This window comes from Danio rerio, chromosome 16 (assembly GCF_049306965.1).
Source record: "Danio rerio strain Tuebingen ecotype United States chromosome 16, GRCz12tu, whole genome shotgun sequence".
NCBI classification, from domain to species: Eukaryota; Metazoa; Chordata; class Actinopteri; order Cypriniformes; family Danionidae; genus Danio; species Danio rerio.
This window is the reverse complement of record NC_133191.1, coordinates 17,949,351-18,206,986: the sequence shown is the minus strand read 5'-3', so window position 1 is coordinate 18,206,986 and position 257,636 is coordinate 17,949,351. Positions and strand designations below refer to the sequence as shown.

At 40.9% G+C, this 257,636-nt stretch overlaps 1 protein-coding gene and 1 long non-coding RNA gene across 3 annotated transcripts; both read right to left on the bottom strand.

The window, feature by feature from the left end:
• Positions 1 to 40,123: 40,123 nt before the first annotated feature.
• On the bottom strand, positions 40,124 to 228,073 carry rorc (RAR-related orphan receptor C). Of its 2 annotated transcripts, XM_001344013.8 has the most exons (13): positions 227,501 to 228,073; positions 227,344 to 227,407; positions 218,705 to 218,879; positions 148,356 to 148,441; positions 147,938 to 148,079; positions 147,513 to 147,848; positions 147,307 to 147,426; positions 75,541 to 75,662; positions 74,882 to 75,014; positions 74,561 to 74,668; positions 45,560 to 45,670; positions 45,360 to 45,469; positions 40,124 to 45,253 (listed from the first exon to the last, which is right to left on the bottom strand). In XM_001344013.8, exons 3-13 carry the CDS (start codon positions 218,712 to 218,714, stop codon positions 45,089 to 45,091), a joined length of 1,443 nt encoding a protein of 480 aa, XP_001344049.3. In that variant the 5' UTR covers positions 218,715 to 218,879; positions 227,344 to 227,407; positions 227,501 to 228,073; the 3' UTR covers positions 40,124 to 45,088. The 2 variants fall into 2 exon arrangements, with proteins under 2 accessions (XP_001344049.3, XP_073782127.1); XM_073926026.1 differs by lacking the exon at positions 218,705 to 218,879.
• On the bottom strand, positions 79,630 to 81,448 carry LOC141378198 (uncharacterized). The gene is made up of 2 exons (XR_012392071.1): positions 81,398 to 81,448; positions 79,630 to 80,465 (listed from the first exon to the last, which is right to left on the bottom strand). It is a non-coding gene; the product is annotated as an uncharacterized lncRNA (long non-coding RNA).
• Positions 228,074 to 257,636: the final 29,563 nt, after the last annotated feature.

Genomic DNA, 257,636 nt, shown 5'->3' with positions numbered 1-257,636 from the left:
CTTCACTTACTTCCCGGAGCACTAGAGCACCTCACCTTGAAGAAGAGCACCGTTTACACACCATTCACTTTGTATATAAAGCACCCTCCGGGGACTTGTCTGTAAACTTATCCAACTGTGTCGCTGTTTTCCCTCTGCCTCGCTACAAATATATATATATATATATATATATATATATATATATATATATATATATATATATATATATATATATATATATATAATGTATATATGTATTTTTTTTCTTTTTTTTTATCCATATCTTATTCAGAAAGTAACATCAATATAAGTCAGTTATTGTTTGCATATTTGCTTGAAGGTGCAATAGGTGATTGTCTTCAGAAACATTTTTTTGTTGTGCTGGTTGAAAGTCTCTTCACAGTCTAAAAGTAATGATTAAAGTAAATGATCTAAATGTGTTTATATGTATTTTTTACAGAAGCGTAGAGCTGCCACCCAGGTAAAAAAAAATCGGAGCTTTATCACGTTTGTACAATATATACTTTTCACGTTCTTACAATATAATATCACATTTGTACAATATAATTATCACGTTTGTACAATATAATATCACGTTTGTACAATATACTTTTCACGTTCTTACAATATATCACGTTTGTACAATATAATTATCACGTTTGTACAATATAATATCACGTTTGTACAATATACTTTTCACGTTCTTACAATATAATATCACGTTTGTACAATATAATTATCACGTTTGTACAATATAGTTTCACGTTCTTACAATATAATATCACGTTTGTACAATATAATTATCACGTTTGTACAATATAATATCACGTTTGTACAATATACTTTTCACGTTTGTACAATATAATATCACGTTTGTACAATATAATTATCACGTTTGTACAATATAGTTTCACGTTCTTACAATATAATATCACGTTTGTACAATATACTTTTCACGTTCTTACAATATAATATCACGTTTGTACAATATAATTATCACGTTTGTACAATATAATATCACCTTTGTACAATATACTTTTCACGTTCTTACAATATAATATCACGTTTGTACAATATAATTATCACGTTTGTACAATATAATATCACGTTTGTACAATATAATATTACGTTTGTACAATATACTTTTCACGTTCGTACAATATAATTATTACGTTATTACGTGAAAACTTTATTGTCAGATGCGAAGACGAAGAGCCCGCCTAACGTTACCTGAAAACTGGCAGTTTAAGCTATGAGCTGCTTGCAACATGGCCACAATAAACATGGATAGCCCACTACTGAGATTTCTACGGAATCGTGGTGTACCCGAAGAATGTCTCCAACGGATGCAACAAGAAAACGTAAGTGCTGTCGTTACTGGAAAATGAGTCAAATCGCACGGTGAAAGTACGAGGGCCCGGGCGAGTTTGAACCCACTACCTCCCGGGCAGTGATGCCTGTTACGCGTTACTTAATAATGATAAAAGTTCTTTATCCAAGTCAATGTGCGTTACTATTTTTGTAATTTTCCTTAAAAAATGTTTGATTTCTTCTTGCGTCTCCTATACGTCAAGTCACGTTTTCAGCATGAGGGCAAATCACGTGTAATAGCCCTGCTTTCTTTTACGGTGCAACCCCATATACCCACTCCTCCGCAGGGCATGATCCGACTGTTTCAAGTTAACAGTAAGAAAAGTGAACTCTCTTAACATAATAGAGAAATGTTACATTTGTTATTTATTATGTGTTTATGCACGTGTCAGCATATGCCAATGATATCAAAGTAACATAAGAACAGTTACCAAAAGACACTTTCAAACCACTCCCGCGGACTCATGTGCCAATTGCTCTGCACATCACTGATGTCCCACAAACCTAGCCTAATATTTGAGGCAGTTTGGATGTGGTGACGCAGGGCTACGTGTAATCGGGATGTACGTATCATTTATTTTTTTCTTATGGTGACAGCTGAAGCTAAAAGAGGAATTTAAACACACCCGGCATGTATTCAGATGCGCATTATTTAGGCGCGTTGGACAATGAAGCTGCGTTCTGTACCTGAGCAACAAACAAAAAAATACTCAATACATTTTTCTAAATTAATGTAATAAAGAATCGAAACGAAATACATAATATACCTATTTAAAGACTGTGACAGTTAGCAGTCTCATTCACAATATGCTTTAAATCCGCCTTTAAGCGCAGTTGGTAACCACACCCTGTGCCTTAACCACATACAGAAAAATTACTTTAAACAATGTTTTTTTTCTAAATTAAAATAATGAAGAAACGAAAAACGAAAATTACAACACATACTAAACTTAGAAAAAATGCCATTGAGCAGAGTCTGCAATCAAACTGCATATTAAAGAAAATACTACAAGCATTTTGCTAAATTTACTTAATAATGAAACTATAAAAATATTACTAATTTGCCATTTAAAACAAAACTGAATGATTATAATGTCTGCAAAAGTAGAAAAAAGCTGTGTGAATGACAGGTAAAAACACATTGTCAAATAAAAACAGGCTTCAGTAAGGCTCGGGCTGAGAATTCTGATAGGCTGTTGGACAAGAGCTAGGCTAGGGCCTGAGTGTCTCGGGCCAGGGCAGGGCTAGGGCTAAAATTCTTAGTTCTATTCTTTTTAACTCAAATTTTATTTTGTATGCATAATGATGCATAAGACATGGTTCCACAATTTACAATACATTTTATTTTAGAAAAATAGGTTTTAAAATACAAGTTTAACATTTTTCTCTTTAAAAAAAAGGGCAACATGACAAACAGGGAATAAAACTTGCAGGGCTGAGACTAACTGGAGGAGGAAATAGACACACGGGGGGTTAAATCCCAAAAAGAAACAAGTACGAATAATATAATAAAGTCACCCCAGGCAATAGTGAGCATTCACGCCAACGTGAGGGAACCCACCACACGCACAAAAATGGACCGCCACCATCGAGGCCACCTTCAACACCTCCTGTCCCAGACTGCCCAAAAGAAAAGGGGAGCTACAAAAGGGGTGTTCCCCTTCGGTTGGGGAACTTCAGTGCCATAGAGTGGATTGATTGAAATCCACGAATGGGAGGATTCGGTTCAGAAGCCGCTTGTCTGAAAGAGTATTGAACGGGCCAATGAATGCAATGAATTGGCAGCGTAAGCTTGCACAGGTGTACTTCATTGCCAATTATCCCAACATATAAGCACACCTGAAGCGAGCAGACGCCATCCTTTTCGCTTCAGAGACTTTCTGATCGAGTTGATGAGGGTTCCTTCTGCTGTGACCAGCGATTCTGAGCGAACGAGAGCATCCTCCCGGTCCAGAGTGTGTACACGCAGCGGCAGACGGTCGAGCTGGGTTTCTCCCTTGCCTGGCGTTCTTTGGGTCCGGTCCTCCAGAGCGGTGCGTATAAAGTTGCAAACTTCACAGAAAGAGCAACACAGTCGTGCAGCACGTCCTTTTCAGGACGGCGCTCCGACTGTGCGTTTCTGGATGCGGTGGTTTCCTGTCCTCGGATGATGGGCACGAGCACTGCGTTGCATGTCTGGGGGGTCCAGCATGTTAATGCGCTGCTCGTGGGCAGTTCATGTCGTCATTGCGATGCCATGACTGTTGCGCAGTAAAGATCGCGGCTAGCCTTTGCAAAAGGGCCAACCACCCCAGTTGTCCCCTGCTCTGCAGCGGGCACTCGGGCAGATCTAAGGGTTTCAGCGAGAGATAATCCGTCGCCCACGGGCCCGCGGACCTCCCGCTCCTCTAAGCGCTCCATCCAAGCTTCGGGCGAGGGAAGCGATCCGTCTAACAGATGGTAGCCCTTACGCCCGATGACACCGGAGACCAGACGTCCACCGCTGCATCGGAGGGTGGGCTTTCATTGTCCGATGATGATCCAGACCCGCTCGCCCCCTTCGGGCTGGTGAGCGCTGTCACTACAGATCCTGAAACGGACATGTTAGCTGTGCTTTCCCGGGCTGCTTCGGCCGTGGGTTGGAGATGGTTTATCCCCCTGCTCCGCGGCCGGACCGACTAGAGGGGTGTTCCCTTCTTCCCGGAGGTGCACAGTAGGCTCACGCGTTCTTGAAAAGCACTTTTTTTCTGCTCGTGCTGCGTGTCCTTCCACCCTAACCACTCTTGACGGTGGAACAGCCAGGAGGTATGTGGCGATTCCTCAGGTTGAGTGCGCGATGGCGGTAAATCCGCGCGGCACCTCTTCTTGGCGGGGTCCACCTCGTCTCCCATCCAAAGCCTGTAAGTTATCTACCTCCCTCGGAGCTAGAGCTTACATAGCTGCAGGCCAGGCTGCGTGTGCGCTGCGTGTGCGTTGGGGAGGACGATGTCCACATTAGTGATCCAGGAGCGCCACCCCTGGCTGATATGCGCGAAGTCGACAAAGTCCGCTTTCTTGACTTTCCCCATATCCCAAGCCATGTTCGGCGACACCGTCTGTGAATTCACCCAGGAATTCAAGGCGGTGAGAGAGCAGTTGGTGGGTGATGTCTTATCGGCGGTCCGTAGCCCGCTCTGCCCGCCGTGCCATTCATACCTGCTCCTTGCCGAAGGCGCCCGCCTACGAGAGCTGCTCCGCCCCCGCACACGCCTCTGGCGAAGCGAGCGCGTCGGGCACCTCGGAAGCAGGCAGCCCCCCTGCCCAGAACGCCGCTAAGTCTGGCAACGGACCGCGAAGCGTCCCTGGGACAGGCCATCTGGAGAAGAGGGAACTTGCTCTTTCCCCGCTGGAGGGCGGGGCCCCATTTCCAACGGCACTTTTTACTGCCATGAAAACATTATGAAAGGGCACTTTTCACTTCCCCAGATGTGACAGCCTGAAATCTGCCAGTTTGGGACGCTATGCTTTCTAGCTTGCAGATTCGGTGCGTTTCGCCAGTGGCTCACGAGTGCTGGGAGGACGGTCTCCTTTCTCCCACCCCTCGAGCCTCCCCTCCGGAGCTCGGGTTCGGAGTGAGAGCAAATATCTCACCTCCAGCTTTTCCGTGGGACCCGCGAGCTTCCCGGATCAGCACACCCACTCCGCGCTGCCCCACTGCTGGTACGTCAGCGATTGTAGCGATGAGTCCATTAGCGGGAGCTCTGCCTGCCTGGTCAGCGCGGGCCAGCTCTTCGCGGTGGCTCATACGCACAATCAGACTCGGCTATGCGATTCAGTTCGCGAAACGGCCCCCCAAGTCGCGGGTGTGTATTCACCAGGGTCAGCCCCCTGTCCGCCCCTGTCTTGCGAAAGGAGATTGCTGTCCTCCTGGCGAAGGATGCAATCGAGCTGCTTCCTCCAGCCGAGATGGAGAGCGGGTTTTACAGCCCACACTTCATCGTGCCCAAAAAGAGCGGTGATCTTGACTTTCACTTTGATTATGCACAGAGACAAAGTGCTCTGGCACTTCCACCTGTGGGGGTTTCAGGTCAACCGAGAAAAGAGCAAACTCGCCCTTGTGCAGAGGATCTCTTCTCTCGGGCTGGAGCTGGACTCGGTCACCATGGCAGCGCCTCTCCGGAGAGCGCGCTCAGCTGATGCTGTACTGTCTGAGAGAGCTCGACAGTAAAATAGTGGTCCCACTGAAACTATTTCAGAGGCTCCTGGGGCATATGGCATCCGCAGCCGCTTCATGCCGCTCGGATTATTCTATATGAGACCACTTCAGCACTGGCTTCATGATCGAGTCCCCAGACGCGCATGGCACGCGCGCGCACACCGAGTCTCTGTTACTGCGCTGTGTCGCCGCGCCCTCAGCCCTTGGAGCGACCCCTCGTTCCTACAGGCCTGGGTGTCTCTAGAACAGGCGTCCAGTCTTGTTGTCGTTTCAGCAGACGCTTCCAACACGGGCTGGGGGACTGTGCGTTGCGGGCATGCGGCTGCGGACCTGTGGAAAGGTACCCAGTTGCATTGGCATATCGCCTGGAGCTGTTGGCAGTGTTCCTCGCTCTCCACCGTTTTTTTCCGATGCTGGAGCGGCAACACGTGCTGGTCAGGACGGACAGTACGGCGGCGGTGGCGTATATCAGCCGTATGGGGGGTATGCGCTCTCGCCGCATGTCTCAGCTCGCCCGCCGTCTGCTCCTCTGGAGTCATCCGCGGCTGAAATCGCTGCACGCCATTCATATTCAGGCAAGCTCAACCGTGCAGCCGATGCGCTCTCACGGCAGCCTTGCGTCCTGGAGAATGGAGACTCCACCCCGAGTCTGTTCAGCTGATATGGGCGCGATTCGGGGAAGCCCAGATCGATCTGTTGCTTTCCCCGAGATTGCTCATTGCCAGTTGTTCTTTCCCTGACCGAGTGCTCTCGGCACGGATGCACTGGCTTACAGCTGGCCTCGGGGCATGCGCAAATACGCGTTTCCCCCAGTGAGCCTGCTCGCGCAGTTACTGTGCAAGGTCAGGGAGGATGAGGAACAGGTTGCTGGTTGCGCCCCTCTGGCTCAACCGGACCTGGATGTCAGAGCTCTCCCTCGCGATAGCCCTCCCCTGGCAGTCCCTTCGAGAGAGCACCTACTCTCTCAAGGACAGGGCACCACCTGGCACCCTCGCCGATCTTTGGAGATTTTTAGACGCGAGGAAGACTTAGGTAACCTCCGATTGCGGTGGCTAATACCATCACTCGGGCTAGAGCCCCCTCCCCGAGCGCGCCTATGCCCTGACGTGGAGTCTATTCACTGAATGGTGTGTCTCTCGCTGAGAAGACCCCCGTAATTTGCCAGATCAGCGTTGTGCTTTCTTTACGCCGAGAGAAGTTGGAGAGCAGGCTGTCGCCCTCCACACTCAAGGTTACGTGGCTGCCATCTCCGCTCTCATAACGCGGTGGCTGGCAGCACCGTGGGAACGCATAACCTCATCATCCGGTTCCTCAGGGGCGCTAAGCGAATTAATCCACCCCGCCCCCTCTCATGCCCCCTTAGGATCTCGCCCTCGCTACACAAGCCGCGTCAGATCCCTTCGATCCTCGACTCAGTATCTTTCTGTCCCTGAAGACAGCTCTGCTAGTCGCGTTGATATCGATTAGAGGGTCGGGGACCCGGAGGCATTTTTCGGTCAGTGACTCGTGCCTGTAATTGGGCTGGCTTTCTCTCACGTCCTGAGACCCCGCCCGCGATATGTGCCCAAGGTTCCTACCACTCCGTTTTAATACGAGGTAGTGAGCCTGCAAGCGCTGCCCTCGGAGGAGGCAGACCCAGCCCTTCTTTATTGTCCAGTTCGCGTTTTGCGTATTATCCGGACCGCACTCAGAGTTTAGATCATCTGAGCAGCTCTTCGTCTGTTATAGCGGTCGGCAGCAGGGAAGTGCCGTACCGAAATAAGTTCCCACTAGATTGTAGATGCCTTTCTTTCACTATCAGAGCCGAGATGAGCCGCGTCCCCCGAGAGCGCATGCGCACTCCACTCGAAGCTTCACATCCTCTCGAGCGCGCGCACGCGGCGCCCCTCTAACAGACATCTGTAGAGCTGCGGGCTGGGTGACACCCAACACATTTGCAAGGTTTTACAATCTGCGAGTGGAGCCGGTTTCCTCAAGGGTATTAGGTAACCCTTGGTGATTGAGGAAACAATTCGGTAGGGTGTTGAAACACGCTTGCTGCGCCATTTTCCCTAACACGGAGATACGTGCGCCTTTTTATCTGTCAGTAAAGTTCCCCATCAGGTGAGCCCTGCAGATTCCTCCGTGGCCCCCAGCACTGACTCAGCTGAGGAGTCACTTGCTGGCCCACTACGTTGTAGGTCTGCCCGCTGGTCAGCCCGCGTTTTGGGTAAAGGTGCCTGCTATGCGTGATCCCCACTAGGCGATCCCATATGCTTATTCCGCCACGGTTAAGTTCCCCCCCCCCGGGCGGACCCGTGTCTTCCCTCCCCGCTAACCACTCTTTTGCTATGCGTACTCCCCCTTTTTAGGGCTAGTCCATATGTAAATTCTGCCATCTATCCCCCCTTGGGTAACGGATGAACTCCGCAGCGTCCTCCCTATCGGGATTGCACGCTTCCCAACGTACTGTCGTATTTTCCTAGAATTATCTAGATGCTCACTACTTCCCAAAAATATATCTAAATCCGTAAAACTTCTGTTGAAGTAGGATAAATTAGGGCCAGGGACACGTTGGAGGACCGAGCCTCCCATGAAGTGGGTGCGTCACGCTTGCTTGACAATCCCCTCATCGGGGGCGTTGGTAAGGTGCAGTCATTATGGCGCTTTCCATACTTCTCCCATTTCGTGGATTCAATCAATCCACTCTATGGCACTGAAGTTCCCCAACCGAAGAGGAACGTTTGAGGTTACAGAAGTAACCCTTCGTTCCCCGAGGAGGGGAACGGAAGTGCCATACTCCGTCGCCATAATGACTGTCCCTTAGCTGTTTGAAAGTCTCTTCAGCTTAAAAGGATGGCGTCTGCTCGCTCCAGGTGTGCTTATATGCTGGGATAATTGGCAATGAAGTACACCTGTGCAAGCTTACGCTGCCAATTCATTGCATTCATTGGCCCGTTCAATACTCTTTCAGACAAGCGGCTTCTGAACCGAATCCTCCCATTTCGTGGATTCAATCAATCCACTCTATGGCACTTCCGTTCCCCTCCTCGGGGAACGAAGGGTTACTTCTGTAACCTCGAACGTTCTTTTAATGTCATTATTTCACATTTATTTATATTTAAGTATAATCCAGAGGCCTTAGAATTCTTTAAAAATAAAGCTGTATCATCAGCCAATTGACTGATTATTATGGATTCATCGTCAATTTTAAGTTGTTTAACATCAGAATTTATTATTGCAAAAGCAAGCATTTCAGCAGCTAAAATAAAAAGTAAAGGCGAAATTGGACAGCCTTGTTTAATACCTCGGCTTATATTAAATCGTGGGGTGGTCCCTTCAGGTAAGGATACAGAACAATTTGTATCCTGATTTAAGCTACTTATTATTTTTTTTAACTTTTCCCCAAAACCATAAAATTCTAAAGCCATAAATATAAATGGGTGCTCGAGCGTATCGAACACCTTATAAAAATCTAGGAAAAGCATAATTCCAGGATCATTAATTTTATAGCTATAATCAATCAGATCCTGAATTAAACGCAAGTTATTATGAATCGATCGACCCCTTATAAAGCCCGACTGTGTACTGCTAATAATCTGTGATAAGCCATCCTTCAAACGATTAGAAAAAACATGTGCTAACAATTTATAATTGTTATTTAAAAGTGTAATGGGTCGCAGATTATCTAAATTTTTAGGATCTGTCCCAGGTTTTGGAATGAGGATTATAACTCCTTGCTTCATGGTATTGGTGAGTATAAATCCTTCTGTAATTTCAGTTAAGGCCTTAAATAACAGAGTCTTTATTGATTCCCAAAAGAATTTGTAAAAGTTTGCCGTTAAACCGTCGGAGCCGGGAGATTTGTCAGAAGATAAAGATCGCAAAGCATTCTCTAATTCTTTTAACGAAATCTTCGCATCACAGCTTTCTTTAAACTCCGAACTAATTTGTGGAATATATGCCTTAATACTATCATAGAAATCAGTAGTGTTAATTTTCGAAAACAATGAATTGTATAAATTTCTGTAAAAGTTAAAAATATGTTGTGCAATGTCATTAGCATTGGAAGATTCGATATCATTAATAATTAGAGTTCGTATATAATTTTTTTCTTGTCTGCTTTTTTCCAATCTATAAAAATAAGCAGAGTTTCTCTCCCCTTCTTCTAACCATTTTGCCTTTGAACGAATATAAGCCCCTTTCGCTTTATTGACATAAATATGATCTAGTTTGGATTGTAAGATTAATAACCTTGTACTCTTTTCTTCATCCGAGCTACAATTATTACAACATTCACTTATTTCTTTGATAAGATTAACTTCTTCTAAATGTGACGATTTTTTTAACCAAATACTTGGTTATTTTGGCTATTTTTTTGTTTTCCAAAATTAATAGAATAATTACAAACTTTAAATTTCAAGTACTCCCATTTACATACGTTTGAGGAAAAAGAACAATCTTCAATAATTTCTTCAATAATAGTTTGAATACCTTGACAAAATACCTCCGAATTAAGTAGGTTGGCATTAAATTTCCAATAACCCTTGTTACATCGTCGTGTTGTTAAAGATTTCAAACTTAAACCGATAATACAGTGATCGGATATTGGTGCAGGAGATATAAAGCAATCAGAAATATTATCTTTTATGTGTAAAGAAATTAGCCAAAAATCCAATCTTGATTTACTTGTTCCATCTGGTTTTAACCAAGAATACTGGCAAATATTAGGATATAAATCTCTCCAGGGGTCATACAGGCCAAAAGAACTACAAAAATTACCTACCATAGGATTGTAATGATGATTTTTAAATTTTGAGGGAAAACGATCCAACCAGTCATCTTGAACCATATTAAAGTCACCCCCTAATATAATATTATCTGTAGAAAATGTAAATTTTAGATCCATAATAACTTGCGATACTTCCATTAACAATTCCTTGTTTTGATTAATATGATTGTAACCATATATATTACCTACTACTATAAACATGTCATCAAGGTTGAGCACACATACAATCCAGTGCCCATTTTCGCTACATTTCTGTAGAACTATTTTTGCAGGGCAATTAAATAATAAAATGGCAACTCCCGCCGAGCGATTTGTTCCATGGCTAAAGATGATTTTATCCCCCCATTGATTAGACCAGAATTTCTCATCTTCACAACTTGAGTGCGTTCCTTGTAACATAAAGTGCCATAGAGTGGATTGATTGAATCGAGGAAATGGGAGAAGTATGGAAAGCACCATAATGACTGCACCTTACCAACACCCCCGATGAGGAGATAGTCAAGCAAGCGTGACTCACCCACATCATGGGGGGCGCGGTCCTCCAACGTGTCCCTGGCCCTAATTTATCCTACTTCAACAGAAGTTTTACGGATTTAGATATATTTTTTGGGAAGTCGTGAGCATCTAGATAATTCTAGGAAATACGACAGTACGTTGGGAAGCGTGCAATCCCGATAGGGAGGACGCTGCGGAGGCCATCCATTACCCAAGGGGGGATAGATGGCAGAATTTACATATGGACTAGCCCTAAAAAGGGGGAGTACTCATAGCAAAAGCGTGGTTAGCGGAGAGGGAAGACACGGGTCCGCCCAGGGGGGGGGACTTAACCGTGGCGGAATGAGCATATGGGATCGCCTGGTGGGGATCACGCATAGCTGGCACCTATACCCAAAACGCGGGCTGACCAGCGGGCAGACCTACAACGTAGTGGGCCAGCAAGTGACTCCTCCGCTGAGTCAGTGCTGGGGGCCACGGAGGAATCTGCAGGGCTCACCTGACGGGGAACTTTACTGACGGATAAAAAGGCGCACGTACCTCCGTGTTAGGGAGAATGGCGCAGCAAGCGTGTTTCAACACCCTACCGAGTTGTCTCCTCAATCACCAAAGGGTTACCTAATACCCTTGAGGAAACCGGCTCCACTCGCAGATTGTAAAACCTTGCAAATGTGTTGGGTGTCGCCCAGCCCGCAGCTCTACAGATGTCTGTTAGAGAGGCGCCGCGTGCACGCGCCCAAGAGGATGCAACGCTCCGAGTGGAGTGTGCACGTACTCCCGGGGGACACGGCTGACCTCGACTTGAATAAGCGAGTGAAATGGCATCCACAATCCAGTGGGATAATCTTTGTTTCGATACGGCACTTCCCTGCTGCCGGCCGCCATAACAGACAAAGAGCTGCTCAGATGATCTAAAATTCTGAGTACGGTCCACATAAATGCGCAGAGCGCGAACTGGACAAAGTAAAGAAAGGGCTGGGTCTGCCTCCTCCGGGGGCAGCGCTTGCAGGTTCACTACCTGATCTCTAAAGGGGGTCGTAGAAACCTTGGGCACATAACCGGGGCGGGGTCTCAGGATGACGTGAGAGTAATCCGGCCCGAATTCCAGGCACGAGTCACTGACCGAAAATGCCTCCAGGTCCCCGACCCTCTTGATGGAGGCCAACGCAACCAGCAGAGCTGTCTTCAGGGACAGAAATCTTAGAGATACTGATTCGAGTGGCTCAAAGGGATCGGATTGCAGACTCGTGAGAACGAGGACGAGATCCCAAGAGGGCATGAGAGGGGGGCGAGATGGATTAATTCGCCTAGCACCCCTAAGGAACTGGATGACCAGGTTATGCTTTCCCACAGTGCCGCCAGCTACCGCGCTATGATAAGCGGAGATGGCGGCCACGTAAACCTTGAAAGTGGAGGGCGACAGCCTGCTGTCCAACTTCTCTTGAAGGAAAGAGAGCACAACACTAATCTGGCAATTTCAGGGGTCTTCTCTGCGAGAGACGCACCATTCAGTGAATAGACTCCACTTCAGGGCGTAGGCGCGCCTCGTGGAGGGGGCTCTAGCCTGAGTGATGGTATTAACCACCGCAGTCGGTAGGTTACCTAAGTCTTCCTCGCGTCTAGGGACCACACGTGGAGGTTCCAAAGATCGGGGCGAGGGTGCCAGATGGTGCCCTGTCCCTGAGAGAGTAGGTCCTCTCTCAAAGGGATCCGCCAGGGGAGGGCCGTCGCGAGGAGTGAGAGCTCTGATATCCAGGTCCGGTTGGGCCAAAGGGGCGCAACTAGCAGAACCTGTTCCTCGTCCTCCCTGACCTTGCACAGAAACTGCGCGAGCAGGCTCACTAGGGGAAACGCATACTTGCGCATGCCCCGAGGCCAGCTGTGGGCCAGTGCATCCTTGCCGAGAGAGCCCTCGGTCAGGGAAAAAAACAACTGGCAGTGAGCGTTCTCGGGGGAAGCAAACAGATCGATCTGGGCCTCCCCGAATCGCGCCCATATCAGCTGAACAGACTCGGGGTGGAGTCTCCATTCTCCAGGGCGTAACAGCTGTCGTGAGAGCGCATCGGCTGCACGATTGAGCGTGCCTGGAACGTGAATGGCGCACAGCGATTTCAGCCGCGGGTGACTCCAGAGGAGCAGACGGCGGGCGAGCTGAGACATGCGGCGAGAGCGCATACCCCCCATGCGGTTAATATACGCCGCCGCCGCCATACTGTCCGTCCTGACCAGCACGTGTTGCCGCTCCAGCACCGGTAAAAAGCGGTGGAGAGCGAGGAACACTGCCAACAGCTCTAGGCGATTGATATGCCAATGCAGCTGGGCACCCTTCTACAGGCCCGCAGCCGCATGCCAGCGACACACGGCCCCCCAACCCGTGTTGGAAGCGTCTGTTGAAACAACAACATGGCTGGACGCCTGTCCTAGAGGCACAGCGGCCAGCTCCATCCCGAGAAAAGAAATCCTCTGCACGGGGGCGAGTTTGCTCTTTTCTCGGTTGACCTGAAGCCCCAGTAGGCGGAGATGCCGAAGCACCTTGTCCCTGTGCATAATCAATTGCTCCCGCGAGTGGGCTAAAATCAGCCAGTCGTCGAGATAATTGAGTATGCGAATGCCCGCGAGCCGAAGGGGCGCTAGGGCACCCTCCGCGAGTTTGGTGAAGACCCGCGGAGACAGAGAGAGCCTGAAGGGGAGGACCTTGTACTGCCACGCTCGACCCTCGAACGCAAACCGCAGAAATTGGCGGTGGCGTGGAAGAATGGAGACATGGAAATACGCGTCCTTCAGGTCTATGGCTGCAAACCAATCCTGAGGACGAACGCATTGGAGAATGCGCCTCTGCGTGAGCATTCTGAACGGCAGCCTGTGCAGACAGCGGTTCAAAACGCGCAGATCTAGGATTGGCCGTGACCCACCGCTCTTTTTGAGTACGATGAAGTATGGGCTGTAAAACCCACTCTCCATCTCGGCTGGAGGAACCGGCTCGATTGCACCCTTCGCCAGGAGGGCAGCAATCTCCTCTCGCAAGACAGGGGCGGACAGGGGGTTGACCCTGGAGAAATACACGCCCGTAAACTTGGGGGGCCGTTTCGCGAACTGAATCGCGTAACCGAGTCTGATTGTGCGTATGAGCCACCGCGAGGGGCTGGCCCGCGCTAACCAGGCAGGCAGAGCCCTCGCTAATGGAGTCATCGCTACAATCGCTGACGTACCAGCGGTGGGGCAGCGCGGAGTGGGTGTGCTGATCCGGGAAGCACGAGGGTCCCACGGCAGAGCTGGAGGAGAGCGATTCGCTCTGGCTCCGCACCCTGACTCCGGAGAGGGGGCTGGAGGGCTGAGGGAAGGGAGACCGTCCCCCCAGCGCTCGTGAGCCACTGGCGAAGCACGTAGAGTCTGCGAGCCGGAAGGCAGCGCGTCCTGGACTGGCAGAACTCGTGCAGTCACATCCGGGGAAGGGAAAAAGTGCTCTTTTACTGATGTTTTGGTGGCACTGAAAAGTACCGTTGTTATCGGGGCCCCGCCCTCCAGCGGGGAAAGAGCAAGTTTCCTCTTCTCCGGATGGCCTGTCTCAGGGACGCTTCGCGGTCCGTTTACCGGACTTAACGGCGCCCTGGGCAGGAGGGGCTGCCTGCTTTCGAGGTGTACACCGCACCCGCTTGGCCGGAGGCGCAGGCGGGGGCGGGGCAGCACTCGTTGGTGGGCGCCCTCGGCGAGGAACAGTGGAGGTGGATGGCTCGGCGGGCGGAGCGGGCTTACGGCCACGCCGATAGATGACATTGCCCATCGCATCCGACTGCTCTTTCACCGCCTTGAATTCCTGGGTGAATTCACCGACGATGTCGCCGAACAGGCCAGCCTGGGATATGGGCGAGTCAAGAAAGCGAACTTTGTCAACATCGCGCATACCGGCCAGGTTTAGCCAGAGGTGGCGTTCCTGAACCACAAGTGTGGACATCGTCCTCCCCAGCGCACACGCGGCGGACTTAGTAGTCGGAAGAGCATAGTCGGTCGCGGTGCGCAGCTCATGTAATAAGCTTGGGTTGGACCCGCCCTCGTGCAGCTCGGCCAGCGCCTGCGCTTGGTAGCGCTAGTAGGTGGCCATCGCGTGCAAAGCAGAAGCAGCCTGGCCCGCAGCCTTATAAGCTCTGGCTCCAAGGGAGGCAGACAACCTACAGGCTTTGGACGGGAGGCGGGGCAAACCCCGCCACGTAGAGGCGCCGCGCGGACAAAGATTGACCGCGATAGCGCGCTCCACTGACGGGATCGCCTCATACCCCCTGGCAGCTCCGCCGTCAAGGGCGGTGAGGGCGGAGGCACACGCAGCACGGGCAGAGAAAGGTGCCCTCCAAGACTGCGTGAGCCTACTGTGCACTTCCGGGAAGAAGGGGACGAGAGGCTTCGAAGGCTTCGCCTTCTGGTCCTCTACGTAGCACCCATCTAGTCGGTCCGGCCGCGGAGCTGGGGGATAAACCATCTCCAACCCCACGGCCGAAGCAGCCCGGGAAAGCACGGCTAACATGTCCGCTTCAGGATCCGATTTGACAGCGCTCACCTGCCCGGAGGGGGCGAGCGGGTCCGGATCTTTGTCGGACAGTGAAAGCCCACCCTCCGATGCCGCGGAGGACATCTGATCTCCGGTGTCAGCGAGTGTGAGAGCTACCATCTGGTTAGACGGATCACTCCCACTACCCGAAGCTTGGATGGAGCGCCGTGAGGAGCGAGAGGTCCGTGGGCGGCGGATTATCTCCCGCTGAAACCCTCAGATCTGCCCGAGCGCCCGCTGCTTTTTTTAGAACAGGAGGCAACTGGGGTGGCTCGCTCTCTTGCGAAAGTTAGCCGCGATCTTAGCTGTGCAACGGTCATGGCATCGCAATGACGGCATGAACCGCCCGCGAGCACCGCATTAACATGCTGGACCCCCAAACATGCAATGCAGTGATCGTGTCCATCATCCGGAGCCAGGAAACCCTCGCATCCAGAAACCCACAGTCGGAGCGCCATCCTGAAAAGGACGTGCTGCACGACTGTGTTGCTCTTTTAGGAAAGTTTGCAACAATACGCACCGCTCTGGAGGACCGGACCCAAAGAACCGCAGGCAAGGGAGAAACCCAGCTCGACCGTCTGCCACCGCGAAGACCCACTCTGGACCGGGAGACACACTCGTTCGCTCTGAAGTGCTGATCAGCAAAAGGAACCCTCATCGACTCAGAAAGGATCTGAAGCGAAAAGGATGGCGTCTGCTGGCTTCAGGTGTGCTTATATGCTGAGATAATTGCAGATGCCGCACACCTGCGCAAGCTTACGCTGCCAATTAAATTCATTCATTGGCCCGTTCAATACTCTCCAGACAAGCGGCTTCTGATCCGAATCCTCCCATTTCGTGGATTCAATCAATCCACTCTATGGCACTGAAGTTCCCCAACCGAAGGGGAACAATATGGTAAATGAAATCAGTAACCTTGCTGATACGAAGTAACCTACTTTGATGTCCCTTATTCAGTCATTAATAGCCTTCTTGTCGGAGAAAAAAAAGTCCATAATACAGTCATGACGCAGAGATTCTTTTTCCATTGATGTAGCCAAACGGACCTCTGAAATAGGCTCGGTGACCCGCATCTCTCGCCTGCTTAATCTGGGGCCAAAGTAATGCTCTTGCATCCCTGTCTGCTGCCAAAATGTGCTCGGCAAAAGAAATATTCGAATCCTTGCACATTGTAGAATTCTTGGTAAGACGCCAGAATTCATCCCTGTAATGCCTCATTACAACCACCTGTCAGTTTCGCCCCATCTCCTTCTTTCCTAAACGATGTACCGAGTCCACTATATTCTCCAATTTTGTGGACCATTGTGGAATGATCTTTGTCATGATCTCAAGCACAACATCCCGTGTTTTTTCTTCCGTTTCCTCCTTTAGGCCACGAAGTTTGAGATTCCAACGCCGTTTATAACGTTCCAGCTCCTGTACACGCTCCTTTATCTCTGCGTTTTCTCTCGTCATTTTGGATACCTCTTTTGCAAGTGCACTGGACTTAGCTTTCCCGTCTTTGATCTCATTTGCGTTAAACTCAATCCCTTTGGACAGTTCGGCGATCATGATCGAGTTCTGTTTTATCTGAGTCCCAAAACACTCCATCATCTCTCTTAGATTATTAACTGCATCGAGAATGGCGGCGTTGGAGACCTCAGACTGAGTATCCCCTTTTATTTTTTTTTTGTGGCACCGGAATTTTGGTTGGTGTAGATTCTAATGGTCTTCTTACACTCACCGACATAGTTTCCATTTCTTCACTTGCAGGGGTTGCGTAGTCGTGAGATGTTAATGGGTGTACCCCAAGACCAGCGTCATTTGCTACACACATTTTCGACTTTGACATCATAAACAGAAAATCTCTTCAATTTTAGACTACTATGTAGCTGTGCACCTTTCGTATTAAAAAAATATCAAGAAGGACAAGCCATACAAAGATATGGGACTAACGATGAGTAGAGTCACGATAAGAACATGTGCTCAGTTCGCCATCTTGCCGGAACTCCCCAGTAGAATGTAGCTATACAATATGCTAGATGCATGAGCTCAATGTGATTTAACTATTACAGAAACAGATGTGACTGGCTATATCATATCTAGATAAATATGCCTAGATATTTATATCATATCTGGAAAGGTAGTACAATTTAAATTTTTCTGACTAATTTGCATGTATTGATATGATGCACATTTTATCGATTACAGTTATTTTATTTCACCAAAACTACACACATTTTATACTGTGGAAACAAATCTTAAGCTTCATTAGTAGTTAGAACTGTTCAGTTTCGCGAAAGAGTTGTATTATTACCTCATCAGCTTCAGCTCCTCAAAATAATGAATAAATGAAGTGCAGTGGCGGATTTTTTTTAAACATCATGTGACAACAGTGCCACTCCCACCTGCCGGTAGATACAGGTACTGCTGAACAGCTGATCCGACACAAACACTGCGTGAGGTGGAATGTGTGTGATGTACGCTGTAATTTTCAGTACTTAAATAACAAATTAAATGTTACACACCATTATATATACTTATATATTATATATACTTATATTTTTATTTAAGTGCAACATATTGCAAAAGATCAGGGGCTTTTGACACTACATCAGGGGCTTAAGCCCCCAAAGCCCCCCCTCGCAACGCCACTGAACTGAATATATATACAGTTGAAGTCAGAATTATTACCTCCCTTTAATTTTATTAATTTATTTTTTTAATATTTCCCAAATGATGTTTAACAGAGTAAGGTAGGGATGTAACGGTATCAGAATTTCACGGTACGGTAATACCTCGGTATTAATGTCACGGTACGGTATTTATTAAATCATTTACAGCAAAAAACAAAACTTATGAAAATACTCCAAAAAAGTGCCAAAAGTGTCAATGACATATAAATTAGCCATCTATCTGTAAGCTTTGAAACAGGAACTTCAATTTTAATAACAAAAAAATATTAAACCATGTAAAAAAATAAAGTTTCAATTTAGTATTGTTGAAAACTCATCACATTCAACATTTAATCACTCACTCACTTAGATAGAGATGGGTTTAAAGGAAAATTATCATATAAATATAATCTGGTAAAAGCTGGTATCTCTGGGCATTTACAATGTCCCCTGCAACAGAAAAAAAACCCTCTCATTTGGGACTGAGGTTTCTGGGACAAGAGAGATATGACTTGGCCCAGGTTGACAGCAGTGGGTAACGTGCATTGTCTTTCCCCTACTTGAGAGGACAAACCATGAGTAAGATAGAGGTCTCATGTCTGCATCAATCTGAACAGTGTGCTGACAACACCGCTATTCAGTACGCGCGCGACAACACAGCTGATAAGAACTCGCGCGACAACACCGCTATTCAGTACGCGCGTGACAACACCGCTATTCAGAGCGCGCGTGGCGACAACACCCGCTTTAGAGTTTTCCAGCTCTTTTTCATCCCCGCTTCTAGCAGCACACTCCATTTCCACATTACTGGATCTGTAGCGACAACAGACCGCAAGGGATGATGGTCAAGCATGGGCTGATGGGAATTGTAGTTTTCGCTACCTCCCGTTCGCTTCATTCGCCTGAGCAAATTTTCTCAGAAGACCTATAGTTTTACCGAGTCATGCGACTACGGTAATATCGAAAAAAATTTATATTGCGGTATGACGGTATTTACAATACCGTTACATCCCTAGAGTAAGGACATTTTCACAGTATGAAAATGATAATATTTTAATATTATCACAGTATGATAATATTTTTTCTTCTAAAGAGAAAGTCTTATTTGTTTTATTTCAGGTAGAATAAAAGCAGTTTTTCATTTTTGAAACACCATTTTAAGGTTAAAATTATTAGCCCCTTTTAGCTATATATTTTTTATAGTATACAGATGTAAGGTCCACCCAGTTGGCCCAATGCCGGTGTCCACTGGTGGATGAAGGTTCACTGCATGTTCGGTCTTTCCAGTACACAATGTTGATTTATATTAACTTAACTCATATCTGACTCCAATTTTAGTATGAGGTGGTTTAGAATATTAATATATTTATCCTCGTTTTATCTGACTCCAATTATAAAACATTAAGAAGATTATATCAATATGTAATTTAGATAAATGTTTGAACCGTTTGTCTTCACTAGTAACTATTACATCCGTTCATTCGGGTGCTCATGTCGCTCAGAGAAATCGCCTCGGCTGAAGGCGTCCCTCACGGTCACACTCCGGTCAGTCTTGAATATTAAACAGAGGTAAATTGACTAATACTTTAGATGGCCGCTACCAGCGCGCTCGTTCTAAAATACTTTAGTTAGTCCCGCTTAGATGTACACCTTTGAGTTAAGACAATCATCATTTCTAATTAGAGGTTAGGGCATTAATATAAATGTACCCGACTACTGGACTCTATAGTAACTTTGGTTTTCACCAAGCCCATGGTTTCCCATATGAACTTAATTTAGAATAATATTACCTTCAAACAATATTACCTACCCAATCTAGGTTAGTCGTGCAACACCTTGTTGACCTAGACGGAAGTTATCGCCCTTTCCACCAAAGTACACATGAATCAATATCAAGAGTCAGCCGGATCGCTAAAACACAATTAGTGTGCCAATGCTCCATCTCAATTGGATTTTAGTCCGTCTACTGACCTGACGCAAGACATGCGGAAACAAGGATACAGCGTAATCTATTTGAATTAATAATTACAGAGTGAGCAAAATATGGTCAAACATTACAATTTATTAGTCAGGTAAATGTATTACGCCAATTCAATCAGTCAATTCATAAATGATCAATACAAAACATCAAATTATCAAAGATAAATCCAAGATGAAAAAGATGCATTCCTGACTTTGTAATATACATAACATGGCGCAAGCCATGTTATGGGCTGATCTGGTTAGGCAGAATCGCCCTGAGTTTTTCTTAGACCTTACCTTAAATAATCCAAGAATTCCCTCAAGGAAGGGGGTGTGAATGTATAACAAAAGGAAAAAGTCACACCTTTCACAGTGGTTCAAAAGATGCCTGAAGTTATATATTTATTGTTCTGATTATGTCTATTTCTGAGAGAATGAGACCATTGTACCAATCGCACTGAGACATTTCAAATGATATCAAACATGATAGTTAAAGTCAGTTTGGTTAATCTAAAACATTCAAACATTAAAATGACCATATGTGTGAGTTGGGGGGATGAAGCTGAGCTTCAGCATAGTCAGATGCAAATGCAGCAGGAACTGGTTTTTCACGCATTCCCCCCTGGTGGGTTGTGGAGTCCATTGGCCCTGTCTTCAGCTCATGTTTTGAATTGTCAAAGACATCAAAAATATTTGTAATATTTCAATTCTTACAGATAACCCCCATTTGATCCCGTGGGTCAGATATAAATGTGTCCATGGGGTCACTATGTATCCTTGTTGAGGTCGTTCAGGGGCAATACAAGACAGTCTCTGCAGCATTTTCAGTTGTAAGTCGTGTTCAGCAGGTAGCTAAACAGGTCCAGGCTTGTTTTCACCTCTTTTGATGAGCCTGATTCGAATGCACAGTTCATTCAGTCCATACAGGCCTTCATAGCTTCCACTGTGTCCTTCCCCTGGCAAAAGTGTCCACGTCGTGTGGGCTTCTCATAGTCTGCTTCTTCTGATGAATCTGGTCACCTCCAGACATGCAGACATCGGCATGTGGGGGCCTACAGTGTGTATACACTGCCTTCTCCCGGACACCTAAACAGCATCTTGATGGCTCAGCGATTGAACAGTTATGAACTTGTGTCATTCTGCATTGGAGAAAGTCATGAGGTTAAGCATAAAATATATGATCAAAATATAAAAGTCAGCAAGTGCGAGTTGTACAACTGGTCTCAGGTCTCTTTCAATCTGTTTAAAAGGTCCAATCAAAAACAGATAATTCTTTGTCACCACTGAGATGGGGTATAATGATAGGGAGAATATTAAATATTCTTGGTTTGAATTACTCAAAGTAAAGCTATCAAAAGGTCAGTGCAACTTATTAAAACAGTATAACAGGCAGTATGCATCATAAAACATATCATCATGACAATACATTCAAATAAATGACATTCATTTTCAAAATGAAAAAACGTGAAGATATTTGTCATAGATGATAGTAATCACATTATTTAACCATAATTATGAAGGTATATCTATAATAATGTGTGTGTTTGTGTGTGTATGTTGTGTGGTGTGTGTGTGTGTGTGTGTGTGTGTTTATGTGTGTGTGGGGGGGCTTGAACACAATTGATGGTATTTGTCAAATTTAAAATGTCCTAGTGATTATAAGAAGTGTCCTCACTTCGGTTTAATTTTAATCACTTTAGCACTTATACCTGTTATTGGTGATAGATTGGAAAACCAGGGGCCCTCTGGTTTGTCAACCATCCTCATAACAGTCAGTGTATCTATCTTTAAATTTATTGGCAAGTTCGCCTCTATTGAAGTTTTATACCATCAATTTGTTGTCAAAGCCATGCAAATGTGTAATTTCTTTTCAGCTGACAGAGGGTGTCAGAGGGTGTTTGTTGTCTCGTCTGTCATCAGATTAATTATTCTGTTCTATGTGTGTGAGGCTAATGTGTTTTGTTTGTATAAACATGGACAAACAATCTTAATTAAGGAGATTTGACTCCTGGGTCTTTGAAGACTAAGGTGTTATCTATGTGCCTGGGTTTACCTGTGGCTATGTGTCCGTGTAATGCTCCGAATAATGGTAATCAACTTTTATAATTGTGTTGCAAAATTTTAATCCTGTTATAACAGGGAGCCAGCATAAGAATGTGAACATGAGGTGTGTTCTGGCTCAAATTGATTCCATATAATATCTTTTACGGAGTATGTTAAGGTGCAATGTTCAAAGCTGGATCCTGTAAAAAATGCATTTTCATGGTTAATTTAATTATCACACTCTATACTCCTGTTTGTAGTTCAAACTGCAGCTATACAGGGGATAGCAGAGTTTTCTACTTTTGGAGATCAAAGAAACAAATATCATGAATTTCAACATAGTTAATTCCATTTTCATACAGGACATGTGGTTTAACATGTGTATAGTATAAAAACAAATTTAAAAATGCCACCAGGATTCGTGACAATAGAGTCTGTTGCTATTGGTCTTTGCAGGAACAATGCAGTAAAGTTCATTATCGCCTCTAGGTAACCAGGGTTTTAGTCCCATTGCTATTAAGCAATTTGGGAAGATTTTAACTATGAGATCTTTCATGTCTCTGTTTAATTTAACATATAATAATTTACATCTTAGTTGAAGTAAGATGTTTTGTGAAATCACAAAGCCTCCTACAATGCTGAATCCATTGATAAGATCAGCTGTGGATAATTGTTATTCTGATGACTGATCAAAGACTTTTTTCAGAGGACTCACTGCAGGTGAGGTGTTAGCACCACAGGGGTTCTTGCTTTGAGATGCAAGATGGAAGACTTTTGGCCTCAGGTTATGGCCTAACCTTTTGTTGCCCTCATTTGTATTTGTTTGATGTGGACCGGATCTGGAGTGTTCTTTGTTATTGGTCCGCCTAAGATGAGAACAAAAGCAGAGAGAACCATTTTTAGAATTTTCATCAGTTTCAAATTCAATCATGTGGAATTAATGTTAATGCATCATCTTGCAATATTAATTCTGGAAGCCACATGATGTTGCTGGTCAGATCTGAATTGCTGTTGTTGATTTCAGCATATTGTGAGTGTGTAACACCTGTTTACACAGTCTGCTGTATTCTGAGCATTATCTCCCAGTTCCACTGGGGACATTTTTCTGAATCAATCAATGATTTTTCATTAATTTCAGTTCACAATCTAATGGGCCGATACCCATAGTTCATTTTTTGCTCTCATTAACAGTCAGATCTGTTGGCAGAAATCATTTCACCCTTTTGGTGTTCTCTGCTTAACGGTTGTCATTTTATGGTGTGACTCACAGATTCTTAGATCTTTTGACCCATAAAAACTTTGGTAACTCTGAATGTTATCATATCCATCCCCCTTTCATTATGTTTTTTCTGGTGAGCTTAACTCTCTGATCAAATTTTAATTGTAGGTGGTGTTTTTCAGCGAGGATTTTATTGGTTTACAATCAGTTATGCTATAGTAATTCTGTCAGTGTTTTCATTAAGCATAAAGAAAGCAAACCTCCTCAAGGTGAATGTTTCATCTCTAGTCTTTAGTGCCATGAATTGGCGATTATAATATAATGTACATTATTGTTTATTCCTAATGTAATTATATTATATTAAAATAGTAAGTATTAAAATTTAATTATATCTGGTCTCTGGAGAGTGTTTTTAGAACGGCGGTGCATTTTAGCTTAATGCTTTTATCTTGTGATCAGGGCTGTGTTTGCTTCTAGGTTGCATGGAGAACAAAGGGTCAGCAAAGGCTTGTGGCCAAATGGAAGAGTGTAATTGTTTTATGCAAATACAGCAAACACATTCTGAGCATCTTATTATCACTGAGGTGAGATTTCTCTGCTCTCTGTCAGGACATTTGAATATGAAAAGGTTTGAGTAATCAGGAGGTCTAAGGGCTGATTTAAAGTTAAAATCTTAGAATTTCTTTTATATTTAGTCTGTTTTGAGATTAAATTAAAGTATAGTGGATATTTTACACTGTAAACCCTAATGCTGTAACTAATTAATTGAATTGAGCTCTATTAACTTAAATCCTTAAAATTTGTTTATCTTAATTAACCTTAATGAGTATTCAGAACTTTTTCTTATTTTTGAGTTTGAAAAAATGTAATCTTTAAAAAAATGCTATCAAAATGTATGAGCTGGGTGATTTAAGTATTTAAAGTTGAAAGAAATTAAAGCAATTAAGTTAATTGGTATTAAAATGTATGAGCTGGGCGACTAAGTATTTTAAGTTAGTTGAAGTGTCTTGCATGAGTATAACAAACTCAAAACTTAATGTTTCTGTTCACTTAAAATAGATAATTTTATAACTTAAAAAATTTGACATAACTGATTGCCTCAAAATTTTTTGAGTTTTGTCAACTTATTCGGGATTACAGTGTAGTTGATCAGCATCATATTTGAATTTATCACCATTAAATTTAAATGGCAAATTTCTGATTTGTAAAGGCAGAGTTTTCATTAGAGCCCTTTGTCTTTTTTTGCAATCAAATCATTCTGTTCTGCTCACCTTTATTTTTCACCTGCAAATGCCTTAAAACAGACTGTTGTAATTAATCCAATATAAAAGTTTACAAATGTTTTTAAATCTTTAACCATTTTTTTTCCCTTTTTTCTCTTTTTTATAAAACAGTAGATTAAAACAATGGATAGCTTTTGATTTAAACTTTTAGGATCTAATTTGTGACTCTCCACTGAGTCCCAGAATATAATTTGGATGATGTTATTCCAATTTTAAGCTTTAACTCTTGCTGCCTAGCAGACAAAGAGATTTTTCAGAGCAAGAGATGGCGTTTATCTATACTGCTGCTATCATGTCCCTGATAATCAAAGTGGTTTTGTCTAATTCTCAACCCCACCGGATAACGCATTCCGGTCTAACATTTTTGAGCATTTCCGACTCATTCTATCAATGTGTTTATATAGGGTGCGTCCAGCTTTCCCTCAACATTTGTAATAGGCAAAGAAGAATTGACTTAACACAGCAGCTGAAGATAGAGTAGAAGATCCAAACCTCTTGGTTGATATAAATCCATTTTGTGCTGGAAAGACGTAACTCGCCTGAGTTGGGAGATCACGGAGATGGGTCACCATTTTGTAAGGTCCACCCAGTTGGCCCAATGCCGGTGTCCACTGGTGGATGAAGGTTCACTGCATGTTCGGTCTTTCCAGTCTTTTCATCCCCGCTTCTAGCAGCACACTCCATTTCCACATTACTGGATCTGTAGCGACAACAGACCGCAAGGGATGATGGTCAAGCATGGGCTGATGGGAATTGTAGTTTTCGCTACCTCCCGTTCGCTTCATTCGCCTGAGCAAATTTTCTCAGAAGACCTATAGTTTTACAGAGTCATGCGACTACGGTAATATCGAAAAAAATTTATATTGCGGTATGATGGTATTTACAATACCGTTACATCCCTAGAGTAAGGACATTTTCACAGTATGAAAATGATAATATTTTAATATTATCACAGTATGATAATATTTTTTCTTCTAAAGAGAAAGTCTTATTTGTTTTATTTCAGGTAGAATAAAAGTAGTTTTTCATTTTTGAAACACCATTTTAAGGTTAAAATTATTAGCCCCTTTTAGCTATATATTTTTTATAGTATACAGATGTAAGGTCCACCCAGTTGGCCCAATGCCGGTGTCCACTGGTGGATGAAGGTTCACTGCATGTTCGGTCTTTCCAGTACACAATGTTGATTTATATTAACTTAACTCATATCTGACTCCAATTTTAGTATGAGGTGGTTTAGAATATTAATATATTTATCCTCGTTTTATCTGACTCCAATTATAAAACATTAAGAAGATTATATCAATATGTAATTTAGATAAATGTTTGAACCGTTTGTCTTCACTAGTAACTATTACATCCGTTCATTCGGGTGCTCATGTCGCTCAGAGAAATCGCCTCGGCTGAAGGCGTCCCTCACGGTCACACTCCGGTCAGTCTTGAATATTAAACAGAGGTAAATTGACTAATACTTTAGATGGCCGCTACCAGCGCGCTCGTTCTAAAATACTTTAGTTAGTCCCGCTTAGATGTACACCTTTGAGTTAAGACAATCATCATTTCTAATTAGAGGTTAGGGCATTAATATAAATGTACCCGACTACTGGACTCTATAGTAACTTTGGTTTTCACCAAGCCCATGGTTTCCCATATGAACTTAATTTAGAATAATATTACCTTCAAACAAAGGTCGGGTACCCAATCTAGGTTAGTCGTGCAACACCTTGTTGACCTAGACGGAAGTTATCGCCCTTTCCACCTAAGTACACATGAATCAATATCAAGAGTCAGCCGGATCGCTAAAACACAATTAGTGTGCCAATGCTCCATCTCAATTGGATTTTAGTCCGTCTACTGACCTGACGCAAGACGTGCGGAAACAAGGATACAGCGTAATCTACTTGAATTAATAATTACAGAGTGAGCAAAATATGGTCAAACATTACAATTTATTAGTCAGGTAAATGTATTATGCCAATTCAATCAGTCAATTCATAAATGATCAATACAAAACATCAAATTATCAAAGATAAATCCAAGATGAAAAAGATGCATTCCTGACTTTGTAATATACATAACATGGCGCAAGAATCGCCCTGAGTTTTTCTTAGACCTTACCTTAAATAATCCAAGAATTCCCTCAAGGAAGGGGGTGTGAATGTATAACAAAAGGAAAAAGTCACACCTTTCACAGTGGTTCAAAAGATGCCTGAAGTTATATATTTATTGTTCTGATTATGTCTATTTCTGAGAGAATGAGACCATTGTACCAATCGCACTGAGACATTTCAAATGATATCAAACATGATAGTTAAAGTCAGTTTGGTTAATCTAAAACATTCAAACATTGAAATGACCATATGTGTGAGTTGGGGGGATGAAGCTGAGCTTCAGCATAGTCAGATGCAAATGCAGCAGGAACTGGTTTTTCACGCATTCCCCCCTGGTGGGTTGTGGAGTCCATTGGCCCTGTCTTCAGCTCATGTTTTGAATTGTCAAAGACATCAAAAATATTTGTAATATTTCAATTCTTACACAGAACGCTCAGGTTACGGAAGTAACCCTCATTCCCAGAGGAGGGGAACGGAAATGCTATTAGTGGATTTGATTTTAGGAAAATCCACGAATTGGGAGGATTCGGTTCAGAAGCAACTTGTCTGAAAGAGTATTGAACGGGCCAATGAATGCCAATGAATTGGCAGCGCAAGCTTTCGCAGGTGTGCTTCATTGTCAATTAACCCAGCATATAAGCACACGTGGAGCAAGCAGACGCCATCCTTTTTAAGCTGAAGAGACTTTGCTAACAGCTAAGGGGCAGTCATTATGGCGATGGTAAATAACATTTCCGTTCAACTTCCGTAACCTGAGCGTTCCCCTTCGGGTGGGGAACTCCAATGCTATTAGTGAATTTGATTTTAGGAAAATCCATGAATTGGGAGAACTATGGAAAATGCCATAATGACTGCACCTTACCAACACCTCCGATGAGAGGATAGTCAAGCAAGCGTGACATACCCACATCATGGGAGGCGCGGTCCTTCAACGTTTCCCTGGCCCTAACTTATCCCAGGAAGTTTTACGGATTTAGGTATATTTTTTGGGATTCGCGAGCGTCTAGATAATTCTAGGAGATACGACAGTACGTTGGGAAGCGTGCAATTCCGAAAGGGAGGACGCTGTGGAGACCATACGCACCAAATGGAGGAGAAGATGGCAAATTACATATGGACTAGCCCTAAGAAGGGGGACTGCGCATAAGGAGGTGGTTAGCGGAGAGAGAAGACACGGGTCTACCCGAGAGGGGGGACTAAACCGTGGCGGAATAGGTATATGGGATCACCTAGTGGGGATCACGCATAGCAGACACCTATACCCAAAACGCGGGCTGACCAGCGGGCAGACCTACAACGTAGTGGGCCAGCAAGTGACTCCTCCACTGAGTCAGTGCTGGGGGCCATGGAGGAATGAATCTACAGGGCTCACCTGACGGGGAACTTTACTGACAGATAAAAAGGCGCACGTATCTCCGTGTTAGGGAGAATGGTGCAGCAAGTGTGTTTCTTTTTTTTCTTTTTTTTTTTCTTTTTTTATTTTGAGTTTTTAGAAGAAAATACATATATATCTTACATATTCTCTCATACAGAAAGAGACTTACAGATCTTGTATATGCTTTGTATTTTCTTCTCTTTAACAACAAGAATAACTATGAACAGTAAAACATGGGGAGCTACAAGTCCTTTAAAAGTTTTCCTTTAAAGAAGAAAAGATACTTATTTATACAATGTTACATTTAGGTTACAATTCAAGAAAAATTCGGCATATTGGTGAAATATACTCAGTCCATTTACTACAAATTAGAAAAAAGTATTCTGTTTGTGTTCTTAATGAAAACGATAGTTTTTCCATGACATATATAGTGTGCACTGTATCAATCCATTCTTCAACTGTAGGTGACTCTAATTTTAACCATTTTTTGTGATTACTTTTTTACTAGCTGCCAAAAGAATAAATAGCAGTTTCTTGTCTTTATTAATCCATCCATCCAAATTTATATTACCTAAATATAAAGATTCACAGGTAAAGGCAATCTCTACTTCAAAAATGGCATCCAGATGTATTTTAATCTCTTTCCAATATGGGGTTAATTTCTGACAATTCCAACAAACATGATAACGATTAGCTATTTTTTCCCCACACATTCTCCAGCAGCTAGTACCCTTTCCTCTATGTATTTTCTGTGATGGTGTGATAAAAAACCTTAAGACATTCTTCCAACAGAATTCTCTCCACATGGCAGAGCTGGTACATGTCCATTGGGTTGAACAAATATTCCCCCAATCTTCATCTGAGATATTCAGATTTCCCTCCATTTTCCATTTATCTCTGACATATAATGTATTTTCCGATACTGATTTGCGAAATCCTTTATATAATTTCAAAATGATCTTAGTACATGATTGGGCCTTGCTCACTGATAAAAACACTTTTATTATTCCTGTCTCTGCAGCTTTTAATGTTTCTGGTTTAATATTACATTTAATATAATGTCTTATTTGAAGGTATCTATAAAAGTCACTTTGGTTAAACCCGTATTTTTCCTTTAAAGATTCAAAGGTTTGAAATGTACCCTTGTCAAAAAAGGTGTAGTAGTTAGAAATTCCTAACTTGGTCCATATTCGAAATCTGTCATCTATTTGGTTGGGGATGAAGTCAGTATCGTAGGCACACCATCTTAATATTCTTGATGCATCTTGCAAACCACATATTTTTTTTGTTTGCTGCCAGATTTTAAATAGTAGATTAATCCATGGGTTTGCTTCTTTATTGATTTTAATTCTTAGTTTACTATCTGCAATTAGGGCCGATAGTGGGGATTCTTCCATTATCCCTTTTTCTATTTCAATCCATTTTGCTGAATAGGTGGGACTACTCCAGCAAACTAGAGGCCTCAATTGAGCCGCATAATAATATTGTTGCAAGCATGGGAGACCTAATCCACCTTTTTCTTTGCTTAATTGCAGTGTTTTAAATCTTACTCTGGGTTTTTTCCCCTGCCATAAAAATCTAGATATTAATTTTATTCCATTCACTAAATTGTTGATTTGCTATTTCTACTGGAAGAGTTTGAAATAGATACAATAATTTTGGTAAAATGATCATTCGCACTGAATCTACTTTTGAGCTTAGACTGTAGAGGGGAATAAGACTCCAGCATAATAAATCGGATTTTAATTTTTTGTTCAGGGGACCATAATTTAATGTCTTTGATTGATCTGCAGGTAAATTCACTCCCAGATATTGAATTGATTCAGTATCCCATTTTAAGTTATATTTCTCTTTAAGTTGTCTTGGTGGTTTATAGTTAAATGTTATTACTTGAGTTTTTGTGACATTAAGTTTGTAACCAGATATGGCCTCATATCTTTCAAGAAAGTTAAATAATACTGGGAGTGACTTAGAGGGTTCACACATATATATCAATATATCATCAGCAAAGAGGGCTAGTTTATGCTCCCCAGATCCCATATCTATACCTTTAATTGCCCGATTTTGCCTAATCCATTGGCTTAAAGGTTCAATAAATAAGGCAAAGAGAAGGGGTGAAATGGGGCACCCCTGTCTCGTACCCCGTTCTAAATTAAAAGAACCAGATAAGTCCCCGTTAATTTTAATCCTTGCCTGAGGCCTATCATATAATGTTTTAATTATTTCAATAAAGTTATTGTGAAATCCAAATTTTGCTAGTACCTTATATAGAAAACTCCATCTCACTGAGTCAAAGGCTTTCTCAGCATCTAAACCTAACATGGCAGCCTCTGCTTTGTTGTTTGAAATGAAGTTAAGAATGTGTAGAGTTCTTCTGATGTTATCTGTTGCTTGCCTTTGACAAATAAACCCTGTCTGATCCAAATTAATAATTTCTGGAAGAACTTTTTCTAGTCTTCGTGCTAAAATAGAAGTGAAAAGTTTATAGTCAACATTTAACACACTAATTGGCCGATAATTACCACAGTCCATTCTATCTTTACCCTCCTTCGGGATAACTGATATAATGGCTTCTCGCCATGAGGGTAAGATTTAATTTTTTTGTATTACCCAGTTAAAAGCCTTAAATAAAGTTGGAGCCAGGTGTTCAAACATGGATTTGTACCATTCTGCGGGATAACCATCTGCTCCTTGCGATTTACTTGCCTTTAGCCTTGTTATGGCTGCTTTTAACTCCTCCATGGTAATTTCTGCTAATAGAGATTTATTTTGTTGCTCTGACACTGAAGATAGGTCCAATGTGGTTAGAAAAGAATCTACCTGCACATCATTATTATTTTTAGGTTGTGAATATAAAGCTTTATAAAATTTTTGCAAAACTCTGCTGTATTTGCTCTAATTTACAATGCATTTCCCCCGTTTGAGGGTTTCTAATTCTATGGATGGCTCTATCAGCTTGTTGTTTTCTTAGTCTGTATGCTAGTAGTTTTAATGATTTACCCCCTGCTTCATAATGTCTCTGTTTTAAGAATAAAAGTTTATTTTGTAGTTCTTTAGAATATATTTCATCAATGTCCTTAGTTTTTTTTTTTTAAGATCTTGTTTAACCTTTTGGTTCTTTGTAGTCCTGTGTTCATTTTGTAGTTTTTTTTATTTAATTTCAAGGTCCTGTAGTTTTTGCTTTCTAAGTTTTTTCAAGTTAGATGTTATGGCTATAATTTTCCCTCTTACCACTACCTTTAATGCATCCCAGAGTATTGATGGTGTCACCTCCTCATTATCATTTATCTCCAAGTATGATTTAATCATGTTTTCTAAATTTTGCTTAATTTGCGAATTATTCAATATATCTGTATTCATTCTCCAAATTGTTGACCTTTTTTTCTTACTCAAACCCACTGATAAATAAACAGGACTGTGATCAGAGATATCTATTGTGCCCAAATCACATTTTTCAATTAAATGCAGATCTTTTTTGAGAGTAAAAAAGTAATCTATTCTAGAGTATGTTGTGTGGGGATGAGAATAATGTGTATAATCTCGAACCCTAGGATTTAATTCTCTCCATACATCTATGAGTCCCATCTCTTTTAACAAGCAGTTCACCTTTTTGGTTAGTGGCTTTAAGTTTTCAGTGTTTCTAGAGCAATCCAATTTTGGGTTTAAATGTATGTTAAAGTCACCTCCGCATATTAGAATTCCTTGGACTTTAGTAACAACTAAGTTGAATATTTCACGATAAAAAATCCACTCCGAACCAGGGGGAGCATAGACATTCAAAAAACTTATCAAATTTCCCTCTATTTTTCCTATTATCAATACAAATCTTCCTTCCTTATCTTTTATGTCTGATATATGTTCATAATTCAACAATTTAGATATAACTATGGCTACACCTCTTTTACGTACAGATTTGTAAGATGCAAAGTATACTTCTTTATAACCCATTTTGTTTAGTTTGGAGTGTTCTGTATCATTTAAATGCATTTCCTGTAGAAACACAACTTCTGCTCTAGCCTTTTTGAGTTTTGACAAAATTTCCCCTCTTTTAACTGGACACACCATTTTAACTGGAGTACACCATTAACGTTAAATGAAGCAATCTTCATATTTTACAGTAAACTTGAAAAATAATATTAAAAGTATCTTAATACAAAGCTTCCCCTTGAACAAAATAAACCGAAACAAAACGGACAATATTAACCTTAAGAACTCTATTAAGTGTACTTCCATAACTGACGTCATTACTATGACTACACTCGAGCCATCACTTGAAGGCTCCAAGGGAAAACCCCCCTTTATAAGTCTATAGAAGGGGCCCTTGTGGATGGCAAAAAAACGAGTAAACATTAAAGCTACCCATAGAACATGTCCCGACAGCTTAAAATTGGACTCTTATAGACTAGGTTTTTTAAACGTGATGTAGACGTTGCGCCTCCTGTTCTCACAGTCTGGTGAGTGGGTGATTCCTCTCTGCAATATTTTCACATCCTGACCATTAATTACAGTCCAGCTTTAATATTACGATCTCGCGTGGATTACAATGGCTGGGCGCTCACATTTCTTCGGAAAGGCTGTAGTTTTTCCTTGATTGATGGTCCTCTTCTCTGCTGAGTGTCACGTTTGCCTGCGCCCGAGTATTTCTCTGCCATGACATGCGTCGAATCTGTTCCGTGAGGGTGTTCGGTTGGCTAATAGGCTGCACCGGGAACCCTCTTTTGGACATGTCGTGCGTTGCCTCCTCGACCGTATTGTATATCTTCACTCCTTCCTCATATAACACTTTCAGACGGGCGGGATATAGTGTTTTAAATTTCACTTCTTTGTCCTTCAAAGCCTTACGTACCTCTCTGTATTCCCTTCTCATCTGCAGTACTTCTGGGGCGTAATCGTTGTCAAAGCTGATCTGTTTCCCTTGCCAAAAGAACCCTCTTTTTTGCCAAGCTTGCTGAAGAATTCGTTCTTTGGTGGAGAAACTTAGAAAATTAACCACAATTGACCGTGGTTGTGTGTCGGCCGGTGGTTGTTTCCCGAGCGCTCTATGAGCGCGTTCAATTTGAAGTGGCATGTCTGGTAGATTTAAATTTTCTCTCAGAAAAAGTTCAAGAAATTCAGCCGTCGTCGTGAAATCGTTTTCCGCCCCTTCGGGTATTCCATATATTCTAAGGTTGTTGCGTCTGGAACGACCCTCTGCATCCATAAGTTTCTCCTCCATTCTGGTGTGTAACTTCAATAGGCCTGTAAGTACCTCTTCTGCGTTTTGAATTCTCTCTTCTGCCGTCACAATTCGGCCCTCTACCTCTTCAAGTCTAGCGTTGGTGTTCAAAATTTCCGTTTTAATTTCTTCAAGCTGAGTTTTGTTGTCATGAAGAAAGTCCCTTACCTCCTTTAAAATGAGGCTTAAATCAACCCTTTCTTTAGTGTGATCTGCTGGATCTCCCTCATGGCCACCTGATTGCACTTCCTGAGGAGAGCGCGCTGAGTCATCATCGTGTATTTCAGTAGATTGTGTACCCTTTTTTGTTTGACACCTAGTTCCCATCTTCCTCCCCTCTTATTTTAATGTATCAGTTATTTAAATCGTTAATTTTATGATTTTAGAGGGTTTTAATTGTTTCTGTGTCGGGAGCACTGATTCTATGCTGCCATCTTGTCGATCTCCAACCGGAAGTCGCAGCAAGCGTGTTTCAACACCTTCACCGAGTTGTTTCCTCAATCACCAAGGGTTACCTAATACCCTTGAGGAAACCGGCTCCACTCGCAGATTGTAAAACCTTGCAAATGTGTTAGGTGTTGCCCAGCCCGCAGCTCTACAGATGTCTGTTAGAGTGGTGCTGCGTGTGCGCGCCCAAGAGGATGCGATGAAATGCGCACGCACTCTCGGGGGACACGGCTCACCTCGGCTCTGAAGCAAGAGAATGGCATCCACAAACCAGTGGGAAATCTTAGTTTCGATACGCCACTTCACTGCTGCCGACCGCCATAACAGACGAAGAGCTGCTAAGATGATCTAAACTTAGAGAGCGGTCCAGATAAATACGCAAGGCGCGAACTGGACAAATAAAGAAAGGGCTGGGTCTGCCTCCTATGGGGGCAGCGCTTGCAGGCTCACTACCTGGTATTAAACGGTGTGGTAGGAACCCTGGCCACATATCGTGGGCGGGGTCTCAGGACGTGAGAGAAGCCAGCCTAATTACAGGCACGAGTCACTGACTGAAAATTGACTCCGGGTCCCCGACCCTCTAATTGGTATCAACGCAACCAGTAGAGTTGTCTTCAGGGACAGAAGATACTGAGTCGAGGATCGAAGGGATCAGACGCGACTCATGTAACGAGGGCGAGATCCTAAGAGGGCATGATAAGGGGGCGGGGGAAAAATTCGCTAGCGCCCCTGAGGAACCGGATGATGAGGTTATGCATTCCCACGGTGCTGCCAGCAACTGCATCATGAGAGCGGAGATGGCAGCCACGTAACCTTGAGTGTGGAGGGTGACAGCCTGCTCTCCAGCTTCTCTTGGCGTAAAGAAAGCACAACGCTGATCTGGCAAATTACGGGGGTCTTCTCTGCGAGAGACGCACCATTCAGTGAATAGACTCCACTTCAGGGCATAGATGCGCTCGGGGAGGGGGCTCTAGCCCGAGTGGCGGTATTAGCCACAGCAATCGGTAGGTTACCTAAGTCTTCCTTGCGTCTAAGGACCACCCGGAGGTTTCAAAGATCGGCGAGGGTGCCAGATGGGCCCTGTCCCTGACAGAGTAGGTGCTCTCTCAAGGGGAACTGCCAGGGGAGGGTCATCACGAGGAGGGAGAGCTCTGACATCCAGGTCCGGTTGAGCCAGAGGCGTGCAAACAGCAACCTGTTCCTCGTCCTCCCTGACCTTTCACAGTAACCCCGAGGCCAGCTGTGAGCCAGTGCATCCGTGCCGAGAGCCCTCGGTCAGGCAAAAAAAACAACTGGCAATGAGAGATCTCGAGGGAAGCAACAGATCGAGCTGGGCTACCCGGAATCGCGCCCATATCAGCTGAACAGACTCGGGGTGGAGTCTCCATTCACCAGGACGTAAAGGCTGCCGTGAGAGCGCATCGACTGCACTGTTGAGCTTGCCTGAATGTGAATGGCGTGCAGCGATTTCAGCCACGGATGACTCCAGAGGAGCAGACGGCGGGCAAGCTGAGACATGCGGCTAGAACAAATACCCCCCAAGCGGTTGATATACACCACCGCCGCTGTGCTGTCCGTCCTGACCAGCACGTGTTGCTGCTCCAGCACTGGAAAAAAATGGTGGAGAGCGAGGAACACTGCCAACAGCTCCAGGCGATATGCTAATGCAACTGGGTTCCTTTCTACAGGTCCGCAGCTGCATGCCCGCAACGCACAGCCCCCCAGCCCGTGTTAGAAGCATCTGTTGAAATGACAACAAGACTGGACACCTGTCCTAGAGGCACTCAGGCCTGTAGGAAAGAGGAGTCGCTGCCAGGGCTGAGGGCACGGTGACACAGCGCAGTAACAGAGCCTAGGTGTGCGCGCGCATGCCATGCGCGTCTGGGGACTCGATTGTGAAGCCAGTGCTGGAGTGGTCTCACCCTCCGCGGGCTTGGTGAGGACCCGCGGAGACAGAGGAAATGCGTCCATCAGGTCTAATTCTGCAGACCAACCCAGAGGACGAACGCACCGGAGGATGCGCTTCTGCTTAAGCATTCTGAATGGCAGCTTGTGCAGACAGCGGTTCAAAACGCACAGATCTGGGATTGGCTGTGACCCACCGCTCTTTTGGGCACGATGAAGTGCGGGCTTTGAATCCCACTCTCCATCTCGGCTGGAGGGAGCGGCTCAATTGCATCCTTTGCCAGGAGGACAGCAATCTCCTCTCGCAAGATAGGGGCGGACAAGGGGCTGACCCTGGTGAATACACACCCATGAACTTGGGAGGTCGTTTCGCGAACTAAATTGCATAGCCGAGTCTGATTGTGCGTATGAGCCACCGCGAAGGGCTGGCCCGTTGCCGGACTTAGCGGCGTTCTGGGCAGGGGTGGGCTGCCTGCTTCCGAGGTGCTTGACGCGCTCGCTTCACCAGAGGCGTGTGCGGGGTCAGTGCAGCTCTCGTAGTCGGGCACCTTCGGCAAAGAGCAGATATGGATGGTACGGCGGGCAGAGCGGGATTACGGCCCCGCCGAAGGTGACATCACCCATCAGACTGCTCTCTCACCGCCTTGAATTCCTGGGTGAATTCACAGACGGTGTCGCTGAACAGGTCAGCTTGGGATATGGGGGAGTCAAGAAAGCAGATTTGTCGACTTCGCGCATATCAGCGAAGTTTTAGCCAGGGGTGGTGCTCCTGGACCACTAGTGTGGACATCGTCCTCCCCAATGCACACGCAGCGGACTTAGTAGTCCGAAGAGCTTAGTCGGCTGCGGTGCGAAGCTCATAAGCCTGGGTTGGACCCACCCTTGTGCAGCTTGGCCAGTGCCTCCGCTTGGTAGCGTTGGCAGGTGGCTATCGCATGCAAGGCAGAAGCAGCCTGGCCCGCAGCCTTGTAAGCTCTAGCTCCGAGGGAGGCAGATAACTTACAGGCTTTGGATGGGAGACGAGGCAGATCCCACCAAGAAGAGGCGCCGCACGGACAAAGATTGACCGCAATCGCGTGCTCAACCTGAGGAATCGCCACATACCCCCTGGCCGCTCCACCATCACGAGTGGTAAAGGTTGAAGAAACACGCAGCACGAGCAGAAAAAAGTGCCCTTCAAGACCGCGTGAGCCTACTGTGCACCTCCGGGAAGAAGGGGACGAGAGGCTTTGAAGGCTTTGCCCACTGGTCCTCTACCTAGCACCCATCTAGTCGGTCCGAAGCAGCCCGGGAAAGCACGGCTAACATGTCCGTTTCAGGATCGTTTTGACAGCACTCACCTGCCCGGAGGGGGAGAGCGGGTCTGGATAATCATCGGACCATTAAAGCCCACCCTCCGATGCCGCGGTGGATGTCTGGTCTCCGGTGTCATCGAGCGTAAGGGCTACCATCTGTTAGACAGATAGCTTCTTACGGCCGAAGCTTGGATGGAGTGCTTGGAGGAGCGGGAGGTCCGCGGGTGGTGGATTATCTCTCGCTGAAACCCTCAGATCTGCCTGAGTGCCCGCTGCAGAGCAGGGGACAACTGGAGTGGTTTGCCCTTTTGCAAAGGCTAGCCACGATCTTTACTGCGCAACAGTCATGGCATCGCAATGATGACATGAACTGCCCGCGAGCAGCGCATTAACATGCTGGACCCCCCAGGCATGCAACGCAGTGCCCGTGCCCATCATCCGAGGACAGAAAACCACCGCATCCAGAAAAGCATCTTGAAAAGGACGTGCTGCATGACTGTGTTGCTCTCTTTGTGAAGTTGCAACTTTATACGCACCGCTCTGGAGGACCGGACCCAAAGAACGCAAGGCAAGGGAGAAACCCAGCTCGACCGTCTGCCGCTGCGTGTACACACTCTGGACCGGGAGAATGCTCTTGTTCGCTCGGAATCGCTGGATCACAGCAGGAGGAACCCTCATCGGCTCGATCAGAAAGTCTCTGAAGCGAAAAGGATGGCGTCTGCTTGCTCCACTTGTGCTTATATGCTGGGTTAATTGGCAATGAAGCACACCTGCGCAAGCTTGCGCTGCCAATTCATTGGCATTCATTGGCCCGTTCAATACTCTTTCAGACAAGCGGCTTCTGAACCGAATCCTCCCAATTCGTGGATTTCCCTAAAATCAAATCCACTAATAGCATTGGAGTTCACCTCCCGAAGGGGAACAAACAATCATTATACAATAACTTGCCTAATTACCCTAACATGCCTGGTTAACCTAATTAACCCAGTTAATGTCAATTAAGCTTTATAGAAGTGTCTTGAAGAATATCTAGTCTAATATTATTTACTGTCATCATGGCAAAGATAAAATATATAAGTTATTAGAAATGAGTTTATAACTATTATGATTAGGAATGTGTTGAAATTTTTTTCTCTCTGTCAAACAGAAATTGGTGAAAAAAATAAACAAGGGGGCTAATAATTCAGGGAGCTAATAATTCCTTCAACCATGTATACAGATGTAACAGAAATATAACAAAATTTGTAAAAATCTAAAAAAAAAATTGTATGGATAACAATGAAATGACACAAGGAGAAAGAACTGTATTTTATAGTTATGGCAGCTTAAAAACGCCTCCCATATGGAGAATGAAGTCACATACATTACTCAGGTGTGAGTTTCTCACAGACTTCAACAGACTGTAAAAGTCTTGATGCTTCTGTGGGTCTCGTCTATCAAATGTAAGCTTTATTTTATATTGGATTTAAGTGGCTGGGCCATTCTACAGTTTGATTTTCTTTCTCTGAAATCATTTAAGAGTTTCCTTGGCTGTGTTCTGGATGATTGTCTTGCTGAAATCTCCACCCTGGTTTCATCTTTTCATCCTGCTAATGTATATGTTGAAATAAAGCGGCTACTATTCATTTTTAGTGAGGAAGGACAGATGGCTGCTGAAGAACTACTGAGAGATTTCAGCTGCTGTTTTTCTACACATCCCTTTTCTCGTGTGTTCAATTCTTTTTATCTGTGTCATTTCATTTTATTACACAGAACTTTATGTGTAGATAGATTTTTTTCTTTGCAGAGTCAGTTAACAATACATTTACATTTTTGATGTAACTGTTACTCACCCCCTAATTTCACTCCAAAGATAAAAATATTAATTATTCTTAGAAAAAAAAAAAAAAAAAAATATATATATATATATATATATATATATATATATATATATATATATATATATATATATAAATTAATAAATATTTGTTAAACAGTTTGTGAGTGCTAACAGCCAGTAAAGAAAGGTCAGAGGAATTTAACTCTGTTGCCTGGTAATTTGTACATGAACATCCCTTCTATTTTTGTAGGGTTTAAAGTTTCACAATTAAAATTCTCATGACAAGAATGAATGACATTGCACCATTTTAGCATTGCAGTTTAACAAAATGCAGTGCTTTAAACTTGAACTTGGTGGTAACTGACTTAAATGAGCCACAGTTTAACTGCAAGAATTTAGCAAAGAGATTCTGACTCATAATGCAGCATTTTTATTTATTTTTTTATTCTAAGTTAATTATGGACAGAAAAATCTCTATAGAAATCTGAAAAATTGATTCAGGAAAAGTATGCAATTCTTTAAAGGGATTTTGTGTAGTCTTCATATATGTAGACAAAAAATCATTATTGTTACATTGTTCTAATCTAAAAAATTAAATTGCCACGTTGTAAAAAGTAATTTTTATATAGACTCACAATGTTTAACTTTATTTTAAAGATGCATGGCTTCTGACCATTCAAAGTTTTTGAAAAGGTTTAACCCAATTTATTTTTACTTTTTTCAGTATGCCAGAGGGCGTTTTGATGTTCCGTGAAAAAGGAAAAGCTAGGTATTGGGAATGGTTGAAATTTTGCCATCACAAAAAAACAGTTTTACGGCTGGTGGACAAACAGGACAAGAAGACGCTTATACCAATCATAGCGAAACATGTAAAGAAAGGCAGCATCATTCATAGTGATGAGTGGCGTGCATATTCAAGTCTGTCAGAGAGAGGATACCAACATCACACAGTGAACCACAGCATTAGTTTTGTTAATCCATCATCAGGAGTACATACACAAAACACTGAAAGGGCATGGGCAAACTACAAAAGGTATGGAGATGGAGATGGTATGGAAACCGGACAGAAAAGTCTCTCAAAAACCATCTAATTTATATAGAATAGACTTATTGGTTGGGCAGGAAACACAAACAAGAGATTATTGGAAGGCTTACACATGACATCAGTCAGTTCTACCACTGACGTGTGTGTGTATAGTATATGCTTTTATATATATATATATATATATATATATATATATATATATATATATATATATATATATATATATATATATATATAATTAATATTAATATTTATTGTCTAATGTTTATGTACAAGTTTTTTTTTTAACTTGTGCCTCTCTACAACTTTATCCTAAAGGTCTTTTGAAAGCAGGGTGCAATGTGAGTATGTATGATTTTATATAGGCACTTTGAATATATAAACAGGGATTTATGACAGTTTCTTTTATTTTTTTTCTCTATCATGTCAGTTGAAATATCAATTTACATTTCCAAAAATTATTTTTGTCATTAATTGTAATTCTACAGTGAAATTATTGTCTGCACAAGAAGTCTGACAAAAGGCGGTGCAAACTGAACAGAACAAACTGAGACATACAACTGTACATTCAGAAGAACTTTGGCAACATCTCCAAGATGCTTCAAATACCTACCTGCAAAGCTACAGTACTGTTCAGTTTTAGGCACTTGTGCAAGCTAGCTGTAAAATGAGGATGCGATCAAAAATAATGCATACACGCTTTTTATTTATCAATTAACTTATATTAACTAAATCAAATGAATTATTGGTATGACCACACTTTGCATTTAAAACATTTGGTCCATTTGCAAACTAATGACTCTGGTATTTATTTTTATGTTCTTGTATATGTGGTGCTGTTGTGTCTTTGTCTTCAAATACTTGCATCAGTGTTGCTACTACCAGTCTGTTGACTATCTGCTGAACGTTTACTTGCTAGTAGCCATGCTGTCTGATGTTGGCGTCTTCAACAGCATTTCTGAAGCATCACTTAATTTTGATGGGCCTAGTGTGACAACAGATGAGCAGATAACTGTACTTTCAAGTAAAATAACTATCTACTGAAAGTTAAGTTAAATGCAACAAATAGTTAATTGAACACTCTTGCAAATACTTGTATGAAGATTGTACCAAACCCTATTTTATATTTGATTAAAGTTCATTTTAAATTATGTTGTGTTGCTACTTATAGGCATGTGAATGTCTACTGAAAGCCTATTGATAAACTGGTTAACAACTACACGCAGACAATTACAACCAAAACAATCTTGGTGCTAAATGTATTGAAAACTTGTTGAAGATTTGTAGCATATCTACTAATACATTGTTAAACATATACAACCTAATTTGGGAACACAACTTACCAAAGTTTTAATAAATAATTAGGATTTGTTGCAAATCTACTAATACACTGTTGAACATATACAACCTAATTTGGTAACGTAACTTACCAAAGGTTTAATAAATGTTGAGGATTTGTTGCATATTTACTAATACACTGTTGAACATATACAACCTAATTTGGTAACATGTAACTTACCAAAGGTTTAATAAATGTTGAGGATTTGTTGCATATCTACTCATACTTTGATGAACATTTGTTGAAGATTTGTTGCATGTATACTGTAACATTGTTGAATATCTACAACCTAAATGTTGATAGTTTGTTGCATGTCTACTAAAACATTGCTGACCATCTAGAACCTATGTTGGTAACACTTAACTTACCAAAACTTTATTAAATGTTTACATGTTGTAGACATTGTAATGATTGACAGAAAATTTAAAAGACAATCTACAGATACTACCCAGATGAGAGTAAAGAAATAAGAACTTGAAAAGTAACATATGGTCAACAGACTATCTAAAGGGGGACCATCAAAATAAAGTGTTACCCAATCATAAGCCAATTTTTCATTTACAGTAAGTCTTTTCATCTGTTTACCTGGACTGACAACCAGGTAAGACATTGACAACCTTGTTTCTGAGGGTAAGCTGCTTTCCTATTCCCCAGTTCTGTTTTAACCTCTTTGAAACATGAACCATTTATATATGGTCAAATAAATACAGATTAAATGGGAAAATGATTCACATCACCTGACAAAAGCAAATAGAAGTTTGAGAGGAGAGAATCAAAAGCCAAAATCAAATTCAAATACTAAATATAAGTGCATGTGAGCCATCATTTGAACTGTCCAGATGGTTATTATCTGGTTTGTTTTCCAAGGTTGCTGATTCTCCAGTATTCCTGTAAGTAACTCATCAAACACATCACAGTCTTTATTTACAGGTCCTCGCTGCCAGTCTTAAAGGGGTGGTCCAGAATGTAATTTTAAGGCTTGGTTGTGTTAATAAGATGCAAAGCAATGTGTGCTAATGTTTCACTTGAAGGTAATCATATATTTTTTCATAAATTTCACTTTGATTATTTACAGCTACTCAGCTAAAATGAAACAACTGATATATTTCCTAGTTACTCTAAAAGGCCCGCCCTTGAGTGATTCTGATTGGTCATGTGTCAATGTGCTGTGATTCGCAGATTGGCTCCACGTCCTGCCCGTACAAGCACTCGCATTTTGTGAAAACAGTCAGTTAACCTCATGCCCACTCTCTAAAATAACATCTGACAAGTGTCTGTAACGAGTGAAAATGGGGTACTGCTCCTTTAAGAGAGTGTGTGTTTATGCATGTGCATGTGTAACCCCACCGCTCCTACACCACCCAACCCACTCCGAGCTGGGATCGTACTGGTGACCTTCCGCATGGGAGTCAGTTGCTCTACCAAGGAGGCTTAAGACCATGGCCTCTAGCATCTGTCGCTAGAGCACCTTTAGAGGTCAGAGGAGTGAGGTTTACCTGCACAGCACATACTAGCTGGCCTCCGTTACACTCAGCCTCCTAAACCTCATTCCCATCCGGGACACCGCACCAATGTAACCCCACCAGTCCTACACTACCCAACCCGCTCCGAGATGGGATCAAATCAGCGACCTTCTGCATTGGAGTTGGTTGCTCTACCAAGGAGGCTAAAGACCATGGCCTCTAGCATCAGTCACTAGAGCACCTTTAGAGGTCAGAGGAGTGAGGTTTACCTGCACAGCACACACTAGCTGGCCTCCGTTTCACGTGTATACTATGAACTGTAACACAAGAAGCGCATGTGTGCGCGACCGATCTTTATTTTCTTTTTCTCTGATGCTCAGATTATTTTATTTTCTGTAATTTTCAGTGACACTGACAGGAGAATAAAGCACAAGGTGTGGGATGCGACCTGTGTGTGCCTTGATTTATTTTTCTGCTGCTTGATTTATTTTACAGCACTGCTGTATTTTTTTTTTAACATGTGTAAGTAACATGAATCGTTCACATATATTTTGCGAGTTCAGTATCTTAGATGTAAAACACATGGAAAAGCTGCCTATAGACACTGCAGTCGCATACACATAGAGAGACACCCACGCGCTGTTAAAGTTTGTGTGTGTGTGTTTACAGCAGTTTGACTAATAAATTTGAATTTGCTGCTAAATGGTTAGCGGTGGCGAACAGCATTTCCCGTTGTTTACATCTTTGCTACAGCATACCATTAAGGCTAGACACTGTCCATGTCATAATCAATTTTAACAAATAAAAACACTTACAGCTTGTGGCTCAGAATTCATACCATCAGCTTGTTGTAGCTGGTCCATCTTTGAGGAGATTTTAACTGAATCCAGCACTGAACTAGGAGAGATTCTGGAAGCTGTGTTTTTTCAAATCATGCTTGCTATGTATTTTATAATTCTCTGGAACATAATTAATATTGAACTGTAAGCACTTCTGTCTCTGTGTCGTGTCCTTTTGAAGCCCAAATACAGAAACAGAGAAGCTCTGTGGAAATAGCAGGAGGGCATTTCTCCTTTTGCTGTAACATTACAGCGCCTCTGGCCACGGCCCTTAGCTTGGCAGTGTGTGTGCACGGTAAACGTATGTTTGTGATCTCACAAGGCCCGGAAGTATTTTTTTGTAGTTTCCAAAATTTGTTCATTTTAGGCTTTGCCAAGCCTCTGTAAAAACCAAGGTCTCCCTTTGCATTGAACTTTGAGCATTTTAAATGTAGAGATGCCGTTTATGTTAACACAGCTACATTACACATCAACTAAAGTTTAAAATATGATATCATAGTGGACCACCCCTTTAAACCCTTCACTTCGAGCGTCAGCAAGTTTTTTTTTTTTTGAGGTTCAATTAGATTTTTTTTTTCCACAACACCTGCATTAAATACCACAGTGATTTTAAAAGGCCATAATAAACCTAATGACTCTTACCTAAAGTTGTTGAATTGTTCTTGTAGATGTGTGTTCATTTGCATTAAATTCATTACAAATAGATGTCCAGGCATTCCTTATCTTTGATTCAACAGTTAATGTGTGCAGTTTATCTTCAAATACAGGATGTGTCGAAATTATTTGCTATAAAGGACTTTTCTCATGTTCAGTAAAGTTCTTTGATCGTACTCTCTATTCAACATCCATTGCCATTTGCCTCTCAGTTGCATACAATTTTAACCTTTTCTTGGTTCATTCCATGTTTTATAGGCAACCTCAATCCAGCTAATCCTGATTTGCACAGGTGGTATTAAATTATTGAGTGTATTTTAGTTGAGGACTCTATTATCCAGGTTATAGTAATTTGTACTTAATCTGTGTTTCAGAAAGCCATATTTTAAAACATGATTAACTATTCTAGATTAAAATCACTCCTGTCCTAATTTAATCTTGGTCTGTGAAACCACCCCTACATGACCTAAGACTGATTAAAACATTTGTTTAAAGCATACGGTGAACTAAAAAACAACCCATAGCCAAAAAACAACAGGTTCTTCAATGTGACATTAATGAAAAGTCAGTATTACAATTACCAAGACAAGCTTTAATGTGAAAGAAGTATAGAAAAGTGACATATCAGGTGTCAGAACAGATGACCATAGTTAAATTAATGCAGTAATGTAGTAGGCTATAGGTAACAAATCACTAAGCATACATGTATCTGAGAAAAAATAATTCACAATTGCTAAATAACTTCAGTTCAAAGATGCCAGTTCCTGAACTCACTATATTTGACAGAGATTTGAAATCTTTAATTGTGTATTTGGTCATATCAATATCTTTATAAGCAGTAAAGTTTTATTGTAAGGATTAAAGGTCTTTCAAAAAACATTCAAATATATAATGTTTTAGAATAATCAAAGTGAGATATTTTGATTAGAAATTACACTAAACGGTAGACAATAGACATTATGTTTTTTTAGGAGTTGCAAGAATGTTTATTTTATCAGGTTAATAATATATTTAAACCTTTAATGCATACACTACTGTATGTGATATGATATCATTTCTATATCTGAAACTGAAATGTGTCAGTGTTTGTTTAGTGTGTGGTCAGTGAATGTATATCTGCGTCAGAGCCAAAAAGCTCTTTGTATAGTGGAGGGAAAAGGGAATGAACAGTGAGAGGGTAAAGCTGCCGGAACCATTGCAGTTTCTCAATATGCAGTGCACACATAGACCTCAACACCGGCACTCTCTGATACAGCTGCAATCACACAAAAACAAAATTACCAGTTAAAAGCCATTCCAGCTGATTTAAGTTTTCACTTTATGCATATCTTTGTCTCAGTTCCATCTACATCCTCTTTTACCTTCTGCAGTAGACTCTCTTGATTATCTCTGTGCAGTATGTGTCTAAGGGCAAGCTCAACTTCTGTCCTTACTCTCTGAACTCTTTCCCTGTCCTCCAGACATGGTCGATCTATTGAAAAATGCAGAGAATAAAAAGAGAGTTAGTCTATCCTAATTTAAAATAAAACAATTATGTAGTAATGTGGCTTATTTTACTTACCTGGATTGATTAGGATCATTGCTGTAAACACCGCCATCTGCTGTTCATTCAGTCTCAGTGCACACAGATTGTTAGCGAATTCAAAAACTGCAGCTATTAGATCGCTACATGCTGCAGAAAAAAATAATAAAACCAATTAGAAACACAATGAGTTGAACCATGCTGATTTTATTTTGGGTAGATTGCAAAAAATTGTGCTTAATTGTACTGAAAGTGCACTTTAAATCCTAAAAGTATAATTTAAAAAATGTACTAGAAATTTCTTAAAATAAAAAAAAATACACTCATGTACTAAATACACTTATGTACACTTTTAAAAGGACAGTTTATAAGAATGTCAATTCATTCATTTTCTTTTTGGCTTAGTCCCTTTATAAATCCGAGGTCGCCACAGCAGAATGAACCGCCAACTTATCCAGCACATTTTTACACAGCAGATGCCCTTCCAGCCCCAACCCATCTCCAGGAAACATCTACACACACTCATTCACACTCATGCACTACGGACAATTTAGCCTACCAAATTCAACTGTACCGCAGGTCTTTGGACTGTGGGGGAAACTGGAGCACCCGGAGGAAACCCACCCGAACATAGGGAGAACAAGCAAACTCCCCATAGAATTACCACCTGACCCAGCCAAGGCTCAAACCAGCAACCTTTTTGCTGTGAAGCGACAGCACTACCTACTGTGCCACTGTGTCACCCTTTTTGTGGATATATATGATGCAAAACAATGTTTCTCAGAGCTTTAAAGGGTTAGTTAATTCAAAATAAAATTTTGTTATTAATTACTCACCTTCATGTCATTCCAATCCCCCATGATCTTTGTTAATTTTAGAAATACAAATTCCTTATTCTCCATAGACAGCAATGATCCAGGGAGGTTTAAAGTCCAGAAAATGAAACAAAAAATGTAGTCAAAAAATTCCATGTGACTTCAGTGATTCAACTGTAATCATATGCCGCTCAAAGAATAAGTTTGTGTGCTTAAAAAATGTAAAAATGACTTTGTTCACTTACGTCTTCTGTGTCAGATAAAGTGCAAGTTTACTATGGGCAATGGGACACTGTTGCCCATAGTGTGTTGCCCATAGTAAACCGGCACCCTGACTTGATGCTGGAGAGAAGACAATTACAAACAATGTGGTTTTTACAGTTTTTTGGTACAAAACAGAAACTGATAAACAAAGTTTTTTTTTTTTTTTTTTATTCTGCACAAACACTTATTCTTGGAACCTCTTATGATAACAATTACAACAAGCTAGTTGCATGGAATTTTTTGGCAATGTTTTTGGTTCCTTTTCTGCACTTTGAATGCTGTGACTATTGCTGTCTATGGAGAGATAGTTCTTAGATTTCATCCAAATATCTTAATTTGTGCTGTGAAGTTGTGAATAAACACAGGTGTCAGGGGATTGGATTTACATGAGTGTGAGTAATTTATTCTAGTGTAGAGAATCAACGGATCCTTCCAGAACTGATCTAGTGACAAACCATATTTTCCTTATTGGTGCCTACATGTCTAAGCTTTGATTTCATTTTTAAAGCAATCCACAAAGCACCCAGCAAAAGGTAATCCACAGGATGACTTGCTAGTTGATCACAAATGCTCGCTAATTAACTTAACCTTCAAACAATAAAAGAGGCTCTAAACTCAACGACCTCTCAAACAGGGATCGCTCAACAAGCCTTTTCGGTTCGCGCCTGCAAACCGCATCTGTGAGAAGAATACACATTTCTCAGGCAGACAAAGAAGCGATAAAAAAAAAAAACATCAAAAGTTAAATGGACATTCAGTAAAACTGTGTTTATTTGAGTAATATATGCTTGTTTTAAAGAGCCTTATTTATGGGTTTTTGAAAATGACCTTCCGTGTAGTGTGTAACAGCTCTGAGTGAAGTGAAATATCCAGCTAAGGCTTAAACCTGTAAGTGTAGTGTTTAAAACTGTTGATTTATCTATAAAAGAGTCGACTCATAGTGCTTCAAATGAGTCGTCTTGATAACGACTCATTAGGTGTTTCGCGGTGACGCAGCTACGAAACACAAGCCCCACCCAGTAGTTGTGTGAGCAAACTCTGGAGATTTGAAACTTGCGGCCCCACCCACTAACACTGAAAAAAAGGCTAGACACACAGACGCCGGTTGAATGAAGTCACGCTGTGCTCAGCTGGATATTATTGAAAGTCTCTACACAAAGATGAAACTATAAAGAGTCAGTGGTTGTGGCTTATTTTTGCAAAAATACCTCAGCATTATAGCCTAGCCTTGTGCAGTTTGAGTGCTCCTTGAAACTACATGCTTACAAAGAAGAATTCATCTGCCATTTGTTAAAGGAAGGATCAGAAAAGACTACTGATGGACGATGTCAGAACATAGATCAGTGCATCATGGATCATGGTTTCTTCCTCCATTTCACAAGTGTAAGTATATGAGATTAAAATTGTTGCTTCGTTTACTCTAGCTTGCAAATTATGTATTAAGTTATGTTTTGTTACTTATAACCATGTGTGTGAAAAAAAAGCAGGAACAGTGTGACGGGCTAGGAGACTCTTGTTGATATCCTCCCCAGTTCTTGGAGTTTTTGCTCAATAAAATAGTTAGTCGTCTGTAATCTCAAGTCTATCGTCTGTATTTACATTCACCCACTGGCAGCCAAAATCCTCGCCTTACACTATGAAGCGTGTATGCACCGTGACTCCTTTTATATTGTTGATTAGCTGCTGGGTATTTTATGTCTTGCGCTGAAGGTTGTCAATGTCGACCAGTCGCAGCAGGCTGTGATCGGTCCAATCAGCGCAGATTAGCTTCTCGCTAAGGAGGGGTTTGGGACTAAATGAATCGCTGGACGATTCATATGGGAGTCGCTGGTATAATTAGGTAAAAAATAAATGCATATTATAAGACCATGTAAGTGTTTTTGACCTTGCATGCATTTTAGACTGTTGTTGGAGACCCTTACAACCAAAATATGACCCTATTTCAAATATGACCCTATAATAGGGGCTCTTTAAGTTTCTGTAGGTTTTAATGTGTACATGTTCCAGGTATTTAACATAACTGTCATGGATCGTTAATGAGTTATAGCCATTAGCGGTGGATGAAATCTACAGAATGTTTGTGAAATATTTTTTATGTTTGGTAATGATTGGAAGCTAGGAAAGATTTAAAAGGCATCTATGATGAAAATCCTCTTTTGTAAGCTGTTTGTGCTGAACTGTGTGTAGGTATATTGTGTAAACTGTCATTTTGGAGAAATAGAAATATAAGTCTCTTTTTTATTTCCTGATGCTAAAATAGGATCCAAATTCTCCCATTTTAAGGCAAACTACAACTTGACATAGGATTGCGGTTTCCCCACCCACCAAATTGATTGACATGTATTAACATGTCTCCGTAGTAACGTGCATAATCATATCAACAAGACAGGTTGTGCTTAACCCTCTGGGGTCGAAGACCGATTATACGCGTTTTGACCTGTTGTGTCGTCAAATTGCTAAAATAAACTTAAATTACACTTTCAGTTTTGATCGTACAGATAAGATCAATACATCAATCGAATCTGTTATGTGTCTACTTCTTGTTGTGTACACTCACAACAACAACAAACGTGTGTGCTTTTGCAAAATAAGGAAAACAAACAGTGTAGGCATTCTGTCTTTTCTCTCTCCGTGAACTGCTTATAGAAACGCGTCAGTAAAATGCGCTGAAACTCCGCGAATACAAAACGCACACAAATGAGACATGTATTTCTAGAAAGCTTAAAGTGTCTACTTTTAAACGCAGCTATGCATGTTGAAAACAAACATTGCTTGATAAATAATCAGTATGAAATCAACGCTATGTCTAGTTTCTCAGTCTGATCTCATTAGTTTTAATGCGACCACGCCCACGAGGCATTGTTATTACAAGCATCTGAAGACGCGAGCAGACGGTGGTCAGAAAAACACATCACTAAAATGAAAGGAAACTCAGCAAATAGTCAACAAAGATTATGATTTCTGATATCTATATAAAGCTTGATATGTCTACTTTTGCATTAACCAATTCAAGTCGAAAACAAATTATCTCTTTTTATGTAATCCGTATAAAAGTAAGGACTGTACGGATTCTCCTATATCGCCTCATTACAGCAGCGTGGTCCCGCCTCTCAGTAAGCGCGCTTCATATGTAAATCCAGATGTGAAACAACAGAGGTAAAGGACCAGTGGCAAAGAGAGCTAAAGTAGACAAGAATTGCTCTGAGTTTGGTCAGTATAATGCGAGTAATGATGGTCTTTGTAACTGATTAGTAAAGTGCCATTTAGGCTATTTGTTAAGTAAAATGTAACATTTAATTGTTATTATTATACGGTTTCAAGCAGTTAAAGTCAAAGTTATTTAATATTTAACTATAATATTTATAAACAGTTATGTGTTGTTTTATTAATGAAAGTTCAAAAATAAACACGTACGTTTATATGGATGTTTTATTTATTATTATTTAATTAAGTTAAGTTATTCCTTAATTTTTACATAAAAGGTCAATTAACTTAGGTAGGCTACTTTATTTGTTAATGTACGAGATCGAGGAACATGTTTGCCAGTAAATAATGTTCTCACCACTTTAAAAAACTAAATAGATAACTTGCGAAAAGGATGCAATAAAAAAATGCAAGCGCTTAATCATTCTTCACAATCGGATTTGTACGTGCAATAAGCCGAGGCTATATTGAGCTGACAAGAACAAGCCCTAAAAAAAAGTCTGGAGAGAGAATTAATATTAGCTAATATTAATGATTATGAACACGAACTGCGTTGTATGATAAACGCCTCACAATGTTGTGATCTTTTCTGAAGAACAGATAATCCATGTTATTGCTGTCTCCCCAGCCAGGTTTTCATCTGCTTTTTTTTCTTCTTCTCGCTATAAACAATAAAGTATCAGCGCCAGACCAGTGGTTTAAATTACATTTTACTCTCCTGATTTCTTTTCTTTTTATTTTAAAAACATAAATGTTTAAAGTTTTGTATTGCATATATAGTTTTTAAAATTATCATTCAGCCTACCTGCAGCGCATATGAGAGGTTGTGTGCTGGGCAAATCCCCTTTACTCATGCTACCTATTTCATTTATGACACTGTAAACTTGACTTGGCAGACTGATCATCTTTAAACTCAAAAGGTATTTTTAACTTGAGACTGCTTCTGCATAATGTGATGTTTCTTATTACAACTGTTAGCGGTGTCAAATTGAAAGCAAACATTAAAAAGGGTTTCGTTTTATCAATTGTATAGTTTATTTTCAATAATAATGTATTTAATAAATTATAATATTGATTATTGTGTAGACTACAGTGTCCAACAAAACATTTTTATTAGGTTACTCTAATAGACCTAATCCCTAACTGAAAAGCGAATGTGAATTTTTTTTTTTTTTTTTTTGCGTTTAAAAGACAGGAGTTGATTGAAGCATACATGGCTTTTTTTTCCCTCGTCGTCAATCGCCACTAGCTTGCATGGTTCGGGACCCATGGATCTGCGTATTGATGGATTTGCTCTTCTCAGTTTTTGGACTCTCAGCAGTAAATATTAAAACACACTTTAACACTTAAAAACCCCTACAAAAAGCGTAATCCAAATTAATTCGTTCACCTTTCTCGTGCGGCACGAATCCAAACCTGAACTTGCTGAATCTCGCCTAATGTTATATTCTAACAGATATGTAATACTTGGCAACATAACAGTAATCTGTGTTTCAAAGTGTGTGACGTCCTGTACTACCACCGGTGGCAACTGACAGTCACAGCCCTAGTCTTAAGTATATATATAAAAAATATCGCAATATATATCGCACAGAAAAAAATATCGAAATGTCAATTTTTTCCAATATCTAGCAGCCCTACTGCCTACACTATATTTATAATAGCATAAAATAACAAATGCTTACTGGTTCCAGTGTCTGTTACTTCCACAACTTCCTAACAAGGAAAAGTTTCAGATACGCTAACCCGAAAAGGTCCAATGACTAGCCAGATTTTTTCCCAATTTGATGACCCTGCTGTGAATATGAATGGAGAAACTATGGATCATGTCTGGAGGTAACAACCACCTGAAAATTGATTCTAATTTCAGAACTAGTAACTAGTGGCAACCTGGTTTTCAAAATCTTTACTTTTACTGTTTTTTGGTGCATTCAATTTTGTTGATAAACAAAAGGGCTCTTTTCAGTCTAAGTTAGCCTCACACAGGGCCCCAATACTGTACTGATAATGGCTTTGGTCTGTCTTAAATATTAAATATCAATATTAGTATTGAAATTAATATTGTGTTTTAGTCACTTACTTAAGGTAAGTGCAAATATCAACTTATTTAAAACCGGGTACCAGACAGCTTTGCCTGTCAAAATAATTAACAATCAAATTTAAATTATACAAATTATAAAGGTGTTTATTATCTGACCAAATTTGAAGCATTAGTGTGATTTTACCAACTTGTAGAGCCTCGTATTATCAAAACAAAACATCTTCAATAAAACAAAAAGGAATTTATTAACCAAAAGATGAGTGACACAGTGGCGCAATGGGTAGCACAATCATCTCAGAGCAAGAAGGTTGCTGGTTCGAGCCTTGGCTGGGTCAGTTGGCATTTCTGTGTGGAGTTTGCATGTTCTCCCTGTGATCGCATGGGTTACCTCCGGGTGCTCCGGTTACCCTCACTGTCCAAAGACATGCTGCAGGTGAATTGGGTAGGCTAAATTGCCGTAAATTATGAGTGTATGAGGGTGACAGGCCGGCCGGAATGTGTAAAAAAGTCGTTATCATATGGACAAGTCTAAATGGAGGACTTGTTCCAATAGAGCCGACCCCGCAACAATACAGGACTAAGGGCAAAGAAAAAAAAAGAAGAAAAAAAGAAGAAATCATTTGTTTCCTGGCATAGTAAAGGTGTTAAGAAAATAAATGACTTATACCAGGAGGGAGTTTTCTCTTCATTTCAGCAGCTATTTGAAAAGTTTATTATTTCAAATAACAGCTTTTTTCCATTATCTACAAATTCAAAATTTGGGTGTAAAATGTTCCTTGAGTTTCAGGATTTACTAGAGAAGCCCACAGTTTGGAAAGGGATTTTATCATTACTCTATTGTAAAATTAGGGCACTAATTGATAAATCCTTGATAAAATCTGTGTGGGAAGACGATCTGGGAAGTACAATGTCAGATGCGGATTGGGAATCAGTCTTATGCCGAATTCGCAAGTCCTCTGTTTGTGCAAGACATGGATTTTCAGAGGACAAACCTAAAGCTCTCAAAGCACTTTCAGAATATAGATCCTGCATGTAATCGCTGTAATTCCACCCCAGCCACTCACACACATATGTTTTGGTCTTGTATAAAGCTTAACTGCTTTTGGGACAACTGATTGCCATTTTTGGGATTTTTTCCATGTCATAAAATCTTACAAAGATAAAACTGTTTGCATAGCATTTTTGTGCTCCTGGCCAAACGACACCTAATATTGCTTAGGTGGAAGGATCAGAAACCTCCAACCCCATCACAGTGGATTCGTAGAGTTCAAGTTCAAAGTAGAGTGCATTGTTTGATACAAATTGTACGTTATTTGTTAAACCACATTATTATTTACCCTTTTATTTTTCAGCATTATTTTTATTAATTAATTTATTATTATTATTATTCATTGTATGTGCTGTTGAGCGATTCGGTGGCGCAGTAGGTAGTGCGGTTCCCTCACAGCAAGAAGGTCGCTGGTTCAAGCTTCGCCTGGGTCAGTTGGCATTTCTGTGTGAAGTTTGCATGTTTTCTTTGCATTCCCATACGTTTACTCTGGGTGCTCCGGTTTAGGTGAATCGGGTAGGCAAAATTGTCTGTAGTGTATGTGTGTGAATGAGTGTGTATGGATGTTTCCCAGAGATGGGTTGCAGCTGAAAGGGCATCTGCTGCGTAAAAAACATATGGTGGATAAGTTGGCAGTTCATTCCACAGGGGTGAGCCCTAATTAATAAAGGGACTAGGCCAAAAAGAAAATGAATAAAATAATGTATGTGCTGTTGAAACTATCTATACTTTTTAAAAAATATTATTGTTTTTTTTTCTTTTTTACTGTAATTTGTCATAAAAATTATTATTAAAAAAAAAAAAAAAAGAAATGTAGCTTGGAGGCTACTCTGTCAAAAAGTGCATAGGTGGCTCTGTCGAGCTATTTTGCCACTCTCATTTCTGAAACCTAAAACCAAAGTTGGAAAGAGTAATAAAATCTTCTACTCAAGTTAAAGTATTGTTTCTTTCAAAAATTTCTACTTAAGTAAAAGTAAAGTTACATGTCTATAAATCTACTCAAGTAAAAGTAAAAATTATCTCATTAAAAACTTATGAGTAAAGAGTGACTATTTCACAAAAGGGACGAGATGATATAAATCTCCAATTAGATGTTTATGCAGCTTTAAAAAAATAAAGACCAATAACAAAAAATAAATAATTATTTAAAATATTTTACAGATTATCCTATTTAACAATTTAAACATGTTAGGTAAATTATGCATACATTTTAACATCTAATCCTGGTGCTAATGAACATTAGCAATGTCACTAACGCAGTGGGGCAAGTTACTTCCATAATGTAATATATGATAGTGCTTTTATAGTTACCATTGCTTTTTTGTTTGTTTGTTTTTTGGTAATTAGTTACAATATTAATGTCTCTGAATACTTCTGTGGTTATTTTGGTTGAAGTAACCTAAAAGTTATACAAAAGTAGTGTAACACATTTGGGGTGACCAAAACGAGAGATGGGTCTGAAATACAGGAGACTCCTGGGAAAAACGGGAGTGTTAGCAGGTATGGTGAAATGGTTTCTGGGCCCGATTTTTTTTTCTTTTTCCATTGCATTATTTTATATTTTTATGTTTTACTCAGTAACGGATATGATTTAAATGTAGTGAAGTACACTACTTTAGGCAGATCATACTTTTTTAAACACTACTCTTAAAAGTACAAATTCACCAAAAACTATTTAACGGTGCAGTATGTGATCTGCCAAAATGCTAACCGCTTAGCATATTATCTTTGGACGGCGGGGAGGGACTGTGATTCGAAGCCACGCCTCCTGAAATTGCGAACGTGTGCACCGAGTCGCAACAGGAGACAACCCACTAGTTCATGTAATTTGCCAGTTAATTAGTGTTTGACCAGCAACATGCAGGAATTACATTCATTACTAAGCTATACTTGCATGCTATTTCACAGCGAATATTCAGAGTAGCATGGTAATATTCACCAGTGTGGGGGCTCTGTGTCTCCCGGGGTGGGCGTTCCTCAGTGTCTGAGGGCATTGGGGGCCCCACCCCCTCTGCGGGGTGGTCAAAGAACAACCAGAGGCCAGTCTCGAGAGGCTGGTACCCCTAGCACATTTTTTGGCAGCGTGGAAACACCTGCCGATGGTGTCCCAGTGGGTCCTGTTCACAGTGGAACATGGCTACAAAATACAGTTTTGTGCACGCCCACCTTGCTTTAACGGTATTGCACCCACCATAGTGAAGCCAGAACAGGCTCTGGTTATGGAACAGGAAGTACTGGCCTTATTAAAAAAAGGCGCAATAGAGCGTGTTCTCCCACTCGACAGAGAGTCAGGGTTTTACAGCCTGTATTTTATAGTTCCCAAAAAGGATGGGGGATTGCGTCCCATATTAGATCTGAGAAATCTAAATCGGTCCGTCGGGGCCCTCAGGTTCAGGATGTTAACCATCAAAAACGTGGTGTCACAAATTCAGTCCAAGGACTGGTTCGTGACGGTAGACCTGAAAGACGCATACTTCCATATTTCCATCCTTCCCCAACACAGGAAATACCTGAGGTTCGCTTTCGGGGGCGAAGCGTTCCAGTATCGGGTTCTTCCATTCGGCCTAGCTCTGTCACCTCGAACCTTCACCAAAATAGTCGAAGCGGCACTAGCTCCACTTCGTATGCAGGGTATACGTATCCTAAACTACATAGACGATTGGCTAATTCTAGCTCAGACACACGATATGGCAGTTCGGCATCGAGATGTCGTTTTCACCCATATCAGAAGGTTGGGGTTTCGGTTGAACACCGCAAAAAGTGTGCTTGTTCCAGCCAGGACGACCATTTTTTTAGGTGTGCTATGGGACTCCATGACTATGCGAGCACGTCTGTCCCCGCCATGAATCGCTTCAATTCAGTCAGCCGTACACATAGTCAAACTAGGCCAGTTCATCACTGTGAAACACTTTTCAGAGGTTGTTGGGTCTCATGGCAGCAGCAGCCAGCGTGATTCCGTTCGGTCTGCTGTACATGAGACCCCTGCAGTGGTGGCTCAAATCCAGGGGGTTTTGCCTCAAGGGGAATCCTTTCCGCATGATCAAGGTCTCGCGGCGCTGCCTTCGAGCCTTAAGTATGTGGAAAATGCCCTGGTTCCTGTCCCAGGGCCCAGTGTTGGGGGCTGTCTGTCATCGCGTCATGCTTATGACAGATGCTTCTCTAACAGGCTGGGGAGCAACGGGCTTAATCCGCATGAACAAGATCTCGCGGCGCTGCCTTCGAGCCTTAAGTATGTGGAAAATGCCCTGGTTCCTGTCCCAGGGCCCAGTGTTGGGGGCTGTCTGTCATCGCGTCATGCTTATGACAGATGCTTCTCTAACGGGCTGGGGAGCAACCCTGAGGGGGCTCTCTTTTCAGCTTCGTGCAGAGAACACCAGCTGAACCCAGTCAGCTGTCAGGTAGCCCCAGTGCTAGAATTTCTCCAAGATCGCCTGTCTGCTGGGTTAGCTGCATCCACTCTGAGAGTGTACGTGTCAGCTATAGCGGCCTACCGTTCTCCCCTAGATGACGAGTCACTAGGACAGGATCCGCTAATTCGTCGCTTCCTTCGTGGAGCCATAAGGCTAAGGCCTGTCAGCACACACAGGGTACCGACATGGGATTTAACATTGGTGCTCGAGGGGATCTCTGTTCCCCCATTTGAGCCACTGCAGGAGGCGTCAGATAAGTTTCTGACACTAAAAACAGCTTTCTTATTAGCTATGTCTTCCTTAAAAAGGGTTGGTGACCTCCAGGCTTTGTCGGTTGCACCTTCATTTCTGGAGTTTGCTCCAGGCATGTCCAAAGCCTTTCTTTATCCCAGACCGGGGTACGTGCCTAAGGTGCCCACTCATGTGGCGAGACCTGCTACAGGCCTTTCACCTGCCCCCATTTCAGTCGTCGGACCAAGAGAAGTTAAACTTACTCTGCCCAGTTAGAGCTCTGAATACATATGTTAACCAGGTTATCAACTGGAGAAAGAGTGAACAGTTACTGGTCTGCTTCGGACCCTCAAAAAGGGGCAGTCCGGTGAATAAGCAGACAATAAGTAATTGGATAGTTGAGACTATCTCAATTACCTATCAGGCTGCTGGACGCCCTGCACCTAAATTTGTTAAGGCCCACTCCACAAGGGCTGTAGGGGCCTCCAAAGCTTCTATTTCGGGCTCAGCCCTTTCTGACATTTGTTTGGCGGCAGGATGGTCGACTCCACATACATTTGTGCATCACTATCAACTCGATGTAGACCCCTCACCAGGGTCCTCTATTCTCACTGCGTAGTTTGCGTTCACAGTCAGCAGTGAGTCTGGCCTAGTGGGTATTGCGTTCCCCTAGCGTTCTGGTTAGACGCAGTGTTGAACTTCCCTAGATGGGGAACGTCTCGGGTTACGTATGTAACCATAGTTCCCCGAGAATGAACGAAACACTGCGTATTCCGCCATACTCTCTTCTGCCTGTTACTTCTTTCAAGCAAATTCAAAGTTGATACTGAATGCTCAGTACAGGCTTTTATACTCTCTGGTCTGACGACACCTGCTTAATTACATTAGATTGATTTCACATGTGCTTCAAGACACGTATAAAAGAGGTGTTCCCCTAGCGTTATGGTTAGACGCAGTGTCTCGTTCCCTCTAGGGGAACTATGGTTACATACGTAACCCGAGACGTTTTTGTACCTTCAGTGTCTACAATTTTGTTCCTTGGGGGTACAAAATTGTCCCTTAAAGGGTACAAATGTAGAAGGTACAATTTTGAACCTTTAAATAGAGGTACAAATTTGTACCCTTAAGGGTACCACCCCAGTAACGGGCCATTTGTACCCTAAAAGGTACAATTTTGTACCTTTTTTTCTGAGAGTGTAGGATAGCTGGATCCGACACGGACTCCATATGGCTGGAATATCCATAACGTCGATCCATGCCGGCAGTGCCCAGCTGCCGGGCCTCCACCACCTCCACACCAATCTCTAGATTACACATGGGCAAAACACCGTCACCAAACCCCGGCACGTAACCAAACTGCTGCGCTCTTGGACCCTCAGCATGCCATTGGGAGGAAATGGGATTTGATATAAAATCCGAAAAATTCTCTGGTTTTGCGTAGTGAGGACCAGGGCAGGGATGAATGTCTCCCGATAACAACAGACATATCATGATAATTAACCCTAAAGCTTCATTTTGATAAAGTTGAGTTGATGACTTTGTTTGGGACTTTACTCGATTGTGCAAAGATGGAAAAATAGCGCTGTTAACTGATGTTTTGTTGTTTAACTAAATAAAAATCTACATTATCGATGCTGTCAAAGGTGCCTTATAAAACTGAAAATAGTCACATCAATCTTTCGCCAGGAGATGGTGGCTGAACTACACATCTGTGCATATAACCCATTCATAACACAACACAATAAGTGTTGTAAGCTTAGCCTGACTTAAAAAGTTTTAAAACAGAACATAATCTGTCTAACAGTAATACTTCAGCTATGGTGTCGTCCTTCCTCCATCGTGCAAAAGTAACTCCAATATTGATGCAGGATAAATATTAAAAGTTTTAAAGAGCCCATATAACTGGTTTTTGAAAATGCCCTTCCATGTAGTGTGTAACACAGCTCTAAGTGAAGTGAAATGAAGTATCTAGCTAAGGCTTAAATCTGTAAGTGTACAGTGTTTAAAACTGTTGATTAATCTCTAAAAGAGTCAACTCATAATGCTTCGAACGAGTCTTCTTGATAACGAATCATTAGGTCGCCATGATGTGACAACGAAACCAAGTAGTTGCGTGCGCAAACCCTGGAGATTTGAAACCTGCGGCCCCACCCTCTAACACAGAAAAAGCCACACACACAAACACGCCGGTCAAATGAAGGCGCAATGTGCAGATGGATATTATTGAGTCTCTACCCAAAGATGAAACCTCAGCATTAGAGCTCTGCCTTGAGCAGTTTGAGTGCTTCTGGAAACTACATGCTACAAAGAAGACTTCATCGGCCGTTTGTTAAAGGAAGGATCAGTAAAGACTACTGGATGGACTATGTCAGAACCTGGATCGGTTTCTTCCTCCATTTCTCAAGTGTAAGTACGTGCGATTAAAGCTGTTGCCTCGTTTATTCTAGCTTGCAAATGTATTTAGTTGTGATTTGTTACTTATAACCACGTGTACTGTATTAACTTAACTCGCTATATTCTCATATTGCGTGTAAAGACACATCAAAAACGCGACGCGTGGCGCTTTATTTACGGACCTCCGTGGAGGAGGGTAATGTGTGTGTGTGTGTGAGCGTGCGTGCGGTGTCATACGAGGAGGAGGGTAATGTGTGTGTGCGCGCTGTGTCCTCCTTGCAGTGTGTGTGTGTGTGTGTGAAAAGAGCAGAGTGTGACAAGCTAGGAGATCTCCTCGCCAGTTCTTGGAGTTTTTGCTCAATAAAATAGTTAGTCGTCTGTATTTTCAAGTCCATCGTCTGTATTTACATTCATCCACTGGCAGCCAAAATCCACACCTTACACTATGAAGCTGTAAGAATTGAAATATTGCAAATATTCTGATATCTTTGACAATTCAAAACATGAGCTGAAGACAGGGCCAATGGACTCCACAACCCACCAGGGGGGAATGCGTGAAAAACCAGTTCCTGCTGCATTTGCATCTGACTATGCTGAGACTCAGCTTCATCCCCCCAAGTCACACATATGGTCATTTCAATGTTTCAATGTTTTAGACTAACCAAACTGACTTTAACTATCATGTTTGATATCATTTGAAATGTCTCAGTGCGATTGGTACAATGGTCTCATTCTCTCAGAAATAGACATAATCAGAACAATAAATATATAACTTCAGGCATCTTTTGAACCACTTAGAGGGGTGTGCCACTAAGTGTGAATGCCTTTTGTTCACACCCCCTTCCTTGAGGGAATTCTTGGATTATTTAAGGTAAGGTCTAAGAAAAACTCAGCGCGATTCTGCCTAACCAGATCAGCCCATAACATGGCTTGTTCCATGTTATGTATATTTCAAAGTCAGGAATGTATCTTTTTCATCTTGGATTTATCTTTGATAATTTGATGTTTTGTATTGATCATTTATGAATTGACTGATTGAATTGGCATAATACATTTACCTGACTAATAAATTATAATGTTTGACCATATTTTGCTCACTCTGTAATTATTAATTCAAGTAGATTACGCTGTATCCTTGTTTCCGCACGTCTTGCGTCAGGTCAGTAGACGGACTAAAATCCAATTGAGATGGAGCATTGGCACACTAATTGTGTTTTAGCGATCCGGCTGACTCTTGATATTGATTCATGTGTACTTAGGTGGAAAGGGCGATAACTTCCGTCTAGGTCAACAAGGTGTTGCACGACTAACCTAGATTGGGTACCCAACCTTTGTTTGAAGGTAATATTATTCTAAATTAAGTTCATATGGGAAACCATGGGCTTGGTGAAAACCAAAGTTACTATAGAGTCCAGTAGTCGGGTACATTTATATTAATGCCCTAACCTCTAATTAGAAATGATGATTGTCTTAACTCAAAGGTGTACATCTAAGCTGGACTAACTAAAGTATTTTAGAACGAGCGCGCTGGTAGCGGCCATCTAAAGTATTAGTCAATTTACCTCTGTTTAATATTCAAGACTGACCGGAGTGTGACCGTGAGGGACGCCTTCGGCCGAGGCGATTTCTCTGAGCGACATGAGCACCCGAATGAACGGATGTAATAGTTACTAGTGAAGACAAACGGTTCAAACATTTATCTAAATTACATATTGATATAATCTTCTTAATGTTTTATAATTGGAGTCAGATAAAACGAGGATAAATATATTAATATTCTAAACCACCTCATATTAAAATTGGAGTCAGATATGAGTTAAGTTTAATATAAATCAACATTGTGCACTGGAAAGACCGAACATGCAGTGAACCTTCATCCACCAGTGGACACCGGCATTGGGCCAACTGGGTGGACCTTACAAAGCGTGTATCCACTGTGACTATTATATTGTTGATTAGGCACTGAAGGCAGTCAGTGTCGACCAATCGCAACAGACTGTCATCGGTCCAATCAGCGCAGATTAGCTTCACACTAAGGAGGGGTTTGGGAACAAATGAATCACTGAACGATTCATATGGGATTCGCTGGGATAATTAGGTAAAAATAAATGCAGATTACAAGATAATAAAAATGTTTTTTGACCTTACATGCATATTAGACTGTTATTGGAGACCCTTACAACCAAAATATGACCCTATTTCATGTATAATATGGACTCTTTAATTCAACATTTTATTTCACCATGTCTGTGATTGTCTCACAAACGCGCGGTGCTCATGCAGGCGGGCATGCACGAATGGCAGATATGAGTGAACAAATGCGCAGAAGTCCGAATCTACATTTGCTGACAGACAGTTTGAGCTACTTATAAGAATTTTGGGAGATGTCGGCCTGACAATATTTAATTGGATGAACATTTTTTAGTTTTGTGCCTTACCCTGAATATAAAATTACATATAAATACATTTAGATCATTTACTTTAATCATTACTATTAGACTGGGAAGAGACTTTGAACCAGCACAACAAAAATTGTTTCTGAAGACAATCACGTACTGCTCCTTTAAGTACAGTAACGTGAATAAATTTAATTTGTTACTTTCCACCCTTGCCTAAAACAAACACAAATTTTAACTACTTCTGGTGTGTGCACAACATTTTGTGAGTTTTTGAGCATGTTTAGCCCCTTAAAATTATGATTCTTTCTAGAGAAGATGATTTAAAGCTGCAAGCAGCAATGAAAAGCACATCGCACCCAGGCTCACCACCCCCCTGTGGCCTTAGGATGACAGAAGATAGGACAATAATAATTTGATAAATGTTGAAAAATCCTGAGAAAATCACTGATTTGTGCCAAACTTCCTTTGTCAGTAGGTGGTTTTAAGACTGTAACTGTGTATTGGCATGCAGATGACTTTAAAAAAAAGAATCTTATCTAACATGTAAATTTTCAGGCAGATAAGACATTGTGTGGTTATTGCAGAGTTCAGACTGCATGATTTTAGGCCCGATTTTGCCTCGCTCACAGGTTTTGAGTAAATCGCAGACAAATGCCTGAAATCACAGGCAAATCGGTGTTCGTTCACTCGAGTAGCAATCACACAATGTGAACTATCAAAGACGCAATCTGGTAGAATTGCCCCTGAGTCACAGATGCCTGTGAGATATTTGACATGCTAAATATCTGGAACTGTCGGCGATTCAAATCATGCTGTGTGAAATGAGGTTTGACTAAAAATAACTTTGATCGCCAACAGCTGAGAGAGCAGGATTCACTTGTGTGTGTACGTCAAGCGGCAACCTCCCGCTCTCCCTCAGGAAGCTAATACGGAAGTAACTGAAACTGCAATTCATCGACTCACCTTTGGCACTGACTCTAGGAAATCCAGATTTCTGACTGCCTTGGTAAACTTTACAGCTATTAAAAACAAGTTTACAGCCTGGTATAAAAAGATGGTTTTGGTGCATATAGCTATGATTACCTTTCATGACAACTGTGAGGGAGTGAATTTTTTATAAAACTCATCTGTTTAGATTTTATTAAGTTTGCATAATTAAGAGCATGGCAGATTGAGTGACAGCTAGGTCTCGCTGCTCGCTGTCTCATCACCTCAGATGATTCTGGCTGATTAGCTGCTGAGCTTGGCATATACATCGTATTTTTTGTTTTGGTTATTGTTTCTTTACACAGTAAATTGCCTTTTGGGATTATTTTCTAAAATTATCAGATAATATGGCATGCTGTGTGCATTTAATTGTGCTCAAAAACCGTTCAAGTTGCCTCCATTTCTGAGATGAGTAGAGTTACATTCTTATCCCATCTCTATAAATGTATTTGTTTTATTTTAGATTATTTATAATTTTCTTTAGACTTGTAATGCAATCCAAAATCTAACAGATTGATTAACTGTAGGCTATAAAACATCTGAAACGTTTTCATACAGTTTTATGCCTGGGTTTCATCAATAGCCATGCATTTACTAACACAGACTATAAAAAAGTCTGTTTAAAAGTCTAAACATTTTAGTAGCCTCATTTCTATTGTCAGCTCAGTAAGAGCCAGGGCTTTTATTGGGCCAGGCCAATTGCCTGGGAGGTTGAGTAGTGAGGCCGAAATCATGTCGTGTTTCCACTGTCAGGCTAGTAGCTCGCAGCGCATCACGCAAACCCTGCCCCAGAACGTCCCCCGAATCAAACGTCACACAACCAATCAGGCAAATTAAGCACACCATTGCATCATCACGAAACAAGTAAAATTAGGACAACCGAAATAAAGAAATGACATGTCTATACACACATGCCTACATATTTCCATTCATTATTTTTATACACACACCAACCAACTGTCGGCATTGTGCATCGCGTGGTCTCGTGACGGAGGGACCCAGCACAGTGAGCGCACCATCCATAATATAAAACCACAGAAATTCTCCGGTATATTTTATAACATTTTCGTTTTGATTGACGTCGTCAAATATTCAGCCCAAATGCTCCAGAGAGACCTAAAACATATTAATATTTCCCTAGGCTTTATGACACTTCATAGGTAATTCCCCTTTATTTAAGGATGTTGCATATTATTCAGTAATCTTAAATAAAGGAAAGTGTTACGGGTAGTAAAATTTAGCCTATTCCTCTCAGCAGCTATTCACTAATAAAGCTCTATATGTATTTTACATTTTACCACATCATATAAAACATAAACACTTCAGGACACAGAACACATTTTGTATTTGCAGTTTTCCCTGATGCGTTGTCAGGGTATTGCCCTTTGTTACTTTAGCTTTTCTTGTAATTCCCTTTTATGTCCACTAGATGTCATTTCATTCTTTTCCTTTTGGTATCCTTAATAATTGTCATCGATTTCACATGTGCCTTGTTTAGTTTCTTATATTTAAGTAGTCTCAGTTTCATCTGTGCTTTGCTCAGTTATTGTGGCTTCAGGCCTGTCAACCACTGTGCGTTATTCCTTTGTAAAGCCTCTTAGTTATTATGCTAAGCTCTTCAATGATTTGTATGTTTGGAGCTTTTTTTTTTTTTTTTTAAGTTAAACTGTTCTGGAGTTTTTTTGCATTATTTGAGTTTTGTATTTTTGGATTTTGGAACACTCTATTTTTGCCTTAATTTACTTTTATCTCATATTGAAGATTTCATGTTTATAATAAATTTCCACTAAGAAGCAAGTTGCCTTTTGTTGTTTGGGTTCATCATCTCCCAATAGCTCAGTAGAAATGTGGCTCACCTCCCATGCCAGAGACCTGGGGGTTGTTCCATTAACCAAGCTTGCAGAAAAAGCCAGGCATATTTTGGTAAGTCAGGTTTATTAATGGCGGATTCGGTTTCATAAATCAAATTTACGATAGTTCAAACTTAGGCCCTGTTTACACTAATGTGTTTTAGTTTGAAAACGCATAAGTTTTGCTATGGTTACGCCAACCGTCCACACTATATCGGAGTATTTGAGCGCCGAAAACAGATCGTTTCGAAAACGCTAGAGAGGCCGTTTTCATTCTGAAACGCTGCTGCTCCGTCTCAGTGTAGATGAGCAAAAACGGAGACATCTGAAAACGGAGGCGGGGCTGTAGACATTCGCCTCTCTGATTGGGGCTTTTCCTCAATATTAAGTAGCCTAACACACACAGGTCAGTTCTGCATTCTCTCTTTGTAAGTTCAGACTTCTCAAGTTTGATCAAGGCTGCAGTCTCTTCTTCTCAGTTTGAAATGGAAAACAGACTATACCGAGGACACGGGTAAATCTTTAAAGGGAACAGTGTACTTTATAACTTCATTCACATCACCCTGGCTATGTTGTTTCACTTTCTCAACAATAAAATGTAAACATGATTTAAGCAACTGCCTATTTTCATTTTAATATTAGCAACTTAGACAGCAGAAATGTTTAGGCGTCGTGCTGCATATATGAGCGTCATCTTCACTGTGTGGATATTTATAACAAAACGGAGCCTATAACAACTGCCTCCTTTCAATTTCAGTGAAAATACGAAACATACCCTCTCTTTTGCTGAATATCAGTTTTAATAATCAATAATGGCCATTATAAAAGTATAACATACAATAAGTTCATACATTATAGGAAATAAAGGCAAGCGATCAGTCAATATACAGAATGTAGGCAACGTGGTTACATTAATCATTAACTTATCTTTGCGCTTAGCCAAAACACGTTACTTGAGAACAAGTAATAGATTCCAATGACCAAAGTCAGGGAATATGTCGTTAGATAAAGACAACAAGATGAATGAAATATCCCGTTAAATAAATATAGTGAGATTAGATCTAGTGGGAGATGCTTGATGAGAAGTCCAACTAGCACAGCTCTCATCTGGGTAGATGGGCTGCAGCGCTTGCCCGAGAGTGTCTGTGTGGTCACGTGATGTGCGTTTTCAGCATTTTGGTGTGGACGGAGAGCTGTTCAGAAACGCTGGGTAAAACGCGAGTGTGGAAGCGGATCGTTTTAATTCTAAAACGCCGTTTTAAAAATAAAACACACTAGTGTAAACGGGGCCTTAGTTACCCTGGCAACTTATGCTGGGAAACTAGCCTGGTCTGGGGTAGGCTAACTCTCAGGCTAAGTCTTAAGTTCAAGCCTAATCAAAGTAATGTTAACATTCACCTGCCATAATCTGATGCCTTTTTTAATTCACTTAACCTCGTAATAATTATTAAAACTTTACAGTCACTTAATAGCAAATATTATATAATAGTATATATATATATACTTTGCATTGGTACTAAATTATCTAATGTATATGCACAAATATATTATTGTAAAGCATCCTGTAGAAAATATTAATTTAAAAGAGAGATCTGTGAGGGGTGTACTTAGCTCTCTCTCTCTCATTTATATATATATATATATATATATATATATATATATATGTGTGTGTGTGTGTGTGTGTGTGTGTGTATATATATATATATATATATATATATATATATATATATATATATATATATATATATACACGCCTTTCCAGCTGCATCCTATCACTGGGAAACATCTATACACACTCATTTACATTCCTACACTATGGCCAATTTAGCATATTCATTTCACCTAAAGCACATGCAGCATGTCTTTGGATTTGGGGTAAAACGGAGCACCTGGAGAAAACCCACGCAAGCACAAGGGTAAGAAAGACACTGACTATTGTAAAGAAGAAGACTACATTTCTTAAATAATGACTTTAAAGCTATAAAATGAGTGGAATAATCAGGAGATGATCCGTGCTGAGCAGCAGCCTCACTTTAATGTAAAGATATTTTCCCACAGGCCACGGAAAACAAGTGGCAAAGGGAAAGCAATGATTTGCTGCAGATTCAGGAGCAAATTAAAATCCCACTGCTTGTGCTACCACAGCTCTTTGTTTATTTTAAACCTATGTGCATACATTTAGAACATTTTGTATGTTACAGTGAGCCTGCAATGCATTAAAACTTTTTCCTTGCAAGCAACAATTGGAAGTGCAAATTATCTCTCTCTCTCTTACGCACATGCGCCAGTCAAACCCAATTGCTATGTATTATAACAAACGTTCGAGGTTACTAAAGTAACCCTTCGTTCCCCGAGGAGGGGAACGGAAGCACTATAAGTGGATTTGATTGTAAAATCCACGCATTGGGAGGTTCGGTTCAGAAGCTACTCGTCTGAAAGAGTATTGAACGGGCCAATTAAGAATGAATTGGCAGCGCAAGCCTGCGCAGGTGAGCGGCATAAGCAATCAACTGAGTATATAAGCTCACCTGGCGCAGCAGACGCTATCCTTTTTAAGCTGAAGAGACTTTCAACAGCTAAGGGACAGTCATTATGGCGACGGAGTATAGTGCTTCCGTTCCCCTCCTCGGGGAACGAAGGGTTACTTTAGTAACCTCGAACGTTCCCCTTCGGGGGGAACTTCAGCACTATAAGTGGATTTGATTGTAAAATCCACGCATTGGGAGCCCATTGAAAGCGCCACAATGACTGCACCTTACCAACACCCCCGATGAGGAGATAGTCAAGCAAGCGTGACGCACCCACATCATGGGGGGCGCGGTCCTCCAACGTGTCCCTGGCCCTAATTTATCCTACTTCAACAGAAGTTTTACGGATTTATATATATTTTTTGGGAAGTCGTGAGCATCTAGATAATTCTAGGAAAATACGACAGTACGTTGGGAAGCGTGCAATCCCGATAGGGAGGACGCTGCGGAGGCCATCCGTTACCCAAGGGGGGATAGATGGCAGAATTTACATATGGACTAGCCCTAAAAGGGGGAGTACGCATAGCAAAAGAGTGGTTAGCGGGGAGGGAAGACACGGGTCCGCCCGGGGGGGGGACTTAACCGTGGCTGAATAAGCATATGGGATCGCCTAGTGGGGACCACGCATAGCAGGCACCTTTACCCAAAACGCGGGCTGACCAGCGGGCAGACCTACAACGTAGTGGGCCAGCAAGTGACTCCTCCGCTGAGTCAGTGCTGGGGGCCACGGAGGAATCTGCAGGGCTCACCTGACGGGGAACTTTACTGACAGATAAAAAGGCGCACGTATCTCCGTGTTAGGGAAAATGGCGCAGCAAGCGTGTTTCAACACCCTACCGAATTGTTTCCTCAATCACCAAGGGTTACCTAATACCCTTGAGGAAACCGGCTCCACTCGCAGATTGTAAAACCTTGCAAATGTGTTGGGTGTCACCCAGCCCGCAGCTCTACAGATGTCTGTTAGAGGGGCGCCGCGTGCGCGCGCTCGAGAGGATGCGAAGCTCCGAGTGGAGTGCGCACGCGCTCTCGGGGGACGCGGCTCATCTCGGCTCTGATAATGAAAGAAAGGCATCCACAATCTAGTGGGAACTTATTTCGGTACGGCACTTCCCTGCTGCCGACCGCTATAACAGACGAAGAGCTGCTCAGATTATCTAAACTCTGAGTGCGGTCCGGATAATACGCAAAACGCGAACTGGACAATAAGAAGGGCTGGGTCTGCCTCCTCCGAGGGCAGCGCTTGCAGGCTCACTACCTCGTATTAAAACGGAGTGGTAGGAACCTTGGGCACATATCGCGGGCGGGGTCTCATACGTGAGAGAAGCCAGCCCAATTACAGGCACGAGTCACTGACCGAAAAATGCCTCCGGGTCCCCGACCCTCTAATCGATATCAACGCGACCAGCAGAGCTGTCTTCAGGGACAGAAATATACTGAGTCGAGGATCGAAGGGATCTGACGCGGCTTGTGTAGCGAGGGCGAGATCCTAAGAGGGCATGAGAGGGGGCGGGGTGGATTAATTCGCTTAACGCCCCTGAGGAACCGGATGATGAGGTTATGCGTTCCCACGGTGCTGCCAGCCACCGCGTTATGAGAGCGGAGATGGCAGCCACGTAACCTTGAGTGTGGAGGGCGACAGCCTGCTCTCCAACTTCTCTCGGCATAAAGAAAGCACAACGCTGATCTGGCAAATTACGGGGGTCTTCTCAGCGAGAGACACACCATTCAGTGAATAGACTCCACGTCAGGGCATAGGCGCGCTCGGGGAGGGGGCTCTAGCCCGAGTGACGGTATTAGCCACCGCAATCGGAGGTTACCTAAGTCTTCCTCGCGTCTAAAAATCTCTTCAAAGATCGGCGAGGGTGCCAGGTGGTGCCCTGTCCCTGAGAGAGTAGGTGCTCTCTCGAAGGGACTGCCAGGGGAGGGCTATCGCGAGGGAGAGCTCTGACATCCAGGTCCGGTTGAGCCAGAGGGGCGCAACCAGCAACCTGTTTCTCGTCCTCCCTGACCTTGCACAGTAACTGCGCGAGCAGGCTCACTGGGAGAAACGCGTATTTGCGCGTGCCCCGAGGCCAGCTGTAAGCCAGTGCATCCGTGCCGAGAGCACTCGGTCAGGGAAAGAACAACTGGCAATGAGCGATCTCGGGGGAAGCAACAGATCGATCTGGGCTTCCCCGAATCGCGCCCATATCAGCTGAACAGACTCGGGGTGGAGTCTCCATTCTCCAGGACGCAAGGCTGCCGTGAGAGCGCATCGGCTGCACGGTTGAGCTTGCCTGAATATGAATGGCGTGCAGCGATTTCAGCCGCGGATGACTCCAGAGGAGCAGACGGCGGGCGAGCTGAGACATGCGGCGAGAGCGCATACCCCCTATACGGCTGATATACGCCACCGCCGCCGTACTGTCTGTCCTGACCAGCACGTGTTGCCGCTCCAGCACCGGAAAAAAACGGTGGAGAGCGAGGAACACTGCCAACAGCTCCAGGCGATATGCCAATGCAACTGGGTACCTTTCCACAGGTCCGCAGCCGCATGCCCGCAACGCACAGCCCCCCAGCCCGTGTTGGAAGTGTCTGCTGAAACGACAACAAGACTGGACGCCTGTTCTAGAGACACCCAGGCCTGTAGGAACGAGGGGTCGCTCCAAGGGCTGAGGGCGCGGCGACACAGCGCAGTAACAGAGACTCGGTGTGCGCGCGCGTGCCATGCGCGTCTGGGGACTCGATCGTGAAGCCAGTGCTGAAGTGGTCTCATATAGAATAATCCGAGCGGCATGAAGCGGCTGCGGATGCCATATGCCCCAGGAGCCTCTGAAATAGTTTCAGTGGGACCACTATTTTACTGTCGAGCTCTCTCAGACAGTACAGCATCAGCTGAGCGCGCTCTCCGGAGAGGCGCGCTGCCATGGTGACCGAGTCCAGCTCCAGCCTGAGAGAAGAGATCCTCTGCACGGGGGCGAGTTTGCTCTTTTCTCGGTTGACCTGAAACCCCCACAGGTGGAAGTGCCAGAGCACTTTGTCTCTGTGCATAATCAACTGCTCCGAGAGAGGGCAAAAATCAGCCAGTCGTAAAGAAATTGAGTATGCAGATGCCCGCGAGCCGAAGGGGCGCTGAGGCACCCTCCGCGGGCTTGGTGAGGACCCGCGGAGACAGAGAGAGCCCGAAGGGGAGGGCTTTGTATTGCCAAGCTCGACCTTCAAACGCAAACCGCAGAAACTGTCGGTGGCGAGGAAGAGTGGAGACATGGAAATACGCGTCCATCAGGTCTAATGCTGCAGACCAACCCAGAGGACGAACGCACCGGAGGATGCGCTTCTGCGTGAGCATTCTGAACGGCAGCTTGTGCAGGCAGCGGTTCAAAACGCGCAGATCTAGGATTGGCCGTGACCCACCGCTCTTTTTGGGCACGATGAAGCGTGGGCTGTAAAACCCGCTCTCCATCTCGGCTGGAGGGAGCGGCTCGATTGCATCCTTCGCCAGGAGGACAGCAATCTCCTCTCGCAAGACAGGGGCGGACAGGGGGCTGACCCTGGTGAATACACACCCGTGACTGGGGGGCCGTTTCGCGAACTGAATCGCATAGCCGAGTCTGATTGTGCGTATGAGCCACCGCGAAGAGCTGGCCCGCGCTAACCAGGCAGGCAGAGCTCTCGCTAATGGACTCATCGCTACAATCGCTGACGTACCAGCAGTGGGGCAGCGCGGAGTGGGTATGCTGATCCGGGAAGCTCGCGGGTCCCACGGAAAAGCTGGAGGTGAGATATTTGCTCTCACTCCAAACCCGAGCTCCGGAGGGGAGGCTCGAGGGGTGGGAGAAAGGAGACCGTCCTCCCAGCGCTCGTGAGCCACTGGCGAAACGCACCGAATCTGCAAGCTAGAAAGCATAGCGTCCCAGACTGGCAGATTTCGGGCTGTCACATCTGGGGAAGTGAAAAGTGCCCTTTCATAATGTTTTCATGGCAGTAAAAAGTGCCGTTGGAAATGGGGCCCCGCCCTCCAGCGGGGAAAGAGCAAGTTCCCTTTTCTCCAGATGGCCTGTCCCAGGGGCGCTTCGCGGTCCGTTGCCGGACTTAGCGGCGTTCTGGGCAGGGGGGCTGCCTGCTTCCGAGGTGCCCGACGCGCTCGCTTCGCCGGAGGCGTGTGCGGGGGCGGAGCAGCTCTCGTAGGCGGGCGCCTTCGGCGAGGAGCAGGTATGAATGGCACGGCGGGCGGAGCGGGCTACGGACCGCCGATAAGACATCACCCACCAACTGCTCTCTCACCGCCTTGAATTCCTGGGTGAATTCACAGACAGTGTCGCCGAACCTGGCTGGGGATATGGGGAAGTCAAGAAAGCGGACTTTGTCGACTTTGCGCATATCAGCCAGGGGTGGCGCTCCTGGACCACTAATGTGGACATCGTCCTCCCCAACGCACACGCAGCGGACTCAGTAGTCCGAAGAGCTAAGTCGGCGGCGGTGCGAAGCTCGTAAGCCTGGGTTGGACCCACCCTCGTGCTGCTCGGCCAGCGCCTGCGCTTGGTAGCGCTGGTAGGTGGCTATCGCATGCAAGGCGGAAGCAGCCTGGCCCGCAGCTATGTAAGCTCTAGCTCCGAGGGAGGTAGATAACTTACAGGCTTTGGATGGGAGACGAGGCGGACCCCGCCAAGAAGAGGCGCCGCGCGGATTTACCGCCATCGCGCACTCAACCTGAGGAATCGCCACATACCCCCTGGCTGTTTCACCGTCAAGAGTGGTTAGGGTGGAGGAACACGCAGCACGAGCAGAAAAAAGTGCTTTACAAGACCGCGTGAGCCTACTGTGCACCTCCGGGAAGAAGGGAACGCCCCTCTAGTCGGTCCGGCCGCGGAGCTGGGGGATAAACCATCTCCAACCCACGGCCGAAGCAGCCCGGGAAAGCACGGCTAACATGTCCGTTTCAGGATCCGTAATGACAGCGCTCACCAGCCCGAAGGGGGCGAGCGGGTCTGGATCATCATCGGACAATGAAAGCCCACCCTCCGATGCCGCGGTGGACATCTGGTCTCCGGTGTCATCGGGCGTAAGGGCTACCATCTGTTAGACGGATCGCTTCCCCCGCCCGAAGCTTGGATGGAGCGCTTAGAGGAGCGGGAGGTCCGCGGGCCCGTGGGCAACGGATTATCTCTCGCTGAAACCCTCAAATCTGCCCGAGTGCCCGCTGCAGAGCAGGGGACAACTGGGGTGGTTCGCCCTTTTGCAAAGGCTAACCGCGATCTTGCGCAACAGTCATGGCATCGCAATGACGACATGAACTGCCCGCGAGCAGCGCATTAACATGCTGGACCCCCAGACATGTAACACAGTGCCCGCGCCCATCATCCGAGGACAGGAAACCACCGCATCCAGAAACGCACAGTCGGAGCGCCGTCCTGATAAGGACGTGCTGCACGACTGTGTTGCTCTTTCTGTGAAGTTTGCAACTTTATACGCACCGCTCTGGAGGACCGGACCCAAAGAACGCCAGGCAAGGGAGAAACCCAGCTCGACCGTCTGCCACTGCGTGTACACACTCTGGACCGGGAGAATGCTCTCGTTCGCTCAGAATCGCTGGTCACAGCAGGAGGAACCCTCATCGACTCGATCAGAAAGTCTCTGAAGCGAAAAGGATAGCGTCTGCTGCGCCAGGTGAGCTTATATACTCAGTTGATTGCTTATGCCGCTCACCTGCGCAGGCTTGCGCTGCCAATTCATTCTTAATTGGCCCGTTCAATACTCTTTCAGACGAGTAGCTTCTGAACCGAACCTCCCAATGCGTGGATTTTACAATCAAATCCACTTATAGTGCTGAAGTTCCCCCCGAAGGGGAACATTCAATTTCATGTTAATAGCCCTAAATAATAGCTATATTTAAAAAGTATATTGCTAGAAATGTAGCCTATTGAACAATCTGCAGTTTCGCGGCTCACTCGCTGTGAACAGCTATGTCTAATTTTAGAGCTCTTTCAGTTCTTGAAGTTGCTATGGTAGCAAACAACATCATCAATGTATCTATGCTCGACTTTTCAGGTTTCACGACAGAAACGTGCACGAGCAGTTATCTAGATTATTTAAACTAAACTCAGACAAGTCAGATCAAATGACCTTCAACTTGCTGTTATGGAACCAATTTAAGCGTGGACGTTTAGTTCGGCTCATCGAAGTCAGGCTATTGACTTTAATCCCCGCTTTTCTTAACCACCTTTATGAAATAGCCCCCTGGATCCTCGTATGCATTTGTAAAGTGGTGCATGACAGAATAAAAGGTCGCCTAGATTTATGTATTGTACATCTAAATTGTTATAGCTAGCTTTTATTTGTTTTATACTGGTTTATTTATTTAATGTGATTTTCTTATATCTGATATTTGTGCTTCTTTAAATTATTTCAATATATTTTAGGCTATTTTATCACTTGTTTTGAGCTTTTAAAAGTGGACACATAATTTATAAAGTTTTATGTCTTTCTGTTGTATTTATATTTTGTATTATCTCTTAAATAAAGAAAAAAGCTGCTTGCGTGAAGCTGTGAAGGGAGTGCTCTTTTGCCCAGTCTCACATTCACATACAGGCATCTAAAAGCACGCACATATCATGCACAAACACATCTTTTAAACTTGACAAAAACTCTCAACAACCTTTCCTGGCTGCTGTGTCTTTTATATGGTATAAAGATTATTGTGCATTACAGAAACATTAAGGAGGAAGCAGCAAAGAAAAGCCACTTATAAATTTAAATTTTATTATTTTATGCAACACCCTTACATTTTAAAAGACCCGCAGCCTATGAGGCTATACATTTTCTTTTCCTTATTTATTTATTTTGAAGCATGCACTCATGTGCTATTGGGAAAACTAGTGTAATGACGGCATACCATCTTTACCAGACTCGGGGCAAAGCCCGCCTCTCCTTTCACTCTGCCTCAAAGCCCCAGCTGGCCCTCTTTGGCCCAAGGTATTCCGCAGGCCAAAAAAGGCCGGCCGCTGCCCCCAAGAAAGCCCCGCTTCAGCCCGATCAGGCCGCGAAAGTGGCAGTGGAAACGCGACTGGCCTTGGCTAGCTCGCTTTAGGCGCGATAGTTGAAACAACCAAGCACATGTGGTCAGAACACAAACAAGACAAACACAAATGAGTCACCGGTAATAAACTATTAAACGTTCTCCCAAAGTAAAGTCTGTCAGTGTTAAGAAACCTATGGGTGACGTCACTTGTACTACATCCATATGTTTTACAATCTTTGGTGTAAAAAAACAAACTAAGGTTTACAGTCTATGTTGTACCTGCAGGCCAGCGTTAGGGTAAAAGTTAAAAGCGCTGTTTATTTGGACCCAAGAAATGGGGAAAAAAATTGTGGAAATTTGACAGGAGCACCCATGTCTGTATGACGTGTCATACAGAAAGTCAAAAAAGGAAAGTTGAGAAGAAATTTCTAGTTTTCTTGCATGGCAATACACTGACCTTTGTCAGTTGACCAAGGACATGCTGTTCAACGAAAACTCTATATTTTTCAATTAAACTGATTATACTGATAAAACATTTTTTGAGCTGATAACATTTCTAAGAAGACTTTGTTGGTGTAAAAGGTGATTTCCTGTTTCCAGCTGGTGGCACAATCACTGTAACTGGGTATTGGCCTGCAAACCTGTTCAGGTAAGGACTTATCAAATGTGTGGATTTTGAGGCAGATCAGACAATGCATGCCTGAGTTATAACAACTTCTTGTTTTGTGGTGAAACATCAATGTTTTTGAGGCTGCCAATAGGGCCTACGCACTGCCCATGCTCGGTCCATAATAATGATAATAAATAGTAAATAAAGCAATTCCAATAGGGCCTACAATGACAACATAAACCAAAATATTCCTTTAGCTCACCAAGAGATTTGAAGAGTTCTGTCCCTGCATATTTGCCATCAAAGAATACTGTGTTGTTTGCTGTGTTAAACATCCGAGTCATCCGGACCAGAACCACTTCCATGGACCCTAATGACAACAACACAAAAGCACACAGAAAGAAAGGAGAGAATACAATAAAAATAATTATAGAAAGAAGGATTAGAATAAGGAGACATTCTCATAAGATTTAAAAGGAGACAAAGCCAGGAAAGTAACAAGATTTTAATTAAATATAGAAACAGGACAGTAGTAACAGAAGTAACATTATCAGTCTTTAATTTATTGACATATATGCCTCACCACTCTTGAGGAGAGCAATTTGATCATTCTGACAAAGCTGGCGGAACCCTGGGATACGTTTAGCAAATTCCACCACATACTGAACGGCATCTGACAAACGTACAGCACAGTACTGCCACATCTCATCCACTGGCTACAGAGAGAGGAGAGAAAAAAATTGAAAAGAGACCAAATCAAAACTTAGATTCAATTTTTTTTAAGTCATTACTTTATATGTAACATAATTGTCATTTAATTTCTTGTATTTGTGACTTCATGCCAGATAATTTAACAGTAAATTGTATGTCTAAGAAATGTATGTACCATACTTGAAACTTTTTTACAATTGATCTTCCTGCAGAAAAACAAATATGTGACTAATATTGCAGTTTTTCACATGGTTCTCACAGTTAAGAACAAAGTGTAATGTATACATGAAGTCTGACCTTTCTAACTGCACATAATGTATGAGCTTAAGTTGCTTATGTGCAATGAATGTTTTGTTTTGATAGTTTGTCCTCTAGGTGGCAACATTGTTTGAAGAAGAACAAATATTCCTCATTGGGCATAGCATCAATTATTTATTTCTCATTAGAAATTGAGCATAGCCCACTTGGAAAAACACACATATACATAGAATATAAAATTGGCGTAGTTCTAAAATAATAAACAACATGTACTTTGCTCTGGTATATGTGGACCTCCTCCCTGCTGAAAACCTTCCATCTGAGAGCCTGCAGTTCTTCCAGTCGATACTGAGTGGTCTCTTTATGTGAGCGTATAATACTTGCAGCAAGCTCCTCTATCAAAAACCACACAAAAACAAATATGTTATTTTGAATGCTTAACAGTCCAATCCTTCATTTAAGGGTGATGCATTTATTATGCATTAATTAAGCTTAGGTAAACTTGTAAATCATGATTAACTTGTTCACAATTATGCATCAGTTAAGCATGAGCAAACACATAATTTATGATTAACTGAACATAAAGTAAAGGCTTTTTTTCTCTTTTTGCAGACCAATTTCCATACAGGAGATTGAGAAGTTTGTTATCCAGACATGTTGTTCTTCAAACTATTTTGTCCTGTTGAAAAAAAATAATAACTTCCTATTATCTAGCGCACAATTTTTGATACATCCATTCATCCAACTGCAGAACGTCATCTACAGTCCTGGGGCCTCATGTATCAACGCTGCGTACACACAAAAACTTTGCGTACCCCAGGGGCCTGTTTCAGTAAAGAGGTTCAACCAACTTGAAGTTTAAACTTGAACTCTGAGTTGATTTACCGAGAGATTAAAAACTGAGTTTTCGGTTTCAGAACACCAGATCTGAGTTAGGTCAATCAAGTTAAGCGTGCGCATCGTGACTATAAATAGGCCTTATCAATGGAGCGTATATATTACAAGTGACTATGGCAACATCTTAAAAAAAAGATCACCATTTTTTTCTCCAGCTGAATTTGATCTGCTCATGCATAGTTATAGCAAATATGAAAATATATTTTAAAAAGCTACACCACTGCATCCGTGAAACAGAGACAGTTAGAATGGGAAAACATAGCTGCTTAAGTTAATGCATGATTTTACATTTAAAGTATTTAAATATTTAAGTTGAATAAAATAAGTAATGTCATGTGTGTCATTTATAAAATCTTTACACACGTTCCCACTTTTATACATATGGATCAGTTTTAATAGATTTAAAAGTACACTTGTGTGTCTGCCTTTTTTATTGATCAAGTGATAGAGGTTGATATGACATTTAGAATGTAAGCAGAACTAAAAATAGTTTTTAGAAAGAACAATAATTCTAATTAATTTAGGCTACTTGTCCCTGCTGAAGGTCAGTGAATTTAATCTTTATTTATTAAAAAGGACAAGCCATTCTCATTTGTTCTTTGTGTGACTGTAATGTAGGTAATAGCTATATTTCCATCCAATAATAATATTAAATTTATGTGCAAAACTGGAATATTGCAAAAAAAATATATATGTGGGAACAAAGCAAAGTTTCCATCCAACGATTGAAAGAGAACAAAATCTTCACTTCCTGATTAACTGGCACCAAATATCAACAGTAAAAGCAAAATTTACTGCGGTAGAAGAAGCTGCGGCACCGTCAATCTTTTCTATATTTAATAAATCTACTTGCTTCTCAGAAGACAATGCTGACACGTAATGAACACGTGGGGGCGTTTGAAGCCATGAGACACGGAGAACAGAAGCTCCTGACATGCTACAGACGCTCTGGAGGTCATTAACAATGTAATATCATTAATTCTGAAACGGTTAAGGATTTTTGCAAAAAAAAACAAACATTGTATGTGCAAAACAACATTTAAGATGTGTTATAGTGTGCTCAGCCTGCTAGTTTGTCTATTCACACACATTTTCATCATCAAAAAGAACCTTTTTTAATGCACATACTGTAATTTGTTCTTTGCTAATAAAAGTTTATCCCACTCAGTTATGCACGTTTTTTTATGTGTATTTTCCAAAGTTATTAACAACAGTCCCATGTTTCTTCACTCTACCTAGTAATCTAGTAATCACTCTACCTTTCATAGCCTCTTCTGATAAATTATGGGAACTATGAATTTTTACTAGCTCTTTTGCAATCATCTCTGCTTTTTCCTCTTCAGACACTGCTATTTCCTCATCTTTTTTCATGACTTTATACTGATATTCTTTTTTAATTCCTCTCATTCTTTTAATCATATACCCTTATTTCTCCTACTGGGGTTGTTTTTCCTGTTTTTATTACAGTAATTATTCCAACCTTGTTTCATGGCGTGATCTTCCTAACCTTTCCTTGAGCTTTTTTATATTCAATAAAATTTTTAAGTTATGTGTTCTTCTTAACATTCTCAATGCTTTATTCCTTTCTTTCACTGCTTTGGAACATTCTTCTGTCCACCAAGGAACAGCTTTCGGTAACGCTTTCTTTTACAACCCGCAAAGTACCGCGTAAGTACAGTGAAACTACATTGTACTTTTCTGTACGTACTGTGTAAGTATAATGAACGTATGTGTAGGTATAAGGGAACAAACCGTAATGCTTGGGTAATAAGGGGGTAACAACCAGATGTTCATCACGAAAATTACCGCGTAAGTATAGTGAAATAACGGTGTACTTTTCTGTACGTATAGTGTAAGTATAAATAACGCTTACTTAGGTATAAGGGAACAAACTGTAATGCTTGGGTAATAAGGGGGTAACAACCAGATATTCAGCATGAAAAGTACCGCGTAAGTACAGTGAAATAACAGTGTACTTTTCTTTAAATTGCAAAAGAACAAACCATAATGTATGCGTAATAGGGGAGTAACAATAACATATTCATCAAGCAAAGATCCGCGTAAGTATATTACGTTGACGATGTACTTTTCTTCAATTATTGTATACATATGAAGAATTATGCAAGGATGGTGACAACCTATTGCTATCTGCAAATGTACTGTACATGCACCTGCGTGAGTACATTAGTACTCTTATTCAGTGCTTGGGTTTTATACGGGGTGTTTAATGAATAAAAGGTTTACAACCTGTGAAATTATGAACCCTTATTGTATACTGTTTGCATTTTAAATCTGCAATTCAATATAAAATATATTTCCACACACTACTTACCTTATGTTTACTCGTCGATCTCACCAAAGCCATCAATGTCTCCATAACTCACTATCAACAAATAACTTTGCATGATATAGGCCTACCGTCAGGGTTCAATGTAGATTAAAACAGGATCGCATATTTATTGCTGTTTGCACAGGGGGGCTAACTGTTGCATTTCAGTAAATGTATAGCTGATGCTTTATAGAAAAATGTAGTAATTTGGTCTTCAATCAATAAAAACTGCTGCTGTAGTTTACTCTGTTCTTAGTGTTCACGTATACACTAGTGTGTTAAAGTTCAGCTTCTTTCTCTGTTCCCTGTAGTTAAAGGGTGAATACAGTATTTGTTCCCTCCTTGTTCCCTGTACTTACAGGGTAAATACCACATTTGAGGGTTGTAAATTAAAGTGAAGCACTGTTCCTCCCTTGTTACCTGTACTTACAGGGTAAATACCACATTTGAGGGTTGTAAATTAAAGTGAAGCACTGTTCCTCCCTTGTTACCTGTACTTACAGGGTTAATACCACATTTGAGGGTTGTAAATTAAAGTGAAGCATTGTTGCTCCCTTGTTCCCTGTACTTACAGGGTAAATACCACATTTGAGGGTTGTAAATTAAAGTGAAGCATTGTTCCTCCCTTGTTACCCCCTTGTTCCCTGTACTTACAGGGTAAATACCACATTTGAGGGTTGTAAATTAAAGTGAAGCATTGTTCCTCACTTGTTACCCCCTTGTTCCCTGTACTTACAGGGTAAATACCACATTTGAGGGTTGTAAATTAAAGTGAAGCATTGTTGCTCCCTTGTTCCCTGTACTTACAGGGTAAATACCACATTTGAGGGTTGTAAATTAAAGTGAAGCATTGTTCCTCCCTTGTTACCCCCTTGTTCCCTGTACTTAAAGGGTAAATACCACATTTGAGGGTTGTAAATTAAAGTGAAGCATTGTTCCTCCCTTGTTACCCCCTTGTTCCCTTTACTTACAGGGTAAATACCACATTTGAGGGTTGTAAATTAAAGTGAAGCACTGTTCCTCCCTTGTTACCTGTATTTAAAGGGTAAATACAACATTTGTTCCCCCCTTGTTCCCTTTAGTTTACAATGTAAAATCCTGAAGGCAGTAAAATAAATATACAAACACACAATATATTTCTTCTTTACTTTGTAACCTTTATTTTAATAAATAAGCATTTTAAAACACTTCATCTTAATCAAACATTGTCTTGTCTATCATTGCCTATACTCATTCATTTTCTCTTCGGCTTTGTCCTTTTGTTAATCTGGGGTTGCCACAGTGGAATGAACCACCAACTTATCCAGCATATGTTTTACGCAGTGGATGCCCTTCCAGCTGCAACCCATCTCTGGGAAACATCCATACACACCCATTCACATGCATACACTACAGACAATTTAGTCTACCCAATTCACCTGTACTGCATGTCTTTGGACTGTGAGGGAAACCGGAGCACCCCGAGGAAACCGACGCGAACGCAGGAAGAACTCCACGCAGAAACACCAACTGACCCAGCCGAGGCTCAAACCAACAACCTTCTTGCTGTGAGGAAACAGCACTACCTACTGTGCCACTGTGTTGCCACCCAGCTGCAACCCATCACTGGGAAACATCCATACACACTCATTTACACACATACACTACGGACAATTTTAGCTTACCCAATGTCACCACATATTTTTGGACTTGTGGGAGCACCCGGATGAAACCCACGCTAACATTGGGAGAACATGCAAACTCCACACAGAAATGCCAACTGACCCAGCCGAGGCTCGAACCAGCGACCTTCTTGCTGTGAGGCGATTGTGCTACCCACTGCACCTGCCTATACTCAGACAGCAAAATAACAAAATATTTCATTCCCCCTTTTTTCTGGCATCTCTTGCTTGGCTTCCTCTTCTGCTCTTCTCAGCTTCCACTGAGGACTCTGATGGTGAGTGGCTGATGAAATCCCATGGGTCTTGCTGCTCTGCATTTATATAAAATATATGCACAGACATAAAGGCTTTTAGTAAGCTGTAGACATGTTTATTTTGCTGTTTTATGTGTGTGTGGTGGTTGTCCAACAATTTCACATACTAAATATTTACAGATACCATACAGACACATTACTATATACTATATACATTACTATATATAATGTATATATACATTACTATCAAACAAAAGTACTATGATTAGATCATATGGGAGATTGTGATCATTTATAGTAATAATAATTAAAGCGCAGAGGGGAAAAGGCTTAAATATATGTGCAGGCATTACAGACTTTGAAGTACAGATTATTTGCAGTTCAGTGTACACATTTAAATTCTGTGTTACTCATTAAATGGTAAGTAAATGTAACGTTTGGGTGAACTACCCCTAAGGTTAGTTTTTGATTAAGTAAGTACATGTCTTAACCCATCATTAGTCCTAAATAAAGTGAAAGATATCATAATATGGTTGATGTACTGTTATGGACCCTTTTTACATTTCAGCGCAGTGAATGGGAAAGTACAACACATTTTTTTTTTACAATCTTCTTTGCTCAAATAAAATGAAAACTTTATGATGGTGTTGTGTCGACAATTAGAAAAAGAAAAAATTTGCGTGAAACTGATAACACCAGCAAGAAGAGAGAATAACATCTCATTTACTCATGTCCATAGACACTGTTTGAAACACCTCGCACGTGTAATCATATTATATAATACATATGTAAATACAAATAAATGTTATTTTATTAAAAATATCATACAAAAAACTCAAGGATTTTAGATGCTGATGATCGTAAAACGCGTCATAACAGTATTGTGGAAAGGGAATTGTTAAAAAATAGGTACAAACATCAGATAGAAACAAAAACCTAAACAAACACTTCTATGTACATAACATCATAAAAATACTTGTTTTATGTACCTCGCGCTGCCCTCCTTGTACTGCCGTGAACAGGAAATTCTGGGAATGGAGGACGGAGAGTTGAATCGATTCGTCTTCAACAAACCGATCAGTGTGACATCAAAACATCGCGAGAACAACAGACAGCTCTGTGTGCATTTGAATCCATCTCGCGATATTGTATCACTTCAGGTACGCGCCTACAGATTCGTTGATTCAAACGAGTTGTGAATCAAGAAGCCTCTAAAGAACCGAATCAAACTGCAGCAGCACGCCACGAGGTTTTTCTCAGACTTTTGGGACGTTTGGAATTGCTCCGTCTCGTCACTATGTAACACATGTGAGTAAATCGTTGTTAGTAAATAACGCTACTGTTACGATTAGAAATTGTGCATTAACCAGATTATATTTATTAGGTTTCATTTGTTTTAGCGTAAAATTAATGCTAGTTCATGGCCGAATCTAAACGGCCAGCAGCGAATATTTACCAATGTTTACTGTCGTTTACTTTGCACATCTTAGAGATGTTGCCAAAGTTCCTCTGAATTTAGTTTCTTCATGTCATTCCAGATAGACTGGATTATAATCAGTTCAGATCTCTGTGGCTGTTGTCATACTCAGACTATTTTCTCCCTGTATACGTTAATTACAGCTAATGAATTATTAAATAACTATTAAAGTTAATGACAAAAATAATGTTTGGAAATGTAAATTGATATATCAAACTGGCATGCTACAGAAAATATCAACACCCCCCACAATTACTAGTAACGTTAGCCTTGGACTTTAGCACAGTAGCCTACTATATAAGCCTTTTCCCCTCTGCACTTTAATTATTATCACTATAAATGATCACAATCTCCCATATGATCTAATCATAGTACTTTTGTTTGATAGTAATGTATAGTGTCTATATGGTATCTGTAAATATTTAGTATGTGAAATTGTTGGACAACCACCACACACACATAAAACAGCAAAATAAACATGTCTACAGCTTACTAAAAGCCTTTATGTCTGTGCATATATTTTATATAAATGCAGAGCAGCAAGACCCATGGGATTTCATCAGCCACTCACCATCAGAGTCCTCAGTGGAAGCTGAGAAGAGCAGAAGAGGAAGCCAAGCAAGAGATGCCAGAAAAAAGGGGGAATGAAATATTTTGTTATTTTGCTGTCTGAGTATAGGCAGGTGCAGTGGGTAGCACAATCGCCTCACAGCAAGAAGGTCGCTGGTTCGAGCCTCGGCTGGGTCAGTTGGCATTTCTGTGTGGAGTTTGCATGTTCTCCCAATGTTAGCGTGGGTTTCATCCGGGTGCTCCCACAAGTCCAAAATTATGTGGTGACATTGGGTAAGCTAAAATTGTCCGTAGTGTATGTGTGTAAATGAGTGTGTATGGATGTTTCCCAGTGATGGGTTGCAGCTGGGTGGCAACACAGTGGCACAGTAGGTAGTGCTGTTTCCTCACAGCAAGAAGGTTGTTGGTTCGAGCCTCGGCTGGGTCAGTTGGCGTTTCTGCGTGGAGTTCTTCCTGCGTTCGCGTCGGTTTCCTCCGGGTGCTCCGGTTTCCCTCACAGTCCAAAGACATGCGGTACAGGTGAATTGGGTAGACTAAATTGTCTGTAGTGTATGCATGTGAATGGGTGTGTATGGATGTTTCCCAGAGATGGGTTGCAGCTGGAAGGGCATCCACTGCGTAAAACATATGCTGGATAAGTTGGTGGTTCATTCCACTGTGGCAACCCCAGATTAACAAAAGGACAAAGCCGAAGAGAAAATGAATGAGTATAGGCAATGATAGACAAGACAATGTTTGATTAAGATGAAGTGTTTTAAAAAGCTTATTTATTAAAATAAAGGTTACAAAGTAAAGAAGAAATATATTGTGTGTTTGTATATTTATTTTACTGCCTTCAAGATTTTACATTGTAAACTAAAGGGAACAAGGGGGGAACAAATGTTGTATTTACCCTTTAACTACAGGTAACAAGGGAGGAACAGTGCTTCACTTTAATTTACAACCCTCAAATGTGGTATTTACCCTGTAAGTAAAGGGAACAAGGGGGTAACAAGGGAGGAACAATGCTTCACTTTAATTTACAACCCTCAAATGTGGTATTTACCCTGTAAGTACAGGGAACAAGGGGGTAACAAGGGAGGAACAATGCTGCACTTTAATTTACAACCCTCAAATGTGGTATTTACCCTGTAAGTACAGGGAACAAGGGAGCAACAATGCTTCACTTTAATTTACAACCCTCAAATGTGGTATTTACCCTGTAAGTACAGGTAACAAGGGAGGAACAGTGCTTCACTTTAATTTACAACCCTCAAATGTGGTATTTACCCTGTAAGTACAGGTAACAAGGGAGGAACAGTGCTTCACTTTAATTTACAACCCTCAAATGTGGTATTTACCCTGTAAGTACAGGGAACAAGGAGGGAACAAATACTGTATTCACCCTTTAACTACAGGGAACAGAGGGAAGAAGCTGAACTTTAACACACTAGTGTATACGTGAACACTAAGAACAGAGTAAACTACAGCAGCAGTTTTTATTGATTGAAGACCAAATTACTACATTTTTCTATAAAGCATCAGCTATACATTTACTGAAATGCAACAGTTAGCCCCCCTGTGCAAACAGCAATAAAGATGCGATCCTGTTTTAATCTACATTGAACCCTGACGGTAGGCCTATATCATGCAAAGTTATTTGTTGATAGTGAGTTATGGAGACATTGATGGCTTTGGTGAGATCGACGAGTAAACATAAGGTAAGTAGTGTATGGAAATATATTTTATATTGAATTGCAGATTTAAAATGCAAACAGTATACAATAAGGGTTCATAATTTCACAGGTTGTAAACCTTTTATTCATTAAACACCCCGTATAAAACCCAAGCACTGAATAAGAGTACTAATGTACTTACGCAGGTGCATGTACAGTACATTTGCAGATAGCAATAGGTTGTCACCATCCTTGCATAATTCTTCATATGTATACAATACTTGAAGAAAAGTACATCGTAAACGTAATATTGTCAGGGTTCTGCCACTCTGATCTTGTAAATTCTTGTTTTGGTGGCGGATCTCTGACACTACTCGTGTCTGGTCCTGTTTCTGTCTCTGTGTGCGCGCGCGCCGTCGTGGGTGTACGCAGAGTGTGCACGCTCCTGCTTGACGCGGCCGCGTGCGCTCTGCGTCCCTCAGACGCGTGCGCTCTTGTACTCGTGTTTGTGTTTTCGTCTGTCAGCAGCATGGTGTTTCATTCCCAGCGTCTCAGTCTTGTTGATTTCGGTTTCGGTTTTGGTCGGCGCTGGGATGAAGCATGCATGCTGCATATGTGAGCGCATGGTGAGTTTTCATTCATCGTGTGCTCGTGTCTTGCGTCTTTTGTCAAAGCACGTGGCTCGGTGTTTACATTGTGGTCACGTGCTTTTGTCGTGTGCTTCAGTGTTGTGTTATGTGAGCGCATGGCTTGTATTGTCTCTCTGTGTCATGCGCTCTCCCGTCTATTGTCTAGTCCCACCCTCCTTGTTAACCCATTATTAGTTTGTCATGTTCACCTGTGTGTCAATTTACTTTTTGCTTTATAATCCCCCTCATGTTTTCAGTCCTTTGCGAGTTCGTCATTATATGTAGTCGATGTTTACCTGTCTTGGTGTGTCCAGTCCTGCCTTGTTGTGCCTGCCCAGTCAAGTTTGTTTGTTTGATTTATTGTTTGTTGTAGTAGTGTTTTAGTAGTGTTTTCCCCCTCGGGGTTGTTTATTTTTGCCTTTTATTTTATTTTTTAATTAATAAATCCTACTTCACTCTGCGCTTGGGTCCTTGCTCCTTTTTCCCTTTACCGGAACGTGACAGTACGAACTCGCCAAAAATGAGGACCCAGCAGAGTGAAGACAGCCCCTTCTCCAGCCGCATACTGCAGCTCATCAGTCTGCAGTCGCTGCGGCAACGTGGCATGAAGGTGGAAAGTTTTGCGGCTAGATTTTGTGTGGCAGCAGAGGGGCTGGGGTTTAATGATCAAGCCCTGGTGAACCTCCTTAACTATGCCCTCGACAAGCCCCTCAATATCCAGCAGATGCTGAAATTGGGAGGGCTATCTTACCATCAGTTTGTGGAGCATTTGGTTCATCAGGCTGCTTATGGCGAACATCCCAATCCCAGCTCTCTGTTGCCCTCTGCTCTGCAGCTAAAGGAGAGAGTGATCCTTCAAGAGAAGAGGATCCCTTACACCAGCGCCACCTCCCAACACATGTCCAGCCCGCAAGGGCTGACCCGCACTCAAAAGCGGAGGTTAAAGAGGAAGACCTCTGCTGCAGTGTCGGCTCCAGCCCCAGAGCGCCCTCCAGTGTCGGCTCCAGCCCCAGAGCGCCCTCCAGTGTCGGCTCCAGCCCCAGAGCGCCCTCCAGTGTCGGCTCCAGCCCCAGAGCGCCCTCCAGTGTCGGCTCCAGCCCCAGAGCGCCCTCCAGTGTCGGCTCCAGCCCCAGAGCGCCCTCCAGTGTCGGCTCCAGCCCCAGAGCGCCCTCCAGTGTCGGCTCCAGCCCCAGAGCGCCCTCCAGTGTCGGCTTCAGCCCCAGAGCGCAGCTCAGTGCCGGTCCCAGTCCGGCTCCTTGCCCTGCCGGCACCACCCAGACGTCTTGCCCTGCCGCATCACCCAGACGTCTTGCCCTGCCGGCGTCAACCAGACGTCTAGCCCTGCCGGCACCAGCCCGGCTTCTTGCCCTGCCGGCATCAACCAGACGTCTTGCACAGCCGGCGCCTCCCAGACGTCTTGCCCTGCCGGCCCCAGCCCGGCTCCTTGCCCTGCCGGCACCACCCAGACGTCTTGCCCAGCCGGCCCCAGCCCGGCACCTTGCCCTGCCGGCACCTACCAGACGTCTTTCCCTGCCGGCACCTACCAGACGTCTTTCCCTGCCGGCACCTACCAGACGTCTTTCCCTGCCGGCACCTACCAGACGTCTTTCCCTGCCGGCACCTCCCAGACGTCAAGCCCTGCCGGCCCCAGCCCGGCTCCTTGCCCTGCCGGCACCACCCAGACGTCTTGCCCAGCCGGCTCCAGCCCGGCACCTTGCCCTGCCGGCACCTACCAGACGTCTTTCCCTGCCGGCACCTACCAGACGTCTAGCCCTGCCGGCCCCAGCCCGGCTCCTTGCCCTGCCGGTCCCAACCAGACGTCTTGCCCTGCCGGCCCCAACCAGACGTCTTGCCCTGCCGGCGCACCCCAGACGTCTTGCCCAGCCGGTCCCAGCCCGGCTCCTAGCCCCTCCGGCTCCCCTCTGGTCTTCAGCCCCTCCGGCTCCCCTCTGGTCTTCAGCCCCTCCGGCTCCCCTCTGGTCTTCAGCCCCTCCGGCTCTCCTCTGGTCTTCAGCCCCGCCGGCTCCCCTCTGGTCTTCAGCCCCGCCGGCTCCCCTCTGGTCTTCAGCCCCGCCGGCTCCCCTCTGGTCTTCAGCCCCGCCGGCTCCCCTCTGGTCTTCAGCCCCGCCGGCTCCCCTCTGGTCTTCAGCCCCGCCGGCTCCCCTCTGGTCTTCAGCCCCGCCGGCTCTAGTTAAGTCGCCTCTAGACCAGCCGGCTCCCCACAGGCCTTCATCCCAGCCAGCTCCCTACAGGCCTCCTGCCTTGCTATCCCAGGCCGATCCTCCTTGGGTTGTCCCTCCTGCTCCACCTTGGAGCATGCCTCTGCCACCCTGGACTGATCCTCCGGCTCCACCCTGGTTCCCTGCCGGGGTCCCTGACCCATTGCACCTGTCCTGGACTGTCCCTCCTGATTCTCCCTGGTTTTGCCCTCCCATCCCTCCCTTGTTTGTCTTGTTGGGTCTGACTTGGCTCCCCTCCCTCCCCCCCTTCATGTCTTGCCTGTTCACCTCCCTGTCTTGTGTTTGTTGATGTTGCCTGTTTTGCTGTCTTGTGGTGTTTCTTGTCTTTCTTGTACCTTGTTGGATGTTCCCTTTAGGGACGCCAGGTGGCGTCCCTTTTGGGGGGGGGTAGTGTCAGGGTTCTGCCACTCTGATCTTGTAAATTCTTGTTTTGGTGGCGGATCTCTGACACTACTCGTGTCTGGTCCTGTTTCTGTCTCTGTGTGCGCGCGCGCCGTCGTGGGTGTACGCAGAGTGTGCACGCTCCTGCTTGACGCGGCCGCGTGCGCTCTGCGTCCCTCAGACGCGTGCGCTCTTGTACTCGTGTTTGTGTTTTCGTCTGTCAGCAGCATGGTGTTTCATTCCCAGCGTCTCAGTCTTGTTGATTTCGGTTTCGGTTTTGGTCGGCGCTGGGATGAAGCATGCATGCTGCATATGTGAGCGCATGGTGAGTTTTCATTCATCGTGTGCTCGTGTCTTGCGTCTTTTGTCAAAGCACGTGGCTCGGTGTTTACATTGTGGTCACGTGCTTTTGTCGTGTGCTTCAGTGTTGTGTTATGTGAGCGCATGGCTTGTATTGTCTCTCTGTGTCATGCGCTCTCCCGTCTATTGTCTAGTCCCACCCTCCTTGTTAACCCATTATTAGTTTGTCATGTTCACCTGTGTGTCAATTTACTTTTTGCTTTATAATCCCCCTCATGTTTTCAGTCCTTTGCGAGTTCGTCATTATATGTAGTCGATGTTTACCTGTCTTGGTGTGTCCAGTCCTGCCTTGTTGTGCCTGCCCAGTCAAGTTTGTTTGTTTGATTTATTGTTTGTTGTAGTAGTGTTTTAGTAGTGTTTTCCCCCTCGGGGTTGTTTATTTTTGCCTTTTATTTTATTTTTTAATTAATAAATCCTACTTCACTCTGCGCTTGGGTCCTTGCTCCTTTTTCCCTTTACCGGAACGTGACAAATATACTTACGCGGATCTTTGCTTGATGAATATGTTATTGTTACTCCCCTATTACGCATACATTATGGTTTGTTCTTTTGCAATTTAAAGAAAAGTACAACGTTATTTCACTGTACTTACGCGGTACTTTTCATGCTGAATATCTGGTTGTTACCCCCTTATTACCCAAGCATTACAGTTTGTTCCCTTATACCTAAGTAAGCGTTATTTATACTTACACTATACGTACAGAAAAGTACACCGTTATTTCACTATACTTACGCGGTAATTTTCGTGATGAACATCTGGTTGTTACCCCCTTATTACCCAAGCATTACGGTTTGTTCCCTTATACCTACACATGTTCATTATACTTACACAGTATGTACAGAAAAGTACACAGTCATTTCACTGTACTTACGCGGTACTTTGCGGGTTGTAAAAGAAAGCGTTACCCAGCTTTCCTTTTCATCTTTGCTTTACTCTTAGAAATAGTCTGGTTTGCAACTTTTATAAGTATTGCTCTAATCTTTCCTTCAACCTCTATAATGTCTTTATTTAAATCTATTTTATCCATCTCTATTTCACACAGGTACATAAATAATTCCCATTTTGCACTTTTAAAAATCCACCTTCCTATTCTTTTCCCTGATTTTTTGTTATCTCTTGATGGTAAGTGACACAATACTGAAAAATGATGACTGCCTTTTAATGAGCATTCTAATACGTCCCATTCACACCTTCCACCTAAATTCCTAGATACTAATGTAAGGTCTAGTGCAGACATTTTCCCCGTGCGTACATCTATTCTGGTTCCTTTCCCATCATTTAAACACACCATTTGTTTATCATCTAATAATTCTTCTATGACTTGCCCATATGCATCTGTTATGTTTCCTCCCCATAAAGTGCTATGTGCATTAAAATCCCTACATAACAACACTCTTTCATTATTCAGCCCATCAATTTCCAATAAATTATCTAAAACTAGTCTCTCACAAGGATTATAAAAATTAATAATTACAAATTTTTCTCCATTCATCCATATTTCTACAACAATATATTCTTGCTCTTTCCCTTTACTCACCTCTCCGAATGCCATATCTTCCTGAATAAAAATAGCACATGCTCCTCCCATTCCTTCTCTGTCTCTTCTAAAAGAAAAATATCCAGCTATTTTTAAATCCAAATTAACCTTCGCCATGTTTCTTGAATACAAATGACATGAGGTTTAATGGACAATTCATCTAAAAACTGTTTAAATTCCTGACCATTTGTCAATAAACTCCTCGCATTCCAGTGTAAACAGTAAAACATTACACTCCTATCCGGTTCCTACCTGTTCTCTACTTGTTTGCACACTTAAGTCATTTCTAACTTCCTACCAGGTCAGTCCTCTGATTTCAAGGTGGTGGGCTGCTGCTTTTACAATGATTTGTATTCTCTCTGTTTTAGAACTAATTCCCATTGTAGCATTAAGGACTCCTGCTATAAACGTTACTAGTTTTTTCTTATCCATTTGCAATTTCTCTTCAATCATTTCCTCAGCATAGGAATTCTCCTGCCTTCCTACCTTCTTTTCCTCACAATTTCTTTTTTTCTGATTTACCATCCTTACGGCTTCTGCATACGACATTTTGCCCTGTACTCTCGTTTGTTGTATTTAAACAAAGTGCCTCAAAGCCAAACACCTCATTGGCTTGGGAACGTATTCTCTCACACTGTAGCTTATGTATCCTAATGTCACTTTTTTGGGAAGAATATAATTTTCAAATTCAATCCCTATGGATTCACTATCCATTTTTACTCCCTCACGGGTTATCTGCATCCTCAATACATTCTTCACATTTCCTCCTTTTAAATTAGCTTTAACATCGTCTATAGTGACACTGACTGGTACTCCCCAAATATCCCTTAAAGCCATTTCAATTCTTTCCCGATACAAGAACTACTCATAATTTTGTTCTTTCCTATCTCCTTCATCCTAGAAGCCCTTTGTCTCTGATCCTCACTTTTACAGATAACCAGCAAGTTACCATCTTTTAACACCTTTGCCATGTGAATTTCACCCACCCGATTTTTTAATTGTTCAGTTGTTAACTTTACCGGACTCATTGATGCTACATCTCTCTCCTCTGCTCTCTCCACCTGTTCTCTTTCCTCGTTTTCTTCTACATTACCTCTTATTTTCTTACATCTGCCTCCTGTGCATTGATCTGTTCTTTTTTCCTTGTGTCTTTTACTTCTTTGATTTACCTCCATATTGTCCTCACTGTACTTTAGATATGATTCTCCCCATTCCGGTTCATTCACAGCATAGTTGTGCCGACCCGCCACCACTTTCTTCCAGTCGCTTTTCCTCATATTTGTTGAGTTTCCGATTTGGTTGCCAGTTGGCAGCCTAATCATCACCACTGACTCATCCGAGGTTTCCCGTTGTTTGGGTTGTTTCCACAAAGTTTTAACCATATAAATATATTTTCTACTCGCGTCCTCGCTCACGCCAACTCCATCTCTAAACCAGGAAGTGCAACCAAGTACAGCACCTACCGCTCCTCCCGTTCTCCTTAAGAAGGGAATGTCTTCAGCCCAATCACTAGAAAGACAAGTGTTATTTATCATTTCTGATTGACCTGCTGATTATCCGCCGGGCTCAGAGCATGCTCTCCCCCCTTATTGGGTGTTCGATCATGCTTACCTCTCCACACCAGAGTTTTTCTCATTTCAGGGTTAAAATACTCTTTTACTTGTTTTCACTTAACCGTCTTTCTGAAACAGGCACCAGGTGTCACTCTCAGGTTTGGATTTACTAACAATGAACGTGGGAATGTGCGCTGGCCTACGCCAACTTCATGCCTGGCGTACGTGCATTTGTGTGTGTTTGTTTTATTTCAACTGGCAACTCCTAGAGGCAGTTGTGTTAAATTGCACAGTGTCTTTAAGCCGTGCAATGGCAGCTGTATGAGACGTGTTCATGTATAGCAGGTATATAAGGTTTCCATACCATGCAGTTGACCAGCCAAACAAAGCGCAACTTGCAGCGGTCGCCATTATTCCCAGTGTAATCGGAGCGATCTACTACACACTCATTGCTATAAAGGCGCCATCTGAAGATAAATTTGCAAAGTGAATCAGAAACATTTCCATTCAATAAATGTGCAAATAAAATATGATGCACAGCAATAATTCCTACTTGTCTTCCTTGTGAAGAGTAACTGGAAATGGAAATGGAAAATTTTGTTTTGTGTTTACCTCATAGTTAAAGTTGTGCACGTCCGCCGGTTCCTGCCTCAAAATGAGCGAGTTTGAGCTACTTGTACATTCAGGAAGTGTTCAGGAAAAGCAAAATATCAGCGAAGAAACTTAAATAAAGCATTAACACCTCACTGCCAACTAGTGTTTCCGAAGTGTTAATGCAGACCAACAGAGGCAGCGCGCAGAAGTATAAATGCACAGCTACGCGCGTTGCATGCGCCGTGGGTTACGCCGGTCACTTGACGCAGAAGTATAAACCAGGCTTTACTCTCTGAAGATAACCTGCTCCAGAGTTCGGCTGCGTCCGAAACCGTCTACTGTTCAGTAGGTACTGCATTTGAATTTCAACGTACTACTCGACCATTACAAAAGTACGTTCTATACAGTATGAATGTGAAAAGTATGAATGGAATTCAGACATACTACATCTGCCATTTTGACAGTCACGTGACATACCTGCGTAATTTGAGTCGCTTTACTCCCATTCATTAATTCACTTGCAGTGCATCATGGGATAGCGCAGCATTCATGCAAGCATTCGGACATACTACTGGTTTTAGCATACTATATCGTATGGAAGTATGCGGTTTCAGACGCAGCCTTTGTCTGTTTCAGAAACTGATCATTGCATGTTCTTTTGATGAGAATATTTATGGATGTAGAAACACAGACATACAAGTTTTTTTGTTGTGAGAGGGTTATAAGTGCATAGTTCTTTTCATAATCAAATGTATATTTGAATGAACGTTGTTGTTTTTTTTAAAATAATCGTTAATGTATTTAACAAACCTTTTGAAATCAAACGTGTCAAACCACGGGTCTGCGCTTACCATAGAAAACATTCAGTGCAGCTCTTTGTATTCGCGTCAGGGCATTTTAGGCAACTGTACAATGTGGCAATAGCGTGTAGGACCATCTGTACAGTATGCCTGGCACTGAACTCTTTTATACACTACTGTACAGTTGCTTGGTCGAAAACGACTGTGTATCATTACACAGCTGATTCAGAGTGAGGCAATAGCGTAGTGGACAGTGCGTCGTTAATGACCAAGGGATCACGGAATCTCTCATAGACATGTTGTGTTTTACTCTATTTCTCTTTCTGCACCCCTCACATTTTCTGTAGCTTATAAATATAATATTATATGAAGTGGCAGCTTTGTCTTTTGTAGAAAAATATATCCATATTTTAAGATGTAGGACGTCGTTCCTATGTATACATCTCTTCGCGCTCACACGCACTTTATAATTTTTTTATATAATTTTTTTCAGGGTTTCAAAATGTCATTGTGTGCATTAATTGCAGCCAGTTTTAAAGCTCCATCAGTCACTAAAGGACACGGATATATTATGAAATCTGTTCATAGGATAAATGTGCAGGTACAACTTAATTTTCTGTCCTTAATCCTTTGGTGTTTCAACTGTACAACTCATTACTGCTTCCACTTACCAGCTCATATGTGATGACCCCACCTCATCACTATGTTGAAGCTAAATGGCTGATTTTCAGGGGGTAATGATTCAAATGTATAATACAAATTTAGTAAAAAAAAAACTGTGTAAAGCAAATGTTTTTTTTTTTTTTTTTACTATATTTGTATTACAATTGAATCATTACTGGGCACTACATTGTTACTTGCATGGAGGACAAAGGTTTCCCTTTACTGCCTTATATAATGACACCCCATGCACCTGCCACCAGACCCAGAGGAAACCTCAGTGACCCAAGCAGACAAAAGAGATTGAAGAGTGCTAAGAAATATAATTTGTCAAAAAAAAATATGTTTAATCATATAGTTTGGTCTGAAGCACTGTTCATTTCTTTATTTCCTGAAATAAAGTGAATGATTTTTTACACTGCTTTATACACGGACCTTAATAAATAACATTTTTTATATGCATTTCTCAGCTTAAGATGATGCTCATGTGACTGTATTTCTTTGAAGATGGACCTTATACAGCTACTTTAGAATTTAAATATATTTATAAATAATTGTTTTGTGATCCAGTAGTAAAATTTAAATATGGAAAAGTGCTAACAAATTCACACACTGCTTGTTGGTTGAGACAAAAGGAACTTCGTGTGCATGCAAAATAAAAAGCATAAAAATAGATGGTGGTGGAAATGGAAGGTGGCATGTGTAATTTAATGAACTAACAAACTTTCTTAATATTTTTTTCTTTTCTTATCTATTTTTTATCCTATATTTCTTCCCTTCGTTGATGCAGATGTGTAATCTCTGTGATTAAAACCTCCAGCTTCGCCTCTGTAAAGTGCTTTGCCCTTTTTCCCACCGTGACTTTCTATGGTGACTCGTGAATTCGGCGATCTACTGAAAATGTCTTCAGGTATGTGCCGTGCACACGCATTAACCCGTGGTTATCTTTAGGAGGTTGATTTAACTAACTCTTACCAGCTGTTTTGGAACCAACATACTCGCGGTAAGCAGGTTTTGGGTAAATCAACCAAGAGTTCAAGGTTTAGCAGATGGTAAGTTAACCCAGCTTTCTGGAATACCCCCCTTTTTACTGCGTACGAACATTTACAGCTTTGTGCGTACGCAAAGTTTTAGAAGAATTTCTACGCAAGTCTTTGTACATGAGGCCCCAGAAGACTACTCAGACGTTTGCATTTCCACAATAGCATATACCACAAACGTGTTTTTCTTTGGAAATGCACTTTCGAAATAATATACCGACGAATATCTTTAGCTGGAACCATTGTCATTACTGCAATAGGTACAGGTTTACAAACGGATACTTCATAGGTCTAAACTTACAGTTAGATTGCATTACAGTGTAATGTTAACCATAAAGTTAACTTCTGGAAGTATGCTAGGGATTGGGTGCAATCAGGCCCAACTCCACAGGGGGGCCTGGGTGGGCCTGGCCCACCTAATCAGAAGCTTAGCCCACCCTGGCCCTACATCAGATAACAACTATTTTTTTTTGCTATGCGTTTCATAACTGAGAAAGCAGCATAAGATTTGACCATGAGCTTCAAAAAGCATGTTTTGGCTGATTTACAATCTTGATTAAAGTATTCTGTTTTAATAATTTGAAACTATTTAGGCTTCAAAAGATGAAAGAGAAACTAATTCAGCATAGGTTTCTGTGCGCATCAAGCGACTGAGCGCGCATTACCAAACCACATCCCTTTTATATCATTTTATGCAGTCATAGCCTAATTCATTCAATATAAAGTCTTAAAGAACACAGTTCCCCTTCGGGGGGAACTCCAGCACTATAAGTGGATTTGATTGTAAAATCCACGCATTGGGAGGTTCGGTTCAGAAGCTACTAACTGAAAGAGTATTGAACGGGCCAATTAAGAATGAATTGGCAGCGCAACCCTGCGCAGGTGAGCGGCATAAGCAATCAACTGAGTATATAAGCTCACCTGGCGCCAGCAGACGCTATCCTTTTCGCTTCAGAGACTTTCTGATCGAGTCGATGAGGGTTCCTCCTGCTGTGACCAGCGATTCTGAGCGAACGAGAGCATTCTCCCGGTCCAGAGTGTGTACACGCAGCGGCAGACGGTCGAGCTGGGTTTCTCCCTTGCCTGGCGTTCTTTGGGTCCGGTCCTCCAGAGCGGTGCGTATAAAGTTGCAAACTTCACAGAAAGAGCAACACAGTCGTGCAGCACGTCCTTTTCAGGACGGCGCTCCGACTGTGCGTTTCTGGATGCGGTGGTTTCCTGTCCTCGGATGATGGGCACGAGCACTGCGTTGCATGTCTGGGGGGTCCAGCATGTTAATGCGCTGCTCGCGGGCAGTTCATGTCGTCATTGCGATGCCATGACTGTTGCGCAGTAAAGATCGCGGCTAGCCTTTGCAAAAGGGCGAACCACCCCAGTTGTCCCCTGCTCTGCAGCGGGCACTCGGGCAGATCTGAGGGTTTCAGCGAGAGATAATCCGTCGCCCACGGGCCCGCGGACCTCCCGCTCCTCTAAGCGCTCCATCCAAGCTTCGGGCGGGGGAAGCGATCCGTCTAACAGATGGTAGCCCTTACGCCCGATGACACCGGAGACCAGACGTCCAACGCGGCGTCGGAGGGTGGGCTTTCATTGTCCGATGATATCCAGACTCGCTCGCCCCCTTCGGGCTGGTGAGCGCTGTCACTACGGATCCTGAAACGGACATGTTAGCCGTGCTTTCCCAGGCTGCTTCTGCGGAGCTGCGGGATAAGCCATCTCCAACCCACGGCCGGACCGACTAGAGGGGCATTCCCTTCTTCCCGGAGGTGCACAGTAGGCTCACGCGGTCTTGTAAAGCACTTTTTTCTGCTCGTGCTGCGTGTCCCTCCACCCTAACCACTCTTGACGGTGGAACAGCCAGGGGGTATGTGGCGATTCCTCAGGTTGAGTGCGCGATGGCGGTAAATCCGCGCGGCGCCTCTTCTTGGCGGGGTCCGCCTCGTCTCCCATCCAAAGCCTGTAAGTTATCTACCTCCCTCGGAGCTAGAGCTTACATAGCTGCGGGCCAGGCTGCTTCCGCCTTGCATGCGATAGCCACCTACCAGCGCTACCTAGCGCAGGCGCTGGCCGAGCTGCACGAGGGTGGGTCCAACCCAGGCTTACGAGCTTCGCACCGCCGCCGACTTAGCTCTTCGGACTACTGAGTCCGCTGCGTGTGCGTTGGGGAGGACGATGTCCACATTAGTGATCCAGGAGCGCCATCCCTGGCTGATATGCGCGAAGTCGACAAAGTCCGCTTTCTTGACTTTCCCATATCCCAAGCCATGTTCGGCGACACCGTCTGTGAATTCACCCAGGAATTCAAGGCGGTGAGAGAGCAGTTGGTGGGTGATGTCTTATCGGCGGTCCATAGCCCGCTCCGCCCGCCGTGCCATTCATACCTGCTCCTCGCCGAAGGCGCCCGCCTACGAGAGCTGCTCCGCCCCCGCACACGTCTCTGGCGAAGCGAGCGCGTCGGGCACCTCGGGAGCAGGCAGCCCCCCTGCCCAGAACGCCGCTAAGTCTGGCAACGGACCGCGAAGCGTCCCTGGGACAGGCCATCTGGAGAAGAGGGAACTTGCTCTTTCCCCGCTGGAGGGCGGGGCCCCATTTCCAACGGCACTTTTTACTGCCATGAAAACATTATGAAAGGGCACTTTTCACTTCCCCAGATGTGACAGCCCGAAATCTGCCAGTCTGGGACGCTATGCTTTCTAGCTTGCAGATTCGGTGCGTTTCGCCAGTGGCTCACGAGCGCTGGGAGGTCGGTCTCCTTTCTCCCACCCCTCGAGCCTCCCCTCCGGAGCTCGGGTTCGGAGTGAGAGCAAATATCTCACCTCCAGCTTTTCCGTGGGACCCGCGCGCTTCCCGGATCAGCACACCCACTCCGCGCTGCCCCACTGCTGGTACGTCAGCGATTGTAGCGATGAGTCCATTAGCGGGAGCTCTGCCTGCCTGGTTAGCGCGGGCCAGCTCTTCGCGGTGGCTCATACGCACAATCAGACTCGGCTATGCGATTCAGTTCGCGAAACGGCCCCCCAAGTCGCGGGTGTGTATTCACCAGGGTCAGCCCCCTGTCCGCCCCTGTCTTGCGAGAGGAGATTGCTGTCCTCCTGGCGAAGGATGCAATCGAGCCGCTCCCTCCAGCCGAGATGGAGAGCGGGTTTTACAGCCCACACTTCATCGTGCCCAAAAAGAGCGGTGGGTCACAGCCAATCCTAGATCTGCGAGTTTTGAACCGCTGCCTGCACAAGCTGCCGTTCAGAATGCTCACGCAGAAGCGCATCCTCCGGTGCGTTCGTCCTCTGGGTTGGTCTGCAGCATTAGACCTGATGGACGCGTATTTCCATGTCTCCACTCTTCCTCGCCACCGTCAGTTTCTGTGGTTTGCGTTTGAAGGTCGAGCTTGGCAATACAAAGCCCTCCCCTTCGGGCTCTCTCTGTCTCCGCGGGTCCTCACCAAGCCTGCGGAGGGTGCCTCAGCGCCCCTTCGGCTCGCGGGCATCTGCATACTCGATTTCTTTACGACTGGCTGATTTTTGCCCTCTCTCGGAGCAATTGATTATGCACAGAGACAAAGTGCTCTGGCACTTCCACCTGTGGGGGTTTCAGGTCAACCAGAAAAGAGCAAACTCGCCGCCGTGCAGAGGATCTCTTCTCTCGGGCTGGAGTTGGACTCGGTCACCATGGCAGCGCGCCTCTCCTGAGAGCGCGCTCAGCTGATGCTGTACTGTCTGAGAGAGCTTGACAGTAAAATAGTGGTCCCACTGAAACTATTTCAGAGGCTCCTGGGGCATATGGCATCCGCAGCCGCTTCATGCCGCTCGGATTATTCTATATGAGACCACTTCAGCACTGGCTGATCACGATCGAGTCTCCAGACGCGCATGGCACGCGCGCCCACACCGAGTTTCTGTTACTGCGCTGTGTCGCCGCGCCCTCAGCCCTTGGAGCGACCCCTCGTTCCTACAGGCCTGGGTGTCTCTAGAACAGGCGTCCAGTCTTGTTGTCGTTTCAGCAGACGCTTCCAACACGGGCTGGGGGGCTGTGCGTTGCGGGCATGCGGCTGCGGACCTGTGGAAAGGTACCCAGTTGCATTGGCATATCGCCTGGAGCTGTTGGCAGTGTTCCTCGCTCTCCACCGTTTTTTTCCGGTGCTGGAGCGGCAACACGTGCTGGTCAGGACGGACAGTACGGCGACGGTGGCGTATATCAGCCGTATAGGGGGTATGCGCTCTTGCCGCATGTCTCAGCTCGCCCGCCGTCTGCTCCTCTGGAGTCATCCGCGGCTGAAATCGCTGCACGCCATTCATATTCAGGCAAGCTCAACCGTGCAGCCGATGCGCTCTCACGGCAGCCTTGCGTCCTGGAGAATGGAGACCCCACCCAGAGTCTGTTCAGCTGATATGGGCGCGATTCGGGGAAGCCCAGATCGATCTGTTGCTTCCCCCGAGATCGCTCATTGCCAGTTGTTCTTTCCCTGACCGAGTGCTCTCGGCACGGATGCACTGGCTTACAGCTGGCCTCGGGGCATGCGCAAATACGCGTTTCCCCCAGTGAGCCTGCTCGCGCAGTTACTGTGCAAGGTCAGGGAGGACGAGGAACAGGTTGCTGGTTGCGCCCCTCTGGCTCAACCGGACCTGGATGTCAGAGCTCTCCCTCGCGATAGCCCTCCCCTGGCAGTCCCTTCGAGAGAGCACCTACTCTCTCAGAGACAGGGCACCACCTGGCACCCTCGCCGATCTTTGGAGATTTTTAGACGCGAGGAAGACTTAGGTAACCTCCGATTGCGGTGGCTAATACCGTCACTCGGGCTAGAGCCCCCTCCCCGAGCGCGCCTATGCCCTGACGTGGAGTCTATTCACTGAATGGTGTGTCTCTCGCTGAGAAGACCCCCGTAATTTGCCAGATCAGCGTTGTGCTTTCTTTACGCCGAGAGAAGTTGAAGAGCAGGCTGTCGCCCTCCACACTCAAGGTTACGTGGCTGCCATCTCCGCTCTCATAACGCGGTGGCTGGCAGCACCGTGGGAACGCATAACCTCATCATCCGGTTCCTCAGGGGCGTTAAGCGAATTAATCCACCCCGCCCCCTCTCATGCCATCTTAGGATCTTGCCCTCGCTACACAAGCCGCGTCAGATCCCTTCGATCCTCGACTCAGTATCTTTCTGTCCCTGAAGACAGCTCTGCTGGTCGCGTTGATATCGATTAGAGGGTCGGGGACCCGGAGGCATTTTTCGGTCAGTGACTCGTGCCTGTAATTGGGCTGGCTTCTCTCACGTCCTGAGACCCCGCCCGCGATATGTGCCCAAGGTTCCTACCACTCCGTTTTAATACGAGGTAGTGAGCTTGCAAGCGCTGCCCTCGGAGGAGGCAGACCCAGCCCTTCTTTATTGTCCAGTTCGCGTTTTGCGTATTATCCGGACCGCACTCAGAGTTTAGATCATCTGAGCAGCTCTTCGTCTGTTATAGCGGTCGGCAGCAGGGAGATGCCGTACCGAAATAAGTTCCCACTAGATTGTGGATGCCTTTCTTCACTATCAGAGCCGAGATGAGCCGCGTCCCCCGAGAGCGCGTGCGCACTCCACTCGGAGCTTCGCATCCTCTCGAGCGTGCGCACGCGGCGCCCCTCTAACAGACATCTGTAGAGCTGCGGGCTGGGTGACACCCAACACATTTGCAAGGTTTTACAATCTGCGAGTGGAGCCGGTTTCCTCAAGGGTATTAGGTAACCCTTGGTGATTGAGGAAACAAACGGAGATACGTGCGCCTTTTTATCTGTCAGTAAAGTTCCCCATCAGGTGAGCCCTGCAGATTCCTCCGTGGCCCCCAGCACTGACTCAGCGGAGGAGTCACTTGCTGGCCCACTACGTTGTAGGTCTGCCCGCTGGTCAGCCCGCGTTTTGGGTAAAGGTGCCTGCTATGCGTGATCCCAACTAGGCGATCCCATATGCTTATTCCGCCACGGTTAAGTCCCCCCCCCCCCGGGCGGACCCGTGTCTTCCCTGCCCGCTAACCACTTTTTTGCTATGCGTACTCCCCCTTTTTAGGGCTAGTCCATATGTAAATTCTGCCATCTATCCCCCCTTAGGTAACGGATGGCCTCCGCAGCGTCCTCCCTATCGGGATTGCACGCTTCCCAACGTACTGTCGTGTATTCCTAGAATTATCTAGACGCTAGCGACTCCCAAAAAAGATACCTATTCCGTAAAACTTCTTTTGAAGTAGGATAAGTTAGGGCCAAGGGCACGTTGGAGGACCATGCCTCTCGTGATCTGGGTGCGTCACGCTTGCCTGACCACTCTCTCATGGTGGGTGTTGGTAAGGTGCAGTCATTATGGCGCTTTCAATGGGCTCCCAATGCGTGGATTTTACAATTAAATCCACTTATAGTGCTGGAGTTCCCCCCGAAGGGGAACGTTCGAGGTTACTAAAGTAACCCTTTGTTCCCCGAGGAGGGGAACGGAAGCACTATACTCCGTCGCCATAATGACTGTCCCTTAGCTGTTAAAAGTCTCTTCAGCTTAAAAAGGATAGCGTCTGCTGGCGCCAGGTGAGCTTATATACTCAGTTGATTGCTTATGCCGCTCACCTGCGCAGGCTTGCGCTGCCAATTCATTCTTAATTGGCCCGTTCAATACTCTTTCAGACGAGTAGCTTCTGAACCGAACCTCCCAATGCGTGGATTTTACAATCAAATCCACTTATAGTGCTTCCGTTCCCCTCCTCGGGGAACGAAGGGTTACTTTAGTAACCTCGAACGTTCTTTAAGTCTTAAAGAAAACAGTTCAGCAGCACTGAGTAGGATAATCAGGAGATCTATTGGGCCCGCCTAAATTTATTAATTTATATTTTCTCACAGAAAAAGCAAATATTAAGTTTACTATCTGTTAATGACGCACATAAACGAACAAATCACAGGCAGTTTCAGTAGTATAAAGTTCGTGCAAAGTGCAACATACAAAATTGAAACACAAGTGCAAAGCACTTTGTTGCAGTTTGAGTAAAAAATATCTATATTTCGATACATATCCACACATAATCTTGCTTTCGCTTTGCTCTCTTTAAACGCGCACTCTTCTCATGACGTGTGCTGCTGCATGTCTGTCATCTGTATTAACAATATAGAGAAGTTAGTAACTGAACTCATTTCAATATCACTGACTCATTTAATTAAATAGGAAAGCCGTGTAACGTGCTGTCAATTGACCTGTTGTCTTTTTTTTCTTTAAATATCTCAAATTATCATATGTGATCTCCTCTGTTATTGGACTTTTTTACTGACAAGGGAAAAACGTCAAAAACACACACAAGGTCACTTAAACTTTCACTGTTCACTGTTGTACTTAGCAGCAGTGTACTGCAATATTGAAAATTCAGGATTCAATATTGAATAGAATAAATATTGATAGCGACACAGTGGCGCAGTGGGTAGCACGTTCGCCTCACAGTAAGAAGGTCGCAGGGTCGCTGGTTCAATCCTGCATGTTCTCCCTGCGTTCGCGTGGGTTTCCTCCGGGTACTCCGGTTTCCCCCACAGTTCAAAGACATGCGGTACAGGTGAATAATGTAGACTTAATTGTCCTTAGTGTATGAGTGTGTGTGTATGTGTGGATGTTTCCCAGAGATGGGTTGCGGCTGGAAGGGCATCCGCTGCATAAAAAACTTGCTGGATAAGTTGGCGGTTCATTCCGCCGTGACGTCCCCAGATTAATAAAGGGACTAAGCCGACAAGAAAATGAATAAATGAATAAATAAATATTGATAATTCGAGATGTTTCAGGGAGCATGTTGCACACACAAAGAGCCCTATGATAAAGCACACTAAACGCCAAACGACTAAACGACTAAAACATGTTATATGCGAAACAAACTCTGAAAAAAATGTTTTTGATATACTATTAATGATAATGTTTAGCTATTTACCTCTGACAAGTAGGCTAATATGCAAAGATGTGCCATTCAAAAATTTGTTTATGTAAGTTATAAAAACAGTAATGTCCATATTGGCTCGGGTGCATTAAATAGTAATTAATAATATTTTTAATATTCTTAATATTTTTTTATTTTTTTATATCACAAAATACAGAAAATAGTATCGAATGTTGATATTTTTTAAGGTATCAAATCAAAATTGGAAATTCCAGCATAGTGTCAACACTGCAGTTATTGTAAAGATTATTTTGTGCATTAAAACCAATAGTGATTATATTGCATGTATATTTTACATTTAAAAAGGTTAAGCAATAAATCTCTTTAAAACAGCAATTATTTCCAGTATCTTATAGAAAGTATTTAGTTTTTATAATTCAGCTTTTGCCAATCATAAATTATTAAATGTTTTAATTTGATGGAATAAATCGTTTTTTATTGTTTGTCAACTCTGTCATGGATGATCTTAGTAATGTGTAGAAATAACAATAAATCATAAGAAAAATCCTAATAGGTAGTTACCAAATTGAAACTGAATTGACAGTAACAATTTACAGTTTTACAACTTTTTAGCCAAATATTCTACTTGCTATAACTTGCAAAGATCACATGATACTCATGAAATCAGGATTAAAATATTTTTAAATTGTCCATTGTGATTTTTGAAATATTTAGTTTTCCTTTTGTAATTGTGGTAATAGTATTGATAGTTTACAGTTTAAAAATTTTTTATTAAAATATTGGTGAATTTTATTTTCATTTTTTTAAGAAAAGCAAAATAAAATATTTTTAATTGCACAGTGATACATGATGAGAAAATACACTGATTAATTCAGACATCAATAAATCATGATTTTTGGTAATATGATCTTTAAAAATGATTTTGAAAAATTCAACACATTTTATAAAAAATCAAAAATGTAACAATGTAACAATTTTTTAAAAGCTGAAAAAAGAATGGCTTTGGTCACTAAATGTAACTGCAGCTATAGAAGCGCCTCCAAGTGGTGTTTACTGTGACTCAGTCGGAGAAGTTTTTGATGCAGTCAATCACATTGGCAGCCTATGTTTAGTCATGAGGCGTTAAACATCGATAAGAAAAAAAAGCGTTGAGGTGAACGAGCCTTAAATGAGGAGTTTCATCCTCCTCAACCCCTGGGTCTGAATGCAGACATAGTGGATAACAGTGCAGCAGGTATCTTGCAGGCATTAAAAGCTCCAAATTATCCAGTTTTACCACAGTTAAAGCTGACAGGAGCTAAAGTTGTCCTCACTGATGCTCAAAAAAAAATAAAAAATTTAAATGTAAAAAAAAGTATTCTTGGGTGTCCTGAATCTTTAAGAGAATTATGAATCACGAGAGTCAAATAAACAAAATAACATTTTTTTTTTTTTTTTTGGTGATGCAATCCATGACGATTCAAATGACTGTGGGGAAATGTCAAAATGTTTTTTTTTTTTCTTCCTGGTTTTATTATTGAAACACACTGTGTGCAAAATTGCCGCTACAGATTGTTTACCTTTGCTGTGAGGAATCATTTCAGAACGCGGGATCGTGAAAGTGTTACGGGTGGATGACATCTAACTCCAGGGACGTTTTCTTTCATGTTTGGCATTATCATTCAGTTTGCCTTTATGACAGCTGAGATCTTACAGTTTTAAATGAGAGCCATGTTTGTGCAGTCTAACATGCTACAATCTTTCAGGGTTATAAAAAAAATCCATAGTGTGAGGCTTTTAGAGTGAAAGAACAGAAGCAGAACTTATAATAAAGTACTTATAGTAAAGTAAGTTTGTGACAGAACCAACTTAACAGCTGGTTGTGGTGTTAAGTTTACTTTTGCAGTACCTTAGCAGTACATCAGCTGTCATTTACATCAAACATTCACATCGAATGGGAATTGTGGTCCCCGCTTTTTTTTTTTTTTTTTTTGTACAGCTCATTTTGTTTCTCTTAATATGGCAATGTAAACATACCTAATTTAGCTCATTATTTGGCCTTATTTACCGTCTTGTTCTGTTTATTTAGAAGCATTTATTCTAAATCTATTGATAATCCAAAAAAAAATAAGTGGAGGATCCAGCGGAAAAGGCATCACTGGCAGTAGAAATGAGCACACCAACTGTAAAAGACGAGGAAGATGCTATAACTCATGGTAAGTTGAAAAATTCAAGGTTTTATTTATCATTAATTGTGTCTTTAGAGCTTTAGTAGATAATTTTTTAAATGCGAGGGCTTTTTATCTGTAATTCTCAAATTAGATAGGCATTTGAGAGTGTTGCTCACAATTTCATTCATTGGTACACAGTCAATTTGACAGCTGGTTTGGTGAATTCACTTAATGTTGCATACTTTTATACAGATGATCTTGCAAATTAATTTGCTTATATTGTGTTATATGTTTAACCAGTAAAAAATCTCATAAAAAACCTTTCTGAATTTATGTCCTTATTTTGTGACCTTCAAATGTGACCTCATTCAACTTGCATTTGTTATACAGTTAACTATATTCTATCTGTATCACACTGGTTTGATGGGTATTTTAGAATGGGATAAAAATATGATCACTTTATTTGTACCAGATTAGCAATAACTATTAGCTTAATATAGTCCATAGAATAGGCTGTCACCACATACTCACTCTCTGTTGAACAAGAAAATTAAATACTAAAAAGTATACTAAGAAGATAGACACTGATACTGATAGCCACTCACTTATGCCGAGTTCAGACTGCATGATTTTGGCCCTGATTTTGACTCGCTGACAGGTTTTGAGAAATCGCTGACAAATCGGTGCTCGTGCACATCACACAATGTGAACTATCAAAGACGCCATATGAGTGAATCGCCAATGAGTCTCAGATGCTTAGGCAGATTTATTTTATTTACTAAACCTATGTGAAGACACATTTAATTGGGTGAGTGATGGGCCCTATGAATCTGCCATTATATGTCCTTAAAATTATATGTCCTTAAAAACAGTTGACAGGTTAAGGCAAAGGGGTCATAAAAGAGCACGAGAGAGGACTTGGGGATACAATGATAACCAACTGTGTCAGAAAAGCATGAAATGTATACAACATATGTTGAAAATGTCATGAATATTTGAAAAGACACATACTGTGTGTGAGAGAAGAGTCCAGTTTAGATATTTGAAACAGATACTAGTCATGATTTCCAAATGTGAACTGTATGTGGAAAAACAGTGATGATTATATTCGATCTGTACATTATATGGGCCAACAAAAAGAGGAGTCTTTACATAGCTGTCGTAAAGGAGTAGGAGCTGGGATAGGCCTGTTGAACAAGTAAACAGCTGTGAAAACACAAGGTGGGAGGAAGCAAGGATAAAGGGGATAGCAAATTTGAGGGACATAGGATTTGTCCTGGGGAGAGACTGAGATGGTTCTGCTCCAGGTTGTCTATGCTTTTTTGGAAAAAATTCCAATGAAGTATATTCTTCTGATATTCATAACCCCCAGTGTGAGTTTAATTCATTAAGAGAAAAGCTAAAAACCACAACAATGCCTGTGAGATATTTGGCATGCTAAATATCTGAAGCTGTCAGGGTGTAACAACGGGGAGATGACACTCACAACAGAAGGTAGGATCCAAATGCAGGTTTAACCGTCGTCAGGCAAACAAAGGTCAACAGGTACAAACAGATATATGCAGGCAGTCCCGAATCATAATCAGTACACAAGCGAGAGGTCAAAAAGGCAGGCGGCAGGCAGGGAGTACAAGAATACAAAGCTAAGTCGAAAGCACAGGAAAACAAGGCAGGATTGTAGATGACAGTTGTAATGTCATCTAAACAGCTAATTAGACTCGGCAAACTGAAAGGGTGAATGAGTGGCTTATGTAGTGAATGCAATCAGTCTCTGATAGTCCACAGGTGTTGCGAGTGTAATCAATCTAGATGAGTGAGCGTGGGTGTAGGCGAAGTGCATGTCTGAATATGTAGTCCAGGAAAAGGCGGAAGTGTAGTCCATGGTTTGTTGTGAGTGAGAACCAGTGATCTAGTGGAATACGATCGCTGGTAATCGTGACACAGGGATTCAAATCATGCCATGTGAATGTGTTCTGATTGAAAATAGCATCCACGATTACCTACAGCCAATGACAGAGCAGCATTCACTAGTATGTGTACCTGCAGGCCAGTGGGAGGATGGGAGAGAAGTTAAAAGAGTTAGAAGTTAAATTTTCAGTTTATTTGGACCCAAGAAATGGAGCAAAACTAGTGAAAATTTGACAGCAGCACGCGTGTTTGATGCCTCATCTGTGCAGTATCACAAGAAATCAAGAAATTGATAATTCCTTCAAATGCAGATGAGCAAACATGTCATTTTTCTTCTCCACTAAAGGCTTCTTTTTCATTATGTAGTTTTTAACAAAATATATGCTATGTGACCTTGTGTTGTTTCCATGTCAGTTCTCATGTGTTTGGTTGTGAAACGTAGTTTGGACAAAGTTGTCACCGATTTTTCCTATTGTAAAGTCCTGCAGTGTGAAACCCCCTGTCGCCAATCCACTTTGTAGTGTAAACAAAACAGCGATGACACGCTAACCCAGATGGTCATACAGTGTGAAAGCTTACATAGCCAGTGAAGGCTGGATAACACTGGACATCCATCATGGAAAACTGCAGGTGTGAGTAGGTCACTGGCGGGTGTTCAGGCTGCCCTACAGGATCAAGCGGAGACTCATCTGTCACTGTGTTCTTTTAGGAATCAGTGTCATCCTCTCTGCTCCTTCATGACCACCAGAGCATCAGCTCAGGATACGGCCCAGTCCAGGATTATGGATACCTTGGTATAATTTTTTCACAGGTCTCGGGTTGAGTATCGGGTTGAGTATTGAGTATCCCCAGTTGGAAATAGCTGTTCATAGTGTATTTAAACAAAATAAAAAAACGAAGTGCTAAAATGAAAATAGTAGTAACATAAACAAACATACAAACAAATATGTAAAGCATATGAGTATTTCCAACAAAATATCTGGTATATTAAGACAGAAGGAGTGTATCTTACAGGTGGTTGTCTGTGTGGAGCACACTTATGCATCATACTGTTATGTGATGCATTGTGTGTATGCTTTACTAAAAAGATAGGTCTTTAATCTAGTTTTGAACTGAGAGAGTGTGACTGAGCCTCATTTTCATCTGGGAAGGCTGTTCCAGAGTTTAGGAGCCATGAATGAGAAGGCTCGACCTCCTTTATTCGACTTTGTTATTCTAGATACTACCTGAAGTCCTGAGTTTTGAGATCTTAAAGAGTAGGTTGGATTGTAGGGAGACAGAAGGTTGGTTAGATAAGCAGGAGCCAGATTATTCAAACCTTTATAGATAAGAATCAATATTTTATAATCAATATGGAACTTAACAGTGTATGGAGGATATACTTGCAATGATATGATCATATTTTCTAGACCTGGTGAGAACTCTGGCAGCTGCATATGACACTAAGTGTAGTTTTTAAACTATTTTCGAGAGGAGCATGTGATATAATTGACTGCAGCTGGCCACCTATCTACACTCATTAGTTAGCCAATCAGATCTATCCTAACTCACTATAAGTAGCCTAGCTAGATATTACTCCCTTATCTTCATTTTCCGAAAAAGCTAACGACAGGTCCGCTCCAGCTCCTCCGAAAGTTACTCACGGACAAACCAGATCCTCCACATCTCCTACTATTCTTCAACTTCAATACCACACCACCATTACTACCATTGTCAGCAACTACGAAAATGACAAAAAACAATAACAACAGCGATGGCGGCGAAGATCACAACAGCATCAGTGCAGCTACAGACAAGAAAGAATGCTTCGCGCTCCCTGAAACACCAGCCCCGTCTCCACAACACCCAGCCCAGCCTGAGAGTCAGCTCAAGACCGAGGCTCCAATAAGAAGCCGTAGGCCTATCCACTCAAGCAGACTACAATGTTATCCCCAGCTCCGCTACGTACCTTCTCCAGCATCATCATGTGTCCCTCAAATCCAACAACGACTATCACTGAACTTAAACCCAATTAAACTTAAACCTGCATTAAACCCAAAAGACTTACGAATCCACGTCTTCACCACCCCCACAACCCCCCCACCCCCCAGGACATAACACGCTCTTGCCACGCCCCCATCCCCAACAGTCTATATACTGAAATCACTCCGCCTCCCTGGGGCATCAAGGAAAGCATTTTAAAAACAATATGGATTTGGACATACTGCAGCAATCATTAATTCTAAACATGAATAAAACTAATCTCCCGGTGTCACGGCTTATTCTTTATTTAGCCTTCCTTTATTATTATTATTAGTATTACCATTATTATTCTCTTCGTGATTTTTGTGTTGTGGTGGAGATTGTTTTATTAGTTGCGATTTCTTTTCTTTGAGGCTGGCTCCGCCTTGCACCTGCCGCTAATTTAACTTGTCGCCTTTATAAGCGGAAGCTAAGCGTGTGTCGGGGTGGCTCTTGATTTCCAGCGCGTCTGACTGATCCTCGCGATCTTGTCTCTCTTTGGAGAGTCTGATGAAGGTCCGAACTTCTGTGCGCGTCTTGTGCAGCCGCTGCTGAGGAGCCATGCTGGTGTTGTGCCGTTTCTTTGATCTATGTTTTCTATCAATATTTTCTTTATAATATATGTTTTTGTTTGTTTGTTTGTTTGTTAAAGCAATTGCTTTGACTTGGTTATTGTTTAATTAATGATTTATATTTCTGTTGCCACCTTAATTAATTAGGACACCTATATTCTGGTCTCTAAATAAATAGAGAATTGTATTTCTGGTTTCTGTGTCCTTTTATGTTGCTAACCCCTTCCCTAGACGAGCCTTAAAAAAAACTGGGGTTCGTAACATAAATGGGAGCTCGTCCTGAATTAAGTAAAATTCATAAAATTAGTGTTTTTCAGTGACTAGCTTATGTGGTGAGTAAATCATTTACCGACTCCTGCCTGGGTGAGTTAGAGTAAGCCAACAGGCTGTGCTTTGCGCCAGTCTGGCAACGGCTGACTGTTTATTGTTTTGCTTTTTATATTTTAGTTTATCATTTTTGGAGGTATTCCGGGGGAGAGAACAAGCTCTTAATCGGTACCCTCTGAAGACTAGCTGAGTTTAGTTACTTTTCTGGTTAGGTAGGTGTTGGACTGGGCTGTGTGTTTGGTATTTTTTATTTTTTGCTCACAACATATGTTTTGAAGGATGGCAACTTTTGATTTAAATAATTTCATAGATCAACCTAGTGTTGAGGAATTGGAAGTGTGTCCTAAAACCGATTTATTTTTGATTTCTCAACATTTTGAAATTCCTGTTGTTAGAACACAGCGTAAAGCAGAGATAAAGGCGTGTATAAGTGATTTTCTGATTGACAAAGGTATCTTTCCTGTAACAGAGATAGTGGTTATCCAAGCTGCTGAATCATTAGTGGATGCAGAAGGTTCTTCACAAGTGCGAGTTGGTGATTTGACTACACCAGGGGATGTGGTTAATGAGGAGGTATGTCCACCTTTTTCCCTGCCTAAGTTTGAACCAGCTTCTCTTTCTGAGGCATCACCTGAATTTCGTTCAGATTGGCGTTTAAAACTTTGTTTAGCGCGATTACAACTTGAAACACAAGATCGAGCTCAAGCAAGACAAGATGATTCAAAATCAACTTGAAATGTATTGAATTGATGCGGATATGAAAGTGCGTAAGCGAGAGTTAGAATTGCAGGCTGCTCAGACTTTTATCTAAAACACCTGTGACATCTATTAATGTAAATGGTAGCGTAGACGTAGCTACTGCTCCAGCTGATGCCAGTATCGTTGCAAATTCTGTTCCATCTGATGCGAAACCCGATGCATTAGTTCCGTCAAGGTATTTTGATGTAGCAAAGAATATTGCACTAGTTCCATGTTTCCGTGAAAAAGAAGTTGAAGCATATTTTCAAGCTTTTAATTGAATTGCGGCTGCTTTGAAGTGGCCAAGCGAGGTATGGGCTTTGATGCTTCAATGCAAATTAACAGGTAAGGCGCAGGAGGTCTGTGCATCACTTTCTGTGGAGGATAGCATTCAGTATAAGGCTATGAAAGCTGCGATTTTGCGGGCATATGAGTTAGTTCCTGAGCATTATAGACAGCGTTTTCGCACTACGAAAAAATCTGCATCTCAAACTTATGTTGAGTTTTGGCGTGAGAAAGGAATACTGTTTGATCGCTGGGTAAAAGCATGTAAAGTTACATACTTAAACTCTTTGCGAGAGCTTATGTTAATAGAGGAGTTTAAAAATTGCGTTCCTGAACGTACTGCTTTATACTTAAATGAACAGAAGGTCAGCACTGTACAACAAGCAGCTGTATTAGCGGATGAATATGCGTTAATGCACAAAACTGTGTTTAAGCGTACAGGTGAGAATGTGTCATCCGGACACGAGAATGAGAAAATTCCTGAAAATAAAGTGTGGGCTTCTTCTAACTTAAAATCTTGAAAAGAATGCAGGTTTTGCCATAATTTGGTACACATAATGTCTGAATGCCGTACTTTACAACGAAAACAGGAGCGACAGGAATCAATGCAGCCTCGAGGTTCGGTTTTAGTCAAAACTCTGCCTTTTTCTTCCATTCCCGAACCAGATCCATGTTTCAAACCTTTTGTCTTCGACGGTTTTTTATCACTGAATGAGGGGGATGGTGGTAGGAAATCCGTACGAATTCTTCGTGATACTGGAGGATCTCAATCTTTCATTTTAGCAGACGCTTTAGATTTTTGCGACTCCACTGCATGTGAGACCAGCATGTAGGGAGTCAACGGATCGTTCCAGAACCGAACAAGCCACAGACCATGTTATCCTTAAAAGATTGGTTGGTGCCTACATGTCTGAGCTTTGATTTCATTTTCAAAGCAATCCACAGGCACCCAGCAAAAGGCAATCCACAGGATGACTAGCCAGTCAACATCACAGTTGTGTGTTAATTAACTTTACACCTTAAAACAATAAGAGGCTCTACAATCAAAAACCCACCAAACCGGTTTTTGAGAAGTACCTTTTGGTTCGCATGCCCTTTGGCGTCTGCAAGGAATACACATTCTCATGCAGACACAGAAGCGATCAGAAACGCTTCCAAAGTTTAATGGACATTTAAGTAAAACAGTTTATTTGAGTAATGTACGTTTGCTTTATGTTTCTGTAGGTTTTTGTGTGTACATGTTCCATGTGTTTAACAAAACTGTCATGGATAGTTATTGAGTAATAGCCCTCAGTGACAAATGAAATCTACAGAATGTTTGTGAAATACTTCATGTTTGGTATTGATTGAAAGCTAGGAATGTTTCAAATGCATTGGTTTATATGAAGAAACCATATTATGAAAGGTGTCCATGTTATGAGACTTTATTTTAACAACTATGCTATCAAAGCAGCACCGACACAATTTGCTAACCCGGCCTTCTAGAGGGCAGAATTGGGGTGTGACTCCACCCTGCACCTTCTCTGATTGGACAAGTATTGTGTAGACCCAGCCTCTACCAAAGCCTATAAAACTTTGAACAAAGGAATTTCATCGTCGTCTTTTGCCGGTCATCTTTGCCAGTCGTCACTGCCCGAACGTCGCTCTTCTCGTGCTGTGGCCGTTACATCGCCTCGCTGGAAGTCTCGTTACATCACGGAGCAGACCGCGACCTTCACTTGCTGCCGGCTCGACCCCCGATCTGCTTGTGCAACCACTTCAACAACAAGCCATCGGGTCAACACATCCAAACTCTGAAACTCATCATAACTACAGGAACCCAGGAAGGACTTCGAACGCCGCCTTGTCCAACATCCGTATCCCTAGCAACCGGCTAAGGAAACCCCTCTTCACCGACAAGGGAATTCCATCACGTCACTGAAGTTGCTACGCTGACCAATCAGCTTCGCCGGGATTTCCCTTTGGACCAGTCGAGGAAACCAAAATTACATCAGAACGCAAGTAGCACAAACAAGGTTTCTACCCATTGCTGAATCTGGTGTGAATTATGTTTAAGTAGTAAAGAATAGCAAAATTCTCTGCTTTTATGGTTTCTCTCAGGTTGCAATGCTAAGAACTTAGGAAAGGCTAGAAGTTAAATCCACTCAGCCAAAACTCTCCTCAAACTGCTTGTGCATGTGTGTATGTATATGCATTTGTTTGTTTTAGGTAGATTAGTACTTTGTGTTATAGAGTAGCAATAAACTTTTGTTTCGTTTTAAGATCCGTGTTGGTGTGTTGAGTGCTTTATGAGTTAATGCCTCAGCTTCAGATACTGCTACCTTGCTCATTATATAATTAGATACTGTTTTTTATATTGTTATTGTTGGCCACGTAATAATATAATACAGAATTGCTTTACACTAAACGTTCTATTTTGCTGGACAAATACTAAAGTTAAGTGTAAGCTTTCAATAATTCTATGTGAATCATGTTCGAATCTTTTTAAACATGATTTAACCCAAAGAGCTGATACTTACCAAGGCATTGAAATGGGGTATGTAACCGTTCCATTGCATCGTGTGTGGGTAACATCGGAGTTGGCGTCTGGATGTTTTGAAGTGGCAGTGCGTGCATTGTTAACAGTAAAGGGAATTGACTTTATTATGGGCAATGATATTGCTGGTGGTAAAGTTATGCCGATTGTGCAGGTGACTAATCTTCCTTCTTGTGAAAAGCAACTTGATTTATGCGCTGAAACTTTTCCCGATGTTTTTCCTAGTGTCGTTACTACTCTGGCACAATTAAAATGTGATCGTTTAGAAAATAATTGCCTTAACGACTCTATTTTTTCCCAGATTCTAGGAGATGATGTGCTTCCAGAATCTGTGGTTAAAGATCAAACGGCGACGTCGTCTGTTCGTTTTGATCTTGGTACGGATTTGCCTGTTTCCTGAGAAGCTTTGATTGATGCGCAGAAGGGTGATCCAACATTACAAAAATGTCGCACAAATGCTGAGGTTAGTTCGCCGTGCCGGCGAAACTGTCATTATGTTTGGAAAGACTCCGTGCTGATGCGAAAGTGGGTTAGTACTTTGAGTGAGCAAGAGAATGAGGATGATTGGGTATATCAAATTGTGGTTTTATCTAAATTTAGACAGTCTGTGTTGAGTTTGGCTCATGACCATCTTTGGTCCGGTCATCTCGGAATTAATAAGACCTACCATCGGGTGCTTAGGCATTTCTTTTGGCCGGGATGAAAATCGGACGTTGCCAAATACTGTAAGTCCTGTCACGTCTGTCAAGTGAGTGGAAAGCCGAATCAGTCTGTGCCACTTGCTCCTCTCTGTCCTATACCTGCTGTAGATGAGCCATTTGAACAAGTTTTGGTGGACTGTGTCGGTCCTCTTCCTCGTGCAAAATCTGGTTGCCAATATCTAGTAACCGTTATGTGCGCCGCTACTCGATTCCCAGAAGCAATTCCTTTAAGGAATATAACTGCTAAATCTGTCACAAAAGCGTTAACAAAATTCTTCACAACTTTTGGATTGCCAAAAATTGTTCAAACAGACCAGGGTTCAAACTTTCTTTCTCGCGTGTTTAAAAACTCACTAAAAGCATTAGGAGTTTCTCATGTTGTTTCAAGTGCGTATCACCCAGAGTCGCAAGGAGCTTTAGAGTGTTGGCATAAAACATTAAAATCTGCTCTCCGTATATTCTGCGTTGAAACTGGAAACGAATGGGACGAAGCCATTCCTTTTGTTTTATTTGCAATGCGTGAAGCACGACAAGATTCCCTAGGATTTAGCCCATCTGAGTTGGTGTTCGGTTTCGAAATTCGAGGGCCAATGAAGATGCTAAAGGAGGAATTCCTTGGTACCAGTCCTTGTAAGACTAACGTGATCGACTTTGTTTCTCGTATGCGGGAGCGCTTACGAAAAGCTTGTGATCTTGCTAGGGAAGCTCTTTCACTCTCTCAACAGAAAATGAAGCGTTTCTATGACCAAAAATAGTGTTGCATAATTTTTTGCCAGGTGAGAAAGTGTTGATTTTAATTCCTACCCCTGGGTCTGCTCTAACTGCGCGGTTTTCTGGTCCGTACCTTGTGAAAAGTAAGGTTGGCGAAATGGGCTATATAATCCATACTCCTGATCGGAGGAGAAAGACTCGTTTTTGCCATGTCAACTAGGGTTGTAACGGTATGAATTTTTCACGGTATGATAATCGTCTAAAACAATACCACGGTTTGACGGTTTCGCGGTATACGGTATGTTACAAATGTTACAAAATAATAGAACAGTGAAGCAAATTTGACTTTTTCCAAATAATATATTTTTAGTTACTATAAACAACACCACTTACAATGAACAAATAAAAATAAGAAAATAATAAACAATGTGTCAAAGTCCAAATAAAGTCCAAATAAACATGGTGCAAATCCTCAGTAAAAAATAGATATAAATATTTACTATACTATAAATAGTTACATAACGAAACTAGATTCAATATGGAACATCCTTAGGTTTTATGTGCCAGCATGGATATGGTTGTCTATCGATATGGATTTGGATGTGGTTGTCTGCAATGCAGACAAACAGCTGCATCTTCATTTGCGTCTTTTGAAAACAGCAAGAGCAGCAGTTCGTCTTTGCTGTGTCACTGTTTTGTCATGTTTCTGTGCTGCTGTGCATGCAAAAGTACTTAGTATGAGAATTATTTCATGCAAAACTTTTTTTTTGCAATTTATTTAGCCGCGCATAAATGTATGCCTATCTCTCATTCCGTGTTGTTCAAAAAGCTTGGTCCACAAACAAAAGCGAAACCTATGCTTATTGGTTGTGATATAGCGAGTTTGAACCAATCTGGGCATGGAGGAGGGACAATGCATCAATGTATCATGTCTGATTTGTCCGGAGACACAGTGACGAGCGTTTCTTTGTCAAATCAGCGTTGTCAAATGTTGATGACGTAACCGCACTGATTCCGGAGCCTCTGAAAGTCCGCGAATGTTATGTGATACAGCACATGGAAAGCTGAGATTCTCTTCTTTATGCCAATCTTTGAATTGTATGAATCGGATCAGCGGATCAAAAGTTATTAAACATTTAAGAGCAATACTTATTTTTAGCCGCGGGCGGCTGTCTCAGTCTTTATAGGTTAAAACCGTTGATATGCAATTGTTCATGGTATGATAATCGTGCACGTTCAAATCGTGGTAAACCGTCATACCGGTATATTGTTACAACCCTAATGTCAACATGATTAAGTCATATTTCGATCGTGCTGATACTGAGACTTAGTGTTTCTGCAGGTTAGTGTAAACCAGCGACTGACATAAAGGAGGGTGTGTCTTTGCTGACTCGCACGTTACCTGAGGATGTGGATGATGGCTTTAGTATGCCGATTGAAGTGTTAAACGGTGGATTAATGAAAAACTCAGAATTGTTACTAACTTTGCCTTCTCAGCTTACTTATCTGTCCCATGATCAGGTGCAGGATATACAAAAGCTTTTGCAGAGTTTTCCAGATTTGTTCAGTGATGTGCCCCGTGGTACCGCAGTCCTGACGCATGACATTGATGTCGGAGATGCATTACCGATTAAGCAACATGCTTATCGCTGTCCAATAAATAAGAGAGAGGTAATGAAAGCCGAAGTTGATTATCTTTTGCGAAATGGTTTTGCTGTTACAAGTAGTAGTTCGTGGAGCTCTCCATGCATATTAGTGTCGAAAGCTGATGGATCTTTCCGTTTTTGTACGGATTTTTGAAAAATTAATGCTGTTACTGTGCCTGATGCGTTCCCACTTCCCCGTAATGATGACTGCATCGAAAATCTTGGTGCTGCGAAATACATCACGAAATTAGATCTCTTAAAAGGTTATTGGCAGATATCACTATCGGAGCGCGCATCTAATATCTCTGCGTTTGTGACTCCGGACGCATTTCTACAGTATACGCGGATGGCATTCGGTTTGCGAAACGCACCGGCAACTTTTCAGCGTTTAATGTTGATCGTGTTGGGTGATGTTCCAAACTGTAACATCTACTTGGATGATGTAGTAATTCACTCTCTGACTTGGTCTGAAAATCTTTCATCTCTTTCTGACGTTTTTCACCGTTTATCTGCTGCCTCCCTCACCTTGAATCTCAAAAAGTGTGAAATAACTAAAGCTTCTGTTACCTATTTAGGTAAGCAAGTGGGAAATGGGTTTGTGAAGTCCGTAGATGTAAAAATCTCTGCGATCTTAAAGTATCCTGTACCTGCTACGAGACGAGAGTTGCATCGATTTCTGGGTATGGTGGGATTTTACCGCTGCTTTTGTAAAAACTTTTCAAGCGTGGTAGCTCCGTTAACACGATTGTGCAGTCTGAAAGTTGAGTTTTGTTGGACTGATGACTGCCAACAGGCATTTTTGTCTGCAAAATCCCTTCTTTGCAGTGCTCCTGTTCTCTCCGCTCCTGACGTGTCTCGTGCGTTCCAGCTGGAGGTGGATGCTAGTGCCGTGGGAGCAGGAGCTGTTCTTCCCCAGGAGGGTGCTGACGGATTGGTGCATCCTGTATCCTATTTTTCTGCTAAGTTTAATCAACACCAGTTAAACTGTTCCACCATAGAAAAAGAAACCCTGGCACTACTCTTAGCGTTGAGACATTTTGATGTCTATGTTTCAGGTAGTTTATATCCAGTTATTGTCCATACAGACCATAATCCTCTTGTTTTTCTGAGCAGAATGTATAACCATAATCAGCGCTTGATGCGTTGGGCATTTATGGTACAGCCATACAATCTTGAAATTCGTCATAAAAGAGGAACTGAAAATGTGGTGGCGGATTCACTGTCCCGATTGTATGCTTAATCACCTTGTTGAAACCTTGTTTATTTTTCCTTGTTTTTCCAATGGGAAAACAAGGATGGGAGAAGTAAAAACTGTTTCTTTCTTCAGGGGGGAGGTGTCACGGTTTATTCTTTATTTAGCCTTCCTTTATTATTATTAGTATTATCATTATTATTCTCTTCGTGATTTTTGTGTTGTGGTGGAGATTGTTTTATTAATTGCAATTTCTTTTCTTTGAGGCTGGCTCCGCCTTGCACCTGCCGCTAATTCAACCTGTCGCCTTTATAAGCGGAAGCTGAGCGTATGTCGGGGTGGCTTTTGATTTCCAGCGCGTCTGACTGATCCTCGCAATCTTGTCTCTCTTTGGAGAGTATGACCCGTACTTGCTGAGAATCTCTCCGTATCTTGCCCTGATGAAGGTCCGAACTTCTGTGCGCGTCTTGTGCAGCCGCTGCTGAGGAGCCATGCTGGTGTTGTGCCGTTTCCCCAATCCAGTGCAAACTCCAGTCCTCCTCTTCCAGCGATCCTTACCACCTACGGGCTACGTACACCGCCCCTCTACCTTGCGTATCCCTGCTTTTCCCCTCTCATTTTACACACTTGCAGCTACTGCGGCGACGCATACGCCGTCAGCCAAGTGCTAAGTCTAGTGAAAACAGTCAATACGGCAACTTTTGTCAATACGTTTAAGCTTTTACTGAATTAAAAAAGTTGCAAATCAAAATTACACCCGCCTTCCTATATACCCCAATTTCTGGCATTAATCGGAGGTCACAATTATATTTCGTAGTCCGTTTAACATTCGGATGCAGAAGTAGCACACGCATTTATGCCTTATAAAATGATCCGCTGGATTCTTGCCAATAACTATGGCATTTGCATTTAATTCATCTACTAGAAGTTTCCCGTTTCTCTCTCCCTAATATCCTCCAGCTAAATTTAGTGACCGGTTTTCTAATATTTGCATTCCCATCACGGAAGAACCTCTGACTTAAGCACTTCTATAGAATTCTTAAGCATCAATTTGGAGTGGCAGAATTCCAAGCATCCATAAGGCTACTTGAATAAATCGACAAATTAGTTCCCTTTTATATTCTGGAAGAAACAAGATCACGCTAAGCACAAACTGCTCTCCATCTCAGAACATCAAACATACATGTGCATTATCCCGCAGGGATGCCTTTTCATCACTCACCTCCATCTTACAGCATCAATCTCCGGAGTAGAGGAGAAATTATCTATATCCGATCTTGGCCGTAACAAACTAAGCATGAAGGTGCGCGACGGTGCGGTGACGCGGCGCGCACATGACAAGAGATTCACCAGACACACGCATTCATACGTTATCTAAAAATAAACTAATTAAATGTACAAATAGCGCTCCGCGGCGCTGCAGAATACGAAGTGTTCTGAATTGTGGCTGGGCACTGAGGACAGCCGCAATGACTTCCATAGTATATATTTTCCTTCCTATGGAAGTCAATGGTTACAAGTTTTCAGCTTTCTTCAAAAAATGTTGTTGGTTGTCACGGTTGCAGGTTTGTGCGCTCTCCCGGAATGTCTGTGTGATCATGTGGGTTTGTTTTGCTTTTGTGGCCCACGTGTATTGTTTTGGTCACGTGGCCTTACGTCACTCCGCTGGATTGATTTTTCGCCAGCTGATATACATCATCGTGACTATATAAGTGCTACGTGTTTAATGTTCATTGTCAGTTCGTTACGTGTACTCATGTGTGTCTCTCTGTCTGTGCTCAGGACCGTGAGGAGTATCTGCTAGAGCCTGATTTCCTGTTTTGATTCCTGTCCTGTTCCCATAGCCTTAGCACCGCACTCTTTTGTTGCACCTGTTTCTTGAGTTTGACTGTGTCTAATAAATTCCTTTGTTCACTCGCTATTGGATCCTACCGAACATTCATTTGAACGTGACAGTTGGTAATAATTAATAATATTCATCCATGTCAGAAACTGATCATGTTAATGATTCTCAGAAAGTTACCAACAATGATTTAACAGGGTAGGAAATACCCTGTATTTAATATATCAATGTGCAACACTTTATTTTTATATATCTATGCAAACATTTACATTTTTAAATGATTACTTCTATATTAGATAAAGCTTACTAGTAAGTGGCGCTATGGTGAGCCATGTTGGTGACCCCTGGTTTAACAGAAGAAAGAAATTCATAAAGGTTTGTAACCATCAGGCGGCGCTTAAAGCATGCGACCTGCTTTATGCTTTCCTTCCTTAAGCCCTGGAATAGAAGCCCATTCATTTATTAGCTATCCAATTTCATCCTCAGTATATCCTTTTTACACAGATGCCACCGCCTCCGTAGGGGATAACTGTTGTACATGTTCCTAGTTGCATAAGGAAATCGCTGACTCTCTTTTTGCTTTATTTCCAGAAACTGGTACCAGAAGCAGAGCCGCAGCTGACCCCATCACTCCTTTTAAGATGATAATCCCATAACCACAGCATACACAATTTGCATCAACATTCATATATACATTTTAAGTTACCACAGAACACCTCATCAGTTTCTCACTGCTCAACACATCCACACATTCCATTCCCCACACAACACTTCATTTCTGTTTTCCCTGCTTACAATCAGTCTATACGTCACATACTTGCATTCTTACAAACACATTCAAGACAACTCCAAGAGTTTTTTAAATGGAATTAAATTCTTCCACAAGCTCATGTACGACTCCATTTCTGATTCTATTGCTAATTCACAAACCAGCCTTATTAAGGGCATTCAGAATTACCACCCAAACAATTTCCTTCCTCATCAAGCAAAGTAAAAAGATCAATCCAGAAAAGACATTACATCTTCATATTCAATATTCCCTCCTCCACAAGCCCATTCCAAATACTCCTAGCTTCATACACTTTAGGAAAACACTAAGCACAAGTCCGCCAGCCCCCCTTTTCATAGACGACACACACCACCCAGTAACATGTTTTTGGTTCCAAAACACCTTAAAGTCATAAGACCATTGAGGCTTCCCACCAGATTCATACTCCAGTCACTCATTCAGAATTGGAGCTGCCACCACAGCAGCACACAAAGGGTTATCGCAACAACACATACAAACACTAGGAAGGTGGTCTTCCAACGCCTTCAAATCTTATATCCGACTCAGCCACAGCCATCTCAGTGAAGCTCAGAGGACCCTCACCAGCAGAAGCAGTAATCCCAGCGGCCAAGGGCACGGGCCTAGTCCAGGGAGAGAATACTACCCAACCATACCAGCTTCCCGAGGGCAGAGGAACTACCCAGTCTCTCAAGGGCGCGGGCACGAAAAAGCCATCTAACTTCCTTTCTTCCTTCAAGCTGATTTGCACTCAGCCTTCTCCCCCTTTTCACTCACCTAACTCCTAACTCCAGCAGGAGTTCTTTCCCTGCCCCACCCCCCCACCACCCCCGGCCGCTGCCACAGAAGTTTTCACTGCCCCCCAACTTTTCTAACTTCTGTAGGACCCCCCCCCCCACCCCCCCATGGCTCTCGCCCCCACAGGGGCGTTACCCCAAGCTTCGATTCCCACAGGAATCATCTCACTGCCCCGGCTTTAGCTTTATATATTATATGTCATTCCATGATGACATATAGTATAGCACTATTTGTTTATCTCTCTGTTTGATTTTATTTATATAAATTTATATCTATATGCACCCACGCATATAAATATTCATTTATATATAGTGCTGTCACCCTCACGCTCTGTTCCCGCAGAAACACACCCAGAGCACCTATGCCGCTCGTCACCCTCCAGTAGGAGTCTTAACCTCCCCCCCCCATCTCTCCCGACTCCTACTGGAGCCAGCTAAATAGCTCACCCAACCCCTAGCTGTGACACGAGTCACGTCACCGACCCTCCCCGGCCTTAGCTTATAATTATGTTAATTTTTGTTTAATTTCTCACACTTATCTTTTATTTTTCTAAATTTATATATATATATATATATATATATATATATATATATATATATATTGCTGTCACCCTCAAGCTCTAACTCCCGCGGAGTTGATCCCGAGCTACGGACCCCCTGCCATTCACCCTCCAGCTGGGGCTTTACCGACCCTTCCTTTTCCCGACTCCAGCAGGAGACGGCACATACAGCTCTCTCTCCTGCAGGAGTGCCAAGAGCTTCGACTCTCGCAAGAGTCAGTAAAAACGCTCCTCCAAGGCCCTAGATTACCCCATTATATATTTATAAATCTATATGTTTCATATAAATATATAATTATTTATAGTGCTGTCACCTCCCAGCTCTATCTCCTCAAGGAGTGTTCCTCGAGCAAATTACTCCTTTGGAGTAATTTCTCAACTATCTCCGAGCTCAGGGTTCTCTCCCGGGACAGCAAACCTGCTTACAGTTGTCAAGCAATATCTAAGTGTGAACTCTTGAAGTGAAGTTTTTAAACTAATTTTGAGAGGAGCACGTGATATAATTGACTGCAGCTGGCCACCTATCTACACTCATCACATCCTGACCTTCCTCCTGAGATGGCCAGCCGATGGAAAATTTGGCAGCAGCTCTCCTGCATATTTCAATCAGGTCCAACTCCCCTGGTGCTGGAGAGGGGGGCCAATCTATGGCGCTGCCCGGTCTAGAGTGGATTTTTAGGGAGAATAGCAAGCCCTTTATCGTTACCCAAGTCATCCTCCAAGAGGTGAGCAATTGCCTCGGCGTTCTCATCCTACTTGTCTTTGTCACCCGTCAAAGAGTTCATATTGTAAGGATGGCTAAGTCTCTCCATAATATCAGACCTTGAGAACTGTTATGAAATTCCACGAGGCAAGACCATGAGAATTGTGAGGCTCTAAAACAATAACTTTCTAATCTGAGAAGATCAGCTTGGAACCAGTTGTTCAACTGTCTTGATCATGCATCATGATCTGCTTTTGCCTTTGACTTTACCTTCTCCACCAGAGCAGATCACGCACATTCCACACAGAATGTCCAAGTTTTTAATTTTGTGTATCTTGTGGCTCTATATTCATGTTTTGTATCATTTTAATTGTCCCTGTGTGATTGGTAAATTGGTCTCAATTTCACTTTGATAAGTGATAAGCTTCGATAAGATCTTAGCCAAATGCTCCACTCCAAGGAAAATTGTCTTCATATCAACTTATGACAAAGGTCTTTGTGAAGCTTTTATTGTCTTGAATTTATGATGGCTTGTTGTGATTTGAGTATTTAAGGGAAATGTGAAAAAGTGTATGTGGGATCCTGTAACCAGGATACCTTGTTTCTGTGTCTGAGGCCCCGTTTACACTAGTGCTTTTTAGTTTTAAAACGGCGTTTTAGATCAAAAACGATCCGCGTCCACACAACCGTTTCACCATGCATTTCTGAACATATCTCAGTCCACACCAAGCCACCAAAAACGTATATCATGTGACCATTCACGCACTCTGGGCACGCACGTTCAAGTATAAACAAGAAGCATGTGTTTAGTAATAACTCAACCAGATGATGAGGTTGAGTTATTACTAAACGTAACAAATGAATAACTGCAAAATGGCACCTAAAACAGACAATAGTGCAAACAATGCTCCCATTTCAGTGTCCATGTAGTTGTTTACATTGAAAGGCTGGTCTGCTGTCTTCTTTGTGTTATAGTCATGTGAAAGGGGCTTGACGAAGAAGGGAAGGATACGCAATGACACAAAATCCCCTATCAGGTAGCGAATCTTAGCTTCTGTTTTCAGATGTCTCTACACTGAGACGGAGCAGCAGCATTTTAGAATGAAAACGGCTAATCCAGCGTTTCCAAAATGATCTGTTTTTGGCGCTCGATAACTCCGGCGTAGTGTAGACGGATGGCGTAACTGTAGCAAAGCTTATGCGTTTTCAAACTAAAACGCATTAGTGTAAAAGGGGCCTGAGTATCTGAGATCTGCACCAAGACTTATATGCTGCAATGTACTTCTACATGGTCAGGTATTAATCTCTAACTCTTACATATATCTTGGGTAATTGATATTGTACATTTCTGAATTGGCTTATATTTTTTAATTATGTGAATTGACATAGAAAATCTTTGCCCTCCAAATAAATGTAAAATTCCTGTTTAACCTTCCAAAAATCATTGTAACTAGTAAATTGTTTAGGCTGATGTTTCTGCAACCTATGACAGGGATTTGTTCATACTGTACATGCATTTAACCTTCAGCCATGGTGTTGGTTCCATTATTGGACTAATAGATGGCTCCTTACAATATCAAAGAGGGTAGAAAGCGTGGGAGAAAACTCATCCATTATCTCTTCAGCTGCACTGAGGCTGAGGATTGATCTCCTGTGTCTCCGCGGGAGCAAAGAGACTTATGCCTAGTTCAGACTGCGTGATTTTAGCCCCGATTTTGGCTCGCCGACAGGTTTTGAGAAATCGCGACAAATGCCTGAAATCACAGGCAAATCGCTGCTCGTGCACGTGAGTGACAATCACACAGTATGAGCTTTCAAAGACGCGATCTGAGAGAATCGCCGATGAGTTGCCGATGCCTGCGAGATATTTGGCGTGCTAAATATCTGGAGCTGTCGGCGATTCAAATCATGCCGTGTGAATTGAGTTTTGACTGAAAATAACATCAGCCATCGCCTACCGCCAATGAGAGAGCAGCTTTCACTTGTGTGTGCACGTGTGTATACCTGCTGCAGGCAGTTAAAAGTTAAAAGCGCTCATTTTCGGTTTATTTGGACCCACGACATGGAGGAAAAACTAGTGGAGGTTTGACAGGACTCAGGAGCAACTGTGTCTGTTTGACGTTTCATACAGAAAGAAATTAGTTTATTATCAACGTTGAGGAGAAATGGCTAATTCCCTTTAAACCCAGGTGAGCAAACATGTACATGTTCTACCCCATTAAAGGCTTCTTTCTCATTATGTGGTTAATAACAAAAGATATACTACGTGTTTTTGGCTGTGAGACGTAGTTTGGATGAAGTTGTCGGCGATTCTTCCTATAGTAAAGTCATACAATGTGAATGTCCCTGTCACCGATCCATCTTGCAGTGTAAACAAAGCAGCGATGAAACGCTAGCCCAGATAGTCATGCAGTGTGAAAACATCTGTGACATGACTACTTTGAAAATCATGCTGTCTGAACTCTGCATTAGATGCCCTTTGGGCGTGGCTGCAACCCGTACACTGCATTTTAAATCCTTTAATGGGAATAAAGAGCAATGTGGGCAGCACTCGGGGTTAGCAAGGACGTGTCTAACTCTTAAACTCGCTGTGCACAGATGTTGAGAATCCTTGTACAAGATCATAGACTGCACAGACATAGGCGAGAGGTCTCTTTTCCTTTCGCCAAGGTGCTGGAGGTGCTCTTGGTTGCCATGACAGAAAACGCAAACTCTCAAGGAAAAACGAGATCACTAGAATGTGCTTTTTGATACAAGCTGTAACCACTTGGGGAAAAAAAGGGGTGAATACCTGCCTTAATGCGCTGGTTCGCACTGCAGAAAATACAGCAGAAGACAAATACTCACTATGACTATGAAGAATACTTACTATGATCTCCCCAGTAGCCTCATTTGGAGATGTATCTGAAAAATGGCTTGTCTGTGTGAACAATTCTACTTCTGGGCCACTCTACTGCAATCTCATGAGGGAGGATAGCTTCCAAAATAGACTTTCATGGGGAAGAGATCGAGAATGAAGTATTGATCGCAGACTGTGTCTTATTATATGTCAGAGGCAGGTCCTCCATGTCACTGCTGTGATTGGTCTGTCAGCTGACAGACATGGTGTAATTGTTGCTTCAAGATTGTGGTTGTCACCTGTCACTTTTCACTTGACATTTGCATACAGTGGAGAATTGGCCAATCTTTCTGATACTCTTGGCTGCTCTCAATGTTTTTTAGTGCTGCTTTCAATCTGATTATGCAAGGCAAGATCATTTATGTTCAAACTCTATATAAATGAACTGAAACCCTTGTTACGCTGAACTTGCAATGTGCCAATGGAAATGCGCTATTAGGCTGGCTACTGCTACTGGCAACTGAAATTTAGGTTACTACTCTTGGGTCACCGTGTTGAGAAGGCCTGGGTTTTCTGATGAAAGTCTGCTTCAGGATGGAGTAACACGACACATATAATTTCTTATGTCTTTATGATTATTAGTAAAGTTTAATGTTTTAGATTCTAGATTATATGATGACATTAGTGTCACAGCTCTGTACAGTAAAACTGAAATAATTTGTGTGTTTATTGCTTTTTAGTATGCCAAATGATTTGTTTTCTCGAGATATACCAAGCCAGGTCAGAGGTCATGGACACCTGTTGAGTAGAACTGGACTCTTGAATGATTGCAAACAACTGTTTCCTGAGTTTAACTTATTTTATGTGTTAATTATTCTGAAGTAAATTATTTTTTGCAGGCTATACTTTCTTTGTCTTAGCAAGCTGTAAGTTTGGATGTTGACTGTAGTAATTTGGCTGGTTGGCTGCTTTAAAAGCACTGAATATGTAAGGCCTGGTTTTTAAGATGAATTTCTAAATGTAAGGCTGAGATGATTTTTAACTGATGTGTCTGATTTTTTAGAGTATTTTACTGATGCAGATTGGGTTAAAAACCCATGCCTAACTAAGGGTCGTAAAGTTAAGTACAGTTAACTTTTTTGTAGGCCTGATGACAGTCTGGTGAAAGAGGTGGTTCTTTTTTATCAAAATGCCTCAAAAAAGATGGTCATCATAACCAAACTTTCTAATGAACCAAAATATTTCCTAAAGGATTAGAATATAGAACTATAAACAAATACTTTTTAAATTACACATTTTTTACATCATTGAAAAAATAGGAATCTGTTTACGTTGTCAATATATTATAAACTCTAGCCTTTTGTAAGTTATTAGGCAAATAAAAAACTGGACAGCATATTCAACTTTCCTCAGCCAGAATTTGGCAATTTGAATAATAAAAAATTAATTAATTAATTAATTAATAATTCATTCATTCATTCATTCATTTTATTTGTCGGCTTAGTCCCTTTATTAATCCGGGGTTGCCACAGCGGAATGAACCGCTAACTTATCCAGCACGGTTTTACACAGCGGATGCCCTTCCAGCTCTGGGAAAATACTAAAAAATTAAAACATAATAATATTAGTAAAGAGCTTCATAATTTTTCTAGCCTCTCTTGTAAAAAGTACATTTGATTGAAAATTCATGGATAACAAAAACACCCAAATTAGTATTCAAATTAGGCCGTACTCACACTAGGTACAGTTGCCAAAAGCACGCTTGTCCCCCCTCCCGTCTCCCCCGACGGCCAGCACTCACACCACAATCAGGCCTGGGCACGCTTACGTCATCGATGCTGCGCTGTTCAGTGAGAAGCCCTGTCACTCAGCAGCACAATGGAGATTTCTCTAGTTATATCGTTTCAGTCGGTTTGATATGCAGTGACATGCAGTCAAATATTTCGCCAAACAGTCCTTAGGGATGCGGTGACATGCAGTCAGATATTTCGCCGAACAGATCCGCCACTTTTGGCGCTCATAAACAATCATAAAGCCCTCGTGCTGCAGGAATGAGGAGGTTTGCTGAAGGCGCGCAGCTGTCGTGCAGTGAGGGGTTTGCGTATTTAATAAACATAGTGTGAGTAGGCCCTTAATTTTAATATAAGCTGCTTTTGGTGCTTCACACCTTTTTATCTGTCATGTTTTTGTTTTAAGAAAAAGGTTCAAGATTTAGAATTACTTGTAAATGTTTTAAATCGTAAATGTTTTCTCTATTTAAAAACAATACAGTAGTAAAAATTGACTTCACTTACATCTAAATTTATGTTTTCTTGCACAGCTGGATGTTGGACAAATAATTGTTGGAAAAATAATTGTTTGCACTGGCCAAAACTGATTAACTAGTCACAATGATGTGATGGTTAAAAGAGAATTCAGCATGGTCTTAAAGCCTTTTTGATGGGTTATTTTCAAATTCTGGACCTTTGTTATTGAGGGATGGGTCTTTCAAATCACCCGCACCCCCAAGACTACAGGTCTGCTTTGCTATCTGAATGTTAAAGGTAAATATTATTTGACTTGATGGCATTAAAACAGTGACATTGACTAAGTCAATAACCACATTTTCCAGAGAGCACCCTCACCTCAGTACAGAGAAAATAAGTAGAGAATTGAGTTTAAGACTAAGTAATTTGCCATAAAGGCTAATGCAGCAGTGAGTCACTTTATGTATGTGAGGGTTGTCAAGGTCTGAGGAACATAATAGTTTAGATTTTGTGTAGAACAGAGAGATACAGTGCATCCAGAAAGTATTCATCGTGCTTTAGTTTTTTAAACATTTTTTATGTTACAGCCTTATTTCAAAATGAAATAAATGTATTTATTTCCTCAAAATTCCACACACAATACCCAATAATGACAATGTAAATAAAACTTTTTTTAATTGCTGCAAATTTATTACAAATAAAATAACCTGAAAAATCACATGTACATAAGTATTTACAGCCTTTGCTTAATACTATGTTTATGCACCTTTGGCAGCAATTACAGCCTCAAGTCATTTTGAATATGATGCCACAAGCTTGGCACACCTGTCTTTGCGAATTTTTGTCCATTCCTGTTTGCAGTAGATTTTAAGCTGCATCAGGTTGGATGGGAAACGATGGTGTACAGCAGATTTCACCTGTAAGATGGTTATATTTCTCCATAATATCAAATGCTGTAAACTGCAGTGAAATTCTCTAAGGTCAGACCATGAGAAATAACATGCTATAAAACTATAAACTTTTTAATCTTCGGAGAGGATCTCGAGAAAGCCATCTGGACAGTTGACCCATCAACTATCCTCAGACCCTCTTGCCCTCCCCAGTTATACGGCCTGGGTCATTGAAAAGTTACTCAGCAATGACCACATTTCAAGTTTCTATGGTGAAATGATGTCATTCCTTCATTAATTTTCTTGTCGGCTTAGTCCCTTTATTATTCTGGGGTTGCCACAGTGGAATGAACCGCCAACTTACCCAGCATGTTTTTATGCAGCGGATGCCCTTCCAGCCGCAACCCATCTCTAGGAAAAATTTACAAAAACTCATTCACACACTATGGACAATTTAGCCTACCCATTTCACCTGTACCACATGTCTTTGGACTGTGGGGGAAACCGGAGCAAACCCACACAAACGCAGGGAGAACATGCAAACTCCACACAGAAATGCCAACTTACCCGATGATCGAACCAGCGACCCAGTGACCTTCTTGCTGTGAGGCAACAGCACTACCTCCTGCACCACTGCTTCCCCGGTGAAATTATGTGATATGTATAATTGCAGTATTTGTAATTTTAAATTGTCATGCTTGGTATCATTTTAAAGATCTCAGTGCGAGTATAAATGTGATCTCAGTTTTATCTCAATATCATAGAACAAAATAGATGATCTCAGATTTGGGTAAATTTTGTCCTCTCTCATGGGAGAGGATGTCCTGTATAAGATCTTTTGTCAAGTCTTGTCTTCTTTCTCAGATGGTATTTGGCTTCAGGGTAAAACCCCTGGACAAGTCTTTGTGAAGTTTTAATCAATTTGAATTTATGACCTTTTGGGTATTAAAGGAAATTTGGCGAAACACTCAGGGAAGCATCTGTAATCATATGAAACTTCCCGCACAGTCTCTATGTGTCTACATTGCTAGGTATGATGACTCTTTGACAATTGTTTATTTTACAAATTGCCTTAGTGTTTTATGCTGATCATGTTGTGTAATCATTTTGTACTTCTTCTGCATGTTTTGATTGTGATATGTTAATCAATCACTGCCTGGTAAATAAATGTAAAATTATTATTGTTCAACTCTAATATCTCCTGAAATCATTTAAATCTAGTAGATTGTTTAGGCTGATGTTTCCTCAGCCTACGACCAGGATTAGTCATACATTCAGGCTCAATGGATGTAGCATGGGCACAGCATCAGAGACCTGATGATTTGTAACAATCACTGATATAATCTAGGGGCTAAATCAAGCATGGGGAGGCCTATTATTACCTCCCCTATAGCTGTGCCGGCAGCTAGCTCTCTGTAACTCTCACATGGTCGCCCACTGAAGCTAAGCAGGGCTGCGCCCGGTCAGTACCTGGATGGGAGACCACATGGGAAAGCTAGGTTGCTGCCGGAAGTGGTGTTAGTGAGGCCAGCAGGGGGCGCCCAACCTGCGGTCTGTGTGGGTCCTAATTGCCCCAGTATAGTGACGGGGACGCTATACTGCTCAGTGAGTGCCGTCTTTCGGATGAGACGTTAAACCGAGGTCCCGACTATCTGTGGTCGTTAAAAATCCCAGGATGTCCTTCAAAAAGAGTAGGGGTTTAACCCCGGCATCCAGGCCAAATCTGCCCACTGGCCTTTGTCCATCATGGCCTCCTAACCATCCCCATATTCCAATTGGCTTCATCGCTGTCTCCTCTCCACCAATCAGCTGGTGTGTGGTGTGCGGTCTGGTGCAAAATGGCTGCCGTTGTGTCATCCAGGTGGATGCTGCACACTGGTGGTGGATGAGGAGATTCCCCCCATTGTGTGTAAAGCGCTTTGAGTGCCCAGAAAAGTGCTATATAAATGTAAGGAATTATTATTATTATTATTAAAGGAAATTAGCTTATCTGCTAATAATCGGATCTGGCGAGGATGTGTCTGTGAGCAAATGTAATTGGCCAGCATACTGACTCCAAGCGACTTCGGGTAAACGATGAACCAATAATTGGGAATAAGGATTTATTAGGTTAATCAATCTAAATTAGACCTAATCAAAACATATAAGGTGATCAGCCAGAATTAGATGAATCTAAAATTAAATTATTATAAATTTGTAGTCAGATAAGTATAAGGGTCAAAATTGGATTTATAAAACAAAAGTTTAATAATTTTTTAATTATTTGTTTACAACTGCGCGAGAATAGACTGACACACAGAATTCTTCCCCCCACATCCATGGAAACCACCATTCAACATCCAAACCATTGAGTGGGGCTTACACACCAGAGATGTTCAATAGGATTTAGCTCTGGGCTCATTGGAACTTTCAGAGCAGCAGAAACTTTTTTTGCAACCTTCCCCAGCCTTGTGCCTCTAGAACACAGGTGTCAAAGCCAGTTCCTGGAGGGCCGGAGCTCTGCACAGTTTAGTTCCAACCCTAATTAGCACACCTGATCTAACTAATTGAGCCCTTCAGGCTTGTTTGAAACCTACAGGTAAGTGTGTTAAAGCAGGGTTGGAACTAAACTGTGCAGGGCTGCGGCCCTCCAGGAACTGGCTTTAACACCTGTGCTCTAGACAATCCTGTCTCGGAGGTTTACAGACAATTCCTTTGTCTACATGCTTGGTTTGTGCTTTGACATATACTGTCAACCCTGAGACCTTATATAGACAGATGTATGCCTTTTTAAATCATGTACAATTAACTAAATTTATGGCAGGTGAACTCCAATTAAGCTGCTGAAACATCTCAAGAATGATCAATGGAGACATAATGTACCTGACCTTAATTTAGAGCATCATGGCAAAGACTGTGAATACTTATGTACATGTGATTTTTCAGGTTTTTCATTGTCATTATGGGGAATTGGGTGTAGAATTTTGAGGAAATAAATTAATTTAATTAATTTTAGAATAATGCTGTAACATTAAAAAAAAAAGTGAAGCGCTATGAATACTTTCTGGACGCACTGTAAGCCTGATGGTTTAACAGTTGATGTAAGAATTCAGTAAGAAGTATTTGAAATTAGTTATACTGTAGCAGCAAAAAATTATGTTTTAAAAAACAAAAATCCAGTATGAGTTTTGGAATCATTTGGAACCAGTCAAGTCAACTCAAGTTAATATTATTGGGAATACTAATAATGTTTTTTGAAAATGTTACTCCCTTATGTTTTATATTATGTAGGCTGTCTTTTAATGAATATTTGGCAGAGGATATAACCACTTTCAATTTTCTGTAGTGTCTTCACTTTTCTTGACAGAAAGTGAAGTATTAGACTTGGCAAGTATTGGCAAGACAAGGCAAGAAATGTTGCAATGTTAATTTGACAGCTTACAAGACTCAGCACTGATGTGTTTGTGTGCGCGTGCTGTGTAAATAGCCTCGTCATCAGCCCTTGACAAACCCCCAGCTGTGTGTGTGTAATCACTGGCAATCTGGAACAGGTTGGTGTTACTAAATGATCTGACTCAATTATAATTCAATTGAAGTAATAGTTTTTTATTTTAGTATGCAATTTAAACAATAATTTCAATCTAAATTTATATTAGCAACTGTATATTAGCAATCAGCAAGAATTTGCTGATTTTATTATGTAAAATACTTCTGGCCAAAGATAAAATTTTAATTATTGGTGATTTTAATATTCCTTTAGATAATGAAAAATGCTTTACATCTGGCCTTTTTAGACTTACTAGCCTCTGTTGGAGTGAAACAGTATGTCTCAGGGCCTACAAAGCATGACACTGCAACAAAAACGTTCGAGGTTACAAAAGTAACCCTTCGTTCCACGAGGAGGGGAACGGAAGTGCTATTAAGTGGATTTGATCTTTGTGAAAATCCACGAAATGGGAGGATTAGGTTCAGAAGCCGCTTGTCTGAAAGAGTATTGAACGGGCCACTGAATGCAATGAATTGGCAGCGTAAGCTTGCACAGGTGTGCTTCATTGCCAATTATGCCAGCATATAAGCACATCTGGAGCGAGCAAACGCCATCTTTTTAAGCTGAAGAGACTTTCAAACAGCTAAGGGACAGTCATTATGGCGACGGAGTATAGCACTTCCGTTCCCCTCCTCAGGGAACGAAGGGTTACTTCTGTAACCTCGAACGGTTCCCTTCGGTTGGGGAACTTCAGCACTATTAAGTGGATTTGATCTTTGTGAAAATCCATGAAATGGGAGAACTATGGAAAGCGCCATAATGACTGCACCTTACCAACGCCCCCAATGAGGGGATAGTCAAGCAAGCGTGACGCACCCACATCATGGGAGGCGCGGTCCTCCAACGTGTCCCTGGCCCTAATTTATCCTACTTCAACAGAAGTCTTACGGATTGAGATATATTTTTTGGGAAGTCGTGAGCATCTAGATAATTCTAGGAAATACGACAGTATGTTGGGTAGCGTGCAATCCCGTTAGGGAGGACGCTGCGGAGGCCATCCGTTACCCAAGGGGGGATAGATGGCAGAATTGACATATGGACTTGCCCTAAAAAGGGGGAGTACGCATAGCAAAAGAGTGGTTAGCGGAGAGGGAAGACACGGGTCCACCCAGGGCGGAATAAGCATATGGGATCGCCTAGTGGGGATCACGCATAGCAGGCACCTATACCCAAAACGCGGGCTGACCAGCGGGCAGACCTATGACATAGTGGGCCAGCAAGTGACTCCTCCGCTGAGTCAGTGCTGGGGGCCACGGAGGAATCTGCAGGGCTCACCTGACGGGGAACTTTACTGACAGATAAAAAGGCGCACGTACCTCCGTGTTAGGGAGAATGGCGCAGCAAGCATGTTTCAACACCCTACCGAATTGTTTCCTCAATCACCAAGGGTTACCTAATATCCTTGAGAAAACCGGCTCCACTCGCAGATTGTAAAACCTTGCAAATGTGTTGGGTGTAGAGCAGCCCGCAGCTCTACAGATGTCTGTTAGAGAGGCGCCGCGTGCGCGCGCTCGAGAGGATGCGAAGCTCCGAGTGGAGTGCACACGCACTCTTGGGGGACGCGGCCCACCTCGGCTCTGATAAGCGAGAGAATGGCATCCACAATCCAGTGGGAAAACTTATTTCTGTACGGCACTTCCCTGCTGCCGACCGCCATAACAGACGAAGAGCTGCTCAGATGATCTAAACTCTGAGTACGGTCCGGATAATACGCAAAACGCGAACTGGACAATAAAGAAAGGGCTGGGTCTGCCTCCTCCGAGGGCAGCGCTTGCAGGCTCACTACCTAGTATTAAAACGGAATGGTAGAAACCTTGGGCACATATCGTGGACGGGGTCTCAGGACGTGAGAGAAAGCCAGCCCAATTACAGGCACGAGTCACTGACCGAAAAATGCCTCCGGGTCCCCGACCCTCTAATCGATATCAACGCGACCAGCAGAGCTGTCTTCAGGGACAGAAAGATACTGAGTCGTGGATCGAAGGGATCTGACATGGCTCGTGTAGCGAGGGCAAGATCCTAAAAGGGCATGAGAGGGGGCGGGGTGGCCCTTAGCGCCCCTAAGGAACAGAATGATGAGGTTATGCGTTCCCACGGTGCTGCCAGCCACCGCGTCATGAGAGCGAAGATGGCAGCCACGTAACCTTGAGTGTGGAGGGCGTCAGCCTGCTCTCCAGCTTCTCTCGGCGTAAAGAAAGCACAGCGCTGATATGGCAAATTACGGGGGTCTTCTCTGCGAGAGACGCACCATTCAGTGAATAGACTCCACTTCAGAGCATAGGCGCGCTCGGGGAGGGGGCTCTAGCCCGAGTGAAGTTAATAGCCACCGCAATCGGAGGTTACCCAAGTCTTCCTCGCGTCTAAGGACCTCCAAAGATCGGCGAGGGTGCCAGATGGTGCCCTGTCCCTGAGAGAGTAGGTGCTCTCTCGAAGGGAACTGCCAGGGGAGGGCTATCGCGAGGGAGAGCTCTGACATCCAGGTCCGGTTGAGCCAGAGGGGCGCAACCAGCAACCTGTTCCTCGTCCTCTCTGACCTTGCACAGTAACTGCGCGAGCAGGCTCATTGGGGGAAACGCCGCCGTACTGTCCGTCCTGATCAGCACGTGTTGCCGCTCCAGCAACGGAAAAAAACAGTGGAGAGAGAGGAACACTGCCAACAGCTCCAGGCGATATGCCAATGCAACTGGGTACCTTTCCACAGGTCCGCAGCCGCATGCCCGCAACGCACAGCCCCCCAGCCCGTGTTGGAAGCGTCAGACATCCAGGCCTGTAGGAACGAGGGGTCGCTCCAAGGGCTGAGGGTGCGGCGACACAGCGCAGTACCAGAGACTCTGTGTGCGCGCGCGTGCCATGCGCGTCTGGGGACTCGATCGTGAAGCCAGTGCTGAAGTGGTCTCATTTAGAGTAATCCGAGCGGCACGAAGCGGCTGCTGAAGCCATATGCCCCAGGAGCCTCTGAAATAGTTTCAGTGGGACCACTATTTTACTGTCGAGCTCTCTCAGACAGTACAGCATCAGCTGAGCGCGCTCCCTGGAGAGGCGCGCTGCCATGGTGACCGAGTCCAGCTCCAGCCCGAGAGAAGAGATCCTCTCCATGGGTGCGAGTTTGCTCTTTTCTCGGTTGACCTGAAACCCCAACAGGTGGAAGTGCCGGAGCACTTTGTCTCTGTGCATAATCAATTGCTCTGAGAGAGGGCAAAAATCAGCTAGTCAAGAAAATTGAGTATGCAGATGCCCACGAGCCGAAGGGGCGCTAAGGCACTCTCCGTGGGCTTGGTGAGGACCCGCGGAGACAGAGAGAGCCCGAAGGGGAGGGCTTTGTATTGCCAAGCTCGACCTTCAAACGCAAACCGCAGAAACTGACGGTGGCGAGGAAGAGTGGAGACATGGAAATACGCGTCCATCAGGTCTAATGCTGCTGACCAACCCAGAGGACGAACGCACCGGAGGATGGGCTGTAAAACCCGCTCTCCATCTCGGCAGGAGGGAGTGGCTCGATTGCATCCTTCGCCAAGAGGACAGCAATCTCCTCTCGCAAGACAGGGGCGGACAGGGGGCTGACCCTGGTGAATACACACCTGTGACTTGGGGGGCCGTTTCGCAAACTGAATCGCATAGCCGAGTCTGATTGTGCGTATGAGCCACCGCGAGGGGCTGGCCCGCGCTAACCAGGCAGGCAGAGCTCTCGCTAATGGACTCATCGCTACAATCGCTGACGTACCAGCAGTGGGGCAGCGCGGAGTGGGTGTGCTGATCCGGGAAGCGCGCGGGTCCCACGGAAAAGCTGGAGGTGAGATATTTGCTTTTACTCCGCACCCGAGCTCCGGAGGGCAGGCTCGAGGGGTGGTGAGAAAGGAGACCGTCCTCCCAGCGCTCGTGAGCCACTGACGAAACGCACCAAATCTGCAAGCTAAAAAGCATAGCGTCCCAGACTGGCAGATTTCGGGCTGTCACATCTGGGGAAGTGGAAAAGGGCTCTTTCATGATGTTTTCATGGCAGTAAAAAGTGCCGTTGGAAATGGGGCCCCGCCCTCCAGTGAGGAAAGAGCAAGTTCCCTCTTCTCCAGATGGCCTGTCCCAGGGACGCTTCGCGGTCCGTTGCCGGACTTAGCGGCGTTCTGGGCAGGGGGAGCCTGCTTCCGAGGTGCCCGACACGCTCGCTTCGCCAGAGGCGTGTACGGGGGCAGAGCAGCTCTCGTAGGCGGGCGCCTTCGGAGAGGAGCAGGTATGAATGGCACGGAGGGCGGAGCGGGCTACGGACCGCCGATAAGACATCACCCATCAACTGCTCTCTCACCACCTTGAATTCCTAGGTGAATTCACAGACGGTGTCGCCAAACATGGCTTGGGATATGGGGAAGTCAAGAAAGCCGACTTTGTCGACTTCGCGCATATCAGCCAGGGGTGGCGCTCCTGGATCACTAATGTGGACATCGTCCTCCCCAACGCACACGCAGCGGACTCAGTAGTCCGAAGAGCTAAGTTGGCGGCAGTGCGGAGCTCGTAAGCCTGGGTTGGACCCACCCTCGTGCAGCTCGGCCAGCGCCTGCGATTGGTAGCGCTGGTAGGTGGCTATCGCATGCAAGGCGGAAGCAGCCTGGCCCGCAGCTATGTAAGCTCTAGCTCCGAGGGAGGCAGATAACTTACAGGCTTTGGATGGGGGACGAGGCGGACTCCGCCACCCCTCTAGTCAGTCCGGCCGCGGAGCTGGGGGATAAACCATCTCCAACCCACGGCCGAAGCAGCTCGGGAAAGCACGGCTAACATGTCCGTTTCACGATCCGTAGTGACAGGGCTCACCTGCCTGGAGGGGGCGAGCGGGTCTGGATCATCATCGGACAATGAAAGCCCACCCTCCGATGCCGCGGTGGACGTCTCCGGTGTCATCGGGCGTAAGGGCTACCATCTGTTAGAAGGATCGCTTCCCCCGCCCGAAGCTTGGATGGAGTGCTTAGAGGACCGGGAGGTCTGCGGGCCCGTGGGCGACAGATTATCTCTCGCTGAAACCCTCAGATCTGCCCGAGTGCCTGCTGCAGAGCAGGGGACAACTGGGGTGGTTCGCCCTTTTGCAAAGGCTAGCCGCGATCTTTACTGCGCAACAGTCATGGCATCGCAATGACGACATGAACTGCCCGCGAGCAGTGCATTAACATGCTGGACCCCCCAGGCATGCAACGCAGTGAAAAGGACGTGCTGCACGACTGTGTTGCTCTTTCTGTGAAGTTTGCAACTTTATACATACTGCTCTGGAGGACCGGACCCAAAGAACGCCTGGCAAGGGAGAAACCCAGCCAATCTAACTAAACATGCATTTCTCAACAAAACAATAATGACAATATGATTTTTTTTCACATGCAAGATATCAGAGATAAAATAAGCATCATCAAGCTGCCTCCTACATCATTGTCCCAATAATAACACTACAGACCATTATGAAAAAAAAAAATTTAACTTTTTTAGCAGTAGGTGAGGAAGAACTGTCCAAACTGATACATTCGTCCAAATCAACAACATCTATGCTAGATCCTACACCCACCAAATTATTAAAACAATTGTTTTCAGAAGTTTCTGAACCTGTTCTAAACGCTTTGAATTCATCCTTACTCTTAGGATTTGTTCCAAAAACTTTTAAACTAACTGTCATTAATCCCAATTCTACCCCTTAGCTCTTCCTCTTACCCCTACCCCTCGTTTAGCGAGTGCACGCCAAGGGGTAGGGGTGTCCCAATTCTCTTTAGCTTGAAGGCGTAGGGCTAAGAGGAAGAGGTGAATTGCCCTTTGAACGAAGAATTTTCAGGACCACATTTGAAACCAAGGGGTAAGAAAATTTCCTAGAATGCACCTGTCACAAAGGGAGTATTGCTGAACCCGGAAGTAAAGAGATCCACAAATAAGTATTTTTTTTGTCATTATTACGAATTTTTAAGACAAACAAACATATTTTTTAACATATTCATAAATGCGTTTGTTTTACCGTCATGCTTTTTTTTAAAAACGGAAAAATACGCTAAATTTTGCAATCTATAATTCCTATTAATAACTCCTGTACAGCAGTCCCACAACATTCTGACACTCGAATACCCTGTCAATAATGTCTAGTGTCTGTCAATGGGCTTTTTTCAGTGTCTGCTGTAATGTTAATGTTTTTGGTGTTTACATTGATGAATATGGCCAATGTTTAAATACACAGTAAAGTTATGATCCTATTGCCACATTAGATCGTTATGAAGACATAATATATGCTTTCAGAGATTTCCCGAAGATAAAAACCAAAAAATAAAACATCTTGAGTAACTACAGCAGTTGTGATTGTCTGATCTCACATGTAGCAAGAGATCGCGAGGACATATGATGGCGTGTGCAGGTCGTGTAGTGCTGTCCCAATTCTTAGAGGTAAATTTTGAAGCTCTTCCCCTTCACCCCTGGTTGTTAGGGCTGGAAGGGGTAGGGGTAAAAAAATAAAATTTGGATTGGGCCTTAGTCTCAACCACAGCTTGATCCCAAAGAATTTGTAATTTATAGACCCATTTCAAACCAGCCTTTTCTATCAAAGATACTAGAAAAAGTTGTATGTGCTCAACCATGTTCCTTCCTACAGAGAAACAATATGTGGATAAAATATGTAATTAGAGCATTTCATAGCACAGAAACAGCACTCCTAAGATTTACAAATTACCTCCTTCTGTCATCCGATCATGGCACTTCAGTGTTGCAGCTGATACAATTGATCATAATATTTTCCTTGAGCGTCTCCATTAATTCTGGACAAGTGATTATTCCCATAATATCAAAATAAACTGTAGCCGGCAGATCTTTCTCATATCTAGCATCTAAACTCTGGAACAGCCTTTTTAGCACAGTTCGGGAAGCAGACACACTCTGTTAGTTTAAAGCTAGATTAAAGACACCTTTCTTTGGACTAACATACAGATAAAACACAAATGCTTTTAAAATCCAAATCTTCTAAAATATTGTTAGTCTGCATTATTTAGGGCAACCGGAGCCGGGAACACTTCCCAAAAAACATTATAATTTGAAATGGCATCTACGTTTATGTTAGTCTGTTTTTATTATTCCGAGATTTTCATAATCCTAGACCAGGCCGAGATGAGATGAGTTTTCACATTGATCCTGATGGGCCAGCCTGTACACCAGTCAGTGACCTCTCCCTCCTGCAGCTTCTCCAAGATGGATGTCCAGCGTTCCCCAGGCACCAGCGCCTAGACTGCAGCTCTGCACAAGAAGATTGACCAGCGCAGAAATGGTCGTGCCCAAGTGAGCCTGGTTTCACTCAAGTTTTTTTTCTTCACTTTTGTCAATTGGCGTAGTATGTTCCTTGTCACTGTCGCTACTGGCTTGCATAGTTTGGGACTTGTGGAGCTGTGCATCCATGGATATGGTCTTCAGTTTTTGGACTTTCAGCAGTGAAAATTAAAACACACTGAACGGACCCCAGCCCGGCTCCTTGCTCTGCCAACCCCAGCCCGGCTCCTTCCAGCCCCGCCGGCTCGAGTCCAGCTGCCTCCAGCTCCGCCGGCTCCAGTCCACTTGCCTCCAGCCCCGCCGGCTCTTGTCAAGCTGCCTCCAGCTCCAGTTGCCTCTCATCCAGCCAGCTCCCCATAGACCTCCTGCCTTGTCTTTTCTGCTGGATTGTCCCTGGGTCATCCCTCCCGCACCCTGGTTTCCTGCTGGGGCCCCTGACCTGCTGAACCCACCCTGGAGGTTCCCTCTCGATCCTCCCTGGTCTAAACCTCCCATCCCTCCCCTTGCTCCTCCTCTGCTCCAACCCCCCCAGCACCCCTCCACCCTCCCACCGGGACACATTTGGGAGCGTCTGGAATCCACTCCTTAAGAGGGGGGTAATGTCATGACTGTCTTGGACCACAAGATGGCACTGTAGTTCACCAGCGAACTTATGTGGTAAACTACAGTTGTTAAGAACTACACATCCATACATTCCCTCGTGCACACATGCCGCTTCCATTTATACTGATTGCAATAAACAACTGTCTCCATTTCTGTTTGATTTCCTGGACTATTTATACACCCTGCACCCGTTTGTTTGTTTGTTCGTTTGTCTATCTGGTCTAGTAAGTCTTGTAAATTCTGCTATAGTTCCTTGTTTTGTTTGTTTGTTGTTATTTTGTTACTTTGATTTTTGGATGTCTTGTTTTTTTGTTTACTGCACGATTTTATTTAAAACTGCACTTGGATCCAACACCCTTTTTGTCTCTGTCCCTTAACAAACCGTGACAGGACTGCTGATGCTTATGACTGCATTAACACTACATTAATAAATGTTTGTTAGCAGTTTATAAATACAACTAAAAATGTTGTGTTATTGACTTAAACGCACATGTATAATGTGCTTAATGATTGTGTTTTCATACTTTGTTAATGATTCATTTTTCGTTTCACATTCTAACTTCATTATATACAAACGTTGTGTATAATGAACAATATACAAATATTGTGTTTTTTTAAAGATCATTTGGACTGCATAAGTAAATGATTAATAAACTATTCAAATTAGCATTTATATATCTTATGTAGTGGTATTTGGATTTATCAAATATTACATTCAATATTTAGGTATTAATATTAATATTGATATTTAAGCCTCATGTGGGTGCACCAATTGATGTAGAAATAACAGATGAATAACTCCTTTTAAATGGGGCACCAGACAGCTTTCCACTGTCAAAATAATTAACAATGAAATATTGTTAATTAAAATATACAAATGAGGAGTTTATTATCTGGCCAAATTTAAAGTATAATGAGATTGTTTGACTTGTAGAGCCTTTTTTCTGTATTATCAACACAAGGAAGACACAACTGTAATGAATGTGTATGTATTAACAAAATAGTAATCAAGGGTAACTACAATTACTAAATGTAAAATAAATTAAGTGCATAGGCGAGTTATGAAGGTGATTGTCAAGGTAAGGTAAACCTTATTCTACAATAACAAAGAACTGAGGAAGTTTTTGTTATTAATGAATATCAGTTATAAACATCTAATTATTAGAATATTTTATACTGAAACACACTATGCCAAGGTCTAATTTAGAGGGTTGGAAAGTGTAATAAATACGTTTATGCCTTTGATGCAGTGGTTGGAAGAAGTTGGATCTTCTTGCAGATCTTGAAGCATGAAACGAGCAGACTTGGCTCTCTTGAGCTTTGAGAAGAAGAAATCTGTAGATTCTTTAATACGCAGAAATTTCTGGATGTGGTGGTTCGATGTCGGGGACACTCCGACGTCTTTATCCTTGAATGTAGAAATCTTTATATTCTGGAACATGCAGAAATTGGAGATTTCTGGAGGTGGTGGTTTGATGTCTGGGACACGCTGGCGTCTTTTTCCTTGAGTGTAGAAATCTGTATATATTCTGGAACACGCAGAAATTTGAGATTTCTGGAAGTGGTAGTTGATGTCAGGGACAAGCTGACGTCTTTATCCTTGAGCATAGAACTCTGTATATTCTGGAACACGCAGAAATTGAGATTTCTGGAGTTGGTGGTACGATGTCGGGTACACGCCGATGTCTTTTTTCTTGAGCGTAGAAATCTGTATATTCTGGAACATGCAGAAATTGAGATTTCTGGAGTTGGTGGTTCGATGTCGGGTACACGCCGATGTCTTTATTCTTGAGTATAGAAATCTGTATATTCTGGAACACGCAGAAATTGAGATTTCTGGAGGTGGTGGATCTAAGTCGGGGACACGTTGACGTCTTTTCCTTGAAGGTAGAGTTCCTGGAAATCTGGGACACGCAGATTTCTGGAGGTGGTGGTCTTGAAGCTATGGTTTCAGATGCCTTGGAAAAATCACTGTGAATCCAATAACCAAATCCTTGCTGAAACACACAGCAAAAGTTCCGATACCACCACTTGTTGTTACTACCACGCTTCTGCACCACTCTTGCTCTGAACTGAACCACCCTTCTGAACAGAACCCCCTTTAAAACAGAACCCCATTCTTTGTTTGAGAGAATGTCTTTAATACATTCTCTGAAAGGTTTGATTGAAAGGATGCCACCTTTCAAATCCAGCATTGTGATTGGATGATCCTGTGAGTTGGTCACTGGGAGGTGTCATCCATAATGTGGTCTGCATTTGCATAGTCATAGTCCACTGGTTAACTATTATAATATTTAAAAGTCTTAAATATTTTTCTATGCATAATTAAAACAAAAACCACATCTAATTTACCCAAGGCATTATTTGCAAGTCTAAACATCACTATGTAATGTTGATCTTTACCCAAGCATTCATATATAAACCTTAATAAGCAAAGTTTTATACAGTGAAGTATTTCAAGCAGTGCATGATCATTTGAATCTACAGGTATATGAAGTGAAATATTCCATTTGTGCCTCTTGTGTGAAATGTAAGTTTTCTGATCCATGTGTATATCTGTGTCGTGAGACAATGTCGAATGTTGATTGGATCAAGAAGCTGTTTTGCAAGTTCTGGGCTCTTAACACCTTTGTCTTTTAGGCCGTACTCACACTAGGTACAGTTGCCTCGAATCGGGCCAAAGCACGCTTGTCCCCCCTCCCGTCTCCCCCGACGGCCTGCGCTCACACCATATCGGGCCTCAGCATGCTTACGTCATCGCTGCTGCGCTGTTCAGAAGCGCTCTCTATGGCAAGCCTTTTTAGCATTTAAATCTTTGTTCTGACTCCATAAATATATTTAGAGATATCTCTTATTATATTTTGACTAGTCATAATTATAATTCGACTAGTCAGAATGACAATTAGAGATATCTGCAATTGCAATTGTACTAGTACGAAATCAGATTGGAGATATCTGATAATATATTATGACTAGTCATATTCCTCCATTGACTTCCATTGAAAAATATTTGCAGATATCTCTAACTGAGTTTTGACTAGTCACAATTGTAATTAGAGATATCTCTAACTGAGTTTTACTAGTCATACATTTGGAGATGTCTTTAATTCGTAATATTTAGAGATATTTACAAATATATTTGAAGATATCTCTAATTAATTTACTAATAGTCGAATTACAGTTGTAGATATCTTGAATTGGATTTTTGACGAGTCAAAACTCAGAGATATCTGCAAATATTTTTCAATGGAAGTCAATGGAGGAATATGACTAGTCATAATATATTTGCAGATATCTCCAATCTGATTTTGTACTAGTACAATTGTAATTGCAGATATCTCTAATTGTCATTCTGACAAGTCGAATTATAATAATGACTTGTCAAAATATATAATTATATCTCTAAATATATTTATGGATAGTCAGAACAAGGTTTAAATGTTAAAACGGCTTGCCATACGCTCTCTCACTCAGCAGCACAGTGGAGAGTTCTCTAGTTATATCGTTTCAGTCGTTTGTTATGCAGTGACATGCAGTCAAATATTTCGCCAAACAGTCCTTAGGGATGCAGGGACACGCAGTCAGATATTTTACCGAACAGATCCGCCACTTTTGGCGCTCATAAACAATCAAAGCTCTCGTGCTGCAGGAATGAGGAGATCTGCTGAAGGCGCGCAGCTGGCGTGCTGTGAGGAGTTTGCGTCTTTAATAAACTACGGCAGTTTGCGATCACTGAACAGTAAGAATGATTAATAAATCCATATCAAACAGTCCCTTAAAAGTCACGTCTCGCTTTCGGTTTCGGGCTTTGGCGCGTTTCGCGCTCACACACAAGCGTACCGTGCCAAAGCCCAAGTGTACCGCGCTCAGGCACACCTCTTCCAACCGGGCCAGGGCCGGCCAAGTGAACCGTGCTTGAGTCCGATTCAGCGCACTCACACTTCTCAAACGATCCGGGAAACGGGCCTGGGCACGGTACGGATGGCATAGTGTGAGTAGGCCCTTAGATAAACAAAAGACAGATAGTCACTATTTCAATTGCCACTTTCTGATGAGCTTTCTGATTATGTTGGAAATTAATTTCTACAAGTTAATTTCCACAACTTCCTGGCTTTACCACTGATCACTACACTTATTATATTCCCGCATAAAATAATATTTACCTTGTATGTTAATAAATGTTTTATTAAGTCAACTTCATTCAGTTTTATGATCTAATAATTTTTTTTTTAATTGCGTTTTCCATACGGTTCTAACTTAGGGTTTCTGATTTGGGGTTGTATTCAAAACCTAGAAAGGTACCAAGAACATTATCAAAACAGTCCATGGATCGTCATTTAGAATGCACATTCTTGAAAGCACTAAATGTGGTGGTATGCAGAAATACATTAAAATGTATTTTAAAATTCAAAATTAACTTTGACTTGTAGTTTATTATAGACAATACAACAGCACATTATTTAATGTGTTCCTCATGATTATAGTTTTTTTAAACAAACACGTATTCCAATTTTGGTTCTTGCAACAAATTAAAAAAAATAGTTGGAACAGTAAAGCATTTACAGTAGAGCATTTACTCTGTAATGTTGCCATTTCAACACTTAAAATATGTTTAGGAATGAAAACAGTACATAGTCTTTGTTGTTGCATTTTGCGCTTTAAAATGCACCACACTTTCTCTGTTGGAGACAGGTTGAGACTGCAAGCAGGCCAGTCAAGTACCTGTATCCTCTTCCTTCGCAGCTAGGATTTTGTATTGTGTGCAGAATATGGTTTTGTATTGTTTTATTGAAATATAAATAGGTGCTCCAAAATCTCTATGTATTTTTTTTCACATTTATGGTGCCATCAATAAGTGCAACTATGCCCTTCCAGCTGCAACCCACCTCCAGGAAACATCCATACACACTTATTCACACTCATACACTATGGACAAATTAGCTTACCCAACTCACTTGTACCGCATGTCTTTGGTGGGGGAAACCGGAGCACCCGGTGGAAACCCACGCAAACACAGGGAGAACATGCAAACTCCACACAGAAATGCCAACTGAAATGCCAATTGAGCCGAAGCTCGGACCAGTGACCTTCTTGCTGTGAGGCGACAGCACTACCTACTGCGCCACCTGCTGCTTTTGTACCAAATCATAATTACAATCACCCTTGTAGTGATCAGCGGTAAAGCCAGAAACTTGTGAAAATTAATTTCCAATATAAGCAAATGCTGCAGAGTTAACACTAAACCCTTTTCTTAAGCTCATCAGAAAGTGGCAATTGAGACAGTGACCATCTGTCTTTTGTTTATCTAAAAGACAAAGGTGTTAAGAGCCCAGAACTTGCTTCTTGATCCAATCAACTTTTGACATCGTCTCAAACTCAGAGATACACATGGATCAGTAAACTTGCATTTCACAAAAGAGACACAAATGGAAAATTTCACTTCATATACCTGTATATTCAAATGATCATGTATATATTTAATATGCACTGCTTGAAATACTTCACTGTATGAAACTTTGCTTATTAAGGTTTATATATGAATGCTTGGGTAAAGATCAACAATACATAGTGATGTTTAGACTCTATATATTGCAAATAATGCCTTGGGTTATTTAGATGTGGTTTGGAAAGTGAATTATGTATAGGAAAATATTCAAGACTCTTAAATATTATAGTAGTTAAGCGGTGGACTATGACTATGCAAATGCAGGCCACATTATGGATGACACCTCCCAGTGACCAACTCACAGGATCATCCAATTACAATGCTGGATTTGAAAGGTGACATCCTTCAATCACGCCTTCCAGAGAAAGTATTAAAGACATTCTCTAAAACAATGTGGGTCCTAAAGCGTCTGTTAAGGGTGGGTCCAAAAGAGTGTGTGCAGAAGAGTGTGCCTGTTAAGAAGTGTGGTAAAAAGTTTGTGTCCTAAAAGGTGGTCGAAGAGTGGTCAAAGTGCGGCTCATGGTGGTTTGCGGGGTTTTGTTCTAGACATCAGAACTTTTGCTGCGTGTTCCAGCAAGGATTTGGTAATTGGATTCACAGTGCTTTTTCCAAGGCGTCTGATACCATCGCATCAAGACCACCACCTCCAAAGATCTGCGTGTCCCAGATTTCCAGGAACTCTACCTTCAAAGAAAAGGCATCGGCGTGTTCCCGACATCGAACCACCACCTCCAGAAATCTCCAATTTCTGCATGTTCCAGAAGATACAGATTTCTACGGTCAAGGATAAAGACGTCAGCGTGTCCCCGACATCAGACCACCACCTCCAGAAATCTCCTATTTTTGCGTGTTCCAGAAGATACAGATTTCTTCCACTTAAAGCTCAAGAGAGCCAAGTCTGCTCGTTTCATGCTTCAAGATCTGCAGGAAGATCCAATTTCTTCCATCCACTGCATCAAAGGCAGAAACGTAAATATTCCACTTTCCAACCCTTTAAATTAGACCTTGGCATAGTGTGTTTCAGCATAAAATATTCTAATTAATTAGATGTTTATAACTGATATTCTTTAATAACAAAAACTTCCTCAGTTCTTTGTTATTGTAAAATAAGGTTTACCTTACATTACTTAATCACCTTCATCACTCGCCTATGCACTTCATTTATTGTACATTTAGTAATTGTAGTTACCCTTGATTACTATTTTGTTAATAAATACACCTTTATTACAATTGGGTCTTCCTTGTGTTGATAATACAGAAAAAGGCTCTACAAGTCAAACAATCTCATTATCCTTCAGATTTGGCCAGATAATAAACTCCTCATTTGTATAATTTAATTAACAATATTTGATTGTTATTTATTTTGACAGTATAAAGCTGTCTGGTGCCCTGTTTAAAATGAGTTATTTATCTGTTATTTCTACATTAATTGGTGCCCCCATGTGAGGATAAAATATCATTATTAATATCAATACCTAAATATTGATTTTAATATTTAATAAATCCAATTATCACTACACCCTGTTGACATCACCTGTTTCAAATCACATCATTATTTACCCATTGGAATTTGTTGCCGGTCTGAATGACAGGAAAAGATGTGTATTTAAAAATTAAATAAAGTTGATGAGACAAAACATGAAACATTTTGTATTCATATAGCCTGCAAAGTCAAAGTAAATTTGGAATCACTACTTTCTTTTTTTTTTTTTGCTTGCATTTTAAATACTGTCCAAACTTTTTTTGATTTCATGCCCCTTGCTGTCTAGAGGGACAGACAGCTCTTGGATTTTATCCAAAATATATTAATTTGTGTTCCACGGATACATTAATGAGTCCATATTATGGGTTTTTGAAAATGACCTTTCTTGTAGTGTGTAACACAGCTCTAATTGAAGTGAAATATCCAGCTAAGGCTTAAATCTGTAAGTGTACAGTGTTTAAAACTGGTGATTCATCTATAAAAGAGCCGACTCATAGTGCTTCAAACGAGTTGTGTTGATAACTAGTCATTAGGTGTTTTGCGATGACATGGCTACAAAACACAAGCCCCGCCCAGTAGTTGCATGCACAAAGCCGGGAGATTTAAAAATCTCTGGCCCTGCCCAGTAACACAGAAAAAAAAGGCTAGACACACACAGATGCCGGTTGAATAAAGTTACGCTGATGAAACTGTGAAGTGTCAGTGGTTGACATTTATTTTTGCTAAAATAATAAAATTGGTGCAGTTCAAATGCTTCTGGACACTACAAGATTACAAGGGAGAATTCATACAATACTAATGTAAGGGACTACATCAGAACCTGGTTCAGTGCATTATAGATTAGTTTCTTCAATTTCACAAGTGTAAGTAAGTGCTATTAAAATTGTTGCCTCATTTACTCTAGCTTGCAAATTATGTATCTAATTGTGTTTTGTTACTTGTAACTGTGTGTACTGTATTAGGTTAACGCTTTATATTCTAATATCACGTGTAAAGCCAGATTGAAAACGCGACGTGAGTCGCTTTGTTTACACATTTAATGTTAAATGCGCTTGTGAGCTTGCGTTCCACTGCTGTTTGTCGTGGCTATGGCCATCGTCAGCTAGGGGCTAGGAGATTCGTGTAGATCTCCCGAGTTCTTCTTTTAAGGAGGGTAGTGTAGTGTAGTGTGTGTGTGTGTGTGTGTGTGTGTGTGTGTGTGTGTTTGTGTGAAGAAATAGCAGGTAGAGTGTGAAGGCTGGAAGACTTGTGTTGATCTCCTCCCCAGTTATTGGAGTTTTCAATAAAATAGTTAGTCGTCTGTATTTTCAAGTCTATCGTCTGTATTTGCATTGACCCACTGGCAGCCAAAATCCATGCCTTACACTATGAAGCGTGTATGCACTGTGACTACTTTTATATTACTTTTTATATTGTTATATTGTAGCTGCTGGGCATTTTACTTTGTCTCGTGCTGAAGACTGTCAGTGTCAACCAATCGCAGCAGGCTGTCATTGGTCCAATCAGCACAGATTAGCTTCGCGCTAAGGAGGGGTTTAGGAACAAATGAATCGCTGAATGATTCATATGGGAGTCGCTGGGATAATTAGGTAAAAATGAATGCATACTATAAGACTCTGAAAGTGTTTTTTGACCTTGCATGCATATTAGACTGTTGCCTTACGACCAAAATATGACCCTATTTCATGTATAATAGGGGCTCTTTAAGATATGGGCTTCAAACAGCATGGGTAATTAAAGAAAAAAAAAAGTGTTTCGGGGTAAACTAACTTCTTCTCACCTGTTTGTAGAGAGGTTGGATAGGAAAAGAATGAGCTCTCAGGATCAAAAGGATGAAACCCCATTTCACTCCCAGTCATGTTCAGAATAGACTCAGGTGTAGATCTTGTGGACTCAAATCCTGAAAGAAAAAAATGTTTAAAAAATCTCAATAAATGTGTATATATTACTTTAGAGGGAAGTACAATCAATTAGACATATTCTCACCTCTCCCAGCTGACAAGCTGTTGTTCTCACCTCTCCTGAGGGGGACTCTATAGGCCAAACCCTGAGTCTGGGCCTCAACTATGTGACAGTCCAGGTATGGAATTACTTCTGCTGGGCAGCCTGCAAGTTCTGGCTCTACAGAAAAAGGGTAGGCTGCCGGTAGAGGTGGGATGAGATGTGATGGCTGTTCTCTGGTATCTTTGCTGGATCGGTAGGCTTGGAGAGGTTGGGGCTCCTGGACTGAGTTGGCTTGAAGACGCTGATGCTGGCGATGTCTCTCAACTTCTGCAAATAGTGAATCTCTCTGACGCTTGGACATTCGCCCAAACTTCACCGCTAATAGAGACAAGAAAACGAGTACAAAATGATTATCAAAATTTTGTTTCTGTGTCATTCAAGAATAGTATCCAATCATCCTTTCTAACCATCTCGGCTCATTCCTTGAGCGACACATTTTTTTAGACGGCAGCTCTGGCAACGATTACGGCTGGCACGGTCAATGGGGCAATTGCTTTGTCTGGAGCATGAGTACTGCACGCTAGAGGACTGACTTCTGCGAAAGAAACCCTGTCACGGTTGTGGAAAAAAAAAAACAATTATCAGGGCAGATTTTTGGTAACATAACATCCAGTCTAAAGAAATTTCAATGTTCTTTAAGCACTGCTCACACAAAAGTCATTAGCATACCAAGCAGCTTTCTTTTAAAATGTGCATTATCAACTTGAAACAAAATTTACTTTTCACTGAAAATTTCTAATAACACAGATTCTATCTGAAATAACTTTAAACATACCCAAAACATATAGCAAACAGAGTGTTATGCACATTAGTGATTTTTCTTACTTTGCAGCCTTCACAAGTGATGACTCCATAATGAACCCCTGATGACTTGTCTCCACAGATCTTACATGGGATCACCTCAATCTGAGCTATAGACACAAGCAAAAAAACACAGAATGATCCTGTGCATTAATAAAAATGTGTGGAGACATCACAGAATAAAAGGTTTGAATAATTCCTCATATTATATTTCAATAATTCAACGATTATTTAGACTATAATAGCAGATGGCAGCACAGCTCAGGAAAAATAGACTAAAGCAGGGCTTCTCAAAGTCCAGACTCCGGTTCAGATCTGGAGAGAACAACCCCCCCAACTTATTGTGTTAGTAAATCCGAAAAGATTAATACGCAGCCAGGGAAACAATTCAAAATAACAAACATAGCAGTCTGATTGTAATTTGCCATAATGATTCATGCGTTAAGAATGTGGGAATATACATTTATATTCCAAAGTTATGCAAAGTGTCAGTTTCACAGCACGCCTGTGTAACTTGTTTTCTCTTTTCGGTCAACTGGTTAGAAGGTTTTTGTCTCCAGAACATCATTTTGCACACGGTTTTAATGAGATCAGGCCTGAAAAAGGCAGTTTACCCTGCCGACCACAACACTTAATTTGCATCTTACCCCACGTACATGAATCACGTTCTGTAAAAAAAAGTATAAATGCACAGCCACGCACGTTGTATGCATCACGCCGTTCAATTGACACAGAAGTTTAAACTAGGCCTTACGAGGAGAGGGGACCAGGCTCATTGTTCACATTAACCTAAGACTAAGATTCTTCTTCCGTTTTATCTCATTGTTTTATGACTGATATGAGCATATTTATAAAAGCTCAAATGAGATTGTTGTACGTTTGACTCAAATGATATTATAATTGCTGTTTAAATGTGTCATTTTTTTAAATAAAATATATTTTCCATGCATACATCCACTTTAAAAAGTTATTTTATCAAAGATTTGTGGTTTTATTAAGTTTTATGGTGATTGAGCTGTATATACTAAAAGCAGTGCAAATTAAATTGTTGTAAATATGACCGAATAGTAAACTTAAAAAAATTATTTTTAATGTGTTAAAATTAGATTTTTTTTCTATCAGACAATATCTTTCTGTTCTCCACTGTAAAAATGATTACATTATTATTATTATTATTATTATTATATGTTATAAGGGATTATGTTATTGTTTTATGATGATTGATAAGTAAATATAAATAGCAGTGCAAATTAATTTGACTTGTAAATTTGACTTAAATTTGACTTCCTGCTTCCTGCTTTGCTACTGTTCGGACGTCTTTGCCTACTGCTCCGCTCCTTGCACTCCTGCTTTTATATATTTTACTCTAATTTTAACTTGAGCCTATCAGCACAGTGCTCAAACGACACAGCTTGAAGATCAACATCGAATCTACAAACATTTTGGAATACAACTTTACCAACAAAAGAGGAATTATCGTCTAAACAATCCTCCCGCTACCAGCTGCTTTCATTCCTGAGACGGGAAAACATGGCTGTGAAAATGGCTCTGGATCATATTGATTTGGAATCTCCCTGCTGCACCAACTGCCACAAACTTTTACAAAAGATTGCAGTTCTTGAAACAAAGTTACTTGCGATCCGACCAGAACTGTCGAATTACACAGGACTGGTTTATCGTGGAGCCTCACAGCATTCAGCCGGTAAGCCCTATAAATCTACTCCAGCTACTGTTTTGAGAACAGAAAAACAGATTGAAACTGTTGAAAATCAGCGTGAACTATGGCATAAACAAGGTGTGAGACCAAAGGGTACTCGTGGGGTCAGATCACGAAGGTCATACGCTGCTGCATTAGCGTTCTCTACCCCAAATACAGCTCTGACTCAAATACAGCTTCAGAACAGATATGAAGTTTTGAGTAATATGGGTGAAGAATCCCCAAATGCAGTTAGACAGAGATCGCATGATTCAACAATTAACTTTGCTCTGAACAGAGGCTCAAGGCCGACTAGACAGCGGCATTCTGCTCTGATCGCAACAGAGATAAGAACATTGATTGTTGGAGACTCAATAATCAAAAATTTTAGGAGCAGAGCTACCATGACATACTGCTTTCCTCATGCTACAGTTTCTGATATAAATAAAGAACTTGAGAACATATTAAGGAAACATGAAACTGCAAAACGGATTATCATCCATGTGGGGAAGAATGATATTCGTAAGGAACAGTCAGAACTGCTCAAGAAAGATTTCTGTGAGCTTTTGGAAACAGTTAAAAGATTGAAAATTCAGCCGTTCATCAGTGGACCACTCCCTGCAAGAGGGACAAATATCTTTTCAAGGCTTCTTGGTCTAAATGCATGGCTGCAGAAAACATGTAACATGAAAAGACTGAATTTCATCGACAACTTCAATCTCTTCTGGAACCAAAGACAGCTGTTTATATCAGACGGCCTTCATCCAAACAAGCTTGGTGCAAAAAAAAACATCCTCTTCTCCCTCCATCATCCATCAGCTGTGTATGCCACTGAACTGAAAGACACACACACACACCTAGCAAATGTCCGGATGACCACAGGACTTCAAATCAGCTCCTGAGTGGACTTGTGGCTGACGCATCCTACAAGGACAGAGATAACACCACGCAGCCACAACAACCGCTGATAACGGACAAACTGCCATCTGCGCCCTGCACACTGAGCTCAACACAGGCAGACTGTGATGCATCAGAACAGCATCAAGTCTCAGCAGTCTCAGCACTCATGGATGATCCCCAGGAAAGAAGCCAGGTAAACATATCTCAGCAGCCAGAAACCACTGCCACAGCCTCGCCTCTCTTGGATTTTTTAAAAAAGATGGAGGAACTGGTATGTGCTGGAACTAAACTCTCACACTCCATTGCTGCTAGGCCCCAGTTAGCAACCAAAAATCATCAAGCCACACGGCCATCTCTAAGCCCACCTCGCCCTACACCTAGGAGAGGCCTTAGGTCTTTGCGACAGCGCCAGGTCCCAAAACACACCTCATCTTTAGCTGGTGAACTTAAAATCTGCCATTGATGTGTCTCGGGGGCCTGCCTAGATAACAGTGTCTTCATCAGATGTTTACAGAACAAGCAGGAACCCAGTGTGTCTGTAGCTTTCTCTACGCAGATATGTGTCTTATTACGTGACAGAAAACCAAAGACTCTTTCAGACCGTATAGCAAATCATTCAAATCTGGTGTCTATTAAATGTATATCTGAGACTTCTGTAGTGAAAACGGCTAAAACTGTTAAGTTAGCACGTTTAAACATTCGATCACTCAATAATAAGTCACTTTTAGTCAATGATTTTATCAACACAAATTGCCTTGATTTTATGCTTTTAAAATAAAATCAAGATCAGATCTTACCTTGTTCAGATCTTACCTTGAAGGGAGAGGTTACTATGTAAGTATAGGTGACCATAGGTCAAGGTGGACACCCATGATATGTGGAGTCCAATGACTGTAAAAAATATGGACGACGCGACAGCCCTTTTTCCCATTGCTGCTGACTGCTGAAATTGGAGCCTTGACATGCGCAGAAGGATTTTCTGATGGAGCCAGAGTCGAGCTTCCAATCAAACGCTTTATGTAAAATCAACTACGCCCCCTGAACTTCTCAGCATGCGTTTGCTGTCATATCAACACAAATGGATGTAATAACGTTAACAAATATGAGGGTTTTATATATTCAATCGTGCCAGCTCCAGGCCGCAGCGCATAACTTACTCGCGGCGTCGCGGGCTGATTCCGGCTCGCATGCGGCAGCGCCTGCTCGCTCGGCCGCCGCATCTGGCTCGATTGACTCGGGCTGGAATTGGGTAGTGAGTCCAGGCATCCGGAGTAGGTCCAGCAGAGGTAACGTTAGTCAGTCTGAGCTCTAAGAGATAAGTCTCCGGCAGGCGAGAATCTAGCCGGAACTGTTTTGCTATCTGGGTGGCTAGGTGTGTATCAGCAAACTAATAAAGCCCGAAAAAAGCCCTGAACTTAGCGAATAAACAGTGTTCCACCAGGATCATGTATGTCAGAAACTATAGTTTACTGCTGAACTCATTTTGTCATGGTAAAAAAACACAGAAATCGAATAATAACATTTCAGTCTACTTCAGTCTCCTGCCGAAGCTCAGACGCCGCGCTTTGAGAAACTGTCAATCACACCTGTCAATCACGATGACACGCCTAGCATTAAATTACTGCTAAAAACAAACTGTTTACAAAAATGAAGATCTGCACCTATTTCAGCACAATAACCAGTGCCTTAATCGACCAGAACTATCTTTCGGGACATTTTATTGCAAGTGTAATATTTTTTTTTATTTAGGCTCAAGTCTCCTTCATTAACACGGAGGAGGCGGGCTTTATGACTTGTACTGCAGCCAGCCCCCAGGGGGCGATCTAACGGCCGAGACCCTCACTCAAACGTAGGCTTGCGGCACACTTGGTGGAGTCCCACAAGACTCGATTCTGGCACCTCTCCTGTTCAACCTTTACATGCTCCCCCTGAGCCAAATAATGAGAAAGAACCAAATCTCCTACCACAGCTATGCTGATGACACTCAGATCTATCTAGCCTTACTGCCTAATGACTACAGCCCCATTGACACCCTCTGCCAATGCATTGATGAAATTAACAATTGGATGTGCCAAAATTTTCTTCAGTTAAACAAAGAGAAAACTGAAGTCATTGCGTTTGGGAACAGAGATGAGGTTCTCAAGGTGAATGCGTACCTTGGCTTTAAAGGTCAAACAACAAAAAATAAGGTCAAGAATCTTGGTGTGACTCTAGAGTCAGATCTGAGTTTCAACAGTCATGTCAAAGCAGTTAGTAAATCAGCATACTATCCTCTCAAAAATATTGCAAGAATTAGATGCTTTGTTTCCAGGGAAGACTTAGAGAAACTTGTTCATGCTTTTATTAGAAGCAGGGTGGATTACTGTAATGGTCTCCTCACCTACCTTCCCAAAAAGACAGTTAGACAGTTGCAGCTCATCCAGAATGCTGCAGCCAGAATTCTGACCAGAAGCAGGAAATCAGAGCACATCACACCTGTCATCAGGTCTTTACACTGGCTCCCAGTTACATTCAGAATAGATTTTAAAGTATTATTACTGGTCTATAAATCACTAAATGGCCTAGGACCTCAATACATTACAGATATGCTCACTGAATACAAACTCAACAGATCACTCAGATCTTTAGGATCATATAAACTAGAAATTTCAAGAGTTTAGTCAAAGCAGGGTGAATCTGCCTTCAGCCACTATGCGCCTTGCTGCTGGAATCAGCTTCCAGAAATTATCAGATGTGCTCCAACATTAGGCACATTTAAATCAAGACTGAAAACACATCTGTTTAGCTGTGCTTTTACTGTATGAGCACTGTGCTACCTCCAACAGATTGCACTATTATGTTTTTTCGTTTTCTTTTTCATTCTTTTATAACCTATTTTAACACATTTTAAATAGTTTTTATCTGTTTTTAATCATTTTTATTGTCTGCATTTTATGTCCTAAACTTGTATTTTTTATTCCTGTTTATGTAAAGCACTTTGAATTGCCACTGTGTATGAAATGTGCTATATAAATAAACTTGCCTTGCCTTGCCTTGCCTTGCCTTGCCTTAATAATAACTATTAAAAAATCTGGTTTATATTAATGTGACATTTTTCTGTCTAATATTATATGTTTGATGCATACTGCCACTATAAATAAAAGTTTTTTTTTAAGGATTTGACATGTGGCCCTTCACTCGGTTTGCAAAACTTGATGTGGCCCTTGGGTCTAAAAAGTTTGCCCACCACTGTTCTAAGGGCACCAAGGCTGTAGAAGGCAAGGTCCATCCAAAGACTGAAGGTGCAATAACACAGCAGAGGGATGGTCACCTAGTGCAGTGGTTCCCAACCTTTTTCTTTGGGGCCCCCCCCATGAACATATACAAACATTGGAGCCCCCCCACCATATAAATGCACACGCACGCACACACATATGTACTGTTTTTATATATATATATATATATATATATATATATATATATATATATATATATATATATATATATATGTGTGTGTGTGTGTGTGTGTGTGTGTGTTTGTGTAATATTAATATATAGTAATATGTATAGAAAATATTAATTAATCAGTTTTATCTTGTCTTGGCCTTCAATAAAACCAAAATTTAGGTAGGCTTTGTCATACTGTCTAATCTTTTTCTTCGCCTCTGAAGAATCACTGCATTTACGTTTGTCTGCCATTTTTGTTTTGATTTTGCCTTTACGACACGTTGACAAGCAGATTGCGCGAGTGAGCAAAATTTAAATAATTATTTAAAGTTATTTATTTTAATTATTTTCACTTTTAATTCTAAGCATGTGTTTAGATTATTTTTATTTTCTGGTACTTAAAAATACATTTATAATATTAGGGCTGCTCGATTTTGGGAAAAATCATAATCACGATTATTTTGGTCATAATTGTAATCACGATTATTCAAAACCATTGCCAGTTAAAGTCAAAATTATTAGCGCTCCTGAGATTTTTTTTTTTATAAATATTTCCCAAATTATGTTTAACAGAGCAAGGAATTTTAACAGTATTTCCTATAATATTTTTTATTCTATTTGTTTTATTTTAGCTAGAATAAAGACAGGTTTAAATATTTTTAAACCAATTTAAGGTCAATATTATTAGCCCCCCTAAGCAATATATATTTTTGATTGTCTGCAGAATAAACTACCGTTATAATGACTTGCCTTATTACTCTAATTAAGCCTTTAAACTGCACTTCAATCTGAATGCTTTTATTTTGAAAAATATCTAGTAAAATATTATGTGCTGTCATTATAGCAAAGACAAAAAGAAATCAGTAATTAGAAATGAGATATCAAAACTATTATGTTCAGAAATAAGTTAATAAAATATTCTTTCCATGAAACAGAAACTGGGCAGGAAAAGGTTTGCTTATATTTAAGAGGGCTAATAATTCTGACTTCAACTGTATACATACAGTTATTTTCCACCCTGCAAAGGAAAGAGAAATAAATACAATAGAATAAAAAATGAAACAAAGTGTGCTTTAAGCATCTTCACTGTAAGAAAAACACTTTAGCTACAGCAGTCCTTCAGTCAAGAGCAGCGAGGGTTTTCTCGTTATGTTTGTTTAATAATGATAAAAACAGGCGGCAGAAGGATTATAGCGCACTGTCTCTTTAATGGTTTCTCTTTCACGTCTTTTGATCCTCAACTTGTTTGTTTATTACACAAATGAGGGTTAATGTAAATAATCACTAAACACCGCGTTTTGACACCTATTTGACTATTAAAGCGTTCACGTTACGATGACTTTAGATGTCTGCGCTCTTCTGCTCGTCTCAGTGTGTGAATGAGAGCGAATGCTGACCGGCCGCATGCTTCTGACTGCGTGATTGTGCTGCACACACACACATAAGCTCTTTCGCGCTTTTAAGAGCAACACGTGTACAACTGTGGCGAAATATGATGCAATAATCAATTATGTCGATTAATGCTTTTTTATAATAGTTTGAAACCGAAATCTAAATTGGATTTTCGATTAATTGCAAAGCCCTTTATAATAGTGGAGCATTTTTATGCCTTTTTCTACCTTAATACTTATCCTCTCCCGCGCCCCCCCTGTGAACTCTGGCGCCCCCCTTAGGGGGGCGCGGACCCCAGGTTGGGAACCACTGACCTAGTGCATCCCCGTATGCCATGCCCACCTGGAAACCGATCGTGAAGCCAGCACTTAAGTAGTCTCATTTGAACAATCTTAAGCGATGTGATAATGGCTACAAATGTCATATGCCCCAGAAGTGTCAGGGATTTGCCCTTTGTTATTTTAGCTTTTCTTGTAATGTCCTTTTTTGTCCACTCAATGTTGTCATTTAGTTATTTTCATTTTGGTATCCGTAATCATTGTCATTGATTTCACATGTGCCTTGTTAATTTCCGTGTATTTAAGTAGCCTCAGTTTTATCTATGCTTTGCTCAGTTATTGTGGATTCAAGCCTGTCAACCACTGTGAGTTATTCCTTTGCAAAGCCTCTTAGTTATTGTCCTAAGCTCCTAAATGACTTTTTTCCTTGGAGTTTCTGGAGTTTTTTGCCAATTTTGAGTTTTGTTTTTTTGGATCTTGAAAGACTCTGTTTTTGCCTCTTTACTTTTATCTCTTATTGAATTTTTTTGTTAACTTTGGGTTTTGGGTTCATAGAAAATGTTCAGATTTTCTCTTGAAAAGGAAAATGTATACTAAATAGTTCATGGGAGCTGTTAATGTAGACAAATGAGACACGTGATTATATTTAGAAGAACTAACAGAATTATTCTTTTTCTTTTTTCTCCACACAGATATTGTGATATTGTGTGTTATTTGTTAGCTTGTTAAAGCTACTTGTAGTGTAAGTAAATAATATGTTTAAATTTTGTTCTAAAATTTCTTTTATTTCATTGAATACCAGGGAACTTAAAGACAGTATTAAGAGAAAAGCAATATTCTTATTTTGCAAAAGTCAACAGGCACAATGCATATTTTTGCAAGAGACATATTCCAGTGCAGAGGACTCAACCTTCTGGAGAAACCAATGGGGTGATACTATACTGTTTAGTCACGGAACGTTCGAGGTTACTAAAGTAACCCTTCGTTCCCCGAGGAGGGGAACTCCAGCACTATAAGTGGATTTGATGTTTTAAATCCATGTATGGGAGGATTCGGTTCAGAAGCCGCTCGTCTGAAAGAGTATTGAACGGGCCAATGAAAGCAATGAATTGGCAGCGCAAGCTTGCGCAGGTGTGCTGCATCGCCAATTAACTGAGCATATAAGCACACATGGCGCCAGCAAACGCTATCCTTTTTAAGCTGAAGAGACTTTTAACAGCTAAGGGACAGTCATTATGGCGACGGAGTATAGTGCTTCCATTCCCCTCCTCGGGGAACGAAGAGTTACTTTAGTAACCTCGAACGTTACCCTTCGGGGGGAACTCCAGCACTATAAGTGGATTTGATGTTCTAAATCCATGTATTGAAAGCGCCATAATGATTGCACCTTACCAACACCCACCATGAGAGGGCAGTCAGGCAAGCGTGACGCACCCAAATCATGAGAGGCGCGGTCCTCCAACGTGCCCTTGGCCCTAACTTATCCCACTTCAAAAGAAGCTTTACGGAATAGGTATATTTTTTTGGGAGTCGCTAGCGTCTAGATAATTCTAGGAAATACGACAGTACGTTGGGAAGCATGCCATCCCAGTAGGGAGGACGCTGCGGAGACCATCCGCACCCAATAGGGAAACAAATGGTATTACATATGGACTAACCCTGAGAAGGGGGAGTGCGCATAAGAGGGTGGTTAGCGGATAGGGAAAGCACGGGTCCACCCAGGGGGGGGAACTTAACCGTGGCGGAAAAGCATATGGGGATCACCAGCGGGGATCGGCCATAGCAGGCACCTGTACCCAAAAACGCGGGCTGACCAGCGACAATATGAGACAACAATATGACTGGACGCCTGTCCCAGAGGCACACCGGCCTGCAGGAACGAGGGGTCGTTCCAGGGGCTGAGGGTGCGGCGACACAGCGCAGTAACAGAGACTCGGTGTGTGCCCACATGCCATGCGCGTCTTGGAACTCGATCTTGAAGCCAGTGCTGAAGTGGTCTCATATGGAGCAATCCGAGCGGCGTGACAGCCGCAGCGGAAGCCATATGCCCCAGGAGCCTCTGAAAATATTTCAGTGGGGCCACTAATTTGCTGTCGAGCTCCCTCAGACAGTTCAGCAGCAGGCGAGCGCTCCATTCCGAGAAAAGAGATCCTCTGCACCGGGGCGAGTTTGCTCTTTTCCCAGTTGACCTGCAACTCCAATAGGCGGAGATGCCGGAGCACCTCGTCTCTGTGCGCAGTCCATTGCTCCCGAGAGTGGGCTAAAATCAGCCAGTCGTCGAGATAATTGAGTATGCGGATGCCCGCGAGCCACAGGGGCGCTAGGGCACCCTCCGCGAGTTTGGTAAAGACCCGCGAAGACAGAGAGAGCCCGAAGGGGAGGACCTTGTACTGCCATGCTCGACCTTCGAACGCAAACCGCAGAAACTGACGGTGGCGTGGAAGAATGGAGACATGAAAATACGCGTTCTTTAGGTCTATGGCTGCAAACCAATCCTGAGGACGAACGCATCGGAGGATGCGCCTCTGCGTAAGCATTCTGAACGACAGCTTGTGAAGGCAGCGATTCAAAACGCGCAGATCTAGGATTGGCCGTGACCCACCGCTCTTTTTGGGTACGATGAAGTACGGGCTGTAAAACCCGCTCTTCATCTCGGCTGGAGGTACCGGCTCGATTGCACCCTTCGCCAAGAGGGCAGCGATCTCCTCTCGCAAGACAGGGGCGGACAGGGGCTATGGACCCTGGTGAAATACCCACCCGTGAACTTGGGAGGTCGTTTTGAGAACTGAAGTTCGTAGCCGAGTCTGATCGTGCGTATGAGCCACCGCGAGGGGCTGGCCCGCGCTAACCAGGCAGGCAGAGCCTTCGCTAATGACATCATCGCAGCAATCGCTGACGTACCCGCGGAGGGCAGCGCGGAGCGGGTGTGCTGATCCGGGGAGCGCGAGGGTCCCACAGAAGAGCTGGAGGAGAGCGATTCGCTCTGGCTCCGCACCCTGACTCCGGAAAAGGGGCTTGGGGGCTGGGAGAAGGGAGACCGTCTCCCCAGCACCCGTGAGCCGCTGGCGGAGCATGTAGACCCTGCGAGCTGAGAGGCGGCGCGTCCCAGACTGGCAGGGCTTGCAGTGCTCGTGAGCCACTGGCGGAGCGCACCGAACCTGCGAGCTAGAGAGCACAGTGTCTCAGACTGGCAGATTTCGGGCTGTCACATCCGGGGAAGTGAAAAAGTGCCCTTTCATTTCATGGCAGTAAAAGGTGCCGTTGGAAATGGCGCCCCGCCCTCCAGCGGGGAAGAGCAAGTTCCCTCTTCTCCAGATGACCTGTCCCAGGGATGCTTCGCGGTCCGTTGCCGGACTTAGCGGCGTTCTGGGCAGGGGGAGCTGCCTGCTTCCGAGGTGCTCGACACGCTTGCTTCGCCATAGGCGTGTGCGGGGGCGGTGCAGCTCTCGTAGGCGGGCGCCTTCGGCGAGGAGCAGGTATGGATGGCACGGCGGGTGGAGCGGGCTACGGATCCACCGATAAGACATCACCCATCAGACTGCTCTCTCACTGCCTCGAATTCCTGGGTGAATTCGCAGACAGTGTCGCCGACCAGCTTGGGATATGGGCGAGTCAAGAAAGCGGACTTTGTCGACTTCGCGCATACCAGCCAAGTTCTAGTCAGGGGTGGCGCTCCTGGATCACTAGTGTGGACATCGTCCTCCCCAAAGCACACGCAGCGGACTCAGTAGTCCTAAGAGCTTAGTCGGCTGTGGTGCGAAGCTCATAAGCCTGGGTTGGACCCACCCTTATGCAGCTCGGCCAGCGCCTGCGCTTGGTAGCGCTGGTAGGTGCTAGAAACGCACAGTCAGACGCACAGCCAGAAACGCACAGTCGGAGCGCCGTCCTGAAAAGGACGTGCTGCACGACTGTGATGCTCTTTTAGCTACAACAATACACACCGCTCTGGAGGACCGGACCCAAAGGGACGCCAGGCAAGGGAGAAACCCAGCTCGACCATCTGCCGCTGCATGGACTCGCTCTGGACCGGGAGACACTCGTTCGCTCGAAGTGGCTGTAGATCAGCAGGAGGAACCCTCATGAACTCGATCAGAAAAGTCTCTGAAGCGAAAAGGATAGCGTTTGCTGGCGCCAGGTGTGCTTATATGCTCAGTTAATTGGCGATGCAGCACACCTGCGCAAGCTTGCGCTGCCAATTCATTGCTTTCATTGGCCCGTTCAATACTCTTTCAGACGAGCGGCTTCTGAACCAAATCCTCCCATACGTGGATTTAGAACATCAAATCCACTTATAGTGCTGGAGTTCCCCCCGAAGGGGAACTAATAGATCTGCTGGTGTAGCCATATGCTTGAATAACTGTCCTGGTAAAGTAGTTAAAGTTAAAGAAGATAAGGATGGACACTGGATTGCTGCAGTTTTGATGATTGAAGGTACTCCACTGATTCTTCTAAATGTTTACGGATATAATGGTCAATATAAAAACTAATTTTGCTGGAATGTATTTCAGAAACTATTAGAGAGTTGAAAACATTTTTCTCAACTGAAAATATGTTGGTAGGGGGTGACTTTAATTGTGTCCCCGATGAATGGATGGATAGATTTCCAACAAAATATGGTCATTATGAAAATAATGAATGTATTACAAATTTTTGTATTAATAACTCCCTAATAGACGTTTGGAGACATGTTAACCCTGAAGTAAGGCAATATTCATGGATTAGACCCAGAGGAAATTGTAAATCAAGAATAGATTTTTGGTTGGTAACCCAAGAAATTTTAAAATATGTTTTGCAAGCTGATATCTCTGCAGCTCCTACAACTGATCATTGTGTAATTACTGTCACACTGATCCCCGGCTCTGAAAGAACATGTAAGCAAAAATATTGGAAATTTAATGCAATTTTGTTAAAAGAATATTTTTGTGACATGGTTAAAAAAATCTTATATTAAATTATGACAAATGATGAGATTGATTCATATGGAAAGAAGTGAGAAGTCTTTAAATATAAAGTGAGAATGTACTCAATTAATTATGGTAAAATATTGTGCAATAAGCAAAAAGAATTAGAAAAACAGCTGATAAAAAGCCTTTAATGATTGTTGTAAAAAGGATTGATCATTAGAACCTAATAAAGAGGAAATGATTAGATTACAAACTAAATTAGATGATTTTTACTTAAATAGAGCACAAGGGGCACATATACGATCTAGAGCAAAATGGATGGAAGTTGGTAAGAAAAAGAGCTCTTATTTTAGTAGATTAGAAAAAAAATTGACAAAATAGAAATGCAATTACAACCTTAAATCTAAAAAATAAAATTGTAACTGATCCAAAAGAAATAAGTAATAGGATTTTTTAATTTTATCAAAACCTATGTTCATCATCATTTTTTGTGACAAATTCTGAGAATTTCTTCTAAAAAGTCTATAATGATATGATATAAGAGAAATGCTCTTTAAAGCACTAACAGAATGCTTAGAAAGTAATACACTATTAACTACAATGAAACAGGCTATAGTTATTTTAATACCTAAACCAAAAAAAAGACAACACTCTTATTGATAACTTAAGACCAATTACTTTACTTAACATTGATTATAAAATATTCACTCATGCATTAGCAAGTAGACTTATAGGTGGTATAGGTAAAATTATTAGTGATACACAATCTGGGTTTCTTCCAAATCGACTAATACATAATAACATTCGCATGGTGTTAGATTCATTAGACTATTCACATTTGATAGAGGGTGATGGTATAAAACTATTTTGTATTACTACTTTTGATAACCTTGAAAACCCTTTTGTTTTTCAGTCTCTACAATATTTTGGATTTGGGACAAAATTGATTAATACTATTTCAATGTTGTACAAACAAATAACAAGTGCTGTTTTACTTCAATCGGGTACTACAAAGAGATTTGATATCAGAAGGGGTACACGACAGGGAGATCTAGTCAGCCCACTTCTTTTTCTTGTGATTTTGACTTACTAAAATTGCCATTTTAATTGTCTGGTTTTCATGTGCAAGTGTTACTATATTGGAAAATGTTGTACAAGCACAGTTTTACTCCACATAATGTTATCATTTGGAATAACAGGTGTATTCTACATAAGCGGAAATCTTTATTTTTTAAAGACTGGTTTGACAAAGGAATTTGGAATGTAATTCATTTAATGGATGATGATGGTAATATGTTGAGTTATGATCAAGTTAAAATGCAATTTTAATTGTGCATATAGATAATTCTCTTTGGTTGTCAAAGCTATTCTTGTAGCTTTGAGGAATTTAGTTAAAGGTATAGTGCAATACTCCCCTGTAATACCTAAACTACACTGTTAGACCTTACCGGGCGTTTTCACAGTAGAATACTGGCAAGACTGTTGCCAGTTACTCACTGTAAAAGTTTGGTTACAGTAAGTAACTGGCAACAGTGTTTCCAGTGTAACTGAACCATTACAGTGAGTGGCTGGCAACAGTGTTGCCAGTTATTTACTGTAACTGAACCAATACAGTGAGTAGCTGGCAACAGTGTTGCCAGTTATTTACTGTAACCGAACCATTACAGTGAGTAGCTGGCAACAGTGTTGCCAGTTAATTACTGTAATAGAGCAGTAGTGGTAACTAACTGGAAACTGTGCACAGTTAATTACTGTACTGTAGTGTTACAATTCACAGCATCATACTGCATACACATTAATAGTATGTTTTAGTCTTACTAAAATTAATTAGTATTCTAACCTGTTATTAAAAATAGAATGCATAAAATTTAGACAAATGTATTTTATTGTTTTGGCAGCAAACAAATATACACCAGAAAATGTTAATAACAAAATTAAGAAATCAGCAGATATAAATATCGTCTTAAATATTACAGGTCTGCAAAGTAAGGCTGCGGTCACACTAACATTTGAGCATGCAAAATTCTGTGATACGGCACTGCAAAAAGAAGTGGGATTAAACAAAATAATTAGAGATTGAAAAAAGCAAGCGACTGGTCCATAGTTTAAATTTTTGTTTAGACAGGTCATATTTTGATTTTTGATTGGTCTCAAGCAATCACATGTTGTGATTTCGCAGGTCAGAGCTCTCCAAGCTAGAACTTTCCAATGCTGCGAACAGTGAAATTTTTAGCACAAGCTAGCATTCCAGGGGCCTCATGTACGAAGACTTGCGTGGAAATCATACTAAAACATTGCGTACGCACAAAGCTGTAAATGTGCGTACGCAGAAAAAAAAATCAGATGTATGAAACACTGCGTACGCCGAATCTCACGCATATTCTTTTGTACATCCGAATGAACGTGAAACTGAGCCCAACATGCACGAGCACAAAACCCCTCCCTGCCTCCTTCACCGTATGATTATGCTAATGACTATGCTAATGGCAAAACCCAACGAAAAAGCAAAGGCAAAAGCAAGCAAAAAGAGAAACTTTGAACAGAATGTAAATTGGAGGTGCTGCTTTCGGAGGTAGACGGAGAAAAGCGGTGTTATTTGCAAGTTTGTTCTCCGGAATTAACAACAAAAGAAAAAAATAGAGTTGGAGAATTTAGCTGATGCGGTTAACACAGTTGGGTCTGAACATTGCACTGAGTGCATTAAAAGAAGAAATAGTGTGGTTTATATCTGTAAAATGTTGCAGTACCCTTAACAGTCTCAGTGGCGTACCTCGTAAGACGCATGAGATCAAGTATTGACACGTTCGAGCATGAACTCGGCTCGAATCCAGCGTCTGATGAACTCTTTCTTCTTTTTTTCCCCGCTACATATCAGATTTTGCCCACTATTTATCACGAGAAAGACAAGTAGGAATCATCAATAAGTTTGTGCATCATATTTTATTTGCACATTTATTGAATGGAAATGTTTCTGATTTACTCATGCAAATTCATCTTCAGATAGTGTCTTTATAGCAATGTATGTGCGGTAGATCGCTCAGATTACATTGGGAACACAGGCGACTGCTGCAAATTGTGCTTTAATGTTTAGCTGGTCAACTGTATGGTATGGAAACCTTATATACCTGCTAGATGAACCCGTCTCATACAGCTGCCATTGCAAGGCTCAGACACTTTGTAGAGAGGAATTTAACACAACTGCCTCTAGGAGGCGCCAATGGAAATAAAAAAGACACGCACAAAAAATGTGCGTACGCCAGCCAGAAAGCTGCCGTGAAGCTGCGCACATTCCCACGTTCAGTTCATTGTTAGTAAATCCAAACGTGAGCGATTCTGAGCATGAAACCTGGCAAAGTTTTTGTGCGTACGCAGCGTTGATACATGAGGCCCCAGGTCTGCAGCAATCACATGCGTATGAATGGAAGTCTATAGGGAGAAAAGTGCAGTGTGACTGGGACTTTAAGCTGTAACTCTAATTGAACACACCTGATAAAACTAAGGCTTGTTAGAAATGTACAGGTAATGTTGAAGCAGGGTGTGTACTAAACTCTGCTGCGCTGCAGTTCTCCAGGAACTTGGAGTTTGACCCCCATGGTATATAGCATACTTTTAAAGCAACTGCCAACATTTATCACAATCACATATCAAATAAAAAAACGCACACATGCACAAACACACTCACACACACACACACACACACACACACACACACACACACACACACACACACACACACACACACAGAAAGTGATGCTGTAAAATGTGTTTCTCTCTCTTCAATGCTGACCATGCAAAAAATAAAAAATAAACAGCAAAAAACACAAAATAATTATTTATAAATAATCATATGAAAAGAACACACACATACTCTCTCTCTCTCTCTCTCTCTCTCTCTCTCTATATATATATATATATATATATATATATATATATATATATATATATATATATAGAGAGAGAGAGAGAGAGAGAGAGAGAGAGAGAGAATATATAGAATGGGTGTTTGTGAAACACAGACATACTGTGACAATTCTCAATAAAAAGTTTAAAATAATTATAAAAAACCAAAAACAAAATCGGCAACACCGAAAATCTAAAGGATCCAATCTTTTATTGTAAAATTATTATCTACTTTAAAAATCTCATGACAACAATATTTTCTATTTTTTCTAATATAAATTCATAGGTGGAAACACAGCTCTGAAAAATACTTAGCAACAAACTCACAACCTCTGACCTGACAGTGGAGCTTTAGTGTGTGGATAGTTATTTGTATCCTAATTTTTGTTTTTCCCTGTGATGGTTTCTGTGCACATGTTACCTTACTGAGGTGATGGAATTTATTGGTTTTTATGTGCATAAACTGTTAGCATCTGTACATTATGGCAATATGCAATATCCAATAAATAAATATACTTAAACAAAAGCGAGGAGAGACTAACTAGCTAACAATGTAGCTTTCAAGTTCACAGTTCAAGATAACAACAATATAACTTAAAACACAGCCTTATTTTAGAAACCCTCAAAAACATTTGAACAAATTTTATTTACTCATTGTAGATTCTTATTTAAAGCCTAAAACATATCAGACTCTACATCTGAATTGATAGACAGAGAATAGAGCACACTCAGCAGTAAACAAATCAAACACCTGACTCCCTTAAAGGGCCAGAATTTTCTGAAAACTTTTTCTAATACCTTTGTGTTTAGAATAAGACAGCCTGTAAAAGTGTGGTGAGGCCTAAATCATTGTCTTCTGCCTTTAAAATGCACGTCTCTATAAACAGCAACATAAAGCATCAGAGTAAATGGGACAGTAATAGTTGAACAGTAATTTGCCATTTATTGTCACATAAAGTGTACATAAAGTAAATTACTGTAATTTATCCTTTGCATTACACAATTTTATACAAACTCTACTCCTTTTACAGTAAAATACTGTTTCCTTTCATTACAGCAAAACACTGGCTATTTTGCAGTTATTTACTGCATAATCTACAGGGTAACAGTGCAGTTGAGCATTAACTCTAATTAAACACACCTGATCAAACTAAATGTAAAGGTAGTGTGTTGAAGCAGGGCTGGGACTAAATTCTGCTAGGCTGCAGCCCTCCAGGAGTTTGACACCCCTGGTGCATAGCATATTTTCAAAGCAACTGCCTACATTTATCACAATTATGAACATTTCAACATTTCATATGCAAACTTCATCCATAGCTAAAAACTAAAATAAATTATCTGATCCTCATGTTGTTCCAAATCTGTAGTAATAATAAAAAACACAAAAATTACATAATTTACAAAACATTTATTTAGGAAAACCTTTATACTATACTGTTAATGTTACTTTTACTTACTTCATTGGAAGTTTTCCAGACAAATACATTGAGTCTCTGCAAACATTTATGTACGTGCTGTTTAAGATATTTTTTTTAAATAACACATTTTTACTAGTTATTTAGCAAAATAGTAATATTCAGTTGAAAGTGCAATTTAAAAGCTTAACTATAGGTTAAATTAGGCAAATTAGACTAATTATAGGAACGTAAACAAAGTTGTAAGAATTATTATGACAATTTCTTTGCTCTGTGTGAATATTTTTGTCTTTAAATGCATCTCGTCGAAATCTTATGCTTAGCTTTTAATGATCTCTGTGGCATTGGTTGACTCCTTATACTCAATGTTAAAACATAAAAGAAACAAAAGAAAACACAGAAATGGCTGCAGTGAAATTCAGCTTATCATCAATGCAATGTCCCACTCTCCCCTCAATACTGACCATTCACATATCAAAACTGAACAGTAAATTATATAAATTTATATATATATATATATATATATATATATATATATATATATATATATATATATATATATATATATATATATATATATACATAAATTTATATAATAAATATAAATAGCAACATAAAGCATCAGAGTAGATGGGGCAGTAATGGTTGATCAGTAATTTACCATTTATTATGACAGTAAATATATGTAATGGGTACATAGAGTAAATTACTGTGATTTATTTTTTGCACTACAGAATTTCATACAAATCCTGCTTCTTTTACAGTAAAATACTGTTTCCTTTCATTACAGCTAAACACTGGCTATTTTACAGTTATTTACTGCATAATCTACAGTAAGGGTTATTAGTGTAGTTGATTTGTTTATAAATAATTATTCATTTTTGGATATTAAATGTAACAATAAGGTCTTGAGATCACTACTGACAAAAGAATATTTTCCTCTTCCTGTTAAAAGAAAAGTTTTATCTGAGAGATTTTCTAAAGCGGACTATTGAAATTAGAAAAAGATACCTTTCATTTCCCTTGTTACCTAAAATGAAAGAAATACATTTCAAAACAATTAATGACATCTATCCATGTAACAAATTTCTTAGAATAAGATTTAGACTTCCGCTTCCGCCCGCATGGAGTGAGCCAGACAGACGGGAGCTCCTCAAATAAATAATCATTTATCTCTCAACAGACTTATCAACCCCGTGCGATCTTCACAGGTCAGTCAAATAATCATAATAACAAACTTTTCGACATGAAACCGAGTTCGAGCAAGAAAGTTACCTCGTCAATTCAACATAATACAAAAGCAGAAGGCAGTGATAACAAATTTGATGACAAAGACGGCGGCTCTCCCATCTCGCTAACAACACTCCGATCAGAGCTACAAACTCATCGGGAAGCGGTGATTAAGGACATTAAATCACAAATCGAAAACCTCCACCTGGAGATGCAAAAAAAACAGCATGCGCTACGAGAAGAAATTTTCCCGGAACTGGCAACCTTGAACAAAGCGCAATCCGATTCGGCGAAGGAGTGCACAGAGATTAGAAAAACTTTGAGTGACACCATGGATAGAGTGGCAGTACTTGAACAGTCTTACGAACGCATGAGTAAAGAACACAAAAAAATACAAGAGAAGTGTATGGATTTAGAGAATCGTAGCCGGAGACAAAATTTAAGATTCGTTGGAGTCCCTGAAGGGGTTGAAGTGGGAAATCCGGTTCGATTCATCAAAGACCTGCTACTGGAGCTGTTTGGAGCTGACGAACTTGGGGATTCTAATATGATGGTGGATCGAGCGCACAGGACCCTTGCTCCGAGACCTACAACGGGAGAGAGACCCCGGGCATTAATCGTCCACTTCCACTATTATGCGGACAAAGAGAAACTTCTTAAGTTATCCAGAAATAAAGGCCGTCTTTACTATAAGGGATCCCCAGTACACATCTTCCCTGACATGAGTCCAGAAGTTGGCAAACTTCGCGCTGCGTTCAATCCAGTCAAGGCCAAGCTGCGAGCCGCCGGAATAACCTACAGTCTATTTTACCCTGCCAGATTAACAATTACTGTGGACGGAATCAGGTACACTTTTGAGCACCCTCGAGAAGCTGATACATTTCTGGAAAAGAAGTCTCAAACCTAGATGGCTGAACTGTGAGGCTTGATCATCTGACTGAAAATAAATGTGGTGTCTGTTCTTATTTTTATCAGGCTTGGATACTTAAGAAAAAATAGCATTAATATATTGCTGGACATATACATAACTTTATTAAAAAAAAAAAAAAAAAGAACCGCAATGATTATAGTAAAGTGAAAATAGTACATGTAAATTGGTCTAATGAGTAACTTATTTGTTTTTGTAAAGGAGCTAAGTGGTTTACTACCCTTTGGTTGAAGTAATGGGTAACGTTAACAACAGAAGTCTTCTAAACTTACTCTGCTGTTTTTTGTGTGATGTTCATACACACAGTGGACTGAGAGTTATGTTCAACCCCCAACTCTTTTGTTTATTTTATATTATTTATTTATTTATTTTTATTTTATTTATTATTATTATTTATTTTTTCCCTGTACACTCTAAAAACTGCTTCTCACAATATTTCTCAAAACTCGGATCATGACTAAGAAGACACTATGTACCAATACAAATTCGGTCCAGTTTATTTCATGGAACTGTAAGGGTCTTAATGGAGAAATAAAAAGAGGAAATGTTTTAGCTCATCTTAGGAGATTAGGGGCAGACACTGTATTTTTACAAGAAACTCATTTAGAGAACCAAGACCAGTACCGTTTAAGAGGAAGATGGGTCGGACAAATTTTCCATTCAAATTTTAATTTTAAGTCTAGAGGTATGGCAATATTATTAAAGAAAGGTATACCATTTACGGCCACAAAAGTAATTTCGGATTCAAATGGACGATATGTTATTGTAACAGGACAACTTTACAACACACCAACATTATTTGTTAACATATATGCCCCCAATATTGATGATGATCGATTTATATCCTCTATTTTGAATATCCTGCCTAATTTAGATACTCACCAATTGATTATGGGAGGTGACTTTAATTTTGTGCTGGATCCTATCTTAGATAGATCATCAAATAGGTTAATACCTTTGCCAAAATCAGCCAAATTGCTACAAATGTTTATGAACAATTTTAAAATAATAGATCCATGGAGGTACACTTTTCCAAACCAACGAAAGTATTCATTTTTTTCACCCGTTCATCATACAATTTCAAGAATAGATTATTTTTTAATCGATCACAAACTTTTGCCAGAGGTAACACATTGTGGTTATGATGCAATGGTAATATCGGACCATAGCCCTTTAATTCTTAAAATAAAGTTTGAGTCTAAATATGGCATGATTAAATGGAGATTTGATAATAACTTATTAGCAAAAACTAACTTTATAGAACAAACCAAGGCTCAAATAGGATTATACTTGGAGACAAATAACACAACAGATGTCTCCAAATCTACAATTTGGGAAGCATTTAAAGCATATTTGCGTGGACAAATAATTTCTCACAGTGTCTCAATTAGGAAACCGCAAAGAGAACAAAAAGCTAAATTGACTAACAGACTATTAGAAATAGATAAAAAATATGCAATTTCCGCATCAGCAGAATTATATAAGGAAAGGCTCTCTCTCCAGTCAGAATTTAAACTATTATCCACTACAGAAATAAAAAATCGTTTGATACGGGCAAAGGCCACATATTATGAACACGGAGAGAGAGCAGGTAAATTACTAGCTTGGCAAATTAAGGAAATAGCAGCATCACGAACAATAATGGAAATTAAAAATAATACAGGACAAGTTATATCCGATCCATTAGAAATTAATAATATTTTTAAAAACTTTTATGTCAAATTATATTCCTCTGAATCTACTAACAACCCATCTGATTTAACCCAGTTTCTAGAATCACTTAATATACCATTATTAGACACAGAAAACAAAGAAATTTTAGAACAGCCACTGAAAATTGAGGAAATAAAAAAGGCTATAACTAACATGCAATGTTCTAAGGCCCCAGGCCCAGATGGCTTCACAACCGAATTTTATAAAAAATTTAGTGATCAAATCTCGCCAATGCTTCTGGACGTTTTTAATGAATCATTTGATAAGGGCTGTTTACCGCCAACATTCTACCAGGCTAATATCTCTTTAATCCACAAAACAGACAAAGATCCCCTAGATCCTGGTTCCTATAGGCCGATCAGTCTTCTTGATGTGGACCAAAAAATTTTGGCAAAGGTTCTTGCCACTCGCCTTGAGAAAATTCTTCCAGCAGTGATCTCCACAGACCAAACAGGATTCATTAAGAATCGTCTTTTATTTTTTAATATCAGAAGACTATTAAACATTATTTATACATCTAATCATAGTCCAACTCAACCTGAAATACTTATTTCTATGGATGCTGAAAAAGCCTTTGATCGGGTAGAGTGGGATTATCTTTTTGCCACCCTTGCTAAATTTGGATTCGGTTCAAACTTTATTTCATTTATAAGTTACTATATGTCCATCCACAAGCCTCTGTGCAAACAAATGATAACAGTTCTAGTTATTTTCCATTAGAGCGATCTACAAGACAAGGTTGTCCTCTGTCCCCCCTTCTATTTGCTTTGGCAATAGAACCTTTAGCAATAGCCTTACGTGCATCTATGGCCTACAGGGGAATAGTGAGGGCAGGAAGAGAACACAAGGTGTCACATTATGCGGATGACCTTTTAGTATATATTTCCAATCCCGTACAATCAATACCAGCCATCATGTCAATTTTAGATCAATTTGGTAAAATCTCAGGATATAAGATAAACTTTTCCAAGAGCATTATATATCCAATAAACCCTAAAGATCAAGTAGAATCATTTTTAACTTTTCCTTTTAAAGTAGTAAATTCCTTTAAATATCTAGGGATTACCATTACAAAACACTTTCCTTTACTCTTTAGAGAAAATATCTTAAAACCATATGAAAACACTGAACGACTCTTTAAAAAATGGACCAATCTTCCCCTTTTGTTAGCTGGCCGTATTAACACAGTAAAAAATGACTATTTTGCCCAAATATCTTTTTCTTTTTTCAATGTATCCCAGTATTTATTAACAAATATTTTTTTAAGAAAATAGATAGAATGATTACCCAATACATTTGGAATAAAAAAAAATCCTAGAATCAAGAAGATATATTTACAAAGAATTAAAATGAAAGGAGGGATGAGTTTGCCACATTTTCAGTTGTATTACTGGGCATGCAATATAAGAGCACTTTCTTTTGGGATAAAGGAGGGATTAACAGATTGAGGTGATATGGAAAATAAGTCATGTTCCCCTTCCTCTTGGCCAGCTCTACTTTACTCAGCATTATCTACCCCATTTATTTACCCCATCTCAGCATTATTTACCCATTTTTTCAAATATTTACAAGCTCGCAGTTTTGCCCAAAAGAATTTTATAACATTTCCTAATGAACCACAAACATCCTTAGTAGAAACTTTGTTTTTACAGAACCCATTTACGAAAGGAGGAATTTCAATTATATATAATAAATTATCTCAGTTAGAATGTGATGTGTCATTAGAGCATCTCAAATTGGCATGGGAAGAGGATCTCGGAGCAGAAATTGAAAATTGGCAATGGGAGGAAGCACAGGAACAAGTTCATTCTAGTTCTGTGTGTATCAGGCACGGTTTAATACAATTTAAGATTCTGCACCGACTCCACTTATCTAAATTAAAGCTCTCTAGGATATTCCCTGGCGTAGACCCACTGTGTGATAGATGCAATCAAACCCCGGCTTCGCTTGGTCATATGTTTTGGAGTTGTTCTAAAATGGTTAACTATTGCATTTCAGTTTTTAAATTAATATCAGAAGTGGTGGGAAAACAAATTTCTCCTGGGCCTATTTTAGCTATATTTGGTGTCAGTGATGATGCAGATTTATCTAATAATCAACGTACAGTGATTAGATTTATAACCCTTTTGGCGCGTAGATTGATTCTACTAAACTGGAAACAAAAAGATCCTCCTTGTTGCTCCACACTAATAAAGGATGTCATGTCCTGTCTGCAACTTGAGAAGCTAAGGCTTTCCCTAAAAAATAAAACAAAGAATTTCCATGTAATATGGAATCCATTTATTGAATACTTTAACAAGAGAGCAGTGATTGAACCCTAGTAAATGCACTTCAAATATTCCACCTTATTTAGTTCTTTTCATTTTTTTTTTGTTTCTCTTCTTTTTTCTGTTTTCTTTGCCCCTCCCCCCCATTTCTCCGTTTTTTTTTTTTTTTTTTTGTTCTCTTATATAATAGTAACGTGATGTTACAATTTTGTGTTTAAAAAGGAAAAAGTACACATATGTAAAAGTTATTATTTGTACTGATGTAAAAATACAATAAAGAGAATGTTTAAAAAAAGAATAAGATTTAATTTAGACAGTAATGCTTGTATTTTTTGCATGAAAGATATTGAATACCAGGAACATCTTTTTTATAATTGTTCCATTGTCAAATCCTTTTGGGACAGATTGTATGAGTGGTTGATAACAAAAAATGTAATACCTGTGTTTGACTATCACATTGTGAAATTTGGCATTTTTATGAAAAATAAGGACGTTGAATTTCTATGTAATAATATGTTGATTGTAGCAAAATTTTATATACACAGATTTGTTAAAGTTTCTCCTTGTTTCAAAGCATTTAAAAATGATTTCAATATGTTATATAAATATATAAAACAAGTAAAAACAAAAGGTGCCTTAAAGCTCTCTAAGCTTTTGTCAACATTTATGGACTGACCCCCCTGAATGTAATGTATTTTCTTTTGTATTATTTAAGGTTTATTTTTATGTTATTATTAATTTGTACTGTTTTGTTTATTATATGCTGCTTGGATATAATGTTATAAGTTTAACAATAGAAGTTGAAAATACCTATTTGTTATTTGAAATAAAAAAAAAAAAAAAAAAAAAAAAAAAAATATATATATATATATATATATATATATATATATATATATATATATATACATATATATATATATATATATATATATATATATATATATATATATATATATATATATATATATATACATATATATATATATATATATATATATATATATATATATATATATATATATATATATATATATATATATATATATAAGTGGCCTCTTTTCATGTGTTCTAATGAAATTATAAACTTGATTTCGCAAAAGATATATGACTGTTACATAATACTTACACATGCTTATAACCCGAATACATAATAAAGACACTTGTCAAATTTTTTTTTTAGAGACCAGGCATGAGGTTCAGCTATATCCATTTCATTTTCTCTGTCAAATACATGCACAAACTGATATGGCTACACTGACATTATTTACACAACAGAGGCAAAGCGCCTACTAATAAAGGCGTGACATTTTCTGGTGACATGAAGGTGATCTGAGAATCTCAACACATTAGGTTAGCTCAGAGCCCCTTGAGGGTGGGTCTTCAGAGGTACCAGGAAATATGATTGCAATTTTTGTTAGCTGAGTAGCATATATAAAGTATGTGTACACTTTTACAAATAAAGGTACGTGGTCCATATTGGTACCTCAAAAGTATATATTAGAACCTACAGATTTTAAAAAGAACACAATTGTACTTTTTCGGTGCTAATACAGATGTCACAACTTCAATGTGTTCCCTTTGCCGCCATTCATACCGTGGCGACGGCGGTAATTGGTGCACATGCTCTTACACTATGTTTTAAAAAAGATACATGGTTAAAAGCATAGCCATAGGCTGCAAAGAGCAAATATAAGAATTAGGTTCTTTAGCCTTTAGTGCCCTATTAAATTGGGTTGGGGTAAAAATAATGTTTCGATTTCTTTGACCATCATGGCGATGTTATTACCTCAAATCTTAAACGTGCGCATATGAAAAACAGCAAAATAATATTAAGATTATCATGCCGGTGGACCACATCAGCTGATTGTTACATAACTTACTTTATCAAGTATCACGCAAAGTGAGCCTCATATTATTTATCGCCCGTTTATTTTTTTGTTCATTTCTCTTTCACATGCATGCAGAAAAAGAAAAAAAATCTGTTTGTTTAAAAAAGCGCATTATGTCCACTAATGTATAATAATAATAATAATAATAATAATAATAATAATAATAATTAGCTAATAGTAATTACCTATATACATAATGCTGGGATGTGTGATGTTTTGACTGGATATCCAGGTCAAAAGGAAAATTGTTACCTGTGGCACAGCACAGGGTAGCCTATAGTGTGGAAAAATATAATTAGATGAGCTTCCCAAAACCATCGTTAGCCAACTAAGTTACCGTCTTTACAAATATAGTTTGTTGATTTGCCGTTTCCCGAAAGTTAGTATATGATAGTTTAGTTTTTACATATAGTATTGCATAGACGTTAGTTTGTATCTGACTAAAATTAACGCATGGATTCTGAGTTATTTTTTAAAACATAAACCTGCATTTTAAATGACGAATGTGGGTGTCACAAAATACTTTTTAAATACATTTTTTTCATTATTATTATTTCATGTGAACAACTCTTAATAAAAATTTTAATGTATTTATTTCACCCTATGGAAAAAAAATTATCCATTACAGGGCTTCCCGCACTTGCGGTGGTAGCCGGATTGAAACGCACCATTTACCTACATCAAATAAATAGTTAACTATATGCGATAAACAAAACATAATTCCATAAATCCATAATTCCTTTAATAATAATAATTGTATTTATTATGACACTTTTCTTTTTAATAGGTTAAAGAAAACACTGAAATAAAAAAGAAATGCTATTCAGAAGCAACGTGCTAACTCTTACAGGTCAAATCAAGTTCTTTCATTGAATGCCAAAGGATTTTAGATTTGTATATAAAATAGCCTATGTAATATATTAACATTACAAAATAATAAAATAAGTAGCAAATGAGAAATAAATGACAGAAAAGTTGATAAAACAGACATTATCTCTGAAAGTTAATTATAAAATTAGTAGATTTTTTAAATAAGGCAAATGGGTTGATTAACCAATTTTGCAGCCAGTTGGGATGTCATTTCGTCCACTCCGAATAGGCTGTACAGCCAAAGTCATTTAAATTCATTCATTCATTCAACTCTTGAATTAATTCTTGTCGGCTTAGTCCCTTTATTAATCCGGGGTCGCCACAGCGGAATAAACCGCCAATTTATCCAGCAAGTTTTTACGCAGCAGATGCCCTTCCAGCCGCAACCCATCTCTGGGAAACATACACACACTCATACACTACGGACAATTTAGCCTACCCAATTCACCTGTAACACATGTCTTTGGACTGTGGGGGAAACTAAAGCACCCGGAGGAAACCCACGCGAATGCAGGGAGAACATGCAAACTCCACACAGAAACGGCAACTGAACCAAGGATCGAACCAGCAACCCAGCAACCTTCTTGCTGTGAGGCGAACGTGCTACCCACTGCATCGTCTCATTTAGATTATTTAATCTCTCGGTATCGTGGCTGTGAGTGCGATGTCAGCTGAATACAGGGCTAAAATAAATCTAAAAAACAACTACTGCTCGCTGATATTCGTTTTTTTTTTTTCAAATAACAAATAATTTCAACCGCGAGGAGACAACTTGATTTGCAGTATTTTCTAACATGTTAGAAGCGGGCAGCGGACAGCAGCTGGCCGTAGAGGCCAGCACAGAAAAAAACATGGCTGCACATTTTTATTATTCTATTTTTATTTTTATTAATCTTTTTTTTAATTTTATTTTCTTTATTATATGTTATATTCATATTTGTTTGCACTACTGCCCTTTTTGCACTGTCTTGTTTGTACGCAGCAACGCTGCACTGCTTTAGGCAATATGAATGTACAGATATTTGTCATGCCAATAAAGCACCTAAAATGTAAAAATGTGAAAAATGTATAGCCATGGACAATATGTTTAATTAAGCTATAAAGATTAGCCTATCAGACGAAATGCATAGTGACATATGAAATAAATGTCTCTTTTGCTGAATATTTAATTAATTTATATCTTTAATATTTAAAAAATCAACCTGCTTGGGCCCAGAGAAAGAGGCGTGGGGTACTAGCGGACCTTCGGTGCGTTTCCCAATCAAAGATGTTCATAACTAGCGGCTGAACAATGCATAGCGTGGGGGAAAAAAGGATATAGTGATGAGTGGTTCCCAAAACCCTAGTTTCTCTGTCGCACATCCATCATTTGAATCACGTTAGTTATAACGTAAAACGCCCATAATGATAAAGCACACCATCGCATCATCACGAAGGCATTAAAATTAAGAAAACCAAAACAAATTTATAATTGTTTTTTTTTATTTAATGTGATTTTTTTGTATCCAATATTTTAATTCTTTAATTTTTTCAATATAATTTAGGCTGTTCTATCGAGATATGACACTATAAAAGGCCTTCAATACACTGATATAGTTAATAGGGATGCAATGAAAAGCCGATTTCACTATTAACCCTGTTTTTATTCATTAAATGCTTCCCAACGCCGCATTTCTATTGCACAAAAAAAGCTGCTGCAATTAACAAAGTTATGCCAATACCATTTTAATAGTTTCATGATAGTAGCAGCTGGTGTGCTTCATCTGCGTGATTCTGATTTGACATTCTTCCGCTAAACTTGCACTGTCTTGAGGTGTAAATGGGCTATGATCTTTTGCTATTGAGGCTAAGGCATCAAGGTGTTCTCTCTGCAACTTTCAAGTTTGAGGTGGGGGAAGGGGGCAGCAGCAATTCAAATGTATCTCCTCTAAAATAGTTGGCCACTTGCGTGGCATCTGTGTGTAAAGATTATTATTTTATTTTTAATTTACTATCATCATTCATTAATTCATTTTTCTTATCGGCTTAGTCCCTTTATTAATCTGGGGTTGCCACAGCGGAATGAACCACCAACTTATCCAGCAAATGTCTTACGCAGCGGATGCCCTTCCAGCCGCAACCCATCTCTGGGAACCATCTACATGCAATGCAAGAATTTCACACTTATTAGTATTTAACTTTACACCAGACGCATTAGAAAACTGCTTGATTATGTCTAATGATAAACTGATTTGGTTTTCATTCTTTAAGAACAATGTTGTATCATCTGCAAATTGTGTTATTATAATGTGTTTATCAGCAATATTAAAACCTTCCAAATTACTATTCTTCACTATGATGGACAGTAATTCTGCAACCATTAAAAAGATTAGGGGGGAGCTGTTACAGCCTTGTCTGATGCCCCTATTAACAGAAAATCTTGAGGAAGTACCATATTCTAAGGATACACTACTATTTATATCCTTATAAAGTATGCTAATTAAATTGGTAAATTTTTTTCCAAAACCAAAGTGACTTAAAGTTTCTAAAATAAAAGGATGTTCTACTGAGTTGAAGGCTTTATAAAAGTCTAAGAAAACAATGAAACCTTCCTCGAGTAACACTTTACTATAATCAATCAAATCTAAAACCAGTCTTATGTTATTGTGAATGGAACGACCACCAAGGAAGCCAGATTGAGTTTCACTTATAATCTGTGGCAGGCCTTTTTTCATCCTAGCTGCTATAATTCCAGAAAATAATTTGTAGTCTGTATTAAGAAGTGTAATGGGTCTTAAATTATCAAGTTATCTTTTATTTTTGCCCTGTTTAGGAATCAATATTATTAGGCCCTGCTTCATACTTGATAGTAATTCTTTTTTCTCTATACATTCTTGGATTGCTTTAAATAACAAATGTCTAACATTGATCCAAAAAACTTGGTAAAATTCAGCGGTGAGCCCATCCAATCCAGGGGATTTATTTAAAGATAACTTTAGACATACCTCATCCAATTCTTCTATTCTTAAACCAGCCTCACAAAGTTCTTTAAATGGATCATCAATTTTGGGTATAAAATCTTTAATGGTACCTAAAAATCTGGAAGAATCAGAATGAGAGTATTTAGAGGAGTAGAGGTTTTTATAGAAAGTAAAAACCTCATTTCCAATAATTCTATCATCTTTACATTCAACTCCATTTATAAGCAGATTTGATACAGCCTTTTTGTCCTGTCTTCTTTTTTCTCACAAAGGCACCTTGAGCTTTTGTATCATCTAATTTGTTTTGCAATGTCAAAAGTGTATCTTTTTCATCATTTGTTAATTCTATCTTTTCACAATATCTATTTATGTCCTGAAAAAGTTTGATTTCTTCCTCTTTTTTAACCAGAGTTAACTCCTTACAGAACTTAATGGAATATTCTCTAACTTTATGTTTAACAAATTCCCATTTATTACTATATGTATTTATTGACTCATCATTATCTATTTCTGCTATAATCTCTTTAATCTTTAAACAAAAATCACTATTCTGTAACAGACTGGAGTTAAACTTCCAATAAACTTTATTTTTCCTTTTATTCTCAGCAGAATTTAATTTGATTTCTATTATACAATGATCTGTTAATGGGGCTTTAGAAATTGAAATGTTCGAAACCGAATTTGCATGTGCATCAGCAACCAGCCAGTAATCAATTCTAGATTTGCAAGCATTATTAGGTTTATGCCATGAATACTGCTTTACTCCTGGATGTATCCTTCTCCATACATCAACTAAAAATGGCTATTAATAAATTCTCCAATTGTGTGATTAAAATGGAAACTGTCAAATTTAGTGGGCCATCTATCTTCCCATTCATCAGGTGTCAAATTCCAGTCGCCTCCCATTAGGATAAAATCAGTTGAGTACATAATTTTGAGCTCTGATATAGTGCTTGTAATATCTTCAAACATTTGTTTATTTTTGGTGTTGGAGTTATGTCCATACACATTTGTTAAGATTAAAAAATCACTATCCACTTTTTTAAAACGACTATCAACCAATGGCCTTGGTCATCTTTCCTGTGTGTAATAATATCACCTGGAAATCTATTTAAACAAATAGCAACACCAGCAGACTTATTGGTCCCATGGCTAAATAATATTCGATCACCCCATTGATTTACCCAAAATTTAGCATCCACTTCAGAGGAATCAGTTTCTTGTAATAAGAAACATTGTGCTTTTTGCCCTTTACAAAAAAAATAATGCCTTTCTTTTAACCAAATCCTTAAGACCCCTCACATTTAACGAAGCCAATGAAATAGAACAATTGAACATTTCTGAATAAAGTATAAATGGTGTATATACAACCAACCAAAAAAAATAATTAAATACTATAAAGTGCTCAGTTCAAGCTTACTTGCACTAGTTTTTTAGTAACAAAATTAGTCCCGTGTCTTCTTAAAACACTCATTTAACTTAACAATCAAACCTATGTATCCATGCGGTCCGCGATAGTACGCTCGTTTTTCCTCACGGCGGGCTTGTTCGATCTGCGGCCACAGCTGCTTTCTTGCCTCCCTGTCTTCTAGCGGTAACATCTCAGCGAGATGGATGCCTTTCTCCCTGCACACCTGGGAATCCTTGCAACGCCGCCAGATCTCCTCCTTAACATGCCTCCGAATGAATAATACCACGGCATGCCTCTTCCTGTTGCCATCTATCCGACCAACTCTATGAACGACATCAATTGCTTCTTCGATCTTTTGCTCATCCATGTCGGGGGTGATCATATGAAAAAGTTGAACGACGTCCTCTCTAATATTTTCATCCTTTTTTTCTGTTAAGCCTTTTATTTTAAGACACCATCGCATCTTGTATCTTTCTTGCTCTCTGATTCGCTCTTTCAGTTCTTTGTTTTCAATACTTAAACGCTCGTTGCACTTCTCAATATCGCCAATTTTTCTCTTACAGTCTTTAACTTCGTCGGCGTTAAACTGTACCGATTTGGCTAAGCTCGCGATCATGCAGCTGCTTTGTTTGGATTGCTCTTGTAACTCCGACAACTGCTCCTTGAAGTTCTTTTCCATGTTTTGAATGGCTTCCAGTATGGTTAGATTTGAGATCTCATCATCCTTGGAAGCGGGTTTACTCTTTTTCCCAGCTGGGATTTTACTCGGAGTTGTCGGTGTGGAGTCTTTCCTCTTATTAACTACGGTAACCTCCATTGCATAATCGTAGTCGCCAGTCAAATCCAGCTTGTTTACCTCTGTATTCATCGCAGCCTGTGTTTTTACGTTATCCTTTTCTTTAATTCTCAGTCTTGTAGGTTTGATCATATCTCGCTATTACTTAATGTGTATTTTGAGTGTTCTTTTAGTAGTGCGTATCCGAAATTTGGGACAATTTAGCTCCCGTTAATTGCACGCTAACCGCTCAACACGCCCTCTTGCCCGGAACTCGGTCTTCAAAACACCTATCGATATATTTCCCTGTTTTTTTTTTTGGAAACTTTTACTTTTTTACATTTATATGAACAATTTACATTTCTTCTATTAGCCTTTTTGGTTTTTGTATTTGCCTCTTTGGACGTTCTGTCAGTCTCTCAACATCATTCTTTCTGTCAGTCTCTGTTAACTTGTCTTGCAATTCTGATTGTTCATTTTGCTTTGAGATTTCCACATCCTGAAAGTCACTTTCTTTGCTTCTTATGGCTCTCTGAGGCACTCTCAGCAGGTGTCTTCTGTTCCACCTCATTATCTTTTCCATTTTCTATCCATAACATCTCACCCGTACCATGTCTTCTTGAGCCAGTGGACTCAATGGTTTTGCTGTTCTGTTGTAATAGGTAATCTGCCTCTCTTTAGCATGATTTACAGAACTTTGTATCATGAGATGATTAGCTGATGGAAGTCTTTTTCGCAGTTTCCGATTCATGAGAATTTCCGCTGATGAAAAGCCATTTTCTAGAGGTGATGCCCTGTAGTTAATAACAGCCAGGTGATGATCTTCTCCTGTCTCTGCGGCTTTTTTCAGCAGGCGCTTCACAATCTGGACTCCTTTCTCCACTTAGCCATTGGATTGTGGATAAAGAGGACTCGATGTTATGTGGTCAAATCAATAGTTTCTTGCTAAGTCTTTAAAGCTCTGACTGATTAACTGTGGTCCATTATCACTTATTAGAGTCGTTGTGATACCATGACGTGCAAATATGGCTTTTGTTACAATTACTTGCTCTGATGTTGTGTTTGACAGTCTCACAAATTCTGGGTAATTTGAATAATAGTCAATAAGCAACAAGTAATCTTTGCCTTTTAGTTGAAATAAGTCCATTCCAATTTTTTTTCAGGATTCATTTGGTTTGTCATGTGGTATCATGGGCTTTTTAGGTTGCTGGTATCTGTGTCGCTGGCATACTTCACATTTCTGCACTAATGTCCCTATGTCTCTGTGCATGCCTGGCCAGTACAGTACCTCTCGTGCCCGACTCTTACATTTCTCTATTCCCAAGTGTCCCTCATGCACAAGTTTTAACATCTTTTTCCTAATGGTATTGGGTACAACTATTTTTGTTCCTTCTAAGCAGAACTCCATCTAGCACTGTCAGTTCATCTTGAAAGTGTCGGTATGGTTTTTCCAACATTCCCTTCTCAGGCAAGTTAATTATTTCTATCACTCTCTTTAAATGTTCTCCCTTCTGCTTTTCTTCAGCTATTTCTGCCCACTTTGCAGTAGATACTAGTATCTGTACTCTGATAGAGTCTACGTGAACTTGCACATCCTCCTCTGTGCTGCTTGTGCTATTCTGCAAACTAGCTCTGTTCAGGGCATCTGCCACAATGAGGTGCTTGCCTGGTTTAAACTCAAAGGCCAGATCATACTTCTGTAAGCGTAGCATTAGTCTTTGTATGTGAAGTGGCACTTTTCCTAGTGGTTGAGATTGCTATGAAAGGCCTATGATCTGTCTCCAGGATCACCAGTCTTCCATAAACATACTCATGGAATTTCTGCACCTAGAAAAACACTGCACCTAGAGTTTCCTTTACTATTTGTGCATAGTTTCTTTCCGCAGACGGTATTGTGCAGGATGCATATGCAACTGGATACCACTCCATGTCAAGTTGCTGAAGCACAATTGCTAATAAACCCAATTTTGATGCATCCGTAGAGACTTTTAGTGGCTTATCTTGATCATAGAACTTTAAGACAGGTTCTTTGGTCAAACTGTCCTTCAACCACACCCACTCTTCTATATGTTCCCTTTGCCATTGCCACTCTATGTTTGCTTCCAACAGGTTTCTTAATGACCTTGTTTTTGCTGACAGATTTGGAACAAACTTTCCTAGGTAGTTTACTAACCCTAAATCCCTTTGCAGGTCTTTTTTGTCTCTTGGTTCTGGCATTTCTTTGATTGCCCGGATTTTCTCTCTGTCCGGTTGTACCCCTTCTTCAGACAACCTCTCTCCCAGGAATGTAATTTCTCTTACTCTGAACTCACGCTTTTTTTAATTCAGTTTTAATCCTGTTTTCTGTGCTTGATTTAGGACTCTGCAAAGTCTTGCAAAGTCTTTCTTTGTACGTCCCCAAACTACCACATCATCAATAAAAACTCATACTCCTTCAATTCCATCAAAAAGCTGCTGCACAGTTCTGTGGAATACTTTTGGGGTGGAGCTGATGCCAAACGGTAATCTTAGGAAACAATGCCTTCCAAAGGGTGTATTAAAAGTGCACAGCTTTGCTCTTTCTTTATCCAGGACCATCTGTTAGAATCCAGATGAGGCATCCTATTTGGAAAAGTAACATGCTCCACTCACTGCACTTGTTATATCAGACTTTGTTGGAACTCTTTAGTGTTCTCTTTGAATCGCTTTAAGTCTTTTGGATCTATACACAGTCTTAGATCTCCATCTGCTTTCTCAACTATTACAAGTGAGTTCACCTATTCTGTGGGCTCTTATATTTTCCTGATGACTCCCTCTTTTATCAGTGTGTCCAGTTTCTCTTTCAGTGTCTCTTTTAAAGCAACTGGCACTTTTCTTGCTGGGTAAATAACAGGTTCTGCCATTTCCTTCAACTTTATCTTGTGTTCTCCTGGTAACCGTCTTATTCTTCTAAACCAGTGGTTCTCAAACTGTGGTACGCGTACCACTAGTGGTACGCGGGCTTCCTCCTAGTGGTACGCGGAGGAATCGCCAAATAATGAAAGAAACAATTAACACTTTTAATCCTTTGATGCGTAATATAACATCGATGTGATCAGCATTGTCTGCTTGGTGAAGCGTACGATCACAACGCTGTGCTTAGAATGTTTATTTTAGTGCTTTGTGACATAAGCTGCTGAAAATCAGTTTCCGAAGTTTAAGCATTGATTCTGAAGGGTGATTTGACTGACATGAAAAGTAGCCAATCACAGTCGACCTTGACTAGTTGCGTGAAACGTAAGGGCGGGACAAAGGCTTTCTGTGTTGCAGAGACAGAGAAAACAACTTAAAAACAAATGTTTTGTTGGAATAATGCTTCTCGGATGTTTTCACTATAGATATGTCTAGCAGAGTAATTAAACCGCGGACATATTTCCTGCCTATTTGATGATCTACATACACGTTTCGCTCTCCCGACAGCGAGTCGACTCACCTCTGACCTGTCACTCCTCTATACAGTCTGAATGGCGGCGCGGGAATGGAGGTATTGCGCAATTACTCATTTCTGCAAATGTGGCGAGTGCTTTATTTTAACACGAGAGAGCGCATTCATGTACGCAAATCGCTAAAACAGATATGTGAGCTCTTAAATACGCTTTTTTTAAATGAACTGCAAGTCCTCTCAGGATCGCCTGTGTGCTCAGATAGAATACAATCGCGATCTCTCCACTATTAAAGTAGACATTATTTATCTTTATTCCTTGACTAAATTTAGTCAAAAGTATTCAAAGTTATGAAAAATATTTAGAATTAGATTGATGCATGATCGATGACAATGCAAATGGTCTTCTTATTTGGCTGTATTGTGAAGTGAAACTTACTTTTAGCAAAGGGGGACTTATTTCTTTACGACAAAAGAATTATGCTGGAAATGTTTCTGGATGAGGTATTTGTGTGATTTATACATTTAGCTGTATTCTGATCTGTCTTAAAGCATTGCAGGTCAAAACAATTCGTTGTTACGTATTGTTTTTTTTATCAAAATTAACAATAAGGGTGTTAAAGCACTGCTTTGATAAATGTATTGTTGTCATATTTCAAATACTTCAAGTAAAATGAAGTCATTTATTTATTTATTTTTACTGACAGTGTACTTGTATTATTTTTTTTGTATTTTAGATTAAGATCAAGTGTAAAATAAAATCAACATGTGATGTACAGCTATTTAAGAAACAGATTTGCCATATTGTAAAGAAAAATAGTGTAAAATATGTAAATAAAAGGCTAAATTTAAATATTTTTACCATATACTTTAATTAAACCTTTCAAAGCTTGAAAATATTGTTTAAAAATGGGCAAAAAGTGTCTCTATGGCCTTAAAGTTTATGTGATAGTTTTGCCAGTGCTATTGAAAAAAGATTAATTGTCATGAAAGGAAAAATCGACCATACTTCCTTTGTTAGTGCAAATTCCTATACGTGTAGCTTTGAGATTTAAGCAATTAAACCATTCAATCAGGTTTACACTTAAAAAAAGTGATTTCATAATGAAAATCTGATTATTATTTTTCAAAAGTAACCAACTAGTACTTTTTAAAAGAGTACTTTGTACTTTTACCTAATATTAGTATTATTTACTAAAATTTGTTTTATTTTAGCAGTGTAATAGTATTTTTCCTTGAGTACAAACAAGTTTTCACAAACATTAAGTGCAGGTTTATTATATTATTAATATATGATTAATAAATATTATTATTATTATTATTATTATTATTAATGGTTTTTATGTGTATCTATTTCTATGCATTGTTTTATGGGTTGCTGAGAATACATTTCAGGTCTTCAATACATAGCATGTCAGTCTTGAAAAAAAAAAATAGGTGCTGGAATTGATTTTCATTAGGCTGTGCCTGTATGAACCCTGTCATATGTACATTTAACATTTCAAGATTTGTCTAAAAGTGTATGAATATGACATATAGCCTATATTTATGAGGTCCAAGCAACATTTACAGCTTTTGATGAATAGGCTATTATGAATACTTTAAATTTAAGTGCAGCAGTTTTCTCTTACTTTTTAAGAACAGCGCCATTTTTTATGAACCTTTAAAAGCACATTTTAACTAAAAGGTTTTTTTTTTTTTTTACCTGCAAGCACAGTTAATGTTCAGACTATTTAAAATGTTTAAAGTGACTGACAATAATACATATTCTTAATAATAGGAATTAATCTGCATCGTTTTTAAACTGTGCACACATGTAGCTGCTTAATTAGGCCCACAACGCTATTTTTAATACTGGTTAAAAAATAACGTCGTAAGGTGGTACTTGGAGAGACAATTTTTTTCTAAGGTGGTACTTGGTGAAAAAAGTTTGAGAACCACTGTTCTAAACACTTCTTTATATTGCTTTAACCAGTCACTGTGCATAACTTCTTTGGTGTTTGCATCTTTTATCTTGTACTACAATTACTATTTGATCTCTAATCATGGAGTCACACAGCGTTCCAAAATTGTATGTCTGGCTCTTTAATCTCAGATCTGTAACATACTGTTCACTGGATTCTGACTCTTTCTGCAGTCTGTTTCTGAAGACCCACCTTTCATAGTGTAACATAACTGGTAACATATATATTGTAACATATATGCTGGAGGTAAACATTCCATGCAACATTCCATGAAAACGGTCTGGGCTTTTTAGTTTAAATAATGTAAGGATGTGAAAAATTATGTTGATGTACTTTTAAACCCCCCCATGTTTGGTACCGATGGGTTTCTGCTGACAATTTACAACACATGATGCATAGAGCAAGATCATAACTCGCATTGCTTTATTTTTTAAATCCCTGCATTAAATGCATCTCCGCATGCTTTGGGCGGACACTCAAATTTGCATACGAGTAGCCTCAAGACAAAGGAAGGTTTCGCGCTCAAACTTTACCCTGAAATCATTGGTCAAGAATGCTGAACGGGTTGTCACGTGACCCGTGACCCGTCTGGTATAACCAGACTTCTCCCCAACATCTGGGCAGAGAGTAGTCCGAACAAAGAACCCATCAAAAGGTGGCCCTTTTGGAGGGCCACGCGGCTCTTCTACGCCGCATGGACTTTTCCCGCCACGCTTTCTTATTTTCCGTCAAAGTAAACTAAGTTTAAAGTTTGTGATCGCGTTCCTCTGAACTGTATTACAAACTCAACGCATCAAGAAGGACATCAAAGGATTTTCCATCACGACGGAAGAGAGACTCGCATAAAGAGGTATTTTTAGTTATGCGATTAAGCTGTGCCCCTTTTATCAAAAAAGGTGTTTTTGTTCTTATAATCTTGGTGATCCTTAATGGTGCGTGTGGAACTGAAAGTTTTGTCACTCTTTTATCTGAAATCTCTATTTCCTCGCTTTACTATTTCTCTTTGTTGTTACACGTTCAATAGACCCGAGATCTCCACGTGGTTTACCTTTGTTTAATGTATGTTTGTTTTTTGTGTATGTACCTTTGTTTAATGTTTAATGTATGTTTGTGCGTTGTTCGTTATCTGTCTGACTAGTCAATAAATCCTATTGTAATCGAATGAATTGTATTGTTTGCCTCACGAGAAAATGTCACTGAAATACAGATTCCACTGCCTAGCTGTTATAAGTTGATTAAAACTTATGAATGATTAATCTACTTCACAAGAAGTAGCAATTAAATTCCCTTTTTCTAAATGAATAGACTATTGCCGTGGCCGCTCGGAAGAGGTTCTAGTTATGTTTGTTTGGTCAAGTTAACAATAAATTGATCCAGAATATTTATGATTAATAATAATTCGTTATTGTTGATAATTAATATTTATAATCTGAGAGTCCGCTCGGTCGAGCGGGCATGATCAAATACAATCATATGTTTGTTTGACCAGATTGACTGAAGCTTAAGCCAGAATATTAGTAATTAAGAATAAACCATTATTGTTGATTATTAATATCCATAAAATGAGCTAATTTCTGTTACAATAGGTCTTGCTTTTCTTTGGTGTGAAGTATTGTTCAAACTTCTCTATTACAGCCTCATATTTATCTTTTTCTTCTTCAGTAAAGACAAACGTGTTATACACATCCAGTGCACTGCGTCCTGCCACTGTTAAGAGCAACGCAATCTTCCTCATTCCTCAGTTCATTTCCATCCAGCCCTATAGCGAGTGCATAAACTCAAAGTTCAAAACTTAGTTTCAAAACTTTCCAGTTCTCTTTGACATTTCCCATCAACTTCAATTCGTCTGGTGAACGGATGTAATTCATAATTTCTCTGTTTTATTTTCGTTATTTCTCCTGGTACCACGTATTGACGAGGCTCACACACCCGAGTACTTTTTTCAGAATGCTTTATTCTTCTCACCTCTCAACTAGGCTTACCATGGCCTCATACTGCCATCTAGTGGCCTCTTATGATAGGTCTTTAAAACACTTATCAATACACACCTGACAGTTATTTTCAAATATGCACAACGCGAGCCAAACAATAGATATGACGCTCCTGACATCCTTTTAGATAACTTTACTTTAAACTGTATTAAGGTCCCATTTACACCGATGATTAAAAATGATTGGAGGGAAAATAAATAGATATTTCAAATCTCTGTTTCAAATCTGCCTGTTTAAAAAAGCGCATTATGTCCACGAATGTATAATAATAATCCCGGCATTATGGATATATAAGCTAATTAAGCTTGCATGGTGCTTTGACTGGATATCTAGGTCAAAAGCAAAATTGTTACCTGTTGCATGGCATAGGCTAGCCTGTAGTGTGAAAAAATATAATTCACAACCTGAGATGCGTTTCCAACACCATCGTTTGCCAGCTAAAGTCGCAAGTTATGTCTTTACAAACATAGTTTGTTGATTTGCAGTTTCCCAAAGTTATTACCGGAGAAATTCTGCTGTCGCTGTCAGTTGAATAAACAAATATAATGAATGAAAAGACATTGGCTTATGCATATAGACATTTAATGAAGCTAATTCGGTGCAGTAATGTGTAATTTGTTTGCTTCGGTTGTCACTATTTTCATTTTGGTGCAATGGTGTGCTTTATCTTTGTGATTCTGATGTGACATTCAATCTTCTTTCCGCTAAACTCTGTCCTGAGGTGTAAATGGGCTATAGTTCTTTCTGCAACTTTCAGGTTTGAGGTGGGGGAAGTAGGCAGAGGCAATTCAAATGTATCATCTCTAACAAAAAAAAAAAAAAAAAGGCCGCTTGCGCGCAAACCTGGTCAAAACTGTCAAAAATTTGTGTGTAAAGATTATTACCTTATTTACATTTTATTATTATTATTATTCATTTATTCATTCATTCATTCATTTTCTTTTTTCGGTTTAGTCACTTTATTAGTTTGTAATCAACACAGCGGAATGAAAGTCATATTATCTAGCATCACTACGAAATATTAGTATTAGTAGCAGTATTATTATTGATGTTGTTGGGCTATTTTCTGTAGCAACCCTTGTAATCTATGCAGTGTTTTTGGGTTGTTGTTTTTTTTTTTTGTTTTTTTCGGTTAAAGCACAATGATGCCCATTAACACCTGACAGACAAGCTTTTGGTTATGAGATGGGGGAAGGGGTATGTCTCCACTCTCAACAAGTATTTTTTCACAAACGTGGATACACAAAATCCAAAACTCTACATAGGACGGATGGCGTAACAATAGCAAAACCTATGCGCTTTTAAATGAAACCGCATTAATGTAAATATGGGGCTTTATGAAAATGAATGTTTCTATGCACAGCAACTTCTGGACTGAAAGGTGTTAATTAAAATATCTATATTACGCTCGTAGCATTCCCCAAAACTAAAATATTTTTACGTAAAAAACACAGAACATAGCTAAATAGTGTGTTGCCTGCTGAGCCAGAGCGACAGCAGCAGACAATTCCGCACGGCCCTTAAGCCTTCACCCGACAGTTATTTTCAAATATGCACAACGCGAGCCAAAACAATAGACATGCCATGCCCGTCATCCTTTCAGACTACTTCGCTTTAAACTGTATTAAGGTCACATTTACATTGATGTAAATGTAAATGTGAATGAATGAAAATGATTGGAAAATAAATAAATCGATGTTTCAAATCTCTGTACATAACAGAAAGATAAACGATGATAATGCAACAATAATAGTGTATTTGTATTATAGTGGTGGAAATATATTTTTTGACAGACCTTGCCAAAAGTGAGCGGGCACTTTCACTAATAAAAATATAGCACTCAAATTGTTTAATTTTTAACAATCAATTAAATTACACAACAGTTTCACATCAAAAGTTAATGATACATATAATAGGCTACATTTTGATGGTGAAATATATATAACCATTATTCTTTAAAGAACATTGACGTTTTGAAACAAAAAAAACTGAACTGAAACTAAATTATTAAAAACAAACATGTGAGACTTATTTATGTCCTGTGGCAAAATTATTTTCATTATACTTTGTGTGATCTGCTTGAGGTAGGTCAATTCATTTTTATGCTTTTGATGAAGCAGCCTTCAACTTCAGCTCTTTAGCCCATGCGTGTGACCGTTTCTCAGTGTTTCGCCAGTGTTTTACCAGTCTTTTATTTCTTCAATTCTTTTTTCCAAAACGAATCCTCTTTGCACTTTACAAGTTTACAATAATAATAAATTGTGTTAACAAATTTTAAATGATTAATGAAGGAATTATAAAGCTTTGACTTATTGTTTAATCTCTTTTACAAGCACAGTAGCATATTTAAAGCTGCTGTATAGGCTATTTCCGTCTGTCCACATCCCGTCCCGTTAACTGAAAAGGTACCACCCCAGTGACAGCTCATGTACCTTAATTTCTGACAGTGTAGTATAAAATAAAAGAAAGAAATGTGGAAGAAAAATTTTAATTTTTTTTTTTAATTCTGCTTGAGCACACATTGTTTTGCAACTCATAAACAGAACCACACCTTAAAAATATGCTCTGCACAACCCCTTTAAACTTTTTTAAATAATGGATTCAACTTTGCAAAACAATGGTGAATTGTTTTATGTATATTAACAGATCTAGTTTTTAAATTGATTTTTATCCAGTTTTTAAATTAATTTCAGTAATTTAATTGACTAATATGAAAATGTTCATATGATTTTTTACAATACAGTTTGTAAAGTATTATTTTAACTTTTAGTAGATATTTTATATGAGAAACATGCTTTGTTTATCAAATAAATGGATCTAATTGGATTTGAATTGTAAACATGGATGATTAAAAGTAAAAATTTTTTAATTAAAGGGCACTTATGATAAAAAAAAAATCTACTTTTCAAGCTGTTTGGACAGATGTGTGTAGGTATAGTGTATAGATCATCATATTGGGGTGATGCAATCACACTCTGTCCTTTTTTTTCAGTTTAACAACATAAAAACGATCAACCAATTGGAGCGGTTTTGAGACTGACCTGTAACATGGCGTAAGAGTGCGGTCCCCCCTCCCACCAATATTGATTGACAGACGTGCATTACCATATCCTCCGTTTGTTGTTTCACGTCCACCATTTTCAGCATGTGAGTCAAATCGATGTCACCAGAGACACACACTTGCTCTATTTTTGAATGTAAGGCTTATTGGGATTAACACAAGTGCCTTAATCGTCTTTCTTTTTTTTGTAATTAAGTTTTTGTTGATTTTGATTTTACATGTGAGTGGTCATAGCATCTTTACAATTTTCTTTCAATACACAAAACAAGATCCACTCCCCCCCCCCCCCCCCCCCCCCAAAAAAAAAAAATATATATATATAGATATATATATAGTATAGAAATGCCTAGATGCTATCTAATGTGTGTTTAGAGTGTCATGTTTAGTATCATTACGTTTCTTCTGCTATTTTACAACACATGATGATGAGTGCATGATAATAACTTGTACAGCTTGATGCTCAAAGTTAAAGTCCATCTGTATGTTCAGGGAGGATCTTCATTTTGCATATCCAGGGTTTCCACGAACTCTTTAAAAGTCTAAAATTTAAAAATCGAAAGGCCTTAAAAAGTCTTAAATTTGCTGTTCTAGGTCTTAAATGTTTTTGCACAGGTTTTATTTTGCGATTTCCATGTAACGCTACATCTAATGCTCATTTATATTGTTTTTGTAATTCTTTGTTGTAATTCATTCTTTGTTGTAGTTCTTTATTTCACAAGTCCAGTTGTGATTTGGGGTATTACAACTACAAATGAGGTCAACTTGCAATAGCTAATCAGCTTTCTGTTATTGACTCAGTGCGTGCAGCGAATGTGTTGTCATCGATGTGTTTGTGAAGGTTCGCTGTGGGTGCACACCACATGATTTTGGCTGGCGGAGTAAGTTATTATTTTACTGACAAATGTCGTAAGCGCAGTTTTACAAGTCGGGAGCGCATTTATGTAATACGAGAGAGCGAATCTCTGCTTACGCGCCGGTTTCCTCTGTTTGTGGACAAATCTGCTCGGGAGCTCTCAAAACTCCTGCTGCTCACGTGTGAATGATCTGCTCTCGCTCTGTCGGATGATGCGGACTCATAATTTTTGTGTCTTGTGTTTCCTCTTTTCGTGCTTTTGCTCTCCAGAGATGCTTCAGCATACTGTAGTATTAAGAACAGTGACTTGATAAAATGAAATACAGTGTAGTTTTACTATAGTAAAGTGTGGTGAATTGCAGTATAATATACCCTATATTGTAAACAAAAAAAAACTACAGCACTGAGTAATTTGTTTATATTACACTTTTTGTGTTACCATAGCAACTACAGTATTACCACAACAGATTAATTTAAGTATTTTATTGTACTTTACAAAACACTGTACAGCAGAGACTAGTTTATTTTAATTGCTATTATAAAATGAGATTGATAGTGAGATTTATTTGAAGAGGCAATAGTACAGTAGGCATAATACCTTATCAAGTTTTTACCTATTTTCTATTTCAGTTACATTTCTGCTTGTATTACTTATATTTAAATGTTTTTTTTTATGTTATTACTATGGTGCACATGGATGTTTAATAAATGTTTTAAAAATAAAACTCTTCTATGTCTTTAAGTGTTAGAAACTGGAAACATCTCATCATATAACACAGCAAAAATAGTGACGTTTTATTAAAACAAACTCAGGAGACCGCGAGGGCAAAGAACTCGTCCCTTGACAAATGAGATGCTTTGTTCTTCCTGATGATCACATGACCTTCACACGTTTTAAATGGTAAATTATTTAAACAGTGCAACATTCATAAAACAATTTTTTTTTTTCCCCTTTTCAAAAAATATACTTTGCATTCAAACATTATAAATATACTCTGCACAATATAAGAAGAAACAGATTTTAATACGGATTTCAGTAAACAAACACCCTTAATATGTTAATTCCTTTATTTAGATGTCCGTGGTAATGTTTACTTTCACCGTTTCATTTAGGGAATCTCCTGTGGTAAATAAATTATATCTCATTCTCTGAACTTTAATAATAAATCTAAATAAAATGCTGCGCTTCCCACCTCCAGTTGCAATGACTTCTGGGACTTCCAGAGCGAGTTTGGTGCTCAAGTCTGCATTTGTGCATCCTCGATATCAAGATCATATCCGGGAAATTTCATGCGTTCTGTAGTTAGATTAGTGGGATTATTATTCTTTCTAAAAATTATTTTTAGTACTGCTTACCTTCTAAATGTTATATCAACGTCTAAAACTTGATCAATAAAAAAGGCAGACACACAATTGCACTGTTAAATCTATTCAAACTGATAAACTTGTATAAAAGTTTAGAAAAAAATGATAAAAGTCACACATTACATTACTTATTTTATTCAACTTAAATATTTAAATACTTTTAATGTAAAATTACGCATTAACTTGAGCAGTTGTTTTCCCATGCTGTCTTTGTGTCACTGATGGTTGCTTCTTTTTAAATATATACTCTCATATTTGTGATCACATCAAGTTCAGCTGGAGAATAAGACTATGGCAATATCTTAAAAAAAAGAGATCTGCTCATGCATAGTTATAGCAAATATGACCATATATTTTGAAAAGACATGCATCAGTGAAACAGAGACAGTTAGCATGGGAAAATAAGCTGCTTAAGTTAATGCATAATTTTACATTTAAAGAATTTAAATATTTAAGTTTAATAAAATAAGTAATGTTATGTGTGACATTTATAAAATCACATCTTTACACACGTTCCCACTTTTATACACGTTGATCAGTTTTAATATATTTCAAAGTGCACTTTGTCTGCCTTTTTTTTACTGATCAAGTGATAGAGGTTAATATGACATTTAGAATGTAAGCAGAACTAAAAATTGTTTAAAAAGAAAGAATTATTATATATTATATTTGTTAGAAAGAATAATAATCCTAAATAATCTAAGCTAGTTTTCCCTGCTGAAGATCAGTGAATTTAAGCTTTATTCATTAAAAAAGGACAAGGCATTTTTGTACGCGACTTTGTTCTTTGTGTGACTGTAATGTAGGCAATAGCTATGTTTTCATACAATAATATCAATTAAATTTATGTGCAAAACTGGAAAATCGCAAAAAAGATATGTGCGAATAAAGCAGCGTTTCCATCTAACGAAAAACAAAATCTTTACTTCCTGATTAAACGGGCACCAAATATCAACAGTAAAAGCAGAATTTACTGCGGTAGAAGTAGCTGCGGCAGCGTCAATCTTTTCTATTTTTAATAAATGTACTTGCGCCTCAAAAGACAATGCTGACACACAATGAACATTTGGGGGCGTTTAAAGCCATGAGTCGCGGAGAACGTTCGAGGTTACAGAAGTAACCCTTCGTTCCCCGAGGAGGGGAACGGAAGTGCCATAGAGTGGATTGATTGAAATCCACGAAATGGGAGGTTTCGGTTCAGAAGCCGCTTGTCTGAAAGAGTATTGAACGGGCCAATGAATGCAATGAATTGGTAGCGTAAGCTTGCACAGGTGTACTTCATTGCCAATTATCCCAGCATATAAGCACACCTGGAGCGAGCAGACGCCATCCTTTTAAGCTGAAGAGACTTTCAAACAGCTAAGGGACAGTCATTATGGCGACGGAGTATGGCACTTCCGTTCCCCTCCTCGGGGAACGAAGGGTTACTTCTGTAACCTCGAACGTTCCCCTTCGGTTGGGGAACTTCAGTGCCATAGAGTGGATTGATTGAAATCCACGAAATGGGAGAAGTATGGAAAGCGCCATAATGACTGCACCTTACCAACGCCCCCGATGAGGGGATAGTCAAGCAAGCGTGACGCACCCACATCATGGGAGGCGCGGTCGTCCAACGTATCCCTGGCCCTAATTTATCCTACTTCAACAGAAGTTTTACGGATTTAGATATATTTTTTGGGAAGTCGTGAGCATCTAGATAATTGCGATAGTGGCGAAATAAGCATATGGGATCGCCTAGTGGGGATCACGCATAGCAGGCACCTATACCCAAAACGCGGGCTGACCAGCGGGCAGACCTACAACGTAGTGGGCCAGCAAGTGACTCCTCCGCTGAGTCAGTGCTGGGGGCCACGGAGGAATCTGCAGGGCTCACCTGACGAGGAACTTTACTGACAGATAAAAAGGCCCACGTACCTCCGTGTTAGGGAGAATGGCGCAGCAAGCGTGTTTCAACACCCTACCGAATTGTTTTCTCAATCACCAAGGGTTACCTAATACCCTTGAGGAAACCGGCTCCACTCGCAGATTGTAAAACCTTGCAAATGTGTTGGTGTCACCCAGCCCGCAGCTCTACAGATGTCTGTTAGAGGGGCGCCGCGTGCGCGCGCACGTGAGGACGCGGCTCATCTCGGCTCTGATAGTGAAAGAAAGGCATCCACAATCTAGTGGGAACTTATTTCGGTACGGCACTTCCCTGCTGCCGACTGCTATAACAGACGAAGAGCTGCTCAGATGATCTAAACTCTGAGTGCGGTCCGGATAATACGCAAAACGCGAACTGGACAATAAAGAAGGGCTGGGTCTGCCTCCTCCGAGGGCAGCGCTTGCAGGCTCACTACCTCGTATTAAAACGGAGTGGTAGGAACCTTGGGCACATATCGCGGGCGGGGTCTCAGGACGTGAGAGAAAGCCAGCCCAATTACAGGCACGAGTCACTGACCGAAAAATGCCTCCGGGTCCCTGACCCTCTAATCGATATCAACGCGACCAGCAGAGCTGTCTTCAGGGACAGAAAGATACTGAGTCGAGGATCGAAGGGATCTGACGCGGCTTGTGTAGCGAGGGCGAGATCCTAAGAGGGCATGAGAGGGGGCGGGGTGGATTAATTCGCTTAGCGCCCCTGAGGAACCGGATGATGAGGTTATGCGTTCCCACGGTGCTGCCAGCCAGTGCGTTATGAGAGCGGAGATGGCAGCCACGTAACCTTGAGTGTGGAGGGCGACAGCCTGCTCTCCAGCTTCTCTCGGCGTAAAGAAAGCACAACGCTGATATGGCAAATTACGGGGGTCTTCTCTGCGAGAGACACACCATTCAGTGAATAGACTCCACTTCAGGGCATAGGCGCGCTCGGGGAGGGGGCTCTAGCCCGAGTGACGGTATTAGCCACCGCAATCGGAGGTTACCTAAGTCTTCCTCGCGTCTAATGACCTCCAAAGATCGGCGAGGGTGCCAGATGGTGCCCTGTCCCTGAGAGAGTAGGTGCTCTCTCGAAGGGACTGCCAGGGGAGGGCAATCGCGAGGGAGAGCTCTGACATCCAGGTCCGGTTGAGCCAGAGGGGCGCAACCAGCAACCTGTTCCTCGTCCTCCCTGACCTTGCACAGTAACTGCGCGAGCAGGCTCACTGGGGGAAACGCGTATTTGCGCATGCCCCGAGGCCAGCTGTAAGCCAGTGCATCCGTGCCGAGAGCACTCGGTCAGGGAAAGAACAACTGGCAATGAGCGATCTCGGGGGAAGCAACAGATCGATCTGGGCTTCCCCGAATCGCGCCCATATCAGCTGAACAGACTCGGGTGGAGTCTCCATTCTCCAGGACGTAAGGCTGCCGTGAGAGCGCATCGGCTGCACTGTTAAGCTTGCCTGAATATGAATGGCGTGCAGCGATTTCAGCCGCGGATGACTCCAGAGGAGCAGACGGCGGGCGAGCTGAGACATGCGGCGAGAGCGCATACCCCCCATACGGCTGATATACGCCACCGCCGCCGTACTGTCCGTCCTGACCAGCACGTGTTGCCGCTCCAGCACCGGAAAAAAACAGTGGAGAGCGAGGAACACTGCCAACAGCTCCAGGCGATATGCCAATGCAACTGGGTACCTTTCCACAGGTCTGCAGCCGCATGCCCGCAACGCACAGCCCCCCAGCCCGTGTTGGAAGCGTCTGCTGAAACGACAACAAGACTGGACGCCTGTTCTAGAGACACCCAGGCCTGTAGGAACGAGGGGTCGCTCCAAGGGCTGAGGGCGCGGCGACACAGCGCAGTAACAGAGACTCGGTGTGCCTCGGGACCCGCGAGCGAGACTCGGAAGCTCTACCTTCAAACGCAAACCGCAGAAACTGACGGTGGCGAGGAAGAGTGGAGACATGGAAATACGTGTCCATCAGGTCTAATGCTGTAGACCAACCCAGAGGACGAACGCACCGGAGGATGCGCTTCTGCGTGAGCATTCTGAACGGCAGCTTGTGCAGGCAGCGGTTCAAAACGCGCAGATCTAGGATTGGCCGTGACCCACCGCTCTTTTTGGGCACGATGAAGTGTGGGCTGTAAAACCTGCTCTCCATCTCGGCTGGAGGGAGCGGCTCGATTGCATCCTTCGCCAGGAGGACAGCAATCTCCTCTCGCAAGACAAGGGCGGACAGGGGGCTGACCCTGGTGAATACACACCCGCGACTTGGGGGGCCGTTTCGCGAACTGAATCGCATAGCCGAGTCTGATTGTGCGTATGAGCCACCGCGAAGAGCTGGCCCGCGCTAACCAGGCAGGCAGAGCTCCCGCTAATGGACTCATCGCTACAATCGCTGACGTACCAGCAGTGGGGCAGCGCGGAGTGGGTGTGCTGATCCGGGAAGCGCGCGGGTCCCACGGAAAAGCTGGAGGTGAGATATTTGCTCTCACTCCGCACCCGAGCTCCGGAGGGGAGGCTCGAGGGGTGGGAGAAAGGAGACCGTCCTCCCAGCGCTCGTGAGCCACTGGCGAAACGCACCGAATCTGCAAGCTAGAAAGCATAGCGTCCCAGACTGGCAGATTTCGGGCTGTCACATCCGGGGAAGTGAAAAGTGCCCTTTCATAATGTTTTCATGGCAGTAAAAAGTGCCGTTGGAAATGGGGCCCCCGCCCTCCAGCGGGGAAAGAGCAAGTTCCCTCTTCTCCAGATGGCCTGTCCCAGGGACGCTTCGCGGTCCGTTGCCAGACTTAGCGGCGTTCTGGGCAGGGGGGCTGCCTGCTTCCGAGGTGCCCGACGCGCTCGCTTCGCCAGAGGCGTGTGCGGGGGCGGAGCAGCTCCCGTAGACGGGCACCTTCGGCGAGGAGCAGGTATGAATGGCACGGCGGGCGGAGCGGGCTACGGACCGCCGATAAGACATCACCCATCAACTGCTCTCTCACCGCCTTGAATTCCTGGGTGAATTCACAGACGATGTCGCCAAAGATGGCTTGGGATATGGGGAAAGTCAAGAAAGCGGACTTTGTCGACTTCGCGCATATCAGCCAGGGGTGGCGCTCCTGGATCACTAATGTGGACATCGTCCTCCCCAACGCACACGGAGCGGACTCAGTAGTCCGAAGAGCTAAGTTGGCGGCGGTGCGAAGCTCGTAAGTCTGGGTTGGACCCACCCTCGTGCAGCTCAGCCAGCAACTGCGCTAGGTAGCGCTGGTAGGTGGCTATCGCATGCAAGGCGGAAGCAGCCTGGCCCGCAGCTATGTAAGCTCTAGCTCAGAGGGAGGTAGATAACTTACAGGCTTGGATGGGAGACGAGGCGGACCCCGCCAAGAAGAGGCGCCGCGCGGATTTACCGCCATCGCGCACTCAACCTGAGGAATCGCCACATACCCCCAGGCTGTTCCACCGTCAAGAGTGGTTAGGGTGGAGGGACACGCAGCACGAGCAGAAAAAAGTGCCTACTGTGCACCTCCGGGAAGAAGGGAACGCCCCTCTAGTTGGTCCGGCCGCGGAGCTGGGGGATAAACCATCTCCAACCCACGACCGAAGCAGCCCGGGAAAGCACGGCTAACATGTCCGTTTCAGGATCCGTAGTGACAGCGCTCACCAGCCTGAAGGGGGCGAGCGGGTCTGGATCATCATCGGACAATGAAAGCCCACCCTCCGATGCCGCGGTGGACGTCTGGTCTCCGGTGTCATCGGGCGTAAGGGCTACCATCTGTTAGACGGATCGCTTCCCCCGCCCGAAGCTTGGATGGAGCGCTTAGAGGAGCGGGAGGTCCGCGGGCCCGTGGGCGATGGATTATCTCTCGCTAAAACCCTCAGATCTGCCCGAGTGCCCGCTGCAGAGCAGGGGACAACCGGGGTGGTTCGCCCTTTTGCAAAGGCTAGCCGCGATCTTTACTGCGCAACAGTCATGGCATCGCAATGACGACATGAACTGCCCGCGAGCAGCGCATTAACATGCTGGACCCCCCAGACATGCAACGCAGTGCTCGTGCCCATCATCCGAGGACAGGAAACCACCGCATCCAGAAACGCACAGTCGGAGCGCCGTCCTGAAAAGGACGTGCTGCACGACTGTGTTGCTCTTTCTGTGAAGTTTGCAACTTTATACGGACCGGACCCAAAGAACGCCAGGCAAGGGAGAACCCAGCTCGACCGTCTGCCGCTGCATGTTCACACTCTGGACCGGGAGAATGCTCTTGTTCGCTCAGAATCGCTGGTCACAGCAGGAGGAACCCCTTATCGACTCGATCAGAAAGTCTCTGAAGCGAAAAGGATGGCGTCTGCTCGCTCCAGGTGTGCTTATATGCTGGGATAATTGGCAATGAAGTACACCTGCGCAAGCTTACGCTGCCAATTCATTGCATTCATTGGCCCGTTCAATACTCTTTCAGACAAGCGGCTTCTGAACCGAATCCTCCCATTTCGTGGATTTCAATCAATCCACTCTATGGCACTGAAGTTCCCCAACTGAAGGGGAACATACGCTCTTGACACGCTCCAGACGCTCTGGAGGTCATTGATAATATAATACCATTAATACTGAAACGGTTAAGGATTTTAAGAATGAATGAGCAAAACAACATTTAAGATGTGTTATAGTGTGCTCAGCCCGCTAGTTTGTCCATTTACACACATTTTCACCCGACCAGATTAGGTTCACAGAGTAAGTTACCACAGTAACTGACTCTGAGTTAAAGTTGCCTCTCTATGAGTAAAACATATGCTGGATAAATTGGCAGTTCATTCTACTGTGGCGACCCCGGATTAATAAAGGGACCAAGCCAAAAAAATTACTGAATTAATGCTAACCAAGGCTGCATTTATTTGATGAAAAATACTGTTACATTTTGAAATACTATTACAATTTTACATTTACATTTAGACAATCAGCAGATTTTTTTATCCAAAGCGACTTACAAAGGAAGCAATTTACACAATTATATGAGCAACAATGAATAAGTGCTGTAGGCAAGTTTCAGGTATGTAAAGAAAGTGTAAGAAGCAAAACATTCCTTTTTTTTAGTAGTTAGTGGTGGAGCCAGAGAGGGAATTGCAGATTAGTAAAAAAAAGTGGAGACTAAATAGTCGAGTTTTTAGTAATTTCTTGAAGAAAGCGAGTGACTCTGCCGTTTTGATGCAGTTAGGGCCAACTGGGCAGATTGAACAAAAAGTAGACACATAACAGATTCGATTGATGTATTGATCTTATCTGTACGATCAAAACTGAAAGTGTAATTTAAAAACACTGAAAGTGTAAAATAAGTGCTGTAGGCAAGTTTCAGGTATGTAAAGAAAGTGTAAGAAGCAAAACATTCCTTTTTTTTAGTAGTTAGTGGTGGAGCCAGAGAGGGAATTGCAGATTAGTAAAAAAAAGTGGAGACTAAATAGTTGAGTTTTTAGTAATTTCTTGAAGAAAGCGAGTGACTCTGCCGTTTTGATGCAGTTAGGGCCAACTGGGCAGATTGAACGCAAGAGTTCGGGAAAGTGATTTCTTCCCTCTATGGGATGGAACCACGAGACGACGTTCATTCACAGATTGCAAGTTTCTGTGTGATCCTAAAGATGTTGTGTCAAGTTTCTGTGTGATCCTAAAGATGTCAAGTAGATGGAGAAGAGAAGTGGCCCAAGAACCAAGCTCTGTGGTACCCCAGCGTTTAGATGCTGAAGGTTGGACAACTCTCCCCTTCAAGACACCCTGAATGACCTGTCAGAGAGGTAGGATCTGAACCACTAATGAACAGTGCCTGCAAAGCCCAGTGACTCAAGCGTAGATAGCAGGATCTGGTGGTTTACAGTGTCAAAAGCAGCTGACAAATCCAGCAAGATGAGGACTGATGATTTAGAGTCTGCTTTAGCTAGTCTGAGAACCTCTATGATCGAGAGTAGAGCAGTCTCAGTTGAGTTGCCTTTCTTAAAGCCAGATTGCTTGCTGTCCATGAAGCCGTTTTGAGTAAGGAAGTCCAGGACTTGATTGAACACGACTTTCTCCAGAATCTTGGCCAGTCGTTTCTTGAAGACAGCGAGTGACTCTGCCGTTCTGATGCAATTAGGGAGTTCATTCCACCAACTGGGCAGATTGAACGCAAGAGTTCGGAAAAGTGATTTCTTCCCTCTATGGGATGGAACCACGAGGCAATGTTCATTCACAGAATGCAAGTTTCTGGAGGGCACATAAGTCTGCAGAAGTTGGAGCAGAGAAGGAGCGCAGCCAGAAATCGCTTTGTAAGCAAACATCAGAGCTTTGAATTTGATGCGAGCAGCAACTGGCAGCCAGTGCAAACGGATGAGTAACGGAGTGACATGTGCTCTTTTAGGTTCATTAAAGACCACTCGTGCTGCTGCGTTCTGAAGCATCTGAAGAGGTTTGATAGAGTTAGCTGGAAGCCCAGCTAGTAGAGCGTTGCAATAGTCCAGTCTGGAGAGAACAAGAGCTTGAACAAGGAGTTGAGCTGCATGTTCAGATAGGAAGGGTCAAACCTTTCTGGTGTTGTAGAGTGCGAATCTGCAAGATCGAGCAGCTCTAGAGATGTGGTCAGAGAAGTTTAGTTGGTCATCAATCGATACTCCAAGGCTTTTCACCATTTTGGATGCAGTAATGGTTGCCCCAACTATTTGGATTGAAAAGTTATGATGTAGAGTCGGGTTGGCAGAAACTTCAAGCATTTCTGTTTTCGTAAGGTTAAGCTGAGAATGATGATCTTTCATCCAGTGTGAAATGTCTGACAGGCAGGCTGAGATGAGAGCCAGAACCAAGGGATCATCAAGGTGAAAAGAGAGGTATAGCTGGGTAGCATCAGCATAGCAGTGGTAGGAAAATCCATGTTTTTGGATGACTGATCCTAAAGATGTTGTGTAGATGGAAAAGAGAGTGTCCCAAGAACAGAGCCCTGTTGTACCCCAGTGTTAAGATGCTGTAGGTTGGACACCTCTCCCCTCCAAGACACCCTGAATGACCTGTCAGAGAGGTAAGATCTGAACCACTGAATAACAGTGCCTGCAAAGCCCAGTGACTCAAGTGTAGATAGCAGGATCTGGTGGTTTATAGTGTCAAAAGCAGCTGACAAATCCAGCAAGATGAGGACTGATGATTTAGAGTCTGCTTTAGCTAGTCTGAGATCCTCCATGATCAAGAGCAGGGCAGTCTCAGTTGAGTGGCCTTTCTTAAAGCCAGATTGCTTGTTGTCCATGAGGTTGTTTTGAGTAAGGAAGTCCAGGTCTTGATTGAACACGACTTTCTCCAGAATCTTGGCCATGAATTGAAGCAGGGATACCGTTTTGTAGTTTTCAAGTAGTGTTTGATCCAGGTTGGGTTTCTTTAGCAGTGAGGTTACCCTAGCCTGCTTAACCCTCTGGGGTCGAAGACCGCGTTTACACGTTTTGACCTGTGGTGTAGTCAAACTGCTGAAATGAACTTAAATTACACTTTCAGTTTTGATCGTACAGATAAGATCAATACATCAATCGAATCTGTTATGTGTCTACTTTTTGTTGTGTACACTCACAACAACAACAAATGTGTGTGCTTTTGCAAAATAAGGAAAACAAACAGTGTAGGCATTTTGTCTTTTCTCTCTCTGTGAACTGCTTTTAGAAACGCGTCAGTAAAATGTGCTGAAACTCCGCAAATACAAAACGCACACATATGAGACATGTATTTCTAGAAAGCTTAAAGTGTCTGCTTTTAAAGGCAGCTATGCATGTTGAAAACAAACATTGCTTAAATTAATCAGTATGAAATCAACGCTATGTCTAGTTTCTCAGTCTGATCTCATTAGTTTTAATGTGACCACGCCCACGAGGCATTGTTATTACAAGCTTCTGAAGACGCAAGCAGACTGTGGTCAGAAAAACACATCACTAAAGGAAACTCGGCAAATAGTCAACAAAGATTATGATTTCTGATATCTATATAAAGCTTGTTATGTCTACTTTTGCATTAACCAATACAAGTCGAAAACAAATGATCTCTTTTTATGTAATCCGTATAAAAGTAAGGACTGTACGGATTCTCCTATATCGCCTCATTAAAGCAGCGTGGTCCCGCCTCTCAGTAAGCGTGCTTCATATGTAAATCCAGATGTGAACACAACGAAGGTAAAGGACCAGTGACAAAGAGTGCTAAAGTAGACAAGAAGTGCTCCGAGTTTGGTCAGTATAATGCGAGTAATGATGGTCTGCTTTATGCCGACAAACTGTTAGATGAAGATGTAGCCTTCAACGTCACAAAAATGTATAAAAACGCTACAAAAGTGGACCAGGATCAAATAATCCAGGCTCTATGAGTCTCCGCTGATGTCAAGACAAAGGCCAGTTGTTACAGTGAAATACTGCCTTTTTCCTGCGCCCCTCCTCATCACAAGATACCTGTCTGCAAGGCTACATTTCCAAGTGTCCTTTGTATGTTTATTCTTTAAATAATTACTGTGAATACCGAATGAGAGGATGATAACTTGCGCCAAAGGCTGCTGTGATGCGCGCAAATGTTTAAAATATTTCATTATCGCACATGGTGTTGTTTTTCACCTGCTTTCTTTTGCTCAGTTATTTTTGTTAATATGGATCAATTATCATTCTTTAAAATAACATTGCTCTAATATAAGATTACCAAAACGAACTCTGAATCGTATTATTATAATTCAAACTTTGTATATACTATTCCATATATTTATTATGTATTATTTTTTTAACCAATTTAAGATGTTTTACAATATAAGATAATATGTTGCATTTTGGTATGTTTTTTGACTTATTTATAAACTATTTATAGACATAAAGTTAAATAAAAAAAATCAAATCCTGGGTTTGCAGAATATTGTGTTCCTGAGCTTAATAGCTTAATGTATAAAATTATGAATGAGCTTGACCGTTGATGTCTTAAATAATAATGTAAAAAAACCAACATTTCTCAAAATGGAAAAATCTCATTTTGCAACTAAACTCTTCATTTACAAAAAAAATAAAACAGTAGATTAGCTATGTGTAAGTTTAAAAGTTTGCAGAGTTTAATAAAGTGTACTGACTCTCACAAAAGTATCTCAAGTTATTTTGTGTGATTAATATATTTTAAACAATCTGCAAACAAAAAAGTATATAAACTTTTCACTGAATCCTTCTTGAAACTCTTCCCTCCTAGTCACATACTGTACCTGTCTGATGGCTCATTATGCAGCTCATTATGGAGGTCTTTGTCTTCTCAGGTGTGCATAGTAATGATAGTACACGCCTTTCCTCATAAACCAATTTCACTTAAAAAGTGACTTGGAATTTTTAATTCATTATATTGTTTTCTGTGAGCAAGTTAACAAGATGATTCTCACATCATTTTGAAGCAAAAACACTAGACTACCAGATCCAGTTCTCAAAAGTCTTCTAAATGTTTCTTTCTCAAAAACACAAACACATACAAACATGCTGCTTAGGTATGATTGAAGCTCAACTTGTGCTGTTTACAGTGTTATCACACTTTAGCCATTTATATGTTTTTAAGATACTGAAAACAACACAAATGTCAGAGCATGTCAAAACTTCTCCAGAGCCCCAAAACACCCTCAGACCCCAGAGGGTTAAATGAAGTGGGGTATAAACCAGAGTCAAGAGATGTGTTAATTATGTGAGTCAGTGTTGGTATGAGTGCAGGAGAAATGGCTTGCAATAGATGAGAGGAAATGGGATCATGCGGACAGGTGGTTGCATGGCTAGATAGCACGAGTTTGGTCTCATCCGACTCAGAGAGCTGAGAAAAAGAGGTGAGTGTGTGTGGTGATGGTGGTGTATTTTGCCTGTTTGTTGTAGGTGCAGTAAACGGAGCATAGATTTTTGCAGTTTTGGTGCAATAGAAAGTAGCAAAGTCATCAGTAGTACGTGTGGAGGATGAGGGTGGAGAGGAGGAGGATAGAGAAAGGAGGAAAATGTTTTAAAAAGTAAGCGAGGATTGGTGGCATTGTTGATTTTTTTGATGGAAGTATGCCTGTTTTGCAGAAGTAACATCAGCCGAGAAAGAGGACAGAAGAGTTTGGTATGTTATGAGCTGTGCAGGATTTTTTGTTTTTCGCCAAATTCTCTCTGCAGCCCGAAGTTTTGAGCGATGCTCACGGAGAACATCAGAGAGCCAGGGTGCAGGAGGACTGGCACAGGCCAGTCCTTCTAGTGTGGAGCAGAGTGTATTAGTGGGACTGTTCGTATCAAGTGTAGAGAGTTTGCAAGATGGAGGAAGAGAGTCAATTTAAAATTTTAAGATTTAGAGTCAATTTTAAGATTTTAAATAACAGTTTGGTTAATGTAGTTTCAAAATGTAGTTATTCCTATGATTTAAAGCTGAATTTTGCTCATCGTTACCTCTGTAATATTCATGTGTCACATGATCCTTCAGAAATTATTATAATATTACATGCTATTCTATTATGATTAGGTATTAATGGTACAGTGTGTGTGTGTGTGTGTGTGTGTGTGTGTGTGTGTGTGTGTGAGTGTGTGTGTGTGTGTGTGTGTGTGTGTGTGTGTGTGTGTGTGTGTGTGTGTGTGTGTGTGTGTGTGTGTGTGTAAATCCGTGGAGCACAAAATACATTTTCATGGCCAGAAACTTTGTAATGTGTGTGTTTTCAGTAAAAATACAGTATACCCAATCTACTTATTTATTTGAATCCAACAGTGTGTCCAGTCCAAGGAACAGCTACCCCCACTAAATCCAATCTTCCTCCTCCATCCATGTATTCATTTATCCATCCATCCATCCCTCAACCATTTAAAATAAATTAAATCATAAAATGTAAAAACTTTAATAGTTGTTGAATACAATGTGTGTACCTTCCAAGACCGTTTAGCATGGATTTTTATTACTGTACAATTTCCTATATGCTACATTGCATTCCATATGTTCTTTAAGTGACAAATTGAATATGGTTACTTTTCAAGCTTTTTGGAGAGACGTGTGTAAGTATAGTGTATAGACCGTCATATTGGGGTGATAAAAAACAGTCATTTTTTTTTCAATTTAACAACACAAAAACGGTGGACCAATTGGAGCGGTTTTCAGACCGACCGCAACTTTAAGTAGGAGAGCGGTCCCCCGCCCACCAATATTGATTGACAGCCTCGCATCACGATCATATCCTCAGTTTCTTGTTGCATGTCCGCCATTTTCAGATCGATATTCTCCACATTATCGCTGTAATCTGAATAATTGCTTGTACCTTTGATCATAAATGATTTTGTACTCTCTGCTTGGTCTGTATTCCGAGTTGTACATGTACGGCTGAATGCTCATTCAAGCTTAGCTTAGCTTCTCTCTAAACTGGCACACTCAGAAGAACCATAGTATTAATATTAAATAAAAAAGGGGGTAAACTTTGTGCCCTTTAAGACTATTGTGTGGTTGGTTTTTAATACAAATCTTTACTTTGAACATACTGGGTGCAGCTCTAGTTTTTTCTGGAAGATGTATAACATATGCTCCATGCTGCCTTTGATAGCAATTCATTTTCTGTGGAATTTTCATAATAATATTGAAATGTTTTACATTTGTATTTATTCATTTTTAAGCTACCATGAAATCTAAATCCATGGAGCATAAAATACATTTTCATGGCCAGAAACTATGTAATGCAGTAATTCTCAACCAGAGGCCCAGAAGATAAAGATGACTTCATTTCACCCACAATGCTTTTCTCTTGTTTTTTTTCCTCATGACTACGTTAATATGCTCATATGTATTATTTAAAAAGTGGGATTTGAGGAGAAAATCTCACCTTTTCATGACAAATTAAAGCTTGTTTTGCTGAGTTTTCCCATAGTCTAATGAAACACAAAGTGGGTGAATCACTCACAAAAAAAAAAAAAAAAAAAAAAACAACAGCCCATAACACATCATGAAAAAAACAGGGAGATTCACCCAGACTGAGCGTGGGGGAATATTGAGTGTGAGAAGGTGGATATGAAGGTGTCAACCTCAAGAGTCTTTTTAAGTGGTTTACTGGCTTCTCTTTCACTTTGACTTTCCCTCTTTCATGCATTATCTCACTCTTTCTTTTCCTCTCTCTGTCTCGCTCACAAAGGATGTGACTGCCAGTAATATGCTCTTTCATCTGTGTTTTTACTGCCAGGAATTTCCACCCCCTTTTTTACTCCTCCCCTTTTTTTCTCATCCTATCATCTCCCAGTTTACCTTCTCCCAAAAGAACATTATTAATCTAATACAATATGCATGAACTAATAATATTGTTATTATAATACTACTATTATTATCATGAACCAAACACATATTTTTTGTTTGTTGTTTCAGTGACACACTGTAAGAATACAACTGTCATCATGCAACTTTCTGACTATCAAAAAATATTTATTCAACCTGTAAAAACAGACCAATAAAATAATAATCTGAATTTTTTAAAATATACTAAGAAAAAAAATCTGAAACAGAGACTAAAAGCAAGCAAAAAAATACAAGCTGCTGTTTTTAGAAAGGAAGCCAATATTGATCATGAATAGCTTGACATGTAAATCAGTGAGATCATTAGAACTGTATAGCAAAATGATTTAAATCAACAAATGAAAATACAAAAAACAGCACATCTAAAAATCCTTATGTGACGCTGGACCACAAAAACAGACATACAACAATTGATTTTGAATTTAAGATTTGTAAAGATGTCTTCTGAAAGATGAATATGCTTTGATACAATATGACAATATATAGTCAAGATAGAACTCTTTGGAAATTTATAAAAAGAGTATAAACAATCTGAAGATTGACATTCTTAGATTTTATAAATGTGTGTGTTTTGTAATATACATACACAATATAAGTAGCCTTTATTTACTCTATGGAGAATATAAAAGCTACAGTATCATATTGTATAAGTATAAACACTGTATAATTCCATACCCATTAACCAGTACACACATCATCTGTGAGCATATACAGTAATTAGAATATGCATTTTCATTTTCTGTATCACTGTGTTTATAACTGTAAAACAAAATGCTGGGTTTCACACAATTCTTTCATGTTGTCCCAATGTAAATCATTAAGTTGAACAAGTTGACTGAACATAAAATTAAGTTGTTGCCCCCCCAAACACTAAAGAATTGTCTTGTTTCTGCTCATTTTAAACAATTAGTTTGAAAAAAAAAAATCTATAACAAATAACAACATATATTTTTTTGGAGTAGGGCGTCATAATTTGGATCACCAAAGGAAAGTCCTTTGCAACTTTTTTACAGGGGTCTGGATCTTGTGTGAGCGTATATCTGTGAGGAAAGGAGTGAATGTTGACAACCTATGTGTTGCATGTGACTACTGTTGATTTTAAATTTGAATTCTGCCATGTTTACCCATGGGCCAGTCATTTTAGCCAAGTAACTGACATCACAATTAATATTGAATAACTTTTTGTTGAAATGTTATTTTCTATAAAAAAAATAATTTATTTAGTGTAGTTTATTTTTGTTTTTTAGCTAATAAATGTTGCCTGTTTATTTTATTTCAATTAATGTATTTTGATCTCATGTGTGTTTACTCATGTTTTGAATTACACATGGCGTTTTAGAATCTAAAATTCATGTATTTTACAGTTTAAAATTTTTGTTGTAAATGTTACAACATTTATACAACAACAAAATAAATGAATGAACAATTGAATGAATGAAAAAGAACATCATTTCTCCATATATGCAGTTAATTCACATTATATCTTTTAAACCACATTCTGATAAAGAGAAGATGTTTCTTTTTCTCTTCTTTATCTGCTCACTTAAACCACACTTTGATAAGAAAGAGCAGTCTGCATGATTCTAATTTTTGCTCTAATTGCATATTTCTGGAGAATAATTTTATGCCAGATGGCAGCAGACAGAAACATCTTTTTTTTTTCTTTTTTTTTCCCCCGGCACGTCATATTTTTAATATAAATGAACATAAAATTTGTATTACCAGATTTTACAAAATATTATCAGTTAATAAAGCCACAGGTACTTACCACAGCCGAAGATTTATTTATTTATTTATTTGAATGTTCATAATGAACTAAAACTGAACAAAGTAAGTTACCTGATAAAATTTAGCTATGATTGATTGTAAGATGATTGTAAAATGATTACATATCTTAAATCATACAGAAATTTCCAAATGATTTGCAGAAAGTAAAGATACTATCTTAAATATTGCAGCTTGACTGTAAGTAAGATGTAAGTTGTGATATGTCGTAAGTGATTATCTCTGATGTACCACTGATAAAAGAAAATTACATAAAACTGTACCACAACTTCAGTATTTAGGTCTGAGAATGCCACATAAATGGTGCAAGTCCAGCTAATGCAGTTTTATCATTTACTTTTTTTTTTTTTTTTTACTTTTTGTAGCATTTAAGGATAGATAAAATGTTAAAATAATATGCTTAAATGCTTAAATAATAAGTTCTTAGAAAATACATTAAATAAAGCTAATAAAAAAATAAATACATTTATAGAATGTAATATTGCACATTTTAGTACAGGTAGTAAAAAGAGTTAAGTGCGTTCATGTAAAAGGCAAAATATGTAAGCTAAATATTTTACTTGGAAGGGCACCTGCTTCTTAAAAAACATATGCTAGGGTAGTTGATGGTTCATTGCACTTAGGTAACCCTTGATAAAGCAGAGACAAAAGCTGAAGGAAATTGAATAACCAAATGATTATTTTAGTAATTTTTGTGAATCTTAAACACCTATACCAGTCCATGTTCACTGAAGTCTGTAAAGTTAAGCATAGGTTATCTTGCTGATGGGATCCTTTTATCAAAAAAAGTTACATTTGCGGGGAAGTATTTAACACAGAAAAAATAAAAAATAAAAAATAAAAAAAAACATTAACTGAGTTTTTATTTTGGCCAAATATTGTCCAAATATGTATATAACTACACCCCTGCATGGTATTACTATTATTATTATTATTTTTAAAACTTGTAAATACAAAATAACTAAATAGATATAGTTAAATGTTAATGATTTGAGATTCTTATCCTACCTTACAAAATTACATCTCATCTTTAGTTAGGAAATTTAAAATTAAGCCATTAAGTTTGACACTTCACTCTCAGGTCTGTTACTAAACCACTAACACTGTGCAGGCTGCTGATGAGTTAGCCTAAACAAAATAAACAAACAAATACTCTACTAATACTCTGTGATGCTTTGTCAGTATCTGTTATGCTAGTTCCAGTTTATCTGCTGTAACATCACGTTTTGCAGGACTGTAATTCCTTAAATTAGTGTTCAGTCACTGAAATCTTAAGGGCCCTCCAAGAGTCTTTCTACCATTACACATCTTCATTCTTCATTTTTAGTCAACAATAAATGTAATTCCATTGTTGGACAGCTCAATTATAAGCAATTTCTCCCATTAGTTTTTGTATAATTTTAAAGGACAGGTTAGGACAAAGTAAGGACTTCAGGTTTTTAGGATGTTTTGTCAAGGATGCACTTGCCACTTGCAATATCACTTAGTTAAAATAATATGCATTTCTTTGTAGCTGTTTGACAAATGTACTCAAAATGTACTCACATTGATTGAAGACATTGATTGTTGTTACTTGTAAATAGTTTAGTTTGTTTTTCCATCACAACATTCTGCATTGTAAAGTAGTGAAAAACCTCAAGGTTCCACTAACGGAAATCCTTGAGTTGAACACAAGAGTGCTGTGACAGGACAAAAAACACACACACACACACACACAAGAGAAAGAATAAAAGCGACAAAACGAGAACCTAAACCTAAGAACATAAAGAGCTTATCACTTTTTAAATAAATCTTACATGCAAACACTCCAGCGACAAACTGTCATTTTGAAGCCTATTTGATAAATGATTATCAAAATAAATAGTCTACAGTTGAATGCAAAATTATTTTCCTATTATTATTATTAATTAGAATAGCTTAATAACTAATTTCCAATGAACCAATGTCCTTTGTCTTTGCCATGAGGACAGTATAATATTGTAATTATTTTGCAAGACTATGCAGAATAGTAATTTATGTCTATTTATTTCCCTCTGCACTTGAAGGGTGTAAGGGCTATGTATAAAAATATTCTTAAAGGAAATGGAACTACTACACACGCACACATCATCATCATCTTGTCACTAGTGCAGTTTTTACGTTTAAATTCATTTATATGAAAGTTGAGCATAATTTATTGCATGAGCATTGTGATTACGACATCACATGCTCCAGCACCAAGACCACTAATACAGTAATTGACTAGTTACAAAAAAGGACAGTACACTTACTAATAGTAAAATAAGGAAGTGCAGTGCATTTTGCGAACAAACCATTACAGTGCCCGTTTTCAGTGATGTAACTGCAAGAAAACAGCAAATCAGACATGCTGTAAATAACATCCACCAGACTTTTCTAACAGACTGGCCTATTCTGTCTAGTCATCGAGCAAGGTTATCAGAATTTTAAATACATTAATATTTTACGGCAGTTAAGGGAATTTTAATAGCAAAAATTAGCTCTTTTTTCTCAAAATGTTTCTTTAAATATCATGACTGTAACACATTAACATTATTATGAATGTTACAAATCAGCTTGTTTGTAGCAAAAAATGGGACTACCCCTTGTTTTTCACATAAAGGAGTAGGGGTGTCCCAATTCTCTAAAGCACTAAAGAGAAGGGGACAGGGGAAGGGCCAAAGGGTAAATTTGGGATTGGATTAATGGTTAAATTCTTATAATAATAATAATAATGGTATTGATTAATGTGCTAATAATATTGATTTATTGCCCTTACAGATTTTTTTTCATGATTGCTACATTTCAATGTTTCATATCATCATTCATTAATTCATTCATTTATTTTTTTCTTCAGCTTAGTCCCTGATTTATCTGGGGTGCTACAGTGGAATGAACTGCCAAAAATGGTCCGGTGAAGCCTTCTTGCAGTCGAGTAGCCCTCAAAAAATGTAACTGCACATCACAACGACGTGTAGTACAAGCTCTGTGATTGGTCAGCTGGGCAGCTCTGACAAGCGTGGCCGGTGCTAAGAGCCACGAGCCTGATGGAGTGAGTGTGTGCAAGTATGGAGTCTTGTGAAGGAGCTCCAGATGGAAAGTTTTGTTTCGTGTTTATATTATAATTAAAGTTGTTGTGTATTCTTTGGTTTCCACCTCTGAATGATTGAGTTATAGCTATGTTCAGAAAACACAGATCAACCGCAAAGAAAATCGATACAGAGGAACATAAAAAACCTACTGCCAGCTAACATTTCGGAAGTGTTATTGTAGAGCAAGACAAAGGGCATGCAGAAGTATAAATGCATGACTACGCACAAGGCATAACTCAACGCAGAAGTATAAATCAGCCTTTACGCAGTGAATGCCAAAACCCCAGCACAGTGCTGTGAAACACTCATACACACTTTTTTTCACACACACTCATACACTACGGCCAATTTAGTTTATTCAATTCACCTTTACAGCATCTCTTTGGACTGTGGAGGAAACCCACATGAACATGGTCAGAACATGCAATTAATCTGTTGCAGCATTGTGGAGGAATTTTGCAGAATTGTTATAATTCTGCCAAATTTTAGGGTTTTTAAGCATGAAATGCCTTTTTAAGTTTGTGCCACAGCATCTTAACTGCATTCGAGTCATGACCTTGACTAGGCCACTCCAAAGTCTTTATTTTTTATTTTTTATTTTTTTTCTTCAGACATACTTGATGGTATGCTTTGGATCATTGTACTGCTGCAGAACCCAAGTTCACTTCAGCTTGAGGTGACTAACAGATAACAGACATAACAAACATAACAGAAAGCCACACATTATGTTTCAAAATTGATACAAAATCCACAGGAGGGCTAGTAATGTAAGGTTTACCTCTATATCATGCTGAAAATTATTTAAATAAAAATAATTAACAATAAACTTTAATATTTTTGTTGCAGTTTGTTTTGATCTGTAGTTTTGCAATATAACAGATCGAAATTTTTAAATAAAACAGTAGTTGTCTTTAATAGATTATTAAAAAATATTTCAGCAGTTTTAATTTAGAAAAAAATAAAATTATTAATTTATTTTCCTTCAGCTTAGTCCCTTTATTCACCAGGGGTTCCCACAGCGGAGAGAATTGCCAACTTATCCAGCATATGTATGTGCTTCCAGCTGCAATCCAGTACTGGAAACATCCATACACACTCATTCACACACATACACTACGGCCAATTTTGTTTATTTATTTCACCTATAGCACATGTCTTTGGACTGTGGGGGAAACCTTAAATTTTAAATTAATACAAGGGAAAATGTATAATGTCTGTAGTCTGTATGTTCACAGTGAAACTAAGATATTTCAAAAATAAGCATAAACATCTGTCACAGAAATGTCAGAAAAATAAGCCATTTTACTTTATTCTCTCTCTCTCTCTCTCTCTCTCTCTCTCTCTCTCTCTATCTATCTATCAATCTATCTCACTCACTCTATCTTTTTTAATTCAATTCAATAATTGCTTTATTGGCATGACAAATGGTACAAAGTACAAATCGATTGCCGAAGCAGTTATAAAGTTTACATTAAAAAAGAACATACATATATGATAAAAAAAATGTAAATAGCAGTAAAAAAGTTATAGTAATACTTAAATAAAGATAGTATATTAAATTATTCAAAATATTATATTATTCATATATATATCAATAAAAATATAATAACAGATCAGAATAAACTGTACATTTAACGATCAACGTTTTAGGATAATAGTTATAAAAACAGTAATAAAAACAATAATAATCAATATATTTAAAACATTAATTTGCAATAATCTAGATGTGTGTGTTTGCAAGGACATCACTGATGTTTTTATTGGTCTCCTTTCTCTTTTTGTGACAGGCATTAATGTATTGTGCCGCTAGAAGGATACAATTTGTTTTTCGTCTACTGAAGCTGTGTTTTATTGTCTAACACAGTGAATTGAGGGTAAATGCCCTGGAGTTTGGGGTTGAATGTTTCTCTGATGTGCTGATAGCTTGCACAGCGAGTGAGAAAGTGTTCCTCTGTCCCCACTTCTGCCTGGGCACAGTGTGGGCAGATGCGGTTCTGTCTGGGTTGCCAGTTCTGTCTGTATCGGCCTGTCTCTACAGTCAGACTACGAGCACTCAGCCTGTATTTGGTCATTGCTGTACTTATTTTACTGTCCTTTACTGCACTCAGATATGTTGCTGTTGTATAATCTCTATTTAGGTCTAAATAACATTTAAGTTAATTTTGTTTTCCTGCAACTTCATTCCAATAAATCAGACACAGTACTAGTTTTACTGCATTTATCATTTAATCGGACTATAGTTTGTGGATGAGTATGTCTGTGTCTTGATGCTGCCTGCTGTTAGTCATATTTGTTGTGTTGGTTTGTGTTTGTAGCTTCAGGATCATCTGAATCAGGGGGCTTTTTTCAATGTCCATTTCTTGGTTTTTGAAAGCTTTAAAATGATGAGTTGGGGTCACTCTTTTTTTCTTTTTTGTGTTTCCAAAATTTGACAGCTCGTTTCTTAATGCATCTTGCTTTCTCTTTCAGTTCATTCACAGCCAAATTTAGTTTTCCATAAGCACCTATTTTCAACCCAAGATATGTTTAGCTTGTCTTTCTCTCTCTCTCTCTAATACTCACATGTCATTGTCAAAACAAGTTTTCAGAAGATTATAGAAACCAAAAAACCCAAAGCTTCGTGAATTCAAGGGGAAATAATATCTCTTTGATTTTCAAGGTTTTGGTTCCTGAATATGTGTCATAATTTCAGAGCTTTTGAAGACGTAAATGCATATAAGAGTAAGAGTGAAAAAAGGTGTGAAACCCCTACATGCAACAATGTGGTAAATATATCAGCGTGCTGAACACATATGAGTTTTAAATTTCCTTTCATAACATTTAACTCCATAAGTGTTTGGTCGATATGATCACATACAATTTCTGATTTCTAACTTTTAAACCTTTATATTAGTTTGTTCTGTTATAATGCTTTACTTAATAAAAATGCAGAAAAACAACACCAAAATGCAGGTGATGGAAAATATAGTATTCAAGCTCTGCAAGCACACCTGTAAACATGTATGTGTGCTGACACACACACACACACACACACACACACACACACACACGCGCGCATGCACAAACGGGTGACCACAGCGCAGAACAGCCTTGCAGCTGGTGAAAGATTCATTGGCAGTATATTCAGAAAGTGTGTGTGTGCAGTTAGAAACTAGTGCAACACTGCAAAATGCATTTTTTCTTAATGCCCAAAAATTATTAACAATAATAGCAAAAGGTGTATTCAATAAAATTTACCCAATTTCTTTGCAGTTCTGCTCATCAGATTTTGATCAACACACTTAAGTATCTTTCTATTCATAGTTTCCAGTTTGATTGATGCTTTTTGGTGTGACGGATGCACTGTTGTTCTTGTCATATACAGATTAACAACAATACAATGTCTACAAAACATCTGATTTAATACTCTTTATTAATATTTAAATAAAAGTATTCTCAAATCGTATCTGTCACATAACCACTATAACATTAGTAATACAAATGACTACTTAAAAAGTCAAATTTATTTATTTTCAATTGTATTGTAGTTGTATTTGTTTTTACTTTGTACATTGCATGAGCTCAGAAGACACACAAAGAAAAATAAATAAAACAAAATGAAGTATTAGGAGTGGCCTAGTCAAAGTCCTGATCTGAATCCAATTTAAATGCTGTGGTATGACATAAAAAATGGCATGACATAAAAATTTTATAATTTCATGCTAACAAAAAAACCTTTCAATGTGGCTGAATTACAACAATTCTGCAAAGACAGGAGAGCCAAAATTCCTCCACAATGCTGTAACAGACTCATTAGAAGATATCATGCTTATTGCATGCTAAGGGTGGCTCAACTAGTTATTAGGTTTTGGGCCAAACACTTTTCACAAAGGGCTACGTAGTATTGTATTTTGTTTTCCGTAAATAATAAAAACCTTCATTTCAAAAATGCATGATGTTTTTACTTATGTTGTCTTTGACTAATATTTAAATGGGTTTGATGATCTGAAACATTAGTGTGAAAAGCATTAAAAAAAAAATCCATAATAGGGGCTAATAAATCAATATTTTTAGCCCTTTATGAATTTAACTACTGTTGTCCAATGACTTGCTCAAATAGCATAACTTGCACAATTCTTTGGAGTTCTGTTCATCTAATTTTTATCGAAACACCAGAACATTCTTCTGCAAATAATTTTCAGTGTGGCCAATCCTTCTTATTGTGATGGATGCACTGCTGTTCATGTCTAACACAGAAAAAAATGCAGTAGAACAGCAGTAAACTACATAAGATCTGTTTTTGTTTGTAAAAACACTAATTTGAATAATATTTAAATTAATGTATTGTCAAACTTTGTCACATAAACATTTACCATTAGTATTACAAAAATAATAATGTCATAAGTTAATTTATTGTATTGGATAATTATAATAATAATAATAACATATATCTAAACATCAAAACACATCCAACTTCTTTACATTAATTATTTAACATTAGATAACTTTAGTACATTGTTGTACTAAATTGTATTGTGACTTAACAATAAAATACTTCTATAGCAATTATATTATGAAATTTAAATTTCATCATTAATAATGACATGATTAAATTCAAAGTTGTATTTGTTTATATTATTTAAATTACTTGAGCTTAAAAGACAAACAAAGATTAATAAAAATGGTAACAATTGTATCACTCACTGTTAATATGATATAGATTTAATATAATGACACTTTTACTTTAGTTTGTATAAAGACACGTCATATATCATTATGATGGCAAGTCATGTCACCATTTACATTTGTATTTGTTTATCCAGCAAAATCAATGACAAGAGGTAAGTCATAAAACTTTTTGTGGTAGAAATCTGAAAACGGACCAAACAAAAATTTTCAACAAGAGCTTTAGCGCAAACCTGCATCTGATAATGCAAAGTGATAAAATACAATACAGCTGACTTCAGCAACTGATAGCAATTTTGATGAGCAGATATTTAACATATGTAATGTGGGCTGCTACGGAAAATTTAGTTTTAAGGGACTGTACAAAAATGAATGTGTCATTTCTGAACAATGTCCACAACCACAAGCGCCACAAATGAACATTGTATGATAGTTTTGGGGTCCTCCACTTGGTCTATGCAGAGACTTTATCATTTTAGATATTGTATTGAAAGTGTTTTAAAGGCTTTGTCACATTCACATTGATTAAGAACAAGGCTGTATGTTGTATTCAGTGTTTCTGAAAGTGAGCTCTTGCAGTGTTCTTTTTTTTTAAAGAGATACAATGTACTATAAGTTTTATCAAAAGACTCTTCATCATACCTTCTGCTGTGAATCATTGTAGCCACAAAAACACAAGATAAACAAAATACCGATACATCTATTAATTTAATAATAATGTGGCTTTTTGTCTGACTAATTGCTTACTTCTCTAGATTAACTTTTACAGTCCACGTTACTAACTTCTTGACTACATGCAATTTAAGTTTAAACAGTTTTATAATTCTAAATAATTATCTATTTTATCTTTGTTGAAACACTGCAAAATTATTAATAAAATCAATATTATTATAATATTATAATTGATAATTATACTATTTAAACTGCACCTATTTTGAACATTAGCTAATCATGCATTTTACATTTTGCATGCATAATAACAGAAACAATCCTGTTACTTAAAATGTTTCTTAATGTTACCTAAAATTATTTATGACATATAGAATAAAGATCACTTAAAGTTTTATATATTATATTTATATTCTTTAATAATTGCTTAAAAATGTTAGCACAAAAAACATTGTTTACATAATTTATGGATTTTTTTTTCATTTGAAGTTTTACATAATGTTTGCAAAATTATAAAAAATAAATATTTGTACAACTATGTTTTTTTATAACTTAATTAAAACTAGCTAAAATGTTAAAAAATCTATGGTTTCTACACCTTGAAATATGATTATTCAATTTTAAACTATTCTATACGATAATTTAGATAAAGGCTTAATGATCAAAACTAAATTGCATTCTTGATGTTGGTATGCTTGAAAATCCTTATGACTAACTGAATAAGATAATGACACACCAATGCAGCACCATTTTGCACACATTCCCTGACTCCTAAAAAAAAAAAAAAAACATGTAAAATAACAAGAATTAAAATAGTTACATGGCAAAGTTCTATTAGAAATTATTTTGAAAATTATTAGAAATTATTTGAAATGGAATACATTTTCTGAAAAAAAATTATAATTACAAAAGTCTTTTCTCATACTAAACAGATTATTTAAGCAAAATTAAAATACAAAAGGCACATGCATTATTGCCACAAAAATACATGTCATCATTTTATACTAAAACTGTAAATGAAAAACTTGATTTCAAAATCATAGCCCATCAGACCTACACTGCATATTATTTTATCCATTCAATACAAGTTATCATAATATGATTTTATAATCCTTGCCCCATGCATTCAAGAGAAAACTAAAGTTTTTGGAGTTTCGCTCTATTCTTTTTGCAAATAAATAGGCCACCTAAAGAGCATATACTCATTTTGTCCTAAACAAGTGTGATGCATTAAACAGAAAAGCAATATGAACAAGTGTTTTGAAAACTATAAGTTGCACAAATGAAAATAAAAATAGCTAACAAATAATGATGATGATTTCTGTTTGATGTAAACAAGCATGTCACACACCCACAGAAACAATTGTAAAAAAAAAAAGTAATATTTACATACTTATAAGGTCAGACACAGAACATAAATGCCTACCTCGCATCATCTTCACAGCATGTGTGAACCGCTGTCTCTCTCTCTCTCTCTCTCGTGAAGATTTATGTCTTAATCACTCAATATTGCTGACAGCTCAGTCTCACACTGTTAATCAAACTTCTGAACATGTGATGTTGTCGCAGTGTGGGAGATGGCAGAGAGATTAGGTGGCTTTCTTTGGTAAGTGACAGAGAGAGAAAGAAAAAGCATTTGTGTCTTTATATCCGAGAGTCTCAAAGAGGTCTGTCCCTTTCAAACTATAGACAGATCTGTAAAATGTAGACTCTCTCTCAGGAGAGCACAGATGAACCTAGGACCTTCATGTGCTGTTTTTTCTGTCTGTCTATAGGTGGACTAAATTTCAGCAGAAAGCAGTTATGTTCAATCACTCCAGTACTGGACACACTAATCTAAAAACACTTAATTCATATTAAAATATTCTGAATAAGTTTTTATTAAACTCTACAAATCAACAATATCAAAATCAACAATATTATTAGAATACATTAAATTATTTAATTTACTGTGAAACCCATTAAGCAATGGTAACACTAACCATTTGAGAATACCAATTGCAACAAATCATTTAGATTCAAAAACTAATTCTAATAAACCATGTAAACTCAATCCATTTGAGAACATAAAACAATTTGAGCACAGTAACATTCAATGAATTAAGAAAACTAAAACCAGTTGAGTACTGTATGAAAACCCAATAGTTTAAGGCGACTCCAACAGTTTAACAACATTTTTGAGTATAGTGAACTTAATCCATTTAAGTTAAAGTAATAAGATATCTGATTAGTGATTAAGTGATAACTATTGATTCATCATAAGTGATTAAGTATTACTTGAGCATTAATGATAAACACCTGCTGTTAACAAGTAGAATTACTGAAGAGAAACTACAGCTGATTTCAGACAACATTCATTTCAAACACATTCAGTCAATCAACCTTTCAGCAGAGGATCAGAGGAAGTTTTTTTTTTTTTTTTTAAACTAATTTCAAGGTCCCAGATAGCAGAGTGGAATTGATTCACTCTTGAAATTCTATCAGTATCATATTTTTGGTTGAGGTTGAATATTCAGTATTTAATTAAATTATGAATCAATGTTAATAACGCAATCACTTCCCATTGTTGAAAATACTGACATTTATTAAATGTTAATAATTTACCCATTTCTTAAAATTTAAAATACTTACAATGAGTCAATGCAGACGATTTCACCCGTTCGCCAACATTGAAAAAACTTAAATTTATTAAAAACTGAAAATTCAATAATTTGTCATTGTTAAAAATACTCACATTAAATAAATGTTGATAATTTATTCATTTTCCAGCACTGAAAATACATAATGAATAAGTCAATAATGATCATTTAGTATTTCTTTTTTTAAAAACTTCAAATACAATTGCTTTTACGTATACATACATTATTTTATTGTTACATACACAGCCTTGGCTCGACAAGAAGGGGCATTACACAGACCGATCTTTCTGTGTATCGCGAGAGCCATTTAAATACATACAGAGATGCTCGCTTTGTGTTTGCTCTCATGGTACTTTGAGCCTTATGCCGATTAATCAACCTGTCACTCGCTGGATTTGAAGTGAACCGGTTAATATTATTATTATTATTTTAGTTTCTCCTCTTGCAAGGAGATTTTTATGAATCGATAGTTTTGGGATTTCTGTGTTCTTTTGTGTGAGATTGTGACTGTACAATTGTTAACTGTCGTTGTTTTGTAGGAGCTGAGGCTTCCAGGCAGGCCATTAGTTGTCCATCGTGCAGTGGTGGGATACGACAGAGAGTGCAGTGTGTGTGTTGTGTGCTCACGTATGCTTGTGTGCGTGTGTGTGATGCACTTGCAGTAAGACCATTAGTAATTTTGTAGAGTTTGGTGCTACGTAACTAGTTTACCTGCCACTGGTAAGCCTCTACTCCTCCCATTGTCTTGTTGTTGTTCATGTGATTGTGCGGCAACTATTGGCAACCAAGCTTTTTAAAAGAGATTTTTTTATATTGGACAATTAAGGATATTAAAGTTTTGTATTTTTGGTATTCATGTCTCATGCCTTTTCCTTACACCAAGAACCTGTGTTAAATTCCCTGTGATCAGGGTGGCATAGTCAGCTTTAATTTATTTTGTATTTTTCTCCCAACTTACCGCTCCGCTACATTCTGGCGTAGTCAACTTAATTAAATTTAGTATTTTTCTCCCAACTAACAGTGGCGCCCCAAAAAATAATGAATTCAGTGTAATGTTATATTTTTGTTTCTGGTAAATAAAATAATGTGACTTTAATTAATTTAATTAATTTGTCTTAAAATATCACAATTTATTCCTTGAAATAATTGAGCAAGTACATGTGCAAACCAAATTAAAATTTATATTTAGTTTAAAAACACTTCTCGTATATAGAAATAACTTTTCAGTTGTTTTTCACATACATTTATTATACAGCATACAGTATATGCCATGTCTAAAATTAATGGAGATTAAAGAGTTAAATGATAAAACAAACAAATGAACAAACTGAACAAAAGGCATTACTATATACACACACTCACTATACAGACCCTAATAAAATCCTTTATCTATATCCCTTTTTGAGCCACTTTATTAATGCAGCTTCTTCTATTGATGTACCTTAAAGTAAATATTACATAGCCATTACTGTCGATTGAAGATGTGTGTGTGTGCTGTCAACGACGATCAGGGAGGGCAGTGGTGGTTCCCCTTTGGTTGGGGAACTCCAGTGCTTTAAGTGGATTTGATGGTAAAATCCACGTATGGGAGGATTCGGTTCAGAAGCCGCTTGTCTTAAAGAGTATTGAACGGGCCAATGAAAGCAATGAATTGGCAGCGTAAGCTTGCGCAGGTGTGCTGCATTGCCAATTAACTGAGCATATAAGCTCACCTGGCACCAGCAAACGCCATCCTTTTCGCTTCAGAGACTTTTCTGATCAAGTTCATGAGGGTTCCTCTTGCTGAGCTACAGCGACATCGAGTGAACGAGTGTCTTCCGGTCCAGAGCGAGTCCACGCAGCGACAGACGGTCAAGCTGGGTTTCTCCCTTGCCTGACGTCCCTTTGGGTCCGGTCTTCCAGTGCGGTGCGTATTGTTGCAAGTTTTCCTAAAAGAACAACACAGTCGTGCAGCACGTCCTTTTCAGGACGGCGCTCCGACTGTGCGTTTCTGGATGCTGTGGGTTCTGTCCTCGGATGATGGGCACGGGCACTGCTTTACATGCTCCAGCATGTTAATGCGCTGCTCGTGGGCAGTTCGTGTCATCATTGCAATGCTATGAATGTTGCGCAGTAAAGATCGCGGCTAGCCTTTGCAAAGGGCCAACCACCCTAGTTGTCCTCTGCTTTGCAGCGGGCACTCGGGGAGATCTGAGGGTTTAACGAGAGATAATCCGTCGCCCACGGGCCCACGGACCTCTCACTCCTCCAAGCGCTCCATCTAAGCTTCGGGCTGGGGAAGCGTTCCGTCTAACAGATAGTAGCCCTTACGCTCGATGACACCGGAGACCAGACATCCACCGCGGCATCGGAGGGTGGGCTTTCATTGTCCGATGATGATCCAGACCTGTTCGCCCCCTTCGGGCAGGTGAGTGCTGTCAAAACGGATCCTGAATCGGACATGTTAGCCGTGCTTTCCCGGGCTGCTTTGGCCGTGGGTTGGAGATGGTTTATCCCCCAGCTCCGCAGCCGGACCAACTAGAGGGGCGTTCCCTTCTTCCTGGAGGTGCACAGTAGGCTCACGCGGACTTGAAGGACACTTTTTTCTGCTTGTGCTGCGTGTCCCTCCATCCTCACCAAACTTGATGATGGAGCGGCCAGGGGGTATGTGGCTATTCCTCAGGTTGAGTGCGCGATGGCGGTTAATCCTCTTCAAAGCCTGTAAGTTTTCTGCTCCCTCGGGGCTAGAGCTTACAAAGCTGCGGACCAGGCTGCTTCCGCCTTGCATGCGATAGCCACCTACCAGCGCTACCAAGCGCAGGCGCTGGCCGAGCTGCATGAAGGTGGGTCCAACCCAGGCTTATGAGCTTCGCACCGCAGCCGACTAAGCTTTTTGGACTACTAAGTCCGCTGCGTGTGCTTTGGGGAGGACGATGTCCACACTAGTGGTCCAGGAGCGCCACCCCTGACTAAAACTTGGCTGATATGCGCAAAGTCGACAGTCCGCTTTGTTGACTCGAATTCACCCAGGAATTCGAGGCGGTGAGAGAGCAGTCTGATGGGTGATGTCTTATCGGCGGGTCCGTAAGCCCGCTCCGCCCGCTGTGCCATCCATACCTGCTCCTCACCAAAGGCGCCCGCCTACGAGAGCTGCACCACCCCCGCGTCGAGCACCTCGGAAGCAGGCAGCCCCCCCTGCCCAGAACGCCGCTAAGTCCGGCAACGGACCGCGAAGCGTCCCTGGTTCAGGTCATCTGGAGTTGAGGGAACTTGCTCTTTCCCTGCTGGAGGGCGGGGCCCCATTTCCAACGGCACCTTTTACTGCCATGAAATAAAAGGGCACTTTTCCACTTCCCCGGATGTGACAGCCCGAAATCTGCCAGTCTGAGACACTGTGCTCTCTAGCTCGCAGGTTCGGTGCGCTCCGCCAGTGGCTCAAGAGCGCTGCAAGCCCTGCCAGTCTGGGACGCGCCGTCCAGGGTCTACATGCTGCGCCAGCGGCTCACGGGAGCTGGGGGGACGGTCTCCCTTCTCCAAGCCCCCAAGCCCCCTTTCCGGAGTCAGGATGCGAAGCCAGAGCGAATCGCTCTCCTCCAGCTCTTCTGTGGGACCCTCGCGCTCCCCGGATCAGCACACCCGCTCCGTGCTGCCCCTCCGCGGGTACGTCAGCGATTGTTGCGATGACGCCATTAGCGAGGGCTCTGCCGGCCTGGTTAGCTCTACGAGCTTCAGTTCTCAAAACGGCCTCCCAAGTATTCACTAGGGTCAATCCCCTGTCCGCCCCTGTCTTGCGAGAGGAGATTGTTGCCCTCCTGGCTAAGGGTGCAATCGAGCCAGTTCCTCCAGCCGAGATGGAGAGCGAGTTTTATAGCCCGTACTTCATCGTACCCCTAAAGAGCGGTGGGTCACGGCCAATCCTAGATCTGCGTTTTGAACCGCTGCCTTCGCAAACTATCGTTTAGAATGCTCACGCAGAACACATCCTCCGATGCGTTCGTCCTCAGGATTGGTTTGCAGCTATAGACCTGAAGGACGCGTATTTTCATGTCTCCATTCTTCCGCGCCACCGTCAGTTCCTGCAGTTTGCGTTCGAAGGTCGAGCATGCCAATACAAGGTCCTCCCCTTCGGGCTCTCTCTGTCTCCGCGGGTCTTCACCAAACTCGCGGAGGGTGCCTTAGCGCTCCTTCGGCTCGCGGGCATCCGCATACTCAATTATCTCGACGCTGGCTGATTTTAGCCCACTCACGGGAGCAATTGACTATGCACAGAGACGAGGTGCTCCCGCATCTTCGCCTATTGGGGTTGCAGGTCAACTGGGAAAAGAGCAAACTCGCCCCGGTGCAGAGGATATCTTTTCTCGGGATGGAACTGGACTCGGTCACCATGGTAGCACGCTTGCCTGTTGCTGAACTGTCTGAGGGAGCTCGACAGCAAAGTAGTGGTCCCACTGAAATACTTTCAGAGGCTCCTGGGGCATATGGCATCTGCTGCGGCTGTCACGCTGCTCGGACTGCTCCATATGAGACCACTTCAGCACTGGCTTCTAGATCGAGTTCCAAGACGCGCATGGCATGCGCACACCGAGTCTCTGTTACTGCGCTGTGTCGCCGCACCCTCAGCCCCTGGAACGACCCCTCGTTCCTGCAGGCTGGTGTGCCTCTGGGACAGGCATCCAGTCATGTTGTTGTTTCAACAGATGCTTCCAATACGGGCTGGGGAGCCGTGTGTTGCAGGCATGCAGCTGCGGGCCTGTGAAAAGGTGCCCAGCTGCATTGGCATATCAATCGCCTAGAGCTGTTGGCAGTGTTCCTTGCTCTCCACCTTTTTTCTCGGGTGTTGGAGCAGCAACACGTGCTGGTCAGGACGGACAGTACGGCGGCGGTAGCGTATATCAACTGCATGGGGGGTATGCGCTCTCGCCACATGTCTCAGCTCGCCCGCCGTCTGCTCCTCTGGAGTCAACCGCGGCTGAAATCGCTGCGCGCCATTCACATCCCAGGTATGCTCAACCATGCGCTCTCACGGCAGCAGATTCACTCTGGAGAATGGAGACTCCACCCCAAGTCTGTTCAGCTGATATGGGCGCGATTCAGGGAGGCCCAGATCGATCTGTTGCCTCCTCCGAGACACTCATTGCCAGTTGTTCTATTCCCTGACCGAGGGCACTCTCGGCATGGATGCACTGGCCCACAGCTGGCTTCAGGGCACACGCAAGTATGCGTTTCACACAGTGAGCCTAATCGCGCAGCTACTGTGCAAGGTCAGGGAGGACTAGAAGCAGGTTCTGCTAGTTGCGCCCCTCTGGCCCAACCGGACCTGGATATCAGAGCTCTCGCGACGGCCCTCCCCTGGCAGATCCCTTTGAGAGAGGACCTACTTTCTCAGGGACAGGGCACCATCTAGCACCCTCGCCCCGATCTCTGGAACCTCCACGTGTGGTCCCTTAACGCGAGGAAGACTTAGGTAACCTGCCGTCTGCGGTGGTTGATACCATCACTCAGGCTAGAGCCCCCTCCACGAGGCGTGCCTATGCCCTGAAGTGGAGTCTATTCACTGAATGGTGTGTCTCTCGCAGAGAAGACCCCCGAACTTGCCAGATCAGTGTTGTGCTCTCTTTCCTTCAAGAGAACCTCATCATCCGGTTCCTCAGAGGTGCTAGGCAAATTAATCCAACTCGCCCCCCTCTCATGCCCTCTTGGGATCTCACCCTCGTCCTCACGAGCCTGCGTTCAGATACCTTCGAGCCACTCGACTCAGTATCCTTAAGATTTCTGTCCTTGAAAACAGCTCTGCTGGTCGCGTTGGCCTCCATTAAGAGGGTCGGGGACCTGGAGGCATTTTTGGTCAGTGACTCGTGCCTGGAATTCGGGCCGGATTTTTCTCACGTTTTCCTGAGACCCCACCCGGGTTATGTGCCCAAGGTTCCTACCACTCCCTTTAGAGATCAGGTAGTAACCCTGCAAGTGCTGGAGGAGGCAGACCCAGCCCTTTCCTTACTCTGTCCAGTTCGCGCCCTACGCATTTATGTGGACCGAACTCAGTACTTTAGATCCTCTGAGCAGGTCTTTGTCTGTTATGGCGGACGGCAGCAGTGAAGTGCCGTGTCCAAACAAAGATTATCCCACTGGATTGTGGAGGCCATTCATGTGCTTATTTGAGCAGAGGTCAGCCGCGTCCCCCGGGAGTGCGTGCGCACTCCACTCGGAGCGTTGCATCCTCTTGGGCGCCTCTTTTACAGACATTTTTAGAGCTGCGGGCTGGGCGACACCCAACACATTTGCAAGGTTTTACAATCTGCGAGTGGAGCCGGTTTCCTCAAGGGTATTAGGTAACCCTTGGTGATTGAAGAAACAATTCAGTGAGGTGTTGTAACACGCTTGCGGTGCCTTTTTCTCTAACATGGAGAGATGTGCACCTTCCTGTCTGTCAGTAAAGCTCCTCGTTCGGTGATAAAATATACCTATTCTGTAAAGCTTCTTTTGAAGTGGGGATAAGTTAGGGCCAAGGGCACGTTGGAGGACCGCACCTTCCATGATTTGGGTACGTCACGCTTGCCTGACTGCCCTCTCATCGGAGGCGTTGGTAAGGTGCAGTCATTATGGCGCTTTTAATGGCTCCCATACGTGGATTTTAACATCAAATCCACTTATAGCACTGGAGTTCCCCAACCGAAGGGGAACGGAAGTGCTATACTCCGTCGCCATAATGACTGTCCCTTAGCTGTTTAAAAATCTCTTCAGCTTAAAAAGGATGGCGTTTGCTGGCACCAGGTGTGCTTATATGCTCAGTTAATTGGCAATGCAGCACACCTGTGCAAGCTTACGCTGCCAATTCATTGCTTTCATTGTTTTCATTGGCCCGTTCAATACTCTTTCAGACAAGCGGCTTCTGAACCGAATCCTCCCATACGTGGATTTTAACATCAAATCCACTTATAGCTTTTCTGTTCCCCTCCTCGAACGTTACTCTGGTTTATGCTTTTGTTAATGCATACTCATTTATTCCTTGTGTTGATAATACAGTAAAAGGCTCTACAAGTCAGACAATCTCTTTATTCTTTAGATTTGGAAAGATAATAAACACCTTTACATTTGTATATTTAATTTACAATATTTGATTGTTAATTATTTTTACAGTCAAAGCTGTCTGGTGACCTGTTCAAAAGTTATTTATCTGTTATTGCTACATTAACTGGTGCCCGTGTGAGGCTAAAATATCAATATTAATATCAATTAAAAATATTGATGGAAAGATTTTTGATAAATTAATTGATCACTACATTTTTCTTTTTCATTCTTTTAAAACCTGTTTTAACATATTTTTATTTGTTGTTAATATTTTTTATGCTTTGATTTTCTTTTCTTATACTTGTCTCTTTTATTATTGTTTATGTAAAACACTTTGAGTGATTATTGTGTGTGAATTGTGCTTTATAAATAAACTTGCCTTGTATAGTTTTGATTCTCCATGCCAAGTACCCGGTGTCACTTTCACCACCATAGTAATGATCCTAAGACAAAACAAGGTGAAAAGGGACACATTAAGAGCAAAATATACCATCTGTTGTTAAGAGTGTGCGATATAATAAATCTGTTTCACCTACCATATTGAATCTGTGATTCTTCTTGTAAGAATGGGTTTTAACCACAGCGGGTCGAAATGTAGTTCTGCCGAATAACTAAAAAGTTATTAGCATGATGGTATAAAACTAAAAAAAATTCTAGTCAAACCTTTCTTCTGCAATCTCATGCCAAAAACAGAAATAAGGGCAGTAATAATAGCTATAAATGTGAGAGAGCGTTGATATTATGTTATTGTATTGTATTGCAGTATGGAACAATTAAATGTTGATGTTAAATCAAAAGTAATTCACAAATACTTGAAAATGAGATGATTTAATGACAATAATTATCTATGGTTACAACTGAATTAATTACAAATAACTGTATAAAATGATAAAATATTAAATAATAAAACATATAATATAAATTGGACCCAGCTTAAATGTAAAATTAGTTACCAGAGATAGAAGGAGAGACACAGGGGGAGGGAGAGAGAGACAAAGAGAGCGAGCCCAGAAGCCTGATTGCAGTAGAGTCAGAGAAGATAGACTCCAGAGGACAAGAGGAGCAGAGCAGGAAAGTGCAGAGACGGAAAAGAGAGAGCAGGAAAAGAGACAGAGCAAAGTTTTACACCTATGTTGTATCTTTCTTGACCATGTGACTAAAGCCCAAATGCTGACACATTCAAACTGACCAATCAACATGTGACCACATCGTAAAACCCCCAAAGTCCACATAACAGGCCCTGATCTTATCATTATCTGCCTTTGTAGTCTGTATGGACCTTCAGTATGGATCTTTAGTCAAAAAGATATGTTTTGTCATATAAACAAATGCATATGATAATTTAGCCTCTTATATTCCTGACAGATTGGTCTGACCAGACTATGGTTGCAGCAGGTGCTGATCAAGTCCGGAATGCAGTGATCCAGCAAGGTATCTTCCTGGGGCATCATGCCACCCAGTGTTCAGCCAATTTGAAAGAAATTAGGTTCCTGACTGCACTGGTGGCTGAACTCAACACTTTTGTCTAGGAGCTTCAGCTAAATGTCGAAGTTGGCAGACACAGGGTTGGCTTTTCTCGGCTGTTTGATGTTCCCATTCCCGAAGAGGATGCTGCCCCAGAAACCATCCTAGCAAGGGAGGCAGTGGTGTGGTCTCTTACTAAAGACATTGAGCAGCGGGTGAGAGAGGCCGGACAAAGGGGGAATGCATCAGGGGCATCAACGTCATCTATGATTATCTAATTTTAGAGTTAAACAAATCAAGGAGAGAATCAACAGAGTCTGCAGATATAGTTGGTGCTAGCGATATGGCCTTCATAAACTGCTCACATGTGTTCTTACTTATGCATCTCTTTCTGACAGAGACAAATCTGTCTTTAATAGCTGGAGTGATCAATATATCAAAGAAAACACAGAAATGATCAGATAGTGCCATATCCTTATCAACAGTTGATGAAATGTGTAATCCCTTAGTTATAAGTAGATCAAGAGTGTGTCCACGATTGTGTGTGGGTCCTTGAACATGCTGAGTCAGATCAAAAGTGTCAAAAACAGTCATCAGTTCTTTTACAGCATTGACTTGGATTATAAATGTGAATATTAAAATCCCCAGCAATACTAAAATAATAAAATTCAGAGGTTACTATTGATAACAGCTCTGTAAAATCATCAATAAAAGCTGGAGAATATTTTGGAGGTCTGTAGATAATGATTAGTAAGATGCGTGGAGCCCCTTTTAGTACTATACTCAGATATTTAAAGGACAAATAGTCACCAAATGACACTTGTTTACACTTATAGACATTTTTAAACAGGGCAGCGATGCCTCCACCTGTCCTATTAACTCTGCAATCACTCAAAGTCAAAGTTTAAAGAAGCTGCTTCATTCAGAACTGCTGCGCTACAACTGTCATCTAGCCGAGTTTCATTTAAAAGCATGAAATCAAGGCAATTTGTGTTGATAAAAGGTCAAGCCTCTGTTTAGGTGCCCAACTTAATCCTGTGATTCCCCTCCTGACCCCTCTGCCTCCTCTTCTAGTGGATGACATTCCAGTTTATTTGGTTAAATGACTGCTGGATGCAAGACAACAGGGTTGGGCTATCAGTATCTGGTGGCCTCTGAGGGCTATGGCCAGGATGTAGAGGTCTTGGATTCCAACCCAGAATATTCCGGACCAGTTGTTGATTGAGAATTTTTGACACTGTTCAGCACTGTTAAGTGTGTGTCCTGACCTGTCTGCTTTGACAGCAAAACACTGACCTACTTTGAACATCACAGATTTTTCCTTATAAACTAAACTTGAAGGCTAAATACAGAGACTTTACTTCAGATTTCACTGCTCAAAACTAAATGAACATAAAAGTGAGATTAAGAAACTCATGCAAAATACGATTGAAGTAGGATCATCGTCATCATTTAAGCTTCATAAATTGACGTTAACACACTGTGATGAAACCCATCAATTAACATAGTCACAAAGTGATTCATATTTGATGTTTTAACTAACAAAACTGCACAAAGCACATCAAAGTACAATGTATGCCATAATATTAGCACATTTATTCACATAAATTGATAAAATTGTGTTTTAAGAGTTTGAACAAGACAGCTTATCTATTTTATACAAACAAAAAAATTAAGTCGACTGACCTATTGTTGCTGAGACAATTTATGCTGACACTTCAAAAACATGTAAACTGTGGTCTTCATCCAAAAACAAGAACTATAAACTAAACTATAAGCTAAACCAAATGCAAACATAAAAACACAAAAACGCAACATATAAACCAAAAACAAATTAATGGTACCAAAAGGCGGTAACCATCAAAAAAGGACTCAAAAGACCCTAATCCTGACTATGTATGCAGGTACGTTGTTTCCAACTTTGGCATTTGAATCATTCATAACAGCCATTTTCATTTAATCTTTTAACAAGTAGTATAAGGGAAATAAGTATTATATATAAGTATATAGTATATATAAGGGAAATAATGTTCAAACCGATGTTGTTCATCTCAGCTACCAGAGTAAACAAAGAATCAATAAATGTTATTGCTTTCTCCGAGTGTTAAATACCTTCAAGAAGTTATCAGATGTTATTCTGAGGGTAGCAGGGTAGATTAGGAAGTAGAAATATCCCATTCCCAAAAGTCTATTCCTTGCCTCATTGAATCCGCTTTCTTTGCTTCTTAGCAGAAAAGTCTGAAAGAAGTACGTTATCTTTCCGTCTTGCACTTTTTTTAGTTTTCTCGCTGCATCCATCGCTCATTGTCAATCTGCAAAGTTGTAAAATCTGTTTGTTCTAACTTCACTCGACCATTCTTAATTTCCATACAGAGTACTTTGGGAATCCATTTTCCATGGAATTGACCACAGACATCCACTACATCTTCTCTGAGAGACCAATGAGTCTTGAGATTGCAATTTTATCCCCTATTTTCCTGATCATCCAGCCATTCAGTTAGAGCAGCAATCGTCTTTTGCATCTGCACATTTTAATTCTGTTTAACTGTAGGGTTTGCAAAAGTTAAAATGTGTAGCTCGGCCTCTTTCACTTGTTTATTAGTACGCCGCTCTTTATTCGAACATCTTGCATTTTCTCAAGAATAAACTCTTGATTAGTGTCGCAATGTTGGCTGTCAGTGACTCAACAACTTAACTCGTTTCAAGGCTAATCTAGTTTGCTCATCATTCTTGTCCATAAATACAGTAAATGTCCCCTACGCTATTGTTATCTATTGGAAGGAATGTGTCAATAGAGTCAGCATTTTGGAACAGGGTAGCATTCCTTTAAAATGAATAAAATAAATGTGTTTATGTTTTTTCAGCTGTCACAAACATCAATATCAAGAAATAGTAATAGAAAAGCATGAGATATCTTTACCGTGCATGCTTGTAATAAGACATAAGCTTGGGAAGAGTTTAAAACAGGACTTTTTAACACAAAAACATTTTGATCTTATCTTGATTCCAATGCTACATTGTGCACCTGTCACTGTATGTTTTTGTGTGTACGGTAGCTTTGCACACGTTTTTAACACACAGCTTTTGTGGCTACAGAATAAAAATATACATGGATACAGGTGCATTGTGTTGCTTCACAGGTGTATTTATGCACCACTTTGCTACACTGATACAAGCCCCTTTCCTATAACCACAATGGCAGGGGTCTCTGATATGCAAAAAAAAAAAAAAAAAAAAAAACCTGCATATGCTTAACGGGTGAAACATATACTCTTTTACTTTAATAGAATTACTTTTTTCTGTGTTTCTGAAACTATATGAAATATGAAAAATTGTATATGTTTTATTGTAATGGATGATATAGTAACTGGCAATGTATAAGTTAAAATTGCAAAGTCAACTAATGTAAGTTGTTGGGGATAATGCTATAGCTTCACATGAGGAGTTAACAGACATTTAAAAAAAATGTTTTATGCACAAATACCCAGAGAGCTTCAGCTACACATTTAACATTTAGGACACAAAGACATTAAGAATCAGGCAATTAACCGCAACCAGGTTTGATATAAAAAAGCTGCAGAATTTATATATGATATAATGCATGTCATCACAGTGCAAAACTCCCAGCATGCATTGTAGCATGAATTGTAGCATGAATAAACTATGCAGTTTACTGTACTTGTGATATATATTTTTGTCTTTATTTTTTATTTTTTGGTAATAATTAGAATTATTTTATATATTTTTTTGATTGTCACCAATGTTGAGATTCAAAGACTAATTGTGGATTTTTGTCTGTGTATTTATTTATTTATTTTTGTTCTTCTATAGTTTAGACTTGCAGGCACCCAGCAAAAGGTTATCCAGAAGATGACTTGTCAGTCGCGATCATAAATGCTCGCTAATTAACTCTACATCCTAAAACATTAAACAGAAGCTGAAAGCAGGCCTAAAGTCCAGCACAGAGCAATTTAGTTGTGCGCCTCGCTTACACATTGCTTAAAACATGCAGGATGTACAGCAATACGCAAATATCTTTAAAAATGAAAAAATAATTAATGAATTAAAATATTACAAAATTATTATTTTCTACATAAATATAAAAACCACTGCCTTTGTGCCTTCTTCATCTCGGGGGCTTTTTCAGTTTATTCAGGACATCTTGCTTTTGTATAATGTTAATATTATTACTAGAAGTATTTATTATATGCAGTTTTATATTTGTTTTATTAAAACAAGCTTAGATTTGTCCAACTGTCAGGTTTTGAACCATATGGGGCATAGGACGTGTGTTGGCTATAACTACAACTTGAACACACTTCGTTACTATTGCTCATTTATTCGTTTGCTTGAAATCAAAACTGAATTTAGAAATAGTTTTGAAACAAATCTTTGCATTTAACAAACAAAATTAATTATGTATAGGCTAATGGATGTCTGTGCATACAACACCGTTACCTTATCCTCAAAAGATAGAAATAGAAAGTAAAAGTAAAGGCTGAATGGAAGAGGCTCATTCTTTATCTTCGTGCTGCAGATGCTCTGTTTAACTGTTTTCTCGCTAGTGAAGCGTTTAGTTTTTACACCTACAAAGTCCCCATCTAAGTATTAAATGCGCCATGGTGAAAATGCAACTGACTTTTAAAGAGCAAATTGTAGGTTAAAAAAACTCAAACAAAGGTAGAATCGTTTGTGAAAATGCTCTATAATACCATAAAATACCATATTAAAATGTTTTACGAAGTGCAAGGGCACAAAAAAAAATGTGTCTGTTTTCCCACTTCCGGAAAGTCCACTTCTTTTTTTAACCACCCCGGTGACGTCAGAAAAGTGACTTATCTGACAGGCATGCAATGTTTACAGTGGTTGTTAGTTTTGGCGTAATTTATCATCATCGTGCTATATTATTGCGTTTATGGGAACTGCACAAACTCCAGCCTGTCAACAGATTAAGTCCACAAGTTTCCTGTCGCTACTTTGGTTCATGAAATGGGATGAATACCATAAGACTGATAGCTCACGCGAATGGCGAGAAACACTCCTGGATCAGTCGGAGATGCAGCTCAATGAAAACGGGAGCTGTACATGGTAAGACAACTTGTTTTTCGTTTATGTTTGTCAACTTTCAAGTCCATAAGCATGATTATTTAAGTAATTTGAAGCAATGTGATGTGTTTACTTTGGAGTAAGTTAGCCTATAGCACTGCTGCTAGCTTGTATTGTTAAGCATATTAAATATAATTTTTTAAAGCGTGTAAAAATTTAAACATATAATAAGACAGCTGGTAGCATCAGTTTGCTAATATAATAAATGTCTTGTGTAGTTGCAGCGTTGTGACTTTCTTTGCTTTTTGGTGTGTTTATTAGACTTTGGGAGACAGAGATGATGACCCGAAGCTGAAGGCTTTCTCTCCACGGGCCTCTCGCTCAACTGTGCTTCACTTTGGCTCTGTAACGCCGGGGAGTGACATTGACACAACTGAAGGTAAGATCCAATATGCAGGTTTATTCAGCGTCAGGCAAGCAGTGGTCAAATCAGGTGTAAACAGGTATGTGCAGGCAAATCCAGAATCATAGTCAATACACAGGCAAGAGGTCATAAGGCATGCGGCTAAACAGGCTAACAGGGAATACACGGCTTAGGTGTAACACGGAGTAAGCAAGACAGGGAAACGCGTTGTAATGTCACAATAAAGCAAACAAGACACGGCAACCAGGGTGAGTGAATGAGTGGTTTATATATGGTATGTTATCAGTCTCTGACAGGGTTCAGCTGGTGAGTGCAATCAAGCAGATGAATGAGCATGGGTGTCTGGGAGCAGTGCATGTATGAAAATGTAGTCCTGGGAAATGCGGAAGTGTAGTCCTGGGCCCGGTTTTTCAAAAGGTTTAATCTGGATAAAATTGATCCAGATTTAGTAATACTGTTTTTGCGATCCGTGATCAAGTAATCCATCTTACTTTTTGAGCCATTTTTTCAAAGCAACATTGGATTGGATCAATCTGATCCGGATAGGAACTTTTCAGGATCACTAAATCTGGATTACCAGTGCTCAATCACAATGTAGATGGATAGATAGGCCTATGTAAAGAGCAACAAGTATAATAGCCAGTGTGGGGTCAATATAACTTTATTTTTATTTGAAATGAAAATGAAAAAAAAAAAAAAACTAAAAACAATCCAAAAAAAACCACCCCATCCTCTTCCAGCAGTCTGCTCATCTGAGACCTAAAACACAAACACTGTACATTGAGGATATTTATAATAAGTTTCAAATATAGATCTAACTAATAAAAGACTTAATGTCAAAAACTCCACAATAAATCTTTCTCATCTGATGTGGAGAGACCAGCTTGCTGAGCAAAGCCTTTAGGAGGCGAATCTCAAGTCTGGCCTTGGTTTGCTGCAGTTTGGTTAGAGTCAGTTGTTCCTCTACCAGATGAAGCTGAACTTATATATATATATATAATATATATATATATATATATATATATATATATACTATATATATATATATATATATATAATTATTGACAGAATAAAATGAATTGTTTTTGGTCAATTTTGACAGCTGTTTGGGGGATTGTTTTATGAGGCCAAGCTATTTCTACTTTGCTGTAGGCCTATACTGAAAGGCTGAATACGTTAAAGCCAATAATCACTATAGCCTGACAGATGAACAAATAAAATTAAAACTTTATGAATAAATAGTATATCTCATAAGATCCAAAAATAAAATTATTTAATACATTTTTTAAGTTTTCATTAAATTTTGGTCATGAAATCCACACTAAATCCACCCTTCTGATGAGATCAGTTTAACCCATATTTTTTGGATCAAAGTGATCCAAATCCTACAAAAAAGGTCTGAAAAACCCAAAGTAAAGGTTTGATCCGGATCAAAACCAACATTAGATTACGTGATCTAATCCGATTAGGTAATCCGTTTTTTTCTTTTGAAAAATCCATTTTCAAGATTTTATCCAATCCCTTATCCAAAATCCTAGTGGATTACTTTTGAAAAACCAGGCCCAGGTGTTTGTGTGAGAACCAGCGATCTCTGGAAAGCGATCGCTGGTTGTGTGACAGGCTCACAGAGTAACCTCAACTAAGGTAAAGTGGATTTTATATTTGCACATTCGTTTAGTGACAGCTTTTGTGACATACTTTCTGTATTGCTTACCATAGTACTTTGAATATAATGACTGAAATCACACGTAAATATGACTTAAAAACAACATTAGCACTATTAAACTGACAGTAAACACTGATGTACTTTCATAGTCATTGGGTGCTAATATGATGTTATTATTAGTAATTAGCACACAATACTCTTCTGAAATTATATTATTAGGGAGAAAGTCAGAATGTGTGAATATAAAACCAACTTTACCTTTATTTAACCTCAGACCTTCACCTCGTTCATCGGGTAAAATATTATGACCCCAATTGTGAATTACTTGTACATGGTATAATTTGATAACAAAAAATAGAGGGGCAAAGAATTCCTAGAATATTTCTATAAAATGCAGGCAGGTAAACTCACACTATCTTTGTATCTGTTTTTCCTACTATAGAAGTCAATGGTTACAGATATTTAGCTTTCTTCAAAATACCTTCGTTTGTGATCAACAGAAGAAATGCAATAAGGTTTTAAACCACTTGAGGGAGAGTAAAAAATGTCCTGTCAATGAGAAAAGGCACTTTTTATTCACATAAGGGGATTATTCATCTTGTAGAAGAAAAACAAATAACATTCAAAAAATGTAAGTTTGTTCACACATGCTCAACTTATAATGGGTACAGTCTACTGTATATGTGAGATGGTTTGAAGTTCACTATCCAGGGGTCTGCAAATGTGGCTGGGTTTTCTGTATTATGTTATATTAAAAATCATAAGGTTAATTTTAAAATTCTTATTATTAATAAACATGATTTGAACTTTTGCATTATTTTTCCAGAATATATGCATCATCCCTCATTGCGTGTCTGACGGTGGAATACTGGAGGTCATCACAGGCTCGACGAGAATGCAGAAGTGGCCACTACATTTGCTCTCCTTTCTAGATCCTTCCAGCGGGTTTACAAGGATGAGGCTGTCGGCATCTTTTTACACAGCATTCACAATTTAGAACACATTAAAGACATGATAGTGTGGTACCCATATAAATGTTGGCCAACTTTCTGAAAAATCATTTTAGGTTTACTTTTAAATTGGTCAGATGATATATTTTTCTTTCGGTATACACACACACTCACACAGATACTTATACATGTATAAAGAGTAAAAATGCTGGTATTTACACTTCTTATGATTTTGTGCTATATAAATAAAACTTGAATTTGAGTTCCATCTAGAATTGGAACTTGAATTAGGGTTGAAGTTTATTTAACCATTAATGCAGATCAGATCTGTTGATAAAGTCTTTGTAAATATTTTATACAGTAACAAGTGCACTTGTATTTTTTATGGATTGTTGGTTAAATGGGATCAAATACAGATCATCTTATACCCAATGGGAAAAAAGACATGTATTTTAAAACTTATTTTAATTGTTTTAATATTTGATGTTTTTATTTTAACATAAAAGCTCTGAAAACCTTTTGTATAATAAAAAGATTTTCAAGTAACGTAGACTAACCATGTTCCGTACACTTTTTGCTATTCAGCGCACTCAAACGACCACTCCTCTGTCATTGACATTCAGATAAGCATGCTTGTGTGTTCATTCTCTGGGGGAATACCTATTGTACAAATCAAATCTTGATTGATGTCTTTTGGACCAGTGGTATTTGAGAAAAGATGGGATAAGTACTGCCTTTGCATGTGTACGGAAGATGATAGGTATTAACGGTGTTCCATACATGACTAAAGTAGTGTTCCATACAGGGCACATAACTTTAATTTACTGGCAAAAATTTGCATTGTTTGAAGTCTTATTAAAATCTTATGTCAGAATATACTATTATTGTGTTTAACTTTAAGTTAATGATATATTAAATAACTCTTTTATAAAAGTTTGAAATGAAATAGCTTCAAAATCATTTACTTTTTATATCATGTTTATTTCATTACAGCATGACAATTTAAAATATTAAAACATTGAATTCATGCACATTAATACTAACTTGACTGACCTTTTATGAATATAAACATCCTCACTGCAAATGGAGGATTTAAACAGCGTTTGCAGCCTGTCTCTAGGGTCTCTCTGACGGAGAGCTGCGACATGCGGTCATCACCCATAGCTGACGTTTAAATATCACCATTTCAAAGCATTTATTCAACAAAAGATAAGTTATTTAACAATTTGTGATAACATGATATTCACTTCATAAAGACTGTAATACCATGTGATGCATAAATTAAATGCAAAAGCATATTGTCGTGGCTTTAAATGTCTCCCCTCCCAGGCACTTTAAGCTTGCCCACTGTCTATTTTCAAGCGCATTAGGTGGACGTAGCAAACCTACTGAATTTACTAGGAAACATATAGTAGGAAGGTCTCTGTTGTGGTTGGGGCTGAAAGAGGGAGAATTAAAGATTGCGCAGATATATAGCTTGCCTACGACCTATAAGTATTTATTCAGAATTTAGCGTTAAAAGGTAATCTGTACGGAACATCGTTGTGTACGGAATATGGTTAGTCTACGTTACCTTGTTTACATGTTTCTGCATTATTCCAGACGTTCGGTGTTATTTCTGTTTTGTATTCACTTATCTACTTTTAAAAAAATAGGGTCAATGTGGCATAACTCTGTTTAATGCTCATTAGTTTCTGTTACTGGTAAGTATTAATACTTATAGGTGATTAATATTAGCTTTGCTTTTGCCATTGTTATCTTACATATCTGTCTGTAAGCCAACACTGGTCTCACCATGAACCTGCTCTGTTCTCCTCAAGTTAAACTACAATTCTCTGACTGCTGTTCTGTCCACAGGCTTATAATTGTATGCCTGTGATCTGTCGTTTGTGTGAGTTTCTCAGAATATCTTGTCTCGGCATCCAAACGCGCACCGCGGATCAGTTGTCCAGTCTGGCGATTGTTCATATGCGGAAGTAAATTTCAGTGATTAAAAACGACTCCAGACGGATTAATAATAAACTTTAACGTATATTTTAAAGAAAATTTAGTTCCTACTTTACTCTTACACACATTGTCTCACTGGGGTGTCTAACCTACAATATGCTCTTTAAAGGGAATAGGAGATGAGTTTTTCTCAAAACACACCCATAACTCGTTAAGAGAATAAGCTTAACCCTATTAGAGCATGTGTAATTTTTCCGTCCTTTAAATAACAAAAGTGGATTCGGACACAGCCCTAAAGCTTTTGTGCCCTGCACTTTATACTTTGTGCTTTGATTGTTAAAATAGAGCCCAAGGTCTTTGTGTTTATTAGCAATTTTACAGGGCGTGTGTTTGCTTGGTTTTCAATAGGCAGTGTATGAAATGTCAACTTTATTTGTACAAATAAATTTAATTATTCACAAACCTCCAATTCAGTCTTTCTTTCCCCAATGTCAAACAAACAGTCTTCTTCCTTGGAAGATCAACTGGTCAAGAGACTTCACCTGAATTTCACAACTGGCTTCGGATCTGGTCGGAGTTTGAAGTATGCTAAAGATGCCTATCCGCTTGTCAAGTGGTGACGTGTTTGTGGCGTATGTATACTGTTTCCGGGTCCAAGCCGCCACTCATTTGAGTGGAGAAATCATTCGTTTATGATCACGTTTTATTCCTATCACACATTAAAGTTAATTTTATATAAAATCATAATGTACACAACAATCTCTGGGCTTGGTGCATAAAAAAATACCAAAAATTTAACAATTTATAAAAAAATAATCACTTTCTAGCTATCGGAAATTAGGCATGGACATATACAGTATATTGCGATCGTGATTTTCGAAAGCCTTAAATCACTTTGTAAACGTTTATTATTACCATTTCATGAGTCTCCCCATTCAATTGAATAGAGCGCTTGGACCCGGACGCTGATTCGCGTGATGTCACACTTAACAAGCGGATATATATATATATATATGCTATATATATATGCTATATATATATATATATATATATATATATATATGCTATATATATATATATATATATATATATATATATATATTTGTGGTGGAGAGAGCGTTGAGAGTTGAGTGGAGACATAGGCAGCTGGTCAGTAGCCCAATCAAAAATAATTAACATTAGTTTTTAACATTAGTTTATTTGAACTGTATTGCTATAAAAAAATAATAATAATTATATATATATATATATATATATATATATATATATATATATATATATATATATATATATATATATACTGTATATATATATATATATATATATATATATATATATATATATATATATATATATATATATATATATATATATTATAAACTTTAAGTTACAGCAGCCAAAAGAAAAATAAAGTTAAGTAATCTTAAGTAATCAAGGGTGAAGAGCCCAACTAAACCAGTCCCTCACAATCATTACAGTGATACAAATAAGATGCTGTTTGTGAAGTTGTTTAATAATCCTTTGCTGAGACTAAAGGGGTTTAATTTTAGTTGTTTTTATTTAACACTGTAGCAGTAATAGTGTAATTCACTATTTGTGCTTATTGTTTCTCTTTTCTTCAGTGATTGTAATTATTAACCGCGGGTGTTTATAAGCGTCTGAATTCACTCATTTGTGGCCACTGATTCTGTAACGTGAGCTATATTAGTGAACTAGTGTACATTTTAGTGAATGAGGACAGAACATGTAATTTCAAAGACAGACTTCAAATGTACTGTAATACGCTTATTTCACGTGGCCGCCATTTTAAAGAACCAAAGCGAGGCTGCAGTGGGAAGAAACCCGGAAGTATAGGACCAGCACTGTAAACATTGCAGTAACATGCGATGTACTATAAACCTCCAGCTGTTGCTGAGATTTTAAAATGCAGAAATGATGTAACCATCACTTTAATATTATTTAGTAAGTTTATTTTAAACAATTTAAAGTAATTTAGCATCAAATAACATCACAATCTTAGTGATGCTCTAAAGTGTCCTCCTGGGCTTCAGTTAATGGCACCAGTTAAACACCGTGAGGACGCTTTCCTGCTTCAGCCTATGTAACCCGGTGAGCGATAAAACACTGCAGTGATGTCCCGGTACTGAAGTTTTAAACCTGGCTATTTCCCGCTAACATGGAAGCGCTGCTGAGCGCGGATGACTCGACTGATCTTCACGGCTGCTTCGCGTATCAGTATCCGTGTCTCTGTGTTTGGTTTGCACTCAGCTTAACGCTTGAGGTTACTCCTTGGGGAACGAAGGAGTTTCCCCTTCGGTTGGGGAACTTCAGTGCTATAAGTGGATTTGATCTTGGAAAATCCACGTATGGGTGAACTATGGAAAACGCCACAATGACTGCACCTTACCAACAGTCTGGTGCAGTCTGGGGACTCGATCGTGAAGCCAGTGCTGAAGTGGTCTCATATAGAGTAATCCGAGCGGCGTGAAGCGGCTGCAGATGCCAAATGCCCCAGGAGCCTCTGAAATAGTTTCAGTGGGACCACTATTTTACTGTCGAGCTCTCTTAGACAGTACAGCATCAGCTGAGCGCGCTCTCCAGAGAGGCGCGCTGCCATGGTGACCGAGTCCAGCTCCACCCTGAGAGAAGAGATCATCTGCACGGGGGCGAGTTTGCTTTTTTCTCGGTTGACCTGAAACCCCAACAGGTGAAAGTGCCGGAGCACTTCGTCTCTGTGCATAATCAATTGCTCGGAGAGTGGGCAAAAATCAGCCAGTCGTCAAGAAAATTGAGTATGCGGATGCCCGTGAGCCGAAGGGGCGCTAAGGCACCCTCCACGGGCTTGGAGAGGACCCGCGGAGACAGAGAGAGCCCAAAGGGGATGACTTTGTATTGCCAAGCTCGACCTTCAAATGCAAATCGCAGAAACTGACGGTGGCGAGGAAGAGTGGAGACATGGAAATACGCGTCCATCAGGTCTAATGCTGCAGACCAACCCAGAGGACGAACGCACCGGAGGATGCGCTTCTGCGTGAGCATTCTGAATGGTAGCTTGTGCAGACAGCGGTTCAAAACGCGCAGATCTAGGATTGGCCGTGACCCACAGCTCTTTTGGGCACGATGAAGTGTGGGCTGTAAAACCCGCTCTCCATCTCGACTGGACGGAGCGGCTCGATTGCATCCTTTGCCAGGAGGACAGCAATCTCTTCTCGCAAGACAGGGGCGGACAGGGGGCTGACCCTGGTGAATACACACCCGTGACTTGGGGGGCCGTTTTGCGCACTGAATCACATAGCCGAGTCTGATTGTGCGTATGAGCCTGCGCAAAGAGCTGGCCCGCGCTAACACAGGCAGGCAGAGCTCACGCTAATGGACTCATCACTACAATCGATGACGTACCAGCAGTGGGGCAGCGCGGAGTGGGTGTGCTGATCCGGGAAGCACGCGGGTCCCACGGAAGAGCTGGAGGTGAGAGATTTGCTCTCACTCCGCACCTGAGCTCCGGAGGGGAGGCTCTAGGGGTGGGAGAAAGGAGACCGTCCTCCCAGCGCTCGTGAGCCACTGGCAAAACGCACTGAACCTGCAAGCTAGAAAGCATAGCGTCCCAGACTGGCAGATTTCGGGCTGTCACTTCTGGGTAAGTGGAAAAGTGCTTTTTCATGATGTTTTCATGGCAGTAAAAAGTGCCGTTGGAAATGGGGCCCTGCCCTTCAGCGGGGAAAGAGCAAGTTCCCACTTCTCCAGATGACCTGTCCCAGGGACGCTTCGCGGTCCGTTGTCGGACTTAGCGGCGTTCTGGGCAGGGGGGGCTGCCTGCTTCCGAGGTGCTCAACGCGCTCGCTTCGCCAGAGGATGTGCCGGGACGGTGCAGCTCTCGTAGGCGGGCGCCTTCGGCGAGGAGCAGGTATGGATGGCACGGCGGGTGGAGCGGGCTTACGGACCCGCCGATAAGACATCACCCATCAGACTGCTCTCTCACCGCCTCGAATTCCTGGGTGAATTCACAGACGGTGTCGCCGAACATGCCAGCTTGGGATATGGGGAAGTCAAGAAAGCGGACTTTGTCGACTTCGCGCATATCAGCCAGGAGTGGCGCTCCTGTATCACTAGTGTGGACATCGTCCTCTTCAACGCACACGCAGCGGACTTAGTAGTCCGAAGAGCTTAGTCGGCTGCGGAGAGAGGCTCATAAGCCTGGGTTGGACCCACCCTCGTGCAGCTCGGCCAGCACCTGCGCTTGGTAGCGCTGGTAGGTGGCTATCGCATGCAAGGCGTAAGCAGCCTGGCCCGCAGCCTTGTAAGCTCTAGCTCCGAGGAAGGCAGATAACTTACAGGCTTTGAATGGGAGACGAGGCAGACCCCGCCAAGAAGAGGCGCCACGCAGATTGACCGCCATCGTGCACACAACCTGAGGAATCGCCACATACTCCCTGGCTGTTCCACCGTCAGGAGTGGTAAGGGTGGAGGGACACACAGCACGAGCAGAAAAAAGTGCCCTTCAAGACCGTGTGAGCTTACTGTGCACCTCCGGGAAGAAGGGGACGCCCCTCTAGTCTAGCAGTCCGGGAAAGCACGGGTAACATGTCCGTTTCAGGATCCGTTTTGACAGCGCTCACCTGCCCGGAGGGGGGCGAGCGGGTCTGGATCATCATCGGACAATGAAAGCCCACCCTCCGATGCCGCGGTGGACGTCTGGTCTCCGGTGTCATCAGGCGTAAGAGCTACCATCTGTTAGACGGATCGCTTCCCCCGCCCGAAGCTTGGATGGAGCGCTTGGAGGAGCGGGAGGTCTGCGGGCCCGTGGGCGACAGATTATCTCTCACTGAACCCTCAGATCTGCCCGAGTGCCTGCTACAGAGCAGGGGACAACTGGGGTGGATTGCCCTTTTGCAAAGGCTATCCGCGATCTTTACTGCGCAACAGTCATGGCATCGCAATGACGACATGAACTGCCCGCAAGCAGCGCATTAACATGCTGGACCCCCCCAGGCATGCAACACAGTGCTAATGCCCATCATCCGAGGACAGGAAACCACCGCATCCAGAAACGCACAGTCGGAGCGCCGTCCTGAAAAGGACGTACTGCACAACTGTGTTGCTCTCTTTGTGAAGTTGCATCTTTATACGCACCGCTCTGGAGGACTGGACCCAAAGAATGCCAGGCAAGGGAGAAACCCAGCTCAACCGTCTGCCGCTGCGTGTACACACTCTGGACCGGGAGAATGCTCTCAGCAGGATTACAGCAGGAGGAACCCTCATCGACTCTATCAGAAAGTCTCTGAAGCGAAAAGGATGGCGTTTGCTCGCTCCAGATGTGCTTATATGCTGGGATAATTGGCAATGAAGCACACCTGTGCAAGCTTACGCTGCCAATTCATTGCTTCATTGGCCCGTTCAATACTCTTTCAGACAAGCGGCTTCTGAACCGAATCCTCCCATACGTGGATTTTCCAAGATCAAATCCACTTATAGCACTGAAGTTCCCCAACCGAAGGGGAACCGTTACTGCTCTTCACTCAGTGCAAACACATATACACAGAGACTGAAGCGCGAAGCAGCCTTGCCTTAAAGTTTAGTCGAATCAACAAGCAGATCGCTCCTCTGTCTGTGCTGTGTGTGTGCTCGGTAAACAGCGGTGAACTGATGACCTTCTCGCCCAATCACAATCATTTCTGTTGAACACGTGACCACAATGGCAAATCAGCACTGTTTTAAGAAAGCCATCAACAGTGCCTTTATGTTTGCGGGAAATTTATGTTTTTTTCTTTTAATTCAGTATCGTGACAAGTCTAATATAATGAAAGAATCTGTTTATTAACTCGAGTTTGATAAATAGCATCTAAAACGTGTGTTTGGGAAAGAAAACATTAGCTAACTAGTGCCATTTCCCTTAACTTAGTTGAAAATGAGCTCTGATATCCCTTATTATATTCACCATTCATTCAGAACGGACCTCCGGGTCACCCGGAAGGCGGTGAAATGATAAAATTGTGTCACTTTCTCTGTAATCAGTCTATTCATAGTTTACTGCTCTTGGTTACTTTCCCAGGAAGAAAAAAAAATACTCAAAGCACAGTTTATTTACTGAATATTATTGTTTTTTTTCTGTAAAACTTAGTGTAGAATCTGGCCATTTTACAGCATTATTTTTTGTGTGGAAAAATAAGTGTTATTCCCACACCTACATACTAAAAAGCTTAAACTACACTATGTATTTTAAAACACCAACACAAAAGCATGCTTTACTTGCATGAAAGCAGAAACACATTATCACTGACAAGGCCCTTGTTAAACCCCATCCCAACCCACACAGGGGCACAAACAGCAATCTCTGTTGGCTGACGTTTGACCACACTTTTAGAAAATTCATATTTGATGCTGTGTTGGCCATTTCCTAAGGTTATTTTTAGCAGTGTGTCTGTCTGAAGACATAGGGCAGGTATGATAACCATCTCTGGGAAGAACACTTGGCCTCTCTTTCTTACATTATCTGTCTGTCTCTCACTCTAGCTGTTTCTCTCACTCTCTCCCTCTTTGAAGGGTTTTGTGGCTTTTTAAAAAAAGTCACTTTTGCTTATGTAGCGGAACACAAATAGGTGCACAGCGCCTTGCAGACGTACTCGGAAACAGATTCTCAAAGCAGGTATTTCACAATTCTGTTGCACAGTTTGCATAATTGGCAAAATAGAAGAAAGACAAAAATATATATAATGGCCGGTGCAGTTTTTTTTTTTTTTTTGTCTTTTGTTTTTTGTCAATGGGATGTTCTACTCTGCTGATTTGTTTTCCCATTATGTACTGTGTTTAAGTGTCTATTTGTAAAGACAAAAAAAATGTTCTTTGTTAGATCACAGAGTAAATGATTTTTTGTAGGGCATCAATCTTCAGGGTGATATAAGGCACTATGGTTTAACAGACCTAAATGCAGTTGGATAACACAGCCAATCCCTGATTATTACTTATCGCTTCATACAGCAGTTATTTGTGTTGGTTTAATGGTTTTGTTAGATTAACCAGATTGTAAAGTAATATATATATATATATATATATATATATATATATATATATATATATATATATATATATATATATATATATATATAATTTTACAATCTGGTTATTCTAACAAAACCATTAAACCAACACAGAATTAAGGTTTCATTCATTCTCTCATTTTCTTTTTGCCATAGTCCCTTTATTAATTAGGGGTCACCACAGGGGAATGAACCACCAATGCACTTCCTGATTTTGCCAAGTGAAAGTTGCCCTGAGACATTATGTGCGCCCAGGGCCGGGAAGTGCAAAACAACATTACAAAGTGTGAAACACTTTTACAAAGCTCCAGACAAATTTACATTTTAGAAAACATTTTTACCTATCATCAGACATAATTACATAGTAAAAACAATTTTACCAAGGGCGAAACAAATTTACATTTTAGAAAAAAAATTAACAAGACGCAAAACACTTTTACAAATCCCGAAACAAATTTACAATTACAGATTCCTTACGGAAAGGGAATGTACCACACACCGGAAGTGACGCAGGGGAAAGTTGTTGGTGAGCGAGGTAAATTCGTACTGTGGAGTACATGGTGTAAACAAAGTTTATGGTGACAGAACATGGACATGGTTGGGTTGTTTTGCTCGTTTTGTGGCAAACAAATGAGCAGCGTAACACAGTTTTACTTTAAGTTTGATTGGTGTTTGGAGTTTATAAGCACACCTGCAACGCCCCGAGAGGCAGTCTGCCAACATGTCCCCCGGCCCTTACTTGTCTTACTTACCTGTTCAGGTTTCACTATATTTTTCAGGGAGTCGCAATTACCCAGTAAAAAAAGGTTTTAAATATGACAGTACATTGGGAAGGCATTCAGTCTCGATAGGGAGGATGCTGCAGAGGTCACCTGCAACCCAAAAGAGCGGAGACCTGGTGACAAACTGTGGACTAGCCCAGAGAGGGGGAGTACATGCCTAAGGATGGTTAACGAGGAGGGAAGACACGAGCCACCAAAAAAGGGGGGACTAAACCATGGTTGAGTGAGCTTATGGGATCGCCAGCAGGAGATCACACATAGCAGGCACCCATACCCAGAATGTGGGCTGACCAGCAGACATACCCACAACATAACGGGCCAACACCTGACTCTTCCGCTGAGTCAGATGCTGGGGGCCACGGAGGAACTCTGCAGGGTTTGCCAAATGGGGAAGCTGAAAAAGCGCATCTCCATGTTAGGGAGAATGGCGCAGCAAGTGTGTTCCAACACCTTAACCGAATCGTTCCCTCAATAACCAAGGGTTACCTAATACCCTTGAGGAAACCGGCTCCACTCGCAGATTGTAAAACCTTGCAAATGTATTAGGTGTTGCATAGCCCGCAGCTCTGCAAATGTCATGTCAGAGAGGCGCCGTGTGCTAACGCCCAAGAGGATGCGACGCTCCGAGGAGAGTGCACTCTTACCCCCGGGGGACACGGTTCACCCTGGCTCTGATAAGCGAGGGAGATGGCATCCAGTGGGACAACCTGTTTAGATACAGCACTTCCCTTCTCCCAACCACTATAACAGACAAAGAGCTGGTCAGAGGATCTGAACCTCTGAGTGCGGTCCACATAAATTTGCAAAGCTCGAACAGAACACAGCAATGAAAGGGCTGGGTCTGCCTCTTCCACAGGCAGCGCTTGCAGGCTCACTACCTGATCCTTAAACGGCATGGTAGGAACCTTGGCCACATAGCCGAATTCTAGGCACGAGTCACTGACCGAAAATGCCTCCAGGTCCCCAACTCTCTTAATCGATGCCAACGTGACCAGCTGGTTATACCTCTCCACCGCACATGATGAGCAGAAATGGCAGCCACGTAAACCTTCAGTGTGGAGGGCGACAGCCTTCGCTCTAACCTTTCCTGAAGGAAAGAAAACACAACACTGAGACTAGACTCCACTTCAGGGTGTAGGCATGCCTCGTAGAAGGTGCTCTAGCCTGTGTTATGGTATTAACCACCGCCACCGGTAGGTTAACTTGATTTTCCTCGCGTCTATAGACCACACGTGGAGGTTCCACAGATCTGGGCGAGGGTGCCAGATGGTGCCATATCCCTGAGAGAGTGGGTCCTCTCTCAAAGGGTCCTGCCGGGGGGTCACGAGGAGGGGGAGTTCTGATATCCAGGTCCGTTTGGGCCACAAAGGCGCAACTAGCAAGACCTGCTCCTCGTCCTCCCTGACCTTGCAAAGTAACTGCGTGAGTAGTCTCACTGGGGAAAACGCATATTTGTGCATGCCAATATGAGCTGAGGGAGGCCTCGGTCAAGGAAAAAAAAAAACACTTGGAATGGGCTTTCTTAGAAGAAGCAAATAGGTCAACCTGGTCTTCCCCAAAGCGCGCCCATATCAGCTGAACAGACTCGCGGTGGAGTCACCTTTCTCCTGGGGTTAGGAGCTGTCGTGAGAGCTTGCCCAGAATGTGAACAGCACGCAGCGACTTTTGGGAAACACACATACACTCTTAATCACACACATACACTACGGACAATTTAGCTTACCCAGTTCACCTATATAGAACATGTCTTTGGACTTGTGGAGGAAACCGGAGCACCCGGAGGAAACTCACGCAAACAAACTCACGAGAACCTGCAAACTCTACACAGAAATGCTAACTAACACAGCCAAGGCTTAAACCAACAACCTTCTTGCATTGAGGAGACAGCACCCACTTAACATTTCCAATAAAGAAACTTAGCCATATTGTATTATAAAAAAAAACTATAAATAAAAAAGTGTAATTCATTCATTCATTCATTTTCTTGTCGGCTTAGTCCCTTTATTAATCCGGGGTCGCCACAGTGGAATGAACCGCCAACATATCCAGCAAGTTTTTACGCAGCAGATGCCCTTCCAGCCGCAACCCATCTCTAGGAAACATCCACACACATTCACACACACTCTCATACACTACGGACAATTTAGCCTACCCAATTCACCTGTACCGCATGTCTTTGGGGGAAAGCGGAGTATCCAGAGGAAACCCACGCGAAGGCAGGGAGAACAAGCATATTCCACACAGAAACGCCAACTGAGCCGAGGTTTGAACAAGCGACCCAGCGACCTTCGTGCTGTGAGGCAACAGCATTACCTACTGTGCCACTGCCCCGCCAAAAAGTGTAATTTCATAATGATAATTATTTTTTTATTTTACAGCATTTTTTACTAAAATTCTTATTACCACCATGTATCTCTGAATATGTCTTTTATGTTGTAATATAAACATATTAGTTTGAAAAGTAAAAAAAATTCTAATTAAAATTAAATGAATGAAAAAAAAATTATTGTTCTAATATTGTTCTAAATTTTACATTAAAGAACAAACACTTTCCTGAGTATTTGTGCATAATAATATTAACCCTTTGATGCACAAGCTACAAAAACTCTTAATTAATAATAATAATTAAATAATTAAACTCTTAAATAAATTAATTAAAATTACCCAAATTCATTTCCTGTTATTTCCTTCTTCCTCTGCCATTTTTTGGTTTTATCTTTTGAAGGCAGTATATTTCAGCATTACAGCATTTCAGCACCACAAATAAATGATTTATTTTTTTCAAATTTCATATTACTACATCAAGCTTACACCCATGGGTCAAAAATGACCCATCTTTGAAAACATGAGAAACAATAAATAAATTAATAAAATAATTTTTCAAAAACAATACATGCTTTAGCAGTTATTCAGACAAACACATTTAAGATCTGGAACAGGGACAAAGTGGGACTCCTTTTCAGCCCTGAAGTTTCAAGCCTTAAACCGGCCAGCTTCAGTTCACGACCGATTATATTAAAGTATAATTATAAAATATAATATAAAACATAATTTCCAATTCAGTACTTTAGTGAAGATTTATTTGAACAGTTAACACAATGTAATGTTTACAGACATCCAACTATTTGACATAAATAAAGAACAAAACAAGTATTGCGTCTGCCAGACATTTTTAACCACAGTATTACTTTCTAATAATGACTTCATCTTTTTTCCCTATTTTTAGCTTTCTGATCAAGTCAAGTCAGATTTTTTTTTTATTTGTTTATTAAATGTGCAGCATTGTTTATTGTGTGCATCTTTTCAGATATAACAGTATTTTTACAGAGAAATTTAAACATATTATTCCCACCCCTACCCTCTACATAACATAAGTTAAAATTACATTTATCATTTAAAGAAAGAAGAAAAAAAATTACTCATGATAATAACAAAATAAATAAACAGAAACAATTAAGTAAATAAAATAAATAAATTATAAAAAATTAAAATTAAATAAATAACTCAAAATTATAAAAAATGAGTCCTCGAATATTTATAAAGTACCTAGTCATGTGACATGCTCAGAAAAAAAGTCTAAATGGGTCCCATGTTTTAGAAAAGGCCCTAGTATTGCCATTTATTGTAAACATAATTTTTTCCAAGTGGACGAAACTCATTGCGTCTCGCAACCAGTTGTCAAAACTCGGAGGAAATCTTTGTTTCTATAATAACAGAATACAACGTCTTGCTAACAGTGTCAAAAATGCAAGGGCATATGCAGTACAGCTTGATAACCCTACTATATTCTGGGAAAGTCCAAAAAGTGCAATAAGAGGGCATGGTTCGATGTGTATCTTTGTCACAGAAGAGAAACACTTAAAAATTTATAGCCAAAAAGAAGTGATTGATGGGCACAGCCAAAACATATGTATTAAGTCTGCAGGTGGTTGATTACAGCGATCACATATAGGATCCACGTCCTGAGTTATTTTTGCTCACTTTTTTCCAGTATATACGATGAACAAATTTTAATTGGATGAGGCTATGTCGTGCGCAGATAGAGGAGGTATGAATGCGGGACAGAATCTGGTCCCACGTATCATCCTCAAATGTAAGATTGAGGTCTGACTCCCATTGTTGCTTAATAAAGAAAAGAGAGATAGTAGAAAAAGAGGAGATCCGTCTGTATAAAGTAGACAGTATACCTTTTTTATCTAAGGGTACTTCAAAAATTTGGTCAAGTTGAGATTTTGGTGGAAGGTTCAGAAAATCTGGATATGAGTTTTTAACAAAGTTTCTAGTTTGTTAAAGTATCTGAAGAAATGAGTGCTAGGAAGAGAACATTTTTGTAATAATTGTGAAAAGCTGGGAAAAATATCAATATAAATATCATTGACAGTGGATATTCCTGCTCTCTGCCAAATATTAAATGCTTTATTGTTAAGTTATGGGGGAAATGCAGGGTTATGGTAAATAGGACATACCAAGGAAAGTCGTTGAAGACCGAAATGATTCCGAAGTTGAGATCATATTCGTAATGAGTGTCGGACAATGCAGTTTCCAAAGGGACATCGTGAGATGGCGGTGAGGGGACCGCAAAGTAATGCGGCCGGAGAGGCTGGTGAACAAGACCCTACCTCTATACTGACCCAAGCCGGAGTCCAGTCACAGAGCCCAAAGTGGCTCTGAAACCAGAAAAGTGTGGAATGTATGTTTGCAGCCCAGTAGTGATGTAAAAAATTAGGAAGAGCAAGCCCACCTTCAAGCTTCGGTTTCAGCAGTACTTCTCTCCGTATTCTGGCCGGTCTTTTATTCCAAATAAAGGAAGAAATATGTTGATTTAGAATCTTAAAAAATTATTTGGGTATGAAAGTAGGAACGCACTGGAAAAAAAAAAGGAATCTGGGTAAAACATTCATCTTCACTGTGTTTACTCGACCAGTCAGTGACAGAGGGAGAACTGACCATCGTATGAAGTCTTCCTGAATTCGCAGGAGAAGCGCAGTGAAATTAGCTTTGAAAAGTTCTGTGTATTTACGAGTAATTATTATGCCTAAGTATTTAAAACTATGAGTGGCCACTTTGAGCGTTGAAATACTTGGGGGGTAATTTAGAAGTAGGAAAATTTATCGGATATATCTCACTTTTATTTATATTTAATTTATAGCCAGAGAAAAGACTAAAAGATTTTATAATCCTAAGGAATTCGGGTAAAGAAACATCTGGGTTTGACATGTAAAGTAACACATCGTCAGCATATAGTGAGATTTTGTGGTCTGTGCCAGCTCTCCCAATGCCTTGTATGGTCTGCTCAGTACGAATGGCAATCGCCAAAGGCTCGATTGCCAATGCAAAAAGCAGTGGTGAAAGCGGGTAGCCCTGTCTTGTACCTCTTTTCAAAGGAAAGTTTGAGGAAGCTATCCGGTTTACGCAAACTGAGGATGTTGGAGAAGAATATAAAAGTTTAATCCAGGATATGAACTTATTACCAAAGCCAAATTTCTGTAATACATAAAATAAGTAATCCCATTCCACGCGGTCGAAGGCTTTCTCTGCGTCGTGCAAGAGAAGAGCCTCCGGTGGTTGAGAATCAGAAGTATAAATTATATTTAATAATCTTCTTATGTTGTGTGACAATAATCTATTTTTAATAAAACCTGTTTGATCGCTGTGTATAATTGTAGTTAAAACAGATTCCAAGCGCTTTGCAAGCATTTTAGCTAGAATTTTTATATCTACATTTAAGAGACTAATGGGCCGGTAAGATCCACATTCAAGTGGGTCTTTGTCTTTTTTTAAAATCCAAGAAATACTGGAGTGTCGAAGGGTTGGAGGTAGGCAGCCCTTATCAAAGGAGTTTACGAGCATATTTAAAAAAGGCGTTTTAAGTGTTTGAGAAAACTTTTTAAAGAATTCTGCAGGGAATCCATCGGGTCCAGGACTCTTACCATTTTGCATATTCTGAATAGCTAGAGTTATTTCTTCAGAAGAAAAAGGCAATTCTAATTCTTCTCTCATTGTGTCTGATATAGTAGGTATGGACAGCTGTTCAAAAAAACTCTCCATAAGGAATCCTGAGGTTGGGGGTTCTGAGTTGTATAGCTTAGCATAATAATCTTTAATCACCAGCAGGGAGCGGATCTGAGAGATTAAATTTTGAGCCGATTTTTCTTTTAATTGAAATGCAAGAAGTTTATTTGGCTTTTCCCCATATTCAAAAGACTTATGTTTAGCCTTAAGCAGTAACTTCTCAGCTTGGTGAGTTGATAATATATTCAAATCAGACTGCAATTTCAGTCTCTCTTTATATATACCAGGATCTGGAGAGATTGCATAGGTCGAATCAAGCTGAAGGATGGACAGTTCTTCTAAATTCTTTCATCGTTGACGGTTTATACAGGCTAAGTGAGAGATGACTTGCCCTCGCATATAGGCCTTCAGGGCTTCCCAAATCATAGATGGTGAGGTCTCTGGCGCTGTATTTATGTCCAAGAAAGTATCTAAGTGAGTTTGTAATATATTACAAAACTCTTTATCAGACAGAAAAAGGGGGTTAAATCTCCAACTTCCAAATTGTAGCATCTTATTCTGAAATCTGATAGACAGTGTAAGTGGGGCGTGGTCTGATATGACAATACTGTTATATGAACAGTCCTTCACATTAGATAGCCACTTCTTGTCTAAAAAATAATCAATGCGGGAGTAACTGTGATGGACATGTGAAAAGAAAGAATACTGTTGTGCTGAAGGGTTAAAAAAGCGCCATCCATCGACTTGACCGCAAGTGTTTAGGAGCAACTTAAGTTAGGTAGCCATTTTAGAAGATTGAATAGGTTTTATGGAAGAGCGATCCTGAAAGGTATTCAATTAAAATCACCTCCCATAATAAGACAGGAAGTATAGAAAATCAGGAAGAATAGAAAATATTTTCTGGACAAAGTGTTCATCGTCATAGTTCGGTGCATATATATTGGCGAGTGTAACAGGTGCGCCATAGAACACCTGAAACAATTACATATCTTCCCCCAGGATCAGTTAAAATATCCGAAGGAGAAAACTGAACACATTTGTTTAAAATAATTGCTACCCCTCTGGATTTACTGTTGAATTTGGTGTGATATACTTGTCCAACCCATTTCTTACACAATCTGGTATGACTTAAGTTTTTTAAGTGAGTTTCTTGTAGAAAACCAATATGGGTACCTAAGTGTTCCAGATGTGAAAGAACCTTATTACATTTTATTATACTATTTAACCCTTTAACATTCCAACTGGTGAAACGGTCGCATAAGCTTCCTTGCTTAATATTACTGGTCATAGGTTATAAGACTGGCAATAGATGTAAACGAATTGGCCGAGTAAAAAGACATGGGATAGCAACTTCTGAGTTTGGCATGTGAAATACTGATAATAGTAATAAAAAAAAAGAAGAAAAAAAGGCAAATAAAAGAAAAAGAAAATAATAAATAAATAAATAAATAAATAAATAAATAAATAAATAAATAAATAAATAAATAAATAAATAAATAAAGAGGAAAGAAAAAATACCCTTCCTTGCATGCTTGAATAAACATTCCCCATTAACACACAACAACAATCTCTCTGTCGAACATTTCGGAGAGAGCTCCGTAATATATAAATCACCAAAAAAAAAAGTAAGGAACCTCATGTGAGATGTAATATTACCATATATTGTAGATTAACGACTTTGGGGTGTCTGGATAATAAGTATTTATAACACAAATGTCAATTGTCCGGTATCATGCACCCATTTTGTGACAAGTCCACATTAGTCTTATAGACGTGTTTTCTATAAAGTGTCACTCACGTATTATCAAAAGAGAAAGATCCTTCGTCGTTGGTCAGCTATGTACCCGAGTCCGCTGCGTGCATCTCCTTGGACTGAAGAGGTTTAATCGTTGTAGCAAAAAAAGAGAGCGCAGCGCCAGGTGTATTGAAACTGCGCGTTTCTCCGTTAAATGAAAGGATGAGTTTGCAGGGATACACCATTCTGAATTTAACCCCCACGGTGTGCAGATCTGTCTTAACAGACTTGAACTGGTCTCGCCGTTTCTGGAGATCCGCAGAGAAGTCAGGGAAGATCAAAACTTTTGATTCTTTGTAACGCAGTTCTCCATGTTCCCGTGCCAGACGTAATATCTCCTCCCTTGTTTGGAAACGAAGAAAGTGCAAAATCATTAATCTTGGAGGTGCGCCAGGCCACGGTTTAGTAGCAAGAGACCGGTGTGCCCGTTCAATCTCTGGCGCTGTAGATATCTTATCTCCAAAAACTTCTGTGAAAAACGTTGCCATAAATTGGGAGGGCTTAGACGTTTCCATATTCTCCGGGATACACAAAATGCGAAGGTTGTTACTCCGCAAGCGGTTTTCCAGGTCGTCCGCTTTAGTTTTCAATTCCTCGTTGTCCTTTACTAGTGATTGGCATTTACGCTCCATTGCGCCGAGACTTTCGTCCACGCTGTTGCGATGTTTCAATGTCTGCGATCTTGGTGCTGTGACAAGAAATGGTGGCCTGAAGGGTAGCTGTAGAGGCGCGTATTTCAGTGAGGAATTCTGTTCTCAACTCAGTTATTTCCTCACGTATAGTTGTAATGAGCAACTCTTTTAAAACAGCTGGCGTTAAATATGAAGAGAGCGCAGCCATTTTGGCGTCGTCGTCAGTTTCAGCAGGACCAGAAGAAACACGCTTGGTTTTAGGCATCGTGATAATGAAAACTGGTTCTAGGGAGATTCGAAAGGATCTTTACCTTTGTGAACGTCACTTTTAGTCTTTAAAAGCTCAGAGTGTCCCTTTTTACTGGGTAAATTAGATCGAATTTACGGAGCGGCTCCCGTACACGTCTGACTCTCCTAACTGCATACCGGAAGTCATCCAAGTCAGATTTATTAATGTAGTGAATCATCTGAATTCACTTTTCTTTGAGCAGGTGTAATATTTATTAATATTACTATTAAAAATTCTAATTCATATATTTACTCAGTGGCTGTCCTACCTGCCCATTCTAGTGTGTTGTGCTCATGACTGGTGCTTGGTTATGGAGCATGGCTCTTCACTGTTAGCAGTAAACTGGATAAGAGGCTCGCTGCCACAAGAAATGTACTGAAAGGTGCAATAGGTGATCTTCCACAATAATACAGCTTAGCATAAATCTCTGAATCACAGTCCCACCCATGCCGTCTAGAGCCACGCCTCCTTAAACATGAGCACAGCAAAATAACCCTTTCTTGTGTTAAAAGCGACTAGTGCTTGTCCGGCGGTGTGCAAGCTAAGCTGGCATGCCATTTCAGAGTGTATATTTAGAGTTGTATGGTAAACAATATAGGGAGAGACTAGGTGGAATAGCGGTATTTACTTGTGTTTTGTTGTTAAACTAATTAAAATCCACATTATCGATGCTGTAAAAGGTCCCTTATGAAACTGAAAATAGACTTATCAATCTTTCATCGGAAGAATCGGCTGAACAACGCTTCTGTGAAGATATTTGTAACATTTGTAACAACACATTTGTAACAACATCTAACATTACATCAGCTTTGCGTGAAGCTAAAACAGTTTTAAAACAGAACATCACCTGTCCAAGAGAAATCCTTCAGCCATTGTGCTCTAAAAGATCACATGTCACTCTGCTACTCATCCATTTGCAGTGGCTGCCAGTTGCTGCTCGCATCAAATTCAAAGCTCTGATGTTTGCTTACGAAGCGACTTCTGGCTTTGCCCCTTCTTATTTGCTCTCACTTCTGCAGATTTATGTGCCCTCCAGAAACTTGCGTTCTGTGAATGAACGTGGCCTCGTGGTTCAATCCCAAATAGGGAAGAAATCACTTTCCCGAACTCTCACATTCAATCTGCCCAGTTGGTGGAATGAACTCCCTAACTGCATCAGAACGGCAGAGACACTAGCTGTCTTCAAGAAACGACTAAAAACTCAACTATTTAGTCTCCACTTTCCTTCCTAATCTGCAATTGCCTCTCTGGCTCCACAGCTAACTGTACTACAAAAAAATAAATAAATAAGAAAAATTACTAATGTTTTGCCTCTTACACTTTACATACCTGAAACTTGCCTACAGCACTTATTTATTGTTGCTCTTATAGTTGTGTAAATTGCTTCCTTGTCCTCATTTGTAAGTCGCTTTGGATAAAAGCGTCTGCTAAATGACTAAATGTAAATGTAAAATGCAAATGTGTCATCCTTTCTCCAGCATGCAAAGTTAACTCCAATATTGACTCAGGTTTTTAAAAAGTTTTTATTCAGCAGGTTTTTACCCATCTCGCACGCGCACGTGCTCGTGCTCTCTCTCCTTTTTTCTCGTGAACGCGCATCACAAACGGCGGTTGGCGGAGCTGCATAAAAAATAACTGTGCAGTTGTTCAAATCTGCATTTGCTGACAGTTTGGCCTAATTATCGGAAATATGAGAGATGTCGGCCCGACTGGATTTTAAAGGATGGACATTTTTTAGTTTTATGCCCTACCCAAAATATAAAAATACATATAAATACATTTAGATAATTTACTTTAATCATTACTATTAGACTGTAAAGAGACTTTCAACCAGCACAACAAAAAATGCTTCTGAATACAATCACCTACTGCAACTATAAACAAAAAATGTACTTAATTCTCGCCTTTTCAGCGCCACTTTTGCACTTTTTATTATTAATTTTTCATCTCTCACGTTTCTTTCAACATACGCTGCCGCTGTTGGGCAGTTGAATGATAATTATGTCATCATTAATCTGCAGACTGCATTCTGCTCACGGTGCTACGAGAAAATAAATAAAAAAAGTAGAGCTGCTGTAAAATAATGAATAAAAATAGTGAGGCTATGGCAAAATAAATAAATATATAAAAGTGTGACTGCTGAGAGTGCGGGCAGCTAGGGACACCGGCCCTCACGGCCAAAAAATGGACTGGCCCACCGGGAATAATCCCGGTCTTCCTGATTAGCCAATCCAGGCCTGATCTGGAATATGTTTATTTACCATTATTTACCATACATATAAATCACTGATAAATAATAACAAACTGAAATTATCATTTATTCTTATTACTGTAGTGCAATTGAAGTGAGTGTGCCTTAATAAAAAAACAAAACACTGACATAATGAAATTAGACATGAACAGTGCCATTTCATATTGCCATCTTAGTGCTTGCATTCCTCAAAACTGACAACTAAATGTTTATGCTTACACACAGGCCTCTTGCACATAGAACACCAACTATTAACTTTTCTACCTGGGCAGATTTTGCATCTCTTCTTCTTTCATCGTCCTGCCTGAAGTCCTCTTGTGGCAAGGTGGTTGCTGTATTTTGTTTTACTCCACACCTTCCTATTGCCTCTGTAATATGGT

Coding starts and splice junctions, on each gene's coding strand:
- rorc (XM_073926026.1), bottom strand. Junction 148,442..227,343: donor GAGAATCAAAACTATACAAG/GCAAGTTTATTT, acceptor TTGTGTCTATAG/CTCAGATTGAGGTGATCCCA. Junction 75,015..75,540: donor TCCACATATACCAGAGCAAA/GTACATGTTGTT, acceptor CTCTCTCTGTAG/CCAGTGGATGAGATGTGGCA.